This window comes from Nycticebus coucang, chromosome 16, assembly GCF_027406575.1.
Source record: "Nycticebus coucang isolate mNycCou1 chromosome 16, mNycCou1.pri, whole genome shotgun sequence".
Lineage (NCBI taxonomy): Eukaryota > Metazoa > Chordata > Mammalia > Primates > Lorisidae > Nycticebus > Nycticebus coucang.
The window spans coordinates 90,107,070-90,349,515 of NC_069795.1; the positions used below are offsets into that span (position 1 = coordinate 90,107,070).

Below are 242,446 nucleotides of genomic sequence, written 5' to 3' on the forward strand. Positions count from 1 at the left end.
CTGTCACCCTTCAGTAGTGTGAGTACCCTGGCACCATCATACATCACAGTAATCCTAGCACTTTGAGAGGCTGAGGCAGGAGGATTATTTGAGGCCAAGAGTTCAAGATTAGCCTGGGCAACACAGTGACATACCTGTAGTACCGACTACTCAAGGAGACAGAGGCAGGAGGCTCTCTTGAGCCTCAGAGTTGGAGGCTGCAGTGAGCTGTGTTGATACCACTGCCCTCCAGCCTGAAGAATAGAGTGAGGCCCGGGTACATTTTCTCTTTCTTTCTCTCTCTCTCTCATACCCTGTTTCCCCGAAAATAAGACAGTGTCTTATTTTAAGGTGTGCTCCCAAAGACGCGCTAGGTCTTATTTTCAGGGGACGTCTTATCTTTCCTATAAGTAGGTCTTATTTTCGGAAGATGTCTTATTTTCGGGGAAACAGGGTAGTATTATTCCTTTACCTTTGTTCTTTTTAATTTCTGTATATAATTTAGAATGAGCTTCTTCTAGAAAAACAGACACCTCTGTACTTTCTTGTGAGTTCATTAATGCTTTTTTTATTGTTAAAAATTATTTTAAAACATATTAATAGCGTTTTTTCTCATCATTTTTTCTTAGTAAATATAAAAAGTATGCTTATTCTGTAGATCTTTAAAACCCTTTAAAAAATTTAATTGTGGCAAACTACATATAACATGAAATTTACCATCTCAACTGTTTTTTTTTTTTTTCTTTGAGACAGAGTCTCAGATTGTTGCCTTCGGTAGAGTGCCCTGGCTTCATATCTCACAGCAAACTCAACCCCCTGGGCTTAAGCTATCCTCTTGCCTCCACCTCCCCAGTAGCTGGGACTACAGACACCCAGCACAACGCCTGGCCTGGCTATTTTTAGAGACTAGGTCTTGCTCTTGCTCAGGCTGGTCTCAAATCTGTGAGCTCAGGCAATCCCCTCACCTCAGCTTCCCAGAATGGTAGGATTACAGGCACGCGCCACCACACCTGACTCCATCTTAACCATTTTTAAGTATACAGTTTATAAATATATAAAATATAAAATAGTGTTAACTACATTCACATTGCTGTGCAGACAGTCTCCAGAACTCTTTTCATCTTGCAAAACTGAAACTAGACCCATTAAACAACAAATTCCCCTCCCTCATTTCCCCTGCCCGTGGCCACAATCGTTTTGCTCCCCATCTCTGTGAATTTGATTAGATACTTCATATGGAAGGAATCTTTCAGAGTTTGTCTTTTTGTGGCTGGCTTATTTCACTCAGAAAGATGGTCCTCACTGCTCATCTACGTTGTAGCATGTTGTCAGAATTTCTTTCCTTTTTAAGGCTGAATAAAATACTACATTGTATATGTGGTATATACCACATTTTGTTTATTCATTCAACTATTGTAGTCAAGAATGCTTTTAAAAGCATATTCGCTATAATTTGTCCAACAACTTGATATACTTTGCACTGGCCACGACTTTTTCAGAATTCTTAATTGACTGCATTGCTTGAAGCATAAATCCACATTCTTTTTTTAACAGTTGCACAGTGTTCTATTGTATGGGTGAAGGTAATTTATTAACCAGTATGTTATTGATGGACATTTCCCATTTTTTGTTTTGCAAGTAGTACTGCAACAAACATTTGTGTGTGCGTGGGCATGCACATGTGTATATAAGTATAAATGTATGATAAAGATTAGAAATGAAATTGCTGGGTCAAATTTAATTTCGATACACACATCCAAATTTCTAGTTCTTTCTAATGACATCTCAACATCTAGAACTCATTTAAGAAACCATTAATAAGTTCAATTACATTTAAACAGAAAACCTTTTGCGTGGCAAAAACTCTATTACCTAAATCAAAAGCAAATGGCAAACTGGGAAAAAGTATTGCATTTCCTATCCTACCCACAGAGTGATCTTCTTAATATAGGAAGCACCTCTAACAAATTAAGAAAGAAAAGACTCAATAGATGAATGAGCAAAGTTCAGTTGTAGTCGGTTCAGGAAAAGAAATAAAGATGGCCCTCAGATGTATGAAAAGTTAACCATAAACAGAGACGTGCAAATTAAAACTGCACTAATATCTCCATATCAACCTCCTAATTGCCAAAAATCCAAAAGTTAGCCACACATTCTTCTGGGAAGACTGTGGGAAAACAGGCATGTTCCCACATTGTCTGCCTTTTGTGGCAGACGACTTGGCAGTGTCTATCAACATTACACATGTATGTCCTCTTCAACCTTACATTGTACTTCTGGGAATTTTTCTTACCCGCACAATGAAGAAATGGTTCTTACAAGGTCATTCATTACAGTATTGGTTGTGTGACAAAAGAAAGAACAACTAAAGGGTCTACTATTTGGGCTTTGGTGAAATAGATGGCGGCAGAGATAAAGGTCATGTGGGTGGCCAGGAGGTCCTGGTGAGGCCAACAGGTGAGGCCTTCAGCCACAGCTAAGCTGCGGTCTGCCTGGGCTGAGGCTGTTGAAGGCGAGGAGGCTGGGCCGAGTGAAGGGAGGCTTGTGCCTGTTAAGGAGGAGCCAGGGAATCCCAGCAGGGCCATTTCTTACTGAACATGGCAGTGTTTGAGCAGCCCAGGCACCAGCTGCTGCCTCTGGATAGCCTTGCCCACATGTTCATGGCCACTTCTCGCACAATCCAACATCACAGGGAGCCTTGAGAAGCAATTCTCGCAGCAGAGAACTCAAGGAAAACAGAAAATATGTTCCCTGTCAGTCTTTCTTGACACAAAAGTATTAACTCATCCACCCATCTGTTGGATGATTAATAACAAAACAGTGGAAAGGCAGGTAGCTCTTGTCTCTCTACTGATTGACCCCCCCAGCTCATAAACCTATTGAAAGGACCTTCACAACTTTCTTCCCTCATTCTGATTGTTGGTTGAGTGGAAAACAAGGTTTTTCCACCACCAAGGTCATGTATTCACTAAAATTTTAAGCCTGTGTTCAGTTGCATGGTGGGTGAGTGCCAAGGTGTGTTTGGGCACTGGGGCATTTATTTCCAGCTTCTGGACTGAGGTAGTGCTGTAGGTCATTAGGGAAGGGTACATGAGCTGATGACCTGAGCAGACTGGTACATTTTCAACTCCCTGCTAACAGAGCGGTAAACTTTGGAGTTGGCTAATCCTCAAAAGGGAGGCCAAATACCTCTACTTCCAAAGCCTATTCCAAAAGGAGCTACTCACCTCTATTTTTGGAGGGCCCAGTGATGGGGAGGGCAGGAGGGAGTGACCATGAGGGAACTTAATATAGCCCCTCAATCTTGGAACTTTTGTTTTAGCTAGAGACCCTCTGGAGAGGCAAACAGTGATAACTGGGAGGTAAGGATTGTTCTCTTCTGAACCCTCCTCTTTGTGTTTGAAACTTGGAAAAGAGGAATGAATACCAGGTGAGCTGAAGGACTTTCGGTGGGGAGAGAGGATTCCTTATTCTTGATTCTCATAATGAAAGTCAGAGAAAACACAAGCTAGTGATCATATATTAAAAGTTGGGGGGGGGTGAGTCTTGGGAAGGTGAGGTGTCAGTTAAAAATAATTGCTATAGATTTCCAAACCAAGAAACTTCTTTTTCTTGCAACCAAGCCCTTGGATTTCTCAGAGAGATAAATATTTCCCTCTGCATTTTTCTTTTATTAATTTTCTTTTCCTTCTTTCTTTCTTTTTTTTTTTTTTTCGAGACAGAGTCTCACTATGTTGCCCTTGGTAGAGTGTCTTGGCATCTTAGCTCACACCAACCTCAAACTCTTGTGTTTAAGCAATTCTCTTGCCTCAGCCTCCCAAGCAGCTGGGACTATAGGTGCCCACCACAACACCTGGCTATTTTTGTTGTTGTTGTTGTTGTTTTAGTTGTCATTCTTGTTCAGCAGGCCCAGGCCGGGTGTAGACCCACTAGCCCTGGTGTATATGGCCAGTGCCCTAACCACTGAGCTAGGGGCACCGAGCCTTTTAATTTTCTATATTGATATTTTTTATAACTTTCTTCCCCTTAAAAACATAATACATTTTTATTACAGAAAATTCAGAAAATATGGGGGACACAATGTGCATGTGTACAGAGGAAAGACCATGTGAGGACACAGGGAGAAGGTCATCATCTGCAAACCAAGCCTGTCAACACCTTGATCTTGAAACTTAATCTCCAAAATGCCTAACTGGTGGTGGTGGTGTTCTGCATGAATAGCCACTGAGCACCAACATAACAACACCTAGGGCTGGCTTCTTGGCCATGTGAGTCGTGTACAGGACCCCAGTTGCTTGACCTCACACTTGAATTTCTGCATAATTTCGTCTTTGAACTTGCATTTTGCAAGTGAAATCTGATGGGACAATGGAGCATGCAATCGGAGGAGAAATGCACAATGTGTGTATTTCCAGCCAACCCTTGCTGTCCCATTTATGTATATATGCTATTTTGCAAAACAAAAGTTTAATTAAAAAGCAATTAAGTGGACCAAGGGATCTCTACAAAGACAAAAAAGAAGAAGAAAGAAAAAGAAAAATTAGCCAGGTATGCTGTTGTATGCCTGCAGTCCTAGTTACTTGGGAGGCTGAGGTGGTAGTATCACTCGCACCCAGGAGTCTGAGGTTGCAGGGACCTATGATCATAACACTACACTCCAGCCTGGGTGACAGAGTGAGACTCTGTCTTTAAAAAAAAAAAAAAGTAATTAAGTGAAAGAAGGAACAAAACGTTTATTCATTGTGTCAGGTTGGTATGCCTGCTGTGTGTAGCACCCAGTATGTTAAAAGTCTGGATTAACGATTCAAGATACTGGTTAAGAATTATTGAATATTGAAATAAGAAACTACGTAGAGTGGCTAAATGTTTCAGACTGGCTCAGTTAATACATGGAAGATGGGTGGTGCCTGTGGCTCAGTGGGTGGGGCGCTGGCCCCATATACCGAGGGTGGAGGGTTTGAATCCAGCCCTGGCCAAACTGCAACAACAACAACAAAAATAGCTGGGCATTGTGGCTGGTGCCTGTAGTCCCAGCTACTCTGGAAGCTGAGGTAAGAGAATCACCTAAGCCCAGGAGTTAGAGGTTGCTGTGAGCTGTGACACCATAGCACTCTACTGAGGACAATAAAGTGAGACTCTGTCTCTACAAAAAAAAAAAATATATGGAAGATGGGATCTGGTATAAGGCAGCAAAGAGTTAAAACAAAGTACTTTGTGAACTTAAGATGCGTGATACAGGGAAATCTAAACAGAGAGTATCAGGAAATGGGCAGAGGTGTATTTTTGACCTTTGTCAGAGTAGGAGCAAGGAATCAGAGAGAATCATGGCTCCCCTGGTGTCAGTAAAGATCATGATTTTGAAAGGGGTGGAGCAGGAGCTAGGGAGTAAAAAGAGACCTGGACCTGGAAAATGTTGGCTTTGCGAAACTTGGCAGAATTACCAAGTTGCCCTGAAGGGAAGAATGTTGAAGAATGACTTATTTCCTAACACCATCTGTCTTCTGTCTACTAAATTGTGCCTTTATAAGCCCATATGCTTGCTTAGTAAGAAGCCCCAAACCAGCTAGACTGGTGGCTCATGGCTGTAATCTTGTAATCTTAGTACTCTAGGAGGCTGAGATGGGTGGATTGCTTGAGGTCTGGAGTTCGAAACCAGTCTGAGCAAGAGCCAGACCCAGCCAGGAGGCTGAGGCAGGAGGATCACTTGAGGTCCGGAGTATGAGACTAATCTGAGCCAAAGCGAGCCCCCATCTTTACTAAAAATAGAAAAAGTTAGCCAGGCATGGTGGGGAGGCTGGGGCAGAAGAATTGCTTGAGCCCAGAAGTTTGAGGCTGCTGTGAGCTATGACGCCATAGCACTCAACCCAAAGCAACAGAGTGAGACTCTGTCTCAAAAAAAAAAAAAAAGAAGCTGCAAACCTTGCTGGTGTTCCTTGAGACGGTAGCCACACATGGAGTAGAACATCCCCATTGTATATTTTAAGTGCCACTTATTTTATATGGAGTTCTACATCTACGCTGTGTATATGGGATAATCAATATCAGGGGCATCAAATCTGAATTATGAAGAATGACGATATAGGTTAGTTTTCCTAAATACCAGATATGGATGGGAGATTTGCAAAAGAGCTAGTAAAAATATTAGGGAGAAATAATAGATTGAAAAAGATTGGTATAAGGAAAAGAAGAGTGACAGAGGAAGGAGAAAGGGAACGGTGGTAAAGAGCAGAGGGATGAGCTTGGTTTCCAGAGAGGAAAGAAGAGAGAGGTTAAATGTGAAATATGATACTACAGATAGTTTGAATTTCCAGAAGGCGGAAGGAATCAAAGACAGCAGTGAGACAAAAACATGTAATAAGAATGGTCAGATATATGGATTTCTAACAAAATAAATAGGGAGAAATTCTTCTTGGAGAAAGTTTTCTGAGAATTATTTAAGTAATAAGGAAATAAACAGTGAGATCTGAAGAGGTTGTGAGCATAACCCTGGATACTGCTAAGGAAAGTGAAGAGAGTGCAAAGTTAAGTAGAAATGACAGATGAAGTAAGTCTGGTTTTTACAAACAGTTCATAAGTTCCCAATGTACACGTTTAATAGAGGTTTTTATTTTTGTTGATGGATTGAGTGATTGACCAGCCAACTGCAGTAGTGACAGGGTGGGAAAGAGTAGAACAAGGAGTTGGGCGTGTAACTGATAGTGAACAGTCAATTGAGATAATTCACTGCCTTCTGTCAGCCTTGCCACAGGTTTCTAATAGAAAACAGAGGAAAAGAAAATAAAGTTACTATCACAAGAGCTATAATATACATACATATTACATAGATATAAATGAGAGAGCGAGAGAGACATCTGAAACTGGAATTCTCCCCCTTTCAAACATGAAACACCTGTAACATTCCTGCTGACATGTCTAGGCTAGCAGTAGCTTAAAATATTTTGCTCCATTGTCAGATCACATTTTGAACCACAAGGCTCATAACAACATGAACATATCTTTGGGCTATTCTTTTGCAAAAGGCATTGTCAAATGATAGTCTTGGCACAGAAAATCTGAAGTCACATATCCAGGTCCAGGGCAATGGCTCACGCCTGTAATTCTAGCACTCTGGGAGGCCGAGGTGGGTGGATTGCCTGAGCTCACAGGTTCCAGACCAGCCTGAGCAAGAGCGAGACCCTGTCTCTAAAAATAGTGGGGTGTTGTGATGGGTGCCTATAGTCCCAGCTACTGAAGAAGCAGAGGCAAGAGAATCACTTGAGCCCAAGAGTTTGAGGTTGCTGTGAGCTATGACATGACAGAACTCTACTGAGGGTGACAAAGTAAGACTCTGTCTCAAAAAATAAATAAATAAATAAAATAAAACAAAGTCACATATGCAAAGGGTGCCAAAAAATGTACATACATTTTAAGAAGGGAAAAAACTGTATTAAAATTCTAACACTTAATATACACCGAAAACATTTGTTATGTATATTGTATCTCTCTTTTTTTTTTCTTTTTGGAGACAGAGTCTCACTATGTTGCCCTTGGTAGAGTGCCGTGGCGTCACAGCTCACAGCAACCTCCAGCTCCTGGGCTTAGGCAATTCTCTTTCCTCAGCCTCCTGAGTAGCTGACTACAGGTGCCCACCACAACGCCTGGCTATTTTTCGTTGCAGTTTTGGCCAGGGCCGGGTTCCAACCCACCACACTCGGTATATGGGGCCAGCGCCCTATCCACTGGAGCCACAGGTGCTGCCCCCAGTTTCTCCTTCCTTAAAATGTTTATACACTTTTTTTGGCACCCTCTGTATATAAGATTGAAAAAAATGACAAGATGACATCTAGAGAAATACAAATGCAAAGATGGGAAAGGAAAAGGAACTTATGCAAAGGTGATCTTAGGAAATTTAAAGTTTCTCTAAGGTTTGGTAGATACTCTTCATTTTAAGTTATTCTAAAGCCAAGGATGAGTTTCAGAGCGAGAAATATGTTCCAAGTAGTGGAAAGGGGGAGGAAATATAAGAGAATTAGATAACAAAAATGCCTTTATCGGTGTATAAGTAACAATTCTAAGAACTCAGATAGTTGACACATGAAGATAAAGAAAATGAAATAGGGATAGGAAAGGATAAAGGCATTTTCAGGGAGAGCTACTGAACTGTGTATTCTCGGTTGGCTGGCAGTCGTTCATACATTCAGCAAGTCTGTATTCAGCAACTGTGAAAATAGCCGGGCATTGTGGTGGGCGCCTGTAGTCCCAGCTGCTCAGGAGGCTGAGGCAAGAGAATCGCATAAGCCCAAGAGTTAGAGTTTGCTGTGAGCCGTGTGATGCCACGGCACTCTACCCAAGGGCGGTACAGTGAGACTCTGTCTCTACAAAAAAAAAAAAAAAAAAAAAGAAATGGCTGTTGAAAGGAACATTTTGCATTTGCAAATATTTTATTGCAAATGAAATAATTTCTCGCAAATAAGTCTTAACCTTTTTATTTTTCTAAAACTCTGGAAGTGTCTAAAACACTTAAAATCAAACCAGATTACACTTCTTAAGGGTGAGGCGCCAAAGCTTCAGCGGGAGGACTCTCCACCGTCGTGTTTGTGGACTTGTAATAAATACACTGAGGAGCCAGGGCTTCCTGCAAAACTGCTTAATGGGTGCTCAGTCAAGGAGAGACTCCCCTGGCCTGGACTTCCTCTGCTAAGTGAGTGAGGAGTCAGGTGTGGCTCAGGTATACTGAGAACATGCAGGAATGTCAGGAAATTGTCATCTGAATCTGCTCTGTAGTGTAGCACAGGAGCTTTTGGAATACAGAAGGGGGCGTGACAGTCACTGAGATAAGTGGCTGAGATTAGGAAAGCAGTCTGGGTCTGGTTGGCTCTAAGACCAGGAGAAACTCCACACTGTGGTTTGCAGAGACAGGATGCCAGTTTAGGTGTTCCAGAGGCCAACGACCGTGAGGATGGAGGAGGCCATGAAGAGCAGGTAGAGGCGGAAGAGCAGGGTGTCCATCATGTGGCTGAACTGCACCCACAGCTCCACCCGGCGTTGCTTCTGGGCCTCCTGCTCCTGCTGGGCCCCTGTCCCTCCTGAGGCCCCAGTCAGCGCTGCCTCTCTGGGGCCTGGCGCCTTCCCCACCAACTCTACTGGCTCCTTCAGGCCTGTGGAAAGAACAGAGACTCAGCCAGGGCTGGGAATGTCACCTTCCGGGGAGGGAGGCAGGGGCAGAGAAGTAGGGTGTAGGGGCTGCCTTCCCTCACCAGGCAGCTGGGTGGGGGTGAGGCCCAGCCCCTGATCCCCCCTGTGGGGCGCAGTGGGGCAGCATTTCCGTGGGCAGGTGCAGAGCAGCAGCAGAGAGTGGAGCCACCGGGGCATGGGTGGGGGCTGGGTGGTGGCCAGGTGCAGCAGGTAGGTGATGAGGACGGTCTCCAGCAGGCTGAGCACCATCAGCGACAGGCACAGGGCAAAGTAGACACCTGGGGGGCAAGGCAAATCATAAATAAACCAGGCAGATGTATCACTGAGCTCTTTTTTTGGGGGGGAGACAGAGTCTCACTATTTCACCCTCAGTAGAGTGCAATGGTGTCACAGCTCCCAGCAATCTCAAATTCTTGAGCTTAAGCAACCCTCTTGCCTCAGCCTCCCAAGTAGCTGGGACTATAGGTGCCTGCCACAACGCCTGGGTATTTTTTTGTTGTAGTTGTCATTGTTGTTTAGCAGGCCCTGGCTGGGCTCGAACTCGCCAGCCCTGGTATGTATGGCCAGCGCCCTAACCACTGAGCTATGGGCACCAAGCCTCTCTGAGCTCCTTATGTCTCTTTCCCAAAGCCAGTTCTCCTGTAGAGCCCCTTCCCTCCTTAATTAGAGCAGCAGGTGGTCCCTGCCCTCTGCTGCCTTTGAGTCTCTGGAGAGTGGGAGGGGGCATACTGATGAGGGGGGTGCCACTAGAAGGGAGTAAGTCGTTCATCATGAGCAGGAAGACGTTGTAGCCCAGCAGAAGGGTGATCTTGAACGGGGCACGGTTCTCGCTCTCTGCCGGCAGGTAGAAGCTGAGGGCATCGATGGCAACCAGAAAGCCACTGGGCACCAGGAGGTTTATGATATAGAGGCTGGGCCTGCGCCTGATGGCCACCTGGAGAGAGAGTGGAGAAGGTGGCAAATAAACTGATGCCACATAGATATTTGACTATCTGATCCTCATTAATGTGTTGTTAGGTTGGCTGTGGGACAATCGTATTAGGTAACATGTGCACATTTAATTGCACTCATCCATCTAAGGGCCTCTGACTTGTCTTTAATTATTTATTTTCATCCTGCCCAAGACACAATGATTGCAGAATTTTAGGGGCAAATAGGGCTGTTGGGCCATCTGCTAGCTGGTGCTTCATTCCCAGCAGCAGGACTGGCAACAGCCCAGCAGGGGAGTGACTGCCAGCAGGGGAGGCCCTGCGGATCCTGCTTCAGGGCAGTCAGGTAGAGGAACAGATGCTTAACTCTCTCCAGCTTTTTTAACACCCAAAGAGCCTTAGAGTAAGAGGAAAACAGAGCAACTGGGATCAGAAATCAGACAGAGCCCCAGGGACTCACAAAGAACGTGATCTGGTCATACAGGTTGCCTCCCACAGACATCTTTGGGGTAGCTTTGTTGATGCCCAAGAGCTCCCACTCTCCCTGGGTGCGGATGACATTACGAGACGTGTCTGTTATCTCCCCCACTTCCTTGTCTGTGCCCAGTAGCATGCTGTCCACTGTAAGACAGGCCAGCCAGCTCAGTCAGGAAGTGTTCCCAAACCTCCTGCCCACAAAACTTGATTCCTCCCCCATTGAGCTTAGTTTATTTGTTGTTGTTGTTTTTTTTTTTTTTGCGACAGAGTCTTACTTTGTCACCCTTGGTAGAATGCTGTGGCATCTTAGCTCACAGCAACTTCAAACTCCTGGGCTTAAGCGATTCTCTTGCCTCAGCCTCCCAAGTAGCTGGGACTACAGGGGCCCACCACAATGTCCGGCTATTTCTAAAGATGAGGTCTTGCTCAGGCTGGTCTTGAACTCGTGAGCTCAGGCAATCCACCCACCTCGGCCTCCCAAGTGTCAGGATTACGAGCGTGAGCCACCATGCCTGGTCCCCATTGAGCTTCTTCAACAAATGTTTCTCTGTCCTTTTAGAGAAGAACATTCTGCTTTCTTCAGAAGTGGGTTATAAGACTAGCAATTCACATGAATGTGGACTACAGCACTGATTGTTGTCGAAGACAAGAGTGAGTCAAGGTTGTTATGGGAATACTGAACATGACTCAAATGAGAGTCAAGAAATTTTGAAATCCTTCCTATTTTCCTTCTCAATCCCCCAGTTGTATGATGCTGTTTCTGTGGAATCAAGCTTGAATTAGCTCAATATTTTTATAATTACATGCATGCCCATTATGATGTTTAATTTATCCAAATCTGCCACATGACACCTGGTGGCATTTAGTTACATTCATTTACTGGCTTCAGTGTCAGCTATTAAAGTTAAAATATTTGAGCTAAAAATTATAGGTGTGCAGCAGCTCAGAGTCAGATGGACCCCATTTGGTACAATGGCCGTCTAAGATGTAAAGCAGGAGTTCTTTTTTTTCTTTTCTTTTCTTTTTTTTTTTTTATTGGTGGGGATTCATTGAGGGTACAATAAGCCAGGTTACAATGATTGCATTTGTTAGGTAAAGTCCCTCAAAGCAGGAGTCCTTAACCTCATCTGCACGTTAGCATCACCTGGGGTTCACCTTGGAACAATGAAGCTGGAATCTCCGGGGTGATGCACAGTTATTGGTATTTTTTTAAAAGCTTTAATGGGCAGCCAGAGTTAGAAACACTGATCTAATACCTTCCCTAAGCATACCTACACCATTTAGCTATCTCTCCTGAATCTCAAAAGCTGTCAAAATGTGTCACACTTACCTGAGTAGAGGAAAGAACTGAAGGTGAAGGTACAGTTCTGTTGGTCAAAAGGGAAGTAGAAGATGTCCAGGTTACAGATGCTGGTCACCCTCATTGGCTTATCATACCTTATTCGACCTTCACTGTTGACATAGGCAGTGAGACCTGAAGGTGTCTGATCCACATCCATGCTGTTCGAGGGGGTGGGAGAGGTAGACCCTAATCAGCTTGGTCTCCCTTCTCAGGCCTTCCCCTGCTGTGTTCTCCTTTCGGGCTCTTTCTCTAATGTCTGTCTATCTTGTCTCTTCCTCTCCCCATAGCATTTTGTGGAAGTAAGTTCATTGAGATTGTTCCCCTGTCTGAATCTTTTGACAGCCCCATGCCCTGCATTAACCCTAAGCTGTTCTTTGCAGATGGGGCTTCCCACTGGCTTTCCCTAGCTCAGATACGCACGATTCCACAATGAAGATGTCTGGGAGCCACAGTTTTTCAGCTGATACTGTGAGTTTATTGAGGCCAACACACTCTTCTGGGTTCCAGCTGATAAAAGGATTGTCCCATATCTGCAGCCAGGGCAATGAGGGATGGATGAGAGAGACAGTGAGCTTGCCCCATCCGCCTTTCCTGCCCTTTCCACTCTTCTTTAAACTCTGATCCTCCCACTTGCACTTGTGACCCTAAGGACCACAACCTATCTCCCCTTTAATCAACAAGGTTCATCAGCAAAGTACCTCTTAAAAACCTTTTTTCCAGGAATATCCATAATATAGCCTGAAACCTCTTGAAGCCAGGAGAATACCAATTATACGCCTGCAACTACTTGGCTATTTGGGGAGGGGTTACCATTTCTATCTTCCAAAGCTGACTAGGGAAGTTTTTGTCCCCAGGGCCAGTCTAATTCTAGATGGAGTTATTTGTCCCAGAAAGATTTATACCTTGCAAAGAAGAGATTTGGAGTAGAAACCTTTAAGTCCCTCCTAACTCGTCAAATTAAAAATTAGCAACGGAAGTGGCTACCTGCCTTACCAAATTCATCCACAGGAATGACGTCAGCAGCTGGAGTTGTGCGTCCTGATAAGGAAATTCCCATCCAGGATTATTAGTGTGAGAAGATTTGTCCCACACCCACCTCATATTCTCCCCAGCATTTACTAATTTCTTGGTCTAGATAAAATTCTAGCTGCTGGACTGTCATTTCCTTGTGTGTTTTCCCCATGTCTAGGGACACATCTGATTTTAAGTGATGTTAAAAGCATTCCAGAGGGAACAGGACTCAGGACGTATGTGACCTACAAAAAGTTCACTGCAGTTTCTTTTTCATGTCTCTCTCCTTCATAGGAAAACCATCTAATTTGTACAAACTCCAGTTAGAGTACTTATTCTTTACTGTTAGACTAGTGAAATTTTGGGTTGACAGGGTAGAGGATACTTGTTCCCTGTATCCTCTGGGGGAAGAATGCAGGACCAGATCTCACCACTTCCAGGATAGCAGACAGGGTGAAGGAGATGTTGACGTGAGTGGGCACACTGTAGTTGATGACTGGACGGAAGGCCTTTCTGTCAAACACTGCTTGGAAGGCAGCGGGGTCCACCCCACGCTGGTTAAAGCCTGAGCAATTGATGGTGAAAGTATCGCCTCTTCCTGTAGAGAGCAGAGACCCTATGAGAGAGGGTCTCCATTTCTAGGACTGGACCCCCTGTGCAGAGAGATAAAATAGAGGGCATACTGGGAGGAGCAGGTGATCCCTCCTTCCTGGGCCAAGGTTCCCCAAGGCCAAGTTTGGGAAGGATGACTTGGACTGGTAGGCAAATGGTGGAAGTTGATGTGGTGAGCAGGGCTGGCACTCCATTCTCATTCCCTTTGTTTCGTTCTTATGCAAAATCTGCCCAAATCTATATGCAAACTTGGCCTTAGTGCAATGGCAACCACTTTAGGGAGTCCTTTGATGTACCCATCACAATCTTCTTGGTTCCACCTACAAGGAGCACTGCTTAGCACTGCCCTAAAACCTGTAGTCTGGTCACAATCTGCTCTCATGTACTATGTATTTCTCTTCTTAACTCTTAGGAAACTTCCACCTGCTTAAGGGAAGAACTGATTTTTCAAGAGGGTTAGAGAAGTAAACAGGGGCACATATAGGTAGATTAGGGAAACACAGAGTAGGTATTCTAAATGGGTGCTTACCTTGGTGCTATGCATTAATTTTATTCTTCTTGATTTAGTGACCTCAGACATCCTGTTGGTTATTTCCAGCATGAGGACCATTAGGTGACACACCAAACATACAGCATGTGCCCAGTCACAAAGTGAGGCCTGTGACTGTCCCTTGGCCATGGCCAGGGAGCCATCTGGGTGGTACCTGAGATAGAATCTTTGCCACACTACCATGTTCGTTTGGACTTTTTCTTGCCTCCTGCTTTATATCTCCATCTCTTTTTGGTATATTTAAGGTATGTACCCAGATTGGAAACAAATATCTACTCTTTTCTGCTTCACATTGGTCCTCACCCTCCCTCATAGATATCACCCCAGGGAAAAAAGAGACAGGGCAAGGGAAAGGGGTGTGGCAGGAGGGACATCAGAAGTCAATGGAAAGACGGAATTCGGAGGTGGGGAACTGGCACCGTTAGGTAGATCTCTGCACGGGCAGGAATAGAGAAAGGCTGTGTGTACTCATTGGTGAAATGTCTTTCTATCTGTCACCAAATGGAAATCAAGAGACATTCTAGAAGAAGCATTTAACAGAGTAATTCTGAATGCCCTCCATGTGCTAGAGCAGCGGTTCTCAACCTGTGGGTCGTGACCAATGAAAATACATCCTGCATATCAGATATTTACAGTACAATTCATAACAGTAGCAAAATTACAGTTATGAAGTAGTAACAAAAATAATTTTATGGTTGGAGGTCACCACAACATAAGGAACTGTATTAAAGGGTCCTGGCATTAGGAAGGTTGTGAACCACTGTAGCTAGAGGGAAGTCCTGGGTGTCCCTCAGAACTACATTCTGGTCTCCCCTGTTCTTACCCCATCTTACCTGGAAGCAGAAGGCTGACAGTGAGGCAGAGGAAGACTCCCCCCCTTGGAGACCACCCCCCTTCCATTCTCCTTTCTGAATTCTTCACTAGGGACTCACCAGGAGCCCCCAAACACTTGAGCTTAAAGCAGCCTGGACCACACCTCGGTTCAGTTTTGAATACTGCTCCTGTCAGTGACCACTCCCTAATGAGGCTGTGGCCAGAGAGGTCACAACGGAGTGTCCTGCTTTGCCCCTGCCCACGTATGCCTTCCGGGCTCCAGGCAGGCAGGAAGTCGGCCAAGATGAGGGCAGAAGCACCTACCTGGCAACTGAGTGCTGAGATCAATAACAAAAAAACCTGCCTTAATGATAGAGCGTGGGCTGGGGCAATAGGGGATTGTGTTCTTCAAAGCCAGGGAATCTGCAGATGTGGAAAGGTGGCAGTATTTAGTGATTTGGCTATGAATGTTAAAGTATCTTTCAGCTTTTTTTGACATTGGGGATTATTCCAAATACCAAATTGTCAAGCTAGGTTCACACCCTTATTGTCTAGTGTCTGTGTTTTCCCAGTAGCCCCTAACTAGACTTCCTCTTTCCAGTCTCTCTGCCTTTCTGATTCATTCTCCCCAAACCAATGTTCCCCATACATTTTTTTAATGCCGTGCACTGATAATAATAGAAGTCATAAAATTAAGATAGCAACACTTTGTGTTGTCCTTAGTGCTATACATTATCATAAATTAGTAATCTTGGCTAACATCAATATTCACAGGTGTCAACATTATGTCTTATGTCACCATTATGTCTTATGTCACATGTCACAGCCCTATTAAAAAGCTATCCAATCAAATGAGTGAACTGGAGCAAATTTTTATCAAGTATCTTAGTTACATTTCCAGAAATACTTGGAAATTTTTTCTTTGGTTCAACGGTGAAGGATCAGAAACAAAAGAAACTTTGTTCAGAAGGGAAGGTCATGGCAGCCCTCGACAGAAAGTGCTGAGAAAGGCAGCAATGACTTAGCAGCCCAAGTAGGAAAGTACAGGAGAGAGGTGCAGTAGGGCCCACTTGAGCCGCTATGTCGGCAGTCTGTCAGCCCTGCCAGCTCTGCAAGTGATGTCTTCCCTCCTTTGGAAACATGGCCGGTCTGAAAGAGACAAAGAAGGAAGGAGGAGAGAAAAAGAGGAAGAAAGGTAGCTGGAAGTACTGGGGTGAAAGGGGCAGGAAAGGGAGGAAGGACGGGCTCAAGGTTTAGGGCTCTCTTTTGTGACTTGAAAGGGTTCAGCTGGGAGGCAAGTTGGCCTCTGGCAGCATAGGTACTGGCTAGCTCAAGGAGGAAGCTGTAGGCATGCAGCTGGGGCAACTGGGTGGGCTACAGGTGTTCTCCCAAGCTAGAAAGCCAGGCGGTTCTATAGGTAGTGTACCTTTAAAGCAAGGGAGGTGTGATCAGGGACAGAGGTGGAAGGCCACACATGTGCAGGGCCCAAAAAGTGGCTGAAAGCGGAGATGGCAACAATCTTAGGACCTTTGGTTTTGGACTAGACTACAAGGCAGGGATTTGGGGGCTAGAACCTCTGGAAAATTGAGTGATCATTCAATGTGATTCTCTGTTTAAAGGAAGAAGAGTGGGGACTGAGCGGCAGAAATTGAGCACAAAATCTGTGCTTTAGATTGGACCCATCATGCCATGGAGACCAAAGCACTGCTGTGTCTGTATTTATGTGGATATTCCCTTGGGGTTCTGGACTCCTAGATTGGCCGAGAGCAAAGGACTTTCAAGAGACAAATGCTGGAGTTCCACAGGTAGGCAGACCTTGGATCTTCCAGGGTTGCAGTAGGCTTCCAGACCCTGGATCCATGAAAGGAGGGTTAACTTCAAGCCCTGCAGAAAGGCAGCTGAAGACATTGGAAGTTTACCTTGGTAAACTTGGTAAACTTTTCCTTGGTAAACTTTAATCAAGGTTGGCTAAAAAACTGGAGTGGATCTGGGTCTACCAATTGGACTCAAAGGAGATTTGACTGCCAGGACACAGAGGCAATGGAAACAGGAGAAATAAGTCAGCAAAGCAAGGACTCACAGCTGCCTGAGGAGTCAGTTTCAATGCTGGAGTCTGAAAATCTCAGGTGTTATTGCAGCTGCTGGTGGTGACAGCTAAGGCACTTTACTGTATGTGATAAGAGTTTCACCTACTTCATTTTATTTAATCCTCCCAACACTTCTACAATACATATATTGGGTATGAGTATGTAGAAAAAGGAAATGCAGCCAACTAAAACAGAAAGCCATTTGATCTTGCATTACCTTTTTATATTTTAGAAGATAGGAAATTTGAGGAAAATATACATTTTTCTTTTCTACATTTTTTCACTAACCAAAAGAACACTCACAATCAGTCATCTTAACAAAAACCCACCTAAAATGATGAATTAGAGACCATTTTCAAATAATGCAATAAAAGTGACAGTACTTAAGCTAGGTTGCAAGTCTTAGGTGCATATGGCCTATACTAAACCACAAGAATCTCATAGTTTTTCAAAGGAAATAATTAATAGAGTGAAAAGGCAACCTGTAGAATGGGAGAATGTTTTGGTAAGCCATATATCTGATAAGGGGTTAATATCCAAAATATGCAAGGAATTCCTACAACTCAATAGCAAAAAGAAAAGAAAAAGAATGAAAACTACAATTACCTCATGAAAAAACAAAAAGATCATTTAACCAGGCACTACCATGTCTGTAGTCTCAGGTACTCCAGGGCTAATGTAAGAGGATTGCTTGAGCCCAGAAGTTTGAAATTACAGTGAGCTATGATCATGCCGCTGCACTCCACCCTGGGCAACAGAGCAAGACTCTGTCTCTAAAAAAAAAAAAAAAAAGGAAGTAGATAAAAGAAAAGAAAACAAAGAGAAGAAAAGAAAAAAGTTAAGTGTTGGTGAGGATGTGGAGAAATTGGAACCCTGTACACTGTTGGCGGGAATGTAAAACACGGCAGCCTTTACACCATATAGGAAAACAGTATGGTGTTTCCTAAAAAAATTAAAATAGATCCAGCAATGCCATTTCTAAGTATATACCCGAAAGAATTAAAATCAGGATCTTGAAGAGATGTATGTATGAACTCCCATGTTTATTGCATCATTTTATTTTTAGAGACAGAGTCTTGCTATGTTGTCTAGGCTGGACTTGAACTCCTGGGCTCAAGCAATCCTCCCACCTGTCTCCAAAGTAGCTGGGACTATAGACATGTACCATTGTACCTGGGTGTTACTGATTTAAAAAAATTTTTTTTTTTTTTTTTTTAGAAATGGATTCTTGCTATGTTGCCCAGGATGGTCTCCAACTTCTGGCTTCAAGTGATTCTCCTGCCTCAGACTTCTAAGTAGCTAGGATTATAGGCATGAGCCACCAAGCCTGGCTCATTGCAGCATTTTTCATAATAGCCAAGAGATGGAAACAACCTAATTGTCTATCAAAGGATGAATGGATTAAAAAATGTAGTATATACATACATTCAACCTTACAGGGCGGTGCCTGTGGCTCAAGGAGTAGGGCACCGGTCCCATATGCTGGAGGTGGTGGGTTCAAACCCAGCCCCGGCCAAAAAACCAAAAAAAAAAAAGGAAGAAAAAAAAAAAGAAAACCATTCAACCTTACAAAAGAAGAAATCCTGCCATCTAGGACAATATGGATGACCCTGGAGGACACTATCCTAAGTGAAGTAAGCTGGTCACAGAAGGACAAGCACTACATGATTCCATTTATATTGGATATCTAAAGTAGTCAAACAGAAACAGGGGAATGGTGATAGTCAGTTGCTTTGGGGAGGGGGAATCAAGGAGTTGCTTTTCAACTGGAATCAAGATGCAGTTATGGAAGATGAGTGGTTCTGGAGATCTGTTCTTCAACATTGTACCTATAGTTAGTATGTATTGTGTGCTTAAAATTTTGTTAAGAGGGCAGAGCTCATGTTAAGTGTTCTTACCATAATAACATTCCGTTGGAAAAATAAGAGTGATGCAGTTTTTTTGTCGTGAACACCAGCTTTCTATCTTCAGAATCCTTAGGGAGTGCAGGGTACTCACAGAACACCCTTTACTTTCCATATCGGCCAGCACTTTATCCCAGACAATAATTCAGCATTTGGAATGCTTGTCTAGGAGGCAGACTAAGACTAGCTTTCATTTGGAGTTCATCCCAGGACAGAATCCTCTGTTACAATGGAACTTGGACGGTCTCTCCGGGGAGTGCCCGCCTCATCCTACTCCCCTAGGCTTTCAGAATACAGGGGTCAGCCATGCTTAGGCAGAGCTTCAGTAGCTGACACCTCATTTTCTAAGGCCATTATGAATACTTGTCTCCTACATTCTCTGGAATAGCCTGGGGAGGCTCTAAGACTCCCATTTTAACTCCTGGCCCACATCTCTCCTAAGGCAAGCTGTGGTTCTTCATGGTGGTTCAGAAGCTCTTAGCTGATTCAGAGGTCATTGTAGATGGGTCAGGGATTTCTTCCACATTGTTTCTGGGCATCTTTAGAGCCTACATCTGGGGTTTACGTAGCCCCAGGATTCTTGGGCAGTCAGCCAAGACAACATGTAGAAACGAAGGCTCAAATTTAGGCTTTAACTGCCTTCTTTGGCAATTCCAGGGCCAGTTCAGATTCTGTGACTCTGGAGTTATCCACAGCAGAGTTTCTCAACCTAAGCATGTTTGACATTTTGGGCTGGATAATTTTGGTGGGGTGGGTGGTGGTGTCCTGTGCATTGTAGGATGTTTAGCAGCACCTTTGGCCCACCTGACATCAATAGCACACCCATCCTCCACTTGTAACCATTCACAATGTCTCCATATATCGTCAAATTTCCCCATGGGTGTAACAGTTGAGAACACCAGGCAACTTGGGATCTTAGGAATGTAACACTTTTAAAAATCTCAAATGAGACTGGGCTTGGTGGCTCACATCTATAATCTAGAACTTTGGGAGGGCAAGGCAGGTGGATCTCTTGAGCTCAGGAGTTCGAGACCAGCCTGAGCAAGAGTGAGACTCCATCTCTACTAAATATAGAAAAATTAGCCAGGTGTTATGGCAATGCCTATAGTCCCAGACATTCAGCAGGCTGAGGGAGGAGGATTGCCTGAGTCCAAGAGTTTGAGGTTGCAGTGAACTATGATGATGCCACTGTACTCTATCTGGGGTGACAGAGTGAAACTCTGTCTCAAAAATAAATAAATAAGATCAGGCTCAGTGGCTCACGACCATAATCCTAACACTCTGAGAGGCCAAGGCAGGAGGATATCTTGAGCTCAGGAGCTGGAGACCATCCTGAGCAAGAGTGATACCCCATCTCTACTAAAAATAGAAAAAATAAGCCAGGTATCGTGGTAGGTGCCTGTAGTCCCAGTCCCAGTCTACTTGGCAGACTGAGGCAGGAGATTGCTTGAGCCCAGGAATCTGAGGTTGCTGTGAACGAGGCTGACTTCATGGCATTGTAGCCTGAGGTAAGAGTGAGACTCTGTCTCCAAAACAAAAAGAAAGCAAAACAAAACAAAAAATAATAAAATAAAGTAAAACCCCAAATCATAATAGGGTGATGATCACATCCTTTCCTCTCACTGCCTGTGCTGACTGGCAAGACAATTTCTGGCCTTTCTCCATGGAACTCCCAGTATGTACTGGGAACAGCTGTACATGTACTGTGAGCTACAGAGGCACAGGCTCAGTGCCCAGCCTGCCAGTAGATTCTGTGTGAGTGCTTGAGATCTTGCTCTCCTCTGGAATGAGGGCGAGTGCTACCTGCTGTAGGTTTCACAAGCCCCTTGGAGGCACCAGATGATGAGTACTGTCCTGGCCCAAGGCCCATTACTGGTTCTGGCTGAGAGTTGCCCAGGTTGGCTGAACACCCAGAACCAGGGAGTTCCTGAAAGGCCAGAGTCTGGACACAGGAGCACTTGAGCCTTCAGGGGCTAAGGAGAGGCAGAGGTGGTTTGAGTCGGTGCCAAGGACGCTGCTGCACTGGGTTTCCAAGACCTTCAGGTTGAGGGGCAACCTTGGATCTGTTGGAGAACATCATCGAGTTAGATATGGGCATTTCTAGAAACCTTTGCTTTTCCTCAGGATTCCCTAAACGTTGGTTGTAGCTCTGCAACAGATATCCCTGAGGTACCTGGGAAAGCATTTTCCTCTGTTTAGGGCTGCCTGTCCTCTAGATGCTCCTCATTTGGATGAGGGCCTCATGCAGCACAGCCACCTGCCCAGGAGGGTAGAACACCAAGGTGAAGAATCACTCTGGCAACTGTGCGGGCCCATCAAAATGCCCCAGCTTTGCACCTGACCACCTCCTAGCTTGGCATTTCCTAGATAGTCCTTCCCAGTGAAACCTGTGATTTATCTGAAATACAAATCTGACCATGGCTTTCTTATGCTAGAAATCTTTCAATGGCTCCCATCATCTATAGCAGTTACAGATGGATGGGCCAAAGAATATGCATTTCTGAGCAAATTCCAGGCCATGCTGCTCCTGCTATTGGTCCTGGGCCCACACTTTGAGAACCACGGCCCTACATAATGATCTCCTTTGCATGATATAAACTATGACTGTATTCCCACCTGTCTTTCCATCACTTTTTGCTGCAGACTTTATGTGGTGAAAGAGTTATTCTTTTCTTTATTGTGTCCCAAACTTACTTCATATGCCCTACCCTCGCCCTTCTCACCCGAAGTCAGAATCTTGACCCCATATCAGAGTGGCAGGCAGTAGTGCTCAGGACTTTACACTGTGCCTGTAGTGATTCTAATACAGGTGGGCATGGACCACACACAGAGGAAACACTATGTACTAAAGAGAACCCCCAACCACACAACAGGTGATTTACTCCTCTTTCTTTCTCCCAAACTAAAATGCACCTTCCACCATTGTTCTCCTGTCCTATTAATAGATTATTAAAGGTTCAGCTTGACCCAAGCATCCAGTCTCCAGTGAAGCCTCCTCCCACTTGAGCACATGCGCACCTGAACTCTACCGTGACCCCTAAATTGGAAACATCTCTTTTCACATTCATCTTCCCTACTGCTCTGTAACGTCTTGGAAAGCAGGATTCTTCTTTGGATCCTCAGTGTGTGGCATCTGATAGGGTTAGTCCACAAATGCTGTCAGTTCACTATAGATAGGGAGAGGGGACACAGGTACCTTGGGAGGACATGAGAGAGGTGGCTGGGAGCCTCATGGGAGTCATGGGGCCACGTCAGAGAAGTCAACCGCTATTCCCATGGTGTGGCTGAGGTGTGGACCTCTGTCCTAGGTGCAGTCTGGTGGAGATTGGGGTTGGTAAAAGTAACAGGTGAGATCCAGAGGGCTGAAGCTAGGGCCCAGTCTTTTCTTTTTCTTTTCAAATTAATTTAATTTTGCATTTGTTAGGTAACATCCAGGTTGTAGTTGGGTCCTTCACCCAGGAGTTGTGCCATATACCCCTACTTGTATCTATTAGGTAAGAGCTTACCAAGCCCCCCCACCCCCAAACCCCCGCCTGAATTTAATCATGTTTGTCTCTCATGTGGGCTTGTAGCTGCTCATCTACTAGTTTCAAATTAGTACTGAGTGCATAGGGTGCTTGGTTTTCCATTCTTGAGATACATTACTAAGGAGAACATTCTTTAACTCCATCCAGGTAAATTCAAAAGATGTAAAGTCTCCATCTTTTTTTTTTTTTAACAGCTGAATAGTATTCCATGGTGTGTGTGTGTGTGTGTGTGTGTGTGTGTGTGTGTGTGTGTCACAATTTATTAATCCATTCATGGGTTGTTGGGCACTTGGGTTGATTCCACATCTTGGAGATTGTGAATTGAGCTATACAAACATTCAAGAGTAAATGTCCTTGTGATAAAATGATTTTTTTCTTCTGGGTAGATATCTAGTAATGGGATTGTGGGAACAAATGGAAGGTCTATTTTTAGCTCTCTGAGGAGACTCCATACTTCTTTCCAAAAAGGCTGTACTAGATTGCAATGTCACCAATAGTGTATAAGTGTTCTCTGCACACTCATGTCAGCATCTGCATGGGTGATTTTTTGAGATATTTTTTGAGATAGAGTCTCACTATGTCAACCCTCGGTAGAGTGCCGTGGTGTCATGGCTCACAGCAACCTCAAACTATTTGGCTTAAGCGATTCTCTTGCCTCAGCATCCCAAGTAGCTGGGACTACAGGCACCTGCCACAATGCCCGGCTATTTTTTTTGTTGTAGTTGTCACTGTTGTTTGGTGGGCCCAGGCTGGGTTTGAACCCACCAGCTCTAGTGTATGTGACTGGTGTCCTAGCCGCTGAGCTACCGGCGCCACGCCAGCTCTGAGACTTTTTGATGCAGGCTATTATCACGGGCATTAGGTGATACCTCAAGGTTGTTTCGATTTGCATTTCTCTGATTTTTTCATTTTTGTTAACTATTTGTCCGAATAGAGATGAATAGAACCTGGGAGAAGGTTCATTTCATGTCTCTTAGGACTCAGTCTTTTATTTCTCATTGTCTTTCTCACCGTCCTGTGAAGACCAGGCTCATAATGGTAATCCCCCCCCACCCAGCTGCCACTGTGCCATGTGGCCTACTCTGTGTTAGGCACTTTACTTATAGTATTCACATCCTCATGACTGTTTGGGGAACTCAGTATTATTACAGTACTCCCATCTTGCAGATTAGAAAACTGAGATGCAGAGGTCAAAAAATCTTGCCCAGTGTTCATTCAGGTGGAAATTGGTAGAATCCGGATTCAAATCCAGGTCAAACTGATTCTATTGCTCTTTCTCTGATTTTTTTTTTTTTTTTTTAAAGACAATCTCACTCTGTTGCCCAAGCTAGAGTGCCTGGCATCAGCCCAGCTCAAACTCCTGGGTTCAAGTGATCCTCTGGACTCAGCCTTTTAAGTAGCGGGGACTACACGTTCCCCCTACAATGCCCGGCTAATTTTTCTATTTTCAGTAGAGATGGGGTCTCACTCTTGCTCAGGCTGGTCTCAAACTTCTGAGTTCAAGCCATCCTCCCTCCTTGGCCTCCCAGAGTGCCAGGATTACAAGTGTGAGCCACTAGGCCTGGCCTCCTTCTTTGATCTTTTCATTACTCCATAGCTAGGGAGTCTTGTGGACTGGGTCACAAGACCCCTAGGTTTCCACCAGTGAAATCCCTGGGAGTAGACAATGTTTGGATCCAAAGGTAAACAGTGAGAGAAGAACAGGTACAGTTTTGCAAGTGACAGAAACCAACACCCGTCTCCTAGCTGATTCTAAGAGGATCATGCTGTATGGCTCCCTGGCAGCCAATTCCACTGGGACTCCTATCTCAGCTATATCAGATTTGGGATATAGCTGGCACCTGGCAAAGAAAGAATTAGATGGTGGAAGGAGGAAGTGAGGGCCACCAATTTGAAGACCAGATGGATAGCAATCACACACAGAGGCCGTTGGCCAGAGCTACGGAGCCAGGAGGCAGAATGGGTCACCAACTGAGGTCAGGAGATGACAGGCACCTAAGAGCCCAGTGGACAAGCCTTTCCCAGGCTCCTCTGCTAGGGCTTTGTTGAATTATGACAACCCCACACTTGTCACTTCACTTCATTTTTCTCATCTAAAAAATGAGGGGGTTGAAGTAGAAAGCCTGTAATTCTTTGTCTATTGCCTCCCACCTAGAAGTCTATTTTGTACTTCAGATCTCAGCCTGTGTGAATAATGGATGCTCCATAGTGTTTCACATTTGGTTTTTTAGTTTCTATAAACTTATAACTATTTTTTCAAAAGCATTATTTCAAACACAACTTAATTTGTGTTCCTAGCTCCACCTCACAAATGAAGCAATTTAAACTTGTGCAGTTAAGCCACTTGTACAAGGCCACCCAGCTAACAAGTAATGGCATAAGATTAAAACCTAGGGCTGCCAGATTCCAAAGCTCTATACTGTAGCAATTTTTCCCTACTGTATAGAACAACCAGTGCCAATGGATGCAAATAATAAGACTTATCAAAGGAAGAACCAGAAATTTGAGAGACGAAAAAAGACAGGTTTCACATCCTAGAGTGGACCTGAAGGAAGTGGAGAGGCAGAGACAAGAATGACATGAAATAATCTCATGTCAGATTAATATGGAAGCAGAAGAAAACAGAGAAAATATGGGAAAATGCTGTTTATGATGGTTTAGAGAGCAAGAAAGTGAACAAAAATGCAAGAACCTCAGGGTAGCACTACAGAAAAATGGACCAGGTCAGGAGCTGCCAGGCAGAAATAGGCCCTCAAATGCAAAGAGGCACAGAGAGGGCCAGCACCTGTCAGCAGGTTTGCCTAAAGCAGTGGTTCTCAACCTCCCTAATGCCGTGGCACTTTAATACAGTTCCTGTGGGTCACGAACCACAGGTTGAGAACTGCTGGCCTAAAGAGTTCACAAATTACCTTGCAGAGCCTTGCACGGCTTTGCCAGATAACAAGAGGAAAGTCTTTAGCACAGAGTGTGCTTATTGTATGATTCCATTATAGATGAAACAGTAAAGCAGCTACTGCACCTGCTAATTTGTGAGAGAGCTCTAGCTTCAAAGGTTCTGTATCATTAACAGTGACACATCAAGATAACGCTGAGATTTTACTTTTGGAGAAAGTAAAATCACTATAATTACATTATGCGTTCTCTTAAAAGAGGTATAGAATCTTAATCCACATGTCAAAAAAGATGAGCTGCAGACTTTCTATTCAAATAAAGCTACATATTGGGGGGAAATGTGCAGAAAAAAAGCAGAGAAACTGTACATGGAGATGGAGGGAGACAAAATGATGCAAATTGATCTGAAGTCATTTTGGAGCCCCTCAAAAGCTGGGTGAATGAGCTACTCAGCAAAAGTCAACTGTCTCAGGAGACGGTACAGAAATGCAAGATCCAAAAGCGTTTGACAGTAGATTCTATACAGCAAAAAACTAAATCCAGAGGGAACACAGAGAGATGGATTGCTCAGATTAGATGTGGGAAATATGCTCTCCAGAAAGGAATGGAGTATTGCAAGTAGTGAACTTAGGTGCTGTTCCTTAGAATGAGAGTGGGGAGGTAGTGGGTGAGGGGTGAGCCCGGGGCTAGAAGAGATTAGGGTAGGGAATAAAAGAAAGTTCATCTTTGGGACCTGATCAAGGCCTTACTCTTTCTGTTTAATTCTCTTTCAAATGTCAGCTGATAAAGACTTGAAGTAGTATTGACATCTTGGCATGGGATTCAAATTGGAAAACCAACTTGAGTCTCCGCCTCAGTTTGGAAGAAAGCGTTGCAGAGAGGTGAGGAGTCGGGCCTCTACAGTCAGCCTGTGTGTGTTTGAATGCAGCTCCTCCACTTAACTAGCTGCCGTCCTGGAGAGACCTCTCACCGGCAGTCATGTCACCTCTCTGTGCTTCATTTTGTCCACATATAAATTGAGGATGATGATACAAAACCACAGTTCTAATTTCTGAAGAGCTTGGGAAACCGAATGATTTTTTACCAATTATTTGGTGGCAAAACGTGACTCAAACTGACACAGGCTATCCATACTTTTATTTTTATTACCTGTAGTGAACATAGATTTCACTAGAGAAATACTGTTGGATTGTAGCGTGCTGTTTAGACCTCACTTTCCAAATTCTGAAATACATTTGGCTCTAAGAGTTTTGGATCTATAGTCCTTACTTCATAGGGCTAATACATGGATGAGAATTAAATGTGTCAATTCATATGGAGCACTCAGAAGAGTGCCTGTCACCTATTTGCAACTGAACAAATGTTGCTTAGAACTGCAACAAAAAAATATGCAACACAAAAATAGCCGGGGCGTTGTGGCTGGCAGGCGCCTGTAGTCCCAGCTGCTTGGGAGGCTGAGGCAAGAGAATTGCTTAAGCCCAGGAGTTGGAGGTTGCTGTGAGCTATGTGATGCCACGGCACTCTACCCAGGGCCATAAAGTGAAACTCTGTCTCTACGGGAAAAAAAAAAAACAAATGTTGCTTATTATTATTACTATTATTGTGTCTTTTCTGAAGGCCTACCTTGTAGGAGGATGTGAGCTGAGGAACTGACAAAATAATAACATATATAGCAACTTATCAATATTTCGGTCACTGATTTTCAACTGTGTGCTGTGAACATTTTTTTTTTGTTTTATTTTTTTGAGACAGAGTTTCACTTTATCACCCTTGGTAGTGCCGTGGCATCATAGCTCACAGCAACCTCCAGTTCTTGGGCTTACGTGATTCTCTTGCCTCAGCCTCCCAAGTAGCTGGGATTACAGGTGCCTGCCACAACACCCAGCTATTTTTTTGTTGTTGTTGCAGTTTGGCTGGGGCTGGGTTTGAACTTGCCACCCTTGGTATATGGGGCCGGCACCCTACTCACTGAGCCATGGGCGCCGCCCAGTGAACATTTTTTAAAGATCATTCATTAAATTATTTTAGAAGGAAGTTCAAAACACAATATGTTTTTTTGATCAACATAATTTAAGTGTGCCATGGAAGTTTAACTACAGGTTCAAGTGTGGTGTGAGATAAAAAAGGTTGAAAAACACCATTTGAGTATGTGCACTACTTTGTGTATGTACAAGGCTGTGAGCATGTCTTAGATATGCTTGGAGGATTGGTGATGGGGAGAGGGATGCTTGGTAGGGTTATGGAAACTGTGGAGCCAGAGACTTTCCTGGAAAACAAAAAAATGCATCCTAAAAGGAGAATGAAGGGACACAAGTTTGGTTTGAAGTCCAGAGGCCTGAGTGAAAGGATGATTCAGAATGCTGCATGGCATCTCTGACTCAACACCCCAAACTCCTGTGCACCTGTTCTGAGTCCCAGCAGAAGGGGGCTCAAGGAAAGAGCAGGTAACAGCTGGTTCTGTGGACTCAGCATCCAGGGGCAGCATCTGCAGCTCTGGGGTCCAGCAGATGCTCCTGCGGGGTGCACGCGGCTGGCTCTTTGGCAGGCACCTGTGCACCGGCAGCACCTCCAGTGGACATAGGCTACCTTGCCATCCCCTTCTGGTCCCTGGGCATCTGCAGGGACCAGAAGGGGATGGCAGAGTTTGAGAAAGGGTAGCAGAGAGGAGGAGATAGAGAAATATTGTTTTCTGAACTATTCTGTCAGTCTACTTTTACTCCCAGACTGCTATGAACTGGGAACTACAGACTTCAGCTAGAAGGTAGTAGAATAAAGGAAAGAAAGGGAAAGAAATGGTTACTAAAAATAAAAGACCATATCTGAGTTGTAGTTAAGCTGCTTTCAAATGCTTTCCCAAGCCAACAAGTCATGTATGACTCCACACTGGAGCTTCTCCTCACACCAGGCCACGAGTGGCACAGATGAGCCACTAGGCAAAACTTCCAAAGTAAAAGGCGGTGCTAGGAATTTTCAACTTTATATAGGTGCATTTCTGTTTCTCCCAAATAAAGTAAATGCCATTTTCAAATGTGCTTCCCTTGGCTGAATGTTCTTTTCTTTGCATGGTTAAGAGTCAATCGACTCAAATTGCGACACAGACACTGTCAATGATAACGCAGGATTATGTCAACACTCTGGGGCTGAATGATGAATAAGTCATACGTCAGCTCTGACAAAAGGCTCACTCTTTAAGAAAGAGGGGCCTAATTCTGGCACATTATTAATTTCTGAAGCTTAAATGCAGGGTAACTGGATTTAGAAGGTTAATCTCTATTTTATTATAATTTCTTTTAATAGATTTTGGCTCCTTCTCGCCCTTCCAGGCACTTCAGGTGTTATCTGATTGACTTAACACACACACACCCTTCATTCTTAGTTTGGCTAATGAGGAGTTTCTACAAGAAAACTCTCAGTCCCCAGATTTTTCACTCTCTAACAGGGGTCCTCAAACTTTTTAAACAGGGGGCCAGTTCACTGTCCCTCAGACCGTTGGAGGGCCAGACTACAGTTAAAAAAAAACCAACTATGAACAAATTCCTATGCACACTGCACATATCTTACTTTGAAGTAAAAAAACAAAACAGGAACAAATACAATCACACCACCTCATGTGACCCGTGGGCTGTAGTTTGAGGATCCCTGAAAGCTGGTACCTTGGCCGGGCACGGTGGCTCACGCCTATAATCCTAGCAATTTGGAAGGCCGAGGTGGGTAGATTGCCTAAGCTCACAGGTTTGAGACCAGCCTGAGCCAGAGTGAGACCTCATCTCTAAAAACAGCCAGGCATTGTGGCGGGCACCTATACTCCCAGCTACTCAGGAGGCTGAGGCAAAAGAACTGCTTGAGCCCAAGAGTTTGAAGTTGTTGTGAGCTATGACACCATGGCACTCTACCAAGGGCCACAAAGTAAGACTCTGTCTCCAAAAACAGAAAAAAAAAAAACCCCAAAACCAAAAACCTGATACCTTCGGCAGAAGGGTTTATTGGGGTGATTAGAGCAAGGACATACATACTCCAGAAACCTGAATCTCCAGAGAGACAGGACTATGGGAAGGTTGAGGGGGTTGATGGTAAACAGAAACTAGGACCTCACATCTTGAGGGTCTAGAAAACTCTCCAGATATAGTCTGAAACTTCATAGAGGACTGGATTAAAAATGAGCTGGCTGCTAGGGGCGTGAGGATAAAATTTGGATAAGCACGAGAACCTGGCTGGTTTCTGGAGGCAAGAGACTCTCCAGATGGAGGTTTCTAGGTGGGCGCATGCCTAGGTGTTCCAGAGGCCGATGACCGTGAGGATGGAGGAGGCCATGAAGAGCAGGTAGAGGCGGAAGAGCAGGGTGTCCATCATGTGGCTGAACTGCACCCACAGCTCCACCTGGCGCTGCTTCTGGGCCTCCTGCTCCTGCTGGGCCCCTGTCCCTCCTGAGACCCCAGTCAGCACTGCCTCTCTGGGGCCTGGCGCCTTCCCCCACGAACTCTACTGGCTCCTCAGGCCTGTGGAAAGGACAGAGACTCAGCCCAGGGCTGGGAAGGTCACCTTCCCAGGGAAGGAGGCAGGAGCAGAGAAGTGGGGTGTGGGTGGAGCAAGTGTGGGGGCTTCCTTCCCTCACCAGGCAGCTGGGCATGGGTGAGGCCCAGCCCCTTATTTCTCTTCTGGAATATGGCAGGCACAGGGCAAATTAGACACCTGGGGGGAAGGTGGGCCTATGTGAGGGCCAGAGGCACCACCTTGGACTTCTTGCTTCCTCTTTCCCAGAGGACTTTTTCCAGGATCCCTTTTCACTCTGACCTAGTACCATGCTCCCCTGTTGCTTCTGTTCTCTTGATGGAGGGAGGAGCCATACTAATGGGGGGGCCGGGGAGGGCCTGGCAGGGAGTAAATCATCCGTTCTGAGCAGGAGGACTGGAGCCCAGCAGAAGGGTCACCTTGAATGGGACACAATTCTCACTCTCTTCTGGCAGGGAGAAACAGAGGGTGTTGAGAGCAAGAGAAAGCCACTGGGCACCAGGAGGTTTATGAGGCTGGACCTGTACCTAATGGCCAGCTGGCAGGAAGGAAAAGGAGAGGCAAATAAGAAGAAGGCCCGGAGGCTGCCAGGCCACGTAAGAGCAAGAGTTGGGATTTGTCCCAGATCAAACTGTCAAGTGAGGAAATGTTCCTTCCTGACCCTGTCACTGTCCTGTCTCTCCATCCAAAGACACCTGCCAAGGTTTGACTCCGCCATGCCCTTTACCACTGAAATGTATCTCATTCCCTCTTAGCCCAAGGGTGTCAACTTCTGCCACTTAAATTTTATTCCTACCAATGTGTTCTTAGCAAGACTGTGGGACTAGATACTTAGGTATCATATGTGTTTTTTCTTTTTATTTCTGTTTTATAGTCTCAGCAAGGTCTAATTTCTAAGATTCTGCAGGTGGGCGTTTAAGATCAGTGGAAGGGAAAGCAGATAATAAAATATATCTTGAGGTTGTCAGGATTTGTAATCATAATATCCTTAAGAGAGTGTTTTATAACTCTTTCTACCATATCTTTTAAAAAATAAATAAAAATTCCTGCCTTCTGAAAAGTTCTGATAGCCCTTGAGGAATGGGAAGCTCACCTTCTCTGTGAATTACTGACATGGAAGTGTTGTTTTGTTCTCAAGGGTAGACTTATTTAACATTTACTGAGTACCAGCTAGTGTTCTTGTACTGGAGATTTATCAGTGAAAAACATGACAAAAGTCCCTGCTGTCATGGAGTGTACTTTCTCAGGGGAGAGCTTACATTTCAATGGAGGACATAGAAGATTACAACCAGGGCTCCTGAGCTCACATAAAAAATGATTTGGTCATGCTGATTCGAGTCCCGGGTCATCTTAGCGCTCTTTGGGTGATACCCAGAAGTACCCACTCCTGCTTGCTCAGAATGAGGCTCCATGATGTGTTCAAAAGCTCTTGCACTTTGGCTCCATGCCCAGCACCATGTTCTCTCCTGTAAAGGAGACCCAGACACTCAGCCTTCCCCAGTCTCCCAAGTCCCTTGCCCAGACTGAGCTTGCTTGCCACTTGCCTTCCAGCCCCATATCGGTGAGATCTTCTCTCTGTTCCCAGCTTTCTGTCCTTTTCTCACTCAAGACCCTTTTTCTGCCTCTCATCAGTCTACCTTATGGAGCCTCACTCACCTGTGTAGGCAAAAGAGCTAAAGGAGAGAACGCAGTTCCGTTCATCGAAGGGGAAAGAGAAGATGTCCAGTTTGCAGATGCTGACCACTGGCAGCAGTTCTTTGTATCTGATGTAACCTTCACTGTTGACATAAGCCATGAGACCTGCAGGTGTCTGATCCACATTCATACTGTAAGGGAGAAGGTCAGGGAGGCAGTAGGTGCTGTGGGTTCTCCGCCAGACTTGGCCTGCTTTCTCTCTCAGGTCACCCCATTCCTGGGCTCCAGCCCCACTCATCCCATTTTTCTCTCCCACCTATTGCCATACTCTGGAGGTTTGTAAGCTCTGCAGTTCAGACACTTCTCCTTTCTAAGCTGAGACTTTGTGTAGCCTCAATACATCACGTCCTTCCCTATAAATGTGGTTTCCTTCTTGTTTTCTTTCTTTCTTTTTTTTTTTTTTTGAGACAGAGTCAGTGCTGTGATGTCACAGCTCACAGCAACCTCCAACTCCTGGGCTTAGGCGATTCTCTTGTTTCAGCCTCCCAAGTAGCTGGAACTACAGGAGCCCACCACAATGCCCGGCTATTTTTTTGTTGCAGTTTGTCCAAGGCTGGGTTTGAACCCACCACCCTCAGTATATGGGGCCAGCACCCTACCCACTGAGCCACAGGTGCTGCCCGTCCCTCCCTTCCCTCCCTCCCTTCGTTCCTTCCTTCCTTTCTCTCTCTTTCCCTCTCTCTCTCTTCTTTCTTTCTCCCTTCCCTTCCCATTCATTGAGGGTACAATAAACCAGGTTACACTGATTGCATTTGTTAGGCGAAGTCCCTCTTGCAATAGTGTCTTGTCCTTCCTTCCTTCCTTCCTTCCTTCCTCTCCTTCCTCCCTTCTCTCTCTTTCTTTCTGCCCTAAAACTCACAACTCCTCGATGAAAATATCTGGAAGCTACAGGCTCTCATTTGCTATGCTGAGCTTCCTGATGCCCCCACATTCATCTGGGTTCCACCTGATGAACAGATTGTGCCAGATCTAGAGGAAACCATGGCATGAGATAAGCAGGGTGAGGGAACTAGTTTTAGTATTGCCTTGTCCGCTGCACTTGACCTTCCTTTTCCTTCACTCTCCTGCCTCTTTTCTGGTGTCAGCTGTCACACTGCCCCTAACCAAAAGTCTTACTTGCTTCTACTTCTGCCTCAGTGTTCTCAAGTGAAGCTTCTCAAGGGAATCTCAAGCCTCTGGATCCCCTGGGATAGACTGGCTTCCAGGACATTCTTCTCCCTGCGCCCCATCTCTGCCCTCCTAAACTGGCAGAATAATCAGAATAATCAGATATTTTGTGTTTTCATTGTTGGTCTGACTGTTTGAACTTGTCTAATTTGTGGATATTTTCAGCTTTATCCAATATGATCTGCAAAGTTGGACCCAGGAGTAGGAAAAGGAGGGAAACTGAGTCTGTCTTATCATATGCAGCCACAGGAACGATGTCATCAGTTGAAGATGTGCATCCTGGAAAGATGGTTTTCATCCAGGATCATTAACTCTAAAAGGCAAGTCCAAGGCCACCACCAACCCCTTCATTGTTACCCGGGCTGTTTCATGTGGCAATTAAGATTTTTAAATCATAAACTACTAAAAATGTAGGTCAAAACAATCCAGAGTACATGTAAGTGAAAAACTCAGTATTGAGGGCCCATTGGGAATATGTTTCTTGTGGAATATTCTTAAAAAGAACAGATTTTACCTGCAGTGATGTCATTGCAGCATTCTTTATTATGTCTCTCTATTCTATAAAATGTACCTCTCATTTTTTAACAAATTAAAAAAAATTTTTTTCAATTTTTATTGTGATAAATATACCTAACATAAAATTTATTGTCTTAACCATATATACAGGACAGTGGCATTAAATATATTCATATCATTATGCAACCATCACTAGCATCCATTGCCAGAACTCTTTTCATCTTGCAACATAAACCTCTACACCAGGGGTCCTCAAACTGTGGCCCACGGGCCACATGAGGTGGTGTGATTGTATTTGTTCCCGCTTTGTTTTTTTTTTTTTACTTTAAAATAAGATAGGTGCAGTTTGCATAGGAATTTTTCATAGCTTTTTCTTTTAAACTATAGTCCGATCCTCCAAAAGTCTGAGGGACAGTGAATTGGCCCCCTTTTTAAGAAGTTTGAGGACGCCTGCTCTACACGCATTAAACAGTAATGCCCTATTCCTCCCTCTCACCATCCCCTGGCAACCACCATTCTGCTTTCTATCTTTATATAAGTAGACTTATACAGTATTTGCCTTTTTGTGACTGGCATGTTTCACTTAGGATAATGTCCTCAGGGTTCACTCCCATTGTAGCATGTGTCAGAATTCTTTTCCTTTTAAGACTGAGCAATATTCCATTGAATGTATATACCGCATTTTATCTACCCACTCATTTGTCAGTAGACACTGGGATTGCTTCCATATTTATAATAATGATTGTGGATAATTCTGCTGTACACATGATTGTACAAATTTTTTTGAGACCATGCTTTCACTTCTTTTGAGAATATATACAGAAGTGGAATTGTTGGACTGTATGGTAATCCTTTTTTTTTTTTTTTTGAGAAAGAGTGTTACTGTTTCATCCGGGATAGAGTACCATGGCATCATAGCTCACAGCAACCTCAAACTCTTGGGCTCAAGCAATCCTCTTGCCTCAGCCTCCCTAGTAGCTGGGACTATAGGTGCCTATCACAACACCTGCTAGTTTTTCTATCTTTAGTAGGGACAGTGTCTTGTTCTTGCTCAGGCTGGTCTGGACTCCTGAGCTTTAAGCGGTCTATCAGCCTCGGCCTCCCAAAGTGTTAGGATTACAAGCGTGAGACACTGTGCCTGGGCATTGTATGGTAATTCTATTTTAAATTTTTTGAGTCATCACCATACTTGTCTTCCATGACACCTGTGCCGTGTTGCATCCCAACCAGCAGTGTACAAGGATTCCAATTTCTCCATGTCATTAACACTTGTTATTTTCTTTTCTTTTTTTTTTTAATAGTAACCATTCTAATGAATGTGAGATAGTATCTACTGTGATTTTGATCTGCAATATCTTAATGATTAGTATTATTGAGTATGCATCTCTTTATGTGCATATTGGCTATTTCTGTATCTTCTTTGGAGAAATGCCTATCAAGTCCTTTGCTCATTTTTAAATTAGATTGCTTGTTTTTTATGTTGTGAGTCTCTAATTTTATGAAATCCAATCAGAGGATCCACTGTTTACCACTAGACCACTGCAATGTTGGGTGAGGACTTACTGTTTTTAAGATGGCAGGCAGAGTAAAGGAGATGTTGATATGAATGGAGACACTATAGTTGATGACTGGTCAGAAGCTCTTTCTGTCAGACACTGGTTGGAAGGCAGCAGGGTACACCCCAGGTGGTGAAAACCTGAGCAATTGATGATGAAAATTCCCCTCTTCCTGTAGAGAGTGCAGACCCTGTGAGAGGAAGGCCAGGCCTGGGGCCTATCAAGTGCTTCTGCACAGAGAGAAAAATGGGGGTAGTGGGAGAAGCACATAAGCTCCCCCTTCCTGGTCAAAGGAGGATGAGCTGGTCTGGTAGGCAAATGGTGGAAGTTGATGAGGTGAGCTGAGTCAGGGATCTATTCTCAAGTCCATTGTTTCTGTCCCCATGCAAAACTTATCCAGACGTGTATGCAAACTCAGCCCTGAGCACTGCCTTACAGTGTTCTGCTCTGTAATCTACCATCTCACCTCAAACTTCTCCACCGTCACTCAGTGTCTTTCCGTTGCTCAGCTCTGTCCTTGAGCCATGTAGGTGATGCCAGTAACAGATTTCACACAGTTCTCCTCCGCATTGTATGCATAAGGCATAGATCGTCATAAATTAACAATCAGGGAAGTGATCTGGTAGGTCATGTGAGATGGGACCTCAAGGAAGCACCCCAGTTTTTCAATTTAATGAGTGTTTACTGTGACTCAACTATGTGCCGTGATTATGCTCTTCTAACACTTGGTAGTCTTCACCACCAAGACTACCTTAAAGATAGTTCCTCGATACTCACTTTATACCTAACTCCTTTCTAGTGATACTTTATGTAGTACAAACAGATAACCGTGTGGTAACGTCTCTGGTAGAGTTCATTTTTATCTCTCTCTGATGTTGTCCTATCCCCATTGCTCATTTTTAGTAATGCCTAAGGAAAATATTTTGGCTGGGAAAATTATACGGAAAAGGTTTCCATATGCGGCAACAGAGCTTCTCACTGACCTTCTTCCCCTTAGGATCTTCTCTGGTCCATTTCATTTGGCTTCAAGGGAGCTGAGAAAGAAGAATTGTCTTTCTCTTAACGTTAGTTAATACTCAGAGACTGCAGGGACAACTGATAGGCCTGGAAAGTGAGATATGGGGAAGAAGAAGAAGCATAAGGAGTGGAGAAGTAGCCAAAGAGAAGAGTCAACTCCTTGGTAGGCTCCTAGGAAGAGATTCAAAGCTGTCAGTGTCATGAGTTTATATCTTTACCAAATCAATGTCCAATCATTGATTATCTAGGAATAATAAAAACTTATTATTTTTATTAATTTTATAATATTAACTTATATCATTTTAAATAACTATTTTATATATTAGAAACTCTTTGTTTCCCAGGAGTTATGTGTCTGCTTTGCTGTTGCTCTTACCCTGTCCTACCTTGCAGCAGCAGGTGGAGAAATCTTTTCCCTTGGAGCCAGCCTCTTTCCATCATCCTCTCCTTGCCTCTTCTCTGGGAACTTGCTGACAATGTTAACCTTAAAAGACTCCGGGCCACACCTTGAACCCTACCTTTGAATAATATGTTAGGTGGCATTTACCACCTCTTTAACAAGTATCCCCAGTGACAAGAGAATGTCATGGAAGAATAATCTACCCTGTGCTCCAACTGGGCCTAAGTCTAGTCTCCAAAAATAATCTGACAAATCAGTTTGGAGAGGGAAAGGAAAAAATATTTGGTCACTGGAGCAGCGCTAATGATCTCTTCATACTTTAAAGTCACTCTGGTAAATAATGCACCACTGAAAAGGCACGTATACCTACCATTGCCTCCAAGTGGAACATGCTCTTATTTAACCCTGCTGGCATCTTTCAAAAAAAAATGTGGGGGTGGGGGGATGGGGAGTCCTTTTGTATAGAATCTACTTCAGACACTGAGGTTTTAAGGATGACTTCAGTACTGGCAAGTCTTTTTTTTTTTTTTTTTTTTTTAATTTTTTTTTTCTTTTTTTTTTATTGTTGGGGATTCATTGAGGGTACAATAAGCCAGTTACACTGATTGCAATTGTTAGGTAAAGTCCCTCTTGCAATCATGTCTTGCCCCCACAAAGTGTGACACACACTAAGGCCCCACCCCCCTCCCTCCCTCCCTCTTTCTGTTCCCCCCCCATAACCTTAATTGTCATTAATTGTCCTCATATCAAGATTGAGTACATAGGATTCATGCTTCTCCATTCTTGTGATGCTTTACTAAGAATAATGTCTTCCACTTCCATCCAGGTTAATACGAAGGATGTAAAGTCTCCATTTTTTTTAATGGCTGAATAGTATTCCATGGTATACATATACCACAGCTTGTTAATCCATTCCTGGGTTGGTGGGCATTTAGGCTGTTTCCACATTTTGGCGATTGTAAATTGAGCTGCAATAAACAGTCTAGTACAAGTGTCCTTATGATAAAAGGACTTTTTTTCCTTCTGGGTAGATGCCCAGTAATGGGATTGCAGGATCGAATGGGAGGTCTACCTTGAGTGCTTTGAGGTTTCTCCATACTTCCTTCCAGAAAGGTTGCACTAGTTTGCAGTCCCACCAGCAGTGTAAAAGTGTTCCCTTCTCTCCACATCCACGCCAGCATCTGCCGTTTTGAGATTTTGTGATGTGGGCCATTCTCTCTGGGGTTAGATGATATCTCAGGGATGTTTTAATTTGCATTTCTCTAATATATAGAGATGATGAACATTTTTTTCATGTGTTTGTTAGCCATTCGTCTGTCGTCTTTAGAGAAAGTTCTATTCATGTCTCTTGCCCATTGATATAAGGGATTGTTGGCATTTTTCATGTGGATTAATTTGAGTTCTCTATAGATCCTGCTTATCAAGCTTTTGTCTGATTGAAAATATGCAAATATCCTTTCCCATTGTGTGGGTTGTCTCTTTGCTTTGGTTATCGTCACCTTAGCTGTACAGAAGCTTTTCAGTTTAATGAAGTCCCATTTGTTTATTTTTGTTGTTGTTGCAATTGCCATGGCAGTCTTCTTCATGAAGTCTTCCCCCAGGCCAGTATCTTCCAGTGTTTTTCCTATGCTTTCTTTGAGGATTTTTATTGTTTCATGCCTTAAATTTAAGTCTTTTATCCATCTTGAATCAATTTTTGTGAGTGGGGAAAGGTGTGGGTCCAGTTTCAGTCTTTTACACGCAGACATCCAATTCTCCCAACACCATTTCAGTACTGGCAAGTCTTAACTTCTGATCTTGGTGTACATCAAAAGCAATTTGGGGCTTGCCTCCCGTAGCACAGTGGTTCAGGTGGGCGGGTTCGAGCCTGGCCTGGGCCTGCTAAGCAACAATGACAACTGCAAAATAGCAACAAAAAAATAGCCGGGCCTTGTGGTGGGTGCCTGTAGTTCCAGCTACTTGGGAGGCTGAGGCAAGAGAATTGCTTAAGCCCAAGAGTTTGAGGTTGCTGTGAGTTGTGACGCCATGGCACTCTACCCATGATGACATAGTGAGATGCTGTCTCTAAAAAAATAAAAAAAGAAAAGAAAAAAAGTAATTTGGACCCAAGTCTACTGAATGAAAGGAGTGATTAATGGGATACGGGTGGCGGCAGAGGTAATACTCTCTCTAGTGAAAGTTGCTTTATGATTATAAAGAAAGTGTCACGAGCTAGCCTGAAAGCTTATATTATTTTTGGTCTTGCTGGTGTTTTTAAGAAATTAGTTAGTTGGGCTGGGTGTGGTGGCTCAGGCCTGTAGAGGTGGGCAGACTGCCTGAGGTCATGACTTGGAGACCAGCTTGAGCTAGAGCGAGACCCTGCCTCTAAAAATAGCCAGGCATTGTGACATGCACCTGTAATCCCAGCTACTGGGGGGGGGTTGAAGCAAGAGAATCAATCACTTGAGCCCAGAAGTCTGAGGTTGCTGTGAGCTATGACGCCACAGCACTTTACCTGTGGGGCAGGGGGTAGAGGGAGAGATTTTGTCTCAAAAAAAAGGTGAAATTAGTTAGTTATCCAACACTTAAAAATGGAGAGTTTTTTTTTTAAAAATGGAGAGAGTTCACATAAAAAACTGTTATTTCTCACTTCATTTGAAAAATAAGATCTAGCAATACTGGGCTCATATTTCTGCTTGACAATGATCTGACAGAGATAAGAAGTGGTTAGCTTTTTTTTCTTGAGACAGAGTCTAACTCTGTTGCCCTGGGTAGAGTGCTATGGTGTCATAGCATACAGCAAACTCAAATTCTTGGGCTCAAGCCATCCTCTTGCCTCAGTTTTTCATTTTTAGTATAGATGAGGTCTCGCTCTTGCTCAGGCTGGTCTCAAACTCCTAACTAAGCTCAAGCAATCCACCCACCTCAGCCTCCCAGAGTGCTAGGGTTACAGGCATGAGCATTCACATTCGGCTGGTTAAGCTCTTTGAAAGGAACATATTCTCTCTAGGTCATCACAGTCTCCATCACCCACTACTGTTTTATACTTGGCCAGCTCCCCTCATTTATGTTACCTCCTTGGCCTCTGTAGGTGTTTGACTTTGCCTTCAAGTATTAAGATTTTCTTGTGTGATACCTAAGCAGCCTGGGGAAGAAATTTCAAAATACCATTCCATGCCGAGGTAATCATAGATTTTATCAGATTTAGGGTGTGCAATTATTTGGTTCACAGTGGAAAGCAGACATTTTGTTGTTAAGTGGGCCAAAGTTATCAGTGTCTTAACCTGCTTTATTCTGGAATTATTTCTGGCAGGGAAAGCTTTAGGGAAGATAATCAGTGGCTCAGAGAAAAAAGGAAAAGCAGTTGCTTCAATAAAGAAGTTTAAGATTGAAATAATGTAATATAACAAGAAATGTCTAAGACCAAATCCTTTCTTTTTTGTTTTATTTTAGTTTTAAATTTTATTTCAGAATGTTACAGGGGTACACCCATTTGGTTAAATACTTTGCTTTTATACATTTTAAGTTAAAGTTGTAAGTGTACCCTTCACCCAAAAGATGTGTATTATACCTTATAGGTGTGGATTTACCCAACCTCTCCCCCTACCACTTGATTTCCATTGCATTTTATTCCATACGTGCACATGAGTTGAATGGCAAGTTCCAATTTTGTACTGAGTACATGTGGTGTTTATTCTTTTATTCTCACAACACTTCACTTAGAAGAATTAAGATCAAATCCTTTCTACAAGAGTCACATCACACCCCCTCGACCTCAGTTTCCTTGTCTCTAATGTTGGAGGATAAACCTCTCCTATAGGGTCTTACGTGGTTGGAGATGATGTATGTATACTCCCTTGCCCATCATAAGCAATTAATAAATTGAAGCAGAAATAACAACTGCAAATGGCAGCAATATCTATCCTGTCTAGCCTAAGATTGCCCGGCTTGCTTTAGCCTAAATGGAATATTCCGAATTTAAGATGCCTGGGTTGAGTGCAGCAACCCTAGTTCCTATGAGCATAAAAGCCCTTTTCTCTTAGCCTCATTCAACTAGTTGTTGATAGGATTCCCACTTCTGCTCTCCTCAGCATCACTCTTCATCAGATAATCCCTTTTCCTTTGGAAAGTTTGCATTTTGTTTTCTTTTTTCTTTTTTTTAAAATGACTTTAGACCCACATTTGCCGAAGCATTTTCTGCACAACAGTAGTTTTACAGTATGTTAAATATTGTTCCTAAAAACTATTTTTGTTATTTCAAGTTCATGTTAAGTCTGAGAAATGCTGAATTAAACAATACTAACTAGCTTTCAGTGTTGTACAATTTCTCAGAGTATTAAGCTAAAATATTAATGTGACTTTTGCATATCATATACACTACATAATTTTCCAAACTTAGTTGACTTTGAAATTCTTTTCTTTCAGAATGTCTTTCAGGACTAGTATTCCATGGGTTATTCTGGGGAAAGGCTGCTTTAGGTAAATAGAAATCTAGAAGAAAAATACTTGAATAATTTGTCGCAAACTTGCTACAGATAGAATATAGAAGGCAGGCAGTACATATATAAATAAATAAAGGCAATTTTTAAAAACTAGACAAGTATTTTAAAACTTGAAGATTGGTTAGAACTAGAGGATGCTATAAGCAAGTAGGAATTAAAATAGACATAAATTTCAAGCTATTTCTGAATCCCTAAGCAATATAAACTCCGACGGACTCAAGGAGGAATCTTTTTTGTTCTTTTCCCTTCGATCAATGATCTACCAGCTGCAGGCCACATGCTGTCCACCTAGATCTAATTTTAGCATGCGAGTTTTAGAAGATGCTTTGTTATCACTGCTCCTCAAATATGCCCACACAGTAACATTAGTAGCTGAAAAGTAATGCTGATTTTGCTCACAGGCAATCTCTTATAATCAATGAAAGATATAATTTGTGTTTCAAGAATACATATTTTTCCTTATGGGGCTCAATAATTGAATTATTTTGATTGGAAAAGTAAGTGCAACCTGAATAAATTTTTAAGTTTCTTCAACTGAGGGCAGGCGTGGTGGCACATGCCTGTAATCCTAGCACTATGGGAAGCTGAGGTAGGTGGATTGCTTGAGCACATGAGTTTGAGACAGCCTGAGCAAAAGCAAGACCCTGTGTCTACTAAAAATAGAAAAACTAAGGCAAGAGGATCATTTGAGCCCAAGAGTTGGAGGTTGCTGTGAGCTGTGATACCACAGCACTCTACCCAGGGTTACAACTTGAGACTCTGTCTCAAAAAAAATTTTTTTTTCTTCAACTAACATTCATGCTAAAAAGTTGTTATCACCAATGTAGGCCAAAGTTGTCTATCTCTTCTGATTAAAAGCTCTTTTTTTTTTTTTTTAATATAGAAACAGAGTCTCACTTTATTGCCCTCGGTAGAGTGCTGTGGCATCACAGCTCACAGCAACCTCCAACTCCTGGGCTTAGGCGATTCTCTTGCCTCAGCCTCCCAACTAGCTGGGACCACAGGCGCCCGCCATAATGCCCAGCTATTTTTTGTTGTAGGTTGGCCAGAGCTAGGTTTGAACACTACAAAGTCTATACAACACTAATGTAATGTGATGGATAATTTTTTTTACTAAAGTAAGATAATTGTTGTAAAAATTTCCCCCTCTTTTTAACAAGGAGCTGGTTTTTGAAGATCTACATGTTGTTTTGGGAGAACCAACCTAATAACGCATCTCAATATAACAGTACTTTAAAAAAGTTTAAGAAGCAATTCTTCATTTTATACTCTACCCTTACTGCTGATGAAGTAAGGTAACAATGAAGTAACAAGAGAAGTTGTTACAACAAAGTGGGAAATAAGGAACACTTTCCTTCATGATATGACTATGTGATATGACTTATAACATGCCTATACTACTATGTACTTTATGAAGACTCAACTTCTTTCACTGCTGTACTGTGAATCTTTTGGCTGTATAACCTGCTATGATGTCTTTTGGCTTTCATTTGGCATCATTTACAACTTAAATCTTTTCTAATTGCCGAGATCATTAAAGAGGTGCTTTATTCTTTCACATTGTATTGTTTCCATGAAGTCAAATAAATGATTGGTTTATTAACCAACTTAAAAAAAATCTTACTCCATGAAAATGTCTTTCATTGCAAAATTGATCTGCAAAAGAGAGCTTTTGTCTTTACAACATTGCACATGAGCGCCACAGCAGATCGTTGCCATTGACATTAGCTCCTGACAAGCTGGCAGAAGGCTATGGTAGCAGAGCACTTCTCCTGACAATGACCAACTGCCATCTATCCTACAACCAGGAACCCTGGTATTACTCTTGGCACCTGTCTTCTCATTTCACTGTATCTAACTCATCAACACGTTCTGCTGATTTTATCTTTTGAATTTCTCTCAAGTCCTTCCACTTCTCTCCATCTTTTCCAATCTAACTCAGTTCAAGCCATGATCTCTTTCCTAGAGGACAACAGTGACTCCTAGCTGGCTTCTTCTCTCCCATTTTGGTCTCTAGTTCTTTCTCTAGTCTGCAGGCCACTGTGCAGTTTTCAAAATATAAATTCAATTTTTCAACTCTTATGCTATTCACCCTTTATAGCCTTTCACTGATTGTCTTTTGCTCTTCCTTTAAGGACCTATATCATGGTCTACAAGGCCTTTGGAGATGCTCCTTACCTTTTACAACCACCTGGCTTTATTGTTACCTCTGCCTGGATTGCTCTCCCCCACGTCTACTGTCTTCACTAACTCTTCCCATCCTTCAAATGTTACATATACTTCCTTTTCTAGGATTTATCCCGGTTATAATTTAAATTTTTTTTTTTTTCAGTTTTGACTGGGGCTGGGATAATTTAAATTTTGATGAATATTTATTTGGGAGTCTAAGCCCCATGAAGGCAGGAAACTTGTCTGTTTTAGCTCTATTGTATTTCCATTAATTTTGAATGAATAAGTGTATTAAGTGCATTACACAAGTTAAATATTATTTAACAATATACACTCCTCTGCATTGCAACACAGATTCTCTAGTCCCTTGACGGAGGTTTGGGGAATATCATCCTCCCAACATTTCACAACATGAGCACATTTCCAGGAGGGAATGTTTTGTAATTAATATCATGTAAATAATTCAAATACGATTCTTTGGCAATTCTTGGACAGATCAAGATAATGCTACAGGGTGGCACCAGTGGCTCAGTGGGTAGGGCGCTTGCCCCATATACCAAGGGAGGGTGGTGGGTTCAAACCTGGCCCCCGCCGAACTGCAACAAAAAAAATAGCCCAGGCATTGTGGTGGGCACCTGTAGTCCCAGCTACTTGGTAGGCTGAAACAAGAGAATGACTTAAGCCCAAGAGTTTGAGATTGCTGTGAGCTGTGACTCCTCGGTACTCTCCAGGGGCAAGAAAGGTGAGACTCTGTCTAAAAAAAAAAAAAAAAAGCTATACTCAGTATGTTGGAAGTATTTCAGATTTTAGAAGTTTTGCATTTTATGTGATGGTATCAGATCTGCGAGCTTTGGGGTGCTACATACAGTACTTGAGATCAGAAGTACTAGTATGCTTTGGTGAGGTGGTATCTCATTGCTATTTTAATTTTTATTTTCATAATTATTACTGACATTGGGTGTCTTTTCCTATTTGAGTGGTTGCTCTGGCTTGCTCTTCTGTGAGCTGTCCATGTCATTTATCTATTTTCCTTTTGGGTTATTTTCCATTTCTTCTTGAGTTGTAGAAATTATCTGAATATTTTGTATTCAAAAACTTTGTCAGTTATAACTTTGGTCTTACCTTTTCATTTAATGGCATCTTGTTCAAAAGTTTTCATTTTAATACAGTAAAAATATTTATTACTTTGTTTTTTATCTTGTTTAATAAGTTCTTCCCTATTCCCAAGTCATAAAGACATTTCCTATTTCCTTCTAAAAGTTTTAAAGTTTCCTCCTTAACATTTAAGCCTTTGACCTACCTGAATTTGATTTACTGTGTGGTATGAAGAGATAATCCCTGAGTTTTTTTCATGAGGAAAACCAATTATCCCAATAGTATTGACTGAATGTTCTTCCTTTCCCTACTGATTTGTAAGGTTTTCACGGTCACAGATCAAGTTACACACAGGCAAGAGCCTGTTTCAAGGCTCTTTATTCTATAGCATTGGTCTGTATAAGAACACACTTCTTGGCTTTATGATTTGTTACTGTCTTCACATTAATGCATCTAGCTGTACAAAAATAGACAAGTTACTTTAGCTCCCTTTTAAAAAAATCTGAAATAATCATACGGAGATAAAATGATTAAAAGAAACAAGAATGGTATGTAAAAGACAGAGAAGGAAAGCACTCAAGAGAATAGCCTTTATGTTACGACGTTGGAGGTATAGATTAAACAGAAATCAAAGGGTCAGTGTCTCTAGGAGCCTCAGTTTCATTTATAAAAAGGAGATGAGTTAGCATACTATTTCCCAGGCTCTTCATACTTCTAAAACTGATTCTGGGATTTTATCAAGTAGAAACTATTCAGCACATTAGGGTAATGGGCAGTAGGGATAAAAGATAAAAAGGCGATAACACAGGACTGAACCACCAGCAAGAAAACATAAAATGTTAAGTGCCACAGCAGATAAGATTTGGGGCTGGCGGGCGGTGTTGACAGACAACCCTTATCCCGGCAGAAGCAGGCTGCGATAACCTTCACGATATTTTCTGGCACAGGAAGGGCTGCGCAAGGTCTGAAGGGCTTTGCCTACAAACACCCGGCTGCACGCGAACACAGAGCTGCTGTCAATCCTCCTGGCTGCCCCAGGGGAACACGACTTCGGAGAAAATTCCGGAGAAGATTCCAGAGAAGATCTCAGAAGCTGGGGAAAGACAGGACTGCGCTAGGAGCGCCCGCACTACCTCCGGGGCGGCCGCAGTGCCTCTGGGAAATGTAGTCCTTTCACGCGTACGCGGCCTCGGGCTCCAGGAAGGGGGACTACAATTCCCTGCAGTCGGGGCATGCTTTGTGCAGCGCGCCTGCGCTGTGTGCCGGCCGATGCCGCTATAAAGGCTTGTTTTGCTCCGGGGCTGATGCTCGGGAGCGTGGTTGAGTGGCCGGCACGGCCGTCCTGGAGCTGGGGCTCAGGTAGGTGACGGTTACTGCTACACCTCTACCCTGCAGCGCGATTGTCATGGGGGTCACCTCCTCATGTTTCCTCGGGGAGTGGCAGGCTGTGGTTGGGGATGAGTTCGGGCGAAGTTGGAGACCGTAGGAACGGGCCTGGCCTCCCTCTAGCCTTCCGCTGCCACCTCCTAGGTGGGCGAACCTTAGGGGCTCCGAGCGAGGCCCAGCGTCAGCGGGCAGGTAGGTAGGGCGGGGATGAGTGGTCGGGGACGCTGGCGACCGCCCGGGCTGCGGCCACCAGGGGGCGCTGCGCTCGCAGCCCGTGGGTGTGGGTCGCAATCGCCTTGCCAGGCCCGGGCTGGCGGTGGGAACGCCCTAGGACCGGGGCATCCCAGGCGAAGGGGCCCATCAGAAGCCCTGGAAGGTTGTGGGCCAGCGGCCTGAAGCACCGGCTCCAGCCTCATGTCGAGAACCCGCGACCTTCAAAGTAAGTAATTTTCTTCGTTTTTGCAAACGGGTAAATGGAGGTAGGAGACAAGAGCGCGCGCAGTAAACCCGTGGTGGAGCCGGGAATGGAGCCCAGATCTCTAGACTGTTATCTAGTGTCTTTTTCACGTCTACTGCACAGAGCTACGTGCTGTTTTGTATTTATACAGGGATCATTTGGTTTCTGCGTAGATGGGCACAGAAATGACTGGGAAAGTTTCAGAAGGTTTTGAAAGAGGAGATGGCAAGGTTACACTGGGGTCCATAGCGTGGGTGAAAGGTGAGGAAGCTTGCAGGTGCAACAAGTGGATTACTGGGGTGGGGGGGAAGTGTGGTGTGGTATGTATGTGTCCTTTCAGCTTCACAGCTTCCCTGTGCAACTTCACTAAGATTCCAGAGGTGCTGGAACCTATTGAGGAATTGTGTTGCAGGCAGTTTGGAAACCCCAGTGTGGCTAATTAACAGTCCTCATAATCCTGTGCAACTTCCCTCCCCCATACAGTGTATCATTGTGCAGAGAGAATCTGCACTTTTATCTCTGGAAAGAGAGTCTTGATAAAAAAAAAAAAAAAAAAAAAGGCAACTGGCCTAGTGGCCTCAACCCTGTAGATTTTGAGTCTAGGAACTTCTTTGGGGTTCTCCCTTTTTGATTATTCTGCCATTGTCCTTGTGCAGCTCTGGCTCAAATATAAACAAAAGTCTCTTCTCTTCCTCCATTGATAGCTGAGGCAAATCAGCAATTTAAAAGATTTTCAACAACTTAAGAGGGAACATAAGAAAATAGGGAGGCCAGGCGTGGTTGCTCACGCCTATAATCCTAGCACTCTGGTAAGCCACTGAGCTCAGGAGTTGGAGACCAGACTGAGTAATAGTCTGGTGTAGTGGCCGGTGCCTATAGTCCCAGCTACTCAGGAGGCTGAAGCAAGAGTATTGCTTGAGCCCAGGAGTTTGAGGTTGCTTTGAGTTATGATGATGCCGCTGCTTTCTAGCCAGGGCAACAGAGCCAGACTGTCTCAAAAAAAAAGAAAGAAAAAGAACATAAGGAAATAAGGAAATACAAACAGTATCAATTAAAAGTCTGGCCTAGTGATCCTTGTTTGCTTGCTTTAGATTAAGGCCTTATTGCTTTCCAGATCTATCAGGCTTCCCAGCTCTTCATTGGCCTCCATGAGACATACCCTGTCTTATATTCCAGATACACAGAAGAGGATGTCCTTATGTTTAGGGTCAATAACTTTGTGCCCCTTTAGGGCCTGATTCTATCCCTTTTTCCAGCAAATTATAGAGATGGGAGATGGGGATGTTAGAGATAATGGAACACATCCCCGCATCCTTCGTACACAGAAAAAGTTGGTCCCTTAGGGCAGTTTAGCACAGTCCATCACATCAGTCACTACAGGCATGAAACAATCATTATTTATATCATAACAGGGAAGTCACTTCATCGCTGCCAGTCTCTGCTCATATGCTCTACTGATTCTGTTCTATCCTTTGAAATAAAGTGACTGGAAGAATCTTTGGTTATCATGGGTTCTTAGATAATTGAGATTGTTGTTCTTGTCATAGTATTTCCTATTGTGAACGAAGTACACTGGCCTCCTCTCCCACCTTTGTAAAAAGTAGCACTAATTTTTTCCATAATCAGCTAGGCTGGGTAACCTTTAGAGGAGAAGGTTGGACTTCTGTGATCCCTGTAACAAGAAGGTTACTCTGATCTGCAGACATTGGAGACACTGGCAGATGCCAGGTCTGTTTATAGTTTAGCCTTAATGAGATCTCAATGACATGATTGCTGCGCTCTTGCTGGGTAAAGCCAGTGTTCTTTATGGTGCAGTTTGTCATTGGACAAGGTGACTTTTCTATTCTTTTTTTTTTTTTTTAAAGATAAGTAATTTATCATTATCAACTTAGAGTACTTGCACCAGAATTCTGAAAGGTAAGAAGTCAAGCTTTCTTTGTGCTGGAAACATGTCTCTGTGGAGGTTTAGTCCTTTTTATTTAGAGGGTTAGTTAGTGTTCTTTTTTCTGATACCTTAAAGAATGATTTATAGTTGTTAGAAAGAATGATTTATAGTTGTTAGAATTTTGTGCTGCAAAAGTAGTACTTTTAAGTTACAGGGACAGTTAGGGATTTATGGATTCCAGAAGCCAACAAAGCTACCCTTCTTTAATTTCTAGTGAGGCTGGTCTGAAAGGTGTTTTCTTAGCTTGTATCTGGAAAACTGTTAACCACCATGGAGTAGGGGCAACATTTTACAGAGATATATGTGTGTTTATTTTTTTTTAAATGACCAGAGCTGTGGGCAGTGCCTGTGGCTCACTGGGTAGGGCCCCAGCCCCATATACCAAGGGTAGCAGGTTCGAACCTGGCCCTGGCCAAATTGCCACAAAAAATAGCTGGGCGTTGTGTTCGGCGCCTGTAGTCTCAGGTACTCGGGAGGCTGAGGCAAGAGAATCGCCTAAGCCCAAGAACTGGAGGTTGCTGTGAGCTGTGATACCACTGCACTCTACCCAGGGTAACAAAGTGAGACTCTTGTCTCTTAAAAAAAAAAAAAAAATGACCAGAGTTGTTGTAGGATATGGATTAGTAAGGCAAACAATGGGTTAGAACAGAGCTCCATAGAAACTTAGTAGAACAGGGTGGGGAATTTGTTTTGTTCTTGCTTTTTAATAATAGTTTTATTGAGATGTAATTTGTATGCCATAGAATTCACCCCCTTTTTTTTTTTTTTTTTGAGACAGAGATTGACCATGTTGCCCTCAGTAGAGTGCTGTGGCATTGCAGCTCACAGCAACCTCCAACTCTTGGGTTTAAGCTATTCTCTTGCCTCAGACTCCCAAGTAGCTGGGACTACAGGTGCCCACCATGACGCCCGGGTATTGTTTTGTTGTAGTTGCCGTTGTTGTTTGGTAGGCTGGGACTGGGTTTGAACCCGCTTGCTCTGGTGTATGTGGCTGGAGCCCTAGATGCTGAGCTACAGGCGTTGAGCCAGAATTCACCCTTTTAAAGTATACAGTTCACTGGGGTGTTTGCACAGAATTGTGCTGCCATCACCACTATCTGATTTTAGAATCTTTTCAGGACTCCAAGGAAAATTTGTGTTTGAAATTATCATATTGTTTTGTATTTTAGCTGGTTAACTTTATGGAGTTTTAAAATAACATCAGTTAACTTGCTAGTTAATTATAAAACTGCAGAAATGAGATATATTATTGGTAGAATAAGTGTTTTGTAAGTTTTCATTTGGTAAAATTTAGTAGGGAAATTGATGTTTACTTTAAAATCACAGAATTTGCAATGCTTGGGACAAACTGAAATAGTTTCCAAAAAGTGTTATAAAAAAGAAAAAGACATATATATACTCTGTACATTACATTGCAGCTTAGAGGAAGAGAGTGGGTGCCTCTTTAATAGCATGTTTAATTTTTTAAATTGTATTTTAGATAGGTCAAGGTAATTTTTCTTGATTCTATTATACTGATTTTTTCTTTAAATAAAATGAAAATCTTAGAAAATACTTGCAAATTTTTAAAAAAAACTTTTAATAGCTGTAACAGTAGAAGCCTTTAATGCCTTTGCACTTTTTTCCTATCTGAAAGGATTTCAGCATGTGATTAACCACAATTTAGGAAATATCTCTTCTTGATGCATTTTTTAATTTCAGAAATTCTGAAGTGAACCACGAGTCTGTGAGCCCTGGCACTTGCACTCAGAGAAGATGAAGGATATCGACATAGGAAAAGAGTATATCATCCCCAGTCCGGGCTATAGGAGTGTGAGGGAGAGAACCAGCGCTTCCGGGCAGCACAGAGAGGAATCCAAGTTCAAGAGAACTCGACCGGTCAGTGTCTACAGAGAGTCGCTTCTCTTATCTGCTTGTACTAGACCAAACCTTTTCTTCAAGTGATGCCCTGGTTCACAGTAAGCACTGAATATATGGAAAGAGAGGTTGGCGCTCAGCCATTTAAGGACCTGTCTTGTCCTTAGCATTCTTTCCTTTTTCACTTTCACTTCATTTTGGTACCTTCTGAAAGGTTTTGCTTGAGAGAAAACAACTTATAAGGGGGTGGGAACACAAGGATTTTGGACTTTTAAGCTTCATTCATGTAGTTAAACAACATTGGCTCTTTCTTCTGCCTCTGTTGTCTGTATTTAAAATGCAAACTCTTGAATTCTGGATTGGGGGCAGTGGCTAACCCTTAATGCTAGCCATCTGAGAGGCCCTGGTGGGAGGATCCCTCGAGCTCAGGAGTTCAAGACCAGCCTGAGCAAGAGTGAAACCCTGTCTATGCTAAAAATAGAAAAATTACCCGGGCATCATGGTGGGCTCTTGGGAGGCTGAAGCAGGCAGATCACTTGAGCCTGGTAGTTTGAGGTTGCTGTGAGCTAAGCTGATGTCTCTGCATGGGCTAGGGTACAGAGTGAGACCTTGTCTTAAAAAAATTGTGAATCCTTTGGAGAGACTCACTCTTAAGTTTTACAAGTTTCATGAATGTAAAGCATCTTTATATTAGTGAAGATACATTTAGACCTGGAGAAAAAAAAATTTTTTTTATCAGAAAAAGAAGCATTATACCTTTTCTTTTCTTTTCTTTTTTTTTTTTGGAGATAGAGTTTTACTATGTTGCCCTGGGTAGAGTGCTGTGTTGTCACAGCTCACAGCAACCTCCAACTCTTGAGCTTAAGTGATTCTCTTGCCTCAGCCTCTCAAGTAGCTGGGATTACAGGCACCTGCCACAGCACCCGGGTATTTGTTGTTGTTGTTGTCATTGTTGTTTGGCAGGATTCGAACCTGCCAGCTCTGGTGTATGTGGCTAGCGCCCTTAGCCGCTGAGCTACAGGTGCCGAGCCCATTATACCTTTTCTTAAATTATGAAAAGTAACTAATAAGGCAGAATGGGAGTGACTAGGTTAGGAAGTTCAGGTATATGTTCATGTATTTGCTATGTGAAAACCTGAGAAAGTTAATGGACTTAGTGTAACATCAGTGCTGACACTGGTGTTTCTTTAGCCTGACATTACCTGGTCCTTTAACACTTTGGTGTGTTAAAGCTGTTTACTTTATTAATCAGCATTTCTCACTAATGAGTTTTCTCTGTCCCCTGCTATGTATTATAGAATGCTTTCCCATTCAGGCCTAACTTTGGAGAAATACAGATTCAATGTAATCAGTGTCAAATACTTCTTTGGTGCCAGTTTTATAATTTCTTTGGGTCCTTTCATTTAGACCTTGTTTTAATTAAACATTTATTGAGTATTTTCTGAGTGCTAGACCCTATTAGCATAGCAGTTAAGTCTGGAAAAAGTCACAAAGCTAACATTGGAGCAGGGCTTTGCAAGGTGATTATGTGGAGAGGTCTTTTAGGTAATGGAAGTAAAGACCCAGAGGTATAGAAAAAATGCAAGGCATTTTTAGATTTTGAATAGCTACCTACGTGCATCATTTGTGGTTATGGTTTATGTATAAAATGGTGTTGACAATAGTACCTAACTTATGAGATCATTGAGGAATAAGTGAGATAATACACACAAAATCCTTCCTGTCGTACCTGGCACATGGCCAGTGCTCAGTAAATGTTAGAACTTAGAACTAGTTGTTGAGGGCTTAAGTGTATAAATGGAACATAGGTCAGAGAGAATTATACATGCCATGCTAAGGAATCTTTTACTATGGCCATCAGAGAACTATTAGAAGTCAGTGAAGAGATTTAATGTTTAACTTTTATTTTGAGATAACTGTAGACTTAAAATGCATTTGTAAAAAATACAGAGAGACCCTGTATCGCCTTCATCCAGTTTTCCCCCATGGTGACATCTTGTACAATTGTAGTACAGGATCACAGAAGGATGATTGACATTGATAGAGTTCACTGACTTTGTTAAGATTTCACCGTGGTTTTACATGCGTTCATTTGTGTGTATGTGTACCCGCCGTCTGTGTACACACCACATGCAGTGCTCTTACATGTGTGCCTTTAAACGCCCACTGCCACAGAAAAGATACAGAAGTTTGATCGCAAAAAAAAAAAAAAGTTTGACGGTAAGGATCTCTCATGTCACCCTTTTGTGGGCGCAGCCACCTCTCCTTGTCTCCCAGTCTCTGGCAACCACTAAACTTTTCTCTATCTCTGTAATTTTGTCATTTTAAGCATACTATAGAAATGGAATCATATAGTATGTAACGTTCTGAGATTGCTTTTTCACTCGTCCCAATTCCCTTGACATCCACCTAATTTGTTGTGTGCATCAATAGTTCTTTACTTTCTATTGCTAAAGAGTATTCCATATTATAGTTACACCGCAGTTTATTTAACCATTCATTCATTGAAGCACACATGGATTATTTCCAGTTTGCGGCAATTATAAATAAAGGTGCTTTAAACATTCAGGTACAGGGTTTTGTGTGAACATAAGCTTTCATTTGTCTGGATAAATGCCCAGGACTATAATTGCTGGGTCATATGATAAAGTGCATATTTAGTTTTGTAAGAGACCATAATACTGTTTCCCAGAATGGTTGGACCATTTACATTCCCATAAGCAATTATCCTGTTTTTCTGCATTCTTGCTGGTATTTGGTGTTATCATCTTTTTTAACTTTGGCCTTCTCTTTAGGTGTGTCTGGTATCTCGTTGTGGTTTTAATTTACTAGTGGCTACTGAATGTTGCACTGAAAAGGGACTTTTAAGTCTTGATTTTTATCTTAGATTACTCTAGAAGCAATGCAGAAAAAATTCTTATATAGGAGAGAGAAAAAATATAGGGAGTAGTCAGGAGGCTGCTGGGCCTATCCACGTGGGACAGGCCAGGGGACTTTTCAAAACACAGACGTGAACATGGAGGAGGGAAGAGAGAGCAGAGATTGAGTGGATCTCTGGAAGGGGAGGGAGGCATTGGGGTGCCTGAGATTGGTGGTAAGGATTTAAAACTGTTAGTGGACAGGGCAGCGCCTGTGGCTGAAAGGAGTAGGGCGCCGGCCCCATAGGCTGGAGGTGGCAGGTTCAAACCCAGCCCCAGCCAAAAACTGCAACCCCCCCCCCCAAAAAAAAAAAACCAAAAACCTGTTAGTGGCCATATGGGAAGAAAAGGAGGAGATTTGAGAGATAAGGGTGAGTTTGATTTTGGACGTGTTGAATTTGAAGTTCATCCTGGTAGAATTATCAGTAGGTGTAGCTTAGGTGAGAAATAGGATAGGAGAAAAATTGTGGAGCCTTTCGCGTGTCCATGAAGATTAAGCTGTGGTAGTGAGCAGGCTCGCCCAAAGATTTCTTCTGTGGTTCATAAGTGGAAAACAAGGTTCCATTCCCCACTGTTAGCTTTTGATAGGGCCAGTTAACATCATGAAACTATGTCAAGTAGAAGTCAGAAGCAAAGCACCAAGAACTGGTCTGATGTTAAACAGACCAGTGCTTAGGGCTTCTAATTCCTTAAGCTGTAATCAAAGATGCAAACAGAGCTCATGGTTTCCCCGTTTCTTAGTATTGTGACTAAGTCTTTCTTTTGGACTACTCTTTGGGAAAATTGCTCTCGGCAGTCACATCTTGAAATAAATATTTGTAGTTCCCCAGACATGCTTAGAGACAGTTAGGGTCAAAATAATGCACATGTACACATACCCCTTCTTCAGGACTGTAATGCTTGTGGCTACACACAATTTGAAGCTTAGCAGACATCCTTTAATCCTGAAGTGTTAGTATAGTGGTGCCTTCTGTTTCTGTTAGTTCTTTGAGCTGAAGTGCTAACTTTGGCTATAGTTAGGCTGGCATTATTTCAGCTAACACAAAGATTTATACCTTTGCTACTCCTTAACACTGTTACTATGCTGCAGGCCTGATTCTTTAATCAGAGCCCCTTTCCTTATTCTTTCTGTTTATTTATTTAATATCAAAATATTAAGGGGTACAAAAATTTTTGTTCCATGGATATTTTGCATAATATAAAGTCAAGGGTTTTGGTGTGCCCATCACCAGAGTAGTTCTCATTGTACCCACTGGGTAAGTTTTAGTCCCGCAGCCACCCTCCCACAGTCCCCCCTTCTTGGTTTCTCATGTCCTTTGTATCGCTTTGTGCCTGTGATCTAGTAACTGTATGTTCTCTCCCATTAGTGAGAACATACAGTGTTTGGTTTTCCCTTCCTGGGATACGTCGCTTAGGATGATTGTCTCCAGTTCCAACTTTCATTATAATTCATCATCATCTTTGCACATGTGGATCATATGACTCTAGGAGCTCTGATTTGTTATTTTTAAGATGCATTGTTTATTCATTTTTATTCGTGTACAGTGTTTAACCAAGTGGCCTGGTCTAGTAGGTAAAGATAAATTGATGCTGGGCTGCCTGCCTGCCTTCCAATAGAACAGTGGTTCTCAACCTTCCTAATGCTGTAGCCCTTTAATACAGTTCCTGTGGGTCGCGACCCATAGGTTGAGACCTGCTGCAATAGAAGCTTAAACTCAGAAATGTGTACTGGACGTATATCACTATATTTAGGTGCCATGGAAGTTAATAATGAGAAAGTGCTTTCCCTCAGGAAAGACTCCAATGGGAAGGTAACATTTGACTGAAGACTATAGGAATTGGTAGATTTTGGAGAAAGGAAGAACATGCCAGGCAGAAAAAAAGAGTTGTGGGTAGGGATTTCCAAGCCCTGTTGGCTTTAAGCATAAAGTGTGTAAAGTCATCGATGGAGAGAGATAAGTCAGTGAGTTTCAGATTATACTTGTCCTTGGATAATTACCAAAGGAGTTGGGATTTTAGATGCTTTAATATTTAAACAAAAGCAAAACAAAGCTATCAGATGCTTTTGTAAGATTTGTTTTATTGTAGTGGTGTTTGTTTTCTTAATGCCTTCAGGTCAAAGCTAAGGGTGACTTGTTCACTAGCACATCTAATCTAGGAAAGGAAGAAGAATGGAAAATCAGCAGAAGTCAACTAAGGCTCATGTGCCATTATTACTGCATTAGTTTTTCCCTTCTCTCTAAAGTGTACCATTGGAATTTTCTTCCTACCAAAGTTAAGCGTTCTGTGCCAAGGAGTGGTAACATAGCGAGTATTCATGAGATCTAAGGATTTTCATTTAGTATTTTTTTATGTCTGTGTTCAGCTGGCCCTTGCTTTGCTTTTCAAAACCTTGCTTTGAGTTTTCATAATTGTGATTTGAAATATTTTGGTGAGCTGAAAGTTACATCCTAGGCATCAAAGATATATGTTTGATCTCTTACCAGAAATGATCTAAGACATATTATTATGAAAGAAATATGGGCTCATTATAGAAAATATACAAAGTAAGATTATAGAAAGCATAAATCACCCCCAATCCCTCTGTCCGGACACAACTATTTGCATAAAAACATCTGTTTTCATGAAATAGTTTTGTTTAGAACATTACACTTTTAGAGAGTTTGAAAGCTTTTCTTTACAGACTGAGGGTATATAATTTGTCTATGCCCTTGTGTTTTCAGAGTCAAGAATATTACTTGTGGGTCTACTTTGCTGGTACAAAGGAGAGCAGGATGAAGGAGATTAGTATTTTGCAGCTCTGCTTTATTTTTCTCTATTGATACTCAGTGACTCAGCAGATTTAAACATTAAGATGAGTTAAGAACACCTGCCTTCCCCCTCCTCCCCACCCAAGGCATGCACAAAGCTTTGAGAGGCTCAGTAGCCTCTTAGGCACTGCTGGGTGTGATACGTATGGTATGTGGCCTGGTGCCAGATATTGGTCTCCAATAGCAGCCTGGAGCTCTCTGGCAGAGATAACAACAGTGTTGCTATTGGTGTGGAGCCCAGGTAACTCTAATGCTGGGTGACTGCAGCAGCAGCTCCGGTGGGGCTCTTGAGGTTGGGCTGCTGTGATGATGAGTTCTCCTACGTCGCTGGCTGCAGTAGACTGCTGTTGCTTTCCTCGGAAACGCTGCTTCAGGGAAATAAATATAGCCCGTTGGCATGAGTTAAAGGAGCTTTCCGTCAAAAGGGAAGAAAAGTATTGGAACTAGCTTCCTGTTTTTGAAGCAGTCTTAAGTAGCTAAGTCTTTATTTTGTTAAGATAACTTGGAAGTTACAAATAGTTAATGAAAACCTTTTCAATGAAATCTTGGTTCCACTGTTAGGTAGCCTTCTGCTAATGCTTTCTTTGATGTCTTACCATTTTTCTTTCTCTTTTAGTTAAAGATAAAAAGGTCAATGCCAGGGACAGGAAACAGCGCCTCCGGAAGTTTTTGCAATGATTGAACCTATGAGTGTTAAGCTTGGAGACTAATGTGAAATTAACTTGGTGCACTGAAGTCCACTAATGAGCAGAATTAAGTCCGTGCCTTCCCTCCCTTACCCTTTTAGGGAGTTAGCCTATTTAGATAATTAGATGTTACATATGTTTTAATTATTTGATTATTTTCTGCGTTCACTCTTCAAAGAAGTAACTTAATTGTTGTTAAACAACACATGAAGGGAGGCAGAAAGCAAGACTGACTTTATGAATGTGTGTACTTTAAAAGATGGACGGACCCTTAAGAACTGTCCTGCCTAGTTACCATTTAGCTGCTTCTCTCTGTAGGTGAGGCTTAAGAGGAAAGTCCACTCTGCCGGCGGGGCTAGGGTTGGGTGCTTCTCCCAGGGATGTTATTTCTGGAGTTGGATGCTGCAGATAGAGCTCCTGGCTGCTCTTTGAAGCACAGTGGTTCTGCTGCCCCAGCTCTGGCCCAGTGTATTGGATGACAAAAGGAGCATGGGACAGCCAACAGTCTGACACCTGTACCTGATCCTGGAATTCAGAGAATGTTTGTTTTCAAAATTAAATCTTGCCAGCAGGATTTGTGGTGTCATTGTGATGTCTAACACAGTTGTCATAGGAATAGGCACACTTGGCCAGGCATGATGGCTCACACCTATAATCTCAGCACTCTGGAAGACTGAGGCAGGTGGATCACTTGAGCTTAGGACTTCAAGACCAGCCTGAGCCAAAGAGAGACCCCTGTCTCTAAAAACAGGCGGGCATTTTGGTAGGCGCCTGTAGTCCCAGCTACTCAGGAGGCTGAGGCAAGAAGATCACTTGAGCCCAAGAGTTTGAGGTTGCTGTGAGCTGTGACACCACGGCATTCTACCCAGGGTGATAGAATGAGACTCTGTCTCAAAAAAAGGAAGGAAGGAGGAAATTGGCACACTCAGACTTTTAGAAGTAAATGATACATGGTTATAGTTGTTTGACTTTTTAAGAAACCCCACTGAAGGTGCCTGTGGCTCCCTGAGTAGGACACCAGCCCCATATACTGAGGGTGGCGGGCTCGAACCCAGCCCCGGCCAAACTGCAATGGAAAAATAGCTGAGCGTTGTGGCAGGTGCCTGTAGTCACCGCTACTCGGGAGGCTGAGGCAAGAGAATCACCTAAGCCCAAGAGCTGGAGGTTGTTGTGACCTGTGATGCCATGGCACTCTACTGAGGGTGACAAAGTGAGACTGTCTCTCTAAAATAAATAAATAAAAAGAAACTTCACGGAACTTTACAACCTTCTGTTTACTTTTAGTTAGTATTATGCAGGTTATAGCATTGAGCGTCACTTAGTTTTCTTAAATGTTATGTCACACAGTGGATGGCCAAGATGCCCAATTGTTAACCTTGGTGCTTTTCACGACGGTCAGCAGTCTTGGCCTACTGTACAGCTCAGTGGCCACAGGGTGGAGCCCCTCATGTCACATACTGGTCTGGGCACTCACTGAAGGACATTCTATTTGAAAATTATATTATGGCATTTTTAAAATCTGAAGCCTGAAACTTGTTGAAGGGATTTTGTCAAATGCAAAAGCCCAGCATTCACAAGTTCCATTATCTAAATCAATGATTTTCAGGCCAGGCTGCATATTAAAATGACTTGAAGAACATTAGAAAAATACATGTAGGGATACAGTTATAACAGAGACTTTACCTAACAAATGCAAACATTGTAACCTGATTCTTTGTATACCCTCGTTTAACCTGAAACAATAAAAACATTTAAATAAATAAGTAAATAAATAATTACTACATGTACTGGAGCTCTGTCCCAGCCCAATTACACCAGTCTCTGCAGTAGAACCCAGGCATTGGTATTATCTTAACATTCACCAGGTAGTTTAATGTGTAGCCACTCCTGGGTCTAGATCTTGTGGGATAAAGTCTGTTCTATCCCTTCAACAATTAATTGGTTTCCAAGTGTTTCCTGTAAGTCCTTCCCATCTTGTGATTCATTTTCAGTTTAATCCTTTGAAACCTTATCATACTATTAACAAAGTTAATCTTAGACTCCCAACATAATAGGAACTTTGAATAAATTCTTTGGAATTTATCTTATGAAACAACTGAAAGCCCTTAAAATTCCTGCTAATTATGGGGTAATGCTAGATTATGAACTGCAAAAAAAGTACCTGTTTTACCACAGTTGTGGTGATAAGTTACATCCTTTGGCTTTATGTATTTACCTTCTGAATTGTATTCCTAGCTGTTTGCCGGCCTGAGAGAAACAACAGCACAGCTTCAGATGAGTGTGGTGACGCACAAGTCAGTTTGTTTTCCCAGCATAGCATTGCTGCTGGGTGGTAGGGCTGAGTTTTAGCAGGTTCCCCGACTGAATACTTTCTACTATATTCTGTTTCTTCTTCATATAGGTCGGGTTCTAGTAAAACTGACCCTCTTGACTGAAGTGGCTATAATTTGGAACTTCTTAAGCTTAAGATGGTCACGTTCCTTTCAACAACCCACTGGGGAGTGAGGATGTGGTGAAGATGAGGAGAGGAAATATGCTTGATAGGTTTCTTTAACTTGGGGATAGGAAGGGTAGGAAAGCCTGAAGTCAGCTGGTCTTAGGAGGATGTCAGCTTCTTTATTTCTTTGTACATTTGAAAGCAACATTTAATTTCTTTGTTTTCATTTAAGTTTTAATATTCTGAGTCTTGAGAGCTATACCTAATGGTATAGCTATACCAATTCCCCTTAAAAGCTTGTCCTTCTGGATGTTCGCCACAAAGGCTGTTGTGGGATGGGGACATATGCTGAAAGCTTTTCTTGGGCTGGAAGGATTTAGAAACATTCTGTGTTGGTCTTAAGATCCTGAGAATTGGGCGGCGCCTGTGGCTCAGTCGGTAGGGCGCCGGCCCCATATACCGAGGGTGGCGCGTTCAAACCCGGCCCCAGCCAAACTGCAACCAAAAAATAGCTGGGCGTTGTGGCGGGCGCCTGTAGTCCCAGCTGCTTGGGAGGCTGAGGCAAGAGAATCGCTTAGGCCCGGGAGTTGGAGGTTGCTGTGAGCTGTGTGAGGCCACGGCACTCTACCGAGGGCCATAAAGTGAGACTCTGTCTCTACAAAAAAAAAAATCCTGAGAAGTAGGGAGAGGAGAGGAAGACTATGTTGTGGGATCTGAGGCCTGTCGATTCTTTCTGTGCCCTGGATACCACTTCCTTTGAGGGGTGTGCCAGACAGGAGTACTGCAGCCTGTAATCCCCTCGGAAGCTGAGGGGCGCCTCTGTGTTGCTAGTTGATGCCTGCAACCTCCGTGTCCAGGAACAACTCAGATGAATCCTCAGTGCTGAGGCTTTGGAGAGCCAGCCTGCTGTTGTCCTGCTGTCAGGAGGGGACTGGACTCTTCATCCTGGGGGATGATTTTTGGCCCCTGGTACCTTGTGCCAGAGGCCTTGATGCAGGGGAAAGCCCGCGGTTGCCCTGTCAGCAGACATTCCACCCTGGCAGCCTGTTAAAACGAGCTGGGGCAGCCAGACAAGTGGCGGCTGTGCAGGGTGGCAGTGCACGCATTCTCACAGATGCAAGGATGGTATTAGTGCCACAAAGGAGGAGATGTCTCTCGGGTAGCAGCCCTCCATGCTTCTGGATCAGTTGTTCTCATCTCCCTCACCAGATGTGCATGTATTTGGACATGTATTTCCCTGGTCTTTATCTGAACCTTGGCAGTCTGGATTTCATTGTCCCTTTGTAGCTTTCTGTGTCCGCACTCCTGCCCCATCGCCATCACCCTGGTGAGACACAGCATGCTCAGCACCTCCTAGGTTGTGGTCCTAGGGAAGGTATCAGTGGCAGCAGAGGCTCTTTGTTTAATTTTTTTCTCAACCTTTAATCACGCAGTATTTTTCCCTTTGGAACGAATCATCTCTGCAGACGCCTTTCAGTGTGGCAGGGCTGTCTGGTCTCGGACAGCCTTTCTGTCTGTCAGGTCTCTTTAAAGAAATAGAGACAGGCAGGTGCCTCACATAACCTCAGGAAAAGCTTTGAAAAGTTACTTCTGCAAAGGATTGAAAGCCTCATAACCTAAAAACAAATGGTCTCATGAAACCAGTGCTAACTATGTAGCTATCCAGCTTTCCAGAGCTACCTTTGTACTGTGGGCATTCTGGGCCAGATACTTTGTTGTGGGCGCCATTCTGTGGGATGTTCAGCAGCCCTGGCCTCTGCCCACTAGAACTAGTAGCACCCCTGCAGTGGTGACAACCAAAAATGTCTCCAAATATTGCCACATGTCCCCTGGGCAAGCAAAAGAATGCTTGCTTGACAACCACTGGGCTACAATGTTCAGTATACAGTAACCACTAGCCGCCTGTGGCTACTGAGCATTTAAAACGTGGCCAATCAGAACTGAGATGTGCTGTAAGTATAAAATACCCACCAGATTTCAAAGACTTCATATGAAAAGGCCTCACTTGTAAAATATCTCACTAATAATTTTTTTTCTGGCTGGGGCTGGGTTTGAACCCGCCACCCTCGGCATGTGGGGCCGGCATCCTACTCTTTGAGCCACAGGTGCTGCCCCACTAATAATTTTTATATGTTAAAAAGATAATACTTTGGGTGGCACCTGTGGCTCAAGGAGTAGGGCGCCGGTCCCATATGCCAGAGGTGGCAGGTTCAAACCCAGCCCCAGCCAAAAAAAAAAAAATTAATGAAAGAAAGGTAATACTTTTTAATATTGGTTTAAATTAAAGCGTGGGGAGGGAGGGGGGATGGGGATAGAGGGAGGGGGATTGAAAGGATCACACATGTGGTGCATCTTACAAGGGTACATGTGAGCCTTGGCAAATGTGGAATGTAAATTTCTTGACAAAGCAACTAGGATAATGCCAGGAGGGCTATGTCAACTAATGAGATGAAAATGTGTCAAATATTCTATGAAACAAGTGTATGGTGTCCCACGATCATATTGATGTACACAGCTATGATTTAATAAAAAAATAAAATAAAATAAAATAATTAATTTCACCTTTTACTTTTTAAATGTGGCTACTGGAAAAATTTAAATTATTATACATTATGTGGTTTAGGGTATATTTCTTTTTTTTTCTTTTTTTTTTTTTTATTTTGAGACAGAGCCTCAAGCTGTCACCCTGGGAAGAGTGCTATAGCATAACAGCTCACAGCAACCTCTAAATCCTGGACTTACGTGATTCTCTTGCCTAAGCCTCCTAAATAGCTGGGACTATAGTCACCTGCCACAATGTCTGTATTTTTTGTTGTAGTTGTCATTGTTGCTTGGCAGGCCCACGCTGGATTCGAACCCACCAGCTTTAGTGTATGTGGCTGGTGCCTTAGCCACTTGAGCTATAGGCGCCGAGCCTAGAGATACTTCTTTTGGACAATACTGAGCTAGAGTGTTGAACTACTATAGTTAATCTTGTATTAGGCATTTAGATCCCTATAAAACCCTGGGTTTAAATGATTTTTTTCTTTTGAAGATTTTTCTTCATGCAGTAAAATTATGGTGACTCAGACTGTGGGAAGTGTTACGTATTACCGGTTTGCTTTCCTGAGTACCTCTTGGTAGCATAATAAAAATGGTTCAGTGTTCAGGTAGTATCTGCTCTCCTTCCATATTGAATTTTATCTATTGTAAGGAATATGTAATTATATCTTAAAATTTAATAAAATTTAGTTTCTAAATTTATATTGCTTGTTTTGTGTTTGTTTTGGACACCTAAGATCTAGGAATAATTTGTATTTTTCTTTCCTTTTTATTTATTTATTTTTTTTCTGAAATAAGGTCTCACTGTCACCCAGCCTAGGGTGCAGTGGCATGATCATTGCTCACTGCGGACTCAAACTCCTGGGGGCTCAAGTGATCCTCCTGCTTCAGCCTCCTGAGTAGCTGGCACTACAGGCTTACACCACCATGCCTAGCTAATTTTTCTGTATTTTGAAGAAACGGGATCTTGCTATGTTGCTCAGGCTAATATCAAACTCCTGACCTTAAGTGATCCTCCCAACTCTCTCTCCCTAAGTGCTAGCATTATAGGTGTGAACTACCCTGCCAGCTAAATAATTTATATTTCTTGATTGGTGACACTGGGTCTGTTTGTTCTCTCTTGTGTCCCTAGCACCTAGAACAATACCTGGGACACAGTAAGCCTTCAGTAAGGCAGTGGGATGTGCGTGGAGGCTGAGGTGGGAGGATCACTTGAGGCCAGACACTCAAGGCCACAGTACACTGTGATTACTCCTGTGAATAACCACTGCACTCCAGCCTGGGCAACATACTGAAACCCTCCCTCTAAGCATAATAGTGATAATAAGTACTTGTTAAATGAATGTATTAAACAATTGGATACTTTTCAGTAAAAACCTATGATTCGAAATGTATTATTATGTTAGTTACCTGATCACTTCTTTAGCTTTACCGCCTTCATTTAATACTAATTTCATTAAGCAAAAGTTTTCTTTTTTGTATTTAAACCCATCCATCTTTCCTTTGATAAGTTGTTAACTTTTTTTTGGTGGGAGGAGGATAGTCTCAAGCTATTGCCCTGGGTAGGGTGCTGTGGCATCCTAGCTCACAGCAACCTCCAGCTTGGGCTCTGGTGATCCTGTTGCCTCAGTTATTCTATTTTTAGTAGAGACAGGGTCTCACTTTTGCTTAGGCTGGTCTCAAACTCATGAACTTAAGCAATGCACCCACCTCAGCCTCCCACAGTGCTAGGATTACAGGTGTGATCCTCTGCGCCCAGCCAGTTTCTAACTTTTGAGGGTTAAAGAAGGCTGTCTCCTCTCTACACCTGGGCTAAATATGCTTTTTAATTTAATTTTCTTCTGTTTATTTCCTTATTTTCATGTAACTATTGGGGGGTTAATTTCAGATGGGTTAATGTCTGGCATGAAATCTGGATCTCAATTAATTAATCTCCAATCTGTTATTTATTTATCCCAAGAATATTCATTGACTCATGATTCTCTGTCCTGTTATATTATTTATGCTTTCATAAATAAGCCCTAATAGCTTGAATGTATTAAGTCCTTTTGCTTGGTTCATTTCCATTTTTAATCCATTCAACCTAAGAATTTTGATAATTCACTTTATAGAATGTTACCTGTGGTAGGTTATATATTTATTTTTACCTTTAAACAGATACCCTTTTTTTTTTCCTGGCATGCTTCAGCCATTTAAAAGCCTGAAACTTTCAAGGAAGCCTAGAAAGGAAGAGAAGTTAGGCATCTAAGCATATAGTTACATCTGTGTAGTTAGTGGCAGGTTATAATAAAGGTACTTTTCTTTTTTGTTTAAATATAAGTCTATAATATATGTGTCCTATAGCATCTGCTCATCTTTGATTTAAAAAAGTTATGGATGTGCATTTTTGCAATTAAGTGAAACAGTTTACTTTTTGTTTACATTCTAGTGTTCTGATCATGTAATTGTGACTGACTTTGGAAACTACTGTTTGCTTATAATGAGGTTACTTAGGAGAGTCAGAGTTTATTTTAATCTGGTACTCAGGCTAGGGAAGAGAGGAGAGCTGTTTATGAAGGAACATCTTAGATCATCTTATACAGTTATGATTTATTTACTTGTTTTTTTCTTTGAAAGGCACATGATGTAGTGATTAAGAGCCTCAGCTTGAGTCTGGATTCAGACCCTGCCACAGCTTAACATCTGTGTGCCTCAGTTTCTTTGGCTGTAAAATGGAGATAATATTATAGTACCTACCTCATAGAGTTATTACAAGGTTTAAATGAGTTAGTATCTGTAAAGCATTTAAAACAGTGTTACATTAATTCATAACAAACCAGCATAGCAATTACTGTTATTCATTGCATAATAAATGCTATGTGGTTTGAATATGTGTTATGCATATTACATATAAATTAATATGTACAAATTTTGCACCTTCAAGTAAATAATTTGCCTTTATAAATAGTACATGGTAGTCATGAGATTTGGCTATGAACAAGGAAGATTACCTTAGCTTCCTTTATTTATTGCTGATGGCCCAGCATAGATGGGAAAAAGGAGGCCTCAGGTCAACAAAATGAAAGTAGTAAAGCCAATAGTTCTCTTTCTCAATAGTACTAGAGTGCACATTCTCTAATAAAGTTTTGAGCTAAGTTTTTTTTCTTTCTTTTTTTTTGAGACAGAATCTTACCCTGGGTAGAGTGCCGGCGTAACCTCAGACTCTGGGGTCAAGTGATCCTCTTGCCTCAGCTTCCCAAGTAATAGTTAGCCGGGACTACAGGTGCCCACCACAATGCCCAGTTCTTTCTCTTTCTCCTCCTCCCTCTCCTCCTCCTCCTCCTCTTTTCTCTCTCTCTTCTTTTCTTTTCTTTCTTTTTTTAGAGAAGGGGGTCTTACTTTTGCTCAGGCTGGTCTCAAACTCCTGAGCTCAAGCAAACCACCCGCCTCGGCCTCCCAGAGTGCTAGGATTATACCACCGTGCCCAGCCTCTATAATAAAGATAATTGGGACAAACTGGCTGTATATCTCATTGGAGCTGCCCTCTTTTTTTTTGAGACAGATTCTCACTCTGTTGCCCTTGGTAGAGTGCTGTGGTGTCATAGCTCACAGCAACCTCAAACTCCTGTGATCAACCTCAAGCACAAGTGATTCTCTTGCCTTAGCCTCCCGAGTAGCTGGGACTACAGGTGCCCGCCACAGTGCCCAGCTATTTTTAGAGCTGGGGTCTCCTCCCTCTATTTCAGGCTGGTGTCTAACTCATGAGCTCAGGTGATCTACCTGCCTCGGCCTCCCAGAGTGCTGGGATTATAGGCATGAGCCACCATGCCCAGCTAGAGCTATACTCTTTAATCCTATAACCCCACTGATAGAATTTATCTTAAATAATCCAGAAAGAGAAAAATAAACTATAATTGTTTATTATACTATTAATAAAAAGCCAGACGTGTAGAGAATCTAAATAGAAGTTGAATGGTTAAGATCTCCTTAGTGGTATATTATACAACATTAAATGATATTGATGCAGACTGTGAGGCAACAGGAAGGTATTTTAGTTGACCTTTGAATAATAGGTGCCAAGCTCTAGGCTGTGCTAGGAGCCAGGGAGTCAAGTACCCCGTTTCCCCGAAAATAAGACATCCACCAAAAATAAGACCTACTTACAGGAAAGATAAGACGTCCCCTGAAAATAAGACCTAGCGCATCTTTGGGAGCACACCTTAAAATAAGACACTGTCTTATTTTCGGGGAAACAGGGTAGTGAGACAGGTGGCCCTCTCTGAGCATCCTACTGCAGGAATGTTGGTTGCAGGGAAGACATAGGAGGGAGGAAATATATTCCCTGAGTTTCAAAGAGTCCAGGAAAGCTAAGGGAAAGAGGAAATAGTTGAGATGGGTTCTAAGTTTTATTGAATAGAAATATTTTGGAAATATAGTTAATGTGTTTAAGTGTTTTATTGTATACCCAATACTTTACTAAGCACTTTCCATTATCCTGTTAATTCCTCTCAACTCTATATGGCATGCATCATTGTGAAAATGAGTAAACCGAAACTTAAAGTGGTCTTCTGTTAACATGCTGAGGGCTGGCGGAGTCAGCATTCAAACCTGTGATATATTTGCCTTCTAGCAAATCCACGTTTGAAATCACTGTATTTCACTATGGCCTCCCATTATGGGAACATTCTGCCTATGGAGATATTAATATATTAAGGCTATAAAAGAAAATGGTTTTGTTGGAATAAAATAATTGCTTTTTCTTTTCTTTTCTTTTTTCGAGATAGAGTCTTACTATGTCACTCTCAGCAGAGTGCTATGGCATCACAGCTCACAGCAACCTGAAACTCTTGGGCTTAAGTGATTCTCTTGTCTCAGCTTCCCAGGTAGCTGGGACTACAGGTGCCCACCACAACACCTGGCTGTTTTTTTGTTGTAGTTGCCATTGTTGTTTGGCAGGCCCGGGCTGGATTCGAATCAACCAGCCCCAGGGTACATGACTGGCACCCTAGCCACCAAGCTACAGGCGCTGAGCTTTTTTTTTTTTTTTTTTTAATGTTAACATGTGAGCGTCCTTGCCAACAGCTAAATACGTGTTGCTTATTGTTTTGAGAATCCTATCCCTGAAGGAACTGGGTGCAAATATGAAGTGGGACTGTGTTTCCCTTAAAAAGAGGATCTGGGATCAGGTCCTCGTATTCCTATCTGATATTTCATTTTGCTGACATACAAGGTCTGACAATTAAGTTTGCAAACTCATCCTAGAAAATGTGCTGCATACCTCATTACTGAATATCACTGTAGTCACCTTTGAAGTACTCCCCTTAGGAAGCTATGCACCAAATCACAACAGCAAGCTCCTAATCCACCCTTCAAAGCAATTTTGGGACTCTTTTCCTGTAATGACCACCAAAGCTGTTGTTGTATTACCCTTGATGTTCTAAATGTCATCAAAATGTCTTTCCTTTCAATGTTTCTTTTATCTTTGAGTAAAGAAAAAAGTCATTGGGGGCCAGATTAGGTGAGTAGGGAATGTGCTCCAACATGGGTTATTGGTTCACTGGTAAAAACTCCCTCACAGACAGTGCTATGTGAGCTCTTTGCTTTTTTTTCTGTTCATTGGTGAGCTCCTTCAGGACCATTTTTGCACATTCCTTTCTCATGCCAAGATTTTGAGGTCAGGTTCTCCTGTTTCTCTATTGGTGCTTCTTTGGTCCACTACCTTTATGCTTCTTACAGTCAGCTGATGATTCTGACATATTATTTGGTGAGTTTTTAAAATGTTTTCATCAGTTCTTTGTGTTACTGGCTACCCTGACCTCTCTTTATCAGTGATGCTTTCTCTCCCATCAGAGATCCATTTACACACCACTGGTTTCTTCACGGCATTGTCCGTATAAACTTGGACTGTTGTCTCCAATTTCACTTCCATCACTCTTGCCAAGTTTGACTAGAAATGTAATGTTTGGTTTGGACACACTGGAGACTCAGGCTGTTGTCCTGGGTAGAGTGCCGTGGCATCACAGCTCATAGCAACCTCAAACTCCTGGGCCTGGCGCTGCCCGGACCTCCATAAGAGTTGCGCCACGAATCCTGACCTGTGACCCGCACCCAACCGGCCTCTGCATGCCCTGACCAGGAACTGCAGGAGCCGCGCAACCCTGCGTCCGCCCTCCTGTGTCCTCCAGGCTTCTACACTGGCCCGCTCGTGTGGCCAGGGATACTGGTAGCCGTGTGCCTTCTGGAGCCCTCCCTGCCTCTGTGCAGAGCCCTTCTCCTGGCCAGAGACTGCTGAAGCCTTGGGCTCTCTGTCCCAAAGTCACTGGGTGCCAGGCACTCCCAGAACCGTGCGCACCACCTCCTGCCCGTTGCTGGATCTGGGTGCGTCACATGCCAGAGCTGCTTCCACAGCCAGAACTCCCTAGCTGGGGCAGCCCCAGAGGAACTAACTACACAAGGTCACTCCCTACAAAGATCCGCAACAATAGAGTGAGCCCGCTGGCGTCTAATCTTGGAGAGACACCTCCCCAACTCTGAGGACAGCAAGAGGCAACAGTGAAAAACAATCATGAGGTGAAATCAACAGAAAAACTGGTAATGTGAATAATCAGAGTAGATCAACTCCCCCAAGGATCAATGGGGCAGACACAGCACAAGATCCCATGCACAAACCAATAGCTGAGATGTCAGAAATCGAATTCAGAATCTGATAGCAAATAAGATAGAAATTAGGTTACTAATTAGGTTACTCCAAGCAGTAACCCAAAAGATATCTCAAGAATTCAACAGATTCAAAGACCAAATGACGAAAGATTTTGACACATTGAGACAAGAAGTTGCAGCCCTCAAAGATCTGAGAAACACAGTAGAATCCCTCAGTAACAGAATGGAGCAAGCAGAAGAAAGGATTTCTGACATCGAAAACAAAGCTTTTGAATGCTCCCAAACTCTCAAAGAGGAAGAGAAATGGAGGGCAAAAACAGATCACTCACTCAGAGAGCTCTGGGATAATTCGAAGAAAATCAATATTCATCTAATAGGGATCTCCAAAAGCGATGAAGTGGCTTCACAAGGCACACAGTCTCTTCTCCATGAGATTATGAAGGAGAACTTTCCAGACATGCCAAGAGATTCTGAAATTCAGATAGCAGTTTCAGAACTTCAGCACAACTCAACCCAAATAAGACATCCCCCAGACACATCATAATCAATTTCACTAAAGTTAATATGAAGGAGAAAATTCTGAAAGCTGCCAGACAAAAGAAAACCATTACCTACAAGTGGAAGAATATTAGAATAACTGCAGATCTCTCTGCTGAAACCTTTCAAGCTAGAAGAGAATGGTCATCGACTTCTAATCTCCTAAAACAAAATAACTTTCAACACAGGATCCTATACCCAGCTAAACTGAGTTTCATTTATGATGGAGAAATTAAATACTTTAATGACATTCACATGTTGAAGAAATTTTCCATAACTAAACCAGCTCTCCAGGATATTCTCAGACCTATCCTCCATAAAGACCAGCGTAATCCTCCACCACAAAAGTAAACTCACCCAGAAAATTTTGATCAAATTTCAACTTCCATAGTCACAAAAGGATTAAAAATGTCCACCAGACTCTCGAAAGGCTTATCAATATTCTCAATTAATGTGAATGGTTTAAACTGTCCTCTAAAGAGACACAGGTTGGCTGACTGGATACAAAAACTCAAGCCAGATATCTGCTGCATACAAGAAACGCATCTTACATTGAAAGACAGATATAGACTCAAGGTGAAGGGATGGTCACCTATATTCCAGGAAAATGGAAAGCAGAAAAAAGCAGGTGGTGCTTTCCTGTTCGCAGACACAATTGGCTTTAAACCAACCAAAATAATTAAGGATAAGGATGGACACTTCATATTTGTTAAAGGTAATACTCAATATGATGAGATCTCAATTATTAATATTTATGCACCCAACCAGAATGCACCTCAATTTATAAGAGAAACTCTAAAAGACATGAGCAACTCTATTTCCTCCACTTCCATAGTAGTTGGAGATTTTAACACCCCTTTAGCAGTGCTGGATAGATCCTCCAAAAAGAAGCTAAACAAAGAAATCTTAGATTTAAACTCAACCATTCAACATCTGGACTTAACAGACATCTATAGAACATTTCATCCCAAGAAAATGCACATTCTTCTCATCAGCCCATAGAACATACTCCCAAATTGACCAGATCCTAGGCCACAAATCTAACCTCAGCAAATTTAAAAAAAAATAGAAATTATTCCTTGCATCTTCTCAGGTTGAACTCAATAACAACAGGAACCTGCATACCCATACAAAAACATGGAAGCTAAACAACCTTATGCTGAAGGATAGATGGGTTATAGACGAGATTAAGAAGGAAATCACCAAAATTTTGGAACAAAACAACAATCAAGACACGAATTACCCCAATCTCTGGGATACTGCAAAGGCAGTCCTAAGAGGGAAATTTACATGGCACTGAAAGCCTTCCTCAAGAAAATGGAAAGAGAGGAAGTTAATAACTTAGTGGGACATCTCAAGCAAATGGAGAAGGAAGAACACTCCAACCCCAAACCCAGCAGAAGAAAAGAAATAACCAAAATCAGAGCAGAACTAAATGAAATTGAAAACAAAAGAATTATACAACAGATCAATAAATCCAAAAGTTGGTTTTTTGAAAAGGTCAATAAAATAGATAAATCTTTGGCCAAGCTAACCAGGAAAAAAAAGAGTAAAATCTCTAATTTTATCAATCAGAAATGGTAATGATATAACAACAGACCCTTCAGAAATTCAAAAAATCCTTAATGATACTACCAGAAACTCTACTCTCAGAAATATGAAAATCTGAAAGAAATCAACCAATACCTGGAAGTACGCCACCTACCAAGACTTAGCCAGAATGAAGTGGAAATGTTGAACAGGCCTATATCAAGTTCTGAAATAGCATCAACTATACAAAAACCTCCCTAAAAAGACAAGCCCAGGACCAGATGGCTTTACATCAGAATTCTACCAAACCTTTAAAGAAGAACTAGTACCTATACTACTAAACCTCTTCCAAAATATAGAAAAAGAAGGAATATTACCCAACACATTCTACAAAGCAAACATCACCTTGATCCCCAAACCAGGGAAAGACCCAACAAGAAAAGAAAATTACAGACCAATATCACTAATGAATATTGATGCTAAAATACTCAATAAGATCCTAACAAACAGAATCCAACAACACATCAAAAAAATTATACACCATGACCAAGTGGGATTTATCCCAGGGTCTCAAGGCTGGTTCAATATGTGCAAATCTATAAATGTAATTCAGCACATAAAGAAACTAAAAAATAAGGACCATGTGATTCTTTCAATTAATACAGAAAAAGCTTTCAATAGTATCCAGCATCCCTTCATGATCAGAACACTTAAGAAAATTGGTATAGAAGGGACATTCTTAAACTAATAGAGGCCATCTACAGCAAACCCACAGCCAATATCGTATTGAATGGAGTTAAATTGGAATCATTTCCACTTAGATCAGGAAGCAGGCAAGGTTGCCCATTGTCTCCATTGCTCTTTAACATTGTAATGGAAGTTTTAGCCATTGCAATTAGGGAAGAAAAGGCGATCAAGGGTATCCACATAGGGTCAGAAGACATCAAACTTTCACTCTTCGCAGATGATATGATCGTGTATCTGGAAGACACTAGGGATTCTACTACAAAACTTTTAGAAGTGATCAAGGAATGCAGCAGTGTCTCAGGCTACAAAATCAACACCCGTAAATCTGTAGCCTTTGTATATACCAACAATAACCAAGCTGAAAAAATAGTCAAGGACTCTATTCCTTTCACAGTAGTGCCAAAGAAGATGAAATATTTGGGAGTATACCTAACAAAGGATGTGAAAGATCTCTACAAAGAGAACTATGAAACTTTAAGAAAAAAATAGCTGAAGATGTTAGCAGATGGAAAAACATACCATGCTCAGGGCTGGGAAGAATCAACATTGTTAAAATGTCCATACTACCCAAAGCAATATATAATTTTAATGCAGTTCCTATTAAAGCTCCATTGTCATATTTTAAAGATCTTGAAAAAATAATACTTTGTTTATTTGGAATCAGAAAAAAACCTCGAATAGCCAAAACATTACTAAGCAATAAAAACAAAGCAGGAGGAATCACACTACCAGACCTGAGACTGTACTATAAATCAATAGTGATCAAAACAGCATAGTACTGGCACAAAAACAGAGAAGTAGATGTCTGGAACAGAATAGAGAACCAAGAGATGAATCCAGCTACTTAACCGTTATTTGCTCTTTGACAAGCCAATTAAAAACATTCAGTGGGGAAACAATTCCCTATTTAACAAATGGTGCTGGGTGAACTGGCTGGCGATCTGTAGAAGATTGAAACTGGACCCACACCTTTCAGCATAACTAAGATAGACTCTCACTGGATAAAAGATTTAAACTTAAGACATGAAACTATAAAAATGCTTGAAGAAAGTGCAGGGAAAACTGTTGAAGGAAACGGCCTGGGTGAATATTTTATGAGGAGGACTCCCCAGACAATTGAAGCAGTATCAAAAATACACTACTGGGACCTGATCAAACTAAAAAGCTTCTGCACAGCCAAGAACATAGTAAGTAAAGCAAGCAGACAACCCTCAGAATGGGAGAAAATAATTTGCAGGTTATACCTCCGATAAAGGTCTAATAACCAGAATCCACAGAGAACTCAAATGTATTAGCAAGAAAAGAACACGTGACCCCATCTCAGGGTGGGCAAGGGACTTGAAGAGAAACTTCTCTAAAGAAGACAGACGCACAATCTACAAACACATGAAAAAAAGCTCATCATCCTTAATCATCAGAGAAATGCAAATCAAAACTACTTTGAGATATCACCTAACCCAGTAAGAGTAGCCCACATAACAAAATCCCAAGACCAGAGATGTTGGCTTGGATGTGGAGAAATGGGCACACTTCTACACTGCTGGTGGGAATGCACACTAATACGTTCCTTCTGGAAGGATGTTTGGAGGATACTTAGAGACCTAAAAATAGACCTGCCATTCGATCCTATAATTCCTTTACTAGGTTCATACCCAGAAGACCAAAAATCATAATATATAACAAAGACATCTGTACCAGAATGTTTATTGCAGCCCAATTCATAATTGCTAAGTCGTGGAAGAAACCCAAGTGCCCATCGACCCACAAATGGACTAGCAAATTGTGGTACATGTATACCATGGAATATTATGCAGCCTTAAAGAAAGATGGAGACTTTACCTGTTTCATGTTTACATGGACGGAGCTGGAACATATTCTTGCAAAGTATCTCAGGAATGGAAGAGAAAGTATCCGATGTACTCAGCCCTACTATGAAGTTAAATTATAGCTTTCACATGAAGGCTATACCCCAACTATAGCACAAGACTATGGGGAAAGGGCCAAGGAAGGGGACGGGAGGGGGGAGGTCAGAGTGGAGGGAGGGTAATGGGTGGGGCCACACCTACGCTGCATCTTAGAATGGGTACAGGCGACTCTTACTAAATGCAGAATACAAATGCCTACATACAGTAACTAAGAAAATGCCATAAAAGCTACGTTGAACAGTTTGATGAGAATATTTCAGATTGTATATGAAACCAGCATATTGTACCCCTTGATTGCACTAATGTACACCGCTATGATTTAACAAAAAAAAAAGAAATGTAATGTTTGTTCATTGCTCTAATTCAAACTCTGACATTCTCGTGATGGCACACGAAAACATGCAGCAACAAGAATGAATAATGGACACATTCAGCACATCCACATGAACACAGCCATGAGACCCTGATATACCAAGGTTATGAAACCTCACCGAGGTGTTTGTACAGCGCTGCGCATGTAAGCACATGGTGGCAAATTTGTGAACTTAAGTGTCAGACTTTGTAGGCAATGAGTAAAAAGATATGATAAGTTTTGACAGTTTAGAAAAAATGTTTAGGAAAGAATAGCTAAAATGAATGTGACTTGGAGAGTGTGTTGCTTACTGTGGCAAGTTACGATTCTCTTAAATCAACAATGTAGTCTTTTCTGTATACTTATTTGTCACGATAAAACTGCATTGAGAGCCTTGTTCCAAAGTCAAAGGCAGGACAGAAGCCCTCAGTCTTTGCCATGTTGCAGGCATTTGATAATGCCACTACAGTTCTCATAAGAAACCTGGGGGAGTGAAGGTTTGCCTGCCAACTCTTATTTGAATCTTTTTAAACAGACTTTGAATTTGGCATTTTCCAATTCAGAAAGTAAGCTATTACCAACAATGGTGGAACATGACATTGTTATATACACTCAAAAGAACAAAACTCATGCAATCAGAAGGTGTTTTTTTTTTTTTTTTATTGAGTCTAGTTACTTTTCTATTAATAGGTTTTAGTGAAAACTGTCACTAGGTATTTTAGAGATGAGGAAAGTGAAATGAGGGTATTATACACAGAGGAATTGGCATATTTTTGTTCCTGCCATCTGGAATAGTCTTTGCATATAGGAAGTGTTTGGTAAGTTATTTGTTGAAAGAATAACTGAAAGATTGTGAATGTTCTAGTTTTCTCTTAGTGCTAATATGCCTTTCTCGTGGAAGCACACTGATGGATGGCATACCAAGTTTTCCTTTTCTGATGCTTCTAAAACATTAAAAGATGTTTACGAAACTTATCTAACTCTCGCACTTAGTTCACTTGGAAACCAAAATAGCTAAAACAACTTTTTAAGGAAGAATAACTTTGGAGGTACCACACTACCTATTTTAAGACTTTTTTTATAGCTGTACTAATCGAGTTAGTGGTATTAGTGCAGGGACCGATAAATACTATAGATTAATGGAACAGAGTCCAGAAATAGACTCACACAAGTATGGCCGAGTTTTTGGCATAGGTGCAAAATAATTTGAAGAAGAAATAGTGGTCTTTTCAACAAATGGTGTTAGAACAATTGGACAATCTAAGGCAGAAGGAAAATGAATCTTGGCTAAACTTCATGCTTTGTACAAAAATTAACTCAAAATGAATCAGATCTAAATGTAAAATGTAAAACTATAAAACTTTTAGGAGAAAATCTTCATGACCTAGGGTTAGAAGATTTCTTAGACATGGTAGTAAAAGCACAATCTATAAAAGAAAAAGGTCAGTCATATAGACTTCATCAAAATTACAAACGTTGCTTTTTTTGTTGCAGACAGTCTGTCGCCCAGGCTAGAGTTCAGTGGTGTCATCTGGTGTCATTGTAGCTCACGGCAACCTCAAACTCCTGGACTCCAGTGATCCTCTTACCTCACCCTCCCTGAGTAGCTGAGAACAGACACATGCCACTGCACCTGCCTAATTTTTCTATGTTTAATAGAAACATGGGTCTTGTTCAGGCCGGCCTCAAACTCCTGAGCGCAATTGATCTGCTGGTCTCGGCCTCCTAGAGTGCTAGGATTATAGGCATGAGCCATTGCATCTGGCCCAAATTTTGATTTGTGAATGGACCTACTAAGAGGATAAAAATATGCCAGAAAAGGGGAGAAAGTGTTTGCAAATCACATATCTGACAGGAGTTCAGAATGTATAAAAGCTTTCTAAACTTAACACATTTTATACCAGAATGTATAAAAGCTTTCTAACTTAACATCTACTTAGAACATGAGCAATAAAAAAAAAAAAAAAAGAAGATGGGCAATAGGGCTGGGTGTGGTAGCTCATGCTTATAGTCCTGGTACTTGAGACTGAGGTGGGTGGATTGCTTGAGCTCTGGAGAACAGCCTGAGCAGAACAAGACGCCCAACACCCCCCATCTCTACTGAAAAACTGAAAAACTAGCCAGACATTGTGGCAGGTGCCTATAGTCCCAGCTACTTGAGGGTGGGGGTGGGGCTGAGGCAGGAGAGTTTGAGGTTGTTGTGAGCTAAGCTGACAACCACAGCACTCCACCCAGGGCAACACAATGAGACTCTGTCTCAAAAAAAAAGAAAAGAAAGTGGGCAATAGACTTGAACAGACATTTCCCTGAAGAGAATGTCAACAGCTGTTAAACATTGTTTGCCATTAGGGCAGTGCACATGAATACCAAGATGGGATATTGTACGGTGTTTGTTAGAATGGTTAAAATAAAAAATAATCCCAGTAACAAGTGCTGGTAAGGATGTGGAGAAGCTGGATCTCTCATACCTTGCTAGTGAGAATGTAAAATGGTACTGTGGTAAATTTTGATGACAACTAATGTTTTAATCATAATAACATCAAGCTGCTGTATACATTGCTTACGCTGGTAAAAGTTAAAACAAGAAGCAAGATCTCTCCACTACAGATGTGTAGTGAATAGAGTTTTAAGCTGAAATTATGATTCTAGCAGTGTTTTGAGAGCACAATGAAGTACAAAGAAAATTTCCATATTTTAAGATCCATTTGTTTTGGGAAATAGGTAGTGGCAGTGGTTGTATAACACTGTGAATATAATTAATGCCCCTGCATTGTTCTGTTAATAGTGGTTGAAATGGTAATTTTTTTTTTTTTTTTGAGACTGTATCTGGCTCCATTGTCCAGGTTAGAGTGCAGTACGTGATCGCAGCTCACTGCATCCTCAAATTCCTGGCTCAATTTTCCTGCCCCATCCTCTGGAATAGCTGGGACCATCTGAACACACCACCACACCTAGCTTGTTTTTTTTACTATGTCGCTCAGACTTGTGTCAAGCTTCTGGCCTTGGCTGCCCAAAGTGCTGGGATTATAGGAGTAAGCCACTGTACCAGTCAGCAAATTTTATGTTAGATCTTTTTTGCCACAATAAAAAAATCCATTTAATTGCGCCATTTGGTAGCTTCCACCCAATTTTCATTTGGTGGTGATTGATCAGCATTGTAATGGCATGATAAAGGCAAATGACGAGAGAAAAATATAAAATCCTGTAAGGCCTTCCAAGAGATAAATATGCTCAATTAAAATCAGGTACTCATGGATTGATTTCAGTATTTGGCAGCACCTGTCTTCATGAAGACATTTTCAAATGTGAAATTGCAAAATCTCATTACAAGTCAGCATTAAAGAGGAAGATTTGCAGTTGATTTTGATGAAAGAGAAACCCAGTTAAACCCCATTTAAGTGAAAAGTCATTGCTCCATGACAGAATTACATTCTTCTTATTAGTAGACTTGTATTATAAAAAATTGTACTCTATTACAATTTGAATTTTGTCAGTAAACTTTTTGTGGAAATTTATTTTCTCTTGTAATAGAAGTACCTATAAAATATCCTTGATTTTTGTCTCTTGGCCTATAAAAATAATTTATAGTATGGCCCTTTGGAGAAAATGTTTTTTTACCCCTAGCTTAAAGCATTGATTTTTCTATCTTTTTTTTTGTTTGTTTGTTTACTAATATATGCTTTTAAAGCAATCAAAATTTCTTTCTGTGGCCAGGCATGATGGCTTATGCCTGTAATCCTAGCACTCTGGGAGGCTGGAGGTCAGTGGATCCCTTGACCTCAGGAGTTTGAGACTAGCCTGAGCAAGAGTGAAACCCTCTCTTTACTAAAAATAGAAAAATTAGCTGGGCATTGTGGTAGGTGCCTATAGTCCTATCTACTCAGGAGGCTGTGGCAAGAAGAATCACTTGAGCCCAGGAGTTTAAAGTTGCTGTGAGCTAGGCTGAGGCCATGGTTAGAGTGAAACTGTCTCAACAACATCAACAACAAAATTTCCCTCTATGCTCTGCTTTAGTTGTACCACAGAAATGTTGATGATTTTTCAGTTTCTTACTGTTCAAAATATTTTTTAGTTCTCTTTTTGATGTCTTTTAAATTTATATTATTTGGAATTGTATTGCTTAACTTCTGAACATTTGGGGATTTTCTCGTTACTGAGTTTTGCTTTATGGGCCAGCATATAATCCGTTTTGGCAAATAATGTAGTGTGTTCCTGAAGTGGTATTTTTAAATCTATCATCTTCTTCTGAAGCTTTGGATACAGATCCAAATAAGGGTATCCAAGGGCGGCGCCTGTGGCTCAGTGAGTAGGGCGCCGGCCCCATATGCTGAGGGTGGTGGGTTCAAACCCAGCCCCGGCCAAACTGCACCAAAAAAGTAGCCGGGCGTTGTGGCGGGCGCCTGTAGTCCCAGCTGCTCGGGAGGCTGAGGCAAGAGAATCGCGTAAGCCCAAGAGTTCGAGGTTGCTGTAAGCCGGGTGACGCCACAGCACTCTACCCGAGGGCAGTACAGTGAGACTCTGTCTCTACAAAAAAAAAAAAAAAAAAACAAACAACAAAGGGTATCCAAATAAAATCCTTGTATCATTCTGTACCTTCTTTGTACAGAGTCTAACTCTGCACTACTCACTTGTAGTATATGTGCTTATATTTTTAGTGTATCTTAATTCTTTCTTAACCCAATAGTTTTTTTTTTTCTTTTTCCCCCTTTGTGATCATGTGCAGCTTGCAAGTAAGAAAAAACCTTTGCTGAGCAGTCCTCAGTGCACATCTCTGTGCTCTTCGTCTCTTGAAATCTGGTCTACCTTGCTTTTTGCAAAAGGAAACAGTTGTGCTTTTCAGGGCTGTAAACTTGCCTGATACCAAGTAGGTTTCTTAACTGTGCTGTGAACTAAAGCTTTTGTATTTGATCTGCATATGCCTCCAGTGAGCCCTATTCACAAAAGCTACCCTTTCAGTTCTGCTAATATTTGAGTGGCCTCTGTTCTTTGTGGGAAAGAGGTGGTGTATAAAAATAGACTCTGCCCAGTGAGAATGGCCCGCATCACAAAATCTCAAAACTGCAGATGCTGGCGTGGATGTGGAGAGAAGGGAACACTTTTACACTGCTGGTGGGACTGCAAACTAGTACAACCTTTCTGGAAGGAAGTATGGAGAATCCTCAAAGCACTCAAGCTAGACCTCCCATTTGATCCTGCAATCCCATTACTGGGTATCTACCCAGAAGGAAAGAAATCCTTTTATCATAAGGACACTTGTACTAGACTGTTTATTGCAGCTCAATTTACAATCGCCAAAATGTGGAAACAGCCTAAATGCCCAGCAACCCAAGAATGGATTAACAAGCTGTGGTATATGTATACCATGGAATACTATTCAGCCATTAAAAAAAATGGAGACTTTACATCCTTCGTATTAACCTGGATGGACATGGAAGACATTATTCTTAGTAAAGCATCACAAGAATGGAGAAGCATGAATCCTATGTACTCAATTTTGATATGAGGACAATTAATGACAATTATGGTTATGGGGGGGAAACAGAAAGAGGGAAGGAGGGAGGTGGGTGGGGCCTTGGTGTGTGTCACACTTTATGGGGGCAAGACATGATTGCAAGAGGGACTTTACCTAACAATTGCAATCAGTGTAACCTGGCTTATTGTACCCTCAATGAATCCCCAACAACAACAAAAAAAAATAGACTCTGATTTTGTACGGTGTGGTGTGTTGATGCTGTACCACTAACTTTTTCTCAATGTGTGTGTGTGGGGTCCGTCCATTGTTTCTATTTCACAATAATTGCTGGAAATATTTGTTATAATCTGAGTTTCACTGCTCAGAGAGAAAAGGAAGGTATGGAAATTGAGGAAAATGAAGCTTTTCCTTCTGTAATAGGAAAACATAAACTTTGCATTACCTTCAGAGTTATTATTATTATTATTATTATTTTACAGTTTTTGGCCTGGGCTGGGCTTGAATGCGCCAACTCTGGCATATGGGGCCGGCAGCCTACTCTTTTGAGCCACAGGCACTGCCCCCTTCAGAGTTATTTTTAGAGTGATTTTAGAGTAAATGAGATGGATGTATTCAGCTTCTTGCCCCCACTCCCCTTCTTCCCCTATCAGAGTCAGACCTGAATTACATGTACTTTTTGTTAACCCGATTAACATTTATAAGCTTCATGGTAAATAATATGTAACTATATTTCCTCTGCTTTATGCTACAGGAAAGGCAGATGGGGTTCTTTAGCTGTGCAGCCGGGTGAGGACCCACCTTCTGTTCTCCGTGCTCATGAGAGATACAGGAGACTGTTACTGCACCAGAGAGCCATTTAATTGGGGCCAATTGTGAAACTTTTGTTACAGAAAATGAGCAGTAGAATTTGCGGTTAGAAGTGAAGTAATTGGGCTCAGCACCCATAACACAGTGGTTACGGCACCAACCACATGCACCAAGGCTGGTGGGTTTGAACCCAACCCGGGCCAGCTAAACAACGACAACTGCAACAAAAAAAGAAAAAAAAATAGCCAGGTGTTGTGGTGGGCGCCTGTAGTCCCAGCTAGTTGGGAGGCTGAGGCAAGATAATTGTTTAAGCCTTAGAGTAGGAGGTTCCTGTGAGCTGTGATGCCATAGCACTCTACCAAGGGTGACATAGTGAGACTCAGTATCAAAAAAAATAAAAAAGTGAATTAATTGAATCTCACTACATTTTGAGAAACAGAAGATAAAACATTTGGTGATTTAAAATATAAATTTTACAACATACAACACAAAGAATGAGCCCTAATATGACCCGTGAACTTCAGTTAATAATAATGAATCAGCACTGGCACATCAGTTGTAACCAGTGCACCACACTAACGGAAGATGTTAATAAGCAAAATGGATGGGGAATAGCTGGGTATGAGATCTGACAGTCAAGTTCACAAACTCATTCTAGAAAAAGTGCTAACATACCTCATTGCTGAATCTCACTATGGTCACTACAGAGTCTATGCTTGGCCATTTGGTGAGCATAGTGATACTCAGCACTGAGATCTGTAGCACTTTCTCTAGGATGAGTTTGTGAACTTAATTGTCTGACCTCATATATGGGAATGCTCTATGTTCTCTGTTCTATTTTTCTGTAAACCTAAAGGTACTCAACAAAGAAAAAGCTGGTAAAAATTTTTTAAATATCTAGGCAAACATTATTTAATGGGTTCATATTGTACAAAGTTACTGTTTAATCTCCTGACCCGTGGGATTATTCAGTGGAGATGAAGCTGGTTGACTGTTAACATCAGTTAGATTTGCCTCTCACCCATATATTAACTGTGCTCCTGCCTCTCCCTGTCTGTGGAACAGGTGGAATGCCAAGACGCTTTGGAAACAGCAGCCCGCGCGGAGGGCCTCTCTTTGGATGTCTCTATGCATTCTCAGCTCCGAATCCTAGATGAGGACCATCCTAAGGGAAAGTATCACCATGGCTTGAATGTCCTAAAGCCTATCCGGACCACTTCCAAGTAAGAGGCCCTGCTGCTTAATGACATGTCAGTGAAGCAGCAAAAGAATGTTTGAGAACTCAGGCTAAGACTAGAGCAGTGGGGAAGACCTCTGTTTGCTAGACAGGGCTTTTTGTTTTATTTTTTGAGACAGAGTCTCCTTCTGTTGCCAAGGCTAGAGTGTAGTATTATCATAGCTCACCATAACCTAGAATTCCTGGGTACCAGTGATCCTGCTCCCTGAGGAGCTAGTACTATAGGTGCATGCCACCACTAATTTTTCTGTTTTTTGTAGAGCCAGAATCTTGCTATGTTGCCTGGGCTAGAGTGCAGTAGCATCATAGCTCACAGCAACCCCACACTCTTGGCTTCAAGTGATCCTCCTGCCTCAGCCTCCTGAGTGTTGGGACTGTAGAGCCCCACTACCATACCTAGCTAATTTTCCTATTGTTAATAGAGGTGGGGTCTCACTCTTGCTCAGGCTGGTCTTGAACACTTGGCCTCAAGCAGTCTTCCCACCTTGGCTTCTCAAAGCACTGAGATTATAGGCCTGAGCCACTGCACCCAGCCTATACAGAGTCTTTTAAATATGGGTTGGCCTCTTGGTGTGTGTTGACAGTGATTTTGATTTTCTCTGCTTAGACACCAGCACCCAGTGGACAATGCTGGGCTCTTCTCCTGCACGACATTTTCATGGCTTTCTCCCCTGGCTCGCAAGGCCCACAAGAAGGGGGAGCTCTTAATGGAGGACGTGTGGTCTTTGTCCAAGCACGAGTCCTCTGACGTGAACTGCAGAAGGTAGGCGTCTCTGGTCCACCCTTGTCCCACGGTGCTGGGTGGGTAGGGCCTGAGCTAGGAGTTGAAGTCTGTGGCACAGCCCGGGAGAGCTGTGCTGTCCTGTGGAGGGAGGGCGGCCTGGGATGACTCTCTGCTCTTTTGCTTTACTCCTATTTCACCTTTGATCCTGTTTTAACCACGGGCTTTCTCTCTCTCTCTCAGCCCCGCTTCTTTTCCTGAGTCTACAGGGAGATTATGTTGCTGCCTTGTGACAGAGTACATTTTTGTGGTAGCTGATTGTCATGATTAAAATCTAGTTCACAACTTTCACTTTACCACAGGAACCTTCAGAAAGAGTTGGGGACCCTTGAGAAAGGGAGTTCTTACAAATTTTATTCATTGGTAACTTTTCTGGGTGGAAGGAAAGGCTTTTGTCTCATCATTTTCTGCATCCTGAGAGGCTGCCTATCTAGGGTAAATCAGTAGTTACCTCAGAAAGGTATTTTTTCCTGAAGGTGAAGACTGTGTACACAGTTTTAAAGGAAAGACTTAACGTGAGTGGTGATAAAGCCTGGAGACAAAGAGCGATGGCAGGAGGGAAGCTAGGTGTGTCTTTTCTCCCGGGGAGAGTGTAACGAGGACGTGTGCCCTTGTTAAGACTAGAGAGACTGTGGCAAGAAGAGCTGAATGAAGTGGGGCCAGACGCCGCTTCCCTGCGAAGGGTTGTGTGGATCTTCTGCCGCACCAGGCTCGTCCTGTCCATCGTGTGCCTGATGATCACGCAGCTGGCTGGCTTCAGTGGACCAGTAAGTCTAACTATCCTTTCTGGCAGTCTCCAGGGGCCCGGCCACGGCCAGTTCTAACACTCTTGTTCTATTGCAGGGGGTGTGCTCAGCTTTGGGCTAGGTAGCCTTAGAGATGCCTCCAGGTCTGTTGAAAAGGATTGATGGATTTTGGAGCAAACGGTGGCTTGTCAGCAGCTGGAAGGATGAGGGGACAGTGTTGCCAGAGAAGGAATGGAACTGGCTTGCTTTCCTGGGGCGGGAGAGAAACTGAGCTGATTCCAGTGCCACATGGGACTGTGCTTCTTGGTTGTATGTCCTTGGTCCAGGAAAACGTTTCTTGTGGTGCCGTGAGTGGGTGAGAGAATGTTGTGTGATGTGGCTGGTGAGCCGGCACCAATGACACGCCGGATTCCGGGAGCCAGAGGTGTCACGTGTTTGGCGGTCTGTGGCCAATGAGTCCTGAGAAAAGGAAAGGACTGTCGAGGTTTTTAAGAGTCTGACCTGGAGTCCACTTTAAGTCTGGTTTATGGTGTGAACTGTGTGGCACATTGGGGTGGCAGCTGTGGTGTTTCTCAGTCTATACTAAAGCAGAGTAGGTGAGAAAGCCTATGACGTTTACACTGTTTTGGGGGCACCCTATTCCTTACACCTGCTGTGCTGCCTTGCACTTGAGACTTTGATTAAATCTATTCTTTACATATTTGCCTTGAGGCATCGGATCAGTAGTACTGCTTATACTGTGCATTTTCCGTGTGTGGGTAAGCTGGAGGTTCATGGTTTTGGTAAGTACACAATTGTAATGCATGGTGATTAGGTAAAACTCATTTGCATTTTTGTTTTTGTTTTTCTTTAATATTTGATGTTTCTTGTTAAAGTGTTAAATCTCTTTTCTGAAGCAGAAAACACTACTTTTCTGGTATTGAGTTTCCATATTATTTGACCAACTAACATACTTTTATATAAATAAGAAGGACCACATAATCGAAATGCTATATTATTGATGAAATTGGCAAACACTTTCCTAGAGCCAGCTTCCCCCAAGAAGAGCTTCTGTCATTGTTTCCTTACAGGGTTGGTGGCTGCTCTGATCCTTCCTAGAATTCTTTCATAAGGGGAGCACCATACACAGGCTTTCTTTCTAAAGCAATAATGGGCTTTTTCACTTCCAGTTGGTCCCTGCAAGAACATCATTGGCTCCCCTTTTTTAAAAAAGAAAAAAAAAATATTCCACAGACTTGGGGATTTTAATTTTTCTTGGAAAAAAGTTACCTGTGCAAGTAGCTTGTGGCTTTCTATTTACTCCCTTGAGCATCTATATATTCCTTAATTGCAGTGCAATGCACTGGGATACTAATTTTTAATAAACTCATCTAGATGCCAGGGAAAGCTGAGAGCCTTCTTTAAACAGAAAGACAGCAGCTTGCTTTTTCTTCTCTACCCTTTTGGGGAAGAATACCTCAAGGCCAGTGTTAACAACTGAGAAAGCAATGGACTCATCCCTCCTCTCTTTCATGGATAAAAAGATTTCAAAGTGTGAACGATAAAGATTTGAATGTGTGAACAGTGCAAACTTCTGTTTTGGAGCTCCAGTTCTGTTGCATTTCTTCTAATTGGAGATTGGAGAGCCAGAATGGTTTTGAGATTAGTACTAGCAATGAGCAACCCTCTCATCTATGGACCTAAATCCTTTGGAGGAACATCCATTTTAGATTTTTGCAAAATTTCTAATCTGGCACAACTTTCAAACTAGCTTAATCAGTTATCATAGAAATCTACTTAACAGACTCCCCACATGTGAGCTCCCCAAATGTAGCATCCTTGTTTCTCGTAACCCCCTCCCCTCGCCCCGTCCAGGTCTCACTGAACCTTGATAGCCACTCACAGAATGAAGGAAACACAACCAAAGTTGTTGTGTTTTTGTTTTTGTTTTTTAACTGCTGGCCAGCTGATGCCAGATATTTATGCAACAAGGTGATCCAAGGTTTTGGTGATGCCAGTGGACCAGCACTGTGTGCAGGGTACCCTCGGGTCATCCCTAACGTTAATGGAGAACCAGAATCTATAAGAGCATGGTCCTGACCATGGAAGGAAGACAGTAGCCAAACTTACAGAGATGGTTTGGGGCCTGCCTGGATTAAGACAGTTTGAAAAGACCATGGCACTCTACTGAGAGCGACAAAGTGAGACTCTGTCTCTAAAAATAAAATAAAACAAAAGACCAGGCCCGACATGTGATCTGTGACCTGCAGAAGGCTGCCTCCCGCAGTGCTAGCTCTTTTGGTGAATGCTAACTCTTCTCCAGGGCCTTTTGGGGAAAGGACAGTATAAAACCTTTAGAGAGGTAAGTTTCCCACCCTTCCAACCTCTCTCCAGCTGCAGCTTGCTTGGTGCTGTCAGAATCTGGATTTGGGGGGAGTCTCTCTGTAGTGGAACCAGTGACAGAAGCTGTTCTTTAGAATTTTCAGGATGGCTGTATTCTGCGGTCAGAATGAGAGAGTCAAGCTGGGCAGAATCTCTCGCCAAGAGTTCAGGTAAGGTAAAGTTTATTCACTGGGAATGCTTTCCACAGCCAGACAGCTATGCTGACAGTCTTGAGTTTTCTTCCACTTTGTTTAGATTTAAATGATAAATTTGTAACTTTTTAAAAACTAAATTTTGGTTGGATTTTTTTCATAAAAACTTTTTTTCTTTATCCCATACAAAATGGTTTGAAATGTCATTGCTTTTTAAAAAAACTATGTGTTGGAAAATCTTTAATTTGCTCTTTCCTCTTTTTTCCCCCTTTGAAAGTTTTGCATAGTGTAAACATTCATTACTGTCTTTTACCTTCCCTCCTCCTTCCCTCCTCCTCCCCTCTGGGGGGGTGCTAATGCTATTACCCAGTGCTGAAAACTGGCACTCTAAAGGTATGGGAAGGAAGGAACCCAAAGCAACAACCTGCTGTCCCTTCAGCCTTCCTTTGGAGACTGCTCCATCAGTGCCAAGGTGTGTGGGAACATGCTTCACTGCACCGCCATCTCACTGAGTTGCTTCACGTGAGGAAAAGAGGCTTTGACCCTCTGACTCAGTTCCACATTTTGGATTGCATACTGGAAAAGAAGCCAATCTTCTTGCTAGTAAACCAACAACCAGCTGTATGCAGTGGTGACCCAAGCAATGGATCTAAACCTAAAAATCTGAGGGAGGGGAAAGGTGGAATACAGTAGTTGTGGAATTTGAAATCTCCCGTTTTGATCAGGTTATTTGCTGGGACTTGACGTAAATCTGATTGGTGGGGATCTCTCCTAGGACCTAGTGGACATCTGGTATTAACTTACACTCAGAAAACAAACAAACAAAAAAAAAAAAACGAGAAATACAAATTAACCCAGGGAGGGTCTGGGTTTTGAAATCCAGGATTAGTTCCCTCAGGGCAGTCCCGTCTGGCCTGCTCTTTGGTCTTTGACTCAGCTCTGGCTTATTGCTGCAGTAACCTGTGCTGTAAGGAACCAGGAGAGATGGGTGGATGGGTTTCAGGTTAATTTTTTTTCTTCATTTGGTGGGGGGGATTGATTTAGCCCTCTTTTGTTGTTTTGTTTTATTTTTTGTCAAGATCAATTTTAGCTTCAAGCACTGGAAAAAACTCAGAAGAGTGCCACCAGTTTTTCCTTGAGGCTTAGAATTCTGTATTCTGTCCTAAGCAGAGGTGATTCCTCTCAGCTTAGTGCACCAATAGCACCAGCAATTTTGAGCAGAATACCTCTTTGGGAGAATTTTTAGTTTTGTTTTGTTTTGTTTTTTTAATTCTCTTTCCTTAGCAGCAAAGTCTTTATTCCTAGAGAATCCACTCCCTTGCAGAATCGTTGCAACCTCAGGAGCCCTAACTGAGTGCTGTCAGCCTGGTGTACTACTTCGGACTCTGGAAACAGATGTTGGTTCTATTGTGTATTTCCACTGTGTGTAGTTAAAACAACAGTCTGAGGCCAGATGACCTGTTAGATGGCCAGCCCTGTGTAACCTGACTCTGTATGTTCCCACTGTATGTTACTGCAATGCTCCTTTGTACAGTGTTTGTGAGATGCTCTTTGAAGATGGTACTTTTATATTTTTTTCATTTTCAATAAAAGTACGTTACTTCCCACTTCTGGTATTTAATACTGTTGCTGAATGTGCCTTGTGTGAGTGTGTGCTCCGGCGTTGCAGGACCTCAGAGCTGGAGGTGGCACTCGGTGGTTCTTGGGGGCTGGCTGCCTTCCCTCTCTGCAGGTGGTGTTAGACATATGCTACCTGAGGTAACACGTTTTCGTTTTTGGGAGGGAGCTGGGAGTGGGGGGGCCGTGGGAGGGTCTCTGAAATTTTGATAGTCTGCTTTGATTGCTTTTTTCTGTACTATTAAACTGCTGATGTTTATTTTCAGGAATGTTTTGCAAATGCACTTCTCACTCTTCCCCAGTACAACTGTAGGTACACTGTTCCTTTTTATCAAATAAGCACGTTTGAAACGATCCCCCAAAAGGTCTTAATTTCATTTAAAGAAATGTATCCATGCGTGGAGTTACTGGAATAAGGTCAAATATATACTTTTGAATGACCATGTGTTTAGAATTAATTTCAGCTCATGGACAGGTTTATGTTACATTAGAAAGAGTAATGGTTTTGGTAGCATCCTTACGAAGAAAGTCTCAAATTAGACTCACCTCCTGCAGAAAGCCCTGAATACATCACTGCAGGCAGGCTGCAGTAGCGTCTGGTCCTGCGAGAAGGTTTTCCTTTGCGCGCACTGACGGCCATGCAGTTGGAGCCGCCTACTCTTTCTAACTTAACATAACACCGTGGCATTGTGTGTGGGTGCCGTGGGGGTATTGACAGTGGTGTATGTTTCTCCCTGTAGGCCTTCATGGTGAAGCACCTCTTGGAGTACACCCAGGCAACAGAGTCCAACCTGCAGTACAGCTTGCTGTTAGTCCTGGGCCTCCTCCTGACAGAAATCGTGCGGTCTTGGTCGCTTGCACTGACGTGGGCATTGAATTACCGAACTGGTGTCCGTTTGCGGGGGGCCATCCTAACTATGGCATTTAAGAAGATCCTTAAGTTAAAGAACATTAAAGAAAAGTCCCTGGGTGAGGTGAGTGAGAAGTGTTTGCTTCCTAGCATGAGCTGCTGCTTTCCACTGGGTCCTTGCCCTGACCTTATCTTCCTCCTGAGACAAGTGACCTGTGCCCTGGTGGGGTGCCCTCACTGCTCTTTGTATCTTGTAGCTCATCAACATTTGCTCCAACGACGGGCAGAGGATGTTTGAGGCAGCCGCTGTTGGCAGCTTATTGGCTGGAGGACCCATCGTTGCCATTTTAGGCATGATTTATAATGTAATTATTCTGGGACCAACAGGCTTCCTGGGATCAGCTGTTTTTATCCTCTTTTATCCATCAATGGTGAGTAAGTAAGCCTCCAGACTGTGTCTTGGCAGTTTCTTCTTAGGAGATGAGTTACTTCCACTGGATTATAGTAGGTCATGGGGGAATCATATCTCTGGTTGGAAATTTCCTCAAAGCATATATAGAGAGAAATGTGACTTGAGAGGAACTAAAGTGTCATTTGCATAAAGGTAGAGGCTCCTAATGACATTTAAAAAAAGTCTAGCCAGGCACAGTCATGCACACCTATGGTCTCAGCTACTTGGGAGGCTAACTTGAACCTGAGAGTTCAAGACTAGCCTGGGTAACACAGCAAGACTCAGTCTCAAAAAAAAAAAAAAAAACTATTAGAAGAAAAAGAGTCTGAGCAAAGGAGAAGAACAGCAGGTGAACCCTCCCTTGTGTAACACAGCAGCGTTTGAATACTTGGTCTCAAGTTGGCGCTACCTGATACGGTGTTTCTGCCTCCCCTTTGGTAGCACCACTTACCTGTGATCACTATGAGAACATCACTGCCTTACGAAAAATAAGAATTAGTATTAGATTATAATTCAATAGATCACTTTTATTAAAACCATTACAACTACCTAAAATCTGGGCTGTCCAAACAGTGTTATATGCTCATTATATTTAGAATGACCTTAGCAGATCAGGTAGTTCTCAGGTTTGAATGAGCTTTGATTTGGTGTGGTATCGCTTTTCTTTTCAGATGTTTACATCACGGCTCACTGCATATTTCAGGAGAAAATGTGTAGCCGCCACAGATCACCGTGTCCAGAAGATGAATGAAGTTCTTACATACATTAAATTTATTAAAATGTATGCCTGGGTCAAAGCATTTTCCCAGAGTGTTCAAAGTGAGTTTAAAGATTTCATCTGTGGATATGGTATAAGGACGTTGGATTCTTTTTTTTGATTCCCTCACACCGCTTTGCTTCTGAAGCACAGTAGATCCTAGGACTCCTTGTGTCATAGGTCATGCATAATATACAGGCTTTGTGTTCAAAGGCATCTTAGAGATTTGTACCCATAACCTCATATCACATATGAGGAAACTGAGACTGGGAAAATTGTGACTTTCCCAAAATCACATAGCTAGTTAGGAATAATTTTGTTTCAAAGCCGCCATGTACATTCTCATCCTGCCCGTGATTTCCTGGCCTGTCATGAGGCTGTCTTGGAGGACCATATCAAATGACTGCAGAGAAATCCACTTTTGCCTCCTTCTACTCTGTGGTTGCAGATGCACCAGAGGTTGGTTGTTGTGTGACCTGAGTGGTGAGCTGGGAGTCAGGATGGCTGGATTCTGGTCCTATCAGAAACTCTAACTTTCTTGTTTTTTATTTTTGTTTTTTTAAATGATGGATGGTCAGTGGCTGGGCCTAACCTGATTTGTAAATTTAAAGCAGGCATAAGCATTTGCAATATATTAGTGCCACAAAGCTAGGAGGAATAATTAACACAGACTGGACATTCAAAAAGTTGCCATGGCAGTGCCCGTAGCTCAGTGGATAGGGCACCGGCCACGTACACCCAGGCTGGCAGGTTCGAACCCAGCCGGGCCAGCTAAACAATAACTACAACAACAATAACAAAAGAGAATAGCCAGGCATTATGGTAGGCGCCTGTAGTCCCAGCTACTTGGGAGGCTGAGCAGGAGAGTCGCTTAAGCCCAAGAGTTTGAGCTTGGGCTTGCCGTGAGCCGTGATGCCATGGCACTCTACCAAGGGTAACATGGTAAGACTCTGTCTCAAAAAAGAAAGATGTTGCAATGGTGGGTCTTAAGACAGATGAAATTGAAGAAGGAGATATTTAAAGGCATTGTAGATTTTTTTTTTTTTTTAGAGACAGAGTCTCACTTTATCATCCTCGGTAGAGTGCTGTGGCTTCATAGCTCAATTCTCTTGCCTCAGCCTCCCGAGTATCTGGGACTATAGGCGCCTGCCACAATGCCCAGCTATTTTTTGTTGTTGCAGTTTGGCTGGGGCTGGGTTTGAACCCACCACCCATGGTATATGGGGCCGGCGCCCTACTCACTGAGCCACAGGCACCGCCTCCGGCATTGTAGATTTTAAAGATGAATACATGGATACATTTAAGCTTGATTTAAATAAAAAGATATGGACTGTTAATTGACCATCACCTCACAGGGAACTGAGTGAATACAGTTAATGTAGTTCCAGGAAGAATAGAAATACAGTGTTCAGATCAAGGTTCCTGTTTTAGTTTCACTGACTCAGCCTTCAGGAATGTTATGTTCAGTGTTATTTACCAGAGCTGTTAAGCTTAGAAGCATCTAGAGGAAGTGACCGCGCACACAGAGGTGTCCGGTGCTGGATGGGGCTGCCTAGTTAAATAGTGAGTTTGTTTGCACTGGAGTAGACAAATGGACTCTGAATGGATGTTTGCCAGCATCTGATGGCAGGATGGCTTGGTCCCTCCTGGCTCTCTTATTCTGTAGTTTTTATGATCTCCTTTCAGAGATTCCACTCATCCTTCATCTCTGACCTGTGTGTGTTAATTTGAAAAGAGCATTGAGTTCTGTGTTTTTATTTGACTTACACACTAGCTCTGATGATAGTTCCCAGCACAATGGTAGTACCTTTACGGTAGTGCATTGCCTCTCAGAAAAATTACTTTTATATTTAAAAATATGTCACCATTTTATTGTTTTGCTTCCTGCTCCATGGTCTTTAGTCCTCCATGGTTACTCTGTTAATATTGGTTTTGCAGATGTTTAGGAAAAATCATTCTGCCTGTAGAAATTGTGTTTCACCCCATCTTCTTCCAATTGTCCATGCAGCTTTTTGGTATGGAAGCTTCCATCACGTTGCCAACATACAACAGGCTCACTAGAAAATCTCAGGCCCTTTTTAACTCTCCAGTGCCATAGTCTTTCCTATAATTCCTTAGGCAAAAAATAAACAGCTACTAGGTAAGAAAATAAGACTGCCAGTTGGACAGACAATATCCTCACTCCTTCAAAACCTAAGCAACTTACAGGAAGAAGAAAATGGGAGATGACTGTTGTCCTCATATGTAGCGACTGCTCTCTGCTAGAATCATTCCTGTGACTTAGACATTTCAAACCTTAGGCTTATGGACCAGCTTTACTAGCGGAATTGCCTCTACATCACACCTGACCTAGTGTTTGCACCATAGGTGTTAAAGGCTCATTTTGAAACTTAGGTGTGGCTGAGGACCAGCAGGGTCTTATTCGGTGGTGGAGGAGCAGTATCTCAAGGTTTCTTTTAACTTGCTTTGAAATTGGCTTGATTTTATTCATAGAAATCCGAGAGGAGGAGCGTCGGATATTGGAAAAAGCTGGATACTTTCAGAGCATCACTGTTGGGGTGGCTCCCATCGTGGTGGTGATTGCCAGCGTCGTGACGTTCTCTGTTCACATGACCCTGGGCTTCGATCTGACGGCAGCACAGGTCAGGGAGCCCTGAGGGATGGGGAACATTTTAGAAATGCTATAGATTAGAAGTTCCCCCAAGAATTAGATGGTGTTTTTTCATACATGTGATTGAGCTGAGAAGTGGCAGAGTGGAGAGCCACCAGCTCATATTCACAAGTAGTGTGCAGGTTGTCTTAGACAACCTAAGTTTGGGCTTAACTATGAAAATACAGATCATCCTTGGGTGGTGCCTGTGGCTCAAAGGAGTATGGCTGGCCCCATATGCCAGAGGTGGCAGGTTCAAACCCAACCCCGGCCAAAAACCACAAAAGAAAAAAAAGAAAATATAGATTATCCTGTGTTTCACATTTACTGAGAATTTTAATTGAAGGTCTCATAAAAACCCTACTTTTAAAAAACTGTAACCAAAAATAAATAAATGTAACCGACTTATAGTAACATTTGTCAGGCTATAACTTTCCTGGAAGGAAATTGATGACATCTGCGTTACCTAATCAGGCTCAGATTCTTTTCTTTTCCTGTTTTCAGGCTTTCACAGTGGTGACTGTCTTCAATTCCATGACTTTTGCTTTGAAAGTAACACCATTCTCAGTGAAGTCCCTCTCAGAAGCATCAGTTGCTGTTGACAGATTTAAGGTGAGTGGTTCCTTTCCCCTTCCTCATGTCAGGAGCCATCCTGGCACAGCTAATGGCTGCCTGTGTTCCAGGGACCATGTAGGTTGGCTGCACTTGGCTTTGGTTTGCCATTAGCCTTTTGGCAATTTGGTAAGAAAGGGGGCAGTGGAGGAGACTGAATTAAGCCACGGAACGGACTGGTCACCCTTTTAAATTAATGTGGATTTTTACCTTTTGTGGAAGACTGGGTTCCCAGGATTTTAGTGTCTCCCTGTAGTGCTAGCCCCTTCCATCTGGGCCTGAGCTATAATCTGAGCCTGATTAGGCTATGACTCAGTGGGCCTTGAAGTGATTTAACCTAGAAGACCAGTGGTGCTATTGGGTAACTCTCAGGGTTTTCTCCCCTTGATCTTTGCCACTATCATTTTGATTCATTGACATCCTAAGTCCTTCTTATTTATTTTTTTTTAGAGACACCTAGAGTGCAGTAGTGTCATCAGCTCACTGCAACCTCAAACTCCTGGGTTCAAGCAGTCCTTTCTGCCTCAGTCTCCTGAGTACCATGTGCCACCATTCCTGGCTAATTTTTCCTATTTTGGGTAGAGATGAGGTCCGACTATTGCTTAGGCTGGTCTTGAAATAAGTCCTTTTTTTTTTGAGACAGAGTATTACTATGTCATCCTTGGTAGAGTACCGTGCTGTCACAGCTCACAGCAACCTCAAACTCTCGGGCTTAAGCGATTCTCTTGCCTCAGCCTCCTGAGTAGCTGGAACTATAGGTACCTGCTACAACACCTAGCTGTTTTTTGGTTGCACTGGTCATTGTTGTTTAGCACACCTGAGCTGGACTCGAACCTGCCAGCTTTGGTGTATGTGGCCAGAGCCCTACTCACTGAGCTATGGGTGCTAAGCCCTAAGGCCTTCTTTTTCTTTTTTTCTTTTTTGAGACAGAGTCTCACTATGTCACCCTTGGTAGAGTGCCATGGCATCACAGCTCACAGCAACCTCCAACTCTTGGGCTTAAGCGATTCGCTTGCCTCAGCTTCCCAAGTAGCTGGGATTACAGGCACCCACCACAATGCCCAGCTATTTTTTGTTGCAATTGTCATTGTTGTGTAGCTGGCCTGGGCCAGGTTTGAACCCACCAACTTTGGTGTATGTGGCTGGTGCCATAACCACTGTGCTACGGGTGCCGAGCCCCTAAGTCCTTCTCGATACTTACCTTTCTTGCCCTGTGGTTGCCACTCATGATGCAAGGAATGCAGTAACATAGAAATAGTCCTAAAACTAGACCATACTGAGAAGTGCAGCTGAGTGAACACCAGTTTCTTTTCCTGCACGTGTTTAGTTAATCATGCTTTGGCTGTGTTCTTTGTGCCTTCGGACTAATAAATGATACAAGAGAGGGAGTATATTTGGGAGAATGGAGAGAGAGATTTGAAAGTGGTTAAAAAGGAGTGTCGTCGGGTTGGAATTCCTTATCAGTGCCACTGTATAGATTAGCTCCTGGGCCCGTGCTTGTCTGTCCTGGCCAGTGGGAGTAATACAAAAGCAATTTTGGTGACATGAAGGCTTGAAGCTCAGTTGTTAGACGGATAAATGTCATTAGAAGTTCGGGAGGACATAAATTGAATTTTCTTCTTAGGAAGAATGGAGAATAGCTTCCCAGAATTTATTTACATTCTACTTGTTGACAGTTAACTAAGTGAATTTTATTTGGTCAGGACAGCTGGTCCTCAAGAATGTGCTTCCCATCCTTATGCCCTCCCTACCCCAGCCTGGCTGCCAGCTGAGGAGCTGGAATCATGTTAAAAGAAATGGTCTAAAATGCCAGGAAGGCTATGTAACCAGTGTGATGAAAATGTGTCAGACGGTCTATGAAACCAGGGTATGGTGCCCCATGTCACATTAATGTACACAGCTATGATTTAATAAAAAAAAAAGAAAGAAAGAAATGGTCTAATGGTAATCAGAGCTTTATTTTGCTGAACCCAACACATGCAGTCATGGAAGGAAGCAAGTGTTTGACCATAAATTCTCTCTCATTTGTTCTTGTGTTCTTGTTAGTTAATGGATTTGGTAGCATTTTGGATAAAGAAATGAGTGTATGGTGTAGATTTGTTCTCTTGTTTTTCTTTTGAGACTGAGTTTCACTCTGTCATCCTCTGTAGAGTACTATGGCAACATAGCTCACAGCAACCTCAAACTCTAAAGTGATTCTCTTGCCTCAGCCTCCCTAGTAACTAGGACTACAGGTGCCTACTGCAGCACCCTGCTATTTTTAGAGACAGGTCTTGCTCTCACTCAGGTGGGTCTTGATGTCCTGAGCTCAGGTAATCCACCTGCCTCAGCCTTCCAGAGTGCAAGGATTACAGGTGTGAGCCACCACGCCTGGTTCTGTTCTCTTGTTTTTTCAAGGGTTCTCTTTGCTTATTAGTAAGGACTTATATTAGCAGGTGGCTTTTCACACCATGGTTCTCTCCTCTGTGCAAGAAGATTTGGAGTTAACAACAGAAGCAAAATCTCCTATAGCTCGTTAATGCCCCATGAGACATCAGTCTCATTCTCTCTTATTCCTCTCAGCAGTTTTTTTTCCTTCTTTTTTAATTGGCCTAAGATAACAAGTATTTATTACATAATCTCCCCTACCCAACTGTAAGCCGGTTCTTATTATCTTCAGGTGCTCATTAATTAGCATTACATATTTACTTCACTAGAGTTTTGAGGGGGGCTGTTCTAGCTAAATGTTTCTGAGTACATTAAAGGACCCCTGCCTCAATCCTGGGGAATCATCTAAGGCAGCCTTTTGCAATAAAAAAACCCTGAGATTATGTGTCCCTGAAAAGCATCAGTTTTCCTTTTATTTTCTGGGAGATGGACAAGAGGATGAGAAGGATGGGACTTACTTTTTTGTTTCTATAGACCTTGAAATTCAGTGAAGAGTTGTAGAACTCTGCTTTTTACCCTGTCTTCTTGGGGGGCTGGGATCTGATAGATGTGCAAGTGTGGCCTTTTCTCTATCTGCCCTTCCCTGAAAGCTCATCTTGCAGAAGAACTTGTTGCCTTCTATTGGGTAGTATGAATAAAGGATAGGAAAAGAGAGACAAAATTTCTAGGAGAGGCTTGGTACCTGTAGCTCAGCGGCTAGGGCGCCTGCCACATACACCAGCACTGGTGGATTTGAACCCATCTGGTCCTGCCAAACAACAATGACAATTACAAAAAAAAAAGATAGCCAGGAGTTGTGGCGGGCACCTGTAGTCCCGGCTACTTGGGAGGCTGAGGCAAGAGAATCACTTAAGCCCAAGAATTTGAGGTTGCTGTGAGCTGTGACACTATGGCACTCTACCAAGGGTGACATAGTGAGACTGTCTCAAAAAAAAAAAAAAAAAAAATTCTAGGAGAAAATTTCTGGTCATATCGTCACCAGTATAGGACAGTGGCCAGCTCTAGCAAATAAAAATGAGCCACCAGTTAATACTACATTGGCATAATGATCTGAAAAATTATTCACCGTCTTTTGGCATCCAGATTTTACTGGGCATCTTATATTTTAGCTGGCAACCCTGTGAGTAGTCCCCTCTCTGCTCAACAGATACATTCTGGTTTGATTCTTCTAATAAGAGTATTGTTTTTGATGGTCTGTGTCCTGTGATGAAGTTGAATTGTATGGTTTATATACCTCTAAGAGTCTATTTTCCTGGAAGGTGCAAATCCAAGTAATATCTACGTGGATTCACGTGTGGTGAGGCACTTCTGTGCCTGTCAAAACAACAGAACAGAGTGACCTAAAGCTGGAACCTTCCTGGGAGGGGGCCGGGCTTCAGAGTGTGGGAAGGGAACCTGGGGAAGGAGCTGTGCAAACCTGTAGGCTCCAGGATGTTTCTTAATAGTTTACTGAGGCCTGAAAGATCTTCACCCTTTAATAATTTGTGAGGGGGGAGAAGTGATGGGAATTCTGGGAGAATATGGTTTTACTCTGAAAGTGACTGAAGTATTTGGCATGTTGTTATTCTTAGCTCTGTCTCAGGAAGGCTCTGAACAAACGAAACCAACAGCTGTTTTCAGCAGAGGCTAAACTTAAAGTAGACCAAGAGTGAAGATTATCTAGGAAATTTAAAAATATGGCACTTCGGGGATGATGAGGGTTTAGGAATGAATGGGAAAGTGGTGGCAAGAGAGAAGAGGAAGCTTAGATATTTTGGTTCTAAGAGAAAGGGCTTGTTCTTGGGGAAAGAGATTATTTATTACATTTAATAGCACCTGCAAACTTTAAGATAGTTGGGGGTTCTTAGTATCTAAGCAAAGAGTCCTGACCCTAAGAGTCATCTTTTCTGTAAAGGTGTTCTAATGTTTTATAAATTTTTATTAAGTAACTTTGTTTTATCATACTGGGAATCCAACTGGGATAGCATTCTGTAAAGAGGGTCACTGATTGAAGACGGTTGTCAATCAGTGGGTTCACAGTCTTACAGGAAAGTCTTGGACAATGATTTTTTTTTTGTAGAGACAGAGTTTCACTTTATGGCCCTCGGTAGAGTGCCGTGGCCTCACACAGCTCACAGCAACCTCCAACTCCTGGGCTTAGGCGATTCTCTTGCCTCAGCCTCCCGAGTAGCTGGGACTACAGGCGCCCGCCACAATGCCCAGCTATTTTTTGGTTGCAGTTTGGCCGGGGCTGGGTTTGAACCCGCCACCCTCGGTATATGGGGCTGGCGCCTTACCGACTGAGCCACAGGCGCCGCCCGATTTTTTTTTTTTTTTTTTGAGACAGAGTCTCATTCTGTCACAATGGTACAGAATACCATGCCATGGCCTCATAGCTACTCAGGAGGCTGAGGCAAGAGAATCGCCTAAACTCAGGAGTTGGAGGTTGCTGTGAGCTATGTGACACCACAGCACTCTACCAAGGGCAAGAAAATAAGACTCTTGTCTCTACAAAAAAAAAAAAAAAATTCTTACCAAGAAGACAGTCTTTTCTCACCCTAGCACTGTGAGCCTGGTGGCAACCCTAGTTCTGCCTCTCCCGGGGAGAGATGCGGTGTTGTGGGTGAGGGAAGTGCCTGGGGCTGTGGAATTCCAAAGGAGGAGGGGTCTGGAAGGAAAGCCAGCTAGTGAACACTTGTGCACTGTGGTTTTTCTCACTGTTGCTTGGCACCTCTTGAGTGAGAACAAGGAGCTGTATGCCAGTTAGATGTCCCGAGGTGCAGGTTAGGCTGGTAGAACAGGAAGAGGTCACTTAGCCTGTAATGTGTAGTGTCAAGTGTGGGTCGGCTGCCAAGGCCCCTGTACCTCCTGAGGTTGTCCCCACACGCCTGTGACCCTTGAAGGGCTTGAGATTGGGCTACACTAATGAGCTACCTTTTGCCCTTCAGCTTCCTCCACTGTATAGCCTGATGTGTTTTGCTACGTGAGTGTGCGCCCTAGGCTTGTCTCCCTGGTCTTGATCCAGTGTCTCATCTTTGCACCTCTCTCACAACTCCTATCAGAGTTTGTTTCTAATGGAAGAGGTTCACATGATAAAGAACAAACCAGCCAGCCCTCACATCAAGATAGAGATGAAAAATGCCACCTTGGCATGGGACTCCTCCCACTCCAGTATCCAGAACTCACCTAAGCTGACCCCCAAAATGAAAAAAGACAAGAGGGCTGCCAGGGGCAAGAAAGAGAAGGGGAGGCAGCTGCAGCGCACTGAGCATCAGGCGGTGCTGGCAGAGCAGAAGGGCCACCTTCTCCTGGACAGCGACGAGCGGCCCAGCCCTGACGAGGAGGAAGGCAAGCACATCCACCTGGGGAGCCTCCGCCTGCAGAGGACGCTGTACAGCATCGACCTGGAGGTCCAAGAGGTGAGTCCCCTGCATTCCCACCCGCGCCCGGCCACAGCACCTCGCCCTGCTGACGTGGCCGGCATCGGCGGCTGCCGCTCTTTCAGCATGGTACTTTTTGGCTAGGAGTGATTTTGAACTAAAGAGTAATTTGGGCCTGCTCTAACTCCAAAAGAAAAACGTGAACATTTAACAAAAGAAATTAATAACAACTGATCTTAATGAGATGCTGATTTTATAAGCAAAGAAATGAAGCTTTCAACTGGCTTTTCCAGGACTTTGGCTTGAATAGGTTTCTGGCTATTGGCAGTTGTATGTGAGCTTTGCAGTTGTCGTAACTCTGCGTCATTAGCAGCAGGCTGTGTGTCACACAGAACCTGGCACATCATGTGTACTCTCAGTGCTGCTATTGGCAGCAGTTGCTTTGTGAGTTGATTTTTAGAAGAAGGATCATGATGGTATGTGATTTTGCAGCCCAGGTAGCATAGGACTAGAGTCTCAGAGGCTCTCCTGTAGAGAACCTGGACCAGAGACTCCAGGTTCAAGGCTTGTTACGTGCAGATGTGACTGGGAAGCAGTCCACGTTCAGAGGGCCATGTCACCAGAAGGTCCCAGATGTCTGTGTATTCATTCAGCAGCTATTTTTTGAGTAACAGCTCTATGCCAGGTGCTGTCATAGGGCTGGGAATATAGGAGCAAAAAGCCAGACAGACAAACATCCCTGCCTTCCTTGAGCTTACGTTATAGTGGGCAAAACCAGATGGTAAACAAGCGGACTGCATTCCTGTCAGGTGGTGATAAGGGCTGTGGAGAGTGCTGGGGCAGGGGGCAGGTGTGGTTGCAGTTTAGATAGGTTTTCTGAGGGAAGGCCTCAACGAAAAAGACCCGAGGGGGTGGTGAGGGAGTGAGCTGTGTGTGCTATTAGGGAAGAGCATTCCAGGCTAGAGAAATAGAAAGCACGAAGGCCCCACTGGAGTGGAGGGGGCTTGGGAGATTGGCAGATGCTAAGAGCAGCGGGACAGTGGGTGCCCTGGAGCCTCTGGAAGACTCTGTTTCTCCGAGCAGGAAGAGAAGCCCTGGGGAGACCTGGAGCAGAAAGGCATGATCCACTTACATATGAAGAGGACCATTCTAGCTGCTGGGTTCAGAAGACTGTGTAGGGAGACAAGGAGGCCAGGAGAGCAGTTAAGATCTGTTATTGCAGTAACCCAGGAGAAAGCTGAAGATGTCAGCCCAAGGGTGGTGGTGATAGGGATGGTAAGAAATGTTTGCCCATGTAACTGGAAGAAGGCAGCAGGTAGTTCTGATGCGATGTGTATCGGAATCAGAGGCTGACCAGAGGATGCTAAGCAGGTTCAGAGCCAGACTGGGGAGAGAACAACAGGTTTCCAGCTCTTGAAAGCTGTCAGCAAGAGAGGGAGACAGCCATCTGTGAGACCAGCTGAAGCTCCGTGTATTAGTGTAGTCATCACTGACAGGAGCCCAAGTCAGTTTCTTACTTCAGTTAACTCCCGGTCACAGGCTTTTTATTTGGTAACTATTACCTTGGTTGTGGAGGCAGCTCTGCTGCATTGCTGATAAGCTCTGTTAGAGAATTGTTCCTCCCATGCAGCAGGAATTTACTCTTCTCCTTTGTTGACCCTCCTGCCCTTTAGAGCCACAGATGCAGGGAGCTCTCCAGCCATTTGAAGAGAGGTGCCCTAAATCTCCTTGGGCCACCTCTTCAGGAAGAGGAAGAGAAGATAATGTTCGTCCAATGTTTTCCGCAGCAGGCACTTACTTCCTTGTTGGTGTCTCATTTACTCACTGTTTAGTCATCAGAACAACCATAGGCGGTTTTCTCTGGGTAGACCTAGCTGGCTGCTGCAGAATTTAACCTGTGATTGAACCCTCAGTTCCGCCAGGTGGTGACCCTTCCAACTCCTGGACCCTTCCAACCCCTTCCAACTCCTGGACCATGTCAGAACTAATAGTACAGAAGACTTTTGTTACCTACCTGACAGTATACTTGGTTCTTCAGGAACCAGGGGGGCTCAGATCCACTGAGGGAAACACAGTGTTAGTTCAGGTAATAGACTAGGATCACACAATTAGCAAGTGCTCATGGAGTCGGGATCAAATCAAGGCCTGTCCACCTTCGGAACCCATGCTCTTTCCTCACTACCACTGCCCTTCCTTCCCTGGGAGGCTTGGGCCAGCACAGGGTTGCTGAACAAATGGTCATTTCAAGGTTATATCTCTGTCCTTGAAAACTTCCAGCACTGCCTTTTGTGAACTCTTTATCTTGGTTGTGGATACTCAGTTACTCCAAGGCTTGATTTTCCAGTTTTATGAAAGATTCCTGAAAACAAACTTCCCTAAAAATGGAAGCAACAGTGCACATAGTTTTCGATGAAAATCATTTATAGACTCCGGAGAAAAAAATCATAGTAATGTGATTAAGAGTCCTGCCCTCTCTTCCCAAAAACAACAAAAATAAATAAACAAAAAACATGGGCCACCAACAAACTAGGAAAGGAGCGGAGTTTGTGTCTGTGTGATAACTTCCTTAAAGTGTCTGTGTGATAACTTAATATGTGTGGCGCAGTTCAGTTTTCCCAGGGGCTTCCATTGCTGTACCTCAGTGTATCCCCACAGAAACTCCACTGCTGGGCAGCCGGGACCAGCTCTGAGGAGCTTGTTGGGTTAGCAGGATGGCAGTTCCGTGGTGATGGTCTGTAGTTAATGTGCTGTCCCTCAGACACACGGCAGGCCTCAGAGATAAGTTGTCAGTAGTGTCTCCTAATTACCTTTCTTTCTCTGTGTGCTCTGTCCAGGGAAAACTGGTTGGAATCTGTGGCAGTGTTGGAAGTGGAAAAACCTCTCTCATTTCAGCCATTTTAGGCCAGGTAAGAGTTTGCTAATTGTCCTTGATATTTCTTTGGATTCTGCTTAGCAAAAGTCTCAGGAAAAATTAATTTCCTGAACAGAGTCAGGAAAACTAGAAGCAAAATGTACCCTTGGTCTGCCTCATGCTGCCCTGCTGACTCGCCCCCCTTCACCACCACCCCCACCCCTTAACAGCATTGTGCCTGGAAGGGGACTCAGTGGGCACCTGATACCCTAGCTGGAGTCGTCGTTTTTCACGCCTTAGTAAGTTCAGCCTATGTTTATTGAGTGCTATAGGTGTGCCAGACCATGTGCTGGGAAATGGCAGAGATAAGAGACGGATGAATACCCAGTGCTGCCTTACTGCAGACAAAGAGTTAAACTAGAGAAGCAGTAGCCAGCACTGTCAGCCTCTGTCAGGGACAAAACCGTCTGGACTTGATTGGGAAGCAAAGCCCCACTGAGTTATCAGCCTAACCAGTGAAAGACTTATGCCCTTAGGGGTTCGTGGTCCAGTGGGGAGCTAGGCCCTGTGGACACCAGCGTGTCACAGGGCCCAGAGGGGCCCAGCAGCCTGCTGCCGGCACTTACACAGCAAGGGGTGTGATGGTTACCTTTACTGAGACAAATTATCTTTACCATATTTCAGGACCAAATAATCAGGGGGAAAAACCCAGGACACTGACGTCCTTGTTAGCTTGCATTAAATTAGCTTGTCTTAAAAGGTTGAGGTGAACATAAACTTGAGATTATTACCTCCTGAAGGATGAGGTCCACTGAATTGAAATGAACACGTTGGCGTAGTGGTGGGGAAGGGTGTCCTTCTAGCCTCCAGGTTATGGGATACTTTCTTGTCTTCTGTGGCTTCTGCTGTTACAGTTAGTAAGTTGTGGTTCTCCCCAAGAGTGGTTCCCAGGGCATTCAGAGGAAGGCTACATTCAGGTCACTGAGTGGCAGTCCCAACCCTATGCCCACTTCTGCTTTATGACACTCTTCAGTGGTTGGGCCTAGCCATTTGGCTTTTGTAGAAAGCAAAAAACTTCCTCGGTGATTCTGATAATCAGCTGGATTTGAGGGCCAGTGGTGGGGTGGGGAGAGTAAGAAAAAGTTCCTAAGTGTTACTCAGCAGTCCAGTAAGATGTTCCTTTACCAGGGAGTGGCTAGGCTGAGTTGGCAGTTAGGTTGACAACTGAGTGTGCCTTTGCTTCTGGATCAGATCCTGGCAGCCCTGTCTGACAGGGAGGTGGAATTCTGGTCTTTCCTGCGTCCTTAGATTTTAACTATTTGTTAGCAGTGGCGCCATGTGGAGTGTTTGTACCACAGCAGCTAGAGTTGGGTCCCCACAGTAGACCCTCCATGGGTTAGTTGGGTCCCCACAGTAGACCCTCCATGGGTTAGTGGGGTCCCCACAATAGACCCTCCATGGGTTAGTTGGGTCCCCACAGTAGACCCTCCATGGGTTAGTTGGGTCCCCACAGTAGACCCTCCATGGGTTAGTTGGGTCCCCACAGTAGACCCTCCATGGGTTTCTGAACACTTTAAAGTGCACGTCAACGTGCCTACCATGTTGTTCTCCAGGGGTCCTCAAACTGTGGCCTGCGGGCCACATGAGGTGGTGTGATTGTATTTGTTCCCGTTTTTGTTTTTTTACTTCAAAATAAGATATGTGCAGTGTGCATAGGAATTTGTTCATAGTTTTTTTTTTAAACTATAGTCCGGCCCCCCAACGGTCTGAGGGACAGTGAACTGGCTCCCTGTTTTAAAAGTTTGAGGATGCCTGCACCTAGACATTATTGCAGCTCAGTTTGCAATCACCAAAATGTGGAAACAGCCTAAACGCCCACCAACCCAGGAATGGATTAACAAAGCTATAGTATATGTACACCATGGGATACTATTCAGCCACTAGAAAAGATGGAGACTTTACATCTTTTGTATTAACCTGGATAGAGGTGGAACACATTCTTAGTAAAGAATCACAAGAACAGAGAAGCAAGAATCCAATGTACTCAGTTCTAATATGAAGCCAGTAGACTATCTAATACGCATCCTCGTAAGAGAAAAACTCAAATCAATTCAAGGTGGGGGGCAGGGGAATGAGGGAGTGGGGAGAGGAGAGGTGGAAGGTGGATAGAGGTTACAGTGTATGGCGCACCTCTTGGTGAGACTCAATTATAAGAGGGACTTTACCTAACAAATGCAGTCAGTTTAACCTAATTCTTTGTGCCCTCAATGAACCCCAAACAATTAAAAAAAAAAAGTACATACCACATCGTGGTGGTGAGGTGTGCCTGTGTGTATACACTGCGTGGTGGTTTCTGAGAAACCTTGTACGTATGAGTAGTACACAGGCTGGTTGACAAAACTGCTTCAAAATCAGAGCATCCATAACGCAAGACAGGTGTCTACTGTCAGTCCCAAAAGACATCATGAAAGAAGATGCAATGGATGAATCAATTTAATGCCAGTCACTGTGGCTGAGAACACAACTCAAAGCACACGGCTCATTGCAGTCCCTTCATGTTGGCTAAGAAGGTCCATTATCATTATATGGATACTGTATAATACTAGTTGATGCCTAACCTGGGATTTTTTTCCCCCTTTGGTCCTCGTTTTATAGAAGCAGCTGGTCTAGCCAGCTTCTGGATTAATTCTGTAGATGAGTTGCCCTGCCCTCGTCTTGAACAAGGAACAAGCTGCAAATCCTTGTGGCGTCCTCTGAGAGGACCTTCTTGATTGTGCTTGCTTTCCCTAATTAAACAGTTGGCAATTAGGAAGAAAGGGTGTCAAATGGCAGACGGGCTGCTGAGTGATATGTTCATTCACGTCATGGGTTATGCTGGGCTCCCGTCACATAAACAAGGAGGACTTTGATTTTCTTTGCTGCTGTAGCTCTCTTTGGAACAAAGGTAGAGTTCGGATTTGGGTCCAAAAAGCATGCGATGAAATGGTCAAAACTTGTAGATTCCGTTGTAGAAGGTGGAGGTGTGGGAGGTTGTTGGCTTAGAGTGATGATTTTAAGTTATGATGCCATTGGGTGGTCTCTGTCTCCCTAGATGACACTTCTAGAGGGCAGCATTGCAATTAGTGGAACCTTCGCTTATGTGGCCCAGCAAGCCTGGATCCTGAATGCCACTCTGAGAGACAACATCCTCTTTGGGAAGGAATTTGATGAAGAAAGGCAAGGAATGCTTGGTTTCCATCTTGGCCACGTGAGATGCAAGGCAGCCCAAGTCCATGGTCTTTACTCCAGCCACGTCCCTGACACTCTCTTTGTGTCTTCCAGATATAATTCTGTGCTGAATAGCTGCTGCCTGAGGCCTGACCTGGCCATCCTCCCCAACAGTGACCTGACTGAGGTACAGGCCTTCTGCCCTGACAGGGCAGTGAGTTTAGCAGGGAAGGCTCTGGGGATGAGTGGGAGGGCTGGGCCAGAGCCACCTCCTAGAAATGCATCTTAAATGCTTCAGGGAGGAACATAACAGGGAGTTCTGCTTTCACTGGGCCTTTATGTTAGGAAAACATTCATTTTCTAGGGCAGGGATATTAGCGCTACTTGTTTTAAGTATATACATATTTCAGCAAAATCTCATTGTTGTTTCAGAGTTAATGTTTTTACTCAGGATGAAACCACAAGTCAAGCATGTGTGTGTCAAGCTTCTTCCCTGAAGTTCATTTTGCCAGCCTCCTTACTCACAGAGTCCATCAGAAAGAAAGACCCTGAGAACAAATCCTCCCTTCTTTGGTTGTCTGCCTGGTAGCAGTCTCCAGAGGCAGTATTTATACTAGTCTGTGCTAGCTTGTCTCCCATGAGCTGGCTTGGAGGTTTCTGGCATGGGCACATTTATTCAATTGATAGCAGCTAAATCTCTCAAAGCAGATTTGGTGAATGGCTTAATTAGTTGAGGGGGTCTCAAATCGTGGTCCCCAGCTCAGCAGCATCAGCATTACCTGGGAACTTGTTAGAAATGCAGATTCTTAGGCTGCACCCCAGACCCACTGATCAGAAACTCTAAGGGTAGAGACCAACAATCTATTTTAACAAACCCTACAGGTAATTCTAATGGAATGTCAAGTTTGAAAACCTCTGAATGCATTGAATTTTTAAAAATTCAATTAAAGGCAAGATTTTTCAACAATACAAAGCCCATTACCATTTGAAGATTTACTCATTTATTCATTTAGGGACATTTATTAGGTGCTTGTTCTGAGGTGCCAGAGACGTGCAGAAAGTACTCGGCACTGAGGGCATAAAGGGCTGTGATGATAACCTGCACCCTCCAGAAGCATGCGCTCGAGAGATGAGACACTCAACAAATAGGCACAAAGTGAAAAAGCCTCTCTTTGGGGAGTTAGTGGAGAAGTTGGGGGAAATTTCAAAGGGGACGATGCCAGAAACCGAGGAGACATAGCACAAGCAAGGGCATGACATTGTCATTTGTCTGAAATGGCTCAGACCCCAGGGTGTGGCAGGGGATGGGGCTGTGGAGGTTGGAAGCTGTGGAAGGATGCTGTGTGGTACAAGATCTGCTTTGTATGCCAAGTTTAGGTATTAGATTCCATCCTTGGGGGCTCCTAAAGAGTTAGGCAAGGTTGGGACCTAGTCACCTTTGTTTCGGAAAAATCTTTCTGCCATGTGGAGAACAGGTTGGAGGGGGAGTCCTTGGGGATGAAGGCCCTTTGTGGGATTGATTGGTCCCCCATAATTGTAGGAGAGGAGGAGGCATTTGGGCCAACTCCCTCAGTTCCTGGAAGGATCACAGATTTCATCTGTGAGAAATTCAAGAGAAGGCGCTGGTTTGGGTGGGAGAGAAGAGGGGTGCGTGGGGTGGCTCCTACCCTGTTCCATGGTTGAACTGGGGGCTCACTGTGCTGCTGGGCTCCTGCAGATTGGAGAGCGAGGAGCCAACCTGAGTGGTGGGCAGCGTCAGAGGATCAGCCTCGCCCGGGCCTTGTATAGCGACAGGAGCATCTACATTCTGGATGACCCCCTCAGTGCCTTAGATGCCCACGTGGGCAACCACATCTTCAACAGTGCTATCCGGAAGCACCTCAAGTCCAAGACGGTTCTGTTTGTCACCCACCAGTTACAGGTATGGTGCTTTCTTTCCTAGGCTGTCTACCTGGATTTGAGGGATCAGAAACAGGCAGATGGCATTGGTCCAGGTATCTTTGTAGGGCAACTAGAGATTTCCTGGAATCTGAGTTTTCATTTCCTTAGCAAATAGTTCCTGGGCCCATTGTACCAATAAAGCTCATTGTCCCAGTGCACCAGATGGCTGTCTGAATCAGATCCTTGGAGCATTATCAGCTTCTGCATGTAGATTAGCAAGGAAAAGAGCTAGAGGAGCGGGCCAGAAATAGTGTGCGTACTAGATAGTTTGGAAAGCATTGTGTTAAAAGTGGGAACTGTTTTGGGGAAACAAGCTTTTCTCCCTCTGTCATTCCATGCCACTTAGGAGAACAGCTCAAGGATGTTGCCGTCTGTTTTGCATATGTTGTCAAGTTTAGGGGGCTTCCCCTGCCCCCCAGCCATGGAAAATCTGTAATTATGTGTACTTCTGAGTGCAGTGAAAGGGTGTGAGACTTAATGCAAAGCTCATAAGGCTCCATCAGCAGACTAGTGTCAAGAACTGGGGTAGTACCTGTGGCTCAACAGGTAGGGTGCCGGCCCCATATACCAAGGGTGGTGGGTTCTAACCCGGCTCCGGCCAAACTGCAAGAAAAAAATAGCCAGGCGTTCTGGCAGGTACCTGTAGTCCCAGCTACTAAGGAGGCTGAGGCAAGAGAATCACCTAAGCCCAGGAGTTGGAGGTTGCTATGAGCTGTGATGCCATGGCACTCTACCAAGGAGGGCAATAAAGTGAGACTCTGTCTCTAAAAAAAAAAAAAAGAACTAGAACTGCTCTCTCTGTATCACAGACCCAGTTGACTTTTTGGGCTGGATAGTTTTTTGCTGGGGGCTGCTCTGTTCATCCCTGGCCCCTATCCACTAGATATCAGTACAGTACCAATCCTAAGATGGTCCCAACTTAGGATTTCTAAGCTTTAGTTACATGAGCTGTTCATCACTTTATTATAAAATAGGCTTCATGGTAGATGGTTTTGCCCAACTGTAAGCTCATGTAAGTGTTGTGAGCATGTTTAAACTAGGCTAGGCTAAGCTATGACAGTATTTTCAACTGACGTTAGGTTCATGGGGACATAACCTCATCCTAAGTTGAGGAGCATCTGTAGTACCTCTGCTCCTAATTGTGATAGCCAGAAAGGTCTCCATCCAGATATTGCCAAAAGTCTCTGGGAGGCTAAATCACCTCCTGTTGAGAACCACTGAGTTAAGGTATAAGTATTTCCAAGTATTTACACAAATATCAGCAATATTGTATTGCCTCTGCCTTTGTCCCCAGTACCTAGTTGATTGCGATGAAGTGATCTTCATGAAAGAGGGCTGTATTACAGAAAGAGGTACCCATGAGGAACTGATGAATTTAAATGGTGATTATGCTACCATTTTTAACAACCTGTTGCTGGGAGACACCCCTCCAGTTGAGGTAAGATGTGCTGCTGTCTGAGCGTGCCTCCTACTTCCTGTGCAAGGGGGATGCGGCAGTCATGAGTGAAGGAGGGGTCTCAGCTGAATTCAGTGCCTGTCTTATTGGCAGGGGCCCTGTTCGCTGGTGACCTTGCTGCTGTGCTTTGGTTCCCACGCTGACTCTGCTCCAGGAGGGCAGGATTGAGGGGCTGATGAGCGAGGTCGTCTGTCAGTGAGAATTTACCACTAAGGCAGTGACAGGGAAAGGACTCGGCCTAAGTGAGGGAGGGCAGAGATGTTTGCTGCTGTTCTGTCGTAGCTTTCTTGCTAAACTCTGGCAAAAAGAGCATTATGAAGCTGAATAAGGTGAATACGGTGCCAGGAAAGGGAGATTAGACATTGCATACATTTGAGGACGCTCCGTGTCTGGTTGCTGACTTGGCACTTGCCATTAACTAACACCTCCTGTGCTCCAATTATTGGATTTAGGCACTTTATAGATAGCATCTGTTTAGTCTTTTTAACGGAGCTATGTGGTAAAATCTGATTATCCCCACTTTTGCAGATGAAGAAACTGAAGCCCAGAAAAGTTAAGCAACTTGCTAGTAAGGGTGGTTTGACTCCAAAGTGCCCTTTGTGTCTGCTGCCTTGCGCCCTGTGGTGACACCCAGCACTGGCGTTGTCACTCTGGGCTGCGCCAGGCACAGTATAAGGGCATGCATGCAAGCTGGCCAAGGGCAGCCGAGAGGTGTGGTTCCGTGTTTCCCACCACCTCTCCCACCTGCAGTCCTGGGCGCTCTTTGGCTGGACTGAAGGAATGAAAGGAGGAAGTTGGGACCTCTTCTAGGGAGTCTTATTTCAGTCTTTAGGTTTCTTCCTCTTTAATTTAAGGAAGTACACGTAACTGTTCATGACCAATGTATTTTAGGCCTTTTGATACAGCTCATACATTCCAAGTGTAGTCAGTGATTTCCAGGAGACACCCTGATCCAGATTTAGATTTTGTGATCTCTTCCTATGACTCTTAGAGTACTTGGGACTTTTCGGATTATTTTCTCATCACTGGAGACACAGAGGGAAAAATGAGGCGGAGAGAAGCTAAAATGTGAAAAACACTGGTAGTCATTGTGGTGCAGTGACCGTACATCAGTAGGTCATGCAACTTCTCTGAGCTTCAGTTTCTTCATCTTAAAAATGGGAATGGTATCTGTCTCCAGGAGTCATTTCATTGATTAAATCAAATATACGTCATGTTCTTAAACCCTGGGAAGACGTGCTTAACAAATGGTAATTTTCTCTTTTGAGAATGCATTTATTTATGCAGTACAGTAAATATAAAATTTAAAGCCCTATCTTGTATTCCAGATGTGGCTGTAAATTTTATATTCTTTTACTTTATGAGATGTTCTGTCACCCGCCTCAGCCTCTCCAGCAGCTGGGACAGCAGGTGCATGTGATCACACTCAGCTGACTTTTCTGTATTTTTTTGTAGAGACAGGGACTCACTGTGCTGCTCAGGCAGGTCTCAAACTCCTGGCCTCAAACGATCCTCCTACCTTGGTCTCCCAAAGAGCTAGGATTATAAGCCTAAACCACTATGCTTGGCCTAAATTTTATGTTTTCTAATTTTTGTCACCATCAATTTAAAAAGTCTTACTTGGAAACCCAGCTGGGGCCATAAATTTGCTGACATAGAATTAAATGTAGTGAACTGTATTAAGAGAATTTCCTGTGTGAAGATAGAAGAGGAACTTGGAAAAGAGAGCATGAAGTGCTTTCTGTTATCTCAGGTTCAATCTTATGAGTGTTTGAGTCCCTGTGTACCGTGTATGGATAGGTGTTGGTGGGAGGGCCTGTGTAGGTTATAACCACGTGGAAACATCATCTCTGTCCTTGAGAGGCTCACAGTGTTTTAGGGAAGACCAGTGCTTTTATGCTGTACAGGTAACACCAGCTCACACATACAGCAATGTGCTATTGTAGAGATACTAAGAAAGTGACAGGGAAGCCTACATTGCTTCACAAAGAATGTAATATTTAAATCCATCTGAACTAACAACTGTGGCAGATAGGGCCGGGGCCATTTGATGTGGTGAACCAGCGTGGACAAAGGTGTAGAAATGGGACACTGCAGTGTAGAATAAGGAATGAGGTAAAATCCAGTGTGGCTAGAGGGAGGGCCATGGGAAACAGTGAAATGGAAGAGGCACTTACTGAATTAGGCTAGAGATAGCCTGCAAAGCTGGGCTAAGTAGCTTGGGTTTATCTAGTTAATGGTAGTAACGGGAATGATCAGATCTATAGATTTGGTTTAGTGATGTGGGGGCTCAGAGATAGGAGAAATGGAAAGGACTTCAGCCCCGATACTTTGGGAACTTGGAGTACATGATAACAAAATACACGCTGGGAGTTTAGTGACTTTGGGTGAGTTAATGTCAGTCGACTTATAGGGTAGGAACCCAGAGCTCAAAGATTGGAGGAGGTAAGGAAGTACACTGAGTGTAGGTGGCTCTTTGAAGAAGTTGGCTGTATCTCTTTTCAGTAAAAGCAGCTTGATAGATTATTCTCTAATATGTATCATGTGGACACTCACCTGGGTGGTCATCTGGGTGGCCATAGCACCACTGGAGACACTTCTTATTTTAATATTACTAGGTTAATTCAAAAAAGGAAACCAGTGGTTCACAGAAGTCACAAGACAAGGGCCCTAAAACAGGATCAGTAAAGAAAGAGAAAGCAGCAAAGCCAGAGGAAGGTAATGACTTTTTTTGAGATTTTTAGATTTGTTAAAGTTTATTAGAAATTATGTCATGTGGTATTCATGTTTGCTAGTATTGTGCATTAGGGAGTGCCTGGTTTCATATTTCCAGAATAAATACAAATTTTATATAATAAAATATTGGGAGACCATGAGGCACCTTCTGTTTGCTTAAACTGTAAGCATGACCTTGGGTGCCTTCTCTGCCTATGTGGGGTGTGGTCAGGTCTCTCCCTATTCAGCTGAGTCACTCTGAGTAAGGAAAAGGTGAATGGAGGCCAGAGGTATATGCTTCCTTCCTGTAACTTTTGTTTTGAAGTTAGTCCCAACCAAAGTAGAGGTGTTTTGTTTGTAAGAATGCCTGTGTCCTCAGCAGCTCCTGTTAGAACAGTGATGCATTGCCTTGCCCTGCCCCAGGACTCTGGGGAAGAGTTACAGTGAGGATTTTTTCCTATGTGGCTTTTCCTATCCAGATGCTTAAACCTGTTACCAGCTGAAATAAATCATGAAAGTTAAAAGCAGCTATTTGTAAGAGCATGGACATTTTCGTCTTTGTGAATTTTAAGCTACCTGTGTGCATCTTGTTTTAAAGCTTTTCATTGCTTCACCTCTTTTCCTGACATTTTGGATTTAGGGACTTTCTTGGGTTTCATCACTGATTTGGGGATGGGCCTGATTTCACTTCCTTATCTTTAAAACTGCAACCGATATTTGATAGTAGCAGCTGACCATTCTGATTTACCACTCTCTGCCTCTTCTCTTATCTTTAAAAAAATAAGGGTGAGGGCGACGCCTGTGGCTCAGTGAGTAAGGTGCAGGCCCCATATACCGAGGGTGGCAGGTTCAAACCTGGCCCCGGCTGAACTGCAACCAAAAAAATAGCTGGGCGTTGTGGCGGGCGCCTGTAGTCCCAGCTACTCGGGAGGCTGAGGCAAGAGAATCGCTTAAGCCCAGGAGTTGGAGGTTGCCGTGAGCTGTGTGAGGCCATGGCACTCTACTGAGGGCCATAAAGTGAGACTCTGTCTCTCCAAAAAAAAAATAGTAAAAAAATAAGGGTGAGGTTTCAAATTCTGTTGTGATTTATGGCACACCCTAAAAAAACAAACACAGCATGGAAGGCTGAGAAATTTGTCAGTTCTTACCACAGGTGGTATAAATGAGAATATCATTAGGGAACATTCGTTCTCATCTACATAGCCACCTCCCTGGCTACTCACAACCCGTAAAGAGTGCTCAAGGCTTGTGAGTGGTTTATTTTAAGATTATTGAACATTTTGTGTGATAAGGAGACACAGGCTCTCTGGACGGTTGTGTCTGCCTTCTCATGTCAGTATTGATCATCTCGCCCCACCAGAAAGCCCTACACCTCTTTGAACCTTTTCTCTCCTCCAACAGTCAGTCACCACGTCATACTGCCTTTACCTCCTGAAACTCCATCCCACTGCCACAACTCTGGCTCAGAACCTTGTCATCTCTCAGTCCCCCAACCCTTTTGGCACCAGGGACCAGTTTCATGGTTTTGAGATGATTCAAGTGTATTCTATCTCTCCCTCAGATTAGAATCTATTAGGTTCTCATAAGAAGAGCACAACCTAGACCCCTCACATGTGCACTTTACTATAGGGTTTGCGCTTCTGTGAGAATCTAATGCTGCTGCTGGACAGGAGGTGGAGCTCAGGCAGTGATGCGAGCGATGGGGAGCAGCTGTAAATCAGAGGCAGCTTTGCTCACTGGCCTGCACTCAGCGCCTGCTCTGTGGCCTCATTCCTAACAGTCTGTGGACCAGTACCTGTCTACGGCCTGTGGGTTGAGGACTGCAGACCTGGAGCATACAGCTGGCTCCTTTTAAATCTGTCTTCCACAGTTAGGGAAGAGAACTAGTTAGAAACAGGAGACCAGCAACCTTACTTTCCTATGTGAGGTCTTTCACTAGCCTCTCACTTTCAAGGCAGTGTTTTCTAATCGTTTTCCTAATATGGCACACATGGAAAAAGCTAGTACCAGTGTGGATCTCCAGGAGCCTTGGGAGAGGCTGCTCCCAGTCAGAGACAGCACCCAGCCCAACACGAGTCCAGTCTCCACACCTGCCACCTTTTCTCTTGAGAAGTTATCTGTTCAAATGCCTTTATCCTCTGACCACAGCCTTAAATACCACCCTCATCATCTTTTGTGCCACTCCTCAGGTATTCATCTGTTTCCTCCGTGCTGACTTGCTACTTGCTGTGCTTGTCTATACCTACCATTCTGCTGTGTACCACCTCCGTGCCTGTGCTCATGTAATTTTCTCTGCCTGCTGTCTCCCCTACCTGCTTGACTCTGGCTTACCTTTCCGGAAGCGATAGCTGCCTGCTAACCACCCCACATCTCTGCCAAGTGGACAGAGGAAATACCCTGGGTAGTTCCATTCTTCAGCACATTGTAATGATGTGTTTATCTGCCTGTCCTGCCAGACTGTGGTGGGCTTCTCAGCCAGGTTCTCAAGGGCAGGGACCTTAATTCTCTTAATTCTCTTTCCTGCTCCTGGGCCTCATCCTGGGCCCGGTTCATGGTAGGTGTTCAGTAAATGTTAAATGGAGGAAAGATTGCTTCTGATAAACAGGAGATAATTCTAATCCAGAGCCCTAGGAAACCATAGGCTCTTTGATTCTGCTGTTCTCTTGTGACTTAATTTTGTGGCAGTAGCTGTTCCCTTCTGAGTGTGTTTCTTTTTCCTTAAGTAGGGCAGCTTGTGCAAGTGGAGGAGAAGGGGCAGGGTTCAGTGCCCTGGTCAGTATACGGTGTCTATATCCAGGCTGCTGGGGGTCCCTTGGCATTCCTGGTCATCATGGCCCTCTTTGTGCTGAACGTAGGCAGCACTGCCTTCAGCACCTGGTGGCTGAGTTACTGGATCAAGCAAGGAAGTGGGGTAAGTTTGTCAAGCGGTATGTCTAAGAATGTGGCTGTCTTCCTGGGTATCCTTAGGGAAACTTCTGGCGTTCCCATAAAAGAAGCAATGAGAAGGACTTTCCAGAATGAAAAAAGGAGTCCTTAATATAGCCTCACAAAACGTAAAAAACCCTGACCAACCCATAGGGCAGTTGACTTGTCAGTAGAAAACCTACAGGCTGGCTGTTCTCATCTTTTAGAAAAGAGAGAATGGGCATGGCCTGGCTTGTGTGTGCTGCAGCCAGGTCCCAAGGTCATTATCCTGTACCTCGCCCTTGAGCCCTGAGCAGGGGCTCTTGGCAGTCTTTGGGAGTCTTGTCTGATAGAGCTTTGCCTCCAAACAGAACACCACAGTGACTCAAGGGAACCACACCTACGTGAGCACCAGCATGAAGGACCATCCTCTCATGCATTACTACGCCAGCATCTACGCCCTCTCCATGGCAGTCATGCTGATCCTGAAAGCCGTTAGAGGAGTTGTCTTTGTCAAGGTATGCAGTGTGGGTGGCTTCTGCTCTTTGTCCCTGGTTATCGTGGGGTCAGCCCTTAGCATAGTATCTCAGGTTATTCTGAATTGGGTACTCCCTTAAAGCAGGATGGCCTCAGCTGAAATGACTTGTATCCCATTAGCCCCTGCTTTTCCTTATCTGTCGCTCCACTCCTCCTGATCACTTGCACTTCCCCAGCTTTGGGAGTATATGTCCTGTGGAGGGGTTACATGGATGATAGGAATTGGGCATCCCTGAGTCCTGATCACTTTGTGCTCTGCTTCTCAGGGCACCCTGCGAGCCTCCTCCCGGTTGCATGATGAGCTTTTCCGAAGGATCCTTCGAAGCCCTATGAAGTTTTTTGACACCACCCCGACAGGGAGGATTCTCAACAGGTTTTCCAAAGACATGGATGAAGGTATCTCTGATCCTGTCTTTTATGCTCTGGAGGACAAACTGGAGCTCAGTGTACTTTCAGCTTCCAGGGTGATTCCCCAAATGTACAGATCTAGCTGGGGTTTTCCCCAGGAACATTTCATCTAAGTTTTCATTCTGTCGTATTTGACAAGTTCAGTGGATTGAGCAGGACGGCTTTGGACAGGGACACCTGAGATTCCAAAGTACATGTTTACTTTGAAGCAATGCGTTGGTTCTTGGACAGCTTTAACTTCTGACAGGTTTTCTGGGTATTGCATGAGCTGTGCCTGCAGTAGAACTTGAATACGGTTCTCTCTGTAGCCCAGCATAACAGGGATGCCGCCTGACATTGAGAATGTACAGTAACGTAATGGACAGTGTGCACAGTGTTACGTGCATTAGCCTGATCCTCACAGCAGCCCTGTGAGGTGCAAGAATGCATATTCATTTGCATTCTTTATCAAATGAATATGTGAGGAAGCTGATACTCGTAACTTGCCAAGATCTATAGTTATTTGGCAACACAGCTTGTTTTTAACTGTTGCACTGTGGCTGCCCCCATTGAAGTAATTTGTTCAGGCATTGACAGTCCAGGGCCAGAGGTTATAAAGAATCAGAACCATCCCTGATACTAGAACTGAAGGATAACATGGTCCCATTTCTGTTTAACACATGCACATACACATGTGAATGGAAAAAAGAAAGAAAAAGTCAGTGGTATCAGCATGTCTAGAATTTGTATGAAAATAAGCACAAAAAAAGGTGGATTGGGGAGACAGCCAAAAAAAGATGAAGAAAGTTGATAACTATCGAAGGGTCTATATTCCTTCTTTGACCTTTGTGTATGTTTAAAAATTTCCATGATAGGCTCAGTGCCCATAGCTCAAGTGAGTAAGGCTCCAGCCACATGGCTGGTGGGTTCGAGCCGATCCCGGCCTGCTAAACAACAATGACAATAACAACTAAAAAATAGCTGGGTGTTGTGGCGGGCTACTTGGGAGGCTGAGGCAAGAGAATCACTTAAGCTTAAGAGTTTGAGGTTGCTGAGCTCGGGTAGGGATTTCTGAGTTCCATTTTCCTTGGTTTTTGATCCCAGCAGTCTGACACATGTTCCTTTATGATTTCCCCAGTTGACGTGCGCCTGCCATTCCAGGCTGAGATGTTCATCCAGAATGTTATCCTGGTGTTCTTCTGTGTTGGAATGATCGCAGGAATTTTCCCCTGGTTCCTTGTAGCAGTGGGGCCCCTCGTCATCCTCTTTTCAGTTCTGCACATTGTGTCCAGGTAAACAGAAAGTGTTTCCGTCTACAGTGCAGAGAAGCCTGAGTTGCTGGTGTACCATTATGATACAGAACTTGTTCTCTCTCCAGAGTCCTGATTCGAGAACTGAAGCGTCTGGACAATATCACACAGTCACCTTTCCTCTCCCACATCACGTCCAGCATACAGGGCCTTGCCACCATCCATGCCTACAATAAAGGGCAGGAGTTTTTGCACAGGTTAGTGCAGGTGGGGGCCAGACACCTCAAAGGAACACCAGCATCCTTGAACACCTGCTTAAGTTCAGGAGCTTGAGACCAGCCTGAGCAAGAGCGAGACCTGGTCTCTATTGAAAACAGAAAAATTAGCTTGAGGTTGTGGACTTACCCCATTTGATAAGTCTAAGTGGCCCTTGTAAGGCCAGAATTGGGATTGTGAAGGTTATTAATACGAATATTGGTGATTTAATGGAGTGGTTTCTGGTAAAAAGTCGGTTGCTGGGTGGGACTCCTTTCTGAGCAGATGAGGAGACAGGAACACATATGAGGACCAAGCACGGTGTCGTGTGCCAGTAGTCCCAGCTACTCAGTGAGCTGAGCCGGAAGGTTTGCTGGAGTCCAGGAGTCTGAGTCCAACCTGGGAATATAGCAAGACCCCATCTCAAAAAAATCCAAAACAGGCTCGGCACCTTAGCTCAAGCAGCTAAGGAACCAGCCACGTGTACCAGAGCTGGTGGGTTCGAATCCAGCCTGTGTCTGCCAAACAACGATGACAACTGCAACCAAAAAAAAAAAAAAGCCAGGCATTGTGGCGAGTGCCTGTAGTCCCAGCTACTTGGAGGCTGAGGCAAGAGAATCGCTTAAGCCTGGGAGCTGGAAGTTGCTGTGAGCTGTGATGCTACAGCCCTCTACCCAGGGTGACAGCTTGAGGCTTTGTCTCAAAAAACAAACAAAAGCCTCCTCATCCCTTCACACACATACACACAGAGATTTGGAGTCCGTTGACTTTTGGTCCTAAAAAACTATAATTGATGGAGTCTTACCTTTTTTTTAAATAGTAAAAGTTAATCATTGACATTAGAATAACATTTAGCCATTGAATGTTTATTTGTAAAACTCATGTACATAATTATTGTAGAGATTTATATTAACAGGAGATTGTAATTAACTGAAACATCCTTCAGTAGAGGACTAGTTAAATGAGCTGTGATATACTGTGGTATAGCCATATAGTGGAATATTATATAGTCCTTACAAAGAATGAACTGCTGTCTAGATACTAACACAAAATTATCTCTGTGATACATTGGTGAGAGAGCAGGGTACGGGTACATGTAGGTCACACACTGCCTTTGAGTGTGCGTTTGCATATGTAACAGAATATCTCCGAAAGGATCTGAAAGAAACTGTTAGCTACCACTAGACGAGGGAACTGGGTAGCTGGAAGATAGCAGGAGAGAGACGGACTTTTCATGGTAAATATTTTGTAACTTAAATTTTCTATCCTGTATATAGACTGTCTATTCCAAAAATTAGGCAATTATTTAAAAAGTATTTTTAAAAATAAATTATTTTGAAAATGTTAAATGACTCAAAAATAACTTCCTAACCTTAAGTGAAAAAAGTATGCTGAATGCGTACGTGTGTGTAGATACAGTAAAGTCCGTTGAAAAATTGCTGGAAGTGCAGTAGAATTTTTTTTTCCAGACAGTCTCACTCTGTCACCCTGGATAGAGTGCTGTGATGCCATAGTTCACAGCAAACTCAAAACTCTTGGACTAAAGAGATCCTCCTGCCCTAGCCTCCCAAGTAACTGGGACTACAGGTGCTTGCCACAACCCCCAGCTAATTTTTCTGTTTTCTTTTTTTTTTTTTTTTTTTTTGGCCGGGGCTGGGCTTGAACCCGCCACCTCCGGCATATGGGACCGGCGCCCTACCCGTTGAGCCACAGGCGCCGCCCAATTTTTCTGTTTTCAATAGAGACCAGGTCTCGCTCTTGTTCAGGCTGGTCTCAAGCTCCTGAACTTAAGCAGTCCGCCTGTCTCGGCCTCCCGGAGTGCTAGGATTACAGGTGTGAGATATCTGACCTCAGTGCAGCAGAATATTAACTTTGGTTTTAACCGGGTGATGAGATTACTGGAATCTTACATTTTCCTCTTTTTTATTGCATTTTCTGAGTTTTCTCTAAAGACTATATATTTTATTATAAAGAAGAAAAATGATTTTTGAAGCACAGTACATCTCTGTCCAGCAAAACCTCCTGCTCTGGGGTTCTAGTTGTATATGGTGTCTGACCTGCTCTCTAGGACCCCCAGTGACATGCCCCTTCAGCAGCAAAGGTTGTCTGAGGTCTTGTGCTGTGGTTTGGCTTGCTTCTCCTGGTTTTTAACTCCGTGGCCTTGAGGAACAAGCACTATTCTCCCCTGTGGTGGTGTGTCAGCATACGTTCAGCTTTCCTATATTCACTCTGCAAGTTTCTTTTTCTTGGCCTTGGACCATTTCTGCTGTTTGCATTTGTTTGTTCATTTGAGATAGTCTCATTCTGTTGCCCAAGGCTAGAGTGCCGTGGTGCCAGCCTAGCTTTGGCCCCTGCCCTGAGATATCCGTCTAAACAAGCTTAGCATGAGCCTCATCATTTGGTCTCTTTTCCCAGACTTCCCTCGTGCTGTTAAGGTAGATGTTTTTCCCTAATATCTTCAATATGGGTTCTGTTTTTTTGAAAGAGTAGCTAAGATTTGAAAGTCCCATGTCCTCCTCCATGTGGGGCCTAGTATACCTCCTGAAGTTTCCATGTCATTCTCTCAGAAACAGGAAGTTCGCTAATATTTGCCCTCCCTTCTGTGATTCACGAAGCCTTGCTGTCATCTGTGAGCAGGGCTGTGTGGTGCTTTCTTTGCCCATAGGTATTCGGTCTTCCTCACAGGTACCAAGAGCTGCTGGATGACAACCAGGCTCCCTTCTTCCTGTTCACGTGTGCGATGCGGTGGCTGGCTGTGCGGCTGGACCTCATCAGCATCGCCCTCATCACCACCACCGGGCTGATGATCGTTCTCATGCATGGGCAGATTGCCCCAGCCTATGCAGGGCTGGCCATCTCTTACGCTGTCCAGGTCAGTGTCTGGAGCAGGAGCATCATCTTCACTTGCTTCAGTCTTTTTTGTGCTTGTATAGAAGAGGCATGATGGGGGGGGTTCCACCCTAGCCATCACTTCACCTCTGAATCCCCAGAGCCCCTGATGTGATCCAGCAGTAACAATCTGCATTTGACTAGGGCAGGGAGGGTGTAATCTAGGAATAAGGGTTGAAACATGATTTTGAAAAGAGGTTTTTTTCTGTTTGCTTTGAGACAGTCTCACTCTGTTGCCCAAGGCTGGAGTGCCATGGTACCAGCCTAGCTCACGGCAACCTCTGACCACTGGGCTCAAGAGAGCCTCCTGCCTCAGCCTCTGGAGTAGCTAGGACTACTGGCCTCTTCTTGTCCACTAAGAAATACTATGTTCTCAATGTTTTTTTTGTTTGTTTGTTTTTGTTTTCGTTTTGAGACAGAGTCTCACTTTGTTGTCCTCTGTAGAGCGCTGTGACGTCACAGCTCACAGCAACCTCAAACTCTTGAGCTTAAGCGATTCTCTTGCCTCAGCCTCCTGAATAGCTGGGACGACAGGCGCCTGCCACAACATTCAGCTATTTTTTCTTGCAGTTGTCATTGTTTAGCTGGCCTGGGCTGGGTTCGAACCCGCCAGTGTCAGTGAAAGTGGCTGTAACTACTAGGCCGAGCCTTCAAGGTGCTTCTTATGTGCATTTGCTTTTCCCAGTACTCTTAGATACATAAACCCTTTTGGCCTCTAGGCATATTGAAGGTCTTCAGATAACTCAAAGAACAATCGAAGGGCCAGGGCAGTGGCTCACGCCTGTAAACCCAGCACTCTGGGAGGCTGAGGCTGGTGGATCACTTGAGCTCCCGTGTTCCAGACCAGCCTGAGCAAGAGAGACACCCCGTCTCTAAAAAGTAGTGGACGGCTGTAGTCCCAGCTAGTTGGGAGGCCGAGGCAAGAGGATCTCTTGAGCCCAAGAGTTTACAGTCAGACTGGCAGACTGAGGTTGCTGTGAGTTATGACGCCACAGCACTTTACCGGGACAAGAAATTGAGACTGTCTCCAAAAAAAAAAAAAAAGAGAGAGAGAGAACTTGAACACTGACTAGATATTTGAAGATATTAAGTAATTTTTTTAAATTTTTTAAATGGTATTGAAGTTGTATTTCTTTTTTTTTTTTTTTTTTTTTGTGGTTTTTGGCCGGGGCTGGGTTTGAACCGGCCACCTCCGGCATATGGGACCGGCGCCCTACTCCTTGAGCCACAGGGGCCGCCCTATTTCTTTTTTTTTTTAACATTGAAGATCAGGTAAAGAGTTGTATTTTTGGAGGGAGAGGGGTGGGGCCTTAGTGTGTGTCACACTTTATGGGGGCAAGACATGATTGCAAGAGGGACTTTACCTAACAATTGCAATCAGTGTAACTGGCTTATTGTACCCTCAATGAATCCCCAACAATAAAAAAAAAAAAAAAAAAGTTGTATTTTTAAAGAGTCTTTATATTTAAGGAAGATATAAGCTACAATATTTATGGATGAAATAATAGGCTATCTGGGATTTGCTTCCAAATAATATGGGGGATGAGGGGAGGAGTAGGTAGGACTATAGATGGAGCAGTATTGGCTGTAAATTGATCGTTTTTTAAGATGGAGTTTTGGTACATGGGCGTCCATTATACTCTTTCTCTTTTTGTATATGTTGGACACTTTTCCATATCAGAGAAAGAAAAATAGGACGGCACCTTGTAGCTCAGTTGGGCCCCATATACTTTTCCATATCAGAGAAAGAAAAATAGGACGGCACCTTGTAGCTCAGTTGGGCCCCATATACTGAGAGTGGCGGGTTCAAACCCAGCCCCAGCCAAACTGCAACCAAAAAATAGCCCAGCATTGTGGCGGGTGCTTGGGAGGCTGAGGCAAGAGAATCACCTAAGCCCAGGAGTGGGAGGTTGCTGTGAGCTGTGTGACTCCACAGCACTCTACCGAGGGTGATAAAGTGAGATTCTGTCTCCACAAAAAAAAAAAAAAAGAAAGAAAGAGAAAAATAAACAAGTCAGGTACCTCAGAGCTTTGTGGCTTCATAATCAAAGACTGACTTACTGATGGGTTGGGAATATAAAGATATTGATAGTAGTTGTGGGGTGTGAGAATGTGGTGCCAGCAGCACCACTGAGCCATCTGCATTCACTGAGCACGGCATCTGATGCACGCTAACAGGCATTGTCCTGTATGTTCGGGGAATGACTAGGTCCCTATAACCAGCTGCTGTGTGTGCCCGGTTCTTACATTTGAGGTGTGGTCCTCTAGAAAAGGAAGTTGTCTAGCATTGTCCTGACATGTATTGATAATGAATTCTCTCTTGGATTTCTGATTTCCATTATCAGTTAACAGGTCTGTTCCAGTTTACAGTCAGACTGGCATCTGAGACAGAAGCTCGATTCACCTCAGTGGAGAGGATCAATCACTACATTAAGGTCAGACTGCTGCCGGCCTTTCACTATGCTCTGACCCCCCTGAGGTCGTTTCACACTTTATAGCAGGGGTCCTCAAACTGCGGCCCACATGAAGTGGTGTGAATTGTATTTGTTCCCGTTTTGTTTTTTACTTCAAAATAAGATATGTGCAGTGTGCATAGGAATTTGTTCATAATTTGTTTTTTTTTTAAACTATAGTCCGGCCCTCTAATGGTCTGAGGGACAGTGAATTGGCCCCTTGTTTAAAAAGTTTGAGGATGGGTGGCTCCTGTGGCTCAAAGGGGTAGGGTGCCAGTCCCATATGCTGGAGGTGGTGGGTTCAAACCCAGCCCTGGCCAAAAACTGCAAAAAGATACTTTGAAAAATTTGGGGAAACTAAATATTGAGCAATATTAAAGAATTATTAACTTCATTGATATAATAGTATTTAAAAAAAAAAAAGTTTGAGGACGCCTGCTTTATAGTCTCGGGTGGTTGTATAAGGAGGAGGCTTGTTTCCTCTGCCTGTGTTTTTTTCTTTTGCAGTTTTTGGCCAGGGCTGGGTTTGAACCCGCCACTTCCGGTATATAGGCCAGCACCCTACTCCTTTGAACCACAGGCACCGCCCCCTCTGCCTGTGTTTTTTGTTTGTTTGTTTTTTGAGGAGAAGGAAAGAGAAGTTTATTAATTTGCTGGCAAATGGGGAGGCTGGCAGACTCCTATCTCAAAAAATACCAGCATCCCCCCTCTGTACAGAAGCATAGAGCTTTGAAAGGTTCTGATTAATCCCATAATCCCATTTTGGGCTAAGATAATTTTGTGGCCTCAGCCCACAATCATCCTAACTTCAGCTAGAACGAACCCATGACCTCTGCCCAGACGTTTCTTTGAGCTATCTCCTGTGCCACTAAGAACAAAAAATAGCTGAGCGTGGTGGCTCACACTGTAATCCTAACACTCTAGGAGGCTAAGGTGGGAGGATCCCTTGAGCTCAGGAGTCCAAGACCAGCCTGAGCAACAGTGAGACCTCATCTCTACTAAAAATAGAAAAATTAGCTGGGTATGGTGGTGGGCACCTGTAGTCTCAGCTACTCGGGAGTCTGAGGCAGGAGGATCACTCAAACCCAGTAGTTTGAGGTTGCTGGGATCTCTAGGCTTAGGCTACAGAGTGTACAGAGTCTCAAAACAAAACAAGTTTCTAATTAATTTTGTATATTGTGTCCAGTTGAGAACTTATGTTTATGGATTAATTTCCAGAATGTACAGAATCTTGTCAGTTCAGGTTAGCTGACTAATGTAGCATTTTCCTTACATCGTTAAAACCACGTTGTTTTGATTCTGACTCTCATTCAATTGTTCTTTTTTGTTGTTGTTGTTGTTGTTGTTGTTGCATAGAAAACACAGGGTTAATAACAGCCACTATTTACTTAGCACTTTTTATATGCAATGTCATGACAGTCATGGCAAGCAGAATTCATGCTCATTTTATCCTAAGAAAAAAAAACTGAAGCTCAGAGAATCAGAGCATTGCTGAAGCTAGAATTAGAATTCCAGGCTATCAACTCCAAAGTCTGCTCTGAACCATCATACATGGATTATACTATCCTTCAAACATATCTTTTAAAATCCTAGTTTCCCAAAACAGAAAACCTATATGGTCACATCTTTTGTAGATAAAGACCTGTTATTTACCTAATACATTTAACCACTTTCTATAAAGTTTCTTGTCTGAAGGAGACTGGCAGCATTACTACTTACTTAATTATACTGCTAATTAACCTTCAACTATTTGTATAGCACATAAGAAATAACATTGCTCACATATAATCATTCAATTGTTCTTAACCAGGATGGCCATCAGGATACCTACTGAGCTTTGTATAGAGACAGACTTGGCCTCATCTCTGAAGATTGTGATGTGGTGGATTGAGGCAGGACCTAGTCTTCTGCAGTTTTAAAAAGCTCCATAGCTAATTCTAAATCCCATTCAGAGCTTAGAAATCAGTAAATCTAGTTGATACTCTGAATACCTAGCTCTTTCCACCTTTTTCCAGGAGCCTTTTTAGTCTTGCCATAGGGCGGCATCTTGCTATATCCAACATGGAACTCTTAAAGTAATTTCTGTAGAAAGAAGCAGAGTCATGAGGGGGATTCTCGAATTTGTCTCAGATCCCAAGAGTTATCTATTTTGTGAACTGCCCTGAGACTTTATCAGCATTTACGTCGTTGGTTATGTGGGAAGAATACATTCTGAGTTTCAAATAATTGACTTAGAAACATAGTTTTGAAAAATTACTCTTTCATTTGAGAACAGAGTGTATGTAAACTGCATTTTCTAACTGAGACATGCTTCACTGATTTGTGATGACAATGAACCTCATTAGTTATACAATATTTCTTAAACTTACAAATGACTGTTAGAAAAAAATGACAGGTAGCTACCTAATGGATCTGGTAATAGCTGTTCTTCTTGTTTTGATATTAGCCTTTCTGCCCAGTGTTCTGGTCTGTGGACAATATGTGTGTGCACATATGGGTGTGTAGTGTTTTGAGTTAATGTTCCCGTTGGTAGGAATCTGATGCTGGACAGGTCAGAATTATGGTCAAGTGCTGGTACAGTGTGGACCCTGCTCAAACCAGTCACATTACTGAGGGCTACCTGTCCCAGCATAGAGGCCTTTCACCTTGGAATTTTAAACTTCAGGCTCCAGTCCCTGGACCACTGCAGCTTTGGGCCCTAACTTCCCTGAGGCTATGCACTCTGGCTAATTGCCATAAAGTTCTTTTTGTTTTTCATCTTAGATTAATATGAAGATGCATACAGTTAGGTTATATTGTTTGCATTTGTAAGGTAAAGTTCACATTGCTGTTGAGTCCTTCATGGAGGAAGTGTGCCATATGCCCCTACATTGTACCTGTTAGGTGGGAATTTAGCAACCTCCCACCCCTTCTTGAATTTAATTCTCATTCTCTTATGTGGGCCTATAGTTATTGACCTACTATTTTCAACATACTATGGGTACCTGGGATGCTTGCTTTTCCATTCTTTCGATCTTTACTTAGGAGAATGTTCTCCAAATCTATCCACAAAAGATACAGCCATGTTTTTTTTATGTCTGAATAGTATTACATGGTATACATACATCTCGGTTTATTAATCCATTCATTAGTTGATGGGCACTGAGTTGTTTCCACATCTTCGCAGTTGTGAATTGAGCTGCTATAAACAAACATTCAAGTACAGTGCCATACAGTTTAAAAACATTGTGAGGTGTTATTATTGGTGACAAAAATTACCTAATGCCATTACCACAGCATTTTAAAGCTGGAGTGGATTTCCAAGATCATCTAATCTAATCCCTACAATTTACAGATAAGAAACTTAAGACCCAGAGACAGATGACATGTCTGGGTCACACAGCCGTTAGTGCCAAAGCTGCCGTTATAGTCTGTGTCTCCTGGACTGGCCGAGATATGTCACAATGCCAGGATCTGATCAGATGTTCCATAAATACTGGTTTCCTTCCTTCAGGGTTAGACCAGTGGTAATCAAATGGTAGATTCCTATTTGAAGTGGACTATTTTCAAGGAATTCCAGTAAAGCTGCCCAGGTTGAAGAGGGGTGGGTGGCCTCATGCCTCCACTTAGGTTCTCCCTTAGCCCCTGAGGCATGTTTGTGGAACAGTTCCTAAGGCAGAAGGTAATTTGGAAATTACTGCACTCCCCAAGCTGCTGCTAATAGCCTTTGTGCTCTGTCTCACTTAGCGATGATAAGCATTTACTAGCAAGAATGGCAGCTACCTCTCTCTGACTACCATGCTGTTTATCCTGGTTTTACTTTTCTGGGACAAAGACTTGTAGCTCCCCAAGAACCTATAGTCAGTCTGAACCAGCTCTGAACTTGTCTCCCCAGACACTCTCCTTGGAAGCACCCGCCAGGATTAAAAACAAGGCTCCTTCCCCTGACTGGCCTCAGGAAGGGGAGGTGACCTTTGAGAATGCAGAAATGAGGTACCGAGAAAACCTCCCTCTGGTCCTGAAGAAAGTGTCCTTCACCATCAAACCTAAGGAGAAGATTGGCATTGTGGGGCGGACAGGATCAGGTAAGGAGGTGCACAGCCCTTTCTAGAGAAACCTTTGAGCCTGAAGTTTTCTCAGAGGATTCAACAATTCATGGAATATCACTTTCCACCCTTCAAACTTGATCCCTTTTAGATAAGTGTTTGGTATCTCAGGCGTCTCTGAAACTAATTTTCTAGGTTTATTTTTTACCCTGTCTTGATGACATTTAGTGCTTTCTCCAATCATAAATGTTATCAGTTCTCAGTGCAGAACTCTTGGAACACATAATAAAGAGCCAAGGCAGGGAGCACCCAGAGCTCCATCTGCCAGAGATAAACACCAGTAACATTTGGTGGGTATGGCCTGGCACCCTTAGTACAGTGGTTACTGCGCCAGCCACATACACCGAGCATGGCGGGTTCGAACCCAGCCTGGGCCAACTAAACAACTGCAACAAAAAAATAGCCAGGCGTTGTGGAGGGTACCTGTAGTCCCAGCTACTTGGGAGACTGAGGCAAGAGAATCACTTGAGCCCAAGAGTTTGAGGTTGCTGTGAGTTATGATGCCACAGCAGTCTACTGAGGGCGACACAATGAGACTCTGTCTCAAAAAAGAAAAAAAGTTTGGTGGATATCTTGTGATGCTTTTTCTCTTAACACATGTGTTTACAAAAATGGCATTTTACACATGCTGTTTTGTGACCACCTTTTAAAACTATTAGTAGTTTCCTGTGTCAGTGGACAATTGCTGTGTAGCATAATACAAAATTCTATTTTATAGATGTATGTAATTTATATTTAATCAGTTGGTAGGGAATTGAGATTAATTTTTCACACTTAGGAATAGAACTGCAGTGAACATTCCTAAGAAATTAAAATATATAGCCCAGCTCGCCCGAGTTTTGTTCTCTCCTCTTCAGACATCATGTCCTTCACTACTCGTTCCACCACTTTCTCCAGCAATTACCGGTCCCTGGGCTCAGTCCAGGCGCCCAGCTACAGTGTGCGGCCTGCCAGCAGCGCAGCCAGCGTCTATGCAGGCGCCGGGGGCTCGGGCTCCCGGATCTCCGTGTCCCGCTCCACCAGCTTCCGGGGCGGCTGGGGGTCCGGGGGCCTGGCCACGGGGATGGCTGGGGTCTAGCAGGAATAGGGGGCATCCAGACCGAGAAGGAGACCATGCAAGAACTGAACGACCGCCTGGCCTCCTACCTGGACAGAGTGAGGAACCTGGAGATCGATAATCGGAGGCTGGAGAGCAAAATCCGGGAACACCTGGAGAAGAAGGGGCCCCCGGTCAGAGACTGGGCGCATTACTTCAAGACCATCGAGGACCTGAGGGCTCAGATCTTTGCGAATTCTGTGGACAATGCCCGCATCGTTCTGCAGATTGACAATGCCCGTCTTGCTGCTGATGACTTTAGAGTCAAGTATGAGACAGAACTGGCCATGCGCCAGTCTGTGGAGAGCGACATCCATGGGCTCCGCAAGGTCATTGATGACACCAATATCACTCGACTGCAGCTGGAGTCAGAGATCGAGGCTCTCAAGGAGGAGCTGCTCTTCATGAAGAAGAACCACGAGGAGGAAGTAAAAGTCCTACTAGCCCAGATTGCCAGCTCTGGGTTGACTGTGGAAGTAGATGCTCCCAAATCCGAGGACCTGAGCAAGATCATGGCAGACATGCGGGCCCAGTATGACGAGCTGGCTCGGAAGAACCAAGAAGAGCTGGCCAAGACCTGGTCCCACCAGATTGAGGAGAGCACCTCAGTGGTCACCTCACAGTTTGCTGAGGTCGGAGCTGCTAAGACAATGCTCACAGAGCTGACGCGTACAGTCCAGTCCTTGGAGATCGAATTGGACTCTATGAGAAATCAGAAGTCCAGGTTGGAGGACAGCCTGAGGGAGGTGGAGGCCCGCTATGCCTTGCAGATGGAGCAACTCAATGGGGTCCTGCTGCATTTGGAGTCAGAGCTGGCACAGACCCGGGCAGAGGGGCAGCGCCAGGCCCAGGAGTATGAGGCACTGCTGAACATCAAGGTCAAGCTAGAGGCTGAGATCGCCACCTACCGCCGCCTGCTGGAAGACGAGGAGGACTTCAACCTTGGTGATGCCCTGGACAGCAGCAACTCCATGCAAACCATCCAAAAGACCACCACCCGCAGGATAGTGGACGGCAAAGTGGTGTCTGAGACCAATGACACCAAAGTTCTGAGACACTGAGGCAGTACAGCAGCGTGCCCTTATGCCAATAAAGAGTTCAGAGGTCACTGGAAAAAAAAAAAAAAAAAGAAATTAAAATATATAAAGAATTTTAAGGATTTTGTGATATATTACCAGGTTAGCCTCATATTAGAAGCTGCCTCCTTTGGAGAACGGAAATTATTTTTTTTTTTTCTGACATCAGTTGTAAAGAAACAGAGGCCAGGCATGGCGGCTCACACCTGTAATCCCAGCACACTGGGAGGCTGGTCCTGGTGGCTCACATCTATAATCCCAGCACACTGGGAGGCCGGGCATGGCGGCTCACACCTGTAATCCCAGCACTCTGGGAGGCCGGGCATGGCAGCTCACACCTGTAATCCCAGCACACTGGGAGGCTGGTCCTGGTGGCTCACATCTATAATCCCAGCACACTGAGAGGCCGGACATGGTGGCTCACACCTGTAATCCCAGCACTCTGGGAGGCTGGGCATAGCGGCTCACACCTGTAATCCCAGCACACTGGGAGGCTGGTCCTGGTGGCTCACATCTATAATCCCAGCACTCTGGGAGGCCAGGCATGGTGGCTCACACCTGTAATCCCAGCACTCTGGGAGGCCAGGCATGGTGGCTCACACCTATAATCCCAGCACACTGGGAGGCCAAGATGGGTGGATTGCTTGATCTTAGGAGTTTGAGACCACCCTGAGCAAGAGCAAGGCCCCACCTCTACCAAAAATAGAAATTATTATCTGGGTGTGGTGGTGGGCACCTGTAGTCCCAGCTGCTGAGGCTGAGGCAAAAGAATCGCTTGAACCCAGGAGTTTGAGGTTGTAGTGAGCTATAGGGATGCCATTGTACTCTACCCAAGGTGACAGAGTAACACTCTAACAAAAAAAAAAAGAGAGAGAGAAAATAGACAATTGGCCTTAATTTTAGGCGTTTTGCTTCCCTCTTATTCTTAGAAATGTGTCGCTATATACCCCTTGGATGTCTAAAGTCAGGACTTGAGTAATTTATTTCTTTCCCTCTTTCTTTAATAATATTTCAGAGACTGAGGCCTGTCTTCTTTTACTAGCCTATTATCCTCATCTAAGAGGTCCCTTTGGTTCAGTTAGCATTAGCTTTCTGGGCTCCAGGCTTCCTTGGTATCAAAACTCCTATAGCTTTTTTTTTTTAGAGACAGAGTCTCACTTTATTGCCCTCGGTAGAGTACCGTGGCATCACAGCTCACAGCAACCTCCAGCTCTTGGGCTTAGGCCATTCTCTTGCCTCAGCCTCCCTAGTAGCTGGGACTACAGGTGCCTGCCACAACACCTGGCTATTTTTTTTTTGTTGCAGTTTGGCCAGGGCCGGGTTTGAATACACCACCCTCGGTATATGTGGCCGGCACCCTACGTATCTCTGAGCCACAGGTGCCGTCTTGTAGCTTTTTTTCTTTTTTCTTGCCAGTAACTATAACAAAAAAGTCTTTTGTCTTTTTTTTTTTTTTTTTGGTAGAGACAGAGTCTCACTTTTTATTGCCCTCGGTAGAGTGCCGTGGCCTCACACAGCTTACAGCAACCTCCAGCTCCTGGGCTTAGGTGATTCTCTTGCCTCAGCCTCCTGAGTAGCTAGGATTACAGGCACCCACCATAACGCCTGGCTATTTTTTTTGTTGCCATTTGGCCAGGGCTAGGTTTGAACCCGCCGCCCTCAGTACATGTGGCCGGCGCCCTACCCACTGAGCCACAGGCAGTGGGAAGGTCTGTCCCAAAATGCCTGTTTCATTTTCCCTGGAGTCCTCTCTGTTCATAATCAGTGGGCTACCCTACTCTCTTGAAAGCTGAGTGATCTCCTTTCCTGTGGTTTTTCTTTAACACAGATAAAACAGACTGAAATTAGTACCAAGGTGTCATTAAGATACAGAAGAAAAATAAACCAGGAAACAAAAAAAATGATAAATTGTCTGATTTACAAAGTCTAAACTTTAATCCTAACATGGCTGCTTTCAGATTTTATGACACCAGTACGAGGGCTTTGTTACCCTTCTTTCCAGCACATTCCATCAGTGCAAAGGTAGTCTAGGTTCAGAGAACTGTAAAGTCTTACAGCCTAGGCAGTTTATTGAAATGAAACAGCCTTTCCACTGATTCGCACACCATGCTTCCTTAGCATAGATACCCATATTAAAACAAATCACTGCCTGGGTCCTAGGAGAGTGTCTCTCTCCCCTCCTTACATCTGTGTAAGGGGACAGTAGCCAAGTCTTCCAATCCTGAGTAGAGTCATTCATTTCTAGGAGAAAAACTGTCCTGCTACAGAAAAGATGAGGTTTCTCTAGGTTTCTCTACTTGTTTCTGGTAGATGGGTGTGAGGATTATCGCATTAGGAAGATGGGTGGTTTTCAGGTTGTAACTACCATTAGGTAGTTGACAGGGGTATGCCTAGTGGACAAATTCCAACAGCGAGGTTGTGACTGCAGACACTGGGGATAAATCAGGCTATTTGTACCCTCAGTGCTACTGCAGAAACTGAGTCATGGTGACCTCATTGAGGCTCTCAGGATAGGTCTTTCAGAACACGGAAGCAGGAGAAGGTAGAAGGGTCAGGAACTAGGGGTCCAGCCAAAGGACAGTGGTTCAGCAGCTAATCCCCTGGAGCCCCCGATCTAAACCATGGCTCCAAGTTGCAGAAAGATAGAACTATGGACAAGCTCTTTGTTGTTGTTGTTGTTGTTGTTGTTGATGCTATAAAGAGAGAGCCTTTTAAATGTTTGTATCCTTTGACACTGTAATTTCAGTTCTGAGAATTTTTCCCAGGGAAGTCATCTGAGGTAGGAGTAAAGTTTCAGCCCTAAGATACATACCACCACATTGTTATAAGAAGTTGTAGATAAACTAAATGTTTGGGCATGGCACAGTAGTTCATGCCTATAATCCTAGCACTCTGGGAAGCTGAGGCAAGTGGGTTGCTTGAGGTCAGGAACTCCAGGCCAGCCTGAGTAAGAGTGAGACCCCATCTCTAGTAAAAATAGAAAAACTAGCTGGGTGTTGTGGTGGACGCCTATAGTCCCAGCTACTCAGGAGGTTGAGACAAGAGGATTGTTTGAGGTTGCTGTGAGCTATGATGATATAGTCCCAGCTACTCAAGAGGCTGAGACAAGAGGATCATTTGAGCCCAGGAGTTTGAGGTTGCTGTGAGCTATGACGATGCCACAGCACGCTACCCAGAGTCTCAAAATTAAAAAATAAACTAAATGTCTGACATTAGAGGACTGATCAAACAAGTAAGAATACCTCCATATGATGAAAACATAATGAAGTGAAAACATAATGTTATACAACATTAAGTGAAAAAGCAATTATAGCATTGTAGCTCTGTTATGATCTCAACTCTGAGGAAAAGACTGAAAGGAAATGTATCAAAAATTAATAGTAACAAGATCCTGGGAGATCGATGTTGTCATCTTGTATTCCTTATATAACTTTTCAGATGAAGATTCAATTAAGAAAACCTGTACTGGATGGGGCACAGTGGCTCACACTTGTAATCCGAGCACTCTGGGAGGCCGAGGCAGGTGTATTGCTTCAGCTCAGGAGTTTGAGACCAGCCTGAGCAAGAACGAGACCTTGTCTCTACTAAAAACAGAAAAACTAGCTGGACATTGTGGCTGAGGCAGGAGAATCACTTGAGTCCAGAAGTTTGAGGTTACTGTGAGCCAGGCTGAAGCCATGGTACTCTAGTCTGGGCAACAGGGAAACTCTGTCTCAAAAAAAAATTTAAAAACAAAAAAAACCTATACTGCTGATCTCTTTAATACTGAACTCTTCATTTTCCGCCTCAAACCTGCTTCTCGGCTATACTCTGCTGTCATGATACTGTGATAGGGTCATTGACACAAGGCAAAGCCTCCTTCCCTTGCGTGTGTGTCCCTGGAACTTCTGTTCCCCAGCTGCTGCCATGGTAACTGGGAGGACTTAGTCTCTCTCAGCTCTGATAATGGCACAAAGAGAGGGAAGACATGTTGTTTAGAAGGTCTCCTCCTGACTTTACCTAAGAAGCATCAGAACCTATGTACCTGCTCATAAGGTGACAGGAAGCATTTTTCCATTTTACTCTTAGAAAAATAGAATAGTCCTCAGCCTGAAGTTATATGATTTGAAGCTATCTGCTTGGTAGCCTAGGAAAGTTAATTGCTATTTTCTATTTCCATTATTTTATACATTATCTCAGTTAATTGGTTGAAGTAATGACTGAATAGAAATAGAAAAATAGATGAGTTTGCCATGAAGATAAACTAGTTTTGTCATCACAGAATTTGCTAATAGAGCTGCTTTTCTGCCTCTCTTCTGACTCATCAGGGAAGTCCTCTCTGGGGATGGCCCTCTTTCGTCTGGTGGAGTTATCTGGAGGCTGCATCAAGATTGACGGAGTGAGAATCAGTGACATTGGCCTTGCTGACCTCCGAAGCAAACTCTCTATCATTCCCCAAGAGCCAGTGCTGTTCAGTGGCACTGTCAGGTGAGCACGTGAGCACTTCACCTAGAGGCCCGGCAGGCACGGTGGACCAGGTGATGCTGGAACCCGCACGCAGGGCTGACATCTTTTCCCTGGACCGTGTGCTTCCTGTTGCAGAAGTGTGAAGTGGCTCACTGAGCAGGCCACTTTGTTAACAAAGTGGGGCAGGGAGGCCTGCAGCATGGTGGCAAAGAGGTCAGAGCGGTTTGGGATCAGAGCTCTGTGCAGTGGCTTTGACAGTTACCCACTCCCGCGTCTGTTTCCTCATCCATAAAAGGGGGATATTTTAAAGCCCTGTTGTTGTGAAGATTGAATGAAATTGTACGTGTACAGAGCCTGTAAGAAGGTACGCATCCTGTAAATGGTAAATGCCTTCATCAGCCTCATCACCATCCTCCTCCCCCTGCCCCCTGCTCCGTTCTCTCATCTGTCCTGGGTAGGCTGACAGCCAAAGTGGTGGCGATGGCTTCCAGACAGGCTATTACTCAGGTGTTTTCATTGTCCTTTCATTGTCCAGTATCTTCCACCACCTTCGATACTTGTCCTGGAATGTTTGTTGCTGAAATCCGCCAGTGATAACAAAGATAAAATTCCTCTTTGTGCCTTGTTAATATAGTAGCTAAGAAGGAAGTCTGTTTATTTTTGTTACCTTTCCTATACTTGATCCTACCTTTGGCCTTAAGCTTCTGCTTCCTAAAAACAATGGATTTCCATATTTTGTGTCCGTTTCTATTTAAACTCTTTGGAAATAAAAACAACTTTATAGTTGACCTAGATTGGTATTTGTTTTTGTTTTTTTTTAAGTCATTCTAAAAGTTTTATTGTTATTTTCGCTTTAATTGTTAGCAGTTTTAAGAAAAGTTGGTCTCAACTTAATTTCACATAACCACAGGCAACAGTCAGACTTTAAAACTAGGTCCTCCATCTTCTTTGGAAAATGGCATTTGAAATCATTTATTGAAAAAGGTTTGATGGATATCTTAGTCTTCTCAGGCTGCTGTGTATAGTAAAATATCATAAAACAACATAGATTTATTTCTTACGGTTCTGGAAGCTGAGGACTCCACAATGGTTGTCTGCCCTCTTTCTGGTTGGCAGACACCACCTTGTCATGTCCTCACACGGCTTTACCTTAGTCCATGCATGTAGATAGAGAAGAGAAAGAGGGCTCTGGTCTCTCCTTATAAAGGCATTACTTCCATTAGTGGGCCCCACCCTCATTGCCTCCTCTAACCTCCGTAAGGCCCCACCTCCAAATGCCATCGCAACAGGGTTTCAGTACATGAATTTGGGGAGTACACATTTTAGTCCATAACAGTAAATAAACTGAATTCTCACCTGTGTTCATGTAGAGCCAACACTCTTGGGTGTGTTTATTTTGGCATCTGTCTAGTTGAATTTGGACAGCATGTACTTGGATCTGTTGATGATAATAAGTCATTCCCTTTGAGTACTGAGGTAACAAGGTCAAACAAGTGACATCAGAAAAGAATTAGAATTTATTAAAGATGTAAGTCTAAAATTAAGAAATTAGAAAGTGTTGCCAAATCTGCTCTTCCCATAAATCTGTTTGCTGCAGGAACACTTTTGAAAAAATATTGACCTGGGCGGCACCTGTTGCTCAGTGAGTAGGTCATCGGCCCCATATACTAAGGGTGGCGGGTTTGAACCCGGCCCCAGCCAAACTGCAACAGAAAAATAGCCGGGCGTTGTGGCAGGTGCCTGTAATCCCAGCTACTCGGGAAGCTGAGGCAAGAGAATCACCTAAGCCCAGGAGCTGGGAGGTTGCTGTGAGCTGTGTGATGTCACGGCACTCTACCGAGGGCGATAAAATAGACTCTGTCTCTAAAAATAATAACAATAATAATAATAAATATTGGCCTTATAATATTTGGCTCTGTTCAAAAGACTATTTCTTAAATTTTTTCATCAGAGAATTAGGAAATGAGGCACGTTAAACTTTAGACTTCTTTTGAAAATGCTGCTATAAAGAAGCTTCAGTTTTAATTTTAAGTTTTATGGCATTGCATTTGGGTTTGTAAATTGGGGGTTTCTGGAATTGGTGGTTAATAATTGACTGTGGGCATGTGCAGCTGGTGTTTGTAGAACATCATGGAACTGTCACTTCATTGGAAGTGGGACCATTTTGTTACCCCTAGAGAAAGGTTTGCTACTTTATGGACAGCTCAGAAGTTGGTGTGCTGGTGTCCTGAGTTTGTAGTTCCTGAGCTTATACTGCTATGTGGGCAGTCAGCTTTGCAAACCAAGACAATCATTTCAGTTTAATTGCCTGCCAGCTCTAATTTTGGCTTTTCAGTCAGTTGTAGACAGTGAGGAAAAATTAAATCCCAGATCTTTCATCTTCTGATGGTTTCTTACAGATCCCAAAGAACATTGAGCTTGTGGTACCTTTGCTATTCTTAGAAGACAGAAAGCCTATGAAGAGTTTCCCAGGGCAAGAACAGGCTAGATCAGCAGTTTCCTCAGCTGTCTCCTGGAGTCTCTTTGGAAACTGTATCTCTACAATGATACCAGCTAGCAATTAAAGCTTGCAAGGAACTCTGAGAGGGAAAACAAAGTAAAACCAAAACCAAACCAAACTCAGAAAGTCACAAATATAAATTTCTGAGTTCTGCTTGCAAATATACTCTAAGTCATAGACCAGGTAATTTGGGACCACACCTCTCCCTAGATTAGCCAGAATGTTAGTCCTCTCTGATACCTGAAGCCCAGCTCTTCCTCATCTGCCTATCTTGGTTTGAGCTCTCAGGCCTATGTTTCTGTGGCCTGTTGGTTTTTTCTGCCTTTTACCCTGGTAATTGGCCTTTAGAAAAGAGACCCCTTCTCACTCAGGCCTTAACCATTTTTGCTGGCCCCTCTCTCTCACAGCCCTGGCTTTACTTTGCTTTCCTCTCCCTTTCCCCAGAGGTCCTAGGAAGTCCAGCCCTGGCCTCTGCCCTTATGCCCTGCTTTCTATCCTGAGGACTGTCTGAAGCATGGCTAGGCCGGTGGTGAGACTGGCCATTCCCAGCTGTCACTCTAGTTGGTCTCTGAATCTTGGTCCCCTGGGGCTGGTGAGTGCCTTCTCGTCACCTGGAGCAGTTCTGCTGGGCATCCATTCATTAGCAAGAAGCAGTGTTCTCATTTCTACCTATTTGGTTGCCCTTTCTCCTTTTGATCTCAAATTTTCTTACTTTGGAGGAATAGCTATAGTTCTCAAATCACAATCACAGCAGAAAGAGCTGAGTCCACAACTGACTCATTCTGTTTGGGTTCATCCTGGACCCAAAGCACCTTTGGAGAGAAATATCTTGTACTCTAGATGGCGTGGAAGTTGGTCCAAACTTGCTGAAGCAGGTTCTTAGCATCCAAGGTCCTTCCATTGTCTCTAACTTAGTCTCTTACTCTATTGTTTAAGGGATCCCCTTTTTCCTTTTTTGGCCATCTCAGTCCCTACAGGACTTGGGAATCCCACAAAATGTCTAGACTATACAACAGAAAGTAATGCTAAGTCTAGAATAACTGTCCAAAGAGCCTTAGGTAGCATCCAATGTGTTGAAAAGTCATTCTGTGCCAGATACTGCTGCTCTAAAAATCCAGACAGCAATAATAATAGTTTCTCAGCTTATTGAGGACTTACTATGTCCTGTGTACTGTGCTTCCAGTATTTAATTGTCTTAATTCATCAAATACTCAAAACCCCATGAGGTATGTGCCGTTATTATGCCTGTTTTATAGGTGAAGAAACTGAATTGACTCTCAACAAGTGAGAGTCAATTGCCTACAGATACCCGGCTACCAGTGACAAAGTTAGAATTTGAACCGGGGCTGTCTGAGTCTGGGCTCTGCTCACTCACACAAACACCTCTATGAACCATGACCTTGAGAGACATTCCATCTTCTTCAAAACCCAGTTAGGCTTGCCTCCTCGAGGGTTTTGACCTTCAGACACTTTTCCTAGCATCTTCAAACTCTCATCTGCTTCCCACATCCCCAAACTTTTTAACTCAATCTCTGCTGCTCTCTAGTTATTTACTCTTCTTTTTTCTCTTTTTCTTTTTTTTTGTAGAGACAGAGTCTCACTATATCACCCTTGTTAGAGTGCCGTGGCGTCACACAGCTCACAGCAACCTCCAACTCTTGGGCTTAGGCGATTCTCTTGCCTCAGCTTCCCGAGTAGCTGGGACTGCAGGTGCCCGCCACAACGCCCGGCTATTTTTTTGTTGCCATTTGGCCGGTGCCAGGTTTGAACCCTCCACCCTCGGTATATGGGGCCAGTGCCCCACCCACAGAGCCACAGGTACCGCCCCATCTTCTCTACTTTTCATACTCTTTATCATACTCTTATAAACTAAAAGCCATGCCATCTAGAGTATAGGATGTTTCTCTCCAAAGGTGCTTTGGGTCCAGCCCATGTTTTTAAATAATTATTTTGAGCTTTCCTCTAGCTTCCTGGTAGAAGAAGGTATGTGAGTCCCAAAATCTGCTCTGAGGATTGAGGCTGCTAAGGAATCACACAGTACAGCTGACAGGACCGCATGGTTTAGGACGGTGTCTCCTGTATCAGGAACAAATTGCTGTATAGTCTCATTCTCTAGGAGATAGTCTTGGCTTCACTTAGAGTGGCCAGTAGGCTAGCTTAGGCTGTTGTTAAAAATAAAATACTGAGGGCGGCGCCTGTGGCTCAGTCGGTAAGGCGCCGGCCCCATATACCGAGGGTGGCGGGTTCAAACCCGATCCCGGCCAAACTGCAACCAAAAAATAGCCGGGCGTTGTGGCAGGTGCCTGTAGTCCCAGGTACTCGGGAGGCTGAGGCAAGAGAATCGCCTTAAGCCCAGGAGTTGGAGGTTGCTATGAGCTGTGTGAGGCCATGGCACTCTACCGAGGGCCATAAAGTGAGACTCTCTCTACAAAAAAAAAATAAATAAATAAATAAATAAAATACTGAGAACCAAAGGTGCAAATGCACTTTTGGCCAACATCAGGACTCCAGGGGTTCTGATGGTTAAAAATAACTGCCCTCAGCTCAGCACCCGGAGCACAGTAGTTACAGCGCCAGCCACATACACTGAGGGCGGCAGATTCAAACCCGGCCCAGGCCAGCTAAACAACAATGACAACTGCAGCAAAAAAATAGCTGGGTGTTGTGGCAGTGCCTGTAATCCCGGCTACTTGGGAGATTGAGATAAGAGAATCGCTTAAGCCAAAGAGTTTGAGGTTGCTGTGAGCTGTGATGCCACAGCACATGGTGAGATTCTGTCTCCAAAAAAAAATAATAATAATAATAACTGCCCTCACGTTGAGATACTTTTTCTATCCATCCACTTAACTGAACACTCTTGATACAGTAGAAGCATAACTTTGCTTTCATTTGCATCCTGGGTCACACCCAAGACTATCTGGCTTCTCTAATGAGAATGTATTTTTTTCTATCCCTGATCGGGCTCCCTACTGAGACCAGTCTAGTTTGCCCAAATGTGTGTATGTGTACCACATACAGGTGTATGTCACTATCTTCTCACATCTGGAACCCATTTGTTAGTTTTCTGAGGCATCTTCAGCTGCTGTGATGGGCGTAGGTAGGTTGAATGTTGAGCCTGTCAGTATCTGCTGAGTCTTCACCTATAGAAAATCTGATAGGACAGTCTCGGTGAGCAGGCCCCCTTTATCTGTGCTTTCACTTTCTGTGCTTCCAGTTACCTATGCTCAACTGTAGTCCAAAAATGTGATATACTAGAGACACCATATACCTTGTATTATAGTATATTATTGTAATTGTTCTAAGAGGTCAATCAATTAATTCACAAACTCATCCTAGAAAAAGTACTACATACCTCATTGCTGAATATCACTATAGTTGCCTTCAAGGGGAAACTATGCATCAATGCCACCCTTCAAAGCAATTTTGGAACTCTTTTTCTGGAATAGCCAATCAGAGCTGTTGCTATCTGTGGTCTGGCAGTGAAGTTCACAAACGCATCCTAGAAAAAGTGCTACGTACCTCGTTGCTGGTTATCACTGCAGTCAGCTATGAAGTACTCTCCTTGGCCTTCTTAATTGTCCTAGCTAGTATTTTATTGTTATTGTTAATCCCTTACTGTATCTATTTATAAATTAAACTTTATCATGGATGTTTATGTATAGGAAGAAACATAGTCTATCTAGGGTTTGGTACTATTCGAAGTTTCAGGCATCTACTGGCGGCCTTGGAACGTATCCCCATAGACAAAGGGAGACTGTTGTATTTATGGTTTGTCTGATAAGAGGTATCTGATGATCTCAGTATATGTATTTGTTTCCTAAGGATGTGATAACAAAGTACCACAAACTGGGTGGCTTAAAACAACAGAAATTTGTTCTTTAATTCCGCAAGTCTTAAAACAAGGTGTCAGCAGGGCCATGCTCTTTCTTAAACCTGTATGAGGGTCCTCGCTTGCCTGTTCCAGTTTTTAGTAATCTGCAGCAATCGATGCCATTCTTTAGCTTATAGATGGATCATTCTAGATTTGCCTCCATGAAATTCTCCCTGTGTGACTCTGCCTCCACGTGGTCATCCCTTACGAGGACCAGTCATAGTAGATTAGGGGCCCACCCTACTTTGGTCCAGCCCAGTGTGACCTCATTTTAATTAATCATATTTGGAGTGACCCTGTTTCCAAATAAAGTCACATTTGTAGGTACTGGGGGTTAGAACTTCAACATATCTTTTTGGGAGACATAATTCAACCTATATTGAATGCCCATCTACTGGGTGTCACTCCACAATGTTAAAGAACACTTCCTAGGCTGGGTCTAAGGGAGTTAGCCACACATTCCTATTCTGGAAACCAACATCAGGGACTCCTTCAGTCTTGAGCAGGTATTTACGGAGGTCTTGCTCTGTGCAGAGGACTTGACTCAGATGTAAGAGGTAAGATCCAAAACCTAGAATTAAACAGTTCTGCCAGGAGGAGGTAGGGAAAGGACAGACTTGAGCAATGGTCCAGAAAGTGAGGTGTCGAGCCACAGGTGATAATTTGTCACATTACTAGTGCTGGGAATTCCAGCCTTAGGTAATAGATTTTCCACAGGCAGAGAGCACAGTGGCAGAAACTCCATAGTACTCGGAGACCCCAGGAGGCAAAACAGTGTGACACCCCAAACCTTGCAGCCTGAGGCTGTGAAGACAGGGACTTAGGCCCATGGCAGCACAACAGGAAGTAACTTGCAGACTGGAGGCCAAGGCGGAGGAGATTCAAGCTCAAGAGGGTCTATTGACTCTAAGTAGGAGTCATAGAGCAAAGGAAAGTCCAGGACAGCCCACAGCAAACCCCATGTTGACTCTGTCTTTAGCTCTCCCAGCCTGAGGGCAGATTTGGCTCCTTGTAATGGGCATAGGCAGTTCTTTAGCCCAGAGTCTCATAGACCTGCTGTGTAAAGACCAAGACAGGGCAGCCCAGGCAGGACCAGACCCCTGTTTGAAAGCAGGTATTTCCCGTGGGGTGGGGTGCCACCACCACTGGTGGTAGATTGCCTTTTTGAGGCTTGATAAGGATTTCCAAAGACTATTATAAAGAGCTTCAAAGAAATTATTTAAGTAAGTAAATAGAATAATAATTAAAATGATTTTTTTAAAGAGCTCTGAGAGTTAAGGTTCTAAAGTGAGATCCCTGTTGTGACCCTAAAGGTCAGGGGTTCTCCGAAGGATGAGTAGGTCTGTATTAGATCACAGGAATACTTGATTATGAGCATATGCCACCTAGATAACTGTCACTCAGAAGATTGTCTTGCTAACCTTGCCCCTTGCTAACTGTTGGACTCCCAGCAGTCTTTGATAAACCAGGCAAAAGCATGGGTAACCTTTGATTTCTCAGACTTGAGGCAGAGAACAATTTCAGTCTGTCCCAAGTCTCTTAGTGTTATCAATGAAGATGTTCCCTAAAAGGCAGCTGGAAGGAGAACAGTACACCTGATCCCATCGTCTGGGCACATGTGAAGACAGCCTCCAGAGGGGCAAGGAGGATTAGGAGCCTCCAACATCTCTGAGTTTGTCTCTTTGATTAGAAGGATATGAAGTCCTCCTCTGACTTAGTCCATGGTCTGCACTTAACACCATTAGATTAAGATTATCAGCAAATTGGACTCCTTCTTTAAGGTGCTCTTGCTAGACAGTATGCCCACAGAGGTCAGTCTTGCCCATCTAGACCTTTCACAGACAGGACTGTATCTGAACTATTTCAGATCCTGTACCCAGGATCCTGTGGTTATTGTGTCCACTTGGAAAATGCATGGAGGCTGGTGCGGGGGCTCACACCTGTAATCCTGGCACTCTGGGAGGCCAAGGCAGGAAGATCCCTTGAGGCCAGGTGTTTGAGACAGCCTGAGGAAGAGGGAGGCCTGTCTCTACTAAAAATAGAAGAGTTAGTGGTACACGCCAGGAGGCTGAGGCAGGAGGATCACTTGAGCCTAGGAGTTGGAGGTTGCTGTGAACTATGATGATGCCATGGCACTCCACCCGGGGCAACATAGGGAGATTCTGTATCAGAAAAAAAAAAAAAGGAAAGAAAGAAAATACTTTGAATATGAGACAGAAAAACCATGCAGCTTTAGAACCAAGTGTCTGCCATGCACACATGTGCCGTGTGCTGGTTTCCAGGCACTGTATATACACTATCTTGATGTTGATAGCAACCTACTTAGTAGGTACACACTATCTTTTTTTTTTCTTTGTAAGATGCTTAGATTTTATTGTAACTGTTGCAAGTGATATCTGAATAGTTAATTCTTTTTTTTTTTTTTTTTGGTTTTTGGCCGGGGCTGGGTTTGAACCTACCACCTCCGGCATATGGGACCGGCGCCCTACTCCTTGAGCCACAGGTGCCTCCCTTGAATAGTTAATTCTTAAAAAGCATCCATTCATTCCTTGGGAAACTCAAAACAGTCCATTCATCTAGTGTTTTCATTAATTAGCAGAAATTAGCCCAAACACTTACACAGGATATACACTATCTTAATGTTGATAGCAACCTACTTATATCCCCATTATGCAGACAGAGTAATTTGTCCAAGGTCATGCAGATGTAAGAGGCAGAGCCACAACTTGAGATCAGTCTACTTGCATCCAGCGTGTGCATACACTCTCCTTCCACTACTCTGCTCTTCACCTGGGCTGTTACAGAAAACACACAGGTTGTGACTTTTTTTTTTATTGAGACAAAGTCTCACTTTGTCACCCTCCATAGAGTGCTGTGGCGTCACAGCAATCTCAAACTCTTGGGCTTAACTCCTGCCTCAGCCTCCCAAGTAGCTGGGACTACAGGCACCCACCACAACGCCCTGCTTTTTTTTTGTTGCAGTTGTCGTTGTTATTTAGCAGGCCTAGGCCGGGTTCTAAACTGCCAGCTTTGGTGTATGTGGCTGGCACCCTACTCACTGAGCTATGGGTGCTGAGCCAGGTTGTGACTTATTAATGCCTCTTATCAAGAAGTGAAACGAAGATGGGAAGAATAGGTTCTTCTACATTCACAAAAAATAGTAGACAGTGTGCTTGGGACACAGCACTGAATAAGATGCAGCAGTGGTGGCCAGGCGTTGGTGGCTCACGCTTATAATCCCAGCCCTTTGGGAGGCCGAGGCCAGTGGATTGCTCGAGCTCAGGAGTTTGGGACCAGCCTGAGCAAGAGTGAGACCCTGTCTCTACTAAAAATAGAAAAAACTATCTGGGCATTGTGGCGTTCATCTATAGTCCCAGCTCCTCGGGAAGCTGAGGCAAGAGGATCACTTGAACCCAAGAATTTGAGGTTGCTGTGAGCTGTGATGCTATGGCCAGGGTGACAAAGTGAGACTATATCTCAAAAAAAAAAAGAAGAGAGGGTGTTTTTCTAAGTTTGTACATATAGAGAGAGATGTAGTTTAACATATGCATAGAAAAAGCCTAGACGGATGTATGCCAAAACGTTAGCAGTGTTTCTAGGCTGTGTCATTAGAGGTGATTAAATCCATGTTCTGGTTTTTATTTTATTTGTGCTTTGCATATCTGTATTTTTAAATATTTCTATAACTAACTTGTGTAATTTACCAAATAAAGATAATAAAAGTTCAATCAAGTTTTATGAAAAGAAAGAGAGGCCCAGCCTGTTCTCAGAACCTTCTTCTCTGGCTGGTTGGGGAATGAGCCATCTGTGACCTTCAGGGTTTTGAGTGCCCCTTCTCTCGTGTGCATTGCAATTTGGTTGTTTAAATGCTGGACCACTAAGAAATTCTTGTGTTTCTCCCTAGATCAAATTTGGACCCCTTCAACCAGTACGCGGAAGACCAGATTTGGGATGCCCTTGAAAGGACACACATGAAAGAATGTGTACGTGAAGAGCTGGGATGGGGGGGGGGGAACGCTGGAATTGCAGGGGGAGTTGGGGGTACACAGCAGTGCTGTCACTGATCCCCACCCTGCTCTGGCTGCAGCGTCTGGGACATCTGTGGAGGAGGCTCCAGAGTGGGCTTCCCATGCCTTTCAGATACTTAGAAAAGTTGAGCTCTCCTGGCCCCACCTCCCGTACCACCTGTGGTCATACTGGCCTTGTGCTATCCATATTGTGATAAGATATTAATGACAATTTAGAATTCAGTGATACTTTGAAGTTAATTTTTGTCTTATTAATCATAACAGTATAACATACTTTGGAAACATCCACATATACGCAAAAGAGATGTTATTTATCAGGTCTGCAGAAAATATGTAGTGTACATCTGGATCACAGCCCTCTCGGTACCTCTAGTCTCCAGCATGCCTGGGCTGAGTCAAGCTCAGGATCCTCTGCCCTGATTCAACTAGCTAAACTCAGCTTTTCTCTTTTATGTTGGGCTTCCTCAATCTATTTGAAGAATAAGTTCAGCAGCTTAAAAAGAGAAAAGTTGGGCTCGGCGCCTGTGGCTCAAGCAGCTAAAGTGCCGGCCACATACACCTGAGCCAAACGATGGCTCTAACAAAAAATAGCTGGGTGTTGTGGCAGGTGCCTGTGGTCCCAGCTACTTGGGAGGCAGAGGCAGGAGAATCACTTGAGCCCAGAAGTTGGAGGTTGCTGTGAGCTATGATGCCAAGGCACTCTACCCAGGACAACAGCTTGAGGCTCTGTCTCAAAAGAAAAAAAAAAGAGAAAAGTTCCACAGCCCTAGGCCTACAGATTCGGACTTCAAAAGTAAATTTTCCTTACTCCTTTTCCTATTGGAATTCCTGAGCTATTGATGGTATAAAGCTAATAGAATATTATGTTTGAAATAGAGACTTTCCTAGAAAATGGGGGTCCTAGGACACATGATCATCACACCTGTACCTTCTTTCTAGATGAGCCAGGTCCTTGGCTAGTAATTCTTTCATCTGTTTTAGAATAACTTTTTTGCTCCTAGAGTTTTGTAATATTTAGTGTAGGTTTTTACCTTTAATCTCTATTTGCCTTTTCCCTAGATTGCTCAGCTACCTCTGAAACTTGAATCTGAAGTGATGGAGAACGGGGATAACTTCTCAGTGGGGGAACGGCAGCTCTTGTGCGTAGCAAGAGCCTTACTCCGCCACTGTAAGGTAAGGTGTCTTGGCATCTGGCAAGGAGCGGGGAGAAGAGTGGGAGTGTTATAGTGCAGCCTTTCCCAGGGGCCCAGGGCTTCTGACTTTTGAGCCTGGTGGCACTCTAAGAACATGACCAACAATGTTTCTAATTAACCTTGACACTGTGCACACAGTTTGTAGGGAAGTGAAGGCTTATTTCATTTTTAACTTCCTTGAGCCTTCAGTATCCAAGGAGCACTTTTGTTTCTGGCCAGTGAGAAGTTATACTGCAAACCACAGACATATAAGAGTTAAAAATTGCAAGAGACTTTCAGGTCATCAAACTTTCTGACTTTCTCGCCAGGCCCCTCATTTTACAAACAGGAAAAAGGAGGTCTAAAAGGGTAAATGTGCATGTTCACTGGCACAGAGCAAGTAGGGACAAGTATCTGACTAGATCAGTATTATACAAATGTGCTGTTTGTGGAAGTCAAGGCAAATGTTGGTTTGAAGTTCTATCAATTCTAAGCTAAAGGATCTTTTTACATATGTATGTACCTATGTGGAAAAAACAATATATGGTATAAAATGTAAATAATGAAACACATTTTAGTAAAACCTAGATTAAACAGAATGCCTATGGAACTTACTAGATCTCTCTTTCTCCTCTGCTTCCCGGTAGATTCTGATTTTAGATGAAGCCACAGCTGCCATGGACTCAGAGACAGACTTACTGATTCAGGAGACCATCCGAGAAGCATTTGCAGACTGCACCATGCTGACCATTGCCCATCGCTTGCATACAGTTCTGGGCTCTGATAGGATCATGGTGCTGGCCCAGGGACAGGTACTGAGCCCTTCAGGACCTTGGTTTAGGATGCAGCCTTGTCTGGGAGTAAAACTGGCCCCTGGCAGGGCTGGGGTGACTGCCATCTTTACATGGTTCTGGGCATTCAGATAAGCAGTCATAGCAACTCTATTCAGAGTTGGGAAGGATATAGCTCTCCCAATCAAGAAATCGAATCAGGCACACTCTAGGGGATTTTCATTTTACTTTAGTGCTTGTTCTTTTGTAGCTATAAGCAGACTTGGGTCAGAGAGCACATGTACTTAGTGGTTCATTCATGTACACAAGTATTACCCAAGGCATATTGAGACCAGCCACCATGTTTGCTTTTTGCAATCATGCAATAGTGCCAGGCTTTCTATCTGTGTTCTATCCTGTGTTCAGGCTTTCTAACAGTCTGGCCCTAGCCTGGCCTTCTTTATTTTTCACTTTTCCCTTGCATGTACTTGTTGGCTGTAGACTATTTTGCATCCTCCAAGCTTTTTTACCTGCCTTTACTCAGTTCCTTCTGTCTAAATCACCCTTACCCTTTGCTCCCCTCTCCCATATCTACCTGCCCACAACATGCCTGTCCCTGAAGCAATACATGGCCCAAAGCTTCCATGAAACTCCCTGGTTGCCTCAGCTGCCTTAAGCCTTGTTTGTACCTCTCTTGTAGATCCTCCACCCCATCTAATGGTAACTGTGTGACACCCTGTCCCCCGGGAGAACCCTGTAAGCTCTCTTAAGGGCAGAGTCATGCCTCATTCATCTTTGGGTTCCTGGCAGCACTTAGCACTATAGTTCTTTGCACAAGTAGATGTTAAGTAAATTTATGTTGGACAGATACCTCCTTTGTGTGTCCCTGGGATGAAAGTAAATTAATGAATTGGCAGAAATAATGAGCCATTTGTAATGGGTATCTTGTCTTCTATTAACAGAAATAATCTCCCTGGCTAAGACCGTGTCCCATGCCTCTACCCTGTGGCAAGGGAGTCTGGGAGAGTAAGTGTGTGTATTTTCAACCTCTGTCACAGGAGGCAGTTTCTGCTAGCCATGTTTCTCAATTTTCTGCTACAGTATGATTTTCAGTGGCTGCATAGAAGGTCCATCATACGAATGGACAGTTGACTAAGTCGATCCCAATCTTCCCTTTTCCCCCCTTCCAGCTAGATGTCCTATGAGCTCTTCCTTGTCCTCTCTGTAGGGTTAGATCAACTCACATAACTCAACATTTGTCTGGGGTGCACTTGACTGGGGCCGTTGACTTTTCTCCCCTGCAGTTTGTAGAACCTGTTGATTGATTCCATCATTCGCAAAGCTGAAAGAATTGGGATTTATATGAAGGCTGTCTGGAGGCCTTTTCCCCAACCTTTCCTTTACCCTGTTTAGTTTAAAAAACAAACAAACAAAAAACAGGCATGGCGGGACTAGATGAATTGTCCCCTGATTTCATCTTCAGGTGGCTTTAGGACTCACCTCCCTTCCTGAGCAGTCAATCCTCTAAATTGATCTGACTGTCCAAGAGTCACATCCTGACTTCATCTCCTTCTTTTGCAGGTGGTGGAGTTTGACACCCCATCAGTCCTTCTGTCCAATGATAGTTCCCGGTTCTATGCCATGTTTGCTGCTGTGGAGAACAAGGTTGCTGTCAAGGGCTAACTCCTACTCATTGATCAAGTCCCTTTTCTTTGGAGCATTGCCATTCCCTGCCTGGGGCGGGCCCCTCATCGCGTCCTCCTGCCGAAACCTTGCCTTTCCCAATTTGGTCTTTCGCACAGCAGTTCAGGATCAGCTTTGTGTTTTACTTTTAGGAGAGTCCTATTTTGATTATTGTATTTATTCCATATTCATGTAAACAGAATTTAGTTTTTGTTCTTAATTGCACTCTAAAAGGTTCAGGGAACCGTTATTATAATTGTATCAGAGGCCTATAATGAAGCTTTATACGTGTAGCTATATCTATATGAAATTCTGTACATAGCCTATATTTACAGTGAAAATGTAAGCTGTTTATTTTATATTAAAATAAGCACTGTGCTAATGACAGTGCATATTCCTTTCTATCATTTTTGTACAGTTTGCTGTACTAGAGATACGGTTTTGCTATTAGACTGTAGGAAGGGTAGCATTTCATTCATTCTTCTCTAGCGGGTGGGTTCATGGTGCCGGGTTTTCTGGGTGTCTAGAGGAAGGTGTGTGGCAAGAGTGGGCTGTCCGGGGCCCCTGTGCTGCCTGCCCACAGCCACTCCCGGGCAGGTGGAGTGGGGTGGGGCTGCTGGAGGCCGCGCAGAGCGCTGTGGATTCTCAGGGCTCCTGCCTTCTGTCCTGGTGTCACTTCCTGTTTCTGTTAGGAGAGCAGCAGGGCAACGCCCTGGCCCCCTTTTCACTCCCTCCAACAGGAGTAAGAATTACAGAAACATTCCTCAGAGTAGGGGGAGTTTCTTTCCTGCCTTCCTCTTTTTGCTGTCGTTTCTAAACAAAAATCAGTTTATTCACAGAGTGTCCCACTGCCTCAGGTTCCTAACGCTGGCCACTTGCACAGAGCTCTCCAGCTCCTAGACCTGTTGGTTCCAAGCCCCGGAGCCAACTGCTGCTTTTTTAGGTGGTACTTTTTCATTTGCCTGTTCCCACACCTCCACGGTTCAGTGACAGGGTTCAGGGTTTTGTGGGTCTGTTTTCCTTTCTCCCTGCAGTTGTCACACAGTCTCTCTCTCTCTCCAAAGACTGCGACTTTAAGCAGCTCTTGCTAATCAGTGTCTCACACTGGCGTAGAAGTTTTTTGTACTGTAAAGAGACCTACCTCAGGTTGCTGATTGCAGTGTGGTTTGGTGTGTTCCCACCAACCCCCTTCGTGCTGTGGGGCCGGTAGCTCAGGTGGGCGTGGTCACTGCTGTCATCAATTGAACGGTCAGCGTTGCATGTCGTGACCAACTAGACATTCTGTCGCCTTAGCATGTTTGCTGAACACCTTGTGGAAGCAAAAATCTAAAAAAGTGAATAAAATTATTTTGGATTTTGTAAAACTCTTGGTGTATAAAATAGTTCTCTGGGAGGGGAGTGAGTGTTCCGGAATGGCTCTGGAGTATCGGAGCCTTGGATCTGAATTTCCAGCAGTGGGGTTTCCTCTGGAAAGGACTCATAGCTGGTTGGTTGCAAGGGACATGGGGCCCAAAATGTCTGGCAGCCTTAGTCCCTGCAGCCTTGTTCTTAGGCACAGTCCCCAAGTAAAGTTCCTTTGCTGCTAATAAGAGGATGGGGAGTATGAAAGGTGAATGTTGTACCGGGGCGGGCAATTAGGATAAAATATATTTAAAATGAGTAGTTTGTTGAGGATTCTCAGCAATTGAAGCAATATAATCGCCCTTTCAGCCAATTCGTTCAGATTCACCCATTGAGAATTCAGAAGGTACTCATTCTCAGTTTCTGGCTGTATGGTGTTGAATCCAGCCAAGGAAGCTTTTAACTCTTTGGTATTAGTCCTGCTGGTCATCAGTGGAAATCACGTCTTAAACCCAGCTTTTTATAAACTACCTGTACTGTCTTAAAAACTCAGGGGCTTGGCTCTAAAGTTGAATGTCCAGTTCCTCAGTTGCCACATGTCAAGTGCTCAGTGGCCGTGTGTGGCTACCACATTGCCTAGAGCAGATACAGAGCATGACCATTGTTGCAGAAAGTTGTGTTCGATAGCCCTGATCTATGGTAACTACTTACTGGTGCACTGGGTTTATCATCCCAAAAGTTAACAAGATCAACAGAAAGAGACCCTTCATGGTCTTCTTACCCTGGCTCTCTGTTGGTGTGGCGCTAACTTCCCTCTCTCAATTCTGTTCTCTCCCATCCCTTGGTTCTCCTCCCACCTCACTCAACCTGCTTTGCCTAACTTAAAAAAAGGTATTTCCTTGACTTCTGCCCATCCCATTTTCTCTGCGAGTTGCTGTGCTCCCGCCAGCACAGTGACATACTTTCAGGAGCAGTCTCCGGCAGCCTGTAGATGACCTCCCCTGGGCATCTCCTGGCCACCTTAGACAGCACTCCAACCTCCCAGTCCTTCAGGCTGGAAGCCTCAGGTTCACTTTTAACTCTCCCACCACTCTCCAAATTCAGTCCCTTGCAGCTCCTATGCCTTTCCACCCCCTACCCCTCCTCCCCTCATTAAGACCAGCTTCTTCCCGTATTATAGGTATAACCTCTTAACTGGTCTCCCTGCCTCAGTATCCCTCTCTGAACCATTGTTTACTACTACCAAAATAGCACCAAAAATACAAGTTGTTCAAATACTTTTTCCAAAAATCTTCAGGGAGCCATTGCCTATGAAATGGCCAATATATTCCTTGTCTTGGCAGCCAAGGGTGTGCAGTATCTGGCTCCAACCCTCCTTTTCTACTTAATGTTTCTGAAATTATAGGCCCCATATATTTTTTCACCTTTAAGTCTTTCCTGTTTTTCCTGCCTGGAATTTATTGATTCTCTCCTGTCAAATAAAGTCATGATTATTTTAAACTCAGGTCAAACATTGGGTCCTTCACAAAGCCTTGCTCTTCAAATCTCTCTGGATTCCTCCAACACTTTGCTGACACATCTAAGATTTATTTCCTTTTGCTTTTCATATGACCACTGATTTTTCCCTACATAAACATTATTAAGTATTAAGTTTTACATATAAACATGCTTAATAAGTATCAGACTATTCATCTGACTCTTGAACAGTGCCTTATACATGGATATTCAATGAATATTAATATAAATCAGTGTTACCAACTTTCATTGTGGTTATAACAAAAAAGAATGTAATTGCTTCAGACAAACTAAGCAGCATTAAGGAAAGAGTGCTTCAGAAAATGGAATAACTTCCATGTGGAATGACTTCAGAAAAGCCAAGAAATAATGCCCAGTGTTGGGTGAGTGGCTTAATGATGTGCCAGCCCCTTCCTACCCCTTTTCTGCTTGATCACTTGGAAACAGGACATAGGACTAAAGGTAATGAGGCTTAGGGACACAAAAAGATGCAGCTAACTAGAACCTTACCTTGCACTGTTGTGTGCCAAATTTCTTTCAGTATCCTTTTTTTCTGATTATAAAAGGGATGTATGCTTATTGCATAAAATTTGGAAAATGCAGAAAAGTGCAGTGAAGAAACTCAAAATTGCCTGTAGCCCTACTGTGGTAAGATATATTTTCCAAGGTGGCTGCATTAGTATGCAGTTTTTGGCCAGGGCTGGGTTTGAACCCGCCACCTCTGGCATATGGGGCTGGCGCCCTACTCCTTGAGCCACAGGCGCCGCCCTGGCTGCATTAGTATGTCCTTGCTACTGTCCCACCTAGAAATAGAATCTATTTCTCTACCTCTTTGCCCTGTGAGCACTTTGACCAATAGAATATGGCAGGAGTGATACTGTGCCAGTTCTGTAAAGCCCTTATGTGGCCTAGCAGCTCACACTACCTCCCTCTTAGAAGCCAGCTGTCAAGTAAGCAGTGCAACTATCTGGAGGCCCCATGAAGCCATTTTTGAAGTGGAACTGGCTCCAACTACCCAGCTCATCTCTTCCCAAATTCCTGAGCAAAATAAGGTTTTTTAAAGCTATTACATTTGGGGGTAGTTACACAGCATTACAAAAGCATTCGTCACCCAGGAATAGCCAATGTTACGTTGCTGTATCGTTTATGGCTTTTCTAAGCATATATGTTTTGCTTAAAACAACACCCTCTCACTGTGTTGCCCAGGCTGATCTTGAATTCCTGATCTCAAGTGATCCTCCCAATTTTTTTTATTTTTCTTTTTCCATACAGAAACAGTCTCACACTGTTACCCAGACTAGAGTGTAGTGGTGTAATCACAGCTCTCAACCACATCAAACTCCTGGGCTCAAGCAATCCTCCCACATCAACTCCCAAGTAGCTGGAACTGCAGGAATGTGCCACCACAGCCAGCTAATTTTTTTATGTTTTGTAGAGATAGGGGTCTTACTATGTTGCTCAGGTTGGACTAGAGCTCCTGACCTCAAGTGATCCTTTTATCTCGGCCTCCCAAAGTGCTGAGATTTGTAATCCCATGTAATGCCCATCCCAGGCACATGACCCACTGTGCCTGGCCTTTAAGTTTGATTTCTTTTTTTGAGACAGAGTCTCATTCTGTCACCCTTGGTACAGTGCCATGGCCTCATAGCTCACAGCAACCTCAAACTCTTGGGCTCAAGTGATCGTTTTGCCTCAGCCTCCCAAGTAGCTGGGACCACAGTGCTGTCTAAGGTGGCCAAGTAGCTAGTTTTTTCTATTTTTAGTAGAGATGGGGTCTTGCTCTTGTTTCAGCTGGTCTTGGACTCCTAAGTTCAAGCAGTCCACCCGCCTGGGCCTCCCAGAGTGCTAGGGTTACAGGCGTGAGCCACCACACCTGGTGATTTTTTTTTAAGGCGATTTCCACATCATGTTGTGCTTCCCCAGCTCCTAATTCTTTGCTTTTAAGTAGAGCAAGTAGGCTAACAAATATCTATAACAAATAGCCCCAAGCTTTCAGCAGTTTCCTGCAGTAACCCCGCTCTTGGCATGGAGCAGTGTGGGGCATGGAGAGTGGAGGAGGGTGGAGAGAGGGTTCTTTTCTTGCCTTCATTCAGGAACCCAGGCCTACTCACTCTGGTCGCCCTGCCAACCTCTAGAGCTAAGCTGAGCTGGATCCGCTGTGCTGACCAGGGAGAGAGAGCATGGGCTGTTGAGCAGAAAGTGTTTACGGGCCAGGCCTAACAACAGTAGACATTGCTTCCATCAAAATTCCCTTGGCTAGAATTCAGGGACACCTGTGTGCTAAGCACAGTACTTGGCACTTTTAGAGGGACCTTAATTTATTTTCTCCATCACTTTACAAGGTAAGTATAATTAAACACATTTTGCTGGTGAGGAAAGTTTCATGAAGATGAAGTTTTCCCAGGCCACACTTCCAGTATCTAGTAAATCACAGAAATTCAGACCCAAACAGCTTGTTTCCAGAGTTCAAGTTGTTCCTCTCTCCTGACTTCAGTCTGAGTTTCTTCAGGAGTAAATGCGTGTGCTTGACCAGATGGTCGCTAAGGATTCTTCCACCTCTTAACACTATGACTAATGTGAGTCAGTAAATATGGCCTGAAAAACCTGGATCCTGCTGGCCTCGTTAAGAACATAGCTCTAGGGCACTGTCTATCCTTGGTCCCACCGGGGAGGTAGAGTGTATTGAGGGAGGACCTCCTCTTTTCCTAGAATCTTCTCTGCATCCTGTTTCTTCATGTGGCCTGGGCTCAGGCAAGCTCCCTTCCACCCCTTGGGTGGACTACTGGCTACTACCCAAGTGAGAATCATCAGAGCTAGTAACTGGTTTTCTGCAGGCCCAGCACAGCTGTCTTCCTGAAAGGGAGCCTGAGTGCCAGCGGGTAGGACCATAGGCACACCACGGCTGGGGCAAAGGCACCGACCTTGCCTTGACTGGTTGGTTCACAGGGCTAGTGCCTGAGGGACACTGCTCTTACCCATTTGTGTCCTTGACAAAGAATCTGGTAGGCTGCAGTCCTGGGGCCTTTCTGACCACTGGTGAGAGAAAATATACCACCTGGCCCACTCTGGGAGTCTTCCCCTGATATCCCCATGGACCCATGACCACGACCCACCCCCAGGCCTGCCAAGAACTCCAACAACTCCCCCTTTCCAGAGTCATATATCCAGCCATCTCTTTCCTCACAGCTTCCCAAATACCTGGACTCTAGCTCCCTCAGGTCTTTTGATTTCCCCACCTCCCAAAATATATTTATTAAGCATCCATTAGGTGCCAGACACTCAGCAGGCACTGGAAACCAAAAGCAGATACATGGAGTTTACAGTCCACAGAAGAAATTACAGTTTGTCCTTGTTCCTGCCCCTCTGTGCCTCTATGTCTAAGACATGCAGCTGGCGGGTCAGCAGCACCCAGGATCTCATCCCTGGGGAGGTGCCTGGGCCAGTCCGACCCTGAGTCTTTTGAGAGATACTTTTTCTCTCTTGTCCTTGGTATGTGCCACCTTGGGGTCACCCTTCCTTACCTCAGGTGTCGTAAGATCCAAGGGTGCATTATAAGCGTGTGGTCCCAAGGGCTGGTGGCAAAGAGGTGTCTGGGCCTTGCGCCTCCTCCAGACCAGCCACAGGAGTGCCCAGGCACCGTACTACCCAGATTAGCCCACCACGCTGCCTCCCAGGGTCATAGGCCAAACCCTTGACGTGATCAACAGAAGGCTTTCACCTAGAGCAGCCCCTATGTGTTCTTCCTTTGGGAGCTCGTCAGCTGGTCAAGAATGCAGGGGCTGCTGCATCTAGGCCACGCAAGCATCTGTGCAACCACTGTATTCACGCTTATGAAAGCTGAACAATGTTTGGCTAAGATAAGTGATACCTGGAACCTATTCCCTAAATCACCCTCACCCAGCTGAGCTGTGTGGTACTCCCAAAGACACTATTCCTTGGGTATTGATACTTTGTCCCTGGCCAATACTGGTCACTCTCAGAAACATGCACATGAAGAAAGCTGCTGTATGGTTCCAGAAGATCTCTGTTGACAATAATGTCTAACACATAATGGTCCACACAATAAATCCCTTTTAGGCATTAGGAAAATTCTCAGCCTCTCAAGGATTCTGGAAAACGTAGTTGCATCGGGGTGTGTGTGGGGATGGGAAGGAGGAAGATGTTGATTTTGCCACACTCTTCGGACACTAAGCATATCCCTGGCCCTGAGATAATACTCGGAGGTCCGCACAACACTGTTGTTTTGCTGTCCTGCTCCCCTTCTTCAAACAGAATGAAAGCAGCTCCCCATGTGAACACCACTAGGACACTTCGCAGAATCCTAGATGCTGAGTTCCCTGCAAACTCTCAGACATCACATCATCTTCATCCCTAAAACCTATAGATTCAGTGGTGGTAGAGTATTCATGAGGAGCAAACATTGAAATGATAAAGGATACAGCAGGCACATTGGCTCACATCTGTAATCTCAGCACTTGGGAGGCAAAGGCAATGGGAGGATTGCTTGAGGTCAAGAGTTCAAGATCAGCCTGGGCAACATAGCAAGACCCCAACTTTAAAAATAAAAATATTAGCCAGGCATAATGCCATGAAGCTATAGTCCCAGCTACTGGGGAGGCTGAGGCGGGAGGATTGCTTGAGCCCAGGAATCTCATGGTTGCAGTGAGCTATGATGAAACCACTGCACTCCAGCCTGGGTGGCAGAGTGAGAAAACACTTTCTCTGAAAACAGTAATAGTAAAATAAGCAATTCAGGGCCATGTCCTTTAGCACTGGCCTTTGCTCTGGCTGCCTGGATATGGCCTCTGATTCTGCCTCTCCTTCCGTCAGGGATTCCTGGGTCTCCCAACCCTCTCCAGAAATAACTACTGTCCTTTGGGGACTTCATGTAATGTCTGCGGGCAAGCAGGCAGGCCACCTGTACTTGTTACTATTCACTCCCATAAGGCACTGAGGTACACTGTATAAATTAAACACTAACATAAGGAATAAAAACCTCTGGAAGCGTGACTAGCTCTGGGCTCTGCGTGTGTGTTTTCTCGTAGCCTTTAGTAGCCTTCCTTTTGAGAATGCTGACCTGTCTCAGCTGGGAGGCAGCTGTAGAAGAGGAAACAACTTGGAGACTGAAGACCTGGGTTAGAATTGCAGCCCTCCCAGTTTTTGTTTTTTTTTTTTCCTTTTTTTGAGACAGTCTTACTCTGTCATTCAGGCTAGAGTGCAGTGGCATCATCACAGATCACTGCAGCCTCAAACTCCTGGGCTCAAATGATCCTCTGACCTCAGCCTCCCAAGTAGCTGGTAGTTTAGGCACTTGCCACAATGCCTGGCTAATTTTTCTATTTTCAGTAGAGATGGGGTCTTGCTCTTGTTCAGGCTGGTCTTGAATTCCTGACCTCAAGCAATCCCCCCTCTTTGGTCTCTCAAAGTGCTAGGATTATAGGAGTGAGTCATCACATCCAGCCTCTCCCACTTTCTCAAGCAAATTTCTTATCTTCTGTTTATTGCAGAGAGAATTAGTCAGAAATTTGATATGAAAATATCTCATACAGGGAAGGTGCTCGGCCAATTAAGCTGTTTTTAGAGGGACAAAGGGAAATGGTCTGACTGTTGTCCATTCTTGGTTTAGCTTTTTTTTTTTAAACTACTATCTCCCACCACAATGCCCGGCTATTTTTAGAGATGAGGTCTCACTCTAGCTCAGGCTAGTATCAAACCTACAAGCTCAGGCAATCCATCCACCTCAGCTTCCCAAGTGCTGGGATTACAGGCATGAGCCACCACTCCTGGCCTCTTGGTTTAGAATTCTAAGAAGGAAACAGTTGGGTGGCTTATCTCCCAACATGCCAACCCATGGCCTGGGTAGCAAAAAGGCTAGAATCACAGGGAGACCACCAGGGAGGGGGTTATGACTTGAAGTGGGCTGCCACAGGGTCAGTCGCACTCTGTGTGGGGTTCCCTTTAAGAGGGAACCTTGTGCCCACTTCCACCATCTCACAGAGGAAGCCATGCGAACAATCACACTGGTAATTGGGCGGCACCTGTGGCTCAAGGAGTAGGGCGCTGGTCCCATATGCCAGAGGTGGCGGGTTCAAACCCAGCCCCGGCCAAAAACCACAAAAAAAAAAAAAAAAGAATCACACTGGTGATTGTCTAAGTGAGGAAGGAGCTAGTCACACAGGCTCTCCATTCCAGATCTGTGTCCCTGTGACCTCCCATCTCTGGAAGCTGATCACACTCTGTCCCAGTGTACTGGGTGTGTCTCTGTTCCGAGTGTCACGTCCCACCCTCAGCAGCCAGAACACCATGACCCTTGGGTGAGGGAGGGAAGAAGTTTGTTAAAGTTCAACACTCTTGGGAATGTTGAGCAGGCAAAGTCTCCCACTGGGTAGATAAATTTCTCCATCTTGAAAAGGCTTCAAATGCTATATCTGATTTTGAAGAGGTTCTGAGGAACATTCCTGACCCACATAGCCAGACAATAGCTGGTGCAAGTGGAATATGATCAGCAGGTCACAAGGCAGATGACAGGCCCGTCTTTTTATCCTGCCTCCACTTCCAAAACCATAGTCACCACCACAGCCACTGTTCAACTGCCTTCATCTACTACCAAAACCCTAGTGTCCACCAGCAACCCCCATCACAGCCACCCCAAATTACCAACACAATATGAATTAAGTTGCACGCTGGAACAGCATACTAGGTTACTGGATTATGTGCTGGGCGTGGCAGCTCACTCCTGTAATCCTAGCACTCTGGGAGGCCGAGGCTTGTGGATCACTTAAGCTCAGGGGTTTGAGACCAGCCTGAGCAAGAGTAAGACCCTGTTTCTACTAAAAGTAGAAAAACTACTAGTGGGGTGTTGTGGTGGGTGCCTGGAGTCCTAGCTACACGGGAGGCTGAGGTGAGAGGGTCATCTGAGCCCAGGAGTTTAAGGTTGCTATGAGCTAGGCTGAGATCACAGCAGTCTAGTCTGGGGAACAGAATGAGACTCTGCTGGGTTGTGAATGGTCCTTGGCCTCAAGTAGCTTACAGGAAAGGAGCAGCATAGAGGAGCCCTCATAAGGGGCTCACTGACACGCTCACACAGAGGAACATGGAGCACTGTGGGACAGATGTGGGGGCTGCCAGGTCCTTCTATCAGTTAGTCACTTCCCTCAATGGCAACTTGGTGTCAACAAGGCACCAAGGCGTTGTTGAGGGCGTCAACAATTATTGACACTGTTGAAGAAAACAAAGAAACAGAGACCTTGTCTGTAGCCACACCACCTTGAAGGTGCCTGATTTCATCAGAAAGGGAGACCAGGTGTCTGTGGGGTGGACACTCAATGCAGTTAACAGAGCCAGAAATCATCCCGAACAAGGCAATGGCCCTGAGCTGCAGCCCAGCCAGAGCTGAGAGAGAAGCCTCACCAGCAATAAGCTCCATGCGCCAGAGCTGAGGCTGATGCTAATACAGTGATGAAGGTTTCCCAACCTGTACCAGGCTAGAGCCCTGCAGCCCTGCTAAGCAGCATGGTCCAGGTGTGACTGGTGTGACCAAATGGATTTACTCCCGTGGGGAAAGACTTCTGGGGTTTGCCTCCTTCCATGACGCTGCCGAGAGCACCAGCATAAAAACAGGGTCAAGCCATGGGGAGAGGAAGGTAGTGGAAGGTGGGGGAAGCCTAAGGACTGGGAAGCAAAGGGGAGGACAGGAGACACAGGACCAAAGAGATGTTCTCCCTGCTCAGTGGGGTGGCTTTACTGGCGGCCTCCTTTCTGCTTCTGAAACTTGGCACCTTTTACTGGGAAAGGAGCCATCTCCCTCCTGGCCCATTCCCCTTCCCCATCCTTGGAAACCTATGGCAACTAAGCTTTCAACTGCATCCAGAGACGCTGCTCCAGGTAGGCAATCTGTCCTTGAGTTGGATGGCCTCAAGGGGTGAGCAGACAAACCCTTCCTTCCTCTCAGCCCAGGGATGCTGGAGATGGAAGGAACTGGGGTCAGATACATGTGGGGGTGAATCCTGGTCCTGCCACTCTTGAGCTCAGAGGCCTTGAGCCTCAGTTTCCTCATCTGTCCAATGCAGGTTTGTAGGTGTATTGCAAGGGCAGTGAAGTCCACTGCCATGTAACATGATGGAGAAAGCCATGCTGAGCAGGACTCTGTGTAGGACGCTACTCCAGGAGAACACTGTGGGTGGAAGGAATTTTGTGAAAAGCCACTTGAGATGGGAGTTGGGGTAATGGGACTCACAAGGGCACACTCAAGTACCATTACTCAAGTAATTACTGCACAAAGCCACCTCTAGGATAGACAGATAGGTGGAGGGTATCTATTGGATTGAGCCAGGCCTGAATGACTGCACAGAGCCACAGTGGGCAGGACACGCTGCCCTTTCCCTGGCAAGGCTCAGCTCTCTTCTCAATCAATGTTGAACAAATATATTTTTAAAGTATCTGGTTCAAGATATCAGAAAATTATGATCTTCAGGTGGCTTCTTACTCCCTGGAAGGTCATGGGAGTTGGAACACCTGAGTTTGAGGTTCTGGTCCTTTGCTACCTTTTCTGGCCTGTTTTTTAAGCCATACAATGGAGATGACCTCTTCTTGTACACTGATGCTGAGGGTGGACTCAAGTGACATGTATTGCCCACACAGGATACCAGCTCCCAGGCCTGATGGGGTGGGGTGCTGGGCCCTGATCATGCTAAGCACACGGGGAGCCAGTGACCCAGGTTTGGCTTATCTGGGAAAAGGGGTGGCCGTGCTCTGAGACAGTGCCCCAAAGGTGAGTGTTGCCTGGTCTCTCTGCAGCTGGCCCAGGCTCATGGACGTGTGTTCACCGTGTGGGTAGGCCTCACACCTGTCGTGGTGCTGAGCGGCTTTCAGGCGGTGAAGGAAGCGTTGGTCGCCAACTCAGAGCAGCTCTCTGGCAGGCCCCTCAGCCCACTCTTTTGGGACCTGTTTGGAGAAAGAGGTAGGGCTGCACTTCCTGTTGGCGATGGGGCGGCTGCTGGCTACTACACTCAAGGAGCAGTGCTGGCCCAGAACTGTTAACAAAGAGGGCACTCCTGAGAGGATCAAGTTTCCCTGGGGTGTGAAAAGAAACCAGCTCTTGAGGTCAAAAGACCCCCATTCAAGTCTCAGTTCAATTCAGCCCTTTGCCACCTGTGTGACCTTGGGCAAGTCAGCCCCACTCTGCCCTCAGTGTCAGATGTGGATAATGACTGCTCTCATGTCCTAAGGGTGTGCAGGGAGACCTAGCCACCGAAACACCAGGGAGTGCCTGGTACAGTGCCTAGCTCAGCAAATGCCCCCGTCCCTTCCCCTTCTTTGTCTCCTCCTCCATTTTCTGTGGGGACTGTTAAAGTCACAACCACGTTGGTGGACTGGGACAGGGCATAGCTGAGCCCACCTGAGGGTACCAGGCTCCCTGACCACCCCTCACTCACCTGTCAGAGCACCAACCCAGAGCCTGCTGGGAGAGTCATTTGGGGAGATGGGTCTGCCCTCGAAGCCTGGGCGAGAGCCAAGTGGTCGTGGCCTGGGAGGCTGGGAGAGGCTGGTGACTGTCCACCCCACCTCACCCTGGACCCAGGGGTCATCTGCAGCAACGGGCATACGTGGCGGCAACAGAGACGCTTCTGCGTGGTGACGCTCCGAGAGCTGGGCCTAGGTAAGCTGGCGCTGGAGGTGCAGCTGCAGGAAGAGGCAGCAGAGCTGGCTGAAGCCTTCCGCCAGGAGCAGGGTAAGCAGTGGGCTGGGGCAGGGGGGAAGACCTGATCCCCCACCTCACGCACACGTGGAGGAGGCTGAGCCTGCTGCACGTGCAGGGGTGTGCGTGTGTCCACAAAGCCTGCGAACAGCAGTTTTAAGCTGCCACAGTGCAGTGGGAGTTTCTCCGAGGTGGGCAGGCAGAGGCCCAGAAATGCTCAGGTTGCTATAGCTGGGGACATGTTCTCCAATAACATCTAATGCCTTTCAAACCTCCAACCATTTGCACATCGTATTGACCCTTCCAAATGACCCAGCCTTCCGTCCCTGTGAGAAACTCCAGCTCCTTCTGTCAGACCTGGCTAAGGTCACCTCCTCCAAGAAGTCCTCCTTGAACCTCAGGTACAGCTAGTCCCCCACCCTTTGTCCCCACCTGTGCATACCTGTTCCACATTCTGTTGTCATTTAAAAGTTGTCTGCGTCCCACTCCTCTCTGCAAACCTAGCAGCTGTCACAGAGCTGGCGAGTATGTGGAAGGTGCTCAGTAAGCATTTGCAGGGTGCGTGAATGAGAATGAGTGGCTGTCCACGCGTGTGACACGAGACCAGAGGAGCGCCTGGGCACTGCCCCTATGCCTCCTCAGCCTAAGCTTACCCCTCTACTCTCAGGTAGACCCTTCGACCCTCAGGTATACATTGTCAGGTCCACGGTCAGAGTGATTGGGGCCCTTGTGTTTGGCCACTGCTTCTTCTCGGAGGATCCTACCTTCCAGGAACTGACTCAAGCCATCGACTTTGGCCTGGCCTTTGTCAGCACCGTGTGGCGCCGGGTAATTGGCATTTGGGGAGGCAACTATGCAGGCTATTGGACAGCCGGGGCCCAAGGCAGGCAGGAGCCTCAGCCAGGGCCTGGCAGGAAAGAGACCGTGGGGCCTGATTCTGGGTCGCTTAGATGGCTTCTGTTTATCAGGCTGACACGTTCACAGCATCAGTCCTCTTCTGTGTGACTGGACAGGGAGTAAGAGGCAGGTCACATCCTCAGGAATGCAGCTTTCTGGGTCTGCAGCCTCCCAGCTAAGGCCAGGGCACAATCACTGTTACCACTGCTTTGTTTCTGTCTAGATTATTTTGGGGGTCTCCAGATGAGAGGCAGCCCTAAGCTGCTTATGTTAGAGGCTTCCACCCACTTTGGAGGCCCCTTGACTCAGGGGCTGAATCTGAGTAGGCCCTGGGGGGGCCTCTCTTCCCACAGCTGTACGACATGTTTCCCTGGGCCCTCCGCCATCTCCCAGGACCTCACCAGGAGATGTTCAGGTACCAGGAGGCTATAAGGGGCTTTATCTACCAGGAGATCATCAGGCACAAGCTTAGGGCACCTGAGGCCCCCAAGGACTTCATCAGCTGCTACCTGGCCCAGATCACTAAGGTAGGCCTGGAGCAGCTGCCAAGAAACAGAGGGGGCTGTCTTTCTAGGCTGTGCCTTGATTCTAAGCCATGTCTTGGTTCTTCATCTTGTCTTGGTCTACAAGCTTCCAGAGAACCCTAAAAGCTCCCTGAGTGGGTTCAAATGGGATTTCCCTCCCTATCTTTTCCCAGGCCAGGGCTGGCTTCTGCAAACAGGGGTAGGCAGGAAGCAAAGTACCTGGTTAATGTCAGGGGCAGCCCCATCAAAAGTCATCACAATGGGCTGCGCCTGTGGCTCAAAGGAGTAGGGCACCAGCCCCATATGCCAGAGGTGGCAGGTTCAAACCCAGTCCCAGCCAAAAACTGCAAAAAAAAAAAAAAAAGTCATCACAAATTGGGGCATAGTCCCTGCTACTCAGAAGGTGAGGCAGGAGGAACTCTTGAGTCTGGGAGTTTGAGTCCAGCCTGGGTGACATTGTCAGACCTTACCTCAAAAAAAAAGTTAGTGTAATTCTGGGACTTGGGTCTTCCTGAGGGGTCAGACCCCCAAGGAGTTTTGCTCCTACAAGTCTTGGAACAGGTCAGCCTCAAAGAGACATAAGAGCTCTTCTAGGAGAGAACGTTAGACCTAGAGCTGCTCCCCCAACCCACCCATCATCCACCTACCAGGCCACAGATGACCCTGTCTCCACATTCAACGAGGAGAACCTGATCCAGGTGGTGACTGACCTGTTTCTGGCTGGCACTGACACCACAGCCACCACCCTGCGCTGGGCGCTCATCTACATGGTCCAGCACAGAGCCATCCAGGGTGAGGGCCCTCACCCTGCCTGCCCATGCCTGTTTTCCCCCTGGGCCACACCACTCCTTCACTCTGCCCTGCGGTGCCAGGGGTGGGTCCTGGTCTCTCTCACCACTGTGGTACAAGAAGTGGTTATGGCTTTGAGTCAGGGAGGAGGGACTTTAGTTCCCACCCTGCTACTTGCTCTGTGCCATTCTGTTCTCTGAATCAGGGTAAAATAGGGCAACATTATTTTACTCACTCAGTGATCATTTAGCACCTACTAAGTGCCAGGTTCTATGCTAACATCCACCTCACAATCACAATCATGGAGGCAAAAAGGTGGCTGGAATTCTCTCAGGGACAAATTGGCTATGACCTAAGTTCAAATCCTGGCTCTACCAGTTTTGTGACCTTGGGCAAAAATATCTGTCCTGTTAGAACCAAGGTTTCCTCATGGTGATAATAGTTCCTATCAGGTGTATAGAGAGTGCCTGGCACCTAGTGGGTGCTCAAATCTGCGTCTTTTCCCTTCCCTCAAGTATTCCTGGAAAAGAAAACCCTACAAAATCTCGTTTCCAAGAGGCTAGCTCTGCCTCAGAGAAGGGCATGCTCCCATGGGGCCAGGGGAGGCAGCAGAGGGTAGAGTGACCCAGGGGTCATGAGCCTCGGGACAGTCTCTGGGTGGGGATGAAGGTGATGGGGTGCGATGGGGAGGCCAGGCCTCAGGTGCCCTCCCCAGACCCACACTGAGCTACCCACAGACAGGGTGCAGCAGGAGCTAGATGAGGTGCTGGGTGCTGCCTCTGCTGTCTGCTACCAAGACCGAAAACGACTACCCTACACCTGGGCTGTCCTCCACGAGGTGCAGCGCCTCAGCAGCGTTGTGGCTGTGGGCGCCGTGCGCCAATGCGTGACATCCACCCACGTGTGTGGCTACCCTATACCCAAGGTAGGTGGCCCCTATGCAGCCCCATGCCTGCCCATGCCCTTCCTGCCCAGCACAGCCATCTGCTATGGCTTCTGCCAACCTCCCAGCTCTCTATCGATCCATCAGTTAGTCATCTATCTATCTATCTATCTATCTATCTATCTATCTATCTATCTATCTATCTATCATAACCCCCCATTTAGGATGGGGATTATGACTATAAAAGAATGTACTCACCAAAGGATAATTTTTAAAGTTCCCTATCACTCAGAAATAACCCTTGAAGACCCCTTTCCAATCTTCTTGTACCCAAATACATTTTACATAGTTGTGATTATGCTACCTGTATCATCCAGCATCAGAGTCCCCGGAAGGCTTGTTAAGACAGACAGTGTTGGGTCCCACTCCAGGGTGTGGGGGGTCGGGCCTGAGAATTTGTTTGTGTAACAGGTTCCCAAGCAGTGCTGATGCTGTGGGTCTAGGAACCCACCACACCTTGATAACCACTGCTCCACCCGGGTTCGGTGGCTCACGCCTATATCCTAGCACTCTGGGAGGCCAATGCGGGTGGATTGCCTTAACTCACAAGTTTGAGACCAGATTGAGCAAAAGCGAGACCCCATCTCTAAAAAAAATATACAGGCATCATGGCAGTCACCTGTAGTCCCAGCTCTTTGGGAGGCTGAGGCAAGAGAATCTCTTGAGCCCAAGAGTTTGAGGTTGCTGTGAGCTATGATGTCATAGCACTCTACCCAGGGCAATAAAATGAGACTCTGTTTCAAAAAAAAAAAAAAAAAAAATACACTGCTCAGGAGGCTGAGGCTGGAGAATCGCGAAAGCCCAAGAGCTGGAGGTTGCTGTGAGTCCTGTGACATCATGGCACTCTACTAAGGGTGGTAAAGTGAGAATGTCTCTACCAAAAAAAAAAAAAAAATACAACAAAAGCCCACTGCCCATTCCTCTTAATGGCAGCATAAAGTTCCACAAAATGGATATTTTGTAATTTTTAACCCTTGTTGGTGAATAGTTAGGCCATTTACAGTTTATATGCCCAAGGCTTCCTCTGAATTTTGAATTACATCCTTAGAACTGGTTTCTACCAGAAAGGCCTTTCTTGTTTCTTTCATTTTATAACAAAGTTAAGCAAATAAGGATAGAAGAAGAGAGTTATATAAAAATAAGTCAAGAACGGCTTCTTCATATGCACATGTTATATAGAGGTGTTTTGCATTGTCTGCTGGTCTGACTGGCTGATGCTGAGCTGTCCTTGGCAGGAAATGACCAAAAAATTCATAGGTTTGTCAAGTGTCTCTGGGAATGGAGGATAAGACCTTGTCATCAGTTCATCTTGCAGCTAGCATGGCAGGTTTTCTAGAAGCTGTGCCAGATTAAGTTGAGAAGGAACCAGAGTTCAGCTCTGTTTTGTGCCATTTGTGATTAGAAATTTCCTTATTATTAAAAAAAGAAAAAAAGGGCGGCACCTGTAGCTCAAGGAGTAGGGCGCCGGTCCCATATGCCAGAGGTGGCGGGTTCAAACCCAGCCCCGGCCAAAAACCACAAAAAAAAAAAAAAAAAAAAAAAAAAAAAAAGAAAGAAATTTCCTTATTAAGAGCCCCTTCCTGCCAATTTGACTCTAGATAAAGGCTCCAGGGGACTCTTAATTACCTGAAATCAATATTGAGCTTTTACAACTTGGGTGAGAGATAAATGCTGAAAGTGGAATCAGTGTTTGATGGTAGATCATTAAATGTTACAGCTATTCCCAAACTGTTCCTATTTCATCAGCTGAGTGATAGTGACAACAGCAATGCTTCCTGATACAATGGTTGCATTCAAGCAAGCCTGACTTGCTATTTGCTTCTAAACCCTACTGGGAAGAAGCTGGCATAGAGTACCCAGAAGGCACCCAGCTGGCAGATGGCTCTACAATATGGGGAGAAGGAGGATTGCCCTTTTTGTGTGCTAGATAAGCTATGCTCTGAACCTGTCCCATGAGCTAAAACCAGTCAGTCACTTTGCAAGGAAGCCAGAACATCATGCAAAACAGGATACAAATAATTCTGGAGTGAAAAGAACATCTTGCTAGGAGCCTTTCTCTGAAAGTGATTATTAAGAACTGTTGCAATGCAGAGGGTTACTTAAACCCAGGTGGGGGAGAATGGGGCAATCCCTAGGATTAGAGCTGGGAAATGAGTACTTTACACAGGCGGCAGCAAGAACATACCTCTACTTAAAGCTACAGTGACCAGGTCTGGTTGCCCCGTTGGTCCAGATAGCTAGGGTCAGACCCTCTCTTACAGCCTACAGCACCACAGCAACAATAAAAAAGTGCCTTCTCAGGCCAGGTGCGGTGGCTCACACCTGTAAGCCTAGCACTCTGGAGGCCAAGGTGGGTGGATTGGTTGAGCTCACAAGTTCAGGACCAGCCTGAGCAAGAGCAAGACCTCATCTCTAAAAATAGCCAGGTCTTGTGGTGAACACCTGTAGTCCCAGCTACTCGGGAGGCTGAGGCAAGAGGATCACTTGAGCCTAGGAATTGGAGGTTGCTATGACCTATGATGCCATGGCACTGTACCCAAGGCAATAGAGATGTTGTCTCCCCCTCCCCCCAAAAAAGTGCCTTCTGAAAGTATTTACATCAGCTCAAGCTCAATCTCTGCATTCTTCCCTGGTTTCTGTGTGGGATGCAGGCTTCAAACTCTCCTGAGCTTTTTTTTTTTTTTTTTTCAATTTCAAGCTATCTTTATCAAGATGAAGAATCCTGTCGCAGTAGGGGGGTGGCCAACCTGTGGTCTTCAGGCCAAATGTGGATTATGTGAGGACACTTTTGCTTATCTGTGGTGGCAGCTATCACAAAAATTATGCACGGACCTTTTTTTCCCCTGTTCATCAGTTTTCATTAATGGTTGTGTATTTAGTGTGTGGCCCAGACAACTCTTATTCTTCTAATGTGCAGCAGAGAAGCCAAAAGGTTGGGCACCCCTGCCAGTCAGTGCCCTGCTCCCTACAGGAGCAGCTAGTTTAATTCTATTGTATTTGATAAATGAGCCATGGGGTAGCAGGCCTTCCCCAGAATCCTTAAGCTGAGAGTCCTGGGTCCTAGGACCATAACCAACCCCATCTTTGCCCCACTTGGACCTCCTTATGCTGGTTCTGGCCATCCCACATGGTAGGAGCAGAAGTAGCCCTGCTCCCAGCTCACAGTCTGCTTCATTGTCTAATCACTCACTTCTCCTTTGAGATAGAGTGAGGGCTAGGGTTAGGGTCAGGGTTAGAATTTGGGGTGAGGACTAGAGTTGGAGTTATGGTTCATATTTTCCTCTCCCCACGCTACAGAGTGGAGCTTTGTCTGCTTTTCTTCTCTTTGTCTTTCCATCAGTCAGTCCTTTCTCTTTGTCTGTTTGCCATTCCATTTCTTCTCTGTCTCTCTCTCTGATACACACACACACCCTTGTCCCAGTGTTTGCTACCCTGTACCACACCTGGTTCCTTCCAGGCATGAGCACAGCTGCTGGCCTCCTCTATAGGAGGCAATGGCTCTGTATCTCTAGATCTAGCTGAGAATCTTCAGAATAAAGATGGGCAGCTTTTAGCCAGGAGGGCGTAATGCTCATTGCCTTCACTGAGCCTATGGAGAGGGCACCCTGAGAAGGCCTGGCCTTCCTGCTAAACCTTCATAAGGCCCCCTGAGCTACTCCCACAAGCACATTGGGTGTTCTTTGAGCTCGCTTTGGCCCAGTCTCAAGGCTGGGGACTGGGTTGTCTGAGGGTCCCTAAGCCCTACCAGCTCCCTTCTGCAGGGCACCATCATCTTGCCCAACCTGGCCTCCGTGCTCTATGACCCCGAGTGCTGGGAAACCCCTCGACAGTTCAACCCTGGCCACTTCCTGGACAAGGATGGAAGCTTTGTGGTCAATGAGGCCTTCCTGCCATTCTCTGCAGGTACTAGGCACAGTGCTGGATTCCGGGTGGCGGCTGGGGGTATGGAGGGACACACACGGATAGCTGCTACCCTCTGACCTTTCTGCTTCCAGGGCATCGGATGTGCCCTGGGGACCAGCTGGCTCGAATGGAGCTCTTCCTGATGTTTGCCACCCTCCTGAGGAACTTTTGGTTCCAATTGCCAGAAGGGAGCTCAGGTCTCAGGCTGGAGTACATCTTTGGGGGCACCCTGCAGCCCCAGCCCCAGGAGATCTGTGCAGTGCCCCGCCTGGACAGCCCCAGCCCAGGTCCTCGGGCAGAGGGCCAATAGCCAGCTGGGCATCTAGAGGCCTGTCCTCCAGGAAGTCCTTCCTCAGTCTCTCTTGGCTTCTGCAAAGTTAGAGAAGAGGAAGAACAGGGCTTCATGCAGCTCAGCTGCTCCTGGTTTTCCCTAACACAAGGTCTGTGGGGTGTCACTAAAAACAGACTTATCAAGGATTCTACAAAGGTAGCTCAGTTTGTGTAGCTCAGTTCTTACATTAAAAGTTAGTTATACCTTGCTGGGAGAACATATTAGTAGGTTAGTTAAGCTTGACATTAAATCAGTTCACAACCTCAATTTTGGGAATTCAGCTTCACAAGGTAGACAAACTTTTAAGCAGAAGTATACGTATAATCATGCATGTAAGTATAGTACTCTGGATGCTGGGGACTGATAAGGCAAAAAGGTTGGGGGAGCTTATTTTCTGCCCTCTCCTGCCCTCTCTTGACCAGAAAGTAGAAGTGCAGGTCTAGAATCTTCCCCATCTATCAGGCAAAGCCAGCAGCCAAATGTAACCATTCCCATCAAATTCTCCACCATGGACTCCTTTTTGTTTCCCCACAAGGGTCTCCAAGTTTTGAAACACCATCACTCTAGACAAGTCTTGTTCATTAAAAAAAGAAAAACTTGTATTAAGGAAAATCAAATTAAAATCAAAATGAGATACTACTACACATCTGTTAGAATTGCTGTGACCAAACCCCGACAACCCCAAGTACTGGAAATTTGCAGCATAACTATAGTTCCTGTGCACTGCTGTGGGAATATAAAATGACACAACAATGTTGGAAAAGAGTTTGGCAATTTCTTATAAAATTAAACATTACACCACACAATCCAGCCATGTCACTCCTAGGTATTATTACCCCAAAGAAATCAAAATGTATTTTCATACAAACACATACTACTACATGATTCCATTTCTGTGATATTCTCGAAAGGGGAAAACTATAGATACAAAAAGAAGATAAGTGGTTGCCAGGATCTGGGAGTGAGATGGGGTAACTTCAAGGGACATAAAGGAACTTTATGGAGTAATGGAAATATGTTCCTTCTTGATTGTGGTGATAGTTACATGACTGTACTTGTCAAAACTCATATAACTGTACACTTAAAAGGGTGAATGTTATTATATATAACTCATACTTCAATAAATCTGGGTTTTAAAAAAAGGAATGCCGGGCGGCGCCTGTGGCTCAGTGAGTAGGGCGCCGGCCCCATATGCTGAGGGTGGTGGGTTCAAACCCAGCCCTGGCCAAACTGCAAAAAAAAAAAAAATAGCCAGGTGTTGTGGCGGGCGCCTGTAGTCCCAGCTACTCGGGAGGCTGAGGCAAGAGAATCGCTTAAGCCCAGGAGCTGGAGGTTGCTGTGAGCCGTGTGACGCCACAGCACTCTACTGAGGGCAGTACAGTGAGACTCTGTCTCTACAAAAAAAAAAAAAAAAAAAAAGGAATGCCTTTCCTTTCTCCTTTGTGTTATTTAAAAGATGCACAGAAGGCCGGGCGTGGTGGCTCACACCTGTAATTCTAGTGCTCCTGGAGGCTGAGATGGGTAGATGGCTTGAGGTCAGGATTTCAAGACCACCCTGAGCAATAGTGAGAACATGTCTCTACTAAAAATAGAAAAACTAGCTGGGCTTGTGGTGGGCACCTGTAATTCCGACTACTTGGGAGGCGGAGGTTAAGAGTTTGATGTTGCATTCTTAGTAAAGCATCACAAAAATGGAGAAGCATGAATCCTATGTACTCAATCTTGATATGAGGACAATTAATGACAATTAAGTTTATGGGGGGGGGAAGCAGAAAGAGGGATGGAGGGAGGAGGGTGGGGCCTTAGTGTGTGTCACACTTTATGGGGGCAAGACATGATTGCAAGAGGGACTTTACCTAACAATTGCAATCAGTGTAACTGGCTTATTGTACCCTCAATGAATCCCCAACAATAAAAAAAAAAAGAGTTTGATGTTGCTGTGAGCTATGATGATGAGCTCACAGAACTCAACATAATGGCGACTGAGACTCTGTCTCAAAGGGTGCAGCGGCTTATGCTGGTAATTCCAGCTGCTCAGGAGACTGTGATGTGTACCCCTGCACTCTAGCGTGGACAAAGGAACAAGAACTTATCTCTAAAAAATAAAATTTAAACAATAAAGTAACGTACGAACAAACCAATATTTCTAATTGGTAGGCTATCATTTCTGCTACACTGGGCTGGGAGGCAAATACATATAAGTTCTTCTAGGCTTCTTGAAATCTTGAAGTTTTCTCGCAGACAGCCTATTTTCTGTGTGAGGTAGTTTCTATGGCCTAGGATTCCAGCTGGTGACCTACTGGGCAAGTCAGGTTGCAGAGAGCAGTGGAAAGCTTGGGGTTCTTGAGCCCAGGAAATCCTACCCTGAGCTGCAAGATGTTAGTAGAGAGCCAGGCTCTGGGGTACAGGATACAAAGCTGGGCTCTAATATAACCGTTACTTGCCTCACTTTGTTTTTTGTTTTTGTTTTTGGAGTCAGAGTCTCACTTTGTTACTCTCGATAGAGTGTTATGACATCACAGCTCACAGCAACCTCAAACTTTTGGGCTCAAGTAATTCTCTTGCCTCAGCCTCCTGAGTAGCTGGGACTACAGGTGCCTGCCACAATGCCCACCTATTTTTAGAGACAAGGTCTCACTCTGGCTCAGGCTGGTCTCAAACTCAGGAGCTGGGAGGCCGTGTTGGCCTCCCAGAGTGCTAGGATTACAGGCATGAGCCACCACGCCTGGCCTTGCCTCACTTTCTAAACCCTCTGTTAGTCTTTTCCCTGTTAAAGTCCCTGTCTGGAGCTTACAGCATCCTCTAACACCACCTCCCGGCATCTAGCTTCCTGTCTTTGATCCTGCCTGGTCCTCTGCATGTTACTCCATTCAAAGCCACCTCCTCCAGGAAGCTTGTCCTTACTTGGGCTTTGACGTTGGCCAAAATCTCAGTTTTGCTCTCAGTAACCCAACTTTTTTTTTTTTTTTTAACCCAACTCTTTTTTAAAAATTCTTTTTAAACTTCGCATTAATAGGAGGGTACAAACCATTAGGTTATATAGTTTACACATGACGGGTAAAATCAGAGTTGTAGTTGTGTTCTACACCCAGAGAGTGTGCCATATATCCATGCATTGTATCCACTGGTTGGGAGGATACTGAACCCCTTCTCCCCCCCTACTTCTTGAGTTTGAGATTTTTCTCTCCTGTCAGTTTATGATTGTTAATCTAGTTTCAAATTGGTATTGACTACATGTGATGCTTGTTTTTCCAATCTTGCAATACTTAGGAGAATGTTCTCCAAATCCATCCAGGTTGTTACAAATGATGGAAAAAAATAATTTTTTTTTTTTTTTGAGACAGAGTCTCACTTATGTCACCCTCAGTAGAGTGCCGTGGAGTCACAGCTCACAGCAACCTCAAACTCTTGGGTGTAAGCAATTCTCTTGCCTCAGCCTCCCAAGTAGCTGGGACTACATGCGCCCGCCACAACACCCAGCTATTTTTTGGTTGCAGTTGTCATTGCTGTTCAGCTGGCCCAGGGCCGGGTTTGAACCCACCAGCCTCAGTGCATATGGCTGGTGCTTTAACCACTGTGCTATAGGCACTAAGCCAAATGATGAAAAATTTTTATCTTTTTTAGGGATGAATAGTATTCCATGGTATACATATACCACAGTTTATCAATCCATTCATTAGTTGGTGGGTACTTGGAATAACCCAACTATTGTGTGCATCAGTTTTTTCATATGTCAAATGGAGGTCTCTCTTAGGACTTCTGGGAGTAACAGTGCTAAGTACAAAGCCTGGCATATGATAAATGCTCTATATATCTTGGTGGGGAAACTCTTCCCTCATACAGTAACCATAAGCACTTTGCACCTTTGTTTATAGCCCTAAAATAAAATGATGATGATGATGGGAGGAGCCATTCTCCTAAAGATAGGCTTCCTTTTCAGTTTTCTTTTTTTTTTTGTAGAGACAGAGTCTCACTTTATCGCCCTCAGTAGAGTGCCGTGGTGTCACACAGCTCACAGCAACCTCCAGCTCTTGGGCTTAGGTGATTCTCTTGCCTCAGCTTCCTGAGTAGCTGGGACTACAATGCCCAGCTATTTTTTGTTACAGTTTGGGCTGGGGCCAGGTTTGAACCCGCCACCCTCAGTATATGGGGCCGGCATCCTACTCATTGAGCCACAAGCACCGCCCACCTTTTCAGTTTTCAATTATTACTCATGATGATATGATAGCTGCCATGTGCTGAGGGCCAGTGAGTAAACTGGGTACCTAATATACATGAAGTCATTTAATCATCAACATGACAAGGTATGATCATCTGAATTTATAGGAATGAGAATCAGAATCTTGCCCAGGAATAGAGTTAGAAAGTGTCAGAATATCAATAAGCCTCAGTTTCCTCATGTGCAAAGTGGAGATAATAATGCTAATTCATTTGATTACTATTAAATTGTATTAAATATGGCAATGTACACAAAATATCTAGCATAGTACCTAGTACATAATAAGCGCTCAATAAATGGCAAAGATCGTAATAACAACGACCATAATAAATCCTTTGCTGGGATCATGGTCAGCCTACCCCCATGGAGCATTCCACTCTTTGTCTCAGCTGACTGACTCCTGGATGTCCTCTGAGGGAGGATATTGCTTCTCCTGTAACTTCTGAATGGAGGCAGCTTGTTTTTCCTGTGTTAGTACAGGTTCTGACCAGAAACAGCACCCTCACCCACTCAAATTGAGCAATGGGAGGTTAACAACAGAGAACACAGAAGCCAGTGTGTGTGGCTCAAAGAGGAAGGGGGTGGGAAGAATAAGTGCTTCAAACTAATTTTCCTCCCATGCTCCAGTCTCCTGTTGTGACTGTAATTGGCTGAGCCCAGCTGGAAGCCAGAGAGCAAGGGCACTCACTGATGTGGTCCATACAGGTCAGCCTGCAGGGACCTAGAGCAGCACACAGACTGCTGGGGGGCAGGGGAGTAATCAGAGGACATTCAGCATGTCCCAGTCCAGGATCCTTTGGATTCCTGAGACAAACCACATCCTCCTCATGTCCTGATCGGCCTTCCAGATTATTTGTCCAAAGACCACCTTGAGCACATATTACTTCACTGTTGAGACTCTGCCCCTTATCTCTACCACCTCTTCCACACTATTAATAATCTCTGGTCACCTCCCCTCTTTCCCTGAAGTCTTAGGATTCCATTCCAAGTCCTGCCATCAACCTGGTGACTACAAGTTCATGTGAGCAACAGTCAACATCCAAGACTGGCAGTTTCTGGGCTTCGTCACTGGTGACTTCCAGCTTCATTCCTCTCCAACTATCAGGCCTGTGGCCAAACTCAAATTCTTGTCAACACCTAGAGAAGAAACTCACCCTCTGAAATTGCAAATTCACAGATTCCAATCAAGAATTGTAAGGGTGTTAATATTTTACCCGTACTTGCAAACTAACAAGTAAGCCTGACTTAGTTTTATGGGTGCTGATAGAAAACTTAAGATTCTAGGTCAGAGATGAAGGGCAATGTATTATTCACAGCAGGAGCATCAGCCAAACTATCAGAATTTTTGTGCTGTGACCCTGAGTCCCAATTCCCATGGAGTAATGGGAAGAGGGCTAGAATGACACCCACACAATCAACTGATGAACACTAAGCTTGGAGAACCTACTGTTTTATAGTAAATTTTTACAAACAACTTGGAAGGTAGAACTAAAGTTTTCTTCCAGAACAAAGGGCGGTTTGCTTGTAGCCTTTGTAAGAAAGATAACGTCACCCGCTAGCGCACAGGAGCGCATGCTGCCCATTGTAAAAGATTCTGAATTCTAACTTCGGCATTCTCCTGTAATGGTGCAGACAGGCGGACCGCTGGTGCCCGCACCTTGGGCGGGTTCGGTCTCCGCTGAGCCGCGCGGGGGAGCTCTAGACCGCTCCTTGGCGCTCTATGGTCTTTCCTTCGCCCCGGAAGTGGTTCCACGGCTGGGGTTGGTAAGGTCGGGCCATGGTGCGGCAGAGGTTGGGAAGATGGCGTGGCGAGGCTGGGCGCATAGAGGCTGGGGCTGCGGCCAGGCATGGGCTCCGTCGGTGGGCGGCCGCAGCGGGGAGGCGCTCACTGCGGCCCTAGCCCCGCCGCGGCTGCTCGGACGCAGGTAATAGCCGCCGCGCCGGGCTTCTCATCGCTGGGTCCCTGAGCCCCAGCCTCGCATCCTCAGGGCGGAGGCTATCCGGGCCTCTCGTGCTGTCCCCAGCTCTCTCCCTTCTTCTTACCTGTCCCTTCCTCTCCCCCGTCGCCTGCGTCCAGTCCTCGCTTCTCTCTTCCCCGTCCCGGGCTGGGGCGCAGTGACCGACTCCGCCCAGTCCACCATGAGCCCGCGCTTTCTTACTGCCCATGGAAAGGGATGTGACGGGAAGGGGAACTAACTTCCGAAGGCTAATTGCGTGCCACCCTTCATAATCCTTTTTTTTTTTTTTCCACCCTTCATAATCCTAAGAGCAAACTATTGAACTCGGTTTTTAAGTGAAGCAGTTGTATAGTGGGCAGAATGGCGGAGCTGATGTTTTTCTTTTTCAATTTAATTGTAAGCCCTACGTTCCACTAGAACCGATTCTCTTTAGAGTCTGGTGAACTAAAGGAGGACGAAGTCCGTGGGAGCCTACCTTTTTGTCTCTTGCAAAGTCGTAGGAGACACTTTTTTTTTTTTTTTTTTTGAGACAGAGCCTCAAGCTGTACCCCTGGGTAGAGTGCTGTGGCATGACAGCTCACAGCAACCTCCCAACTCCTGGGCTCAAGCCATTCTCCTGTCTCCGCCTCCCAGGTAGCTGGGACTACAGGCGCCCGCCACAAGGCCCGGCTATTTTGGGGTTGCAACCGTCATTGTTGTGTGGCGGGCCCGGGCTGGATTCGAACCCGTGAGCTCTGGTGTATGTGACTGGCGCTTTAGCCACTTGAGCCACAGGCGCCGCGCCAGGAGTGACTTTTCTTTTGAAGAATTGAGACAATGGAGTTATTTGGTTTTCACATGATTTGTTAGGAAAACTACCAAGCCCCCTGAGTAGAAGCTTTGTGAAGAGTATGGTCTATCAGTTTTTGCTGATTTGTTTTTTGTATTAGAATAATTCAGTTCTAAATTGAGAAAGGAGAGAAATCCCTTAACTGTCCAAGAATCTGATGTGTATTTTGGCTTTGAAATTTATTCTTCATCTTTCAGTCACAGTTTCAACTCTTCCATTTTCTGACTCTTGTTAGATGGGTTGTACAAATCCACTTGAAATGAATCTTAATCCACGAGGTTAGCTGGTGGTAAATAATTGAGGCTCAGTATGGTGTAGCTGTTGCCTATTTTTAAGTCACCTGAGTGTTTGTAGAATATATTTTCCAGGCTCCACCCCAGTCTTAGCAAATCAGAGTTAGGAGAAGAGTGGAAGAACCTGTATTTCTAATAAGCATTTGAAGTGAATTTTATCAGAGATTTGAAAAACTTACATACATTGTATCTTAACAATAAACTCTCATGAAGCAGCAGGAGTAATCTTACCTGGAAAATGGAGAAGGCAGAGGTCAGGTGAAAGTGATGATGGAGTTCAGTAGTCTTGATTCCATTGTTTACTTCAAATGCCATTTGAAATTGCATGGTTTAAGGGGGTAGAAAAGGTTAATACTGTGTGTCTCTTAGGAAGCAATAGGTGTGCTAAATATTTAAAGTTTGTGTAAACATCTGTACTGATTTTAGGGGAAGCAGAAGAAAACTAAATTGGTTAATGAGAAGCCTACAGTAAAAATTGGGCGTGAAGATCTTTTGAAACAACAAATGAAGAAGAAGATTAGTATCTAATTTTCCAAAAGCTTACCATTTATGTGGAAAGTTTGAAAATGACATTTTTGTAGTGGTTACATAGAAAAATATGCATTACAAGAGAATGTAGATAAGCCTGAAAAAGTGTTTGTTTCCATTATCTTTGGAAATAAGCACTTAATAAGGAAACATTATTAGGTCTGTTTTAACTTCCAGTGGCAGAGGAATGACCCAATCTCTGAGTTTAGCACTCTAAGTGGTGATACAAAGGTCCACAAGCCAAGAATAGTTTATGATTTTAAAAGGTTATAAAACAAAAAGTAATATGTGACGGATTTTAGTATTCCACAAAGACTGAAATACCTCCTATCTGACCTTTTACAGAAAAAGAAAAAAATTTAGAGTCTTCAGAAACTTTTATCAAGCTTCTGACAACACTTCTGTAAAATATGGTTTAGGCTTGAAAGTAGAAACGTGCACAATTTACTAACTGTGTGAACCTATCCAAGAGAAAAAAACAGTTGATTACAGCACTCAACACAGAGCCTAAAATTTTTAGAGTGAGATGGCGATATCTTTTGGTAAGATACTTGAAAAATTATTAAATTGAGTGTATTAAATTATTTTTCTCTTTAACTCCCCATCTATTAAGATGGGTTTCAAGAAAATGATTCTGGCATGCAAGAGTTCATGTAGAATCCCCCTGCCCACCCCCCCACCAGATATATCTTTATGTGGAATGAATGTAATCATTTGTGCTCAGACATATTTTTGTCTCCTTTTGATCATTAGGCCATTTCTGCTCAACTTGTTCATAGTAAGTACGAATCTTTAGTAACATAGATTTAGTGCTAGCCTGTATATTTAATTTGCATTGTCATCTCATACTCTTAAAAACAGTTCACAAGAGTGTAATTATCTTCCATTAAGTCAAAAATATATGGACATGACTTTTTCAGAGTTATAGGATCATATTTAACTGAACCATAGCTGTGCGGCTAGTGGCATATTCAGTTAAATATAATCCTATAACTCAAGTGGTCATGAGATCTTCCTACTTCTAACACTGTAGGTTGCTTTCACAAATCACTAGTTATTGGGTGAAGGACCAAAGCAGCAGAGCTAAAGGTCAGGGCTGCCCTGTGTGTTGATTTATGCCTTAAGGGACTCTCCCCATCCCCATCCATTTTATTGTGTAGCTTCACTTTTCCTAGTTTATTTCAGGTAAGATATTTTTCAATCTTACATACCTGTGTAAATGGGTAGAGCCAAATAACCTAAACAGTAAATAAGATTTCAGACATTTATAATTAGAGACATCGTATTTTTCCTGGTCTGGCTGGCATTTTAAGAAAATTAATACTTAAACTCCCTAAAGAGAGAGAATGTACCTTATAATATATAATCAATGTACTTACTACATCTAAAAGCATCCTTATGCCAACAGGAAACCTAACTCTAACTGATAGAAGCAATTAGGGAATTTGTTGGCTTATGCAATTGAAAAGTCTGGTGGAGAGACTGGCTTTTTTGCAGGTTTTGGCCGGGGCTGGGTTTGAACCCACCACCTCCGGCATATGGGGCCGGCGCCCCACCCCTTTGAGCCACAGGTGCCACCCGGGACTGGCTTTTTTACTGATAGATAATCCAGTGTCTCTAATTGTCCCCATACCCTGTTTTCTCCCGGGCTTCTTTCTGCTTCCTAAATGTTGGTTTTATTCTCTCAGCATGGTATCTCCTTGTGCTTGTAAGATGGTTGCCATCAGCTTTGGGGGCTATGTATTTTTAGGTTCAAATTTGGCAGATAAAGTTTTCTTCAGTATCATAAAATCTTGAAATTGAATTTCCGTGGACCAGATTGGCCTAATTTGGGACTAGTGTTCATCCTGAATCCCTTGATGTTGCCAGGGAATGAGTTGTGTAGGTTGGTTTAAGCCAGTCATGAGCTTGGTGTGCCTCCCCAAACAGAATGGCTGAAAATTCCAAGATATAGTTTGGAGAAGGAAAGAGGGAATTGTGTACTGGGAGTCAGCCCTAGTGAAACGTTTGTATTGGAATTCCTTGTCATGTTACCTAGTTAGCATAAATCTGTAGCTAACAAACTGTTCTAATTTAAGTCAAAGTATTGTTGGAAGAGTGGGAAATCAGATTCTATGCAAAGCTGTTCATGAATCAGCTATTTGGGCATCATCTAGGACGGGTTTGGCAAACTTATTTTCTAATGGCTGGATGGAAAATGGGACCGCACATAGTCTCTGCTTATGTTCTTTTCTTTTTTTTTTTTGTAGAGACAGAGTCTTACTTTATGGCCCTCGGTAGAGTGCCATGGCATCACTCAGCTCACAGCAACCTCCAACTCCTGGGCTTAAGCGATTCTCTAGCCTCAGCCTCCCGAGTAGCTGGGACTACAGGTGCCTGCCACAACGCCCGGCTATATATATATATATATATATATATATATATATTTTTTTTTTTTTTTTTTTTTGGTTGCAGTTCAGCCAGGGCCGGGTTTGAACCTGCCACCCTCCGTATATGGGGCCGGCGCCTTACGGACTGAGCCATAGGCGCTGCCCCTATGTTCTTTTCTTTTTAAACAACTCTTTAAAAATGTAAAAACTGTTCTTAACCCTAGGGTCAAATCCACCCTTCAGGCCATAGTTTTCCAACCCCTATGTTAGAAGCTTCTTTAGAAATGCAGAATCTCAAACTTAAAATCCTGCCCCTGGCCTTCTAAATTAGAATCTGGATTTTTTTTCTTTTTTTTTTTTTGGTAGACACAGAGTCTCACTTTATTGCCCTCAGTAGAGTGCTGTGTAGTCACACAGCTCACAGCAACCTCCAATTCCTGGGCTTAGGCAATTCTCTTGTCTCAGCCTCCCGAGTAGCTGGGACTACAGGCGCCCACCACAATGCCTGGCTATTTTTTTGTTCTGTTTGGCCAGGGCCACGTTTGAACCCGCCACCCTTGGTGTATGGGGCCGGTGCCCTACCCACTGAGCCACAGGCGGCTCCTCCACCCTTTTTTTTTTTTTGAGACAGAGCCTCAAGCTGTCGCCCTGGGTAGAGTGCAGTGGCAGCACAGCCCACCGCAACCTCCAACTCCTGGGCTTAAGTGATTCTCTTGCCTCAGCCTCTCAAGTAGCTGGGACTACAGGCGCCTGCCACAACACCTGGCTATTTTTTGATTGTAGTTGTCATTGTTGTTTGGTGGACCTGGGCTGGATTCGAACCCTCCAGCTCTGTTGTATGTGGCTGGCGCCTTCACCCCTTGAGCTACAAGCGCTGAGCCTAGAATCCGGATTTTAACGAGATCCCCAGGTGACTAAAGTTTTCCCCAAACCTGGGTGGTTCTCCATCCTGGCTGCACCTGGAGAACTCATAATACTGAGGGTTTGGTTCCACTTGTGGGCATTCAAATTTAATTGATACGAGGTGGAGCATTGGAATAGTATTTTTAAGATCTCACCAGGCAATACTATTATATAGCCAGTATTGAAAATTAACTACTCAAGACTAAGCTTTCAGAATCGTAACTGTCTGTCATAACTGCTGTGGTAAATTAAAAAAAATGGCCACAGGCCAGGCACGGTGGCTCACATCTGTAATCCTAGCACTCTGGGAGGCTGAGGCAGGTGGATTGCTTGAGCTCACAAGTTCAAGATCAGCCTGAGCAAGTGAGACCCTGTCTCTAAAAATAGCCAAGGATTGTGGTGGGAGCCTATAGTCCCAGCAGTAAAGAAGGCTGAGGCAAGAGGATTGCTTCAGCCCAAGAGTTTGAGGTTGCTGTGAGCAACAATGCCATAGTACTCTACTGAGGATGACAAAATGAGACTTTGTCTCAAAAACAACAACAACAAAAAAAAAAACATGGCCACAATATTTTATAGCTTCTCTCATTAGAGTTGGAATTGATTTCTCTATACCTTGAAGCTGGGTTGGCTTGTAACTTGCTTTGACCAGTTACCATGTGACAGAAATAATGTGTGAGGTCCAGAGTCTGAGTTTTAAAAAGCTTCATAGCTTTTGGCTGTTGGAACACTCCCTGTGCCACAGTAGAGGCTCTTGCTAGACTACTGAATACTGAGACTGCCATTAAGACTCCAAGTTCAGGAGGGAGGCCATCTTAGACTCTCCCAATCCAGTCAGATCACTGGCTGCATGAGTGACCCAACTGAGGACTACTACCCTACAAAATCATGAGAAACAGTGACTTACTGTTTTAAGCCAGTGTGTTTTAGACTGGCTCCTTATGCAGTAATAAATAAGACAACTGGGAAATCTGCTACCAAATCAGGATCTGCTGACCAAAGAAAGATCTATGCTGTCTCTGCCATTCTCTCTTCTTGTATAGATAGGGCCTTGCTCTACCACTAATGCTGGAGTGTAGTACTGTCATCATAACTCACTGTAACCTTGAACTCCTAGGCTCAAGTGATCCTCCCACCTCAACTTCCTGAGGAGCCAGGACTATAGATGCCTGCTACCACATCCAGCCAATTTTTAAAAATTTTATAGAGACACAGTGTTGCCTACGTTGGTCTCAAACTCCTGGCCTCAAGTCATCCTCCTGTTGGGGCCTCTCAAAGCACTGGAAGGTGCGAAGCACTCCTCCAGGCCTCCACCATTATTTTCACTAGCAAAATTGATGCCTCATATCTTCTTAGTAAATTCAGTTCTGAATTTAAGTATTGTGCTACAGTAGCTGGTTAGCACAGCCTGGTAACATTTGGAACTTGACTACAGGGAGGCTTCAGAACTAGTTTTTGGCTTTCTAATCTCTGCAACATATGAATGCACCCCTGGCATAAGTTCAGCGAGCCAAGACAGAATATCTAATTTTTTTTTTGTTTTTTCCTGCAGTTTTTGGCCGGGGCTGGGTTTGAACCTGCCACCTCCGGTATATGGGACCGACGTCCTACTCCTTTGAGCTATAGGCACTGCCTTGTAGCTAATTCTTTCTAACAAGTTCTCTTATGTCCAAATATAATTCCCCAAAGGGGCATACCTCAACAACATGGTGGAATTTGGTTCTGGACCACCACAGGCAAGTGAGTCACACAAATTTTTTGGCTTCTCAGTGCATATAAAAGTTATATTTAGGCTGGGCTTGGTGGCTCACACCTATAATCCTAGCACTCTGGGAGGCTGGGGGGATGGATTGCCTGATTTCAGGAGTTTGAGACCAGCCTGAGCAAAAGTGAGACCCCTGTTTCTAAAAAATAGTTGGGTGTTGTGGCAGGTGCCTGTAGTTCTAGCTACTTGGGATGCTGAGACAAGAGCATCATTTGAGCCAAGAGTTTGCGGTTGCTGTGAGCTATGACGCTGTAGCACTCTACCCAGGGTGCCAAGTGAGACTCTGTCTCAAAAACAAAAAAAAGTTATATTTATACTATACTGTAGTCTATAAAGAGTGCAATAGTAATATGTCTAAAACAATTCCTGCACATTAAATTTACTTTATTGCTGGCTTGGCGCCTGTAGCACAGTGGTTACGGCACCAGCCACACACACCAAAGGTGGCGGGTTCAAACCCAGCCTGGGCCAGCTAAAACAACAATGACAGCTGCAACAAAAAATAGCCAGGCAAGGGCGGCACCTGTGGCTCAAAGGAGTAGGGCCCCGGCCCCATATGCCGGAGGTGGAGGGTTCAAACCCTTCCTGGCCAAAAACTGCCAAAAAAACCCAGGCATTGTGGCGGGCGCCTGTCCCAGCTACTTGGAAGGCTGAGGCAAGAGAATTGCTTAAGCCCAAGAGTTTGAGGTTGCTGTGAACTGTGATGCTACAGCACTCTACTGAGGGTAACATAGTGAGACTCTGTCTTAAAAAAAAAAACAATAAAAAACATTGTTGCTAAAAAAAGCATAGTAATGGTCACCTGAGCCTTAAGTTAGTCATAATCTTTTTGTTGGTAGAGGGTCTTGCCTCTATATTGATGGCTGCTAACTCTTCAGTGGTTGCTGAAGGTTGGAGTGGGTGTGGTGTATTTTTTTTTTTATTAAATCATAGCTGTGTACATTAATGTAATCATGGGACACCATACACTGGTTTTATATATTTGACATATTTTCATCAACATAGCCTTCATGGCATTTTCTCAGTTATTGTGTTACGACAATTATATTCTGTATTTACTAAGTTTCACATGCACCCTTGTAAGATGCACCATAGGTGTGATCCCACCAATCACCTTCCCTCCACCCATTCTCCCCCTTCCCTCTCCCCCTTCCCCATATTCTTAGATTATAACTGGGTTATAGCTTTCATATGAAAGCCATAAATTAGTTTCATAGTAGGGCTGAGTACATTGGATGCTTTTTCTTCCATTCCTGAGAATGGAAGAAATACTAAGAAGAGTATGTTCCAGCTCCATCCATGTAAACATGAAAGAGGTAAAGTCTCCATCTTTCTTTAAGGCTGCATAATATTCCATGGTGTACATATACCACAATTTATTAATCCATTTGTGGATTGATGGGCACTTGGGCTTTTTCCATGACTTATCAATTATGAGTTGGGCTACAATAAACATTCTGGTACAAATATCTTTGTTATAATGTGATTTTTGGTCTTCTGGGTATATACCTAGTAGAGAAATTATAGGATTGAATGGCAGATCTGTTTTTTGATCTCTAAGTGTTCTCCAAACATCTTTCCAAAAGGAATGTATAATTTGCATTCCCACCAGCAGTGTAGAAGTGTTCCCTTTTCTCCACATCCACACCAACATCTCTGGTCTTGGGATTTTGTGATATGGGCTAATCTTACTGGAGTAAGATGATATCTCAAAGTAGTTTTGATTTGCATTTCTCTGATGATTAAAGATGATAAGTAATTTTTCGTGTGTCTGTAGGCCGCGCACCTCTCTTCTTCAGAGAAGTTTCTCTTCAAGTCCCTTGCCCAGCCTGTGATGGGATCACTTGTTCTTTTCTTGCTTATACGTTTGAGTTCTCTGTGGATTCTGGTTATTAAACCTTTGTCAGAGACATAACCTGCAAATATCTTCTCCCATTCTGAGGGCTGTCTGCTTGCTTTACTTACTGTGTTCTTGGCTGTGCAGAAGCTTTTTAGTTTGATCAGGTCCCAGTAGTATATTTTTGAAGCTGCTTCAATTGCCCAGGAGGTCCTCCTCATAAAATACTCTCCCAGACCAATTTCTTCAAGAGTTTTCCCTGCACTCTCTTCTAGTATTTTTATAGTTTCATGTCTTAAGTTTAAATCTTTAATCCAGTGAGAGTCTATCTTAGTTCATGGTGAAAGGTGTGGGTCCAGTTTCAGTCTTCTGCAGGTCGCCAGCCAGTTCACCCAGCACCATTTGTTAAATAGGGAATCTTTTCCCCACTGAATGTTTTTAATTGGCAAAGATCAAATAATGGTAAGTAGCTGGGTTCATCTCTTGATTCTCTATTCTGTTCCATACATCTACCTCTGTTTTTGTGCCAGTACCATACTGTTTTGATCACTATCGATTTATGGTATAGTCTGAGTTCCAGTAGCATGATTCCTCCTGCTTTGTTTTTATTTCTGAGTTACGTCTTGGCTATTCAAGGTTTTTTATGATTCCATATAAAACAAAGTATTATTTTTTCAAGATCTTTAAAGTATGACAGTGGAGCTTAGTAGGGATTGCATTAAAATTGTATATTGCTTTGGGTAGTATGGACATTTTAACAATGTTGATTCTTCCCAGCCATGAGCATGGTATGTTTTTCCATTTGTTAACATTTTCAGCTATTTCTTAGAGTTTCATAGTTCTCTTTATAGAGATCTTTCACATCCTTTGTTAGATAAATTCCCAACTATTTCATCTTCTTTGGCACTACTGTGAATGGAATAGAGTCCTTAACTGTTTTTTCAGCTTGACTATTGTTGGTATATATAAAGGCTACCGATTTATGAATGTTAATTTTGTAACCTGAGCTGCTGCTGTATTCCTTGATCTTTTTTTTTTTTTTTTTTGTAGAGACCAAGTCTCACTTTACTGCCCTCGGTAGAGTGGCATGATGTCACACGGCTCACAGCAACCTCCAAGCTTTTGGGCTTACGTGATTCTCTTGCCTCAGCCTCCCGAGCAGCTGGGACTATAGGCGCCCGCCACAACGCCCTGCTATTTTTTGGTTGCAGTTTGGCCGAGGCCGGGTTTGAACCCGCTACCCTTGGTATATGGGGCCAGCGCCCTACTCAGTGAGCCACAGGTGCCACCCTCCTTGATCACTTCTAAGAGTTTTGTAGTAGACTGCCTGGCATTTTCCAGATATACGATCATATCATCTGTGAAAAGCGAAAGTTTGATCTTTTCTGACCCTATATGGATACCCTTGATCGCCTTTTCTTTCCTAATTGCGATGGCTAGAACTTCCATTACAATGTTAAAGAGCAATGGAGACAATGGGCAGCCTTGTCTGGTTCCTGATCTGAGTGGAAATGATTTCAATTTAACTCCATTCAATACAATATTGGCTGTGGGTTTGCTGTAGATGGCCTCTATCAGTTTAAGAAATGTCTCTTCTATACCAGTTTTCTTAAGTGTTCTGATCATGAAGGGATGCTGGATATTATCACAAGCTTTTTCTGTATCGATTGAGAGAATCATATGGTCTTTGTTTTTTAATTTGTTTATGTGCTGAATTATATTTATAGATTTACGTATATTGAACCAACCTTTAGACCCTGGGATAAAACTGACTTGGTCATGATGTATAATTTGTTTGATGTGTTGCTGGATTCTGTTTGTTAGGATCTTGTTGAATATTTTTGCATCTATATTCATTAGTGATGTTGGTCTATAATTTTCTTTTCTTGTTGGGTCTTTTCCTGGTTTGGGGATCAGGGTGATGTTTGCTTCATAGAACGTGTTGAGTAGTCTTCCATCTTTTTCTATATTTTGGAACAAGTTGAGTATTATAGGTACTAGTTCCTCTTTAAAGGTTTGGTAGAATTCTGACGTGAAGCCATCTGGTCCCGGGCTTTTCTTTTTAGGGAGATTTTGTATGGTTGATGCTATTTCAGAACTTGACATAGGACTGTTCAACATTTCCACTTGATTCTGGCTAAGTCTTGGAAGGTGACCTGCTTCCAAGTATTGGTCAATTTCCTTCAGATTTTCATATTTCTGAGAATAAAGTTTCTTGTAATATTCATTAAGGATTTTTTGAATTTCTGAGGAGTCTGTTGTTTTTTCGTCTTTGTTGTTTCTGATTGATGAAATTAGAGATTTTACTCTTTTTTCCTGGTTAGGTTAGCCAAAGGTTTATCTATTTTATTGACCTTTTAAAAAAACCAACTTTTTGATTTATTGATCTGTTGTATAATTCTTTTGTTTTCAATTTCATTCAATTCTGCTCTAATTTTATTTCTTTTCTTCTACTGTGTTTGGGGTTGCAATGTTCTTCCTTTTCCAGTTGCTTGAGATGTCCCATTAAGTTGTTAATTTCCTCCCTTTCTGTTCTCTTGAGGAAGGCTTGCAGTGCTATAAATTTCCCTCTTAGGACTGCCTTTGCGGTATCCAGAGGTTCTGATAATTCATGTCTTCATTGTCATTTTGTTCCAAAAATTTGGCATTTTCCTTCTTAATCTCACCTCTGACCCAGCTATCATTCAGCACAAGGTTATTTAACTTCCATGTTTTTGTATGAGTATGCAGATTCCTGTTGTTACTGAGTTCAACTTTTATTCCATGGTGGTCCGAGAAGATGCAAGGAATAATTTCTATTCCTTTAAATTTATTGAGGTTAGACTTGTGACCTAAGATGTGATCGATTTTGGAGTAAGTTCCATGGGCTGATGAGAAGTATGTGTATTCAGTTTTGTTGGGATGAAATGTTCTGTAGATGTCTGCTAAATCCAAATGTTGGATGGTTAGGTTTAAATCTAAAATTTCTTTGTTCAGCTTTTTATTGGCGGATCTATCCACACTGCCAAAGGAGTGTTGAAATCTCTGACTATTATGGAGGTGGAGGAAATCAAGTTGCTCATGTCTGTTAAGAGTTTCTCTTAAAAATTGAGGTGCATTCTGGTTGGGTGCATAAATATTAATAATTGAAATCTCATCATATTGAGTATTACCCTTAACAAATATGAAGTGACCATTCTTATCCTTCCTTTTGTTGGTTTAAAGCCTATTATATCTGCAAATAGAATTGCAAGACCTGCTTTTTTCTTATTATTTTACCATTTGCCTTAAATATGAACGACCATCCTTTCACCCTGAGTCTATATTTATCTTTTAAGATAAGATGTGATTCTTGTATGCAGCAAATATCTGGCCTGAGTTTTTGTATCCAGTCAGCCAACCTGTGCCTCTTTAGAGGACACTTTAAGCCGTTCACATTAATGGAGAATATTGATAAGTCTGGTAAAATTTTGGGTATCGAGTTTTTCGAAAGTCCAGTGGACAATTTTAATCCTTTCACCACTGTGGAAGTTGGAGTTTGATCAAAAGTTTCTGAGTAAGTTTACTTTTGTGGTAGAGGATTGGGCTGGTCTTTATGGAGGATAGGTCTAAGAATATCCTGAAGAGTGGTTTGGTTATGGCAAATTTCTTCAACCTGTGAATGTCATTAAATTATTTAATTTCTCCATTATAAATGAAACTCAGTTTAGCTGGATACAGGATCTGGGGTTAAAAGTTATTTTGTTTTAGGAAATTAAAAGTTGATGACCACCCTCTTCTGGCTTGAAAAGTTTCAGCAGAGAGATCTGCAGTCATTCTAATATTCTTCCCTTTGTAGGTAATGGTTTTCTTACATCTGGTTGCTTTCAGAATTTTCTCCTTCATATTAACTTTAGTGAAGTTAATTATGATGTGCGTGGGGGATGTCTTATTCGGATTGAGTCATGCTGGGGTTCTGAAACTGTCTGCTATCTGAATTTCAGAATCTCTTGGCATGTCTGGAAAATTCTCTTTCATAATTTCAGGGAGAAGGGCCTCTGTGCCTTGAGAAGACACTTCATCGCTTTCAGGGATTCCAATGAGGCGGATATTAGCCACCTTCAAAGTATCCCAGAGCTCTCTGAGAGAATGATTCATTTTTGCTCTCCATTTCGCTTCCTTTTTGAGAGTTTGAGAGCATTCAAAAGCTTTGTCTTCAATGTCAGAAATCCTTTCTTCTGCTTGTTCCACTCTGCTGAGGGATTCTACTGTATTTTTCATATCTTTGAAGACTAAATTCTTGCTTCAGTGTGTCAAAATCTTTGATAGTTTTGTCTTAAATTCATTGAATTCTTGAGACAACTTTTGAATTTCTCCTCAAATTTCTAATTCTGACTTTTGAATTGGTCCTCGAATTTCTAATTCCAAATTTTCCTCCATTCTATTAATCTTGTTTGCAATCCAAATTCTGAATTCAATTTCTGACATCTTGGCCAGCTGTTTATGAATGGGATCTTCAGTTACAATTGCCGTATCTTGGGGGTGTTGATCTACTCTGGTTATTCATGTTACCAGAGTTTTTCCGCTGCTTTCGCCCCATGATTATGTTACACCATTTGACTTTTCCCCTGGAGCTTTGTCGAGGACCCGTACATTGCTACGGCCTGAGAAACTGGGGACCTGTTTGGTGTGGTGGGGCTAAGTGGCTCTGTCTTGTTTGTGTATTGTTGTGTAGGTGGGAGAGTTTAAAAAATCCTTGGCAACTAGATCGCAGGGGTCTGCTGACAACTCAAATATGACTTGCTTCCGTGCTCCGTGAAGTCAGGAGGACCCACCCAGCAAATAGATTAGTCTGGGAAGTTTGATGCCTCTTTCCCCACCTTGTACCTCTGTCACACCCAGTCACTGATAACCCCACAGGGCTGTGACCCAGTTGCCTCCAATGAGCAGATACTCCAGGGGTTTGCATTTTGCTTGAATCACAAGGAGATATATGTCTGCTCAGCCAGGCCGCTGCTGTCTGTCACTATCCGGCAGGGGGAGGTGAGGCCTGACAACCTCAGGAGGCTGGGGCTGTTCACTCAGTTCCAGCCCTGCCCGTGATTGATGTTACTGACAGAACAACTTTGCGGGAATTTGTTTCTGTCCCTGCTAAATTCCCCTGCAGAAGAGAAGCTTTTTTTTTTTTGAGTTCCCAGAACCTGTGCCTCAGGTCCTGTCTGTGCCGCTGTAGTTTGTATTCGCAGCACGGTTACCTGTCACTTCCAGCCTCTGTCTGCCCTCCTTTGTTTAGTCTGATGATCCCCTGGGGGCCAGGTGCGTCTTAGGCTCAGTAAAGCCATCCTCTGGGTCAGCCCCACCCTGGGAATCTCCCGGCTCTGCACGTGTGTTTTCTAGTCCCCACGCTCCACCTAGGCCGGTACCGCCTCAGGCAAACCCTTTACTCATGGGGCCTGCCTTTCCATCCCAGATCTGTTCCACCGGTGGTTGCCACCTGAGAAGATGCCCGGCCTCCACTGGTTGCCCAGAGAGACAGGGGGTGTGACTCCGGAATATCTGGGGGTGAGCCCTATTGCCAAAACGGCTGCTGCTCTGTGCCTCAGGGCACCCCTGCTCCGGCGTGGTTCCCTCTCAGCCAAGCGTCCTCTCCTCACCCCCATGCTGCAGAATCAGCACTGACCAGCTGCAGTCCAGGCCCTGTCCACACCCCTTGAGCAATCACCCAAGAATCTGGACTCCTGGGGGACAGGCCTCCAGACCTCAGAGTGAGAGTGGAGGGGAGTGCTGGGAGCTCAGAATTGCAGGTAGAAAATATATACAGTTTTACACAGTTTTATGCCTGGCAGGAGAGCGCCATGGCACCCTAGTAGGGGAAGTAGGTCCAGTTCTTAGAGGGTCTCTCCCATGGTGTATAATGGGAGGTCTTTTGAACTCTGCTCGTTTGTTTGTGGGGTACTCTGAGCCGTTCTCATTGGGGAGGGAGCTCCTGTCTGCTTGGTGATGGATTTTGTACCTTTTGTTTGTATCCTTGGGGTCGCAGCTCGCCTCAGCAGGGTTGATGTGAATTCTTCAAACATCTTTCTTGGTGCAGGTCTAATCCCACCAGGTTACTTTCTAAATTTCTGTCCTTTAACTCTCCTTCTGGACAGGAGCCTCTGTGGAAAGCTGGCTTCAGTCAGCCATTTGTCTCCACCCCTGTATTCTGTTTTTTAAAAAAAAACTTTTTCGAGGATTTTCAATTATTTTTCCTATTATTTTTTGAGGATTAACATAAGGGTACATATGTTAGGGTACATATGTTGGGTTACATTGTTACCATTTGTTAGGTAGTGTCCAAGTTGTAGTTGAGTCCTTCACCCAGGTGTATGTGCCATATACCCCTACATTGTACCCATTAGGTGGGAGGTTACCAGGCCTTCTACTTGACCACCACCCCACTGTTTTTTTGCAAACAGGGTCTGCTCTGTCACCCAAGCTGGAGTGCAGTGGCATGATCATAGCTCATTGCAGCCTTGAACTTCTGGGCTCAAGTGATGGTTCTGTCTCAGCCTTCCGAGTAGCTGGGACTGTAGGTACTCACCATCACACCCAGCTAGCCTGCCTGCCTGCCTTCCTTTCTTCCTTTCTTTTTCCCTTTTCTTCCTTCCTTACTTTTTCCCTTTCCTTCCTCTTCTTCCCTTCCTCTTGCTGTGTTGTCTAGGCTGGTCTTGACTTCCTGGACTTGAGCAGTCCCCGCACCTTGACTTTCCAAAATGTTATTACAGGTATGAACTATCTTGCCCAGTCCACATTTTCTTAAATAAGTGAGCAATAAAGACTCATTTGCCACATTGATTGACTCGTCCTTTCACAAAAAGTTTTTTTTTTTTTGGTAGCATACAGTACTGTTTGATAGCATTTTTTTCACAGTAAAACTCAAAATGGGAGTCCATTCTCTGAAATCCTGTCACTCCTTCAACTTAAGTTTATGTACTGTTTGAAATCCTTTGTCTTTTCAACAGTGTTCACAGCATCTTTACTAGTAGATTTCATCTCATGAAATCCCTTTCTTTGCTCATCCATGATAAGCAACTCCTCATTTATTAGTTTTATCACAGATTGCAGTAATTTGGTCACATATTCAGGCTCCACTTCTAGTTCTCTTGGTATTTCTACCACATCTGCTTCTTCCACTGAAGTCTTGAATCTCTGTTACCCAGAATACTGGGAATGAGCTTCCAAACTCCTGTTAATGTTGCTATTTTAACCTTTCTCTGAATCATAAATGATGAATGTTCTTTAATGGCATCTAGAATGGTGACTCCTTTTTTGTTTGTTTTTTTTTTGGAGACAGAGTCTTACTATGTCACCCCCAGTAGAGTGCTCTGCCAATCACAGCTCATAGCAACCTCCAATTCTTGGGCTTAAGCGATTCTCTTGCTTCAGCCTCCCAAGTAGCTGGGACTACAGGCATCCGCCACAATGTCTGGCTATTTTTTGTTGTTTTTGTTGCAGTTGTCATTGTTTTAGCTGTCCTGGGCTGGGTTTGAACCCACCAGCCTCGGTGTATGTGGCTGGCACCTGACTCCTTTCTATTAATAGAAGGTTTTACATTTACTTTGCCCAATCCATCAGAGAAATGTATTTGTTAAATAATGAGGCTTGAATGTTGAAGCAACTCATTTATTTACATGGATGCAGAATGATTCTTGTATATCTCTGAGCTGCTGGATGACCAGGTGCATTGTCAATGAGCAGTCCTGTTTTGAAATGAATCTTTTTTCTGAGCTGTAGATCTCAATAGTGGGCCTAAAATATTCATTTAACCATGGTATAAATATATGCTTTCATCCAGGCTTTGTTTTTCCATTTATAGAACACAGGCACAGTAGACTTAGCATAATTCTTAAGGTCCCAAGGATTTCCACAATGGTAAATGAACATAGGTTTCAGTTTAGTTAGCCTCCCAAAGAAAGTTATCCTATCCTTTGAAGCTCTGAAGTCAGACATTGACTTTCTAGCTATGAAAGTCTCAGATGGCATGTTCCAATGGAAAGCTGTTTCATCTGCATTGAACATGTAGTGTTTAGGCACTGTCATCAGTGAGCTTAACTAGATCTTCTGGATAACTTGCTGCAGCTTGTAGTGCTTTTTGCTTCTCTGTACACGTATGGAGACAGCTTCTAACATCTGAACCTCTGCTAGCTTCCACGTTTTTTTTCCTGCAGCTTCCTCATCTCTCTTAGCCTTCATAGCCTGGAAGAGAGTAAGTTTTGCTGTAGGTTAGGGTTTGGCTTAAGGGAACGTTGTAGCTTGTTTGAACTTATGTCCAGACCACTCAAACTTTCTCCATATCATCAGTGAAAGACTATTTCACTTTCCCCCCCTTTATCTGTTCACAGGAGCAGCACTTGAAATTTCCTTTGAGAACTTTTCCTTTGGGCAGTGCCTGTGACTCAGTGAGTAGGGTACCAGCCCCATATACTGAGGGTGGTGGGTTTGAACCTGGCCTCAGCCAGACTGCAACAAAAAATAGCCGGCGTTGTGGCTGGCGCCTATAGTACAGCTACTCCTCTGGAGGCTGAGACAAGAGACTTGCTTAAGTCCAGGAGCTGGAGGTTGCTGTGAGTTGTGATGTCACAGCACTCTACTGAGGGCGACAAAGTGAGACTCTGTCTCTTTTTTTTTTTTTTTTTTTGTAGAGACAGAGTCTTACCTTATCGCCCTCGGTAGAGTGCCGTGGCATCACACAGCTCACAGCAACCTCCAAATCGTTGGGCTTAGGCAGTTCTCTTGCCTCAGCCTCCCGAGTAGCTGGGACTACAGGCGCCCGCCACAACGCCCGGCTATTTTTTTGTTGCAGTTTGGCTGGGGCTGGGTTTGAACCCGCCACCCTCGGCATATGGGGCCAGCGCCCTACCCGCTGAGCCACAGGTGCCGCCCGAGACTCTGTCTCTTAAATTAAAAAAATAAATAAATAAATAAAGAACTTTTCCTTTGCATTCACAATTTAACCATTTGGTGCAGGAGGCCTAGCCTTTTTCTCGCTAAGCTTACTGATTTCTAGGGGTTTTTTGTTTTGTTTTTTTGAGATAGAGTCTCATTATGTCACCCTTGGTGGAATGCCATGGCGTCACAGCTCACAGCAACCTCCAACTCCTGGTGCCATGGTGTCACAGCTTGCAGCAACCTCTAACTCCTGGGCTTACGTGATTCTCTTGCCTCAGCCTCCTGAGTAGCTGGGACTACAGGTGCCTGCCACAAAGCCTGGCTATTTTTTTGTTGCAGTTTGGCTGGGGCCAGGTTCGAACCCACCACCCTCGGTATATGGGGCCTGCGCCCTACCACTGAGCCACAGGCACTGCCCATTTTAGGATTGTTAATTGGGCCAATTTCAGTCCAGGCATAGTGGCTCATACCTGCAATCCTAGCACTGTTGGAATCTGAGGCTGGAGGATTGCTGGAAGCCAAGAGTTCCAGAACAGCCTGAGCAAGTGTGAGAGACTGTCTCTACTAAAAATAAGTGTGGCCTGCACCTATAGTCTCAGCTGCTTAGGAAGGTGAGATAGGGGATCCCTTGAACTTAGGAATTTGAGATCGTGGTGAGGTATGATGAGGCCATTGCTCTCTAGCTGGGGTGACAGAGACTCTCGAAAAAAAAGAAAAAGGCTGGGTGCTGTTCTGTATAGTCCTAGCATTCTGGGAGGCCAAGGTGGGTAGATTGCTTGAGCTCAGGAGTTTAAGACCAGCGTGAGCAAGAGCAAGACTCCATCTTGGACTAAAAATAGAAAAACTAGTTTGGTGTTATTGTGGGTACCTATAGTCCCAGCTATTTGGAGACTGAGGGAAGAGGATCTCTAAGCCCAAGAGATTGAAGTTACTGTGAGCAATGACAACACCATGGCACTCTGTTTAGGGTGACAGAGTGAGACTTTGTTTCGGGGAGGGGGGGGCTCACTTTAATGTTATGTTCCAGGGAATACAGAAGCCCAAAGAGAGAGAATGAATTATACGTATAATGCTGAAGTCGGGGCTTTTAGTGTATAAGTAACCAGAATAGTGTACATTTTACCCGATAGGTAAATGTTTTATCCTCCGCCTCCCTTCTAACATTTTCCTCTTCTTAGTTTCCAATGAAGGACAATAAATTTAAAGTTTGTCCTATAATTTGACCAGTCTTAAAATAAGGTAAAGCCAGTTCTGTGCTCATTGAAGCTGACAGTTTAGAGTTTAGCTTTTTACAGGCCTGTAGATTCTTTCTAAGTGAAATATGGATATAAATTATTTTGTTGATTGATACAAAGTAATAGCCCAAACAATTACCTTCAGAGTTGCTGCTGTTGGTGTCTATTGTGCTTTTGAAATCTACCTAGAAGGAGGAATCCTGGCTCTTTTTGGACTGTAGAGGGAGAATAAACTGAAATGGTAATCATGATTGGGAACTCACAGATGTTGACATTTGCAAGATGCCATTGTGTTTCTAATCCACTATTTACCCGCATAGGTTTAACATCTTCATTCAGCAAAAATGTGGATTCAGAAAAGCACCTCGGAAGGTTGAACCTCGAAGATCAGACACAGGGCCAAGTGGTGCACCATACAAGAGAAGTGTCTTGATTCCTCCTGTGGAAGAAACAGTCTTTTATCCTTCTCCCTATCCTATAAGGACTCTTATAAAACCTTTGTTTTTTACCGTTGGGGTAAGAGCTCATATCACTAAGAGTTACCTTCCTTCCTGCAAGTGTAGTGTTAAAGTTCTGTTTCTCCATTTTGGGTTCCCTTAATGTTAGGACAGGTGGAGGGGGATCAAAAAGATTTTAAGTAGCTGGGCTCATGAATTCTGATTACAGAATATGAAGTTAATAATTGTATTTAGAAACTGGCTCAGTTACGTAAGCCCTGGAGAAGAACCTTATGAGTTCGTACAGTATTTCAATGGATACTAAGTTGGCATTTTGAATTTTAGTTGAAAATTTGTTGGTGGAAACAGGCCCCAGGGTACTGTGAAGTTAACAAACCCGGAAACAGTAAAATGTCCCTTTTACCTCTTAGGTTTCACTGTGCCAGGTGTTCCTTCTGTGGTTTGTGAAAGCAATGAATGAAGTGTTGTCCTTGGAAACATGTACACATCTGTTTTCCTTTCAGATTTATTTTGTAATATCTCTAATTTTATATAGTTTACAGGCTGTGCATTTGGATCAGCTGCTATTTGGCAATATGAATCACTGAAATCCAGGGTCCAGAGTTATTTTGATGGTATAAAAGCTGATTGGTTGGATAGCATAAAACCACAGAAAGAAGGAGACTTCAGAAAGGAGGTAAAGATAAACATTGCTGTCCTTATTCTAATTAATCACAATTTTTTTGTTGATACATAATACATGTACGTATTTTCAGAGTGCAGGTGATTTTTGATATATTCATATAATATATAATAATCAGGGTAATTGTAATATCCATCACTTTAAATATTTATGCTGGGAATATTCAAATTATTCTCTAGTAGCTATTTTGAAATATATAATAGATTATTGTTTACTATAGTTGTTCTACTGATAATCCCAATCTTTGAAGTCTGGTTATTTATGAAGTGTTTTAGTTAATGGCAACATTAGATTAATAGATGTCAAGTTGCTGTACTTAATATTCTTTTAGAGTCCTTTTATCACAGTATATTAATGTTTTGTATGTCTGGTGGTGGTTTATTTGACGGAGTTCCAAGAATTTTGTCCTTTTATCCATGTGCATCAAAAATCATAGATAGTTGGTAAAAATTAATGTTTTAAGGTCCCATTTTAGCTCCACTGAAGTTAAAGGGACACTACTGTCTTACCTTACTGGACTACTATAGAGCACATATCAGGATCAGAGGGAGTTTTTCAAAATATACACTATAAGGGTAGAGCTACCAAGTAGATTTTTTAAAGTTTCTTTTTTTTTTTTTTTTTTTCATTTGTCTACTAATTTTTTTTATTTTCACTATTTGTTTTATTGTGGTAATATATGCCATTTAAACCATTTCAAGTGTACAATTCAGTGATATAAATCGTATTTAAAGTTTCTTAGTGACATGTTTGTGTACCTCTACTAAATACCCTCTGAGTGGTTCTAACTATGCTCCAATGGCATGCAAGAAAAGGTACTAATATAGAGCTTTTAGAGCTTGTCATTTACTTTTTATGCAGGTTGATGGCCCTCCTTCCTCTTAAATGATTTTTTGTCGCTGTTGTTTAGATAGGGTCTCACTCTGTGGTCTAGTCTAGAGTGCCATGGTTTCATCATAGTTCACAGTTATCTCAAACTCCTGGACTCAAGTGATCCTTCTGCCTCAGCCTCCCAAGTAGCTGAGACTTTAGGCACCTACCACCACTCTCAGTTAATTTTTCTCTTTTTAGTAGAAACGGTCTCATTCTTGCTCAGGCTGTTCCTCTCACTCTTGATCCCAAGGGATCCTCCTGCCTTGGCCTCTATTACAGGTGTAAGCTACACCTGGCTTTTTTTTTTTTTATTGGTAGAAACAGAGTTGCACTTATTACTCTCGGTGGAGTACTGTGGCAGGCATCACAGCTCATAGCAATCTCCAGCTCTTGGACTTAGGTGATTCTCTTGCCTCAGCCTCCCAAGTAGCTGGGACTACAGGCGCCTGCCACAACACCCAGTTATTTTTTTGTTGCAGTTTGGCCAGGGCTGGGTTTGAACCCACCACCCTCAGTATATGGAGCCAGTGCCCTACTCACTGAGCCACAGGCACCGCCCCACACCTGGCGTGTCTTAAGTGATGTTTAAAAAATGTTTAGATCGGACATAATTTATTTCTTTAACTTGCCAAACTCATTGAGTGCTGAGGTTTTAGGTTAATGTGTAGTTATAGGGTCTATTTGGTTTTCAAGTACCTTTGTTTCCTATGACACACTGCCTTCTGGTTCAGAGAGTGGGTAGATCTCTTTATTTTTCCACTTTATTTTTTCTATTTTATTTATTTGTTTATTTATATTTTGAGACAGAGTCTCACTATGTCGCCCTCAGTAGAGTGCTGTGGAATCACAGCTCACAGCAACCTCAAACTCTTGGGCTTAAATGATTCTCTTGCCTCAGCCTCCCAAGGAGAGCTGGGACTGCAGGCGTCCGCCACAATGCCTGGCTATTTTTTTGGTTGCAGTTGTCATTGTTTTTTTTTTTTGTTGTTGTTGTTGTTTGTTTGTTTGTTTGTTTGTTTTGAGACAGAGTTTCACTATCTCACCCTTGGAGTTGTCGTTGTTTAGCTGGCCCTGGCCGGGTTCAAACCTACCAGCCTGGGTGTATGTGGCCGGCGCCCTACCCACTGAGCTACAGGCGCTGCCCATATTTTTCCACTCTCTAGAACAGGCGTCCTCAAACTGCGGCCCGTGGGCCACATGAAGCGGTGTGAATTGTATTTGTTCCCGTTTTGTTTTTTACTTCAAAATAAGATATGTGCAGTGTGCATAGGAATTTGTTCATAGTTTTTTTGTTTTAAACTATAGTCTGGCCCTCCAGTGGTCTGAGGGACAGTGAATTGGCCCCCTGTTTAAAAAGTTTGAGGATGCCTGCTCTAGAACAATGTGTTTCTGGCCAGCAAGAGCCTGAGAAGGAAGCCTTGGGTTTTCTTTTTATCCTAGCACTGTAATCCTATAATCCTAGCATTCTAGGAGGCCAAGGTGGGTGGATTACCTGGCTCACGAGTTCAAGACCAGCCTGAGCAAAAGTGAGACCTCATCTCTAAAAATAGCCAGGCATTGTGACAGGTGTGTGTAATCCCAGCTACTCAGGGGGCTGAGGCAAGAGGATTTCTTGAGCCCAAGAGATTGAGGTTGCTGTGAGCTATTACGCCATGCCACTCTACTGAGGGCCACAAAATGAAACTCTGTCTCCCCAAAAAAAAAAAAAGATAAATAGGTAAAAGGATTTATTCCTCCTTTGTTTTCCCATAGACACATACAAGAAGCATGAGCCCTATTCTCATTTTTTTTTTCCTATTCTCATTTGTTTAAAGGGGCTTTATGCCAGAATAACAATGGAAATATTTGCAAGTGAAAATGACATTAAGTGGCAGATTTTTATTAAGAACACTGTGTTTGAGAAGTTAATCAAACCTAAGGAATTATTGGATCCCTTAGAAAGCTACAGATTTTCAGCACATCTTTGCACTATGAAGTTTTGATATCCAAAAGTACCTCAGTGGTTCTTGAGAATGGTACAAAGTGACAGGAAGTATGATCTTCATTCAAAGATGGATTTGTTTATAATAGAATTAAACAAGTACTAGGTTACAATATATAAAATCCATGCCCATTAAAGAAAATTGAAAGAATATATAAATATAATGTGGACAATGAAAGTCCTGGGAATCTTTTTCATACCATTATACATGCAATGAATAGAGTCTAGGAACTTGTGCACAATTTAATTACAATTACAGAAATGTAATTGCATATGTACTGATCTATAATTTCTTTTATCCTGGATTTCTTTCTATAACAATTTCTGGTTCAAATTTATAGTTAGAATATATTCTTTCTTTATTTTTTTTTTGTAGAGACAGAGTCTCACTGTACCGCCATCCGGTAGAGTGCCGTGGCGTCACACGGCTCACAGCAACCTCTAACTCTTGGGCTTACGCGATTCTCTTGCCTCAGCCTCCCGAGTAGCTGGGACTACAGGCGCCCGCCACAACGCCCGGCTATTTTTTTGTTGCAGTTTGGCCGGGGCTGGGTTTGAACCCGCCACCCTCGGCATATGGGGCCGGCGCCCTACTCACTGAGCCACAGGCGCCGCCCAGAATATATTCTTTATTTAAAAAATTTAATCATGGGAAATTTCAAACGGATGCAAAGTAGAATAGTATGATGAACCTCTGTCATTCAACTTCAGCAATTACCAACACATGGTCAGTTCTGTTTTTTGTCTGTTTCCCTTTCCTTCCCTCCCTCCCCATCACTGTATTATTGTAAACCAAATTCTAGGCATATTTTATCCATAGAATTTTCAACATGTATCACTGAAAAATGAAGATTCTTCTTTCTTTCTAAACTTCAATACCATTGTTACACACACACACATATATATATATATATTTTTTTTTTTTTGTAGTTTTTTTTGGCCGAGGCTGGGTTTGAACCCGCCATCTCTGGCATATGGGGCTGGCGCCCTACTCCTTTGAGCCACAGGCACCACTGTTACATATATTTTTTAAAAATAGAAGTTTAGTAGCAAATATTCTTGGTTAGAATTTTGTGTGTGTGTGTGAGAGAGAGAGAGAGAGAGAGATAAGAGTCTTACTCTCTTGCCCCAGGCTAAGTGCTGTGGTCTCAGTCTACCTCACAGCAACCTCGAACTCCTGGGCTCAAGTGATTCTCCTGCCTCAGCCTCCCAAAGTGCTAAGGGTTATAGGTGTGAGCTTTTGGTCAGAATTTTATTATTATTATTATTTTAATTCTAAAGTGTCAGGAAAGCATAGTACAAACAGAATGGATCATTGACATGAATGTTGAACAAGAAACAAATACTATGTTACAAATATTTATATAAAAATTAAAGGATTAGGAAATAGGGCGGCACCCGTACTCAGTGGGTAGGGCACATACACCAGGGCTGGTGGGTTTGAATCTGGCCTTGGCCTGTTAAAACAACAATGACAACTGCCAACAACAACAACAAAAAATGCTGGGTGTTGTGGTGGGCACCTGTAGTCCCAGCTTCTTGGGAGGCTGAGGCAAGAGAATCACTTAAGCCCAAGTGTCTGAGGTTGCTGTGAGCTATGACACAAGGGCACTCTACCCAGGGCAACAGCTTGAGACTGTTTCAAAATAAATAAATACTAAGGTTTTTGACAAAACCTGGGTGGAATATTCTTAAATATTTTTCAGCCAACACTTTGTTTCCTCTAACAAAAAAGATTCAAGGGAACCGCCCACGTAACAGAAGGGTTCTTTCAGAGTAAGACGGTGACATCTTGGCGTTGCAGAAAAAGAGTCCTGCCTCCTTTATCAAAAGATGCCTAAGAGCTAAGCAATGAGTGGTATCAGCAACAGTAACCAATATTTGAAAAATCCTCAGTGTCTGGTCTTGCTGTGGCATTTCTCATGTGTCTCTCATGTTCTCATTGATTTGCCAAAGATCTCACTAGCACCAAAGCCTATTATGGTACCATCCACAGTGAGTGATCAACCAGGGCAAGCTTACAGATCAACTGGGTAGGACCCCAGATATAAACTGCTTAATCACAAAGTTACTTTAAGGAACAGATAACATTGAGAAATAATGGCTGTTTTACTGCAGTCAGTGGAATCACTACTCCCTAGAGACACTTTTTCACTTCAGCTTCTGAGGTCTTTGTCCCTTAGCTAGTGCAGTTTCTTGCTGATGGGAACTGCAGTGGGAAGAGACTAAACCTGCAACTAAAGTAGAAATTAGAAACACCTAATTTTTTTAGTACCTATTTCTTTCTTTTTACGTTTCTGTTAGACTGACAAAAATACTACAAACTGAGCTACAGCAAAATTGGTAATCTTTCGAAAAGTGAAATGCATTTCACAATATACTAGCTATCGCTAAGAGCAAGAAAAGAATGCAGTCAAAAGAATAGAAATATAAAATGTGAAAAGGTAGATAGCATAGTTTCGTTTTCAAGTTCAATTACCCGCATCAATATTTGGAAACAGAAGTAGAGTCCACTTGGTAAATGAGATAAGTGCGTCCAATGTAAACTCAGTCATTTTAATGGAATGCTTAATGTCAGTGGTCACAGGGTGCTGCAGTGCAACAACGTAATCTTTACATTTTACATCATCACCTAACCACATCTGAATGATGCTCATATAGTCTTTGAGAGAAGTTTGTCATAGGAAGGGCAGCCTGCTGAAGGGATGCAGTCATGGTCCTCACACATGGATATTAGTGTTGCTCTGTACTTCGGGTGCAGCACATGTGATAATGAGCCAGTTTTGTTATTGGCTTGTCTGACAGAGTCGTCAGTGGTCCCACTGACTTCCCCACTTTCAATATAAAGGATTCGGATGTTCATTAAGGCAGCAGATGTAGCCAGAGCCAGGACATCAAACCTGTCTCCATGAACAATCATGATATCAGGCTTCAGGCAATTAAGGACATCTGGTAGCTTCACTAGAGCCAAGCCTACTGACTCTAGCATGGCTGCCTCATCTTCCCTCTAAGGATAGTGTGCAGCCTGGTGTTGATATCAAAGTCATCTTGTTCAATCATGCAATATGTATTTCCATAGTCATCTGTCAGGTGAGAGCCAACCACCACCACATCTAAGTCCAAAGAATTGAGGTTCTGGTTTTTTTTTTTTTTTTCAGTTTTTGGCCAGGGCTGGGTTTGAACCCGCCACCTCTGGCATATGGGGCTGGCACCCTACTCGGTTGAGCCATAGGCACCACCCCCCTCAGGTTCTGTTTTAATGCCAAACATGATTGGGGCAAGTTCTGAATAATCTGCAGGGTTGCAAGTAGCCACGCAAACCCAAAGCTTTTGGTTATTCCTATTCTTCTCCATAACTTGTTCTTTTCGTTTTGAGAGGTTCTTAAAATAGAGTTCCAGGTGCTGTTCTGAGGCTCCCTCCTGTGCAGCTGCTGCTCCTGCCACATTCCTCCAGTGAGAGCCTAACCGAGAACCAGAAAGCAGGTGGGGCACAAGCCTGCCCCTCGGTTTCCACAACTCGGGTGCATGGATTGATGACTCTTGGTCAGAATTTAAAAACTACATGAGACCTGGGTGTGACTAAGACCTTAGTTTGGTACTTGGCTGTATCTCATAGAGTGCTAAGGGCTTTACATTGTTGTTATTTCTCATGACAACACTGCTCGATATTTACTGTGTCTCATTTTATACATCCAGAAACTGAAGTTCAGAAGTAATTTGTGTGAGGCCTGAGAGCTAATCAGTGATTCTGTGCAGAGACTGTTGGCTGTCTGGCTATAAAACAGATGCCTTTTGTACTTTGCCACATATTTATTATGTCTGTGATCATCAGTGATTTTTTTTCAGATGAGGAATTTTTTTATGTACAAGGTATTTCCTTTTCGGATTTTCATTTTCCTAGCCTGAAACTTCATATACGGTGATATGCAATTTTCCTTCTGTTTTAGATTAACAAGTGGTGGAATAACCTTAGTGATGGCCAGCGGACTGTGACAGGTTTGTGTTAGCTTACACGTTTTAGCCATTCAAGGGAAGAGAAATCAAACCAACAGGTACAGTATGTCATAGGCAATGGCTTTTGTACCATGCTCACCAGTGGTTTAGAAGACAGAGTCTCTATATCTGTAGCCTAATGTAATAGTATAAAGAGTAATGCAGAGTAATGCGACGTGAAGGTTCGTATGATGCTCTGTGTCAGTTATTCTCTAATTTGGATCTAGTATGGTACTGATCAAATGATCAACTTGTTGTGGAATAGCTTGTAAAATAGCTTCTGAGTAGTTATTACTTCCCCTATTAACAAAACCAAAGACCTCGAGTAGGTGTCTTCCAGATGCAGGGCACTTTACTACAGCTTCCCTCCCACCTTCCAGAGTTGCTTACAGAGTAGTTGTCTCCCTTTTTACAGATAAGGAGACTGACTTTCAGAGAAGGAACTTTTCGAAGGTCAAACTGCTAGTAAGTAGTAGAGCTGAGTTTTAAAACCCAAGTCTGTCTCATTTTAAAAGCCATTTTCTCTCTGCTCTTCCATGCTATTTATAAAGCCCTCTTTAAATGTAAGCATGTCATGCATGTCCCCATGATAATTTTTGTTGGTAATACAAAAATTGGTAATTGGTAATTACCAAGATTACAGATCTTGGTAATACTTGAAGGTAACACTTTTGCAATATTTTATGGAATTAATTATTTGAGAAACTTGGGAAAATGGATTTGTAAGTTCTTTAATAGTTATATAACTAAGAAAAAATTATTTCTAGAGAATTGTGAAATATTGCTTTTTCTCAAATATGAGTAAACTTACTGATACTTCTGATTTTCTGTACCTATGTAAGTGGAGAAAAGGTGTTTATCTTTTTTCATTCAAACTATTTTCTTACTCTAGTACAGTGGTTCTCAACCTTCCTAATGCCGCGGCCTTTCAATGCAGTTCCTTTGGGTCATGACCCACAGGTTGAGAACTGCTGCTCTAGTAGAAGGCTTAATTTTTCTGTCCTTGTTGAAAACTGATGTGGCCTTCAGGCTTACAAATTCAGATGTTTCCTTCAGGAAGTTTCTTTTTCCTGAACACATTGCAGTCTTTCTCTTTTATAACACAACCTGTCTTATGTAATTGGACATGTACATTCTTGAAGTCAAACATAGGCATTTTGAGGACAATGGTGAGTTTTTTTATTGTGTTCTGGCACACAGCACATACCATACACACAGTAAAGGTACTCAGCTAACATCTATTGAGTGAGTGAATGCTGAGTGGGATCTTGAACCACGGGATTGATATTTTTCAAAGTATGTTGTCGTACCTTAGACTGTAGAATTGATTGGTCAATGAGTTTTTAAATCTGATTATTTCAAAGATAGCTCTATAATAAGCAACACATGTTTTCACTGAGACTGATGTGTTTTGTGTGTTTGCTTGTTTTCTGAAAGTAACCAAAATTACCAGAATTCCTTTAGGGTAACACGTTTTGATTTCATTCAGTATTTTCCTTTTTTTTTTTTTTAAGAGACAGAGTCTCATTGTATCATTCTCGGTAGAGTGCTGTGGCATCACAGCTCATAGCAACCTTCAACTCCTGGGCTTAGGCAATTCTCTTGCCTCAGCCTCCTGAGTAGCTGGGAATACAGGCGCCCACCACAATGTCCAGCTACTTTTTTATTGCACTTTGGCCAGGGCTGGGTTCGAACCAGCCACCCTTGGTATATGGGGCCAGCGCCCTACCCACTGAGCCATGGGCACCACCCCTCATTCAGTATTTTCAAAGCATTTTACAATTAGTTGATACTTCGTATTCTTTGAAGGTAGTAAAGATTTTATGCCCTTTAACATATGAAGAAATCTGGGATCAGAATTTAAAACCTTTTCTCATGCCAGCAAATAGTTTATTCAGAGAAGCCAGTATTCAGAGGTAATTAAAAAATCAGCTTTTTTCTTTTTGTATCAGTCTTTTTGCATGAAGGGCATAGCAATAGAGAGATACTTGGGATCTGTCTAATACCTTGAATGTAAAGTGCTTTGTGCAACATAAATGGGAATGGCTACATATTCAGACAGCAAGGAGTCTTCATGTGAAGCTTTTGGTGGAATAGTGAGGAATCTTTTAATCTATGTGACAGCTTTCATGCTGTCACTGTCTAGGTGTGAAAACTACAAAGCAGAGAAGCATACTAGTCAGTCTCACAAAGCTTTTAAACTCTCTAGCTCAGAACTTACCAAGTTCTTTCAAAAGACAACAAAAATAATACTCGGAGCAACCGTCATCTAAAGAAAGAAAATGGGACAGAGCAAATCTGTCGCCATATAAATCTATTGTCGGTTAAAACCAGGAACTGAGATCACCTCACTTAGGGTCAGTGTACAAAGAGCATTGGCAAGGGCTAAGCAAGGCAAGCTGGACTAACTGGCTTCTCTGAAAGGAAGAGAAGCACCAGTTTATCCTTGAGAATCTCAGTGTTTAGTTAATTGTTAAATTATAGATATTGTAAAGCTAGGATCACTGCTACAAGAATAATTATTTTCTTTCTTTTTTTTTTTTTTTTGTAGAGACAGAGTTTCACCTCGTGGCCCTTGGTAGAGTGCCATGGCATCATACAGCTCACAGCAACCTCCAGCTCCTGGGCTTAAGCGATTCTCTTGCCTCACCCTCCCAAGTAGCTGGGACTACAGGCGCCTGCCACAACGCCTGGCTATTTTTTTGGTTGCAGTTCAGCCAGGGCCGGGTTTGAACCCGCCACCCTCGGTATATGGGGCCAGTGCCCTACCAACTGAGCCACAGGCGCCGTCCAAGAATAATTATTTTCTATAAGGGAAGTCTATGCATACCGAACAGCTCAAAAAGCATTTCTTCAGCTTTTAAAACATTATTTGAATAACCTAACAATAAAGATAAATTAGAGCCAGGGATGGTGGCTCATACCTGTGATCGCATTGACTTGGGAAACTGAGGCAGGAGAATTGCTTTAGGCCAGAAGCCTGAGACTAGCCTGGGCAACAAAACAGTGAGACTCTCATCTCTGAAAAAAGTATAAAAACTAGCCAGGCATGGTGGCAACGGTCTGTAGTCCCAGCTATGTGGAAGGCTGAAGTAGAATCGCTTGAACCAGCCTAGGCAACAGAGCAAGACTCTGTCTCTAAAAATAAATTTTAGGATTTAAGACTTTTAGCATCTTTAGTGTGACCCGTTCACATATATTGGGTTCCTGAATTTGGGTGGCAAGATTTTGGATATATCAAGGTCAGACAGCAAAGTGTCCTCCAAATAATCTGGTTCTTGAGTTTCAGCTAGTGAGGGGTATATTATAAGACCAGTGCTCTAATCCCTGAGCTATGGAGCCATGAGGGGTTTATTAACCCTTTGTGGAGTACTCAAAACGAAATGTGCCAGGCTTGGTGCCTATAGCTCAGTGGCTAGGGCACCAGCCACATACACTGGCGCTGGTGGGATCAATTAGGTTTGAACTCACCCCGGGCCTGCCAAACAATAATGACAACTTCAACCAAAAAATAGCCACGCGTTGTGGCAGGCACCTGTGATCCCAGGTGCTTGGGAGGCTGAGGCAAGACAATCACTTAAGCCCAAGAGTTTGAGGTTGCTGTGAGCTGTGGGGCCATGGCACTGTACAGAGGGTGACATAGTGAGACTGTCTCAAAAAAAAAAAAAAAAAAAAGAAATATGCCAATGGAGGGGGTGCAGTGATTGCAATAGTCATTACCATATACAGTGCACTATGGGATGCTCTTTGGTTTCTTAATAATCAAAATAATTCACCTAAATCGATTTCAGTTACTTCAGGTACAACTGTGAAAAATACTGAGAACTAAGCCTGGCTCGGCGCCTGTAGCTCAGCAGCTAGGGCGCCAGCCACATACACTGGAGCTAGTGGGTTCGAACCCAGCCCAAGCCTGCCAAACAGGGACAAACTACAACCAAAAAATAGCCAGGCATTGTGGCGGGCGCCTGTAGTCCCAGCTACTTGGGAGGCTGAGCCCAAGAGTTTGAGGTTGCTGTGAGCTGTGATGCCATGGCACTCTACCCAGCGCGACATACTGAGACTCTGTCTAAAAAAAAAAAAAAAAAAGAGAACTAAGCATATGATGCTTATAGACTCAAGTCAAGTATCATAACAAAAATGTGTGTCATAAAGTTTTTGTTTGCGAAAGGAATGCCTACATAGCATCTACTATTGAAGACCTAAAGGTGTTATGTGTACCAAATAAACATCTTGTTTGAATGCTTTTTTTAAGACAAGGGTTTCACTGGCCTGTTGCCCAGACTGTTGTTCACAGTCAAAAGGTTCAACTGGTTCTTATCTCCTTGGTTTCTAGGTTTAAATAATAACAAACTATAAGGGATACCTGTAAGTTACATATATTACATATTTTTATACCTTATTTACATATTGTATATCATTGGTAAGGTCGAGTCCAGTGGTGAGGTGAAAAACCTTCCTTCCTTATAGTTGATGCTAGGTATGAGTTCCCAGTTTTTGACTACTATCTTAACCTGTCCCAGATTCACTCTTATCACCTGGATAAGAGTGCTGTGGCCTTAGCCTGGTTCATAGCAACCTCAAATTCTGGGGATCAAGCAATCTTCCTTCCTCAGCCTCCTGAGTAACTGGGGACTACAGCTGCCTGGCACCCACACCTGGCTAACTTTTCTATTTTTAGTAGAGACAGAGTCTTGCTTTGCTCAGGCTGGTCTTGAACTCCTTAGCTCAAGAAATCCTCAGCCTCCCAGAGTGCTAGGATTATAGGCATGAGCCACTGTGCCTGGCCCAGAATCACTTTTTAAGGTTGTCCTAGAGAACTGTTTTTAATTCTGTTCATTTGATTTTGTGACCTTTTGGTCACAATATTTTTCCCAAACTTCAGATTGCTCTGAAAAATTATTTTTTGGAGACAGGATTTTGCTCTGTTGCCCAGGCTGGAGAGCAATAGCATAATCATAGCTCACTGAAGCTTGGAACTCCTGGACTCAGGCAAGCCTCTGCCTCAGCCTTGGTATTTGTGGAATAAGTGAGGAGCATAAGGTAGCATTCTGCAGTGTTAGACTTCCTCCTGGTGCATTTATAGGTCAGCTAGTTTCTCTATTCCTCTTCTGCCCGGATTAAAAGCCTGTCCTAGAGGTCCCCAGCAACCCCTACTGAGAGTATTTTTACCTACCTTTCTAGCTTTCAGGTGTGTTTTTGAGGCACTGGCCAGGTTTTCTTTACCTTGTTGGCATTCAGGTAATGCTGACAGGAAAGAGACAGATAAATTGTTTCTGATTGAGGAGGTTACAGGGAGAAAGATTGGCAAAGAGATCTCCAGAAGACTGTGTCTCATTTCCTCTACTCGTCCAAATCTTTTGTCAGGCCCAAAGTTAGGCACCACTATACCCCCAGGCCCTCTGCCCCAACTTCCAAAATCTATTTTTTCTTTGCTATTTTGCTTCTGCCTGGCTTATTTTTAGTTTCAATTTTCTCTCTTCTTACGCCTTCTCAGGGTTTTGACCTATCCTCCCAGAGAGAGGTCTGCTTCCCTAATCTGGATATTGCTGATAAGGCAGTGTTTCTCTCGATCTTTTAATTAGTCACTATTTTTCTGTAATTCCTGGATTCTCAGTCTTTCTTTGGACAAGTTATTTCTGGGGAAAGAATAACAAAAGTAATGCCTGAGTGCCAGTGAGGTATCAAGTATTATGCTAGGTGCTTTATATGCATTTATATTATCATTACTTATTATCAGAAGAGCCCTGTAAGTGGCATCCTCATTTTTCAGATGGGGCAAAGAGAGGCAGAGGCTGTCTGAGACCATACAGCTTACAGGAGTGCATATGGAAATCACATATGGATTTCCACATATGGAAATCACATACAGTGTACAGGGGTGCATATGGAAACCCTATTTCATAGTTCATTTAATATACTTTAATGATATCCTTTCAGTTTCTATAATAGCAAACTACCAGTCTTTACCTTGCTGATAAACCACACTGCCTCCCCTCAGCTCGTGTATCTGAGTGCTGATTCACAGTCTTAAATTGCAGCAAATTTTTCCAAGGCAGCAGGCTGGCACCCAATGAAGAAAGGGAGCCATTTTTGACTGCCTAAGTTAGATTTAGTCATTGTAAATTGAGTAAACACACATGGTAAGAGATTAAAATAGTGGTAAAGGATATGAAAAATGAAGAATAAGTCTTCCTGTCACCCTGAATTTCCATTTCTTCAATTTCCTTTCTCATAATAACCATTATATCTTTTAGTTGCTTGTATGTTCTTCCAAAGCATCTATTTGTAGTAGGCACTTACATCTATGAGTGGTTTAAAACAGAAATGGTAGCATGCAGTAAATACTCTTTTATACCTTGGTTTTTTTCACTTAATATTTTAAAGCACATTCTATATCAATATGAATAAGTCTGTTATATTCTTTTAAATATTTTATTGCATTATAATATACATAGAGGAACATGCGTATGTCAAATGTACAATATAGAGTATAAATAGGTAGGTCAGGTTGATTTCTAAAAGTGGCCTACAGGGGAGATTAGATATTCTCATCTGTAGGGAGAGTGCAGAGAAATAATAACTTTTATTTTATTTTTGGTTATCCAGTATTGTAAGGGCCTTTGGTGCTCTTACTGTGAATTTGCCCTGTTCTTTCTGTTTACCCATATTAGTAGTTTCAAGTTTCTATCTCTAACCCAGTAGGAGGATAGAAGATGGATAGTCTTCCTGGATTTCTTATTTTTTATTTTTTTTTTTTGTAGAGACAGAGTCTCACTTTATGGCCTTCGGTAGAGTGCTGTGGCCTCACACAGCTCACAGCAACCTCCAACTCCTGGGCTTAAGCGATTCTCTTGCCTCAGCCTCCCAAGTAGCTGGGACTACAAGCGCCTGCCACAACGCCTGGCTATTTTTTGGTTTTGCAGTTTGGCCGGGGCCGGGTTTGAACCCGCCACCCTCGGTATATGGGGCCGGCGCCTTACCGACTGAGCCAGAGGCGTCGCCCCTTCCTGGATTTCTTTTTCTTTTTCTTATTTTTTTTTTTTTGAGAACCTCATACTCTTGCCCTGAGTAGACTGCAGTGGTTTCATAATAGCTCCCTGCAACCTCAAACTCCTGGGGCTCAAGCTGTCCTCCTCCCTCAGCCTCCCAACCTGGGACTATAGCTGCACGCCATGGTGCCCAGCTAATATTTTCTGTTTTTAGTAGAGATGGGGTCTCACTCTTGCTGTGGCTGGTCTTGAAGTCCAGAGCTCAAGTGATCTCCCCTCCTCGCCCTCCCAGAGTGCTAGAATTATAGGTGTGAGCCACCACACCTTGCCCTCTTGCTGGTTTCTTGTTGATTGCAGGTAGCTGTGGGTCCAATCCTTAATTAGTTTGGTGGATATTGCCTGGGAAAAGAAATTATTGCCACTTTGTGAGGCCAGCAGGTTGATCCCTGTACCTTCCTGATTCTAGGGAACCTAACCAAGGGGTGCTTGAGCTCAGTTCCTTAGATGCTGTGGATAAATGTATTTGTCAGGTTGTGTACTGGTGATATCTAAGTCAGTGTGGCAGCCTTATTCAGATAGAGGAACTATGGAAGGGTGAATGACTTACCCCACAGAGGGGATCCATGCTTAGTCAGCTACTGGACTCTACATGGGATAGTGAGTCCTTTTAGGTAAAGAGAAAAAGGTTGTAATGCCTTTCTTGGGTTAAGGAGAAAAACAGGCTGAGGCTACTAAACTAAGTAGGGCTTCTTAAATCAGTATATCCCTCATTCTTTTAAAAAGTGGAATGTGATTCACATAAAATTTACCATTTAAAAGTATACAGTTCAAGCCAGATGTGGTGGCTCAGACCTATAATCCTAACACTCAGGGAGGCCAAGGCAGGAGGAAGTAAAGAGCTTGGGACCAGCCTGAGCAAAAGTGTGACTCCTGTCTCTGCTCAAAATAGAAAAAATTAGGTGTGGTGATGCATGGCTGCTGTATTCCCAGCTACTGAGGAGGCTGAGGCAGGAGGATCGCCTGAGCCCAGGAGTTTGAGGTTGCTATGAGCATTCTACCCAGGGCAACAGAGTGAGACTGTTTCAAAAAAGCAAAAGTATACAATTCGATGGTTTTTTAAAATTATATTTACAAGGTTGTACAATTTACCATCTAATCTTGTTACATTTCCATCATCCCAAAGGAAACCCCATTCCCATTAGCAGTTACCCCTCATTCCCTTTTTCCTCTCAGTCCTCGGAAACCCCTAACCTACTTTCTTTCTCTATGGATTTGCCTCTTTGGACAACTGATGTAAATAGAATCACAGAATATTTGGTCTTTTGTTGTTTGTTTTTTTCACTTAGCGTAATGTTTTTAAGATTTACTCGTAATGTATGTATCAGTACTTCATTTCTTTTTATGGTCAAATAATATTCTCTTGTATGGATATATCACTTTTTATTTATCCATTAATCTATTGATGGACATTTTGAGGTTCCATTCTTTGGATGTCATTAATAATGCTACTAAGAATTTCCGTGTGCATATTTTTGTGTGGACTCATATTTCTATTTCTTCTGCTGGGTCACATGGTAATTCTATTTAGCTTTTTTGTTCTTTTTTTTTTTTTTTTTTTTTTTTGTAGAGACAGAGTTTCACTTTATTGCCCTCGGTAGAGTGCTATGGCGTCACACGGCTCACAGCAACCTCCAACTCCTGGGCTTAGGCGATTCTCCTGCCTCAGCCTCCCGAGTAGCTGGGACTACAGGCGCTCACCACAACGCCCGGCTATTTTTTTTTTGTTGTTGTTGCAGTTTGGCCGGGGCTGGGTTTGAACCTGCCACCCTCGGTATATGGGGCCGGTGCCCTGCTCACTGAGCCACAGGTGCCGCCCAGCGTTTTTGTTCTTAATTTTGGTTTTAAAGAAAACCTACCCAAAATATATACTATCTTAACCATCTTTAATTTACAGTTCAGTAGTGTTCAGTATATTCACATTGTTGTAAAACAGATCTTCAGAGATTTTTCATCTTATTGATCGAATACTCTATACCTACTAAACAATGACTCCCCTTTTTCTCCTCCCCTCTCGTGTCCTGATAACCTACCCAGCATTCTACTTTCTGTTTCTATGGATTTGATTACTTGAGATACCTCAGATAAGTAGAATCATAAAATATTTGGATTTTCTGTAACTGGCTTATTTCACTTAGTGTATTATCTTCAAGGTTCATTCATGTTACAGCTCGTGACAGGACCCCTTCATTTTTAGGGCTGAATAATAATCCTTTGTGGGTGTATATATGACATTTGGCCCTGCTAACAGACAACTTGACACCTTGATTTTGGACTTCCAGCCTCCAAAACTGTCAAAAACTGAATTTCTTCTTCTTCTTCTTTTTTTTTTTTTTTTTAACTGGTTGCGTTACTGCATTATTTCTGTTGTTTTAAGCCACCAAGTTTGGCTCGGTACCCGTAGCATAGTGGTTATGGCACTAGCCATGTACGCTGAGGCTGGTGGGTTTGAACCTGGCCTGGGCCACCTAAACAACAATGGCAACTGCAACAACAACAACAAAAATAGCCGGAAGTTGTGGCAGGCACCTGTAGTCCCAGCTACTTGGGAGGCTGAGGCAAGAGAATCGCTTAAGCCCAGGAGTTTGAGGTTGCTGTGAGCTGTGATGCCACGGCACTCTACCAAGGGCGACATAAATGAAACTCTGTCTCAAAAAAAAAAAAAAACACCACCAAAAACAATCCACCAAGTTTGTCACAATTTGTTACAGCAGCCTTAGGAAACTAAAACGCCAGTGAAGCCATCTGGTTCTGGGGGTTTTGTTGTGGTAAGTTTTTGATTATTAATTCAATCGCTTTACTTGTTTTTGGTCTGTTCAGATTTTTTTTCTTTTTGAGTAACTTTCAGTAGTCTGTATCTTTTTAGGACTTACAAAATTTCATCTTAATTCTCATTTGTATGTACATTGTTCAATGTTATAATCTTTATTATTTCTGTAATGTCACTAGTAATATTTTGCTTTCATACCTGATTTTAGTAATTTAAGTCTTTTTGCCCCTCTAGCTAAAAGTTTGTCAATTTCGTTGATCATTTCAAAGATCCAACTTTTAGTTTAATTCATTTTTCTCTTTTTTATCCTTTAGGTTATTTATCCATGTTCTTCCTTATTTCTTTCCTTCTATAATTTGCTCCTTATAGTTTCTTTTTATTTTATTTTATTATTTATTTATTTTTTGAAGCGTAGTCTTGATTTATCACCCAGGCTAGAATGCTATGGCCTCAGCCTAGCTCACAGCAATCTCAAACTCCTGGGTTCAAGCCATCCTCCTGCCTGAACCTCCCCAGTACCTGGGACTATAGGTGCCCACACAACACCAGCTAATTTTTCTATTTTTAGTAAAGATGGTATCTCACTCTTGCTCAGGCTGGTCTCAAACTCCTTACTTCCTCCTGCCTTGACCTCTTAGAGAGTAAGAATTACAGGTGTGATACCATGCCCAGCCTCTCTCTTGCTTTTTAATGTAGGCATTCACATTACTGCTTTTACTACATTCTATAAGTTTTGGTTTGTTGTATTTTTATTTTCATTCATCTCAAAGTTCCTAATTTCCCTTATGATTTCTTATTCTATTCATTAGTTATGTAGGAGTGTGTTAATTTCCGTGTGTTCGTGAATTTTCCAAATTTATTTTTTGTTACTTGTAATTTCATTCCGCGTAATCAGAAAACATACTTTGTATAAGTTCAGTGTTTTTAAATTTATTTAGACTTATTTTGTGTCTGAACATATTCTGGAACATGTGCCATGTACACTTGAGAAATGTGTATTCTGTTGTTGGGTGGCATGTTCTAAGATGTCTGTTAGGCCGAGTTGTTTTATAGCATTGTTCAAGTTGTCTTTTTCCTTGCTGATCATCTGATTATTTTAGCTATTATTACAAACAGAGCATTAAATGCTTCAGCTGTGGTTGAATTGTTTAACCCTTCAGTTCTGTCCATTTTTCTTCATGTATTTTGAGATTCTCTTGTTAGGTTCATGTTTTCGATTGTTATATGTAATTGATGAATTGACCTTTTAAACATTATGTTATCTTCTTTGCCTCCAGTAACTTTTTTTATTTGTTTTGAGACAGAGTCTCAAGCTGTCACCCTGGGTAGAGTGCTATGGTGTCGGAGATCACAGCAACCTCAAACTCTTGGGCTTAAGTGATTCTCTTGCCTCAGCCTCCCAAGTAGCTGGGCCTACAGCCGCCACTGCCTCCAATAAGTTTTTTTTTTTTTTTTTTTTGAGACAGTCTATGTCATCCTCAGTAGACAGTAGAGTGCTGCTATGGCATCACAGCTCACAGCAACCTCCAACTCTTCGGCTTAAGCAATTCTCTTGCCTCAGCCTCCCAAGTAGCTGGGACTACAGGTGCCCGCTACACTGCCCAGCTATGTTTTTGTTGTAGTTGTCATTGTTGTTTAACATGCCCAGGCTGGGCTCAAACCCACCAGCCCTGTTATATGTGGCTGGCGTCCTAACCCCTGAACTACGGGTGCTGAGCATTTTTTTTTTTTTTTTTGAGATAGAATCTCAAGCTGTCATCCTAGGTAGAGTTCCATGGCATCTTAGCTTACAGCTACCGCCAACTCTTGGGGTCAGGTGATCCTCTTGCCTCAGGTTTGTTTTTTTTCTTTTTTTGTTTTTATTTCAACATATGTTTTTTCTGTTTCTAGTAGAGAAGGGGTCTCGCTTTTGCTCAGGCTGGTCCCCAACTTGTGAGCTCAATCTGTCTACCCGCCTTGGCCTCCCAGAATGCTAGGATTATAGATGTGAGCCATTGGGCCCAGCCTCCAATAACAAATTTTGTCTTAAAGTTCTTGTTTTCTTTGTTATGCACATGGAAGATTCTAGATTCCAGGAATATGTTGAAGATTTTCAAACCCATTATGAAATATTTTTTTTTTAAGCCTATAACACCTTGTTTTTCCAGGTGGTCTCCATTAAAGTACTAACCAGATCAGATCCTGCTTAGTTTCTGAAATCGGACAAGTCCAGGCATATTCAGGGTAGTATGGCCATAGGCAGCAAACCCCCCCCCCCCCACGCCCCGCCTTCCCTCGTGGAGATCTTATTTCCTTGCTTTTCCTTTTGAGGTTTTTGCTTAGACCCTTTTGCCTTGAGTGTTGTCCTCTACTCTAGCAGCCTCCAGTTTAAAGCACTTAACCTGTGATTGTTGTTGACAAATGCTCTCTGGCAAAATGACCTAGTCACAGGCAGCACCTGTGGCTCAAAGGGGTAGGGCGCTGGCCCCATATGCCAGAGGTGGTGGGTTCAAACCCAACCCTGGCCAAAAACTGCAAAAAAAAAAAAAAAAAAAAATGACCTAGTCATTTGAGATACAGACAGCCTTGTACTGGAATCTTCCAGGAAGCAGCAATTGGGTTAGAGAATGACAATTTCTTGGGATTGAGGCTAATTCTACCAGTTACCTCGGGTGGTTGTTGGGCTGCACTGGGAATGTGGGCTGGTTTCTGAGTTACTTTGGAGCTGGAGAGTAGGGGATATAAGACTGTGGCAAGGCAAAATGCTGTGAAGCTAGCTGTTCTGAGATTGATCTAATGTTTTCTTAAATAAATGTCTGGTTTACTGGAAGTCTCTGCTTAGTTTTCAGAGTTCTCAAAAAGTTGATTCTGATGATTTTTGCAAGTTGTTTCATTGCTTTTTATGAAGGAGAACGTTTTCAGAGATCCTTAACATAATCCATTGTGTGACACACTTGGTAGAAGTTGGAATGGGGACAGGGTCAGCCTTCCCGAATCAGTAGTGCCAAGCTTTCCCAGAAGTCACTGAGTCAGGAGGACTCAAGTAACACCTGTCCTATATGGACATACCTGTTCCATTTCTCAAAGGAGAGACAGAGGGAAGGAAATCATTACTCTTTGATAAGCTGTATTTTAAGGTACACGTACTATCTTTTCTAAGCCTCACTACAGCCTTTAAGGAAGGAGGTGTTATCCTCATTCTACAAATGAGGAAACTGAAGTGAAGGGGATAAAATATTAATGGCATACTTAGGATTCTGACCTGAAAAGGCCATTCTCTTTCTGTATTTTCATGTATTCGTTCATTACTAAGTGACTGCTACATTTAATCATGTTTTCTCATTCCATCATGAGTCAACTCTTTTAGGTAGATTTTATTCTTCTCATTTTACAGAAGAGGAAGCAGGCTGAGAGGGTAGGCCTCTTACCCGGCTTATAATGTAAGCAGGACAGAGTCAGTTCTCTGGACTCTTTCACCTGCACTGTAGCCGCTGTGTGTGGAGCTGCCTCAGTAGGCCTCGGATTACCACGTGTTCTCTCCTGTCACCTGTTTTTGGGAACCAGCCTGTCCTGTTTCTCAGCTACCAGTAGGTAGCCCTGTGTCTGAAGTCCTAGAGTAACTAAGGTCAAAATACATTTTCCAGGCTACTCCTGTCTTGATAAGTCGTAAAAAGAGCAGTGGATTAGGAATTCTGGTGTGGCCCCTGAAATTTGCCTCTCTGGCAGTTCTTACCTTTTAAAGCCTCAGTTTCTCATCTATAACTGGCCTTCAAAATGAGATTTGCAAGAAAGAAAATAACTGCATTTTACTTTTCTCATACCTTTTTGTTAATGTGTTTTGTAATGAACTACAGTGGTTTGTGTATATGATTTGTAAAGAAGTACGTGTATTTTGGGTGTGCCTATTTATTTGTTTACTGGTAGGTACCTAATCAAGGGAGCTGCTGACCACTGATCTATGAAGTAAAGGCTTTGACTACAGTCTCTTCTAGCCCTATTACTCTCATAATTTACCAGAAAGCTTCTTGTATTTTGATTGAAAACTTGACAATGTTAACTCTTTGTCTCCTGTTAACCTTGATGTTTTCAGTACCTTTCCCTTTTTCAAGTCTTTTCCCTAGTTGCAATCACTTCACCAGAGATACAGTTTCTCGAAGTTGTGTGTGTTGTATGTCACTGGTTTGAGGAAGCACCCTGTGGAACTGAAAGAGCAGGCCTGGTAGTTGTCATTCTCTGCCTAGCAGGGAGGATCTAGCCACCCTTTCTTGCTTTCTTTGCTTTGAACCACAATTAGAGTAAACACCAAAGCCCTGAATGATCATCTTTAAGATCATGGAAACCTGATATGATCAAGTCTGGCTATTCTTGGGTTTTCTTTACTGTAAAATACCCATCAATACGTACAACAACTGAAACCTAAGGGAGCACTCTGGGTATTAAAGATGTTTAACTCTCCTAAAGAAAACTAAAGAACCCCGGGCAATACTAACCACTGCTGCATACCTGTAGGATAAACCTCACCAGGTTCTGTTCCTTGTCTGTGGAGTTTTCTGCCTTTCCTCTGCCTGCCTCCTCCTTGGGTTCCAGGCTTCTTATTGGGAGGTATGCACAGTGCCTTTAATTGCTTTGCTTATGATCCCTAAAATACTTTCCATCTTTTAAAGAGTTCTATATGTTTACCAAAGATGGTTTTACAGCTATTTTAAGTCCTTACTAGTGAAATATATGATATAGTTGATGAAAGTAATTCAGTAAGACTCCTTTTTTTTTTTTTTTTTTTTTAAGACAGAGTTTTAGTGTGTTGCCTTGGGTAGAGGGCCAGGGCGTCATAGCTCACAGCAACCTCAAACTCTTGGGCTTGAGCAATCCTCTTGCCTCCCGAGTAGCTGGGAGTACAAGTATATGCCACAATGCCTGGCTAGTTTTTCTTTTCTTTTCTTTTCTTTTTTTAAATTTATTATTAAATGATAGCTGTGTATATTAATGCAATCATGGGACACCATACACTGTTTTATATACCATTTGCCATATTTTCATCACACTGGTTAACATAGCCTTCCTGGCATTTTCTTAGTTATTGTATTAAGACATTTATATTCTACATTCAGTAAGTTTCACATGTACGCTTGTAAGATGCACCATAGGTGAGTTTTTCTGTTTAGTAGAGACAGGGTCTTTCTTTTACTCAGGCTGGTCTTGAACTCCAGAGCCCAATAAAGCTCCATTCAATACATGATGGTGAAAGAAAAAAATGTTATCAATTAAGCTGTGCCACACTACAAATTTTAAGATGTAGCCTAACTTCAGACATTAAAATGGGAAAAACTTCTTAGAATCTATGACAATGATAGCCTCTTTTCCTACTTAACTCTCAAGTGAGAGAGCAAAATTTTGGAGATATCAGAATGCCAGGAAATAGCTCAGAGCCTTACAGAATGACCAACTATGGAAGCCAAAAGTAACCCCGAGATGTAGCAGGTAGGAGGGGCTATACAAAAAGTATTTTCTAAAATAAATCCTCCTACCAAAATATTGCTGGAATTAGTCCTTATTGTCATTGAGGAAGTTGAAAGTGCTACTTGCCTATTGCTTAAAGAGATCAGAGGAATAAATACATATTTAAATTCCTTTAATTCAACAAGTAGATGCCTGCTGTGTGCAAGGATTTGTGGCTGTTCATAAAATTAATGTATATTTTATAGTATTTTTGAGAATAACTTAAGTTCTTCCCTAAAATGTGACTAAATAATTTTGTTATCAAATAAACCTTTCAATTTAGTTTTAGTCCTAGCAATATCAGCACTTAAAGAAAAATGAAACAGGCTTGGTGGCTGTGGCTCAGGCAGCTAAGGCGCCAGCCACAGACACCTGAGCCAGCCGGTTCAAATCCAGCTCAGGCCCGCCAAACAGCGACAACTACAACCAAAAAATAGCCAGGCGTTGTGGCAAGTGCCTGTAGTCCTAGCTACTTGGGAGGCGGAGGCAGAAGAATCACTTGAGCCCAGGAGTTGGAGGTTGCTGTGAGCTGTGATGCCACGGCACTGTACCCAGGACAATAGCTTGAGGCTCTGTCTCAAAAAAAAAAAAGAAAGAAAGAAAAATGAAACAGGCATCCAACTCTACATGTAAACATTCTTCAAAAGTTGTGAAATTCTTCTGGATTATCCCTGAATTCTTATCAAATGAGCATTTTTCTCAAATATGTTGACCTTCATCTGTACAATTGATCCAGTATTTAAGAAGTAAAAGGAATGATGTTAGCTTTTCTAGTCTTTTTTTTTTTGTAGAGACAGAGTCTCACTTTATGGCCCTCGGTAGAGTGCCGTGGCATCACACAGCTCACAGCAACCTCCAACTCCTGGGCCTAAGCGATTCTCCTGCCTCAGCTGGGACCACAGGCGCCCGCCACAACGCCCAGCCATTTTTTGGTTGCAGTTTGGCCGGGGCCGGGTTTGAACCCGCCACCCTCAGTATATGGGGCCGGCGCCTCACTGACTGAGCCACAGGCGCCGCCCAGCTTTTCTAGTCTTTACTAAACAACCTAACCTGTAGGTTACTTCTATATTTTGTATTGGCCATTATCAAATAATTATAGATATTACTGAAGGGTAAACTCTTCTGAAGAAATTAAAATATGACTCTAGGTGAAGGAAGTTGGTTAGGTTCTAGACATTTGCAATTTTCCAGGAATTTCTGTGACTTTGGTGCTTTAACAGTATTGATTTTACTTTTTGTGGTTCCCCTCTCGCCTTTCAATTATATAGTACCCTTATATAATTGTGGTAGAAAATCTTATTCAGGTGGACTTTAGATCAAACTGTCTTTGCTCTTCTTTTTAATCTCCCCTTATTATAAATGTTTATTTTATATACAATCTTATATTTATTTTATAGGTATCATAGCTGCAAATGTCTTCGTATTCTGTTTATGGAGAGTACCTTCTTTACAGAGAACAATGATCAGATATTTCACATCCAATCCAGCCTCAAGTAAGTCCAACTTTTGTGATTTTATTTTGAGGTAAAGATAATATGTAGGGTGGCGCCTATGGCTCAAGGAGTAGGGTGCCGGTCCCATATGCCGGAGGTGGCAGGTTCAAACCCAGCCCCGGCCAAAAACCACAAAAAAAAAAAAAAAAAGATAATATGTAAAAATATGCTTGATGTTAATTGAAAGTCTGTAAGAAAAAAAATGAATTATTTGTTAATAATTATAAGCAAAATCCAGAGGATGTGCTGTAAACTTGTGGACAGAGAACTCAATCTCTCTTAATACTATACACGTATCCCAAGAGCCCACTATCTACCTCATACGTAGTAAGGTATTTAGTATCTAAATATTTTTTAATTAAGGTCTGTCATCACTAGAAGTTTATTCTTTGAGGAGAATATTACAACTTTTTACCTATAACTGAAATAATTTACTCATTCTTTTTCCTGTTACAACTTTTGCCATGAAGATGAGTTGTTTTCATTGAACTGAGAATTTTCATTGGTTGCTTACTAAGTAAAGAGACTTATTAAGATAGCTTTTTACCACTTTGAAAATGCTATCTTAAACTGTCTCGTTTAAACTTTTAACTAGCTCTAGTTTTTTGTTTTTTTTTATTGTTGGGGATTCATTGAGGGTACAATAAGCCAGGTTACACTGATTGCAATTGTTAGGTAAAGTCCCTCTTGCAATCATGTCTTGCCCCCATAAAGTGTGACACACACCAAGGACCCACCCCCCTCCCTCCGTCCCTCTTTCTGCTTCCCCCCCCATAACCTTAATTGTCATTAATTGTCCTCATATCAAAATTGAGTACATAGGATTCATGCTTCTCCATTCTTGTGATGCTTTACTAAGAATAATGTCTTCCACTTCCATCCAGGTTAATACGAAGGATGTAAAGTCTCCATTTTTTTTTTAATGGACTAGCTCTAGTTTTGTTTCCCATGTTTGATTTGTTTTTCGATAATAATAATAATCTAGAGTACATAATTTTTGCTGGCTATCTATTCCATGATTACCAGACTGTTTTTCTTTTCTCTTGTAGAGGTCCTTTGTTCTCCAATGTTGCTGTCAACATTCAGTCATTTCTCCCTATTTCATATGGCAGCAAATATGTACGTGTTGTGGAGCTTTTCCTCCAGCATAGTGAATATTCTGGGTCAAGAGCAGTTCATGGCAGTCTATCTGTCTGCAGGTAATAAGCTTTAATCATTCTCATTGATCTGCAGAAGGATACTCCTACTGCAAAGGGAGTATTCAATATTCTACATACACGAAGTTATGTAGAACTTGCAGTAGGAATACTCCTACTGCAAAGGGAGTATTCCATATTCTACATACACGAAGTTCTCAGGACATGCTTGTTCTCAAGTTGTATGTAGAGAAGGGAACCACAGATCAGTGGAACTGTTGCCTTCTCATTTTGCTGATTCCTTTTTACATGAATTATCTGGGTATACATAGTTTTAAATTATGATAAACAGGAGTCAAGAGTTAGCGTAGAATTTAAACATGTCATTTTTATCTTGACCTTGATTTCTTTGGCTCAGGCCTACCATTTTATAGGTAGTGGTTCCCAACTTCCTGCCTGTCTCATCTTCTGGATCTTTGTTAAATAGCCTTAAAGAAGCTCATTTCCCCCTCAGGGCTTTCCAGTATGGTTGTCAGGAATGAATTTGTTCTTTTTGCAAGAATGTATATTGGCATGTGCTTGGAAGTGGTATCATTATATTGTTTCAGTTAGGAAATCATAGTGCACGATTCCAGGTGCCTAGTTACTACTAAGTTGACAATTGATCAAATTGTATTTACTTCTATGAAAAATTTACTTAACTAAAACAATAAAGTATAAAAACTTATTTCTAAAATCTTCACACTTGAAAATAGTATATCTGGGTATGTGCTGTAGTGCAAAACAGCAATGAGCTTGGAGATAGAAGACCTAGGGTTCTGGTCCACTATGTGATGTTGCAAAAATGACTAACCTAGCAAAGTGCAGTGGCTCATCCTGTAATCCTAGCACTCTGGGAGGCTGAGGTAGGAGTTTTGCTTGAGCTCAGGAGTTTGAGACCAGCTTGAGCAAGAGCGAGGCCCCATCTCTACTAAAAAAACAAACAAACAAAACTAGCCAGGTATCTTGGTGGGCACCTATAGCCCCAGCTACTCAGGAGGCTGAGGCAAGAAGATTGCTCAAGCCCAGGAGTTTGAGGTTGCTCTGAGCTATGATGACACCACAGCACTCTATCCAGAGCAACATAGTAAGATTCTGTCTCCAAAAAAAAAAAAAAAAATGACCCTCTCTGGATATAATAACACTTATCCTCCATGACAAGGGGTTGTGGAATAGATTAAAGGAACACGTCTGCAACAGGGCCCAGGATAGATTCTTAATCATTGTTAATTGAATACTCTTGGATATCTAGTTCCTTGAAAGTAGAAGCTGCGTGTTGTAAGATAAAGCATACAGTTCTTTCCCCATGTACTAGCAGATGTGTAGGTATAGAGGATCTGTTTCAGTTGGTCTGGGGGATCTTTTTGTTTGTTTGTTGTTTAAGACAGAGCCTCACTCTGTTACTGCGGTTAGGATGCCATGCTGTCAGCATGGCTCACAGCAACCTAAAATTCCTGGGCTCAAGTGATCAGCCTGCCTCAGCTGTCCAAGTAGCTGGGACTGTAGGCACCCACCACCCTGCCTGGATGATTTTTCTATTTTTTTTTTAATCAAAGTACTACTTTATTAAATGAGTTATTTTACACAATATGAACATCAATATAATTACAATTGTAAAAAAATTTTTATAATAAGGATGGACTGATTTTCAGATTTTCAAATCAGAGTCAACTGTACATTTATACAGAATTGTCTTTGCATGAAGCCCAAAAGGTAACAGCATAAAAATGAGTGTTTCTGTAGCCCCTTTATTTTTGCTGATCAACAGTTCGTTAGAAAAGCAGCTGCAGGACGGCGCCTGTGGCTCAAAGGAGTAGGGTGCCAGCCCCATATATCGGAGGTGGTAGGTTTAAACCCAGCCCCAGCCAAAAACCACAAAAAAAAAGAAAAAAGAAAAGCAGCTGCAGGTTTGTTACCTGAGGTCTGAGACAGTAGAAGAGTCAAAGGTGTCATGAATTCACCCGTCTTTATGCCTGAACATCAGCCAATTCTGGAGGAAGTGGAGTCTTAGGATGCTTGCTCTCAAAGTGCTGCTCGCAGATCTTAGGGTCTGGCATTTGTGTCCTACAGACGGTATTATATATTATATAAAATTATATATATAGTATATATATTAAGGCAGCTTTGGCAGCAGCCTTTGGGTCATGTCCTTCTTTCTTCTTTTGTCCAGCTTGCTTTTTGGCATTTTTCTGCTGGGACTGAATCTTCTGCTGTCCATGAGCCATATCTGGCCTGGGACAGTCTTGGGTCGGAGGGACAGTGCAGCGCTAGAGGAGTGGGGAGGTTGCTTGAGGGAGAGGAAAGGGGAGTGCGCCCAGCACCACTTCAGCCTTTTCTGCCCACCAATGAGTGGAAAGAGCAGATTTTTCTATTTTTAATAGGGACTGGGTCTTGCTTTTGCTCAGGCTGGTCTTGAACTGACCTCAAGTGATCCTTACAGGTATGAGCCACTGTGCCTGACCAGGAAGTTGTTTTGAAGTGATAGGCAAGATAAGTATCCATGCCGTACCCTTATAGTGATCTAGATAGAAACCTGATACTTTATCTGTGTAGAGTGAATGGCAGAAGTAGAAACCATTTTGATACATCACTTAAATTATTGAAATGTCACTTATTTCTCAGGTGTTATTTCCAATTTTGTCAGTTATGTATGTAAAGTTGCCACAGGAAGATATGGACCATCACTTGGTGCAGTAAGTATTTCTAATTTAAATTTAAAAAATTTTAACTTTTAAGTTTACTTTGAAATGACCTAGAAGAAAGTTCCAAAATTAATATAGAATTCTCATATGCCTTTCTTTCATTTTACTGTTAACTGTGACATCTTACAGAATCAAGTCCAGTTGTCAAAAACAAGAAATTAACATTGAAGCAATACTATTGATTAATCTACATCTAATTTAGAATTTGTAGATTTGTAAAGCTTTGTAAATTTTAGGCTATAGCTTTTTTTTTTTTGAGACAGCGCCTCAAGCTGTTGCCCTGGATAGAGTGCTGTAGTGTCACAGCTCACAGCAACCTCAAACTCTTAAGCTCAAGCAATTCTCTTGCCTCAGCCTCCCTCCTCCTAGCTGGGACTACAGGGACCCACCACAATAGCTGCCTATTTTTTGGTTGCAGTTGTCATTGTTGTTTGGCAGACCCAGGCTGGATTCAAATTCTCCAGCTCTGGCATACATGGCTGGCACCTTAGCCACTTGAGCTACAGGCTCTGAGCCTATGAACTGTTGGTCATCTATATGTACTTACTGAGAGAGAGTACAGACCAAGAGGAGTAAGTCATAAAAATGAATCTGGGGCGGCACCTGTGGCTCAGTGAGTGGGGCGCTGGCCCCATAGACCGAGGGTGGCAGCTTCAAACCCAGCTCTAGCCAAACTGCAACAACAACAAATAGCCAGGTGTTATGGCGGGCACGTGTAATCCCAGCTGCTCGGGAGGCTGAGGCAAGAGAATTGCCTAAGCCCAAGAGCTGGAGATTGCTGTGAGCTGTGATGCTATAGCACTTTACCAAGGGCAACAAAGTAAGACTCTGTCTCAAAATAAAAAAAAAAATGAATCTGGTACTAAATCCTCCTATTTCGTCAATATTTAGACAACTGGTTACTGTGTTAGAGCTTGGAGATGATCAAGATTCCTGCCCTCAGTAACTTAACATTTCAGGTGTTTAAAAAAATGTTTAGGACGGCTCCTGTGGCTCAGTGGGTAGAGTGCCGGCCCCATACACCGAAGGTGGTGAGTTCGAGCCCAGCCCTGGCCAAACTGCAACAACAACAATAAAAACAACTGGGTGTTGTGGTGGGTGCCTGTAGTCCCAGCTACTCGGGAGGCTGAGGCAAGAGAATCGCCTAAACCCAGGAGTTGACCCTGTCTCCAATTTATCGTGAAAAAAAAAAAATATTTAGGGCAGTGCCCATAGCTCAGTGGGCAGGGCACCAACACATACACCAAGGCTGGAGGGTTCGAACCCAGTCCAGGCCAGCTGAAACAACAGTGACAACTGCACCCCCTCACCCCCCACCCAAAAAAAATAGCCAGGCGTTGTTTCGGGCGCCTGTAGTCCCAGCTACTTGAGAGGCTGAGGCAAGAGAATCGCTTGAGCCTCAGAGTTTAAGGTTGCTGTGAGCTGTGACGCAACGGCACTCTACCCAGAGTTTCCTTATGAGTTTAATGGGTGATATCTAGGCACATAGAAATCTTTATATAATATTTCTTTAAAGACTATACATGAAGTTTGTACATATTTAAATACTAAAGTACATAAATGCATTCAAATGGTGATTTCATATTTAGAGGAACTCTTTTTTAAAAGGCTCAGTTTTGGAAAAGAATTCTTATGTAACATAATCAGCCCTAATTTGTGTGTTCATCCAATGTATTTATGCTCAGTTTTCCTAAAGAGGTCTCTATCTTGTCTATGACCAATGTACTTTCTTTTTATTTTTTATTTTTATAGAGACAGTCTCATTTTGTTGCCCTTGGTAGAGTGCTATAGTGTCACAGCTCACAGCAACCTCCAGCTCTTGGGCTTAGGCAATTTTCTTGCCTCAGCCTCCCAAGTAGATGGTACTGCAGGCGCCTGCTTCAATGCCCGGCTATTTTTTTTGTTGTTGTTGTCATTGCAGTTTGGCCAGGGCAGGGGTGAACCCTCCACCCTCAGTATGTGGGGCTGGCGCCCTACTCACTGAACCATAGCGCCGTATGACCAGTGTACTTTCTTAAACTCTTTTTTTCTTCATGGAATGTTTGTCTTCTATATGAAACTTGGTTCTAGTATAACTTACATATTTCAAGTCACATTTTCTACCTTATTCTATAACTAAGCACCTGCTAGATGAAGGCAGTGAAAACCACTAGGATGAATCAAAGTAAACTCAGACTTCAAATTTAGTTTAGTTGAGGGGAAAACATCTACTATACACTGAAAGGAAGAATTCTCTAGAGAACTTTAGGGCTCTGGGATAGGAAGACTATTTGCTGAAAGGATCAGGGAGGGGGCTTTTTGAAGTGCTCTTGGACTGCTGTTATTCTTATTTTTTTTATTATTATTATTATTATTTTTTTTTTTTGGTTTTTGGCCAGGGCTGGGTTTGAACCTGTCACCTCTGGCATATGGGACCAGGGCCCTACCCCTTTGAGCCACAGGCACTGCCTGTTATTCTTATCTTGCAGGTAAGCAATTGTAAGTCCCAAATTCATAGAGGATGGTAGTGTGGTATTTAGAATTAGAGTGGAGTTTAATCCCAGCTCTGCCACTTACCCATGATTTCCAAACTTCTCTGAACCACAGTTTCCCCATATAAAATGGAGATAACATTATGTATGTATTTCTGATTTGCAGTACAAATAGGTTTAGAGTGCATAGCACAGTTAGGAGCACATAGTAAGAAATATGGAGGTGGTACTTCTGTTCAGTCACCAAAATAATATAGAGCCATGGTAGGATGAAATTATCATCCCCAGATATTTTAATTCATCCTTGGTTAAAATTAAAGAAAATTAAATCACTAGGCTTAATAGCATCTTAGTGAGAAATCTAGAAGAAATAATATTGTCATAGTATTTGTTACAAATACTTTACATATTGTGTTACAAAATATAAAATCTCATTAGTAAGATATTTTTATCTCTCTTTTTTTTTTTTTTTTTTTTTGTAGAGACGGAGTTTCACTTTATCGCCCTTGGTAGAGTTCTGTGGCGTCACACAGCTCACAGAAATCTCCAACTCCTGGGCTTAGGCAATTCTCCTGCCTCAGCCTCCTGAGTAGCTGGGACTACAGGCGCCCGCCACAATGCCCGGCTATTTTTTTTTGTTGTTGTTGTTGCAGTTTGGCCGGGGCAGGGTTTGAACCCGCCACCCTCGGTATATGGGGCCGCCGCCCTGCTCACTGAGCCACAGGCGCCGCCCGATATTTTTATCTCTTAATAAGATACTATAAGATGAAGATGTCAATTACTATATTGGCAGTAGGGATCAAGAATTCTGACTAGTTTTGGTATTTAGTTAGAGCTATGTATGTTTTGAATCTCATCAAAAAATTAGTTTCTCAAGAGTTATTGGTAGAAAATTTTCTATAATCTGCTTTTCAAAAATTTAGTTTTTATAAATTGTAAACCTTAATGTCAAAATGGCAAAGATTATCAAATGTTTGTTGTAGGAAAGAGCATTTATTAAAATATTTGTTGGAGAAAATCTTTCCTTTTTTTTTTTTTTTTGGAGACAATCTGATTTTATTGCCCTCAGTAGAGTGCTGTGGCATCATAGGTCACATCAACCTCGAACTCTTGGGCCCAAGCGATTCTCTTGCCTCAGCCTCCCAAGAAGCTGGGACTACAGGTGGTCATCACAACGCCCTGAGACGAGGCCTTGCTCTTGCTCAGGCTGTTCTTGAACCTGTGAGCTCAGGCAATCCACCTGCCTTGGCCCCTCAAGTGCTAGGATTACAGGCATGAGCCACTGCACCCAGCTCTATTGGTTTAAAAGACAGGCAAGTGTTTTCCTGCATTAGCCTTCCAAATAGCTAGAACTGTAGGTGCAGGCCTCCATACTCAGCCCACAACCACCACACTCAAGATCATGAACATCACCCCTCGCCATCCCCAAGTTTTCCAGAGCTCCTGTGTAGTCACTCCTTCCTGCCTCTCTTCCTCCCCAGCAACAACTCACCTCCTCTCTGTAAAGACAGCTTAGTTTGCAGGTGGAGCCACACAGCATGGGCTTCTTTTTATTCTTATTGTGCTGGCTTCATTTATTCTATATAATTATTTTGAGATTTGTCCATGTTGTATAGATGATAATTTATTCCTCTATGTTAAGGATTGTTGCAGTTCTGCTGGGGCTGGGTTTGAACCCGCCACCCTCGGTATATATGGAGGTAGCACCCTACTCACCGAGCCACAGGCGCCGCCCTATGTTAAGGATTAATATTCCATTATATGGATATATTGTGTTTAGTCATTCACTTGATGGTAGACATTTGGGTTGTTCCCAGCTTTTTGGCTATTACATGTACAAAAACCCAGTTGTGAACATTTGTGTAACAACTCTTTGTATGGACCATATGCTTTTACTTCTGCCCCTCCCCCCTTTTTAATTCTGTACTATGAGAGTGCGTTTGAGTTTGTTTCTCTTGGGTAAACACTTAGGAGTGAATAGCTGGATCATGTGTTAGATAGGTTAAACTTTTAAGGAACTGCCACACCGTTTTCCAAAGTGATTATAGTCTTATAATTCTTTCCCACCAGCAGTGTGTAAGAATTCGTTTCTCCACATCTTCACTAACACTTGGTATGGTCCAGCCTTAAATTTCTGGTCTGTTGTGATATCTCATTTGGTTTAATTTTCATTTTACCAGTGATTAATGCTGTTGATCATCTGTGCTTGCTTGCTATCCATATATCTTCTTTGAAATGTCTTTTCCAGTCTTTTGCCTATTTAAAAAGAATTGATTATTTTCTTACTGTGTTTATAGTGTTTTTTATATATTCTGGGCATAAATCCTTTATCAGATTTATGACATGAAAATATTTTCTCTCAGCTGTGTATATATTTCTTTTAACAGTATTTTATTTCATTCTTTTTAAATTTCAAATTAATATGAGGGTACAAACCATTAGGTTATATAATTTACACACGACAGATAAAAAAAGTTGTAGTTGGGCTTGGCGTCTGTGGCTCAGTGAGCAGGCGCCAGCCACATATACCTGAGGTGGGTTCAAATCCAGTCCAGGCCCGCCAAACAACAATGACGGCTGCAACCAAAAAAAAAAAAGCCGGGCGTTGTGGCGGGCGCCTGTAGTCCTAGCTACTTGGGAGGCAGAGGCAGGAGACTCGTTTGAGCCTAGGAGTTGGAGGTTGCTGTGAGCTGTGATGCCATGGCATTCTTCCCAGGGCAACAGCTTGAGGCTCTGTCTCAAAAAAAAAAAAGTTGTAGTTGGATCTTACACCCAGGGAATGTGCCATATCCCCACTTGGTGGGAAGTTACTGAAGCCCCTGCTCCCCTTCTTGAATTCGAGATCAAATTCGTATAGAATACATGTGATGCTTGTTTTAGCAGTGTTTTTTTTTTTTTTTAGATAGAGTTTCACTATGTTGCCCTCGGTATAGAGTGCTGTGGCGTCACAACTCACAGCAACCTCCAACTCTTGGGCTTAAGCGATTCTCTTGTCTCAGCCTCCTGAGTAGCTGGGGCTACAGGCGCCTGCCACAATGCCCGGCTATTTTTTGGTTGCAGTTGTCATTGTTTAGCAGGCCAGGGCCAGGCTCAAACCCGCCAGCCTGGGTGTATGTGGCTGGCACCCTACTCCCTGAGCTATGGGTGCCGAGCCAACAGTCAGTGTAAGTTTTTAACTTGTATGAAGTCCAGTCTTATGGGTCATGCTTTTGGTGTCATACTTAGAGAATTTTTTGCCTGGTCACAAAGATTTTTCTCCTGGGTCCTTTGTTTTGTTGTTGTTTGAGGCAGAGTGTCACTCTGGGCCAGAGTGCTGTGGTGTCAGCCTAGCTCACAGCAACCTTAAACTCCTGGGTTCAAGCTACCCTCCTGCCCTAGCCTCCCTAGTAGCTGGGACTACAAGAGCCCACCACCATGCCCAGCTAATTTTTCTATTTTTAGTAGAAATGGAGATCTTATTTTGCTGGGGCTGGTCTCAAACTCCTGAACTCAAGTGATTTCTCCTGCCTCAGCCTCCCAGAGTGCCAGGATTATAGGCATGAGCCACCACACCTGGTCTAGAAGGTTTTTTATTTTAGGTTTTATACTTAGGTCTATGTTTCACTTTAAAAGAACTTAAAAATATTCTTGACCCAGTTTTACCAATTTTTAACATATGCCACATTTATCATTTTCGCTCTATCCTCATGCTTTTTCTGAATCATTTGAGAGTAGGTTGCATATATTATGCCCTTTTGCTCCTAAATACTTCAGTATGTAATGCATTATGTGCTAAGAACATGAATATCCTTATATATTCCATAGTATAGTTATCATATTCAAGAAATTTAACATTGATACACTTTCGTTTAACCTACAGTCCATATTCCAGTTTTTGTCAGTTGTCCAAATAATGTCCTTTGTAGTTATTCTTTCCCCCTAAGACGGTATGTTGCATTCAGTTGACATTTCCTTGTTGTGTTACTTGTTGCAGTCTGGTGCAATCATGACCGTCCTCGCAGCTGTCTGCACTAAGATCCCAGAAGGGAGGCTCGCCATTATCTTCCTTCCGATGTTCACCTTCACAGCAGGGAATGTAAGTACTTTTATGAAGTTCTAGAGACAGTGGTGATGTTTTTACATTGACCGAATTCTTACCCTTACATTAGAAATGCCCAGGGCGGCGCCTGTGGCTCAGTCGGTAAGGCGATGGCCCCATATACCGAGGGTGACGGATTCAAAGGCGGCCCCGGCCAAACTGCAACCAAAAAATAGCCGGGTGTTGTGGCGGGCGCCTGTGGTCCCAGCTACTCGGGAGGCTGAGGCAAGAGAATCGCCTAAGCCCAAGAGTTGGAGGTTGCTGTGAGCTGTGTGACGCCACGGCACTCTACCGAGGGCCATAAAGTGAGACTCTGTCTCTACAAAAAAAAAAGAAATGCCCGTAGAGGAGGACTCGGAGTTGTACCACTTCCATTCTCTCTCTTGTCTTTCAGGCCCTAAAAGCCATTATTGCCATGGATACAGTGGGGATGATCCTGGGATGGAAATTTTTTGATCATGCAGCACATCTTGGGGGAGCTCTCTTTGGAATGTAAGTTTGGTTGTTAATCTGCTTCCTCTGGTCACCCTTCTCTCCCTCCTCCCTCCTGAAGGCAGAACAAGACCCTTAGCTGTATACTGGAAGCAGAGACAGCAGGGCTGGAGGGCGAAGAAACCTCAACACCATTTGCTTTAGGCTGTACCTAGTTCCACCAGGAGAGGTGGGATGTGAGAATATTGGCCATGACCCTGCCTCTGTCATTTGTATAATAGAGAGTCTGTGCCGTTAGCCTACCCTTAAACTTAAGTCACACCAACTCCTGACTTGTCGTCATTTCTAGCCCCTGTGAAGAGACTGCTGCCTGGCCCCAGTCTTTGTCATCTTCTTTCTCCCCCTCAGGCTTTTTGCCTTGTGTCCCACTCTGCTGCCACTGTGTCTCACCAGTGCTGGGCACTAAGTTGGTGGAGCCATTTCTCTGCCTGCAGTGAGTGTGTGGGAGAAAGCTGCATGACTGATGTAAAGACCCCAGACATAGCCACTGTAGACCACTTACTTAGCATCTGGTGTCTGCAGGCACAAGGCGAGTTCCATGATGCTATCATTACTCCCATTTCACTGATGGGAAATTGAGGCTCAGAAGTAATCTTCCCCACACCTGTTAAATAGCAGGGGGTCTAAAGCCAGATCCAGAGCCCTCCCCCCTGAACCACACCCCGCAATCAGGGCTTCTGTTTGTGCCTCAGACCGCAGAATTTTGCTTAAAACCTAGTAGTTTAGTAGCAACTCCATCGTGGAAAATGTCCTCAGGACTCCTAGAGCCCATCTGACCGTGGCCCTTCATCAGAGCTCCTCTGTCTGGTGTGTTGGGTTCTCTAATGGTCTCTCTTCTTGCATACATTTTGCCTTTTGACCTTACTTGGTTTTTACTTTGTTTCATAATAGTGAAAAACTTAAGTTTTTTAATTAAAAACAAGGTAGAAAAATCTATTCTAAGTGAAGCAGTTTTGCCCTGTAGGCAGCAGAACTAAATGCCATTATGCCATGTATAATTTCCAGTGATGATTAAACAATAGCATATGTAAGTTCCAGCTTTAACAGCAGCACATTATAAATAGTAACTAGAAACTGACCTGATGTTACAGTATGAGAAACAGAAAGACTTATGAAAAGGGGTTCTGCTTTATGAGCTCTAAATTTATCTAGGTCCTTCCATGTATTCTTAAAGGGTCTTCTTCCCAGCAGGGTTTTATTCTTCTGAAATATAATTAGATGACCTTTTTCCATTCTGGAAAATAATTGGATCAAATGCATTTTAAAGTCTAGGATCTGAAAGGCACAAGAGTCTTTCTCTTTTCTAATTTCAGCTCCTTTTCATTTACTAGATGTCATCCATATCCAGAATTCATCTTTTCTAACATCTTTGATTTAGATTTAGAAGTCTAAAATGTTTTCATTTTATTTTTAAAGTGCCCTGGTTTTGTTGATGGTAAAAATTCGTGTAGTATGTACTTGCACATTGCCCTAACTTTACATTTCTGGCCAAATCTTCCTGTCTTCATGCTGTGCTGCAGTGCTAATAGCTGACATGTCGTTGTTTGCTATATGCCTAAGCCAAGAACTCTGATTCTCACAGAATTCAGTGAGGGAAGGGCTAATTTAATATTCTCTTTTTTTTTTTTTTTTGAGTCAGTGTCACTGTGTCACCCTTGGTAGAGTGTCATGATGTCACAGCTCACAGCAACCTCTTAATTCTTGGGCTTAAGTGATTCTCTTGCCTCAGTCTCCCAAGTCATTGGGACTACAGGCAGCAACCACAACACCTGGCTATTTTTTTGTTGTGGTTGTCTTTTTTTTTTTTTTTTTTGTAGAGACGGAGTCTCACTTTATCACCCTTGGTAGAGTGCCTTGGCGTCACACTCCCCACAGCAACCTACAACTCCTGGGCTTAGGCAATTCTCTTGCCTCAGCCTCCTGAGTAGCTGGGACTACAGGCACTGGCCACAACACCCGGCTATTTTTTTGTTGCAGTTTGGCCAGGACCGGGTTTGAACCCGCCACCCTCAGTATATGGGGCTGGCGCCCTACCCACTGAGCCACAGGTGCCACCCTGTGGTTGTCATTATTGTTCGGCAGGCCCCAAGTGGGGTTCAAACCTGCCAGCCCCAGTGTATGTGGCCAGCGCCTTAGCCGCTGAGCTATAGGTGCCAAGCCTAATTTAATATTCTTAAAATCTTGTGCAGTATTTCATTTTTTTTTTTTTTTTTTAATTTGGCCGGGGCTGGGTTTGAACCCACCACCTCCGGCATATGGGACCGGCGCCCTACACGCTGAGCCACAGGTGCCGCCCGCAGTATTTCATTTTATAGATAAGGAAACCATTTAAAGAAACAGCTTGGCTTGGCACCCATATCACAGTGGTTACAAGCGCCAGCCATATACACTGAGGATAGTCGGTTCGAACCCTTTCTGGGCCAGTTAAACAACGACAACTGCAACAAAAAATAGCCAGGCATTGTGGTGGGCGCCAGTAGTCCCAGCTATTTGGGAGGCTGAGGCAAGAGAATCACTTAAGCCCAAGAGTTTGAGGTTGCTGTGAGTTGTGACTTCACAGCACTCTACCAAGGGCAACATAGTGAGATTCTGTCTCAAAAAAAAAAAAAAAAACAACTGGCTGTCAAAGTCCTCCAGCTGATAATTATAGAACTGGAGTTTCTGACTGAGCACTAGATCTTAAGTTGCTGAGCTGCAAAAAAGGGTTCCTCAGACAGTCATTTTGAGGTATATTCCTAATTTTAGTTGAGCCCAACAACCAATTACCTTTAGATTTATGAGTATAATCAGAACAGTTTACCTGTAAGATAAAGCCTTTGACTCTGCTTGAAATTAGTAGGTTACAAAGATTTGGGAAGACACTTATTAATAAAGAGTTCCTGACCAGTGATTCATTTCTTGTCAGAATTTTTACAATTGCATTTGAATCTTAGGGTGATCCTTTTTATCTTGTTCTAAATTCACCAGAGAATTTTACTATAAGCACAAAAAAATTTTTTTACAGGCCTATTAATTAATTTACATCTTTTAAAATACCTTTTTTTGTAAATTTACTAAATCCTTTCTTTGGGATTTTATTATTTTCTTTATTTGTATTTCCTCTTTTTCTTTTTGAAACGGAGTCTCATTATGTTACCCTTGATAGAGTGCTGTGGTGTCACAGCTCATTTGCCACAATGCCTGGCTATTTTTTTATTGCAGTTGTCGTTGTTTAGCTGGTCCATGCCAGGTTCGAACCCACCAGCCTTGGTGCATGTGGCTGGCGTCATAACCACTGTACTGCAGGTGTGGAGCCTTTTTTTTTTTTTTTGAAACACAGTCTCACTTTGTCATCCTTGGTATAGTGCCGTGGCATCTTAGTTCACAGCAACCTCAAACTCTTGGGCTCAAGCAGTGCTCTTGCCTCAACCTCCCAAGTATCTGGAGCTACAGATGCCTGGCTAGTTTTTTTTTTTTTTTAGACCTGCTGGAGCTGGTCTTGAATTCGTAAGCTCAAGTGATCCACCCTCCTCGGACTCCCAGAGTGCTAGGATTACAGGCGTGAGCCACCTTGCCCAGCCTGTAACCATATATTTTCATAATAAGATTTTAATATATTTAGTGAACCTCTGCTAAGTTGACCACCTAAGGGACTGTAACAAACTGGTCATCATATGGAGGTGGTAAGCATAGGGAGCTAAGCTTACTGTCCTGACACATACACATGGTGCATGTCCGGTCAGCTCGAAGTGGTCAGTGTCGGGAGGTCGTCAGCTGTGGAGGTTCTACTGTATTAGGTGTAGGTACAAATCTAGTCCCCCCCGCCTTTTTAATTAATTTTTTTTGGTAGAGATGGTTGCCTAGGCCAGCGGTTCTCAATCTGTGGGTCATGACCCACAGGAACTGTATTAAAGGGCTGTGGCATTAGGAAGGTGAGAAGCACTGGCCTAGGCAGTTCTCCCATCTTAGCCTCTCAAAGTGCTAGGATTAAGGGTTGGAGCCATTGTGCCTGGTCTAAAGCCCTTTATAATAAGAAATACATGTTTACAACATTTAAAAAAAGTTGAAACATTTAACTGCTACTGTAATCCAATCTAACTCAAATACACTGTGTTTTCGCAGTTTTTCTTTTCTTTTTTTTTTTTGGTGCAGTTTTTTGGCCAGGGCTGGGTTTAAACCTGCCACCTCCCTTATATGGGGCCAGTGCCCTACTCCTTTGAGCCATAGGCACTGCCCATATACTGTGTTTTCAATGCTCTGGGAGATGCATGATCAACAAAATCTATCTTCTGCCTCCAGAAAGATGAAATCTGGGGCCTCTCTGGAGGCCGAGGCAGGTGGATAGCCCTGAGCTCCCAGCCTGACCAGAGCCTGTCTCTAAAAACAGCCAATGTTGTGGCGGGCACCTGTGGTTCCAGCTACTTGGGAGGCTGAGGCAAGAGAATTGCTTAAGCCCAAGAGTTTGAGGTTGCTGTGAGCTATGATGCCAAGCACTCTACAGAGTCCCAGCTACTTGGGAGGCTGAGGCAAGAGAATTGCTTAAGCCCGAGAGTTTGAGGTTGCTGTGAGCTATGATGCCAAGCACTCTACAGAGGACAACAAAGTGAGGCTCTGTCTCTTTCATTAACTGCCTTTCCAAATCAACCCTTTGTCCTCCAGGAGCCTTTTCCAGCCTTCACTCTGTTCTTGAGGGGGAGGTAGGTGCCGCCTAAATTACACTTGCACCCTGTCTGCCCTGGGAGAGGGAGCTGGATCTCAAAGACAGGCCCTCCTCAGTCTCACATGAGGTGCTCCCTAAGCGCAGCAGTGGGGGCAGTGCTTGGAGCATAGGCTCCAGAGTCAGTGTGGGTTCTAGACCCAGGCTGGGGTTTCCAAGCTGTGGAGACTGAGCAGTGAAGTAACTAAGCTTCTGAGTGCTTCGGCTTCCTTGGCTAATTGCTCTGGCTACTTCTAGGCAGTTTTGAACAGGAGAAGGAGGATCAAGCTATTTGTCTTTATAAAGAGTGGGCAGAATTTGGCTGAGCAGCCCATCCTTTGTGTAGCTGGGTGGGAGATGTCAGGAGGCATGTCCAGCCATTATTAGTAAATCTGTGTCCTAACATTCAGGACACCGAGTTAGGCTGACCTTCAGGTGAGTCCTTGACTGACTACCAGCACCTTGGGCAAATTACTTTCAGACTTGGTTTCCTCATGTGTTTATTGGGAGAGGTGATACTTAACTTGAATCAAAGTGTGTGTGTGAAGTACTTACACATTTCAGGTCACTCAGCCATCGTCCCATCCTACTTAGAAGTTGTACATACTCTGTATATTAAAGCTAAATAATTTATTTACATTAAAGTAATCAATTGGCTGTTTTAATAAGCTACATAGTAAATGACAGTGGAATTTGATTTTTTTTATTAAATCATAGCTGTGTGCATTAATGCAATCATGGGGTACAATGTGCTGGTTTTATATACAATTTGAAATATTTTCATCACACTGGTTAACATAGCCTTCACGGCATTTTCTTATTGTGTTAAGACATTTATATTCTACATTTAGTAAGTTTCACATGTACCCTTGTAAGATGCACCTTAGGTGTGGTTCTACCAATTACCCTTTCTCCACCCATCCTCCTCCTCCCCTCCTCATCCTCTTCCTCCCCTCCTCCTACCCTTTCCCCATATTTTTGGGCTATAATTGGTTTATAGCTTTCATATGAAATCTATAAATTGGTTTCATAGTAGGGCTGATTACACTGGATACTTTTTCTTCAGTGACATTTGATTTTTAAAAATGTCTACTTGATATCATTATGGTATTTACACCATTTGTGTTACACTGTTTGAGTGTTGGACCCGTATTTTTTTTTTTTTTCCTCCAGATGGTATGTAACTTATGGTCATGAACTCATTTGGAAGAACAGAGAGCCTCTAGTGAAAATCTGGCATGAAATAAGGACTAATGGCCGCAAAAAAGGAGGTGGCTCTAAGTAAAACTGGGCTTGGACAATACTAGTGCATCTGGGCCGTCCTGCCTGGGACCTACAGGAGTGCCTGGGCCCTGGAGTGACCACAGCTGTGCTCCTGCTTTGAAGACATTGGCATCCAGCCTCCCAGCGATTTATACTGTGTCCCCCAGTCTATGTCTACAAAAAGTGAATTACAACAGAGTTGTGAAATAAAGGTTTATATCTCTAGTTTGTAAGCAAAGGATGTGTGCTTTTTCTTTAAGAGCACTGACGCTTCTGTGGCGTCTTGTGTTGTTGCATTGACATAGTTTGGAGGGACCTGGGGAGAGTGCATGTTCAGAGTCCTAATCAAAGTGCTGACATCCTGGTGTTTGTACCGGCTGTCCAGCACCTCTGTTCAGAGTATGCACTGCTTACCTGCCTGGCCTGTGGGTTGGCTGACAGTCAAAAGTCAGAGTGTCGTTTCTCTGGCATGGTCTAAAATAACAGCTGCATTATTTTCCAAATTTTTCCAAGAAAGGTAATAATTTCTGCAATTGAATGGCATATACAGAAAGCTATTTTTAAGTTTTGCTTTCTAGGTTAAAATTGTAGATAAATTAAGAAAAAGGAAATGATTAAATAAATTCAGATTTGAATCTGAGCCAGATCGCATCTGATGTTTGAAAATGTACATTCTGGGTGGCGCCTGTGCTCAGTGAGCAGTGCCCTGGCCCCATATACCGAGGGTGGCGGGTTCAAACCCAGCTCCGGCTGAACTGCAACCAAAAAATAGCCGGGCATTGTAACAGGCGCCTGTAGTCCCAGCTGCTCAGGAGTCTGAGGCAGGAGAATCGCAGAAGCCCAAGAGCTAGAGGTTGCTGTGAGTCCTGTGACATCATGGCACTCTACTGAAGGCGGTAAAGTGAGACTCTGTCTCTACAATAAAAAAAAAGAAAATGTACATTCTAATTGAAAAGTCTTACTGACGGGTGGTGCCTGTGGCTCAAAGGGGTAGGGCACCGGCCACATATGCCAGAGGTGGTGGGTTCAAACCCAGCCCTGGCCAAAAGAAAAAAAAAAAGAAAAGTCTTACTGAAATAGCAGACAGTGGTCATCATAACCTCTCTGTAGTGGAGCTCATGTTCTCATGATTGAGAGTTATGTCTAGCAGTGCAATTTGACAGTTTGTTTTTCTTGAAAGGATTTACGTGGAGTGCTTAGCATCTTGGTGGTAAGACAGTGTTACACCAAATCTTGCACCTTTGCACTGAGGGAATCTGCACCTTTGCAGATGTCAGCCTTGTCTGGTTAATTTGCCTCAGGTTGCCCACCACTGATGGATGCGCTTTGCAAAAAGTGGGAGTCGTGCCCACCTCCCCAGGTGGTGGGGAACTAAGTGGTGATACAGATTGTCCACTATTTGGCAGTTCTTCTTATCCTTTTTCCACCAAGCTGGATCACCTCCACTGTGTACCAGTTCTTACCTGGCAGAGGATTCTATTCCAAACTGGTATCACTTTGAGGAGAGAGAATTTTTGTAACCCAGCCCTCATTTTGCCAGTAAAGAAACCGGAGGTGGTGTGATGGGGTGCTGCTGCTTTCCTGTGCTGCCTCTTTTGCCAGCTTCTTACCTGTGGGGTCCCCGGAACTGGTCTGTTGTCTCATTTACATACACACTTGAAGAGTGGGGGCATACTTCCCGAGGCTTCAGTTGTCGGTTAGGGTGTTTTGTGAGCCCCAGACCCACTGAGTGTCTGTGCTCTCAAATTTAGTAAATCTATCTACTGCAACACGTGTGGTTCCAGGGTCTGGAATCCTGCTGCGCAGGCACCTCCAGTATCACTGTGACTTAAGGAGAGACATCTCCAATCACCCAGGAGCTGTTGTAGATTTACTCTCTGGCCTCTCGTTTCCACAGTCCAGCCCTCCCCTCATGCCCAGTGCCTGTGCCTCGGTGGTGTCCCTCATCTGCCCTCCCCATGCCTGGACTGTTGAGACTGTTCTTGGGTGGTCTCTAAGGTGTTCTTGATCTCTATGTGGCTGCCACTTGTCTCTCCAATATTGTTAAGCTCTTTAGTGTGGCTACCAAGGCCCTCCATGGTTTGGTCTCTGTTGTCTCTGGCAGAACCTTCAACCCCTGTGCCCTGTGTTCCCATCGGCCCAACCACTGTCCCTCACAACAGGCAGCAAGTCCAGCCTTCCCTGTCCCTTGTCACTCTGCTGTCCTGGCTTTATCAGTCCTACTACATGTTTTTCCACATTTGTTGTCACTGCACACATAGTAAGTGTGCTTCACAGTTTGATGAAGTAAATAAAAAGAGAGCTGCTCTTTTCTCCTGCAAAGCAGAGTCACCAAGTGTCCTCTACCAAGCTGGCTAACCCAGGGCCCTGGTGCACAGTTTACACCAGGAACAAAGGCAGCACTTAGAGGTGCAGGGTCTTCACTGTGCTCAGCTTCCCATGCTTTGCTATGCCTTGTAAGAAAAGCACATCTGGGAGATGAGTGTTTTCTGGCTGGCTGGGCTGTGCGCAGTCCTCTCCTCCAAGGTGCAGGCTGGGCACCTTCCAAGCCTAGTCTGGCAATGGAGCTCAGCGTAAGGGATGCCCTTACAACAGTGTCAGTACTAACTGGTCTGCGCTGCAGATTGAGGGCACGTGTCAGATACTCAGAAAGCCTTTGAAGGGTGGTCAGGGAGTTATTTCTGATACCTTGTGCATTAAATGGACTGACCTTTAGCCTGGAGGATTATTCAAAATTAGCTCTGTATTAAAGGAATAATAGGCGGACAGGAGGGAAAGAACTTGATAGCATAGTGGCCAAAGTTTTGTGGCAGCTTTATAAAACTTAAGCCTTTGGGGCCATGATTTAAAATTAGGGATTCTAGGACCCAGGGAAAGGTCAATTGGTTCCTAATGCAAGTCTTAAATGAAAACTGGACCGGCTGTCACAAATGAAGTCTAGCACCAAAAGGCAAATAGGCGGTGACTCACAGGTTGATCCGAGCACGTGTTCTCAGGGAAGCATGGCCCGTGACACCCTCAGTGCCCGCTGGGTCCCCGCGGTGCGGCTGAGCACAAATGCAGCAGCCACCCGACCTCCGACGACAAAGCAGAGACCCTCCAGGCCAGGTGATTGCGCCCCGCTTTTGATCAGCGAGTTGTCACCGTCTGGCCCTCGGCCTCTGCGAAGCCAGATGGATTCCTAAGAAACACTTAGAAAACGTGGGATTCAATAATGAGACGTGCTTCAAGTCGGACACTTGTAAGTGGGTGCGGGCGGTGTCAGGTGGCCCCCCGGAGACTGTGCGATCTTTTCCCGGGACTCCCGCCCAGGCCGGGGGCGGCGCTGCGGCGACGCGGGGAGGGCGGGGGCGGCGCGGCTGGGAGCGCGGGGAGCGGCGCGGCGGGGCCGAGGCCGGGGCCGGTATGGCGTGGCCCAGCATCAGCCGCCTGTGCTGCTTGGCGCGGCGCTGGAACCAGCTGGACCGCTCCGACGTGGCGGTGCCGCTGACCCTGCACGGCTACTCCGACCTCGAGAGCGAGGAGCCGGGCTCGGGCGGCGCCGCCCCGCGCAGGAGCCAGTCCCCCGCGGGCGCCCGGGACTCCGGCCGGGACCTGCCGCTCACTCAGTACCAGCGGGACTTCGGCGTGCGGACGGCGCCCGCGGGGCCCAGGGACGCGCCGCAGGGCCGCGGACCGGGGCTGGACAGCCGCACGGGCAAGCCCTCCGCGCGCCCGGCCCGTGGGGTCTACGTGCTGCCCGTTGGCGACGAGGACGTGGCTGCGGCGGCGACCACATCTTACAGGTATCGGGCCGGGGCGGGGAAGGCAAGGAGTCCAGACCCCGGGCTGGGAGGACACTGAGGTTGGGAGGCGGGGGTGGGGACCAGGAGGCGCCCGAGCGAGGATCCCGCACGACCCGCACGAGAGCTGCTGGCGGCTTCGGAGGTCACCCTCTTTGGTCCCCGGGCCCCGCAGGCGTCACCTTCGCCCCTTCTGTCCAAACTCGGAGTGAACTAGCACCTCCGCTGGAGGGGCGCTCACTCCCGCCCTCTCGGCGGCCGCGTCCCCACCGCCTGCTTTGCTGAGTTGAAATCCGCTTCCTCTTAACTTCCGCCGGAGTGGGGGCTTAGGAGCGGCGCGGGCAGGCCGAGCCCCTCTGGCCACTGCCCTCTGTGGGGGCGTTGGTGGCGAGGCCCGAAGGACAGGCCCGCAGGTCCTCCCTGCCCGCAACCCCAGCTCTGCTTCTGGGCAACTGAGGGCTTCTCCATTTTTTCTTTTATTGCAAAAGTAGTTCCTACTCACTGTGGAAAATTGGTGATTATAGAAATTATGACCACACACACACACACATCCTCTTGAACCTTCCCCAAACTTCCAACTCCTGGCTTTAGCGATTCTCTTGCCTCAGCCTCCGGAGTAGCTGGAACTACAGGCACCCGCCACAACGCCCGGCTTTTTTGTTGTTGTTGTTGTTGCAGTTTGACCGGGGCTGGGCTTGAACCCATCACCCTCGTTATATGGGGCCGGTGTCCTGCTCACTGAGCCAGAGGCGCGGGCCCTCCCCCCACCCCACCCTCCAGCTACATGCGCCCAGCCAAGGCAGTTCTAATTCTTTAAGTGCATGTGTTTTCATACGGAGAGATTTCTACTGTACACATTATTTTTCACCTATTGTGAATGTCCATTTATGAGCTGTTCTACATCATGATTTTAATAAATGTGCAGTATTTTTATCCTATGAATATGCATCTGTATCTTCAAATATTATCTACTACCTCCTCATTGATTTTTAGAGTGTTTCTTATTTGAGGCTATTGAAAGTACTATTCCTTTGATGCAGCCATCTCACTTCCAAGAATTTTCACTACAGGTATCCCACCATCTGGGGCGGGGACACAAGGCACATCAAACTCCTGTACAAGCCCACTGCCCACTGATGTAGGGGACCAGTTAATTATATCCCTGTCATAGGATGGGACAGTGGAGCCCCACAGGCACTAACAGAAGACCTTAAATATGTACATGTTGAAAGAGTAAGGAGCAGGAGAGCTCCTATGCTACTTAATTTGTTTTTAAAAGGGTATTAACATACACACATATGCTCACATCAGGATATCTCTGATGTAGGAGGTGGAACATTTGGGGAGAGGGACTTGGGGATTGTTGGGGACTATCAGGGTGGAAGGAAACTTCTCACTTTACACTTTTGAGCAATTGCTTTTCTTTTTCTTTTAAAATATGTAGTCTTACTTTAAAACTTTTTTTTTTTGAGACAGAGTCTCACTTCATCATCCTCAGTAGATGTTATGGCATCACAGCTCACAGCAACCTCCAACTCTTGAGCTTAGGTGATTCTCTTGCCTCAGCCTCCCGAATAGCTGGGACTACAGGTGCCCGCCACAAGGCCTGGCTGTTTTTTTTTGTTGTTGCAGTTGCCATTGTTGTTTTAGCTGGCCTGGGCTGGGTTAAAACCTCCCAGACTCGGTGTATGTGGCTGGCACCCTACCCACTGAGCTACGAGTGCTGCCCACCCAATCTATTTTAAAAACATTTGTTGAAGAAAAAATAATTTCTGTGATAAGCAATCTTGTTGCTAAATCTTTGTTCATACCATAATTTATTTGGGATAAATTCCTACCTGTGGAATTAAAGAGCCAAAAGGGGTGGCTTCAGTACTACCCCGTTGAGTGCGTGGCCAGCTGGCCTGCGGGACCCTTAACCTCTAGCTCCAGGACCTGGCATAAGCAAGGCCACCTGGCCTTACATTTTGCAAAATTCACATCATCTAAGCAAATTTTAAAGAAATTCAGAAAGCCGGATGGTACCTGTGGCTCAGTGAGTAGGGCACCAACCCCATATACCAAGGGTGGGGGTTCAATCCCGGCCCCGGCCAAACTAACAAAAAATAGCTGGGCGTTGTGGTGGGTGCCTGTATTCCCAGGTACTCGGGAGGCTGAGGCAAGAGAATCACCAAGAGCTGGAGGTTGCTGTGAGCTGTGATGTAATGGTACTCTACCAAGGGTGATAAAATGAGACTGTCTCAAAAAAAAAAATTTTTTTTTCCAGAAAGCCAAGAGTATGAACAGATCAGAACCTCAAAGATAGCAGAGTAGACATCTGGCCACTCCTCACGGCCCCTCGACCTCAACGTCCCCACCCCTGCAGGTCCTGCCCATGGCCAGCCTGGGCCCCACCACCTGACCAACCCCTCCTAGGGTCTCCCCTCTGTAATTCTACGTTCTGGGAAGTTCAGTGCCTTGGCTCAGGTTCTAGCCCCATCTATTTCTGGAAGACAAGTCCCCAACTCCTTGGTTATTTCCCTCTTTCCTTCCTAGGTAGGTCATTTAAAGGGTTAGCCAAAAGACTTGGTTCCCACTTTTCCCACATGGATCAGCAGCCCCACTTAACTCCTGAGTCCCAGAGAGGTGAGGCTCAGGAATTTAAAGAATTTATCTGAAGCCATATTGGGCTGAGAACCCAGCACCTGCCCCTCAGTGGGGGAACTGCAGCCCTCAGGGTGCAGCACCTGGGTGGATGCTGAAACAAGCTTGAACACTGAAAGGCTAGACCTATATTTCTCACTAATCTTGGCCTGAGCCATTAGTCTATCTTCCTTCTCTTACGGGCAGTCACCAGACCCCGATGACTCAATCTTTGCTGACCTTTATTGCCCCTGAAGCATCCTCTGAACTGGGTTCTTTCTCCAGTAGCCAAAGGGATGCTCTAGCAGGTGGCTCTGGTCACTTGCTGCCCTGGGAAGCAGGGCAGCAGGTTCAGGGTACGGGCCCAGGGCTCAGCTCTGGGATGAAGGTAGTTTTGGGACAGAAGGGCACGCCCAGGGGAGCACCTGCTTCTCTAGGTGAAAGAGCAGCAGATGGTTTGGGCGGCAGATCTTTAGGACCATACAGCTTTAGACGCAAAAATCACCTGACAGGGCCCTGGCCCAGCCCTCCTCCTTTCACCCCTAAGCATCCTGGCCACAGACAGACACAGCTGCTCCCAGCCCAGTGGTGCCCCAGCTGTGCTACTGCAAAGAAGAAAAGGCAGCTTTGTTGGCCTCAGGGTCTATCTAAAGCCCGGGAGAGCAACCCAGGCCCGTGTGGATACTGGCCCTGCCCCCTGTGTACTTCACACATCACCTCAGCCAGGTGCTCCTGTGGATACAGGGACCTCTGCCTTCCTGAGCTCACTCTCCAGCAGGGAATTGGCAGAAAGGTCTCTTAAAAAAAAAAAAAAAAAAAAGAGGTCTCTTTTGTCAAGAGAAATAGAGCAAGTCAGTCTTTTCATAAGGATGTGGAGCTAGGCTGTGCCAGCCTTGTCATTCCCCTCTAGGGGGATGGCTGTTCCCTGTCAGCCCACCCTTCCTCCTGGCATGCTCATGTATGACCTCATGGACCTGCTCTTTCCAACATGCACAGACCCGTGTAAAAGCCAGACCATCTTGCAGTTTTTGAGATGGTCACAATTCATCTTCTCTTTTGTGTGAGCTAATAAATATTAAAAAAAAAAAACTAACAATATTGAGCCTGGGTTTTCTTTTTAGCCACATGCTGTCCAGGCTGGCACCTTCTCTGGATATAAGTGGCCACTAGTGATCTGGGCTGGATGCAACAGACCTCCGCTGGCCCTGGGCCTGGAGCCTGGCTCCTGGACAGGCAGCGGTAGTTTCAGGGGGTCCTGGAAACAATGCCGAGTGCTGGGGCTTGCAGGCTTCATGCTCCCCAAGTGAGCCGTCTGCCTGGGGGGTGCTGCCAGTTCTGAGGAGGATAAATGACCACCTGGAGCTAAAGCAGCTCAGTAGTAGACAGGGCCATGACACTCCAAGCAGCAGCACAGGCAGAGCAAGGGTCCCTTAGGGGCCAGGGGATGGGACAGCTGACCCTGTCTGAGGTTGCGACTGTGTTTTCTATTCCAGGCAAGAGTTCCAGGCTTGGACTGCAGCGAAGCCCTCAAGATCCACAAAGGCAAAACCGACCAGAGTCATCACAACCCAAATGTCTGGATGGGATAGCAGCCCTGGGGCCAGCTTCCAGGTTAGCCCAAAGCTGGTGCTGTAGGGACTGTGGTTTCAGAGGCCTTTATCTAAGCTGATCAGGAATCAGATTCTGATGGGAGTCAAACGGCATTATGGCCAGTGACAGCAGTGCCCAATCAAGCATCCCACAAACAGAAAACCAAAGTTCTTTGTCATTAGCCAGATGGGTGCTTCTCTAAGGCTGGCTTCTTTGGTGAGGAGGGTATCATTTTTGCATCCTAAGTCCCAATCTTTCCCTTGGCCTTTCCAAATACCCAAGCATTTTCTCAGGTATTTGCTCTTCTTATGAAGAGAAGACAGAAGGGAGGTGAGGCCTGTTTGGCTTCTCAATTCCACCCAAAGGTGGCTTCAGGGAGCAGAATGGAGGGTCCATGAGCTAATGAGCTACTAACAAATGAGTGATAACCGCTGTTTTCCCCATTCACCCTTCAGGTTAGTAGTCTTAAATCCTGGGGGACAAAAAAAGAGAAATTTTTTTCCTGGAGGTAGGGTGAGAGGTAGTTAAGGAAAAGGCCCAATGACATGTGGCCACATTACATTTTGCAGGTCCCTGAAGTGAGGAAGAAGTTCACGCCCAACCCCTCAGCCATCTTTCAGGCTTCAGCTCCTCAGATTCTCAATGGGTGACAGCCTGCGAAACGGACACCATGGCTGCTCAAACTGCTGAGAAGCAGGCTCTGGACCCACTGACCCTGGGGAGGGCTGAGAGCGTGGCAACGTCCCCTGCTGGGGGAGGGGATGGCCCTTCTCAAAACTGTTGTCACCAGGATGTTGTGGTGACACAACTGTTGTGAAACAGAGATGCAGATGGACTTGTCACCATCTTGCCCAGCTCAGCCTCAACCATCCTCTTCTTCCTCAAGAGTTTTTGGAAGGTTTCACATCTGTTTTTAACTGCCATCTGACCATCCTTTAGTTTTTAAATGTAAAAACTAAGAATCAATTCAACTGTGATTGGTCCATGGGGGCTAAGGAATGTGGACATACGAAGTCCTCAGAAGAACCAGCAATGTCCACTGTGGGTGGCTTTCCCAGGATGCATGATATTTTATAACTTACAGTAATTCAAGGTGATATGCATGGATCTTCCAACAAATGGCCCCACGTATTTAAATTGCAGAAGAAATCTGTGACTCATAGTGGTGCTAAGTGAGCAGGATGAAGTTTCCAAAAGAAATAGAACATTAATCCTAGGGCTTCAATTACAAAGACATTACTTCTTTTTTTTTTTTTGAGACAGCCTCAAGCTGTCGCCCTGGGTAGAGTGCCATGGCATCTCACTCACAGTAATCTCCAACTCCTGGACTCAAGCAATTCTGCCTCCACCTCCCAAGTAGCTGGGACTACAAGCGTCCGCCACAACGCCCGGCTATTTTTGTTGTTGTTGCTGCAGCCGTCATTGTTGTTTGGCGGGCCCAGGTTGGATTCGAACCCACCAGCTCAGATGTATGTGGCTGGCGCCTTAGCCACTTGAGCCACAGGCGCCGAGCCAAGACATTATTTCTTGATGATCAAAATGACCCTCATGTTTAAGAAAACATACCTTGGGACTGAATCAACATTTACCTTATGGAAAGTTTCTAAAGACTGAATCCCACATTTTTTTTAGTTTGTTTCCCCTTCTAACATAGGGATGACTAGAAAGGCGCTACAGGATAAGAGCTGGGAACATTTTGGGGAAAGTGGCATTTGCTTTGTTCCCTGAAAGACCGTAAGATGTCCTCTGCACCAACCCTCGCTCTCCCCTCCCCTCACTCAGTGAACAGGGATCACCACCTGCTGAGGAGCCAGCACATTTTCTTACCTTCACAAAGTTCTTTACTTTCTCCAGATTCTAGCCATTGTGGTGTGTGGGTCTACTTGGTCCCTTCTCTACACAGTAGCCCTGCAAACATTTATAGGGTTTCGTCCCTTCTTAAAGGTTAGAGGCACAAGTCTGGGACAGGTTTTGTTAAGGAAACTTGGGATCTCCTTTTGGAGTTTTCTTCCTCTGCAGCTCACAGGGGCTCATCTGATGAGCATTTAAGCCACAGGTGGTAGCACTCAGGTTTTAGAGCCACCCAGACATGGAGATAGGACCTTGTCTCCTCAGAGGTGCTAGCTCTGGCAGGCACACTCTTTCCTCTCATTCCAGCAAAATGAGAGACTCGTTTTAAAGGGGAACTAGAGCCACGTGCTGCCTGAACTCACAGAAGGCCTGCTTGCACCATAGAGTTTCTGAGGAGAGACTGCCTGCTGGGCATTTCGTGGGAAATGACTAACTGTACAATCTTGTATTTTATTAAAATGTAAAAATGTACTGTTCCAATTTCTTAATTTTTTTAAATTATAAATAAACACAAGAGACTTCTCAACCTTTTATCCTATTTCTTGGCGATAAGGACCTCAGTGTATCGGGGCTGCTGCCGCATCCTCATGGGCTTGTCAGTCCTCAGCACTGTGCAGGCTGCAGGGAGCGCCAGTGTGGTGTGCAGCAGTCCCAGAATCCCCGGGCACCTTCCACTTCACCCCCTGCACCCTCCTCCAGGAGCCTGGGGGCAAGATTGACTGTGAGCCTAGTTTCAGGCTTGGAGTCTGGCCTGTTCACTTACAGCTGTGAGCAGTCTGAACTGTTTCTCCATCTGTAAAGTGAGGACCCCACGGTCTGCAGCTGTGGACTTGCTGAAAGCATCTGCTTTTAATTGCAGGGTGCTCGAGATAGCAGCCAACAAAGCACGGCTGTCACAATCATCCTTTCTTAAGCAGCCCCTTTATCTTCCCCAGAAAGCCAGCTCTACCCCCATCTCCAGCCCCTAACATTTTGCAACTTGCTGCCCTGTGCTCACAGCCCCTCACCATTCACCACTCACTGCCACACGGTACAACACCCAGGAAGCCCACCTGTTCATTTCCCGTAACTAGAGGTCAGCTCAGCTAAGACAAGCTAGGACTGCTGCCTCCTGGAAATGTTGGTGGGGCAGCCGCAGTAGGAGCCCTATTGCCATCAGCCAGGCCTGACCTCTGCAGGGCAAGTGTATGCCCGAGAATCTCTCTGCAGTGCACCCAACAACTTTTCACAAACATCCTACCCAACTCAACAGCCTTCATTGTTTACTAGGAGATCGGGGTTCTTTTCTTTCTTTTTTTTTTTGAGACAGTCTCAAGCTGTCGCCCTGGGTAGAGTGCTATGGTGTCACAGCTCACAGTAATCTCAAACTCTTCGTCTCAAGGGATTCTCTTGCCTCAGCCTCCCAAGTATCTGGGAGTACAGGTGCCCACTACAACACCCAGCTATTTTCAGAGGCAAGGTCTCACTCTGGCTCAGGCTGGTCTCACTCTGGCTCAGGCTGGTCTCGAACTGGTGAGCTCAGGCAATCCACTGGCCTCAGCCTCCCAAGTGCTGGGATTATAGGCGTGCGCCACTGCACCTGGCCAAGATGAGGGGGGAGGTTTCTTCTTTTTTTTGAGACAGAGCCTCAAGTTGTCGCCCTGGGTAGAGTGCCGTGACATCACAGCTCATAGCAACCTCCAACTGCTGGGCTC

At 43.9% G+C, this 242,446-nt stretch overlaps 6 protein-coding genes, 1 long non-coding RNA gene and 3 pseudogenes across 20 annotated transcripts; 7 read left to right on the plus strand and 3 right to left on the minus strand.

Moving 5' to 3' along the window:
• Positions 1 to 3,314: 3,314 nt before the first annotated feature.
• LOC128567217 (uncharacterized) lies at positions 3,315 to 18,412 on the plus strand. Of its 4 annotated transcripts, none has more exons than XR_008374825.1 (5): positions 3,315 to 3,409; positions 12,282 to 12,369; positions 14,092 to 14,319; positions 16,507 to 16,692; positions 18,193 to 18,412. It is a non-coding gene; the product is annotated as an uncharacterized LOC128567217 (long non-coding RNA). The 4 variants fall into 4 exon arrangements; XR_008374824.1 differs by having other exon boundaries at positions 14,123 to 14,319; XR_008374823.1 differs by lacking the exon at positions 14,092 to 14,319.
• On the minus strand, positions 8,489 to 15,627 carry LOC128567215 (5-hydroxytryptamine receptor 3C-like). The gene is made up of 9 exons (XM_053564239.1): positions 14,908 to 15,627; positions 13,344 to 13,510; positions 12,895 to 12,939; positions 12,322 to 12,431; positions 11,890 to 12,059; positions 10,543 to 10,703; positions 9,883 to 10,087; positions 9,216 to 9,431; positions 8,489 to 9,116 (listed from the first exon to the last, which is right to left on the minus strand). Exons 1-9 carry the CDS (start codon positions 14,972 to 14,974, stop codon positions 8,887 to 8,889), a joined length of 1,371 nt encoding a protein of 456 aa, XP_053420214.1. The 5' UTR covers positions 14,975 to 15,627; the 3' UTR covers positions 8,489 to 8,886.
• A 26,671-nt stretch (positions 18,413 to 45,083) lies between the features above and the next one.
• On the plus strand, positions 45,084 to 145,885 carry ABCC5 (ATP binding cassette subfamily C member 5). Of its 10 annotated transcripts, none has more exons than XM_053564231.1 (30): positions 45,084 to 45,261; positions 49,392 to 49,568; positions 80,015 to 80,172; positions 80,794 to 80,949; positions 81,587 to 81,734; positions 86,584 to 86,817; positions 86,951 to 87,124; positions 87,816 to 87,963; positions 90,395 to 90,543; positions 91,056 to 91,163; positions 96,632 to 96,988; positions 99,784 to 99,855; positions 102,892 to 103,016; positions 103,122 to 103,194; positions 104,725 to 104,928; positions 106,243 to 106,386; positions 109,023 to 109,122; positions 111,843 to 112,030; positions 112,395 to 112,541; positions 112,827 to 112,956; positions 114,086 to 114,239; positions 114,326 to 114,454; positions 117,138 to 117,324; positions 119,687 to 119,776; positions 123,669 to 123,858; positions 130,359 to 130,518; positions 140,773 to 140,851; positions 141,956 to 142,069; positions 142,716 to 142,880; positions 144,420 to 145,885. In XM_053564231.1, the coding sequence occupies exons 2-30, from the start codon at positions 49,446 to 49,448 to the stop codon at positions 144,519 to 144,521; spliced, it is 4,308 nt and encodes a 1,435-aa protein (XP_053420206.1). In that variant the 5' UTR covers positions 45,084 to 45,261; positions 49,392 to 49,445; the 3' UTR covers positions 144,522 to 145,885. The 10 variants fall into 10 exon arrangements, with proteins under 10 accessions (XP_053420206.1, XP_053420207.1, XP_053420201.1 ...); XM_053564232.1 differs by having other exon boundaries at positions 111,846 to 112,030; XM_053564226.1 differs by having other exon boundaries at positions 102,892 to 103,194.
• Positions 121,478 to 121,598, minus strand: LOC128568285 (uncharacterized; annotated as a pseudogene).
• On the plus strand, positions 124,708 to 126,083 carry LOC128567213 (keratin, type I cytoskeletal 18-like; annotated as a pseudogene). Its single transcript, XR_008374821.1, has one exon. The product of XR_008374821.1 is annotated as a keratin, type I cytoskeletal 18-like (transcript).
• Positions 145,886 to 155,492: 9,607 nt separating the features above from the next.
• LOC128567486 (cytochrome P450 2H2-like) lies at positions 155,493 to 157,156 on the plus strand. Its single transcript, XM_053564645.1, has 3 exons — positions 155,493 to 155,552; positions 156,174 to 156,336; positions 156,958 to 157,156. The coding sequence occupies exons 1-3, from the start codon at positions 155,493 to 155,495 to the stop codon at positions 157,140 to 157,142; spliced, it is 408 nt and encodes a 135-aa protein (XP_053420620.1). The 3' UTR covers positions 157,143 to 157,156.
• Positions 157,157 to 157,345: 189 nt separating this feature from the next.
• On the plus strand, positions 157,346 to 164,440 carry LOC128567487 (cytochrome P450 2J2-like). Its single transcript, XM_053564646.1, has 6 exons — positions 157,346 to 157,902; positions 158,325 to 158,498; positions 159,146 to 159,287; positions 160,022 to 160,209; positions 163,989 to 164,130; positions 164,223 to 164,440. Exons 1-6 carry the CDS (start codon positions 157,705 to 157,707, stop codon positions 164,438 to 164,440), a joined length of 1,062 nt encoding a protein of 353 aa, XP_053420621.1. The 5' UTR covers positions 157,346 to 157,704.
• A 5,985-nt stretch (positions 164,441 to 170,425) lies between these two features.
• On the plus strand, positions 170,426 to 231,140 carry PARL (presenilin associated rhomboid like). Its single transcript, XM_053565123.1, has 10 exons — positions 170,426 to 170,605; positions 189,601 to 189,796; positions 190,274 to 190,414; positions 197,222 to 197,270; positions 213,956 to 214,051; positions 215,101 to 215,250; positions 217,849 to 217,919; positions 224,373 to 224,474; positions 224,872 to 224,969; positions 230,818 to 231,140. The coding sequence occupies exons 1-10, from the start codon at positions 170,481 to 170,483 to the stop codon at positions 230,927 to 230,929; spliced, it is 1,140 nt and encodes a 379-aa protein (XP_053421098.1). The 5' UTR covers positions 170,426 to 170,480; the 3' UTR covers positions 230,930 to 231,140.
• On the minus strand, positions 216,968 to 217,841 carry LOC128567691 (zinc finger protein 706-like; annotated as a pseudogene).
• A 3,069-nt stretch (positions 231,141 to 234,209) lies between the features above and the next one.
• MAP6D1 (MAP6 domain containing 1) lies at positions 234,210 to 241,244 on the plus strand. The gene is made up of 3 exons (XM_053565124.1): positions 234,210 to 234,692; positions 238,805 to 238,922; positions 239,471 to 241,244. The coding sequence occupies exons 1-3, from the start codon at positions 234,313 to 234,315 to the stop codon at positions 239,549 to 239,551; spliced, it is 579 nt and encodes a 192-aa protein (XP_053421099.1). The 5' UTR covers positions 234,210 to 234,312; the 3' UTR covers positions 239,552 to 241,244.
• The last annotated feature ends 1,202 nt before the right edge of the window (positions 241,245 to 242,446 follow it).

Coding starts and splice junctions, on each gene's coding strand:
- LOC128567215 (XM_053564239.1), bottom strand. CDS start 14,974: ATGGAAGGGGGGTGGTCTCCAAGGGGGGGAGTCTTCCTCTGCCTCACT. Junction 13,511..14,907: donor TGTCAGCCTTCTGCTTCCAG/GTAAGATGGGGT, acceptor TGCTCTCTACAG/GAAGAGGCGATACTTTCACC. Junction 9,117..9,215: donor CACCCCCACCCAGCTGCCTG/GTGAGGGAAGGC, acceptor TTCTTTCCACAG/GCCTGAAGGAGCCAGTAGAG.
- ABCC5 (XM_053564226.1), top strand. CDS start 49,446: ATGAAGGATATCGACATAGGAAAAGAGTATATCATCCCCAGTCCGGGC. Junction 86,818..86,950: donor AAGAAAAGTCCCTGGGTGAG/GTGAGTGAGAAG, acceptor TGTATCTTGTAG/CTCATCAACATTTGCTCCAA. Junction 142,070..142,715: donor CCTTACTCCGCCACTGTAAG/GTAAGGTGTCTT, acceptor GCTTCCCGGTAG/ATTCTGATTTTAGATGAAGC.
- LOC128567486 (XM_053564645.1), top strand. CDS start 155,493: ATGATGGAGAAAGCCATGCTGAGCAGGACTCTGTGTAGGACGCTACTC. Junction 155,553..156,173: donor CGCTACTCCAGGAGAACACT/GTGGGTGGAAGG, acceptor GTCTCTCTGCAG/CTGGCCCAGGCTCATGGACG. Junction 156,337..156,957: donor GGACCTGTTTGGAGAAAGAG/GTAGGGCTGCAC, acceptor CCCTGGACCCAG/GGGTCATCTGCAGCAACGGG.
- LOC128567487 (XM_053564646.1), top strand. CDS start 157,705: ATGCCTCCTCAGCCTAAGCTTACCCCTCTACTCTCAGGTAGACCCTTC. Junction 158,499..159,145: donor ACCTGGCCCAGATCACTAAG/GTAGGCCTGGAG, acceptor TCCACCTACCAG/GCCACAGATGACCCTGTCTC. Junction 164,131..164,222: donor CTTCCTGCCATTCTCTGCAG/GTACTAGGCACA, acceptor TTCTGCTTCCAG/GGCATCGGATGTGCCCTGGG.
- PARL (XM_053565123.1), top strand. CDS start 170,481: ATGGCGTGGCGAGGCTGGGCGCATAGAGGCTGGGGCTGCGGCCAGGCA. Junction 170,606..189,600: donor CCGCGGCTGCTCGGACGCAG/GTAATAGCCGCC, acceptor TTACCCGCATAG/GTTTAACATCTTCATTCAGC. Junction 189,797..190,273: donor CTTTGTTTTTTACCGTTGGG/GTAAGAGCTCAT, acceptor AATTTTATATAG/TTTACAGGCTGTGCATTTGG.
- MAP6D1 (XM_053565124.1), top strand. CDS start 234,313: ATGGCGTGGCCCAGCATCAGCCGCCTGTGCTGCTTGGCGCGGCGCTGG. Junction 234,693..238,804: donor GCGGCGACCACATCTTACAG/GTATCGGGCCGG, acceptor TTTCTATTCCAG/GCAAGAGTTCCAGGCTTGGA. Junction 238,923..239,470: donor GCCCTGGGGCCAGCTTCCAG/GTTAGCCCAAAG, acceptor TACATTTTGCAG/GTCCCTGAAGTGAGGAAGAA.